General features: G+C 41.8%; 2 protein-coding genes and 2 non-coding genes across 21 annotated transcripts; 2 read left to right on the forward strand and 2 right to left on the reverse strand.

Moving 5' to 3' along the window:
• Positions 1 to 3,432: 3,432 nt before the first annotated feature.
• On the forward strand, positions 3,433 to 3,642 carry LOC116881659. Its single transcript, XR_004385463.1, has one exon. It is a non-coding gene; the product is annotated as a small nucleolar RNA U3 (small nucleolar RNA).
• A 19,844-nt stretch (positions 3,643 to 23,486) lies between these two features.
• Positions 23,487 to 23,650, reverse strand: LOC116881657. Its single transcript, XR_004385462.1, has one exon. It is a non-coding gene; the product is annotated as a U1 spliceosomal RNA (small nuclear RNA).
• An 8,006-nt stretch (positions 23,651 to 31,656) lies between these two features.
• On the reverse strand, positions 31,657 to 238,324 carry PDE4DIP (phosphodiesterase 4D interacting protein). Of its 18 annotated transcripts, none has more exons than XM_032881281.1 (49): positions 237,948 to 238,324; positions 187,834 to 187,889; positions 184,003 to 184,154; positions 166,872 to 166,982; positions 138,302 to 138,378; positions 135,346 to 135,469; positions 134,978 to 135,153; positions 130,165 to 130,282; positions 102,775 to 102,906; positions 101,509 to 101,628; positions 101,200 to 101,292; positions 100,847 to 101,059; positions 99,811 to 99,969; positions 98,814 to 98,927; positions 98,492 to 98,629; positions 97,627 to 97,806; positions 96,800 to 96,994; positions 93,981 to 94,148; positions 93,736 to 93,817; positions 90,366 to 90,457; positions 86,854 to 86,970; positions 86,335 to 86,472; positions 85,378 to 85,490; positions 84,116 to 84,243; positions 73,761 to 73,846; positions 68,188 to 68,420; positions 64,627 to 65,062; positions 63,570 to 63,762; positions 60,374 to 60,490; positions 59,244 to 59,754; positions 57,408 to 57,643; positions 56,343 to 56,394; positions 55,065 to 55,288; positions 54,301 to 54,453; positions 52,172 to 52,357; positions 48,678 to 48,929; positions 47,518 to 47,649; positions 46,754 to 46,873; positions 44,710 to 44,899; positions 43,688 to 43,812; positions 39,951 to 40,175; positions 37,450 to 37,566; positions 36,470 to 36,693; positions 35,179 to 35,322; positions 34,061 to 34,199; positions 33,711 to 33,757; positions 33,422 to 33,448; positions 32,628 to 32,679; positions 31,660 to 31,986 (listed from the first exon to the last, which is right to left on the reverse strand). In XM_032881281.1, the coding sequence occupies exons 1-49, from the start codon at positions 238,178 to 238,180 to the stop codon at positions 31,841 to 31,843; spliced, it is 7,596 nt and encodes a 2,531-aa protein (XP_032737172.1). In that variant the 5' UTR covers positions 238,181 to 238,324; the 3' UTR covers positions 31,660 to 31,840. The 18 variants fall into 18 exon arrangements, with proteins under 18 accessions (XP_032737175.1, XP_032737178.1, XP_032737170.1 ...); XM_032881290.1 differs by lacking the exon at positions 237,948 to 238,324 and adding an exon at positions 206,110 to 206,501; XM_032881293.1 differs by lacking the exons at positions 184,003 to 184,154; positions 187,834 to 187,889; positions 237,948 to 238,324 and adding an exon at positions 167,214 to 167,267 and having other exon boundaries at positions 31,662 to 31,986.
• Positions 238,325 to 257,091: 18,767 nt separating this feature from the next.
• On the forward strand, positions 257,092 to 279,700 carry SEC22B (SEC22 homolog B, vesicle trafficking protein). Its single transcript, XM_032881297.1, has 5 exons — positions 257,092 to 257,311; positions 265,713 to 265,822; positions 268,686 to 268,846; positions 270,757 to 270,903; positions 277,750 to 279,700. Exons 1-5 carry the CDS (start codon positions 257,237 to 257,239, stop codon positions 277,902 to 277,904), a joined length of 648 nt encoding a protein of 215 aa, XP_032737188.1. The 5' UTR covers positions 257,092 to 257,236; the 3' UTR covers positions 277,905 to 279,700.
• Positions 279,701 to 288,358: the final 8,658 nt, after the last annotated feature.

Below are 288,358 nucleotides of genomic sequence, written 5' to 3' on the forward strand. Positions count from 1 at the left end.
CACATCTTCCTTATCCATTCGTCCGTTGAAGGGCATCTTGGTTCTTTCCACAGTTTGGCGACCGTGGCCATTGCTGCTATAAACATTGGGGTACAGATGGCCCTTCTTTTCACTACATCTGAATCTTTGGGGTAAATACCCAGTTATGCAATGGCAGGGTCATAGGGAAGCTCTATTTTTAATTTCTTGAGGAATCTCCACACTGTTCTCCAAAGTGGCTGTACCAACTTGCATTCCCACCAACAGTCTAAGAGGGTTCCCCTTTCTCCACATCCCCTCCAACACATGTTGTTTCCTGTCTTGCTAATTTTGGTCATTCTAACTGGTGTAAGGTGGTATCTCAATGTGGTTTTCATTTGAATCTGCCTGATGGCTAGTGATGATGAACATTTTTTCATGTGTCTGATAGCCATTTGTATGTCTTCATTGGAGAAGGGTCTGTTCATATCTTCTGCCCATTTTTTGATATGATTGTCTGTTTTGTGTGTGTTGAGTTTCAGGAATTCATTATAGATCCTGGATATCAACCTTTTGTCTGTACTGTCATTTGCAAATATCTTCTCCCATTCCGTGGGTTGCCTCTTTGTTTTGTTCACTGTTTCCTTTGCTGTGCAGAGGCTTTTGATCTTGATGAAGTCCCAAAAATTCATTTTCGCTTTTGTTTCCTTTGCCTTTGGAGACATAGCAAGATTCCATTTTTAGTAGCCATATATATATATATATATATATATATATATATATATATATATAATCTCACAGCTTCTTTATCCCTTCATCTGTCGATGGACATCTGGGCTCTTTCCATAGTTTACCTGTTTTGGAAGTTGCATCTATAACCATTGGTGTGCAAGTATCCCTTTGGATCACTACATTTGCATCTTTCAGGGAAACACCCAGGAGTGCAATTGCTGGGTCATTCGGTAGCCCTATTTTCAGCTTTTGTTCCATACTGTTTTCCAGAGTGGTGGCACCAGCTTGCATTCCCATTAACAGTGTAAGAGGGTTCCCCTTTCTCCACATCCTTGCCAACACCTGTCATTTCCTGACTTGTTAATTTTAACCTTTAATGCTGGTGCGAGATGGTATCTCATTGAGGATTTGCTTTGTATTTTCCTGATGCCGAGTGATGTTGAGCATCTTTTCATGTGTCCGTTGGCCATCTGGATGTCTTCTTTACAGAAATGTCTGTTCGTATCTCCTGCCCATTTCTTGATTAGATTATTTGTTCTTTGGGTGTTCAGTTTGGTAAGTTCTTTATGGCTTTTGGATACTAGCCCTTTATCTGATAAGACATTTGCAAGTATCTTCTCTCATTCTGTCAGTTTTCTTTGGATTTTGTTGGAACTTTCTGGTTCCTTATTAGGTGGTATGATTATCTGTAAAACTGGAAGTTTCCAATAATAGAAATATGACAGAGAGGATTCATTTTTGTAAGTCAAGAAACCAAGACAATCAGTCCCAGCAAAGAGCAAAAACAGGTAAATTTCACTTCCTTTCAAAGAAACGTTGAATGAGAAATTCGGGCTCTGACAGTTTTCAAGGTGGACTGTCAGGTGCCTGAGTCATACGTCTCCAAAGGTTTGTGTCTCTGCAGTCAACTGGAGGAAGTTAAAACGGGGTCAGATGGGCCAAGTCTCCTTCCATTTGAGAGTCCTCCACCTTTTCTCCTCTGTCAAAGAGACTGGGTTGAAGATATCCTCGTTCTGCTATTCCTACTTTGCTGTTTTAGATTAAAGTTATACGACTCAGTGTTTCCTACTCATAAATTGATCGTTATGTCAGAACAGCCTGGGAGAGTTAGTACAAGTGCAACCTCTTAGATCTGGTTTTTGATTCAGCAGGCTTATGTGGGCTCTGAAATCTACTTATGAAAGTCAGGGGTTTAGCCAGTTTGGAAACTCCCTGAGATCAGGGATGTCTCTTACAGTTCTTGAGATTGATGATTTCATATATATTAGGACTTTTCTTCTTCACAATCAACTTGTTAATGGAAGCTTCCCTTTTTCCTGGTTGGCAGATGAAGAAACTAAGTCCCAGTTCCCCTGAGACTGGCCCAAGGACCCCTTGCTATGTGGGCTGGAGCCAGGTCTCAGGAAAAGTCCCCTTCTACACCAAACCCCATGCCCACATTTTCCAATTCACTCTTATAGCTTTCCGTGTGGGTGTTTCTTTTACCTAGACCTGATTTCTGCCCCAAACCTCTGGGATTAAATTTTTTCATTTGAAAAATTTCTTCACAACACGCTAAGAGCATCATGTTGTAAACACTGGCTGTTTATGTGAGACACCATGCTTAATAAAAATACTTTTGGGCACCTGGGTGGCTCAGTTGGTTGGGCATCTGCCTTCGGCTGGGGTCATGATCCCAGGATCCTGGGATTGAGTCACATATCGGGATCCCTGCTCAGCAGGAAGCCTGCTTCTCCCTCCGCCTGCCTCTCTCCCTGCCTGTGCTTGCGCGCGCTCTCTCTCTCTCTATCTCTTTCTCTGACAAACAAATAAATAAAATCTTTAAAAAATTTGCTTTCACATCTCCAATTAATATCGATATATAGTGCAAAGTGGGTTTTAATATTAACTTATTTTTAAGTAGATGTTCATTCATTCCAGTTACTTTCAGGGTAAGTCTTTCGTTATTCGGGTGAAGTGTACCTGTGACCTTATTTTAAAAATCAAATAATTGATGGGTGTCTGGGTGGCTCAATAGGTGGAGCAAGCGACATTTGATCTCAGAGTTGTGGGTTTGAGCCCCATGTTGGATGTAGAGATTACTTTGGAGGGCACATATTGCATGGAGCACTGGGTTGCATGGAGCACAATGAATTCTGTTATGCTGAAAAGAAATAAAAAAATTGAAAAAAAGTTAAAAATTGTTTACATGTATGGGGAAATTTTTTACTCAATACTCTCTCATGTTCATATAATTACATTGTGTTTACTTACACCATAATGTAGTGCTTTAATTATCGCAGCTTTATGGTGAACTTTGAAGTTTAGAACGTTTCTCCAGTTTAAGTCTTCAAGATCGTCTTGCTATTCTAAGTACCTTGATTTCCATATACATTTTAGAATTAGCTTGTAAATTTGCCCCCAAAGTGTCTTCTCCCATGTGAGTCAGAATAAAATTGATTTGGCATTCCAACAATGTGGAGTCTTCTAATCTATGAATGGGATAGATGTTGTTCTATTTATTTAGATTGCCTCTAATTTATCCCAGCAATAGTTTCCAGAGGTCTTTGTTATATGTGTTCTTATGCATTTAATGATGTTCGGCATGAATCTCTGTTCTCTTCATTGAATTTCATTTCCTTTTTTAAAAAATGTCATTTTCTTAATGCTCACTGGTATGGAGAAATAGAATAGATTATTCCATGAGTGTTATGGAGGTATAATTTAGCTACAGTAGACAGCATCACTTTAAAGTGTACAATTAAGACTATACTTTCAGGAATCATTTCTATAGCTACTTACTAGAGAAGCTCCTCTGAACGTGTACAGTACCCAAAACCATGAGGAGGAGGCCCAGTGTTCTCTCCAGAGCATGAAACTGGCTTTAGGTGTTGTTTCCACAACTGCCAACTGCCATCAGTGACTGTTCTTCTCTCCTGGAGGAGTAAGAGGGAGAGATGCGGTCTGAGTGCTTTCCCAACAAAATAAAAATTAAGATAAATGGTACAATGAAATGCATTTTCACAGATGTACCTTTCATTTTCCTTGCTAAGTAGTATTCCCCTATATGGATATAGTCTGTCGGTACATTCACCTACTGATGGGCATCTATGTAGTTTCCAGGGTGTAGCCATTGTGAAGAAAGCTGTGATGAATATTCATGTGCAGGGTGTGGTGTGGACATATTGTCTGAACACCTAGGAGAGGAATGCCTGTTCACATGACTGGTAAATGTTTACCTGTGGCTCGGCTTTTCTCAGGAGTTAGACCATTTATCATTCCTAAAAGTGTAAGAAATGTCCAGTTCCTTTACATCCTCACCACATGTGTTTTCAGTCTTTATAATTTTAGTCACAGGGATGGAGGTGTAACGGTAATTCAATGCAGTATTAATTGATCTTCTGGATGCCTGAGCATGCTGTCCAAAACTGACCTCTGTGCTGCCAAGCCAAAATATAAGATGAAGACAGAGTTTACAATAATATGGAATGATAGCTTTCCAGGGCAAAGGAAGCTACAGCAGGCTAAGGTCCTCAAAAAGTGGAAGCCCCCTGCCCCCGGAGGAAGGGGTGGGGAGGGCACTTATGTGGAAATACAGGATCTAGCCAGCTTCCAGAGAAGTTGTGTGCCTATTTCTGGCCTCCCCCATCATGTTTTAGAGTGGACCAAGTTCCTAAAACAGAAGGCTAAGAAGGAAGGAGGGGAGATTTGCAGAAGAGAAGAAAAGGTCACTTGGTTTAAAATTGAGCCTCCTGTAGACATTAGTGAAGCCATTTTAATTTTTGTTCAACTCTGTTCTTTAAGTGGTTTCAGGTGGACCATCTCACAAGTGCTTCTGGCCACTTAGATATCTTCTTTTGTGACGTATTTCTTCTTCAATCTTTTCACCAATTCTCCTATTGCATTGTCTTATCAGACACAAAAAAAAAACATGTCAGAACATGACACTGAAAACTACAGATCATTACTTTGAGAAGTTAAAGACCTCAATACACAGAAAGATAAAATCTATTGTGGATCGGAAGACTCATTATGATTTAGATGTCAATTCTTCCCGCAATGATCAACAGATCTCGCACAATGCCAATCAACATTCCAGCAGATACTTTAGTAAGTAAGCATTTATAAGCTGATCCAAACACGTATATGGAAACGCAAATGATCTTGAAGTATCCAAACAATGTTAAAAAGATGAAGTGGCAGACTTACACTGCCTATTCCAGAATTACTATAGAAATATGTTAATGCAAATTAAAAGTGATTTGTTCTATTAATCTTCAGTTGTAAGAGTTTCTGCACATGGTCAGTGCAGCTTGGCAGTTGCCTTCCTCCATTTTTACTTCAGTTACTTGATCTAAAATCTGGCCACTATTCACATATTTTTAAGACTTTAATTATATATTTGTCAGAGAGAGATACAGTGAAAGAGGGAACACAAGCAGGGGGAGTGGGCCAGGGAGAAGCAGGATCCCCACTGAGCAGGGATCCCAATGTGGGGCTCCATCCAAACACCCTGGGATCAAGTCCTGAACCGAAGGTAGCGGCTCAATGACTGAGCCACCCGGGCACCCATATTTACATTATTTTTATATGGAGAGAGAATACTGAAGTCTGGAAAGCATTTAAGTTCTCAAAGAGAAAGGCAGAACATCACTGATCATTATGGCAAGGATGCCCCATTAGACTTTGTGAACTTGCCTCAATTTCTCCAGCTGGCCAAGTCAGAGAGGGGAGCTACTGATACCAGCAGTTTCCTCTGGAGACCTTGGAAGTATTGACTGCTTTGGGCTAATGTGGAACCCAGGTGTTTGCAGTGCCCCGAGAAGCTGAAATCTGGTTGCAGTCTAGGGTCCCAGGGCCAAGTTGGTCAAAAACACCATGAGACCAGGACAACCACTGATGTCATCCCCAGGCAGCACTGGCCACTTCCTCCCAGGAACTCACCACACCCACACTTCTCATGACTTCTGGTTACTAGACTGAAAGCCCTGTGAGACTGAGGAGAATGTTGTATTTACCTCTGTATTCATGGCTCCAAGGACCAAGCCAAGCACTGAGGAAGCTCTCAGAGACATTCCTTCCCTGATCCAATAGAAGTGGTCAAAAATTTCCAATCACAACTGCAGTCCTGGCCCAAATGTCCTGCAGGAATGCTCTCTGCTTTCTCCCAGGAGGCAACAAATCCCCTTCCTTAAAGAGGAGCCTCACAACACGCTTGATGTCCCATGACATGCCCTTTTGGCGAGCTCTGATGAAGAAGGGACTGTCCTCTTGGATTCTTCTCAATGGCTCACACTGTCATTAGGATTCGATGTACTTGGCCTAGCCCCCACACCCTTTTGCTGAGCAGGGAGCCCCCCTGCCCCTCCCCTTCACCATGGGACTTAATCCCTGGGACCTGGGATTATGACATGAACTGAAGGCAGACTCTCAAGGGACTGAGATACCCACATGCTATGAGATTTTGTTTCCATTCTCCCACTCACTGCATGACCTCTTCAGTGAAATCTTATTGATGTCAGAATTCCCAGTTCTTAACACGGGCTAAGGAAAATGAAACACTGAACATATAGACAAGTTACATTGTGCATAAAGCCCTTTACAAGCATAAATTCAGAAGAATATTATTGCTGTCACTGTCTCAGAGGCAAGAGTCCCCTACTGTGGTGGTTTCTGACCTTACAACAATACTCTGCAGTAAGAATGGACCTCTCCAACTCTTATCCAAACATCACTGATCCCCCTAAGCCCACACTTACTTGGAAGACATCCACCATAAGGGCAGCTCCAAGGTTGAATCTAGGGGTCTGGGGCACAGCCTCGTGGTCACATCCTCCTCCTCTGGGAACTGGTGCTTGCCCGAAGTACAAATGAATCCCAATCCCTCCTCTGAGGCTCCATGGCAGGGGCCCAGGTTCACTGCGGACTACATTACTCTCCTAGTCCTCCCCGCTCAGCTCAGGCTGCTCCCTGAAGAGTTCGATGCTTCTGTATGCATTCCTTGTTTTACCCTAATTTTTCTGGACTCAAGTTGTGTTTATTCTTCCCTCCTCTGGAAACCACCTGCTCCACCTTTGCCTTGTTCTTCTTTGTGTTACTCTCATCTTCCAAACTTGCTGATATCCTGTCTTCCATCTCCTCTCTCCATTCTCTGTTTTCAGTGTGGACTCAGCTCAGCCTCCTGTGGGAGACACACAGAGAAGGGACCAAGTCAGGTCTCAGCTGCAGTCCCTGTTACAGGGCTGTGTAACAGGCACCTCAGTCCCTCATGCACTCACAGAAACTGAGCAGGAAGGGACTTTGGAGAATTTGAATATCAACTGTATCTTACACATGAGGAAACTGAGGCCCACAGGGATTAGGAGAATTTCCCCCACCAGCTGATAGCAGCAGAGCCCCCACACAGGCCTTGGCTGCAAACTTCCCTGTCCAGGCTCCTAGCACACCCTCCAGAAACCCACTGCTGAATATCAGGGGATACTGGTCTATCAATATTCCCACTGTTAAAACAAAAATGTCTGGTAGGACTTTTCCCTGGAATATGCTTTTGTCACAATTCTACACTCCTACAGTTTATACTCAGTTGGTTTACAATCCTGGGTGAACTACAGTAAGTACACCCTCAAGATGGGAGAGCAGGAAGGCCTCGAGTTGGCAACAGCACGGGGGTTAGGAGTGTCTCTTCTTTTCCTGTCTCACAGATTATGGGTCATAGCTAAAGTGGTCTCCAACTGAGGTTGTTTCCAATCATCTAAGGAACTAACAAAGTTCTTCCTGGAACTGTCATTCCCATCTGCCCCCACTGGGGCACTGAAACCGCCATGTAAATATCATGAAGCCATAGGTTATTGTAGGACCCAGGCTAGAAAGGAGAGCACATGCTCTGCACCTGCTGTTCTTGATCTGATAGCCCTGGAGTTGGGAAACCACAAAAGCACTGTGTACCACCTATGGGCCTCTGGCTCATATCAACCTTCCTCCTCTATCAATTTCACACCTAGAACAACCCATGCAGGGAAAGGTCCTTTTGAGCCATTATGAAATGAGAAATTGAGACACCGGAATTTCAAGACAATTAGTCAAAGTCACACTTTCCCAGTCAGGTTTGCAGCTACAGCTGCAAGATCAGAGCTCTCTCTTTTGTTCTTCTGTGTTAGAGATTTCTAGTGAGAATGAACAATACCAGCCTCTGATGCCCTCAACTGACACTCCCAGCCTGACTGTATATTCTCATGTTTGAAATAAATAATCATGCATGCAGAATATCAACCTCAGACAAGACTGCTTTGAGACCTTGATAAAATGAGACAAAACAAGGCCACCTGACAATATTGTTCAGAACAGATGAAAACAAGGTCAAAGTGCAACCTACAACCCAAACATTATCCTCTCTTCATAAGGAAATGACTATTACTTCTTTACTATAATCATAGAATTGCCAGTGCTAATAGTGTTCAGTAGAGAACAAACCTGCTTCTTTCCATGCTCCCCCACATCACCTACCGAAGTCCAAATCCTAGAAAAGGTCCTTACTGAGTGAGACCTTGGAGTGTGTTCTTTCTGTCCGCAAGGAGTAAAAAAGCCAGCGTGGTTTATGAGAAATGTGTTCCTGGAAATTTGACATAAAGGAATGAATACCAGCTTTCCAGCAATTAATAGAAGTCAAAACCCAGCACCAGAAATAAAGCTGATATTGTCTATGAGATGTCCAGGCTCTGGAACTCCAGAACTTGTTTTAATCCTTAAACAGGAAAAAAAAAAAAAAAAAAAAAAGGACTCTCTCTACAAAATCCCTTTAGTAACTAACATGAACCTTGGTGTTCAGGCAGATTTTCCCACCTCTTGTTTAAACAGAGACTGCTCTCAATCTTAGGGTTGAGAGTTTGAGCCACACATTGGGTACAGAGAGTACTTAAAAAATAAAATCTTAACAAAATGTTTAAAAATATGGAGCAGCTTGGTGGCTGAGCTGGCTAAGTCTCCAACTCTTGGTTTCACTCAGGTCATGATCTCAGGGTCCCCACAGGGCCCACTGAAGGGACCTTTTCAGATTCCCTCCCTTTCCCTCACCCTTGGCCTATTCCCACTGCTTGCAGGCTTGCATTGGGGCTCGGTCTCACTCACTGTCTCAAGTAAATAAATAATTTTAAAAATTAAAAAAGAATAAAAACAAAATAGCCCCTGAGGATGAGTTAGGAAAGACGCTAGCTAAGAGAGAATGTGCAGCACAGTGTGGCTTAATAAGGCCTGGGATCAGTTACCACCTGGTATTCCCAGCTGGGCTGGAAGCTTCAACCCTTCCATTAACAGAGGAGTGAGCTCTCTGATGATGCAACCAGAGGCAGGCGCTCGTCCTCTCTGGGGTCTCTAGCCAGAAGCTGCCACTCTGGACTCTCCCTCCTTGTCTAAGTGCATCAGCTCAGCAGACACTGAGCTCAAAAATCATGTCAGAGAAACAACAGCGATGTGACATCATAGAATGGGAATCTTGCATGGGTGACAAGATGACAGGCTTTAGAAGGAAATGCTACTTTTGTCTCAGGGATCAGTCAGTATCAAGAAGTCACCACCCCACCCTATTGAACTGTATGCTGCTCCCATTGCATTCCTCTGGAATCTGGGCCAAAGGCTGAGCTCCCAGTGTTCATGCCTCCTGTGGCCACCAAGGTATCCAGGACTTGGCCAGCTCTGTGGGGTCTCCTTTCAGGCCCCTCCCTCCCTCCCTCTTCCCACAACCCTGTGGGATGCTGGTCCCCACGCCTTCCCCCTGCTGAGCGGGACACTTGCATCACATCTCTTGTCCCCCTACAAACCCTCTTCCTCACACCTGGACTTACCATGCACACCTTCTGGGGTCTGTCTTTCTTCTCCGTTTGTTCTCCTACAATTTTGGCTCTGATTTCCCACATATACCCTTCGCATTATTCAATGAGTCTTTTGGCTGTTGTTCTTATTCCTACTACTACAGGTTTCATTTTCAAGAGCTAGTTTTCTTGGAGGTGATCCCAGTGAGGCCTCAGAAGCCACAGGAGGCCTAAACCCCCAGGGGTGTCAACATCACTTCCTGCCTAGTTGCAACCGGGCATTGGCCAGGAGGGTGGGATGGGTGGGGCAAGCTGTGGGCCTGGAGGGCGTACAGAAGGGAGAGGGTAACATTCAATGGCCCCCACTAATGGGCATGTCTGGGTTGCTTTTTTTTTTTTAAACTATAAGTATTACTTTTATTATTATTTATTTTTAGTTGTGGCAAAATTCACGTAACATATCTACCATTGCAACCATTTTCCCCAGATTTTTTAAAGTATAATGAGCACATAAAATTACATATATTTAAAGTGTACAACCTGATGAATTAATGTACATATTCATTATAAAATGATTACTGCAATCAAATTAATGAACACATCACCTCATAATCACCTGAAATTTTTTTGGTAAGCAAGCTTAAGATCTATTCCCATATTCCTATGCCCAAGTTTCAAGGGCACTATACAGTATTACAACTACATTCAACATGCTGTACATTAGTTCCTCATAACTTATTCATATTATAACTGAATGTTCTTACCCTTTGACCAATATCTCCCCATATGCCCCACCTCCCAGCCACTGGTAACCAACATCCTACTATTTGTTTCTGTGAGTTTATTTCTTTATTTTTTAAAAGTCCATGTATAGATGATCGCACACAGTATTTGTCTTTCTCCTTCTGGCTTTTTTCACTTAATATAATGTCCTCCAGTTTCATCCATGTTGACACAAATAGCAGAATTTCCTTATTTTCCATGACCAAAAAAATTCATGTTTTCTTTATCATTAAAATATAATGGATATGCAATATTATATTAGTTTCAGGTGTACAACACAGTGATTTGACAATTATATACACTACTCAGTATTACACAATAAGTGTAATCACCATCTGTCACTATACCCTGTTATTGCAATATCATTGATTATATTCTTTATGCTAGACTTTTCATGTCCATGACCCAAATTTTCTTCACCCATGCAACATTTAGGTTTTTCAATGTCTTTGCTACTCTGAACAATGCTGAAATGAACATAGAGTGCAGATATCTGAGATCCTGTTTTAATTTCCTTTGGATATACGCCCCAAAGTGGGATTGCTGCATCACATGGTAGTTTTACTTTCATTCCTTTTGAAAAAAAAAAAAAAAAAAAAAGGCTGAATCAATTTATGTTTCTACCACTGTACAAGGGTTCCATTTTCCCCACAATCTTGCCAACACTTGTTATCTTTTTTCTTTTTTATATTAGCAATTCTAACTGTGACACAATAATATTTTATTGTGGATTTGATTTGCATTTCCATGATGCTTTGGAAAGATATCTATTCAGATCCTTTATCCATTTTTTTAAATGTTTTTTATTTTTTATTTTTTAATTAACATATTATGTATTATTATCCCCAGGGGTACAGGTCTGTGAATCGCCAGGTTTACACACTTCACAGAACTCACCATAGCACATACCCTCCCCAATGTCCATAACCCAACCACCCTCTCCCTACCCCCCTTCCCCCGGCAACCCTCAGTTTGTTTTGTGAGATTAAGAGTCTTATGGGTTGTCTCCCTCCTGATTCCATCTTCTTTCATTTTTTCCTTCCCTACCCCCAAAACACCTCGCATTGCTGCAAATTCCTCATATTGGGGAGATCATATGATAATTGTCTCTCTCTGATTGACTTACTTCGCTTAGCATAATACCCTCTAGTTCCATCCATGTCATCGCAAATGGCAAGATTTCATTTCTTTTGATGGCCACATCGTATTCCATTATATATATATATATACACCATCCCTTCTTTATCCATTCATCTGTTGATGGACATTGAGGTTCTTCCTATAGTTTTGCTATTGTGGACATTGCTGCTATAAATATTCTGGTGCACATGCCCCTTCAGATCACTACATTTTTATCTTTAGGGTAAATACCCAGTAGTGCGATTGCTGGGTCATAGGGTAGCTCAATTTTCAACTTTTTGAGGAACCTCCATGCTGTTTTCCAGAGTGGCTGCACCAGCTTGCATTCCTGCCAACAGTGTAGGACGGTTCCCCTTTCTCTGCATCCTCGCCAACATCTGTCATTTCCTGACTTGTTAATTTTAGCCATTCTGACTGGTGTGAGGGGGTATCTCGTTCTGGTTTTGATTTGTATTTCCCTGATGCCGAGGGGCGTGGAGCACTTTTTCATGTGTCTGTTGGCCATCTTGATGTCCTCTTTGCAGAAATGTCTGTTCACGTCCTCTGCCGATTTCTTGATGGGATCATTTTTTCTTTAGGTGTTGAGTTTGACAAGTTCTTTATAGATTTTGGATACTAGCTCTTTATCTGGCATGTCATTTACAAATATTTTCTCCCAGATACTCTGCCAGAATACATTTGTTTCCCTGGCCAGGCCAAGTGAGGGGAAATCATAACACCTAAAAGGAACACAGTTTCTCCTCTCTTTCCCAAATCCTCTAGGGGGAGCTTTTAGGCACAGCTTATAAATAAGCAGGGATTCAAGTTCATTTCCTGACAAAGGGTACACTGGTTTCTCCCAGCATTGCTCTTTTGTCAGAGCCGGATTTCTGACAGAGAGCTATGCATATTGTTAGAAGAAATAGGATGATCCTCTCTGGAACCCACCCACTTATGAGCATGCTTTGTTTTTCCTGGCTCCCCATCCCCCATTTCCCTTTATTACCTATTTGACCAACATCCTTCCCCCAGTGATGCACCCAGCTCAGAGGGATGCTTAACCTGCAGGTGGGGCCAAGGACAACCATACACATGCCTAGAAAGGGGCTGCATTCAGAGTCAGCCATGATGTGGCTACGTGCGGTCATAAGCCAGCCTAGAGCACCATTAGGAAATAGTACCGTCAAATTTAGTGGTGTGGGTTTTTTACACTTTTTTTAATATAAACTTCTTTTACAAATATGTTTAGATTCAGGCCACACTTTTTTTGATATAAACTTCTTTTTACAAATAGGTTTAGATTCAGGCCTGGCATCAGACAAAATGAAAGAAAAACCCCGTGAAGTGGGAAAGATATTATGTTATTAAATTATACTGAGTTGTGTAATTGCAGCCTCCATTAACCCCTCCTAGCCACGGACATAGCCCAGAAAACTTTTCAGTAGAGTTGCCATGTGCCCTCAAATAGAGTCTAAGAATATAATAACTTGAATTCTTCCTCCACTGTTCCACTTTTTTCTCTATCCTCTACTGAATGCAAGGTATTTCAACTGCCCATTGCCATTTTCAGAGAGACTGCAGTGAAGGCAGAGAATAATGTGGTCATCCAGGGAATATTCTGTTTCTTGGTCTACTTCTGTGCTACCTTTTGTCTGCCGGTGGACCTCTGACCACATGTGGGAAACCCAACAAATACTAAAAGTATAGGGTCTCTGGGTTAATCTTGGGAAGTGTCAGCCAACATTTAGAATTCTCTCAGGGCTCAGAATGGCTCTTAATCTGCAAGGACCAAGATAATTCTCCTCTCCTTTCCTGAGAGAAGGAACTCCAGATTCCTGATGCAGCACCTTATGATTTCCAAGGCAACACACACACACACACAGATGCACACCCCCCACACACACTATTTTCTTGTTGGCAAAAATGTTTACAAGTCTGTAACATGCAGCTGACTTAGATTTAAGCAAGCATGGAGAAATATCTAGAGGGCAACACTTGGAACAACAATGAGCTCCCCACCCAGAAGAGCTCCGAGGTCTCAGCCTGGGATGTTGGTGGCAGGGAGAGGTGTGCCCATGGAATGCTGAAGAGGAGCAAGAAGATGCAGTGGGGGGGGGGGGGGGGGGAGGTTGGAAACATGGAGTGTGGGGGGAAAGAGAGAGGGAAGTTGGGAAGATGAGAGGGAGAGATTGCCTCTGGCCTCCTGCTGGGGGCAGCTCCAGAGCCCTGAGCACTCGTTGCCAGGGCCTCTGGGGACTCTGTGGTCCTTCCAGCTAGAGCAGGTGTGCAAAGAGCAAGGGCTCCTACTATTCTTTCTATCCCTATGGATGCTGATCCAAGACTCCGGGGCTGAGTCTTGGGACTCAGCATCTGTCACTGCTCCTGTCTGCTGGCAAAATGCAGGGGTGGCCTGAGGCAGAAGGATAGAATTCTATGCCCAGCCAGAATATCTTTCAAAATGGAAAGTGAGAAAAAAGAAGCATGGGAAGGAAGAAAGAAAACTATAGTCGATCTTATACACCACAGGTTGGAACACCAGGTGTACACTTACAGGTGCATTTTTTACAAACAAAGCATACTACTCTAAATATATGTTCTCTTCGTTATGACATTTTCCCCTCTAGCTTACTTTATTTTATGAATACAGTGTAGAATCCATATAACTTGCAAATTAGCAGTTAATCATTTCCTTATGTTTTCTGTAAGGCTTCCAGTCAACAGGTAACTATTAGTAGCTCAGCCTTGGGGGAGTCAAAAGTTATACACAGATTTTTGACCTTGAGAGTCAGCACCCTTAACCCTGTATTCTTCATGGGTCAACCTGCGTCTCTATTTACAGAGGACATGCTTAAATATAGAAAAATTTCAAAGCATCCACACACAAAAGTATTAGAATCCGTAAACTCATTCCATAAGGTTGCAGGGTACTATATATACAAATATCACTTGTGTTTCTATGCACTACCACTGAACAATCTGAGAAGAATATTAAGAAAGCAATTCCATTTATAGCAGCACTGAAAACAGTAAAATGTTTAGGCATAAATTCATTGTAGGAGAAGTAAGACTTGTTCACTGAAATGTATAAAACACTGCTGTAGGAGATTAATGACCTAATGGGAAAAAACCACTGTGTGTATGTATGGATGATTGACTGTATTCCTACGACAATACTACAGTTCTTCAGAGTCAATACGGTTCTATCAATATTTTTACTCTGCATTTTCTAATGCTGTCAGTCTCTTGGAGTACACTACCTTTCAGACATTGTCATTCTCATCTCTTAAAGATAGGGTCTTGTTCATATTCTCCATTTATTTATGTTTCACTTTCAAGTGATGGAAAACTGTTATAATAAGTGTTTCCTTGTCCTTTTCTGGTGGTACTCCCATCTGCATCAGCTCTGGGTTCTGTTCAGCTGACTGATCTGCCTCCCGATTAGGGGTCATTTCTTCTGCAAGAGCTCCAGGCCCTGTTCCCTCTACTGCTTTCAAATAATTGCCCCTGAGTTGCAGGCCCTGCCTACTGGAAACTGTATAAAACAAGATACTGAGATATGATAGATGAGGTTTGGGATTTAGTAAGAGCTGGGGGCTGCCTGTGTGGCTAAGTCAGTTAAGCATCTGCCCTCAGCTGGGTTCGTGATCCGTGGGTCCTGGGATCGAGTCCCATGTTGTGCTCCATGCTCGGCGGGGAGCCTGCTTCAACCTCTTCATTGCTGCTCCCCTTCCTTGTATTCTCTCTCTGTGTGTCTCTGTCAATTACATAAATAAAATCTTAAAAGATAGGTTGAGAACTGTCATGATCCTGAACTTCCAGGGAATTGATGACAAGGACCACAAAAGAGCAGGCCAATATGCCTTTGGGCTTTTTGAGTTGCAAATGGGCACATGCAAAGGCATGATACATGGTTTTGGAAGAGAGCTCAGCAACAACTTGGCCATCATGGCCACAAAATCCATGACCCATCAGTCACTCTGTACACAGATTATCCTGCTTTAACTTTGGCCAATGGCAAGTATTCCAGAAAACATCAGAGACTTGCATAAGAGCACATCCAACCAATATGGGGATGACATAAAGGGTTGTTTTGCCAAGTCAGTCCCCCCAAATTATAAATCGTACCCAGTATCAAGTTTTACTCACATTTTCAAGGGTCAGATATTGAGGTACCAGCAAAGCACCTGAGACCCCAGCAACACTAACTGCAGGAACCTGCTTCCCACAGGAGGACATGCTCTGAGCCAGACGAAACATGTTATCTCTGTTTTCTTTTTTTAACTTTTTAAAAAATTTTATTTATTTATTTGACAGAGAGAGACACACAGGGAGAGAGGGAACACAAGCAGGAGGCGTGAGAGAGGGAGAAGCAGGCTTCCCGCTGAGCAGGGAGCCTGATGTGCGGCTCAATCCCAGGACCCTGAGATCATGACCTGAGCCAAAGGCAGAGGCTTAATGACTGAGCCACCCAGGTGCACACAATGGAGCTGTTTGGGGTGATTTCCCATGGTCACGCTTTCATACCTCATGTGGCCATTTTAATTGATAGATTCTAAATTTGATTCCTTAAATAGTTCTAAACACATCATATACACCGTCCTGAGAGCATGCCAGAGAGGGGCCCTCCCAGGGGTCACCAGCATTCGCATTTTGCTAACAGGGTCTTCACTACATGTTAACAAGGAAAATTGACCAGGGTACTTCCTCTTTCTTCTTTCCCTCTTTTTCTCTCTCTCTCTCTTTTTCTTTCTGTCTTTTTCTTTCTTTCTGTTTCTCCCTTCCTCCCTACTTCCTCTCTGCCTCCCTCCCTCCTTCCTTCCACTCTTACCTTTTCTTTCTTTGTTTCTCTCTTCCTCTCTCCTTCCTTTCTCTTTCTTCCTTCTTTCTTCCTTCTCGTTCCTTCCTTCTCTTTCTTCCTTCTCTTTCCTTCATTCCCTCCTTCCTTCCTTCCTTTCTTTCTCTCTGTCTGCCTTCTTTCTCCCTCTCCCTCTGCCCATCAACCCTGTTAGAAATAATAAAGAAAATGTTTAAAAAAGAAATAAAATTTAACATCACAATCTTACATGAAATTAGTACATGCTGTATGTTAAGTGTAGAAGAATTTCTTTTCTTTTCTTTTTTTTAATTTTTCTAGGGGCTCTTGGGTGGCTCATTTGTTCAAGGGTCACTCCTTGGCTCAAGTCAGGAACCCAGGGTCCTGAGACAAGCCTCGTGTCCATTTCCCTGCTCGGTGGTGAGTCTGCTTCTCCTTCTCACTCACCCTCCCCGCAGCCACCACTCCTGCTCTCTCCAGCACTCTCTCTCCAATGAGGAAATAAAATAATTAAAAAAAAAAAAACATTGGGTGAGCCTGGTTTTGGGTATTATGGGGGGAGGACATATTGCATGAAGCACTGGGTGTGGTATATAAACAATGAATTCTGGAACACTGAAAAGAAATTTTTAAAAATAAAATAAAATGCAAAACAAAACAAACAAACAAAAAAACCAATGCGATGGTCCCCTCTGGAATCAACCCACTTATAACCCTATTTTCCTTTTGCTACCCCCTAGTCCACACCCATGTCTTTTTACTACCTGTCTGACCTCCATCCTTCCCCAGTGATGGAGACAGCTTAGATGCACTGCTTAACCTGGAGGTGTGGCCAGAGAGAAGAGCACACATGGTACAACTTGCTGCCTTCAGAGTCAACCATAAGGTAGCTACAGGCAGTTAGAAATGAGCCCAAAGTACCATTAGGAATGAGCACTGTGACATTCAGTGGTACAGATTTGAGGTGTGCTGATGACATCAACTTCCTTGTGCAAGTATGTTTAGACTCAAGCATGAGACCATGGGATGAGAAGATTGAAAGAAAACTGTCAAGTAGGAAGATACTAAATTACAAAAGTCACTCTGAATTGTAGAACTGTTTTGTCCGTTAGCCCTCATTTCCACCGCAGAAGCTAGAAAATGATCAATGGAGTCTCCACTTGCCTTCAAATTTAATCTGAGGACACAGTAATTTAATCTGTTAACCCAAACTTTCCATTTATTTCCTCACCTGTGTTGAATACCAGGGATTTTGATTGCCCATACCCATTTCCAGTGAGACTGCAGTGAGGGGAGACAATAATGTGGTATATCCAGGGAACATTCTGTTTCTTGGTCTTCTTCTGTTCTTAGTGTGCGAACTTTAGTCTGCCAGTGAACATCTGACCACACATGGGAAACCCAGCAAATACTAAAAAGGTAGGGTCTCTGGTTTCTCCTGGGAAATGTATAGCTCAGAATGGCTCTTGATCTGCAAGGGCCAAGCTGCCCCATACTTTCTTTCTTTTATTTTTTAAAAGATTTTATTTACTTATTTGGCAGAGAGAGAGAGAGCACAAGTAAGCAGAGTGGCAGGCAGAGGGAGAGAGAGAGAAGCAGGCTCTCTGCCAAGCAGGGTACCAGTGTGGGGCTTGATCCCAGGACCCTGCAATCATGACCTGAGCTGAAGGCAACCGCTTAACCAACTGAGCCACCCATCACCCTTGCCCCATTCTTTCCTTAAGGGGAATAATTCCAGATTCCTGACTCATGCACCTGTTTATTTTTTCTTTATTGCTTTTTGTTTGTTTGTTTTTGTTTTTTAGCTAGTCTCCATCACCAACATGGGGCCCGTTAGATGAAAAGTTGCACACTCTACCAACTGAGCTAGCCATGTGTCCCTTCAGGCAATTTTGATATCTAGGCACATATCATGATTTCCATGTTCGCAAAAATAAATCAAACTCTGGGAATTGCCTTCGATCTGCTCTCTTCCCTCTGGGCATGTTTCCTGAGTTCCTGCTGTGTGGGAGTCATGTTTCCCACCCACTGATGGAAGACCCTGTAGGAAGCCATACCACATCCCATGGGATCTCTTTTATCCTTTCTGTGTAATCCTCTCTGGCTCTCAGTGTGCTTGTGCTCCTAAAGACACCTCTGACTAGGACTGCCCAGGGCTCCTGGAGCTACTTTTTTCTTTTTTTTTTTTTAAGATTTTTTTAAAGATTTTTTTTTATTTATTTGACAGACAGAGAGAGATCACAGTAGGCAGAGAGGCAGGCAGAGAGAGAGGGGAGAAAGCAGGCTTCCTGCTGAGCCGAGAGCCCGATGCGGGGCTCGATCCCAGGACCCTGGGATCATCAACTGAGCCAAAGGCAGAGGCCCAACCCACTGAGCCACCCAGGCGCCCCTCCTGGAGCTACTTTGTACCCAGTCCCCGAGAATGAGGAGTAAGTGCCCTATAGGACTACCAGCCCCATTTAACTCCCTCCCCAAAGGCACTCAGCCCTTCACTGATAGGTACAGGAGGGTGAAATCCCCTTTTCTGGCCTGAGGGAGACTAACTCAGAAACACAAGTTACCTCCAGGTTTTCCTGTCCCTCTCAGGACAAAGCTCCCACATGGTTCTTGCTGAAAATCACCCTTCACAGCCATGAACTCAGAATGGTCACAGACCTAAGTGGAAGAGCCAAAATGACCATTCAAGAAGATACGCAGGAGAAAATACTCGGGATTTTGTATTAAGTAAAGAGTTCTCTCGCTACAGCAAGAAAAAAAAATTTGAAAAACGTAAGAGAAAAACATAAGATGACCATGTTTTTTTGCATCAAACATCACCACTGAGAAAAAGAACAGAGAAGCCACTGATAAGGAGACAATATTTGCGGATTAAATACCCAAATGAGAATACCCATTCACAAGACATAAGAGTACTTTGAACTCACTGAATGGACAGAAGGAACACACTGTTAATAAAAAGCCAGTATAAGACTCGGATACACATGTTACTGAAGAAAATACATGTATGGTTCATAAGCACAGACAAAGGTCATCAATGTTACTAGTCCGCAGGGCAGCGCATGTAAAACCAGGGACCATTTTACACCAACAAGTGCAATCGAAAATGATCAAAAGACAATACCAAGTGTTGCTGAGAACGTGGAGAAAGTGGACCCTCCTAGATTGCTAGGGGGAACGAAAATGAAAGAGCCACATTGGAAGCCACTTTGAGAGTTCTTAAGAGTTCAACACAAGCTTCCCATAGAACCAGCAATTCCACAACCAGACATCTTTCTGAAAGAAATAAGAACATTTGTTCATTCAAGCCTGGTTCAGAAACCTTTGGGGCAGCATGACTCACAACAGGAAAAACCTGACAGCAACATAAAAGGCCACTGACTGGTGAATGAACAAAAGGTGGCCCATCTGGACCATGGAATTCTGCTCAGCAACGACAGGAGGGAAATCTGGTTGAATCTACAGCATGGAGGACCCTGAAAGGCATGCTAAGTGAAAGAAGCCAGTCACCAAGGACTATATACTGTCTCATTCGATTTATGTACAATGTCCAGAAAGGAGCCATGTATAGAGACAGAAAGCAGATCAGCGTTGCTTGGGGCTGGAGGAGAGAGTGAAAATTGTCTGCAGAGGGGCTGGAGGAGGTGTGGGGAGGAAAAGGAAGTCTCTAAAACAAACTAGGGCCCTAGCTGAACAACGCTGTCATTGTAGGGACACCCTTACAATGAGTGAAATTTCTTATATGTAAATTTCACCTAAAAAAAAAAAAAAGAAGGTGACAGTCCCACCTCAGTGTGTCCTGGGGTCCGCAGGCAAACACTGGCTGGTGAGTTGCCACATCCTGGGTCCAGCAGTTGGTGATTTAGAGCCTGGTGTCTGAGGTCACAACCAGAGTCAGGGATTCAGGGCCTGTGTCTTCAGCCTCTGGCCCCTGCAGTTCCCCTAGGTTCCACAAGGGGGCAGATGACTTAAGGGGGAAGACCTCCAAGTGGCACAAGTAGATCAGGGGGCAGGAGGCAAAGAGCAGGGGAACCAGCTCCCTGGAGATATGGGGAGGAAGTGAGAGAGAACACATGAAAGCAGCTGGCAAGATCTGGAAAGGTTTTTTTTTTTTTTTAAAGATTTATTTATACATTTATTTATATATTTATTTATTTGACAGAGAGAGAGAAAGAGAGAGAACAAGCAGGGGATGCCACAGAAGGAGAGGGAGAAGCAGGTTTGGGGAGACTGATGGGGGCTCCATCCCAAGACTCTGGGATCATGACCTGAGCTGAAGGCAGATGTTTAACCTACTGAGTCTCCCAGGTGCCCCTGGATAGATCTGAAGTAGGTTTGGTCTGCTGTTTGGGCTCTACCCATCAACCATTAGGTTAACAACCAAAGACATAATGACATAATTGATGCTCTTCCTGCACTGGCACTGAGGCTCCCCTTCCCCCATCAGAATAGGGAAAAGAGCCCGTGCTGCGATTAAAATTCTTCTAAGTTTAAATGGAACAGTTTAGGCTGGTTTAGGGGAATCTGCCCATTTCTGGCCATCTAAATATGGCCAGCTTCTGGGTGCTGAGCCATCACTGCAGGGACTTAGAAGGGGCACCCTGGTCCTTCAAATTGGAGCTGGGATTGTGAAGAAGGGTTCCTGCTAATCTGTATTTCCCTTGCCTGGGCTGAGCATCCTCGTCCAAGATCAGGTGCTGCAGTGACCTAAAGTGGGCAACCTCCCATGTGTCACTGCTTCTCTCTGGCAGAGTCCAAAGGAGGCCCATGGTAGTGGTGGGGGGAGAGGCAGGGATAGAATTCTACACTCTGTCAGAAGGTTGTCCACAGTGAAGATTTAAAAAAAATATATTAGGAGGATAGATGTCAGATTACATACTTCGTGATAGAGTAAGAGCTCTGCGTGGTGACAGAAGGTAGCTTACACTTGTAGTGAATATAACATACTTTATAGAGTTGTCCAATCACTATCTTGTCATGTGAAACTGACGTCACATGGTATATCAACTGTAAATCAAGTTTTAAAATAACCTGAAAGTGAGGGGAAACATTTGAGAAAGAAACAATAAAACTACAGTTGACTGGGGAACAACAAGGGTTTGAATTGTACTGAATAATGTAGGTCCACTTAAGGGGTGATTTCTTTTCTTACGAATATAGTATGGTACTGTCAACGTATTTTCTCTTCCTCATGATTTTCTCAATGACATTTTCTTTACACTAACTCACTGAATTGAAAGAATAAGGTATGTAATACAAACAACATAAAATATGTGTTAATCAACTGTTTTTGTTATCTGTAAGGCTGTTACACTAAGTACACCCACAAACACCCCACCTACTAGAGTCTATAACTTAAATCGGCAGAGTTGCAGGATATAAGATGGACAAAATCAAGTGTTTCTAAACCCTAGCAATGAACAATCGGAAAAGGAAATTAAGAAAACAATTCCATTTATAACAGCACCCACCAGAATAGTATCTAGGAATAATTGATTCAAGGAGGCACAAAACCTGTACACTGAAAACTACAAAACATTGCTGCATGAGATTAAAGAAAACCTAACCAAGTGGAAAGACATCCCGTGTTCACCGACTGGAAGGACTGAAGTGGCTAAGAAGGCAACACCACGTGGCTAAGAAGGCAACACCATGATCCACAGATTCCGTGGGATTCCTATCAAACTTTTTTCTTCTGCCTTCTCTACAGCACTTTGCAATACATTTCCTCTCAGACATAGTGGTTTCTTTCTTTTTTTATATATATTTTATTTATTTATTTGACAGACAGAAATCACAAGTAGGAAGAGAAGCAGGGGGAGAAAGCAGGCTCTCTGCTGAGCAGAGAGCCCGATGTGGGGCTTGATCCCAGGATGCTGGACGCTGGGATCCTGACCTGAGCCGAAGGCAGAGGCTTTAACCCATTGAGCCACCCAGGCACCCCAGACATTGTGGTTTTCATCTCTTAATGTGAGATTGGGGGTTTGTTTTGTTTTGTTTTACATTTTCCATGTATCTGCTGAGTGTTTTGAACCGATGGGATGCAGTTATAACAAACGCTTTCTTGTCCTCTGGTGATTCTCACCTTGGTGTCAGCTCTGGGTCATTTTCAGATGACTGACCCGTCTGCTCCTGAGGGCTCATTTCCCCTGCTTGTCTGCAGACCTCAAACCGTCGGATGGGATGCCACACACCGTGAATGCTATCATGTTGGTTGCTGCATATTTTTTGTTTTCTGTAATATTAAGCTTTGTTTAGTGATGCATTTAAATTACTTGGAAACATTTCCGGTGTATCTTTAATGATTTATTAAATGGTCCAGAAGAGTAAACCACTTCCTGTGAGTCCCTATTGGTGTGCCCCCCCAAGTAAAAATCAAAGTTGGAAAGCCTCAATGTAGATTCTGAATAGAGGCTTTTATACGGGAAAAAGCCCCAGCTCCAGTGAAATCACGAAGCCAGAAACCCCTTCAAGCTTGTATTTACAAAGCAACACAGTTGTGAGGACAGTTTCTGCTTGAGCCTGAGAGCAAGGAGAGGGCCCACCATCCCTTGTCCAAGAGCTAACCCACTGTCTGGGAAAGGTCTATGGTGCCAACTGAACGGGTCCTTTGCAAGTAGGCAGACGTGCCTCTTTAGAAGCCTATCAAGGGTCGTTGGGCTGGCTCAGTCCAGAGAACACCAGAGTCTGGATCTAGGTGTCCTGAGCTCAGGATCCCCCCACCTCCACTGGGTACAGAGATTGCTTTAATAAACTTAAATAAATAAACAAAAGCGTGTCAAGTTCCAAAGTCTATGTTCTCTGAAGGGCCCACTGGAGGAAGGCTGCCAAGGGTAAGAAGTGGACTGATTAAGGATAGGGAGTCTGGGGGCTGCGTGAGGCTTTGTAGGGTGCTGGTGGGAAAAGGGAGCCAGAGGGCAGCGGAGGCGGACAGACTCTGGCTTGTGTTCCCTGGGGAGTGAAAGAAAGCACCTTCTTCACCTAGATCCTGGGACTGCAAGACACCAAAACGTAAGCAGAATCACACAAAACATTGGAGAACACCAGGCACGCTGCTCCAAGAGAGACCTCAAGAAAAACAAGAGGCCCAATCTTTTCCTGAAAACTGTGCATAGAGGACTCCCGCGTGTCTCCGGTGAAAAAGACCATCAAACAGCGATGCAGTTAAGTGGGTTGTAAATCACACATTCACTGAGTAAGTGGTACTGCTAAAACAGCAACACCAGCAAACGTTCTCTTAAAAGATAAAGCTGTAAGAAAAAATAAAAAATAAGAGCATTCTATTACTGAACACCTATTACCCTGGGAAAAGGCAAGCACAGTCCCCCACTACCATAAATTATGGAGTCGAGCTTCCCACATTTGGAGAAATCACAGGGGTCAGCACATCCACAGTGCAATGGACAAGCCTCATCCTGAGAAAACGACCTGCTTGATCATGGTATCTCCCCTGCTGGATAAGTAAGACCCTCTCCGCCTCCACCTCCGCCCCACACTAGCCTCACCCGTCGTCCACCCTGCACACACACTCACTTGCCAACCAACACCCCAAAACCCTGAGCAGCCATTCCTGCCCCAAGCATCCTCACCCTCCACAGGAGTCTTCCTAATACAATGGAAGCTACAGCACTGCTACATCCTCTGCCCCAGGAATTCTCAGGCCCAGAACCTCGGCCTAATGGTAACTGATTTACATAAGACATGCCCCATCCATGATGTCAGGGGGTCTCCCTGCCACCACACACAGGCAGGCACACTCAGCACAGGGAAGGCTGTCCCAGCCTGTGAGGAACATGAGGGAGGACTTTCCAGCAGACAGAGAAGTGCAGATCCATCTCTCCCTCTCTCCCTCTCCTTAAAATCTGCTTTGAGGAGACAGAGGGCATTGGCTACACCTGTGGAGCTCAGCCTCCTAGCCAGTCCCCCACGCACCCCGCAGGCCTGGACACCCTGGGGGATGGAGCAGGGAACCAAAAGGCAGCAACCTCTGGGCTGGCCCTCTGGCTGACACCTGCTGGCAACATCCCAGGCCCTGAGAACACCTCGGGGGACAGCTTCTTCACCGGGCGGGCTCCTAGGGCAGGGACGCAGAGTTCCCTCATGGCTGCCCTGGAGAGAACGACCAAGGATCCCGCTGTTGAGGACAGGGCCAAAGGAAACCATCCCTTCTGCTCCCTTAGACTGGGCTCAGAGTTCACAGCAGGAGGTTAGCAGGGTTCCAGGTGCCGGCTCTGCCACCACCTTCCCTCCTCCCTCTACCACGGTGTTCTTCCCCTTGGATGAGATTTCTGCATCAAAGTTGGTGGGAAAAAGCCAGGTTTGGGAAACAAAGCAAAACAAATACTCCCAAGAGACCAGTACTTGGGCAATTGTATGGCCCTGGGTGGAGTGTCCTAGGGTCCTGATTCGCCTTTGTCTTGATTGCGCCTTGAGGGACTGCTTTTCTTTCATCAGATTGTTGAAATTCGAAAAGATTGGGGGGCGGAGGGTGTCCAACTTTAGTTGTCACCTAGTTCATAGTGTGGTGGGGGGCAGAATAATGCCCTGTCCCTAGGAGGTGTCCATGCTAATGCCAGTGAAGAGGAAGCAGAAGGCTAGCTAAAGGACAAAGCACAGGCTGATTCCCTGAGCCCCTGAACTCTCACTCCTGGGTAAGATCTCTGGGACAGTTCCAGGAAGCTGCCAGCTGTCTTATTGGTAATCCCGAACTATAGGGGAAAACAACCTTAACTTGACAATGGCAAAGGCCTCCAGGATCTTGAAGGTCCTCTTTAGCATTTTCTTTTGAAAACCTCCCTTTCTCCCAACCTCTAATGCCCACGTGTATAATGAGCTTTGGCTCCCAACCCCAGGGCAGCAGCTCTTTCTGCCCAAGGGACCTGTCCCCTTGCTTTAGTAAAACCAACATTTTGCACCAGAGACGTTGCAAGGATTCTTTCTTCATCGTTGTCTCCCAACCTCACTCCACCAAACCTCACCTGTATTCCAAAAACCCATCACCAGGAACCTGTGCACATGTTCCATCAGCAGCAAAAGGGACCCTGCAGAGGTGCTTATGTTAAGGACCTTGAGATGGGGAGATGATCCTGGATTCTCCAGGCAAACTCTGGGAAGACAAGGGGGTCTTAAAACTGGAAGAGGCAGAGAAGGAGGTCAGAAGGATGCAGTGTGAGGAGGACTCTGCCTGCTGGGGCTGGGGCTGAGCATGGAGGAGGGGCCTCTAAAAGCTGGAACAGGCAAAGAGACACACTGTCTGGTTCACCTAAAAAAATAGAAACTGCCAGATATTTTACCAGCAAAACTGGGATTTGTCAGGAATAAAAGGGGAAGGCGATCTGGGATAAAGCAGCGTTGGCAAATCCATAGGCGAGTCCAGAGAACAAATGGGAGGGACACTCTTCTTTTTGGAGGAAAGGAGTCAGTTGGGAAGATTGTTCTAAAAGTCCATCGGGGTGGACTATGAGTCGGAAGAGTGTTGGTGTCTGCCTGGGAGGAAAAGCTAGCGTTTCTTCCTCTGGCCAGATTACTAGAGGCCTATGCCTGTGCAATGTCAAGTCCCGGTAAGGTCAGATCAGTCCCTCTCTTGGGGCCGCAACGCCCTAGGAGGTAAGGAGAGCAGAGGAACTCTTTTGCTAAAACCTCAGGACTGCATTTTAGTGTGGTTTTCCTTGACTAATTTCCACCCTCTCCTAGAGCCTCCAGAAGGGAAGGTGCCGTGTGGACATCTCGATCTTAGTCCAGTGAGAACCTTGTTGGGACTCTGCACCCTCAGAACTGTAAGATAAAAAAAATATATATGTGTTCTTGTAATGCGCTCCATTTATGGTGACTTGGTAACACAGTAAGAAGCATCTAGCTCATTCACCTCAGTGGTAATGAGTTCTGGGGAATGCGATAAATTCTGTACAAACTCTGCAGGTTTTCTGTCTTAGGTCCAAGGCCAAGAGCTAGTTTTATTTGGGTTTATGTTTTACTTTTAGGTACCTGCTGATGTGATGTGGGCCAGGAGCAAATGGTCAGGAAAGAATTCTTGAGGTGTCTTCAGGGCAAAAAAGGTGCTTTTGTTTGTTGGTTTGTTTGTTTGTTTGTTTGTTTTCAGCATAACAGTATTCATTGTTTTTTGCACCACACCCAGTGCTCCATGCAATCTGTGCCCTCTCCAATACCCACCACCTGGTTCCCCCAACCTCCCACCCCGCGCCCCTTCAAAAGTCTCAGATTGTTTTTCAGAGTCCACAGTCTCTCATGCTTCACCTCCCCTTCCAGTTTCCCTCAACTCCATTCTCCTCTCCATCTCCCCATGTCCTCCATGCTATTTGTTATGCTCCACAAAGAAGTAAAGCCATATGATAATTGACTCTCTCTGCTTGACTTATTTCACTCAGCATAATCTCTTCCAGTCCCATCCATGTTGCTACAAAAGTTGGGTATTCATCCTTTCTGATGGAGGCATAATACTCCATAGTGTATATGGACCACATCTTCCTTATCCATTCGTCCGTTGAAGGGCATCTTGGTTCTTTCCACAGTTTGGCGACCATGGCCATTGCTGCTATAAACATTGTTCTTTTCACTACATCTGTATCTTTGGGGTAAATACCCAGTTATGCAATGGCAGGGTCATAGGGAAGCTCTATTTTTAATTTCTTGAGGAATCTCCACACTGTTTTCCAAAGTGGCTGCACCAACTTGCATACCCACCAACAGTCTAAGAGGGTTCCCCTTTCTCCACATTCCCTCCAACACATGTTGTTTCCTGTCTTGCTGATTTTGGTCATTCTAACTGGTGTAAGGTGGTATCTCAATGTGGTTTTCATTTGAATCTGCCCGATGGCTAGTGATGATGAACATTTTTTCATGTGTCTGATAGCCATTTGTATGTCTTCATTGGAGAAGTGTCTGTTCATATCTTCTGCCCATTCTTTGATAAGATAAATTGCCCACACAATAAGTGTGTGTTGAGTTTCAGGAGTTCTTTATAGATCCTGGATTTCAACCTTTTGTCTGTACTGTCATTTGCAAATATCCTCTCCCATTCCGTGGGTTGCCTCTTTGTTTTCTTGACGGTTTCCTTTGCTGTGCAGAAGCTTTTGATCTTGTTGAAGTCCCAAAAGTTCATCTTCACTTTTGTTTCCTTTGCCTTTGGAGACATATCTTGAAAGAAGTTGCTGTGGCTGATATTGAAGAGGAATAACACCTAACTCCTGAAGCTGTTTCAAAAAATTGAAGCAGAAGGAAAACTTCCAGATGCTTTCTATGATCCCCTGATCCCCAAACCAGGCAATGACCCTGCGAAAAAGGAGAATTTCAGACCAATATCACTGATGAATATGGATGCTAAGATTCTCAACAAGATCCTAGCAAACAGGATCCAACAGCACATTAAAAAGATTATCCACCATGACCAGGTGGGATTCATCCCTGGGCTACAAGGATGGTTCAACATTCGCAAATCAATGAATGTGATAGAACAAATCAATAAGAGAAGAGAGAAGAACCACATGGTCCTCTCCATTGATGCAGAAAAAGCTTTTGACAAAATCCAGCATCCGTTCCTGATTAAAATGCTTCAAAGTATAGGGATAGAGGGAACATTCCTGAACTTCATCAAATCTATCTATGAAATACCCACAGCAAATATCATCCTCAATGGGAAAAAGCTTGCAGCCTTCCTGTTGAGATCAGGAACACAACAAGGATGCCCACTCTCACCACTCTTGTTCAACATAATATTAGAAGTCCTAGCAACAGCAATCAGACAACAAAGAGAAATAGAAGGTATCCAAATTGGCCATGAAGAAGTCAAACTCTCTCTGTTAGCAGATGACATGATACTTTATATGGAAAAGCCAAAAGACTCCACCCCCAAACTACTAGAACTCATACAGCAATTCAGTAACGTGGCAGGATACAAAGTCAATGTACAGAAATCAGTGGCTTTCTTATACACTAACAATGAAAATACAGAAAGGGAAATTAGAGAATCGATTCCATTTACTATAGCACCAAGAACCATAAGATACCTGGGAATAAACCTAACCAAAAAGGTAAAGGATCTGTACTCGAGGAACTACAGAACACTCATGAAAGGAATTGAAGAAGACACAAAAAGATGGAAGACCATTCCATGCTCTTGGATCGGAAGAATAAACATTGTTAAAATGTCTATACTGCCTAGAGCAATCTATACTTTTAATGCCATTCCAATCAAAATTCCACCGGTATTTTTCAAAGAGCTGGAGCAAATAATCCAAAAATGTGTATGGAACCAGAAGAGACCCCGAATAGCTAAGGAAATGTTGAAAAACAAAAATAACTCTGGGGGCATCACGTTACCTGATTTCAAGCTTTCCTACAAAGCTGTGATCACCAAGACAGCATGGTACTGGCATAAAAACAGACACATAGACCAGTGGAACAGAGTAGAGAGCCCAGATATGGATCCTCAACTCTATGGTCAATTAATCTTTGACAAAACAGGAAAAAATATACAGTGGAAAAAAGACAGTCTCTTCAATAAATGGTGCTGGGAAAACTGGACAGCTATATGCAGAAGAATGAAACTCGACCATTCTCTTACACCGTACACAAAGATATATTCAAAAAGGATAAAAGACCTCAATGTGAGACAGGAATCCATCAGAATCCTAGAGGAGAACATAGGCAGTAACCTCTTCGATATCAGCCACAGCAACTTCTTTCAAAAAAGGTGTTTTTATTAAAGTTCAGGGACAGGACCCCTGGAAAGGAAGAGGTGCCCTGGGATTGTGAGGAGTGATTTATCATATACTGTACATTGGGGGTGGAGGGTGGAGATAAAGACGTTTCCAAAGGGATTTTTAGGTGTTATAAGAGACTGTAAGGAAATTTACTTTTATTTACATTTCACTGGCCTTTGCTCTCCTCATCACCTGCCACCTGTTTTCTTTCCATTCTTTTCTGTGGGATTCACAGTCCATTCCCTGCATGGGCTCAGCCAGGTTCTTATGGGAATTATGCCAAGTGGAAGCCATTGGTGGACACACAGAAAGATATTTCAAGAGTGGACTCTGTTACTCTCATAGGGAGGGTTAGGACATAACTTACAAAGAGGTGAATATTGGACCATGTTCCCATCAAAGCTACATTTTTGTTGCAATGAGTTCTCTTAAGGCACAAAGCTACTTTTCAGCCTTTCACAAAGGGTGAAAAGCAACTGATCTGTGACTGGATCCTGAGCGGAGTGACATCATACGCTGTTGCTTTCCTAAATGTTATGTACTTAAAGTGAATTTTGTAGAAGCAGTGTCTGAGTTCTTCACTGATTACTGACTATCCCATCAGAGTGCAGCAGCCCTGGCGGCAGAGGGATGGAGGAGAAATCACTGGGATGCTGGAATAAGCACAGGGCGACATGGTCTCATGCTTGGTTTCTTTGCCTTAATAGCTTATTGACTTTCATCCATTCAGCCGATTGGGCCAGTGAGTTCCTCTGTATTGACAGCCAAAGGCCTTCGTGGAAATACTTGAACAACAGAGCAGGAGAGCAGATGTGGAGTCACTCCATCGACTAATAAAATAGGGGACATCCCTACCTCAGGTGGGAGACTTTTCTTGGGTCTTTCTGTTACTGGTCACAGTGGTGGTGATGGTTGTGAGATACTATTTGAGGGTTTGTTTGTTGTTGTCCGTGGTTGGGACTCTCTAGGAAATAACTGTGGAGTGATAGCTTTATAGTAATTCTTGGAAACCAAAAGAACATAACTAAGGACTCTTCCCAAGGAATATTTGCAGATCTCTGTGCCAACATTTATGGAAGGACTTATACACTTTTCAGTTAAAGGTTATCAATCAAAGTGAAACAACTCTATACTTTTGGGTCAATGTTGGAGAACAACAGTTTTAAACTGTGGTCTGCATCAGAATCACCTGGGGTAAGATACAGATGTAGTGAAAAGAAGGGCCATCTGTACCCCAATGTTCATAGCAGCAATGGCCACAGTCGCCAAAGTGGAAAGAACCAAGATGCCCTTCAACGGATGAATGGATAAGGAAGATGTGGTCCATATACTCTATGGAGTATTATGCCTCCATCAGGAAGGATGACTTGGAACAGGACTGGAGGAAATTATGCTGAGTGAAATAAGTCAAGCAGAGTCAATTATCATATGGTTTCCCTTATTTGTGGAGCATAAGAAATAACATGGAGGGCATGGGGAGCTGGAGAGGAGACAGGAGTTGGGGGAAATTGGAGGGGGAGATGAACCATGAGAGACTGTGGACTCTGAGAAACAATCTGAGGGTTTTGGAGGGGAAAGGGGTGGGAGGCTGGGTTTAGCCTGGTGGTGGGTATTATGGAGGGCACACGTTGCATGGAGCACTGGGTATGGTGCATAAACAATGAATTTGGAACACTGAAATTTTTTTTTTAAAAAAGGCTAAAAAAAAGAAACACAAAAACTCTGAAACCCAAAAGAAAAAAAAAAAAGAACCTGGGGGTATTTGTGTAAGAAATGCAGATTCTGAGGCCACACACCAATGAAATAATTGGGATTGGAGCCCAGGAAGTGGCTCCTGTGATCTCCACTGCTGATTCTAAGGCTATCCAAACCTAAGAACCACTCTCTAATATTTTTAGATTGGGGATTCTTACAAAATGACAGAGAAGCCAAAACTCCTTTTAAACTTAGACTTCAATAGTAGTCTATGACCTTCTTAGGGACAGTGTGTCTTTCCTACTCTTACACGCTCAGCCTAGAGACTGGTGCTGAAATCAGAGCAGGTAAGGAAAAATCTTTTATTTCTTTGTACACATTTTACTTTCATAGCCGCCAAAAGGACTGTGTTTCATTTCCTCTAACTGACCCTGTCCACCAGTTATGTTGCCCTCGACAAATTACTATAGCAACATATATAAATATCTATCGTACATTTATACACACGTACATGCCTTCTAAAGCACTGTCAGGACACAGACTAGGCTTTCCCACAACTGGGGCTTCTCAGGTGCCACTTAAAAATGATCACCGGTTTGTCTTATAGGACTTTCAATGGGCTTGGGCTGACCCTGAGCCCGAGTTCCCCAGAGAGGAGTTAGGGTGATGAAAGGGAACGGCGTATTCAGAGTGAGGTGGCCACACTTCGGAGATCATAAAAGAAGGGGACTAGGAGGTGCTAGGCTAAGCAGGAGATGGCACATGGGAAGCCACCGCTTTCACCAGTAGCATTCGAATCACGCAGGTGCCTTGGTGTAGATGGATGTCCAGCTGATCGATGGCCAGGCTAAGCCGGCCCCAGGGAAGTGTGGATCTGGGAGTTGTGCTGGCTGAGCCCCACTGGCCCTCAGGGCACTGCTGTCACTCGTGGGATTTGGAACGGTCTGAGGAGCTCCTGTGTGGGGATCAGAGGTTCCATCTGTAGGAAGCAGGATCCTGTGTCCCCTGAGCTGAGCATCTGAGTGCAGTCGTTGGAGCGAGGACTGGCTGTGGCCGGTTCCCAGGCCAGTGAGGTACGCAGAAGCATGTCAGGAGCTCCTCTACAGACCAGTGCTGGGATGAGCAGTCCCTGGTGGGTGGTGTTCCTCAGCCACAGGAGAGGCTGTCTTCCCTTCTACCTCCTCCACCAGGAAGAGGATGGGACCCTCTGGCAGGTGTGGAGGACTGGGCTCCAGGTCTCCTCAGCAGATTGGGATCTGCACCAAAGGGGGACAGGCCCAATCTTCCTGCTGTTTGAAAGACCTCCAGTGGCTCCTTTTCTTCAGTGGCTCCTGGAAGGCAAGGGTCACAAGACTGGGGTGCACGGCAGCACCCTTAGAGACTTCACCTGGAGACAGAAATACGACAAGGTGAGAACCTAGTATCAGGTTCTGCTTGTGGCTCCCTGAGCTGCAGTGAGCACTGGGCAGGGCCTGAGCCTGGAGCTCAGCGAGAGCCTGTCAGAAGGATGAGCCCAGAGGAGGGGGTATGGATCTGTGGAGCCCCTCAAGCCACCAGGGAAGAGGGAAGTTTCCCCACCACCTTGGGCGGGTGACAGCCCTGCTCAGAGCCACTGCACATGAGGTGCTCAGATCTTCACAGGCCAGTCCACTCCCTAGTTCACTTGGAGCAAAACGATGGCTTCTGTGACCTCCCGGGAACCGAAGCACTTAGTATGAAACATGCCCATGAAGAAACAGCCTGTTGTAGGAAGGAGAGGACGTGGTGCAGGAAAGTCCCCTGTTCAGTTCATGTCCCTTAATGTACTTAATGTACTTAATGAGGAGAGGGAGGGGCCCCGTCAGCAGGGAGCTCCAACAGCCCCTAGTGCCACCTCTTACAGATGGATGGGCCAAGGCCACAGAGCCGGTTAGTGACAAGCCTGGGATTGGAACGCAGGCCTCAGGCCCTTTCCATTGGTCTCCGGAAAGTGCAGAGGAAACTTCCAAACATGGGGAAGCCAGTGGGTGTGTGGGGCTATTGGGTTACCTTTGCTGGGACAGGAATAAGGCTTTACAGAGGCCATCTTGTATGTGTTCTTCTAAAGAGGCTCAGGAAAGAAAGGAATCATCAGAGAAGAAAAAAAGGGAATTAGAAAAAAAAAAAAAAAAGGTTGAGGGGGAGGGTAAAGTCATGGCCCGACCCATTTTCACACCATGGGATCAATAATCTCTCAGGCTACATAAGGGACATTCCCAGGAAAAGGTCCAATTACTTATGGCAGAACTTTAATGTCCAGTGAAGGGTTTAGTTTCTTTCCCTATTCTTTCTTAAGGAATCTCCATGGCTAGCGTGGAGCCCAACACAGGGCTTGAGGCCACAACCCTGATATCAAGACCTGAGCCAAGATCAAGTCAGATGCTCAACTGCCCGAGCCACCCAGGTTCCCCTAAAGGTTTAGTTTCTGATTTACAAGCTATTTGGTACACTTCAGCTTACTTGCTAGGAATCGGGTTAGTATTTCAAGTAAATGTACAGAATACCTGCCATATACACAAAATGTTTCCCTTCAAGTTTCATTTTTATTTATTATCAAATTCTCTTTTAGGTCAAGAAGACCCAATGGTTGGTTTCCTTTGGAAAATGAAAGATCAAGATTGAATGGCTATTCTCTGCCAATAGAGTGTGCAACAGAATCAACCAATTTGATGGCATCTCGGGTTTATTTTTTCATGAAGTGAAAAGCGTTACAGGAAACACTAGAGCTGGCCCCAGAGCCCCTTTCCTAGAAGCTAATTCAGAGGCATACTCCCCATGTCCTCTGGTCTTGGGAATCAACTCACTTGCTTTCCTCGGACTCCTGACTTGGCCTAGAGGAGGGAAGAAGTGCAGTGAGGAGAGAAGAGGGTCACGATGTCACAGGGAGATGAGATGGCAGGGAAGGGACTGGGGTGGGAGAGGGTATAGGGAGCGAAGCTAGAAGGACATTTAGTGAGGACCTGAGTCCTAGGAATGGACTGAAATCTCCTGAAAGGTCAGAGTGGGTCGGGGATCATCTGCAGACTCTGAAGACAGGTGGGGATGGATTTGGGTTGGGTTCTGTGGCTCTGGAAGGTGCAGTGGTGTCCTTACCTCCAAATTCGTCCTTGCCTTCTTCAAAACATCATGTGTCCTGGTCACTAAAACAACAAAACAGCCCAATAGGTAGAAGTGACCATCTGGGGCCATACTTGCCTAGTGTGTTCCAAAGGGTGTCTTTCTGGCGGCTCAGATCAGGGTCTCCAGCTGCCCCATGCACCCCTCCTTTTGCATCCCCAATTACTCATGGCACAGGAGGTTTGGGGACATCACACTGGTCCGCAGCCCTCCTCCCCACCCCACCCAGTCTGTATGGTCAGGGTCCATCAGCAGCACAAGTGGGGAGCCTGGAAGTCCTCCCACCCCTACTTTCCTCTCTCATCCCCTGGCTCAGGGGCACCCACACTGATTGAAGATAAACTGCTCCATGCTCTCTTTCTGCTGGTTGGCGGTCTTCAGACGCTCCGCTGTGCTCTGAAGGATACTCTCCTGTTTGGACAGTCTGGTTCTCAGTTCCAGAAGTTCCCTTTGCAGGGACTGTCCCTGGGGAAGGGAAACAGGCTCTCTGTCACAGGTCAGAAGGCCTCAAGCACCCGACGCTTTGTGGCTCTTGAAAATCAAAAGCAGGATTCTACAATCCTCTCAATGATTTCTGGACTGGAATCCCTCCAGGAGAGACCCTAGAAGGCTCCAGCTGAGGCCAGCTTAGACTGAGGGCATTAGGTCAGCAGGCTGAGACCCCGGGAGCCCCCATGCACATGGACACAGGCCTCCACTCCTGTGGCGGTAGAGGCCCTGATGCCCAGGCAGTGCCAGGACTCCCAGCAATGGACCAAGAGCACACATTCAGCGCTGACGTTGGTTCTAGTACCGGGCCTCACAGATAAGACTCGCTAGCTGGGCGTGTTTTGCCTGGGGAGACAGTGCAATTCTGTAAATCTCTGGAACAACTTCAAGATGGCAGAACACCCTCTGCCTCAGAACCAGCATAGTTGGGGCCCATAAGGTATTAGTGCTTAAATCTGGCCTCAGGCTCCTAGGCGGGGCTGGTCGGGGGAGATGGAGAAAATTTGCTGTCCACACTCCCCCCGACCAGAGTCCAGGCCTCTTATCTGAGAGCACCTGGTGGTGGGGCGGCTGACTCTTCCAGGCCTGGCCCAGAGATGTGGAGGAAAACCGTGTGTGGGATGCAGTGGGTGGCTCCAGGAAGCTGCTCATCTCATGGTGACATTCTGTGGGGATGGCGTGGGGAAAGGGGATGTCGACATTTTCACAGGTCCCTACATTTTTTGGCTCAGCTAAGTTCAGAAAGTGAAAGAACCCAAACAGGGCGGGAGGAGGAGGGATGTCGTAGGACCTGCCCTGCCAGCCACCACCATGGATGACAGGTCTTCCCTCGGGGACGCTCCCCTAAGGCCCCCCTGTCCCAACTCAACTGTCCAGCTCCTGACCTTTAGGACTTGGGAATTGAGGAGGCAGAGTGGCATTTGGGGCAGAAGCGATGAAGGAGGCTGCCACTCACTGTGCTGTCAGACAGGGCAGGGCTGGGGGAGCTGGGCAGGGCCGCTCGCCAGAACATGGTGAGGAGGGAGGCCGACTCGTCCAGCGTGTGCTGCAGGGCCTGGGCGCTGCTCCCAAGTTCATGGATGCCTTTGCTGCCCGGCACCTGGGAGAAGGGGGAGATAGCCCTGGGCACCAGACTGAGAGATCATTCTCTTCCCCCTGCTCAGGCTCCCCCAGCACAGGGCTCAGGTTTCCCTCATGAGTGAGGCACAGGCATGGGCTTGCTTGAACCTGTGAAACCGTTTTGAAACCTGGAAGCCCTGGATCTCCACTTCAGCAGTGACCTCCAACTTGTAAGAATCACTAGATTCTGACTTCTCTCATACTCTCTGTAAGCTGCTAGTCCTGCTCCGTGCTCTCGGGTCTAAGGTCCCTGATTTTTGCTTTGGCACCCCCATGCGTATCTCTAAATCATACCTCTGCTTCAACTGGGCTGAACCATTTGTAGCTCCAAGGACTGTGCTGCCATTCCCTTTACCTGGAATGCTATCCTCCACCACCCAGAGAAGCTGTGTATCTCACCAGTGGTTCCTCTAGGAGCCTGTGACTTTCCTTGCCTGGCCCAAGGACCCCTTCTGTGTTTGCACCCTCCCAACTCAGAGGATGGCTTCCGACACTGAGCCCAGATCCGCTGTTGTCCTTATTTACTTGGATATGTGGCCTTCTCTCTGGGGTGGAGGCTCTTGCAGACAGGGCTGTCCCTGCACATCCATGCACCTCCAGTGCCTCAAACAGCACAGCAGCTGGTACCTGGTCTCTGAACAGGGAAGCGCTCTGAGAAGGTGTGCTGCCCGCTTCCCTGCCCTGCTCAGTCTGCCCAGAGAAATCCCATGGCTGCCAGGCTTCCCCCCTTCCACAACATGGGGCCCGTGCGGATGCAAATCCTGAATTTCCAGCCACCTGATTAAGTGATTTTACTCTGCCGATAGATGACCACATGCCAGGGTGACTGGACCAGATAATAAGTGAACAGAGGGTGCTCAGTAGAGCACGACACATAAGCCAATACTCAGCAAATCCCCTACAGATGAGGATGACAATTCTCTTCTGGCTCTTCTGTGTTTCTGAGAGGAAACGTCAGTCAGGGCAAAGTGTATAGTGAAAACAGGAGATGGAGAAGAAAGGCCCAGCTGGGTGTAAGCAGAAGATGTAGACTCGGCTATGGGAGATATGCAGTGGGAGAACGAGCTAAGATCAGAAGGAAAAAGGGCACAAGGAAAAGGAGCACTTAAGACCTACAGTGTGATTACCTCTGTGACCTGAGTGTCAAGGCCAGGGAAGGTGCAGGCTGATCTCACAAGATCTGCTATCTTTTTGACCAGCAGTTTGCCCTCCCCTATCTGCTGTCTTAGGGCACTGTAGTCATCAATGTGGCCAATGACATGGCGGCCATGCTTATTGGCAAAGGAGCCATCAGTAGCTTCGCCCTCCAGCTTGGGATTCTTCATCACTGGAGAAGCATCCAAATCCAGCTCTGAAAAACAAGACCAGAACAACATAGAATCCACAGTGATAAGCATATCCTCAGTCCACTTCATTCTAAAATAGACATCAAGGACTGAAAGAGGCCAGGAATAGGAAAGGCACTCTGGGAAAAGTACAAGCCAGGTGTGAAGTCCATAGATTTCTGGGTTCTATGTTTTTATGATCTTTCTTACATCATCTCATAATGATCAAACTGCCAGGAGGCAAAATTTTATCCTTATTGACAAATGAAATATCCAGGACAAATATTAGTTTAATAAAAAATTTTAAATTTCCAGTTAAGAAGACACAGACAAACTAAGGGTTCTGGAAGGGAGGGGGTTGAGGGTTTGGGAGGGCCTAGTGGTGAGTATTAAGGAGAACACGTACTGCATGGAGCACTGGGTGTGGTGCATAAACAATGAATCTTGGAACACTGAAAAAATAAAATAATAAAATAAAATAAATAAAAAATAAACCCATTTTTAAAAAGAAGACACAGACAAAGAAATTAAGCCGGACATAGCACTTTCAAGGACGGAGAGATCACTGCGCAGTGAAGCACAACAGAGCAATGGGAAACCACAGGAGGAAGAATAATGGCAAAACAGGTGGCCACAGAAGGTGCAATGAGTAGGGCTAAAGACTTTGGGACCCAAGGAGAAAAATCTCTACATTCAGGTAATGTGCCCATTAGTAACCAAAGGCTACTTGTATTGGTAATTCTCCATCATCAATCCCTGAATCCCTCCGTTGCCATATTTACCATTTGTCCTCTTGAAAACGGTGGTCTCTGAGCCAGGAGCAGCGGCAGAAAGGCTAGGGAATGTGAGCCCTGGAGAATTCATGCCAACATCTCGGACTGGAGGGGAAGCAATGGAGTCTGGGACGTAAAGACAACAACAATTTTCAGGAACCCTGGAACCACCACTAACCAAACCCACGCACAGCCTAGTTATCACCAGCAGAGACCTAAGGCAGTATGGTTTGTCCTCATTACACCCCAACCATGACGGTGAGCAACAGCAAACAAATCCCTTAGTTTGGAACAAGAACATGTCCCTTTAATGGAAGCGAGCTCCATGAGAAGAAACTTCTGGTTTGAAAGATTATTAGGTGCATTTTTCTAGCCTGCATTTTGAATATAATTATGGGTGCAATTTTTAATACACTGCCTTGTAACTAAACCTATGATGTGGAGAACAAAGGCAAAAGGAAATGCACATAAAGTTAAATTTCCTTATAACCTGCAGTCCATTGACAAACATTTGAGGCAGGCAGAATAAGACATTACAGGGACCCCAACTGTCTTAAACTTAATGACCTACTAGAGGGAAAAACAGTCTTAGCTTGACAAAAGCCAGGCCTCCAGGATCTCATGAGTCTTCTTTAGCATATTAAAGTCCTTTTGGAAACTTCCCTTTGCCTGTAGCTCCCCCAATTCCAAACTATATAATCAATGGCTCCTCACAGCCCTAGTGCCACTCTTTCTGCCCACGGGTCCTGTCCCTGTGCTATCATAAAAACAACTTTTTGCACTGAAAATGTCTCAAGAATTCTTTCTTGAGCTCTGAACCCCAATATTTCCACATCAGATATGTGTGGTATAGGTGTCAAAAATACTGAATCAAAGTATGAATGGACTTGTGGGCAATTAAACTAGCATTCCAATCACCATTCTGATGAGTTAGTGATGGGAAAAATGTAGCAGGATGAGAAGGGTAGAGACAGAAGGCATGGCAGGTTAGAGACACCCTCCTGGAGACCAGGCAGCAATCCTACAGTGGAAGAATTGGAAAATATCAGAGAAGGCAAGAAATCCTGCTCAGGAGGTGGCCTAGGACCAGCTCTCCAGCTCAGGCCACTGTGGTGGGTAAGGACCGGGCACAGTGTCAGAGTCACTGGGGCTGAACCCTGGCTGGGGTCGTGGGGATGCAGTGACAGAGGAAAGCTGGCCAGGAGGGCAGAGTGGGGAGTTATAACTAAACACTACAGCCATCATGGCTCCCCAGGGAGAGCCAGCCATCCACCCTATTGTGGCTGAGCAGTTACTATGGGACACAGCTCACGTGACACTTTCTCATCTAATTGCCACAACACAGGATCTTGGAAGTGTCACCTTCATTTGACAAGTGAGGTCAGTGCCTAATTAGTGAAAATCTAGCAGGACCAGGGTGAAAAGCTAAGGATTAACATGCCCCAACAAGAGCAGGCAGGAACGTGTCTGAAAGCTCATCTTTAGAGAATCCTGAGCAGAAATGGCTCCTACTGAAATAAAATTGAAAATAGAGTCCTGGAGGTGAGAGAAGATGGTTAATTAAAAAAAGAAAAGAATAAGTTGAAATGAGTGTGTCAAGATGGAGGGGGGGACAGTACTAATATTCAGACTGAAGCTAGGCGAAGGGGCTTGGATGAAGGACATTGAGAAGAGAGGGAGAGAGCAGGCAAGGCAGTATCTGGAAGGGCAGATGCGGAGGGGAGGGGGAGGGGAATGACAGCCACTGGGAATAAAGGGGGCTATCATCCCACTGCTTTCCACAACCAGCATTGCCTGCGGGACAGGAATGGTTTCCACTCAGCTGAGCTCCCCTCCAATCAGGGAATGGGAATCTGGAAGGCAAGCGATACTGAGACAGAGGCTGGTGAGGAGGAAGGACATGAGGAGGAAGGCCAGCAGCTGGAAATAAAAACATCCAGTTCAAATCCTGGGTCAGGTCTTAGCTGGTTAATGTCTCAATCTCAAAGTTTTCCCACGATGAAAGACAGAAGTAAAACCTCCCTTACTTCAGATGAAACAGTTTGGAAAACTGTTTGAAAACTCGTGGTAAATTTTAAAGCACTCCACAAATACAATAGATATTAACTCACAAGCTATTAACTGTTGAGCGATGCTTACCGTGTCAGGCACTTGTAAATTATTGCACTTAAGGCTTAATTACCATATTACCATATAAAACACATATGATTGTCCATAAGATACATATGATTATTAGTCCTCACCCTGAAGATGAGGAAAGTAAGGCTTCAGTACCTGGGGACTTCAAACACCCTGCCCAAGGCAAGCAACCTGTACCCGCAAACTCAGAATCTGGGGCCCGAGGCAGCTAGGACCCTCAATCCCACCCTCTCACCCAAGGTTGGAGATTGAAACACCTCTGATTTCACCTGACCCTAAGGAGTATGGAAGAGGGAAGATCCCTTCCACCACAGACATCCAGGCCACTGCCCCACTGGCCACGGGCTTCATGGTCCCCCTGCCCTTCCTACCTTGGAGGAGCGGTTGCTTGTTTCCAGGGTCCTCCTGGTGGGTGGAGGAGGGGCTGAGGCTGGCTTTGCTCCCTCCGCCATCCAACTGCTGCTCCAGCTGCAATCGCAGACAGCTGTTCACCTGGATGCTTTGCTCCAGCTGCCCTCGCAAAGCTCGGATCTCTGCCACCAGGTGACTCAGCTCACTGCTCAAAGGGAGCTGGAGACAGGCATCCCAGGTGGGAGCTGAAAGAAGAGAGAGAGAAGGGGTCTGGTGGCTCAGAACCAAGCTTTTCAAACATTTGTCAGAACACTCCTCTGGGGCATTCCTTTCTGCTCGGGACCCCGCTGTCCTCTCAGGGCCCCAGGCAACCCATTTGGGATGGAGCTGCCTCCTTTTCCTGCGTGGGTCTCCGCAATCACTGAGCGAGATACCGCACACCGGAACTGCCTCGAGGCTCCGGTGACCCACCTGCATCTGGAGAGCCTTCCATGAGCAGGTGGGGTCAAAGCCTATTATTATTTGACTTCCGCAGTCACCCAGTCCTACAGGCCAGAGAGCAGGGTCTTCAGAGATAGGGGGGTCAGCACTGGGCTACAGAAGTCCTGGGGATTCGGGAGGAGGAAAGCGGATGCCTCCGTGCTCAGGAGTCACAGCAGAAAGGAGGAGGAGGTCACCAGGGAGAGGAAAGGAGGCACCGGGCCTTTGGCAGCATGGAGGAATGGGAGTCTCTGCTAGAGGCCAGGGGTCACAACTCACTGAACTATTCTACTTCGCCACTTTTTTTTTTTTTTTTAATCTCTATTGGCTACCACAGTCTGTTTCTTTGTACTAGGGATGAGGATAGCTAAGAAATATTCTACTAAACCACATATCTTCTCTGAAAGCTTGAAGCCAAATATATTTCAAAAAGTAGAATTTGTTTTGGTGTTTAGGAAGGCCATAGGATCCGTACGCCATCTCTCATGTAGCCCATACACCAGGTTGCCTCTGGGCCACAGGCCTTCAGGCAAATACATTCAAATTTCCGTGACAAGCTGGGTGAACATTACCACTGAGTGGGGTTAAGTCAAGTCTGTGAATACCATTTTGGTCAGTTCAGGCAGTTTTTGAGACCAAATGAGTATATGAAAGAGCTATCACAAGAATTCATGGTTCTCATGGGATTACCGAATTAAGGATAAGAAACTATGGGGCTTCAGAGGTAGGAGCTTTGAAATGACTCCTAAAACAACTATAAGAAGGGAGAAAGGCATGAAAGAGGATGTAGTCAGGATGAAGGGATTTTTTTTCCTGTCGTATAAAAACAAAATTGAAGAAAAAAAACATACTGAATTTACAAACGAAAAACTGCTCCCAAGAAGTTCGTATAGAAAGGCTTCTCCAAGTTGTTACTACAAGTTATAAGGGAAAAGAGTTTACTATGAGAAATTTTCTGGAAACATCCCATATTTTCTGTTTTTACTCATTTGCATTATGTTTTTATAATCACCATAGTATCCAAAAACTGCTATAGCATCTTATAAGGAGGCCAGAGGTCATGAGGCGGGAGGCAACTCCCCCTGAGAAGTCCTCACAGGGCACCTGCAGTCTATGGTTAGTATCTACCAACCCCAAAGCTCCATGAAGCTCCTTCCTATCTTTCTTTCCCTATATCCAAATTCTCACAAAGTTTTGCTTCTTTCTAAAAATGTTGTCTTCTATCCTCTTTATTCCTCTTTATCTTCCCAACGGCACCTTAGATGAGACTCTCCTCATATAAATACCCCATAACCACACCCACTCAGTGGGTTTCCCTGATTGGAGTGTCTCCCGACTCCAGTGTGTCCCACTAGTCTGAGAGTTCTGTTCCCATCAACTATCTGTTTTGTTTGGAAAAACGTACTCATTTTCCATGGCCCACTCTGTAGAATGTAAACTTTCATGGTACTTCATAGCTCCTCTGTATACCAGCAGCCATCTCAACTGACTGGACTTCTCACACTCCCTGATACAAAGCTCTCCACGGGGAAGGCTGGACCCGATGCTCCCAGGAGTGCACAGAAGCTATTCTCTCAGCCTGCGGTGCCCCTGATGCTTCTTCAAGTTCTGGTTCACCTTCTTATCAGCAACTTAGGAAATCCAATCAGGTTTTATGAAAATTCAAATTTGGCTGAATATTGAAAATTCTGTATTGCTTAAGGAATTTTTAAACAGATAATAAAAAAAAATAGAATTGAAGGGCTTAGACATCCCATCCAAAGCAAGAGCTGTTTCTATGGGATCCTTGACAAGTCATCCCTTTCTATTTAAAGGGGCTTGGATGGGAGGCTTATTCCTTCACAAACTAGCAATTCCATCACTCGAAATCTCTAGTGGTCAGGAAGGCATAAGAATGATGTAAGTCCAAATTCTACTGCCCTTTATCCTTTGATGACCCTTGTTCAGACCTCCAAAGGGATGCCAAACACAACAGCTCTTTTTCACCTGATAGTTCTTCAAATATTTAAAACCAGTTCTCATCTCCTTGTGATCTTGTCCAGGCCGAAAATTGTTTAGTTTCTCCAACAGTTCAAGATTTCTGGTCACCTGGCATGGTGGCTCCTGTCTTCACTTTGCTCCCTGGTTTGCCAAAGTCCCTTTTACAAGATGGTGTCCCACAATCTAACAATATTTCTGACACTGTCTCTCACCTTGCTGTGGTCTCAGGTTGAATTGGTTTTTGTAGCAACCTTTGCCTACAAGTTCCTTGGCCCAGTGGGTTTCTAAGTAACTCCCTATTCTCAAGTCCACGAATGGCTAGAGAACCAGGCCTCCTGATCCTGTACCTCTACCACTGATATTTTTAATCAAGCTCAGGGTTTCTTTTTCTTTCTTTCTTTTTTATCTTTTCTAAATTTCTTTTATTTTTTTATAAAGATTTTATTGATTTATTTGACAGAGATCACAAGCAGGCAGAGAGGCAGGAAGAGAGAGAAGCAGAAGCAGGCTCTCCGCCGAGCAGAGAACCTGATGTGGACTCCATGCCAGGACACTGACATCAAGACTTGAGCCGAAGGCAGAGGCTTCACCCACTGAGCCACCCAGGCGCCCCAATCTTTTCCAAATTTCATCATATTGACATCAGTACTCTGTTCCAGCCTGGTTGGAGCTATTAACTTGATGTTTACAATACCCTCATCCATTTGAACAACAATGGGGAAATAGATGAAGATTCTCCAACATTAGATCAGTATCTTAGCAGGTGGCAAAAAGTCCTCAATAAAACAGTTTAAATTTTAAATCCAGGCTTGGAATTTAGATCCTAACAGAGATATTTCTGTAAATGTTGTGCATCTTTTAACTTTCTCCCTGAAGAATGTGTCAGGGTAGGAGCAGGGCACCCGCTCTACTGGCTGCATGGGGGCAATATGTATTACTCACAATATTCAAGAGCTTCTCACATGATGGTGCCATCAGGACAGTTCTTTGAATTATTTTTTTTTAAATCACTATATAACTTGTACTTTGCTCAACTTTTCTCTGGCCACCTAGGCAGGCAGAGTTGGATTCTTGTCCAACTACTTTTAAGGATGTCTTGGCTGGATCTTGCACATGTCACCAACCTCTGGGCTTTGCACATGAGAGAACCGCTTTGTTCTTACTGGGAGCCCCAGACCTGGCTGAGGCAGAACTCTGTAGCTTTCCAGAGCTCTACAACTCCCAGGGTAAGGACCTCTTCACAATCCTAAGCAAGGGCATGGAGCTTATGGGGGAGGTGAGGAAGGAGAACACATACCTTTCAGCCCTTTCTTGGAATTGCCATAAAGCACCTCGTAGATCTGTAGCTCCGACTGGAGGGACTGGAAGAGCTGCTGTTTCTCCTCACACTGCTGCTGCAGGAGGGCGAGCTTGTGCTGCAGCCTGCATGGGGGAGGCAAGGGCCTGCTGAGCGCCTGGGGCCCCTCGGCCCCTCCAGGCCACCTGCTGTCAGCCAGCCTTCGCATCATGGGGCTTTAGCCCTGGATGTGAATCCAGGGGTCGTGAAGACCATTACTTATACTTTACGGATGTGGAAACAGAGGCTCTGAGAGGTGAAGTAACTTTGCTTGATATCATGCCATTAGCTACGTTAGTCGGGAAGTAACTTTGCTTGATGTCATGCCATTAGCTACGTTAGTTGGGAGCAGACAGGCAAGCTCCATATTCTTCCTGCCCCTGTGGTGTTCTATTCCTGGTGACAGGCAGTCATAGGGTTTGTGTCAGGGACACGCATGATGGCTGGTGGGGATGCTTCCTACGTTACAGTGAGACCAATATCCTTAAACTAATGGGAAGGACGAGAACATTTTTTTCTCCAGGATCTGATACGCTGAACCTCCCCTTCTTTTTTTCAAAAGATTGATCTGAGACAGACAGAGATCACTTGCCTGCAAGCGGTAGGAGGAGCAGAAGAGCAGGGAGAAGAGGAGGGAAAGAACCCCAAGCAGACTCCAAGCTGAGCGCCAAACCCAGCGCAGGGCTCATTCTCATGACCCCGAGATCATGACCTGAGCCAAAATCAACAGCCGGACACTTAACCGACTGAGCCACCCAGGCGCCCCTGATATGCTGAAGCCTTCTAAAATAGGGTTGTACTCTCCCAACTTTGGAGTGAAAAGGCATTCTCAGAGAAGTCCTTCCTTCTGCTCGAATTCATCCATAAATCAGGAACAGCAGAAGGGAAACTGAGGGCCCCAAAAGGCTCCAATACCTGTCTTGCCAATATCCCATTAAATCTGAAAACAGGGTCCCCTTCCTTCTTATTGGGCTCCCCCTTACCTGGAGTCTTTCTCCTGGAGGGACAGGCGTTCCTCCTGGAAATGCAAGATCTCCTGTTGCTTCTCCTTCAAGTCTTCCAGAAGCTGCTGCCGTTCCCCCTTTTGGCACTCCAGCTCCATCTCCAGCTCTTGAAGCCGGGATCTTGAGGACAGCAGGGCCTCCCTCAGGCGTTCTGTCTCCTGGGAGCGCTCTGGGGAGCAGAACACAGGACGACTTACACTGTGGGGGGCAGAGGCTGGCAGGACAAGGAGCCCAAGCTCCTCCATCCTGACGTGCAGAACTAAGGCAACAGGAATGCAAGCTGATGCCACAGCTGCTCAGAGAAGCAGAGGGTGTCAGCTCACTATATCCACAAGCCCTGGGTATTGGACACTCCATCTTTGCAATGCCCTTAATCTTCTGCTTTCATGAGGTCTACCCTGCTATTAGAGAAAACGCTACAGTTTCTTTCTTTCCTTCTTTCCTTCCTTCCTACCTTCCTTCCTTCTTTCCTTCATTCCTCCTTCCCTTCCTTCCTTCCTCCATTTTCTTTGAGAATTTATTTATCTGAGAGAGAGAGACAAAGCAGGAGCAGCAGGGAGGAAGCAGAGGGAGAGGGAGAAGCAGACTCCTCTCCCTGCTGAGCAGGGGGCTTCATCTCAGGACCCTGGGTTCATGATCTGAGCCAAAGGCAGGTGCTTAACCAACTGAGCCACCCAGGTGCCCCAAAAGCTGTGGTTTCTTTCTTTTTTTTCCAAAGATTCTATTTACTTATTTGACCGACAGAGATCACAAGTAGGCAGAAAGGCAGGCAGAAAGAAAGGGGGAAGCAGGCTCCTCACTGAGCAGAGAGCGGGGGATCATCACCTGAGCCGAAGGCAGAGGTCTTAACCCACTGAGCCATCCAGGTGCCCCAAACGCTGTGGTTTCTAATGCTCACTATTTTCTAAGTTCACACACCATCTGTGTGATAATCCCTTCTTTAATTTTGCCAAAGAGCAACATCAAGACTTCTTGTCTACAGTTTTTAGAATATATTATATTCATCAATTTGAAAATGGGGACATCTGTCCTTTTCTGGGCTTGTGGAAACTCAATAACCTGCATGATTTCCCAGAGACTAAGGACAGGGGCTCTGAGAACCAGGCTGCAGGAGCTGTCAGTCTACCAGGGGGAAGTCCCTGGGCCTGGCCCACCGTGCTTGTCCACATCTTAGTGACTTCTCCACACTGAGGTCTGTGCTAGCCTGTCCCAGCATGCAATGATGGTTTAGCAGTTATGTCTTCTTTCTTCTCTGTGACATCTCATTACTTCCCCATCAGTGACCTCTCCCCTCACATCTTCCTGCTCCAAAGAGACCGATTAAGAAACATCACTTGTTGTCTCTTCCCGTTCCACAACATTCTTTCATTCTGGGCTTAATCCTTTAGGAAAGTATTAGTCTTTCATGGCTATTCAATAAATATTTGCAGATAAATATAATTTTTATTGACCATATATTGATTTGATCAAGTCAATTGACACTAAGGTCAGCTGCCCCCAGGTCACAGAGGAAATGATGCCCCCCTCCCTTGGATGTCCATCAAATAGTGTTGGGAATGCTCTGGTGGACATCTGGCTGGTGCTTCCAGGCACAGAGTCCTGAGGATTACTGAGCAGAGAGGAGCCCGGACTGAGTGAGTGAGGGGAAGCAGTGAGGAGGCGGGGATGGCAGCTCAGTACCGGGAGAGACACATGAGGCTGCAGTAAAGTCTGGACAGGGAGAACAGACACCTAACTGGTATCCGGTTCATAACTAATGACTGAGTATCTGAGTATCTGTGGGTTGCAGAGGTGGTGGGTTTGCTAGAGCTATCTTTGTCCCGAGCACCTCAGAGTGTGAGGGCCCACGGTTGGGACCTCTCAGGAAGTAGCCCCTTCTAGACTGAGAACCGCATAGGACCTTGGGTTGATAGATCTAGTTAGCTGTTATCTCCACCTTCTTCTCTTGGCTTCAAAAGGTGATTGGTGTGGCCAGGAGGAAAGGGACCGGGAAGGAGCGCAGTGTGTGGCTTTTACCACCCACCTCTAGAAACATGACTCAGCTGAGCCTGAAGGCTCCGGTTTTCTTGCTTAAGGACTCTGTTCTCATTGTAGAGCTGAGGTGTGGGTTCTAGGCCAGGGCTGTAGAAATTGGAGGTAGATCCTGTCCCAGAAAGTGTAAGAAGACACGTTACACATTAGGGTAACAGATGCTTTCTGGAAACTACCCATTCTGTCCCTCCAGAAATACTGTCCCAACCCAGCAGGAGTGCCTGCGTCCCCAAGGCCTGGACCCCAAGCCTGGTGAGCCAAATGCCTGGTTTCTGTGTGGGCCCTACCACGTGCCCTAGCTGCAGCTGTTCCAGAGGCTCTTGTCCCCACAGGAGCCACCGCGGGGCTGGGAGCAGGACAAGGGCACGTAGAAGGAATGGCCTCCAAGGGACCGCAGCCTGAGAGGAGAGTGTTGGGAGAACGGCCGCCTTGGTGAGTGGCTGCGGGAGGGCGCCCGCTGAGCGGGCTCCACCACGTACCAATCCCATGACAAGGCAGAGGTCAGCAGGCACATATACGAGCAGACTAAGGACGGGCTGGGAAGTCAGACGCCCTGCAGACATGCCTCGTTAGCTCTGCCAGGAGGAAAGTTCTCTCTTAGCTGAGTGAGGATAAGAGCACCTGTCCCCCCGCCTTGCCGGACTGTTTGGAAGGTGCAAGTAGAGGAAAGCCCAGCACATGCTTTGGAAAGCGTGAAGCCCAGCCTCCAGAGGCTCCCCAGTCGTGGCAGCATGGGCAGCTCTGGGCCTCTCCTACCGCTCCCACGGGCTGCACAACTGAGCCGGTGTTCAAGCTGCTCCCGCAGCCGGTCGTTGATGCAGATGGACTCCTCCAGGCGCTGGCGCAGGTTCCGGATCTCTCCGAGATGTTCCTCCAGCAGGTCAGCCCCTGCAGCCATCCCGTCAGGACCGGGAAGAGGTGCGAGATGAGGAATCCTGGTCACCAGAGGGGCCCAGGTGGAAGTGGGGCACGGCCATTGGCTCCTCAGCGGGATCCCTAAACATCCCCCACCCTTCCACCAACTGCATTCTCTCACGTGGGCACTCAGGAACACAGCGACTTTGCTTAAAGAGGAAATGGGCTGTCAAACCCAGGACAGACCATGTGAAGCATGCCCCAGGGGCTACCTCCTACACACAGTTAAGTGTGAGGGAGTTTCAAGACTATTTATTTATTTGAGAGAGAGAGACACACACACACACACACACACACACACACACAGAGAGAGAGTGCATGAGCAGGTGGGGGGTGGGCACAAGGAGAGGGAGAAACAGACTTTCCACTGAGCAGGGAGCCCTCAATGGGGGGCTCGATCCCAGGACCCTGAGATCATGACCTGAGCTGAAGGCAGACACTTAACCAGCTGAGCCACCCAGGTGCCCCAAAGTATGAGGGTGTTTTAAATGTAAGTGTACGGTGACCAGTGTAACCGGTGAGGGTAAGGGAGTTCCACATGGTTTAGAAATATAACTGAAGTATCGGGAAATGTATGATGACCAGAGTGTGACTTTCTCTCCTGAGTGTGTTAGGGAAGACTTCACTCTAGCCTGATACCATTCTTCCTATGGATACTTGATGGAATATTCTTCAACGAAGCATCAAGCCCTTCCTCCAGCCTCAGAGAGGAGGCATAAGGTAGAAGTCCATGGATATAAACTTCTCCTGTGTGGTTAATGACATGAACGTGAGAGCACAAGGTGTGTCTCTGACTTTCCCAATTCCCTGAACAGCACTGAGGCCCTGGGCAGGGAGGCGGAAGCGGGGCACATAGAAAGGTCCAGCACAGATAGGACCCTGTCATTTTACCCCCACTCTGTAAGCCAGGGACTAGAGAAATGAAAAACGCCCCTGCCCAGCTAGGAGACTCTAAATGAGATTTCATTTCGCAGACCGACCTGTTTGGCTTTATGTTTTACCTGTGGGTTTGGAGTTAAGCTGACACACAGAGGATCCTGAGGACAGGTCGCCTGATACACTCCCTTTCTGAGGCCTCATCACATCCCACTGGCTGCCGCTGCCCAGGTAGCCGGGCTCCAGGATTCTGCCCAGTTCTGGGCCACCCCTCAGTGGAGAGTGGGGCTGGGCGGGGTTGAGATAGTGAGAAGAGCTGGCTTCTAAATGGTTGCTTGGCAGTGCAGCTGGAGAAGCAGGATGGACGGTGTTGACACCTGGGCAGAAAGAAACCATAGTGAGGAAGAGAGGATTGGAAGGGAAGGACCAGCAAGGAAGTGTGGGATTGCTAAGAGTGGACACCAAAGGGGACATGTGCAATGTCAGAAATCCCAGTCCATTGCGGAATACCAGTTAGATGAAGACCATAACCTAAAAGCCGTCACTTTCACCTCATGTGTTTGCTGGCATAAGACACCAAGAGGCGGAGGATGGACAAAGTATCTGGAAGTCACCAGTGTACACAAAGGAAAAGTCCAGAGGCTGCACTCCTGGATTCTACTAAAATTCCTCACGATACAGTCCAGGAAAGTTCTGGAAGGAGAACTCAGTCCCAAAGTTGGAGAATATAGTACATTCCTATTCGTAGATGTGCTCAATGCTAGCATCCATGGAGGGATGTGGGAACTTTCATTTAACATAGGCTGATTCTCTCATAGATCTTAGGAAATCATGGGCCTTCCCTTGAGCCAAATCATCTCTGCTTCTATGTGAAAATAAGTCCAGGCTGTGGGAGAGACAGAGAGAGGTGGGCAGGTCTGTAGTTTAGGATATTCCTATTCAGAAGACTGCTTTCCTTCAGGGATTATCAGCATGGGCAGCATAGTAAGCAGGTAGCTTGACCTAAGCAAAGAGGAAGAGGTCATCATTCCCTCCAACCAAGCCAAACTCCTCTGAGGGGATAATGCAATTGGCTACTTGTCAATTTTTATCTCCACTTGTAACTGGTTCTCAAATTTATCTGCACACTACAGTTACCTTAGAAAATGTAAACAAACACATACTGATGCCTGGACCTCCCAGAGATTTTGCCTTAACTTGGGATACAGCTTGGGCACTGGATGTTTTAAAACCATCCCAGGTAATTCTAATTGGCAGCAAAGTTTGAGAAGTACCCATCATGGGTCTCTCCTTCCTCAATCTGCAAAATAATAGATGTTCATTAGGATCACTGGGGGATGAAAAATGTCAGCATCTGAATCTTTTTTTTTTTTTAAAGTAGGCTCCATGCCCAGGATGGAGGCCAATGTGGAGCTTGAACTCACCAACCACCCTGAGATCAAGACCTGAGCTGAGATCTAGAGTCAGATGCCTAACTCACTGAGAGTCACTGAGCTATCCTCGTGACCCTCAGCATCTAGATGTTAGTTGGGATTTGTAAAGATGTGACTTCCTACCTCTTTCACACCCCCTTCCCCCCCAGCCCAACACAAGGCAAAGGGGGAAATCAGGGTTGTCGACAGCTTACATTTTAACCAAGGCTGTAGAAGGTTCCAAGTCTATCAGTAACAGTGATCAGCATTCTCACGTTCCTGGTTGCCCAGGCCACATAAGAGAGAGCGCATGCCCTAAACCATGCAAAGACGCCAGACAGACTCTAACACAAGGAGATCTTTGCCCCACGCTGCCCCAAGAAGACACCATGCACCACTGTCCACGAGGAAGCTTGTTTCCAAGCAGACAAGGAACACAGGTAAGCTGCCATCCCTCAGAGAGGCCTGTGCTTCAGGACAGAAAAGACAGGGTTGTCATCTTGCTCACCAAAGCTGGGACCACCCAAACTCTGGTCAATGGCTCAGACTAAGTATGACTTGATCCCATATCAACAGACCCTTTTTCATGCACAGATGTCTCCTATCTCTCCTTTTGGACAAAGACAAACTGACAAATGTGGAAATGTAAAGGAAAAGAGAAGTCAGCTAGAGATCACTCTTGCCATCTTGATATGGGACAAATTTGTTATCCATCAAATATCAAATTCTAGATCAGAAGTTCTGATGAACGGTCTACTGATCTCTAAAGAGACAGAGAAAAGATTGTTTCAAGGGGCTTCCAGAATTTGTTGAGCTTAGCTCTGAGCAGGATGGTAACAAAAGCATCCTAGACAGAAAAGGTATCATGGAAACAGGACTGGGAGCAGAAGACCTGGACTCAAGCCCATCTCTCCCACTTACTAGTAACCTTAAACAAGTAGCTCTACTCCCCTGAGCCTTAGTTCCCTGCCCGGGCTCTACCTATCATGCAAGTGGTGTGAGTCTCAGGAAGACCAGGTTTGTGTTGCTGGGTTAGCCTAGATTGCTACACCTGGGTAAAGCTGTGATAAGCAGGAGGCAGTCTTCTAGACATTTCTGCCTGCAAAAAGGGGAGCTGTACAAACTCTCCTAAAAAGGGTCTTCTCTAATTGGTTCTGGGAATCAAACTGAGACAGAGTAGACTAGAGAGTGTATTCACTTTCAGGATTGACATAAGAAACAAGCTGGGCTAAATGACGATGGGGGCTTCAGGTATATGAATTCTCAGCTGTGGACCTAGGTCACTGGACACTGCCTGGTTTCCCTTACCATCAGTCTCTGGCTCATCTGAGCCTTTATTCTTTTTTTTTTTTTTTTAAGGCACAGAATGTGGTTTTAAGGTAACATCAAACTGATTTCTAAGTGGTTTTTTTTTTTTTAAAGCATTACTGGAGAGCAAATTCCTATTTGAGAGTTTTTCTTCTTTTTTTTCTAAGCTATAAATGACCCCACCAACAATTTTGACAATGAGTCATCCAGCCCAGACATATATCAAAGCCTTTCCAAAAAGATGACCATACAGAGCCTGTAACGGTTATGATCAATACGATCAATGATCTCTGGGAGTCAGAGGACAGAATTTACAATCAGGTATCACAGCCTGTGCTTCCAGTCTGAGCCACCAACCTGTCACCTGTCCCGGGGTAGAAATGAACCGTGTGCCCTAGGAAGGGGGGCTTTGTCGCCTCTTCTGAATCCCTCTACTGCTACTACCCTTCACACCCTCAACCTAATGATGTCAGGAGCCGAACTTGATGAAGAGCGTGTTTCACAGCAGGAGACAATCGTAGGCATGGAAAGGACTCCCCAGAAATGGCCACTTTGTCTCACATAGGCAAGGCACAAAAACTCTCACCCATGCCCTGCCTGCAGACACATCACCGGTGTGTCAGGCTTTCAGCAGACTTGGTGGTACCCCACACTGGCAGCAGCAGTGGGACAGGAGCAGGTCTAGGGCCTGATGAAACGATGAGACACACACACACCAGAAAGACAACAATAAAAGCATTTTCCAAAAAAAGCAAGCAGGGCCATCCGCCAGTCCCCTGCTGGTGACGTGCGCACCCTAGGTGGTTTTTCAAAACTCCACCACCAAGCCAAAGCCATGCAGGGCCACATGGGGTGGGGCAGCCCGGCCCAAGCACATGAAGGCCACAGGAAGTGCTCACTTTCTCCCAGTTGTTTCTGCAGCATCTGCAGCTCCTGCTGAGCCTCTGCCAAGGAGACCACGGGGGTCTCACAGCAGCCAAGGAGGGGAGGGCCAGTGGGGCTGAAAGGCAGGAAGCTGGGTGCTGCCGAGGGCAGTGGTGCCTGGGGAAGGCTAACCAGCGTGGGTATGGAGGGAAAGTGAAGGCCTAGAAACACAGAGTTGGGAAGAAAGGAGACACGTCATTAGAAAGAAAGGAATGGGGAAAAGATGAAGAAGATGAAACTATTTCTTGTCCTGATGTCTCCTTGGGGGGCAGCTATCATTCAGCATGGTGACAGCCAACAAGACAAAGGGCCAGGGTTGCCACCCAAAAGCCAGGCTTAGTGGACCCCTCCTCCTTCTCCCTCGCCGGGGACTTCCGGCATACATATTCTATGCTCATCTTGGAAACAACCAGCTAAAGCAGGCAAGGTGGCATAGCTGTATCCCAGGCAGCTATGAGAGCCTCTCCCAGCTGTCCCAGGCATGGAGGGGGTCAGGACGTCTGCATGTTAATGCTCCCAATCACCCCTGGGTGTGAGTAGGTCCTTGCCCCTGTGACAAGACTCCCTACACCTGGAACTCCTCTGAGGGTATGAGGGCTCACCCTGAGGAGGGCAGAAGCGGGCTAGGACTGTGGGGAAATGTGCATTCCTCATGCGTGTCATTCGAGTCTCATGGAGACAAACCTGAGAATCTCATATCAACGCATTCATTCTCCAAAAGAAAAATCAAGGTCTTGGTAAAGTGACTCAGACACAATAGCTTGCATGCCGGTCTGGGCATTCAAATCACTTAGGAAAAATTCTTAATGCGTGCGGTTGCTTCAGGCTCTGCTCTACTAAGTCATAAATTTGGGAGGAGGGCTTGGAAACTTGCATTTAAAGTAGATCTGCACAGATGACCATGATGTAGCCCATCTATGGAAAAGTGTTTAGGGACCCTGGGACATTCTGATGTCTGAATCTGTCTCCTCTTTCCTAAAAACAGTTATATGGCAGGAAGCCTGTGGAGGGAGCAGAAACCAAGACTGATCTGTGGAGAATGCCTCCGTGGAAAAATGAGTACATTCTAATCACATCCCTTGCCCCGGGATGCTGATACGTTGTCATAGAAACACTGAGGCTACCCACGTTGCCCAGTGACACAGGTCAGGCATCCTTCAGGCAGGCATTCCGATTTTAAAACCCCTGGCCTTCTGCTCCGTTTGACCCCAGAGCATTTGCACAGATGTCTACAGCACTAGGCAAACAGCTTTTCCCCATGACTTCCTGGGCCAGCTGCCGCCTACTCTGGCCCAGAAACTTCGAGTCCCAGCTCAGAAAGAGTCAGAAACATCCCCTTCTTAAGATTTTGGCTGATGGGCTCTCAGGAGAAATGGAAGCCACAGAAGGACAGCACTGTGCCTTCTGCGGGCACCTTAAGACAAACCACACTGAGGGCAGCCAGCCGGTTGTGGCAAGAGGTAGGAGGCAGGGACAAGGCTTGCCTTCTTCTTGCCATCACTGGTGTGGGGCTCTAACTGAACAGCACACTCCTGGCAATTAGGTTGGGGCAGGTAAATGAAATGTACCCCTCCCACTTACTGCAGGACAGGCACGATGTACATATCGAGGGCTGCCCAGCTGTTCGTAAATCCATGAATGAATGACCATGTAATGTGAACAGAATCTTGTAGGATCCAGAAGCATCCCGAGTTGTTGCAGAGGCTTGCCCTGAAGATAAACGGGTAATGCTTCCAGGCTAGCCATGAAGTGACTTTCTTTTTGTTCTGTGGTGACTATAATCATGGGAGAGACCTCTTTTGCCTCTTTGCTCCCCAGAGTGAAATGAAAGAAAGAAATGAAAATGTTTACTTTAAAAGGATTCGCTGACTACTGGTCAAAATTGGTATTCTGATCAAAGTCTACTGCAGATCTCTGATTTGCCTAAAATATTTAGAACCAAGAAAATGCAGACACAATTGGTGGACTAGGAAGGCCGCTTGATTTCATCTAGGATCTGATGCCTAGAAGCCTCTGACAGTGGAAACATTCGTCCCTGAAGAAAAGCCAAACAGGCTGCTGAGGGAGAGGAGACAGCCCTCCCGCTGTGTTGGCTATCGCATACCTGGATGGGCCTGGCTGGCCTCCTGGGGGGGGTTCTGGGGAGCTGGCAAGCTGATGGGGTTGTTGCTGGGTTCGGCCTTAGCCCCCCGAGGTGCACTGGTTGCTGATGGCTCAGAAGACAGTACAGCGGAATGACTCGAATGATGGATGGAATCTACAAAACCCATGAATGAAAGAAAATGTTCGGTGGTCGACAAAGAACTGGAATCTGGCCTTCTATTGAGCCAGGGGTACCAGGGCAGGGCCTGGCTTTCCGGGAAAGCACCAAGCACAAACACTGTGAGCCGTGTTCATTTCCTTGCTTGCAGATAGCTTCTTGAGGGAGGCAAACCACCTTAGAGGTAAGAGTGGGGCCCAGACCCAGAAACCGTGAAAATGGCATTTCCAAAAGTACCAGGTGGGAGCGACAGCATCCGTGACTGCTGACAGATACCCAGGGGACACCAGCCCAGGACATACAGTGAGCAAGACCTCTGCAGGAGGGAGATGATGTCCCATTTGAAGAAGGAAGTCAGACAGATGGTCTGTGCTCATGAGACAATGGGGAAGAGCCTGCCTGGATGTTCTCTCTTCCCACTGCGCTTCCCCTTGGGTCTACCAGCTTGCAAATGCAGTGGAGACCCAGCAACACCCTGCGGAGTCAGGAGCAGAGCAAAGATCCTGAGGCACTGGGGCCTGTACTTGGTGCTTGGTCCCAGGGCCACGTTCAGCCTGACACACAGCAGGGAGGATCTATAAGGCCTGGCTAGAGAAACAGGAGGTTACCTGAGTGACCACGCAGAGCCTTCTTCTCTTCGTAGTGCGTGTACTCGCTGGCTACATCCATGTCAGAACAGGCTTCCAGCTCATCAGACAGGAAGGAGGAGCTGCTGGGAGAGCGCTGGGAGTCCGACAAGGCGTGGCTGCTGGAGGGTGTGAGGGACCGAGCATCCAGCTTGGCCTGCAGGACCTCGATCACCTTCTCCTTCTCCTGCAGTTCTCTGCTGAGCCTAGTGGGGTGGAAGGAGACAATAGGTGAAGCCAAGGGCACTGGCCCAAGTTGTCCTGACCAAGGCACATGGGAAAAAACACCTAAGTCAAGGGAACCTTTCCTGTGAAGAACCATCAAAATAACCTATCACTGATGAGGGGCGGAGAGTAGGTGGGGTGCAGTGGGAGAAAGAGGGGCAATCACCACCCAGGGCAACTAGGGAACTAGCAGAGACTCAGCCAGCCCTGTAAGGCACAGCTGCTCCAAGTGCGGCCCCAAGAACTGCTGGTTACCAGTCTCCAAGTAACTGAAGGTAAGCGGTGACGAACACACAGCAGTCTGGCATCGCCCTTGACAACCGAGAGCAGGATGCATGGAATCATGTGGATGATTGAGGTACAGCCCAGGTATGTGTCTGGGATGGATTTGCAATGAAAACAAAACCAAAATCCTTTGCTCTTCACCGCAGGGACTCGGAACAGCACCACGTGGTCTAAAGCAGGCTTCTGACAGAGAGAGGCTTGAACTAGAGGCTACAGCTATGGATTTTGAGCCCGTAGTTTACTGTACATGGTAAGATTCTCTGCAGTGATTCATTGAAAACTGGTTCCTGAAAGACCATAGCCTCCCAGGAGTCTGCAACACCCAGGACTTTCCCCCACCCCCCCACCCCAAGGAACTACATTATGGTTCTTCAATTCTTTTTTTCCCCCCGGGGGAACTGGACTACTGCCAAATGAGCTGCCAACGTAGCTTAGGGTAAGTCAACTCAGCAGCACAGCCTCATCTTTAAACACCCGGGAAGAAAGCAGAGGAGAGCCTTGGGGGTGCCAAGAACCCCTGGAACCTGGTTAGTTTATTGTTGGATCAGACTGAGTCTAGGTTACCAAGCCTGGAGCATAATTACACAATAGAAATCAACAGAATTATAGCAAAAGAGAGGCTAAAGTGTCTCATGAATAAATGAACATGTTATAATCAGCATTTCCCTGCCCCAATTTGTAAAGTTACAGTCACCCTGGACCCCTTGGGCCTTGTTCCTGATTCCTTTACCAGATCCTATTTCAAGTTACCTAAGGGCCAGCGGTTCAAGTCCAGCTTGATCTTTCTCACTTTTATGATCCTCTGTAAGACAAATTTAGAAAGACATGGTAAGAAATTAAAGAGATCCCACTTCCTACATTATGAATGCAAGAGCATCTGTGGGTACAGAATGGTGATTCCTCTGTGTATGTCCAAGACATGTAGGAGAATTACTTGGGAAGGTTACAGATTGTATCCTCAGAGGGTAGACCTGTGGGCTCTCTTGAACTCACCAGGCAGACCTCCCCTGACCTCAGGACTTCCTCTACCCTAAATCAATGCAAAGAAGTTTGAAACACACTTGCTCAGCTTCTCTCTGGAATATTCCACCTTCTAAGCCTGCCACAGACTCACTCCCAGATGCATGCTCTGTGTCCCATCACAGCATTCTTGGAGAGCCCACTCTTGCTCTGGGAGATGACAAACCGTCCTGTCCCACCTCTGCACCTGCCAACAGTGTGTGGAATGGTTGGCCCCCAAGACTGATCCCGCTATCTCTTGGTACTCTCAGGAAATGTCTTCTAAGTAAAGAACTCCAATAATAACCCATATTCCTAGCCCTTGCACTATGACATTCAGTGCCCAAACCACGTCCAAAGGACAGGGTGCTTTAACTATACTGGAATTATATTCATGTATGACACCGTGTGATAAACAAAGAGACGCTGAAAGGCTAAACCATTGCCCAAAGCAAATTAATGGCGCCATCCAGGCCACCACTGGGGTCTTGCAATTCTCAGGTCAGGTTCTTTTCACTATGATGACATCCTCCGATCTCTTCTCCCTTTCTCCCCCTTAGCACTGGATGGACACAACATGCCTCCCTAAAGGTCACTTGCCATGAGTGCTCCAGTTTTTACCATTGCAATCATGACCTCCGAATCCTGTGTTTCTCCTCAGTGTTCCCCACCAACCAGTCCTGATCCTGTAATGGCCCCAGGAAATGAAATGGAACAGGACCTGGGTTAAAAGACTGTGGTGAAGGTGTGGTGGCCACCTGGGCCTGGGGCTATGGGAGTGACCGAGTGTGTGCCAAAGCCCTGTGGCCAACTTACTGGTGCTGAGTTTGCTGGTAAGCCTCTCTGTCAGCTGGCTTCCCTGGGCAAGTTGCTCTCGGAAGCTCTGCCCCAGGTAGTAGTCAATGTCATTGCTCCTAAGAAGGTCCTCAAAAGATTTTACTGTATCTTTCGCATGCTGGGTGAGAAGGTAACAGATGCCTCTCCCTTCTCGTATCTTCTGGCGTAGGTATGACAGCTCTCGGGCCTGATCCTGAATCAGGGAATCATATTTCCTAATACAGGAGAGAAGAGGAAAAAGTAAGAATGAAAAGGAGTGAATGTGAAATTACGGGCCTTTGGTAGAGATTTCTGTGAGAACATTTCAAAGGAGCTCCCCAGGGTGAATTCTGGCACAGAAACCGAAGTATATAAGAGTAAATCCCACTCTGATACATGATGTCAGCTTAGCAATTTAGTGGTTCTTACAATGTTTTGTGCATATTAGCCTTATGTCCAGGAGAATCGTAGGTCCTGTGGAGGTAAATATGGTGCCCAATTTTACATTCTTCATAGGACTAGTAGAGTGTAGATTCACAGCTGATACTCAAGAAACACTAAATGTATTTATTGAGTAGATATTCAATAGACATAATAAATAAAAATAAGTTCGTGACTAGAATCACTTAATCCTGGGACACCTGGCTGGCTGGCTCAGTAAGAAGAGCTCACAACTCTTGATGACGGGGTCAGGAGTTCAAGCCCCATGTTGGGTGGAGACATTATGTAAAATAAATAAATACATAAACTTGGGGGGGAAAAGGAATCACTTAATCCTAATTCTAGATAAGATCTTTCATTTCTATTCTATTCTATTCTATTCTATTCTATTCTATTTGGAAGATCATCTCTATTATGGCAGACTGTTTTGCCAAGATGGCCATTACATTCCTGTTCCACATGTTGTTTTGCCAATGTGCCTTTGCTCCTTCTCTCATTGGCAGGTAGATGCTGTTCTCCACCTCCTTAAATCTGGGCAAGCTCTGTGAGCACTGTGACTGAGGTAATAAGGGAAGCAACACTGTGCTAAGTCCAGGAGTAGCTCTGAACTGTCCTGGCAACTTCTACTTCCACTCTGTTGGAAGCCAGCTGCCATGCAGAAGTGGAACAACCTAAGACCACTTGAGAGACCCACCCCAAGAAGAAAGACCCTGGAAGACAAGAAGCCAAGGGGGGAAAGAGAGAAGGCAAGGACCATCATATCACCAGACACGTGAAGCCATCGGATGGCTGCCCCAGGAGAGACCCCCAAGCAACAGCCACCTGCTGAGCCCTGTAAATCCACATAAATTATTGTTTGAGGCCACTAAGCTTTTGCATGGTTTGCTACTCACTGCAGATAACAAGGACAGATACCCAGTGTCTTCCAACACAAAATATTGTATTCCAACACAAAGTCGTACAGAGAGCTTAATACATGTTAGGCAATTTTGATTGCTTGTACTAATTCATTTAAACCCAGTAACCTCCTGTTGAGATAGGTTCTCTTACTCTCCTCATTTAATAGGTAAGGAAAGAGCCCAGAAAATCTAAATAAGTTGAACAGCTAGAAAGTGCCAGAGCTAGGATTCAGACCCAGGCAATCTGACTTCAGTCTTCCTACTACACCATATATCCAGTAGCTTTACTAATAGATTCCTGAGAGGAAATCCCAGAGACCTGGTGTCTCCCAAGCAGGGCCTACTGACCTTTCTTTGCATCTAGGCCTAGCCTTGAAGTAGGCACTCTTCTGATCGCCTTATTGGGTTCTCTCTTCTACCTGCCTGGGCTAGCCCACCTCCAACACAAACTTAGACATTTTCAATCCTATCAGGGTCCAGAGATTGTCCCTCTTACCCAGGCCAGGAGGCTGATCTCAGTTCCTCTGCCAGCTTCCCTTCCACTCCAGTTTTCGGGAGCTGGGCCTCTAGCTGGGACACTCTCTGGATCAGACTCTCCAGATCCTTTTTAGCCTGAAGCCCTGGGGGGTAGAAAGCCCCAGTGCCATCAGACAGCCACCCCTCATCCTCATCAGTGACACTGTGAGGTGAAGATCCCTCGAGGGTGTCAACGGCCTTCAGCTTTCGCGGTCTCTCCAGACTAGATGAATAATCACTTGTAACTGAGAGAGACCGGACCCGGCTCTTGAGGTTCTGGATTATCTTGTTGGCATTCTGCAGCTGGGACTTCAGGTCTCTGATGTCCTTCTGCAGGAGAGAGATGTCTTCCGACTTTCCATATGCACAGAACTCCTCCTGCTTCCCTCGAGAGCTCTCCAAGGGCTTCTTCCCTGGGAGGCTAGCCGCTGAGGAAGGCAGGTGCCCCTCCGTCAGGGCTGTTTCCCTGAGGCTGTCGTGTTCCTCACACTCTGAGAAGAGACAAAGACATCTTCATGAATAAAGCTACATGTGCTGCTGAGGCTTGGAGGCAGCTCTGGTGCCGGGGACAGGAATCACTAGAGTGAAAGTTGAGGCGGTACTTTATTCAGCCCCATGCTTTAACCAGCATTCAGACATGACATTTCCACCCATTCAACAGCCCTGCTGGTCAGGAACCAGGTGCAGTCACCTTCCACTGCCCTGAGAGTTTTCTTTTCTCAATTTCAGTTTGGTGGGTGTACCTATAGTCAAAGTCCTTCTAGGATGGAAAAACATATTTTTTAGCTTAGGGTTTACATGTCTCCACAAGCTCATCTGGTCTCTTCTTTAAAAAGTAAGCCTTAGATGATCATCAGTTGGACAAAACTTTCCTTCTTTTAATCAACAGCAGTATGTTGGAAACTAATTAGAGACATTCCCACTCACACTCAGCCTCGTGTTGGATAAGAGTTCTCTGCCAAACTTCCTGTGCCTCATTGGTCTTCGGTCCCCTTCTGTCTACCATACCCCTCGGCCCTACTCCTCATTAGGTGTGGGACTGGCCAGCAGCTCCCGGATGGGAAGGCCGACTCCAGGGAGGCCAGGTGAGCCCTGCCCTTGTGTTCATACCAGGACTGGTGCTCTCCTCCCGCTCAGCTTCATTCTCACTTCGGCCGCAGGTCTCATAGCCCAGATCCTGGAGGTCCACCTGCACCTGCTTGCTGTCCTGCTTCACCAAGGATTCACCTGCTCAGGAAGAGACAGAGAGTGTCACAGAGGCTCTCAGAATGTCCCACGTACCCCCTCCACCTCAGGGGCACGTGCCCTAGACCTCAGGGGGCAGGGAGTTTACAGCCAAAGTGAAATGGATGCTTCTTTGGACCCAAGTGGGAGAAGAGACCACTAACTCCAGGCAGGACTTCCTTCTACCAGGATGAGCTCTGTGTGCCACTGGTGATCTCACCTACAACAACTGAGGCTTTGTGGGGACCAGATATCTTAATGTTGGGTATTATATATATTATCATTCCTAGAAGCCCCCATGAAACTAGCAAGTGCTTTATCCACAGAGGCTCAGTAAATATGTGAATGGGGCTGAACGAATTTAGAGTCCAAAAACATCGAGATCCATGCAGTTCTATAAGACAGCTACTAGCCCACAGCAAATATCATCCTCAATGGGGCTCACAGCCTTCCTGTTGAGATCAGGAACACAACAAGGATGCCCACTCTCACCACTCGTGTTCAACATAGTATTAGAAGTTCTAGCAACAGCAATCAGACAACAAAGAGAAATAAAAGGTATTCAGATTGGCAAGGAAGAAGTCAAACTCTCTCTCTTCGCAGATGACAGGATACTTTATATGGAAAACCCAAAAGACTCCACCCCCAAACTACCAGAACTCATACAGCAATTCAGTAACGTGGCAGGATACAAAGTCAATGTACAGAAATCAGTGGCTTTCTTATACACTAACAGTGAAAATACAGAAAGGGAAATTAAAGAATTAATTCCATTTACTATAGCACCAAGAACCATAAGATACCTGGGAATAAATCTAACCAAAGAGGTAAAGGATCTATACTCGAGGAACTACAGAACACTCATGAAAGGAATCAAAGAAGACACAAAAGGATGGAAGACCATTCCATGCTCATGGATCAGAAAAATAAACGTTGCAAAAATGTCTATACTGCCTAGAGCAATCTATACTTTCAATGCCATTCCAATTAAAATTCCACCAGCATTTTTCAAAGAGCTAGAGCAAACAATCCTAAAATTTGTATGGAATCAGAAGAGATGCCAAATTGCTAAGGAAATGTTGAAAAAGAAAAACAAAACTGGGGGCATCACGTTGCCTGATTTCAAGCTCTACTACAAAGCTGTGATCACCAAGACAGCATGGTCCTGGCATAAAAACAGACACATAGACCAGTGGAACAGAGTAAAGAGCCCAGATATGGACCCTCAACTCTATGGTCAGATAATCTTCGACAAAGCAAGAAAAAATATGCAGTAGAAAAAAGACAGTCTCTTCAATAAATGGTGCTGGGAAACTTGGGCAGCTATATGCAGAAGAATGAAACTCGACCATTCTCTTACACCATACACAAAGATAAACTCGAAATGGATGAAAGACCTCAACATGAGGCAGGAATCCATCAGAATCATAGAGGAGAACATAGGCAGTAACCTCTTCAATATCAGCCACAGCAACTTCTTTCAAGATATGTCTCCAAAGGCAAAGGAAATAAAAGCGAAAATGAATTTTTGGGACTTCATCAAGATCAAAAGCTTCTGCACAGCAAAGGAAACAGTCAACGAAACAAAGAGGCAACCCACAGAATGGGAGAAGATATTCGCAAATGACAGTACAGACAAAAGGCTGATATCCAGGATCTGTAAAGAACTTCTCAAACTCAATAGACACAAAACAGATAATCATGTCAAAAAATGGGCAGAAGACATGAACAGACACTTCTCCAATGAAGACTACAAATGGCTAAGAGACACATGAAAAAATGTTCATCATCACTAGCCATCAGGGAGAATGAAATAAAAACCACATTGAGATACCACCTTACACCAGTTAGAATGGCCAAAATTAACATGACAGTAAATAATGTGTGTTGGAGAGGATGTGGAGAAAGGGGAACCCTCTTACACTGTTGGTGGGAATGCAAGTCGGTGCAGCCACTTTGGAAAACAGTGTGGAGATTCCTCAAGAAATTAAAAATAGAGCTTCCCTATGACCCTAAATTGCACTACTGGGTATTTACCTCAACGATACAGGTGTAGTGAAAAGAAGGGCCACCTGTACCACAATGGTCATAGCAGCAATGGCCACAGTCACCAAACTGTGGGAAGAACTAAGATGCCCTTCAATGGACGAATGGATAAGAAAGATGTGGTCCATATACACTATGGAGTATTATGCCTCCATCAGAAAGGAAGAATGCCTAATTTTTGTATCAACATGGATGGGACTGGAAGAGATTATGCTGAGTGAAATAAGTTTAAGCAGAGGGAGTCAATTATCATATGGTTTCATTTATTTGTGGAGCATAAGAAAAACATGGAGGACATGGGGAGATGTAGAGGAGAAGGGAGTTGGGGGAAATTGGAGGGGGAGACAAACCATGAGAGACTATGGACTCTGAAAAACAATCTGAGGGTTTGGAAGGTGCGGGCGGTAGGAAGTGGGGTGAGCCTGGTGGTAGGTATTATGGAGGGCACATGTTGCATGGAACACTGGTTGTGGTACATAAACAATGAATTCTGGTACACTGAAAAGAAATTTAAAAAATAAAAAATTTTTTAAAAATTAAAATTAAAATTAAAAAGAGATAGCTACTAGCCAAACGTGACTACTTCATATTAAATTAATTAAAAGTAAACAAAATTCTGAAGCTGAACTAGACACATCTTATGTGCTCCATAAGCATTTCAATCACCTTAGGAAGTTCTAGGAGAAAGCATGGATTCTAAACCAACGGTGATGGTATATTTTTGAAGAATATGATTTGGTGCCAAGAGAGGAGGAAAAAAACTATCAGTATATGTTGAGAGATGTAAAGCACTTTGCTGACTATAGCAGAAATCAGCAAACCTAGGTGTTAGCCCATTTCTTCCCTATATGCTCACTGCAAACTTGCTTTGTTTTTTATTCTTCTCTGCCAGGTGTGAAAACTGAAGTTAAATAACCATTTCCACAATTCTAGGACCCTGGTCGGGATTTAATTTGTTTTGATGCTGGGGAAGAAAAGGGAAGTCTACAAGAAGCACATAGACAGATGTTTTAGTGATGGTGAACCTAAGACTTACTAAGCATGATTCTGTATTTCTCCAGCTGGTTGGCCTGGGCAAAGACCGTGGCTTCTGATATCAGCAGCTTCTCCTGGAGGTCCTGGTAGCGTTGTCTGCACTGGGCCAGCTGGGAGCGCAGGTGCTTGGTGGATCCAGGAAGGCTAAATTCTGATGGAGTCCCAGGGTCTTGGGCCTGGGGCCGGTTATCCAGCTGTGAAAAGAGCCAGCATAGGGACCAGGCAGTAACAGTCCTGAGCAGTCCTGGCCCCTTCCCTTTCTGACCCCCCGAGGACTATATTCATGGGTTTGTTCCAGCATTCCTCAAGCCCTTTGGTAGTGGCTTGCTTTCCAGCTCCAAGCTCCTGCAGAGCTAGGATAATGTTTTATTCATCTCTGTATTTTCAGCCCAAAGTACAGTGCCACTAGAGCCTACTGAGGGGCTCTCAGTAAAGGTTGGTTCAGCAGTTAAAGAGAGGGGGGTAGAAACCTCTCCTCATCTATCCTCATGCTCCTGTCCCAGCCTTGTCCTCCACTCCCCCCACCCCGAATCCTCTCTAGTCTCCATTTACTCAATAGTCAGCAAAGCCCCTCCTCTTAGGAGGATCCCAACAGCCCAATCCTGTGGCCCATGAACAGACACCTGGGATGGGTGATGAAAATGGCAGTGATATGGAGAGATGTCATTACACACCACTTGTTGGGGCTGCCTTAAGTCCCAAGCGTCCCTATATGGCATCCTATTGAAATGACCTGTTTTATGCCATCTTTCCCCACCACACTGCAGACTTATGGGCAGAGACCAGGTCTTTCTGCCTGCTGCCCAATGCCTAGTGTGCCATCTGGAAAATGAAACACTATTTATGAAAAATTAATTACCCAAGTAATGTTTGTGAGACAATGTTGTAAAAGCTTTTCCAAAGGCTGAATGTGTGAGGAATATTATTACCACTGCTTGGGGGGCAAAGAAGCCCTTCCCTCAGTCCTTCTGACCCATGGAGCAGAACTGTTTTAGGTAAAAACTGTTAGCTCCAGGCCTTCTCCACAGGTCTCTATTTCCATCTAAACCCACACTTACTTGGTGGCTGTCCACGGCGAGGGCAGCCCCAAGGTCAAGACTCTGGGGTCTGGGGCAGGGCCTTATGGTCACGTGCTCCTCTTCCTGGCATTGGGGCTTCTCAGGAGAACAGACCAGTTCTATGTTCATTCTGTCGATCTCCCGGACCAGGCGTGCAAGGAGCTCTGGGCTAAGCTTATTATTCCCATCCTTGCTGCTCAGCACGATCTGTTCTTTGAGGAGACTGATGATGTTGTGGGCATTCTTCAGTTTTCCCTGGAGCTTTCTGAATTCAGCCTGAAGGCTATTCTCATTCAGACCCCCTCTGGCTACCACAGTTTCCACTGCCATCTCGCCCTTCTCCTTGTCTTCCTCGATCTCCCATCCGTCAGACATTGCTTCTCCCATCTGCTCTTTCAGCTCTGCATTCTCAAGGCAAAGGCTCAGCATGGTGTTCCTGCAGGAAACACACACACACACCATGAGGGGGTGGCTCCTCTCTCAGCCTCAGTTCCTGTAGCCCCCATCTCAGCCCAGCAGAGACTCAGAGACACCCCAAAGCAGGAAGCCACCTCAGAGACAGACAAGGGCTCCCTTATTGGATAGACTCAGGAGTAGAGACTCCCGCATTACCACAGCTACTTGGTGGCAACACAGTCCCTAAAAATCTTGGACTCAACACACATGATCTAGTTGTCTTTACCCTGGTCATCTAGCCTCATGTTCTTTTTTTTTTTTTTAAGATTTTATTTATTTGAGATAGAGAATGAGAGCATAAGTAGTGGCAGAGGCAGAAGGAGAGGAAGAGGGAGAAGCAGGTTCCCCGCTGAGCAGGGAGCTGGATGCGGTACTTGATCCCAGAACCTGGGATCATGGCCCAAGTCAAAAGCGGATGCTGAGCTGACTAAGCTACCAGGCGCCCGCTCAGCCTCATGTTCTACTATTCTCTGGAATAAACAACGGTACTTAAAGTGTTAAGAAAAAAAAGAATAAGAAAGACCTTTCCTGGGACAAATTTATTATGGGTTCTATAATTCTATTAATTATCATTGGTCAGTTTTCAACCACTGGATGAGAAATTGGGACCTAGGAAAACAAGAAATAAATAATACCAATCAGAACTACCATCAAATGTACTTCTGTAATTATTTGCTTTACGTCTGGCTCTTCCAATAGATCATCTTCATGAGGTCAGGGACTCTTCCTATCCTGTTCACCCTGTATCCCCAGAGCCTCCACAGTGCCTGCCACATAAAACATGATACTTGTAGAAGACATAAAATGGATAAACAACTAATTTTCACCAAGACATTCTAGACTCCATCCGTTCTTCACACTGAACCCTTTGCCAGGGTTGGATGGAAGTGTTAAAAAAGAACAACATAATTGCTTTAACAAGGCAATTCATTTAAATAGGCAGTTTGCTTAACCTCTTTGAGCCTCAGTCTCCTGTTACATAAAATAAGGATAACTTGTACCTAGTAGAGCTACTGGATGCTTAAATGGAATTGCATATATGCTCTAGTCAGTTCAGGGTCTACAAGAGAGGAGTCATTTTATTCTGCTATACCAGCTGCAGACCTGAAAAGTACTAACATCAAAATTCTATGAGGTACTTGTAAAAAAACAAAACAAAATAACAACAACAAAAACCCACAACTTTAGAGCTAAGGCCTAGGGATCTACATTTTACTTAAGTCCTGCAGGTGATCCATAAGCACACTATATTGAGAACTGCTGACTAAAGGAGGAATGGGAAACTAGTAATTCACACCTGAAGAATTAGCAGTTGGCTCTCCCCCTAGATTGAGTTTTTTAGAATCCCGAACTGGCTGGCTCAGTCAGGAGAGCATGTGACTCTTGATCTCGAGGTTGTGAGTTCAAGCCCCACGGTGAGCAGAGAGATTACTTAAACAACAACTTGTGCTTTCACTTAAGTAGAATTTCACTTCAGTGAAAGAAGTATCATGGGGGCACTTGGATGACTCAGTCAGTTAAGCACCTGACTCTTGATTTCAGCTCAGGTCATGATCTCAGGGCTGTGAGACTGAGCCCCACATCAGGCTCTGCACCAGGCATAGAGGCTGTTCAAGATTCTCTCTCTCTTCTCCTTCCAACCCTCCACCTCCTTGTGCATATACTCTCACACTTACTCTCTCTTTCTCTCTAAAAAAAAAAAAAAAAAAAAAAAGAAAGAAAGAAAAGAAAAAGGGGTGTTTGGGTGGCTCAGTCCCTTAAGTGTCTGCCTTTGGCTCAGGTCATGATCCCAGGGTCCTCAGATCAAGCCCTGCATTGGGCTCCCTGCTCAACAGAGAGCCTGCTCTCCCTCCCCCTCTGCCTACTGCTCTATCTACTTGTGCTTTCTCTGTATATCTCTATCAAATAAATAAATAAAAATCTTTTTTTTTTTTAAAAGGAAGGAATATCACAATTCAGAGTAAAAGAACCAGCATGAAGGATGATCACAAGAATATTTCCAAGACTTCTAAAAAGTATATAGCATAGAAGAAAAGACTTAGATATTAAAAATTCAGAGGCAGGGGTCTAGCCACGGACTAATATGCAACTTTGAGCAAGCTGCTAGAACATTTTAGACTGGGGTTTCCTTGACTATGAAATAAGGATTAGGCTAGATGCCAAGGTCCTCTTCAGCACTAATATTATTCTATGACTTGGGGATGTTTAAATGGCACATAATAGGCAGGAAAATTATAGGGCATGAATTAGAAATTGTACAACCGCACTGCTGTGTTCTAAACAACAGGCACCATGATGATTATGACCCTCAGGGTTGAACAAATGAATGGATTAGTCCTACATTATCAGTCTGTTCCCTAAGCATCTTTTGAAAAATGCCATGAAAAACAGAGTGGCCAGGGGCACCTGGGTGGCTCAGCTAAGTGTCTGCCGTAGGCTAAGGTCATGATCCCAGGATGCTGGGAACAAACCCCGTGTCAGGCTCGTTGCTTAGCAGGGAGTCTGCTTCTCCCTCTCCTCCCCACCTGTGCTCTCTATCTCTGTCTCTCTCTCAAATAAATAAACAAAATATTTTAAAAAACCCCACGGTGGTCAGTCTAACCAATGAATCAGCTACATACCACTTCTATAAAGCTAACAAAACAGCAGAGATTGTTAAAAGTGCTATTCCATGATTTAGGGATTCATGCCTCTAAGAGAGAGCTGAAGGAAGCAAAGGGGCCCCTGTATACATCATCTTCCCTCAGGGACTCTTCTGATTCCACACGCAGCAGTGAAGCATCATGGGTAGTATGACATCCTTCAAAATGTTCCAGTCAATGCAAAAGAGCAATACCTGTCATACACCAGGAGATTTTCACTTGTGACTCTATGGCTAATAATGGGCATTATTACACGGAATTAAGACCAGATTTAAATAATTTGATCACCATTATCTAATATTGAGTTTTCTCTTAAGAATTTGAACCATTAATGCACGGAGCTTGGGATGTGGATCAGAAAGCCCTAAAGCAGCACAAATGCCTTCGTTGCAGCAAGGTGAACTCCCTTGCCTGTGGTGACCTCCCGATGGGCAGCGACCACCTCCTCTGGGTGGTGTCCTACCTGATGTGGGCCACAGAGGAGAATCCTGCTTCCTCAATTTGAGCCTTTAGCTCTTTCAGTTCCCCCTCAGCTCTCCTCTTCTCCTCTAAGTGTTGGTGGATCTCGGCCCTCAGGTGGAGCATTTCCTCCTGAAGACCTCTGTTATTGTCCCCTCCTGCTGAGGAAGGAGGAGGAAGACATACATTCTGGGTCTCCACAGCTGCCAGGCTTTTCTCCAAGGCCACCTTGATGAGCTGAAAGAAAATCATAAAGAAGTTAGGTCATGAGAGATGATCCAAGAGGAACATCAGATTGCAAAGGCAGCCATTAATGGGAACAAAAAAGCCCTAAAATGAGCTCGCCCTAAGGACTTCCTCAGCCATAAGGGCCCTCGAGACTGGTCTGGATGGGGAGGACACGAGAGAGCCAGTGTTCAGAACTGCCGCCATGGGCAGAAGAGCCGCATCCAGATGTGAGAAAAAAAAACACAAGCCCATCATAAATAAAAACCCAATGCAAACAATTGAGGTTTACACAGGACCAGAGTGTGGATGTTGATTTCTTCTCTCCCTGGGGAACCGAATCTCCTGAGAGGCTTCTTACAAAACAGGAAATTTCCTTCACGCCACACTATCCAAGTCCTTGACTATAAAGATCTCAGCTTGAGACACCAGCTCTCAGAGCCTAAGGCCAAGCCTGCACCTCATGCCCTAAAAAGGAAGACTGAGACAGGAGGCACTCAGCCACAGGTAAAACAGCAGCTTAATTTCATTGGCAGCAGGAGAATCACACCCCAAAACTACGGAGAAGTTAAAGTGAGGCCACCTGCCCACTTGTTGCTTATCACTCTTGCGCTGATGCTGACAGGCAAACTATCTTTACAAATATAAGCACCTGAGGAGAAAACAAGGTGGAAAACAACTTCCCAACACCTTTCTATGTTCCGTGGATACTCCTGAAGTTACTCCTCAGTGCGTCAACTCAAGCAGATCGTGTAGCTTTTCCTCAAAGGAGAATTTTTTAAAGACTTTCTTATTGTTCATTTTGGGTTTCTCTCCAGTTTCCCCCACACTCTTAAAAGTAAAAGTATAGAAACCAAAACCTGAGTATGAGAACCCACTCCGTGTATGACTAAGTATTTTTGTGCAAGGGTTTCCTGTCTATCCATCCAATATTAATCTTAATACTAATCTTAATACTTAATACTAATCTTAATATTAATCCCAATGCTATGTTGCTTCTTTCTCCTCTCGGCGACTGCACTTTGGGGTTCTACTTAGTTTCGGGTCTATGTTGACCTCCCAATTTCCCACCTCTGTCCCACAGCTATTTTGGGCTCGTGCTGTTTCTTCTACCTGTATTAACAGTGTGGCTTGTACTTGTTGCTGGTAAATTCGTTCTGGCTATCCAGAATCATTTCTCAATGATCAAAGTCTTCCAAAATATTTTGTGTGCATCTTCATAAATCAAGTAGTAGCCACTCGATTGGGCATGATTTGTAGAATTAATTACATGCTTTATACCTTCATTCAGGTCACAAATATATAGAACAGAACAGGGCCCAGAGCCACTTAAATGGAACAATGACTGACAGAGCTGCTTGGCCTGGCACAAAGCCACAGACTTCTGCTCGTAATGGAGCTCGGTAAGACCTAGGCTGCATGGGTGGAGTTGATTCACAGCATGAATTTGCCAGTAGCACAGCCGTTGAGGTTGCAACGAAAAGAATGAAGAAAGATGCGTAGACACAGCTGCTCATTTCCCAGGCCTTCCTCAGGTTCTGAGCCTGACTTTTGCCTCTCTTGTTCTCCTACTGGGCTCAGTAAGGTTGGCCTATCTCCACATGTGTCACCAAGCACTTGGGACAAAATAAAGGGAGACTGGATAAAACCACTTTTGAAAATTTAGGACCTCAACCCCTCATTTAAACTATGAGATGTTACCTTTCTATATAAACCCTTTTCAACGAACTTAACTAAAATAAACATTGGCAGGGCACCTGGCTGGCGCCGTCAGTTAAGCATCTGCCTTCAGCCTCAGGTCTTGATCTCAGTGTCCTGGGACTGAGTCCCACATTGGGCTTCCTGCTCAGTGGGGAGTCTGCTCCCCCCTCTGCCCCTGTCCCTACTTGTGCTCTCTCTCTCAAATAAATAAATAAAACCTTTAAAAAATAAATAAATAAACATTACCATCAGCTTTGAATATGGGCACTTTATTCTTTGCTAAAACCTAAGTGTTCTTTCTCTTTAAAAATAACAACTCACTTTGGGGCTTCTGGGTGGTTCAGTCAGTCAAGTGTCTGCCTTCTGCTCAGGTCATGATCCCAGGGTTCTGGGATCAAACTCTGCATTGGGCTACCTGCTCAGCAGGGAGTCTGATTGTCCCTCTTCCCCTACCCCCCGCTCGTGCTCTCTCTCTCAAATAAATAAATTTCTTAAAAAATCTCATTTTAACGATATCTTTTTTTTTAAGTGGGCTCCATACCCAGGGAGGAGCACAACATGGGGCCTGAACTCATGACCTGGAGATCAACACCTCAGCTGAGATCAAGACTAGATGCCCAACTAACTGACTGAGCCACCCAGGTGCCCCTTCTATACCTATCTATTTTTAAACTGCCTTCTGAATGCATGTTATCTCTCACTGATTTAAATACACCTAGTTTCTTTGAAAATAAAAAACAAAGAACCACAGAATGTCAATACCAGAAAGGACCTGAAGGTACACCTGGTCTAATTTCCCACTTTAAAATTAGAAAATAGAGCTATCATTTGTTTCCCAGCTAATCTGGGTTCTAGGAGAGGAAGCTAACTTATCTTTAAAATTGAAATGTAAATGCATGAAAAATTACTCCGAATCTAGTTTTTTAATCAGTTTTTCTTGCTCATCTATGGAAAGTTGACATTTCTATATGTTTTCCCAAATAAAACCCCAGGGCTTTCAGTATGTGTGGTGTTAGTATGAGGTCTATTGTTAATTATATCTCGTACAGGATCCTCCCCACTGGCCAGTTCCTAATTCATTTGTTCTATTGCTTCCATGGTATAATTAAACCTCTTTTGTGTGTGCTGGGTTTCCTTTTACCCTACAGAAATTCATATGCAAGTCTGATCTCCTGTTTGAATCACGTTGTTTTGTTTTTACCCTATGACATATTTCACAATGTAAATCAGTTCTCACACATGTGAAAGGCATTAATGATTTTTTTCAAGTTCTTCACATGACATCTACTTTTTTCTCCTTCATTGCATTTGACACTTGATAACTTTTTTCTGTTGCACACATTCAAATGAAGAAAGTCACTGCTTGATTCATTTCATGGGCATTTCCTAGTTATTTATTAGAGACCTTACATTTGCTTGAGAATGAGATTTTGTGGGAGATACCTGGGGAAAATTACCAACATAGCCAGACCTGAGACTTCCAGATGTGAACGAGTCTAAAAATAAGGATGAAGCAACTTGTTTTGGCCAAAAGATAGCTCTTGCCTTGGAAGGAACACAATGTGGGATGTGTTTGTTAGGGGAAGTCTGTGTATACCTGAGGTAGGAAGGTAGCTTGGTGTTGAATAAAGTTTACCTTCCAAGGATATGGCAAAGAGGAACTCAGAGCCTAACTGTAAGAGACTATTTCGCCAGAAAACAGCAAACACAGTTTTGAGAATCTGGACACAAGAGTTATGGCAAAACAAGCTTTATTTATTTGGCAGCCAGACAGTCATGCCCTCAAACTCCAGAAAAGCTGAAGTGAATTCACAATGATTTCATACACCAAGGTTCCTCCTACACAAAACTAGACACTGATTTTCAAGGAAAGGTGATGGAAAGAAAATTATGCTTACCCAAGATATCTCCATCCAGCAGGTATATAAATTTGTCCATCATGAGCCCTATCCAAAGGCTAACAAATAATTCATTAAGTATCTCTGCCTAGCAGTAGGGCAGCCATTGCAAGGGAAATATACTTGCCCCAATGCAAAAGGTTTAGTCCAGGGTTGAACTGACCTTCTCAAAATGTCATCTGGTTATTTGCCCCATGCTAGACTATAGGAAGGAAGGTTGAGGAAGGAATAACTTTAAAAACCAGTTTGCCTACAACTGAGAACTAGAGCGAAGGGCTCACATGACTACTCATAGTTAAGATCGTGTCAATCAGAATCTGGCTGTCTTCACATCCATGTCTCTTGTTCACTTTTTCTGGAGCTAATACTGTCCACAGCAGCAATAACCACATGACCGGCTGATACCCCAATCTAACTCTTAGAATGGACATTTGCTTATCTTGCAGATCCCTCTCTTCTCCCCAGAGTCCCTCAGTGACTTTAAGGAGTGGGAGGCAGAGAGACCTGTCCGGAGAGGCAATGCTGTACATAATTAAAGTCACAAGTATTGGTTAGGAAAACTTAGAAGAAGCTGTTCAAGCAAAGGAAGTGGAATTCATGCAAGAATTTAAGGGAGAAGTAAGGGTCAGGTACAGCTAGAGCAACAAAAAGGGGATCTTGGTAGAAAGGGAAGAAATGGTGTTGAGGACGTGAGGTATCCCAGACAGCTCTCATGTCCTCAAGAGCCAAAGACTATGCCATGTCCAATGAGATTTGAGGAATGCTCATGTAGGTTCTTTTTGTTGGTCTCCTCTTTTTCTTATACAGGAGGTATAGAGGCAGACCCAGAGAGCCTCATTTTCCCAGCAGTTTCTCTAATAGCTCCAAGGAAGCTAAAACTGGAAAAGCCCAGCTACTTCTGCAGAAGGACAGATACCAAATGATCCACTTTCTCCTTAATAACTCAGAGACTCACAGGCACAGTCCATGTAGGAGGTGTGATTGCTAAGTGTCACTGGGCAAGGTGGAGACACACAGGAGTGCCAGTGAGTGCACTGGGATCACTGTCAGTGACTTAATCTCTGAGGTCCAAGGCATTCAACTCTTGAGCTTGTGAACTGCTGGTTACACCTTCAGTGACGGCTGGTATGAACAGTATTTCAGCCCTGGGTACCAAGTTCTGAGGTTTGATAGAGGCTTGCTCTTGAAGTGTCACCTGCTGGTCACTGATGTGTCCCAACCTGGGTGGTCTGTCAGGTTGTCCAACAGACTTCTCTTTTGTGTAACGAGATTGCACCAAGACAGATACCTGCTTTGGAAGCATTTCCGATCCCCTTGGAGGTTCTCAGCACTTTCCTGAAGTGGATCTTGGGCCTGCTACCTCCCCTAGCAGCCCTCCGATGAATTCCTGTCTTCTGTGGTGTGTTTCAGATACAAAAACCCAAAAGGGGAACTGTCCATGTTCTTGTTGTAAGTAAACATTCTTCTGAAGCTAGAGCTATATAGGTGGTACATAGGGGCAAAGGTGGGAAGGAGGAGCAAGAGATAGAAGGAGGGGGGAGAAAAGGTAGATCGGAGAGAAAAGTGGAGTGAGGACAGGGGTTGGCTGGCAACATGGCTGGGAAGATCAGGGAGGGTGGAAAGAAGACTGGGAAGTGGTTTTTATAAAAAGGTAGCTTCTTACTCTAGGCTTACAAGGCCTGCAGGAGACTACCAGACCCCAAAGGGCTATGAGCCTGCCACCCTGGGAACCCAGAACCTGACTTGGACTTACTTGCTGGTTACTGTGTGCAGCTTCCTCCTCGATGCTGTCTGTGAACTCGGTGCTTGCGTCTTCAGTATCATCCCCTGCAGCCGCACCTGGAAGTGAGTCCAGAAGAGAAAGGTGATTCCCTTCACAGGTGGCTTTCAGACAGCAGCTAAAATTACACTTTTTGCCATCTGCCTCTGATTTCTTCCTTTCCCCCATATGCATGGCCCCTAGCCAGCAGGGCTGAAGGTGGAACCACTGTACCAAATCTGCAGAAAAGACTTATATCACTGATACTTTCTAATATTTAAGCTTAAGACTTAAAACATTCACTGACTTTGACTGCACGGACCTGTACCTAAGGAGCTGGCTGTTAGATAGAGTGGTTACCCCCTCACCTATTTCCAGAAAGCCTGAACTATTTCCTGTCCTGCCAACCTGGCTATGTAACAACTTTGTCTTTTGAAACATGGGCCCAACATGACTAACTTTTTCCCCACCATCAAGTATTGAGAGGGTCCCTGATTTCCTAGGGATTAAGGGAGACCTGCTTTTCTCATCCTTTTCCATATCTGGGATCATGGAGTGACCATACCTCTGAGGAACACCCCTCTAGGGACTGTGTATTCTGCAGAAGCTCAGGACCAGTCAAGACTCAAGGTACAGAATAGTTTTGGTGTTTCCTAATTCCTTCCTTTATCCTCCCCTTCTCTCTCAAACTCTTGTTCAATGCCCCCAGCATCTTTTGCCTGAAGGGTTTCTTATAGTTCTTCTACTTCCAAGTGAGTTTTAATACATTCTTTTGTTTCTTAAAAATGGACACAGTCATCCGAGGACACAAACATCCATGTCTTGCACTAAGGGAGGAACAATAGCTGCAGTTTGTGGTCTGGGCAGAGATCTGAAACACTGTTGACTAATAGAACTTTTTGTAATTCTATGCATGTGCTGCCCAATACAGTAGACACATGTGGTTACTGAGCACTCAAAATGGGCTAAGGTGGTTGAGGAACTAATTTTTTTTTATTTAATTCAAATTTAAATTCAGCTAGGCACACAGGGCTCATGGACACCATATTGGACCGAACAGAGCTAGGGCATTTCTTCCTCTCCATATCTGTTATAATAAAAGACTGTCCATCCAATTTTAGATTAAGACTTGTGGCCCACATTACTGATTTCTTCTAAAGTTGGGAGAATTTATGATGGTTAATTCATTTTAACACCAAAGAAAATCTACCATAACACTCCCCATGTCTACAGAACAGGTCTTATAGAAACTGCCTAAGTTAGAGAAACCTGAGATGTCATTCTGATTCTGGCCTCAGCAACCAACCTATTAAAACTCCTCTTATGGCCACCGAGGAACCTGTCCCTAAAAGAGATTAGGTGGTTTGTCCACGGTTACACAGATAGTCCTGACAAGAGCTGTGTCAAGAAGTCAGGTCTCCGGACTTTCAGACAGAGGCAACTTCTGGTGACAAATCAGCTCTTTATCTTTGCTTCTTCCTCCAAGACCAAAGAACCTGCTCCTGAGCTCAGACATCCATGGATAAATAATGAGCATCCACTATCCTCTCTGCAGATAAGGTGAACAGGACCATCTCACACCTTCATTCCATCTCTTGTCATCTGCAAGTTCATGCCAGAGTATTTGCAATGACCCAGGCCAATCTTATTAAAGTACTAGAAGGTAGTAAGTATGTTGCCCTAACAACCTAATCTTATGACTCATTCCATGAATGTTGTATTAAGGTTGGACCAAGTTCCTGTGCCCTGTTCAATAATGTCCTACCTACAAGAGGTAACTCCACCACTCAGATTGTTAGGGATTCCTTGACAGATGTTGTGCAAGAGGGATTTCCAATACTTACTCTTTCAAACCAGACCCAGAACCATCTCATTCACAATAGTAGCTGCAGAGAGATGGATGAAGATACTCCCTAAGCTTTGGCAACTGAAATCCAGGATGCTAATTCACTTGTGGACATCCATATCTTACTATGCTTATTTTGGAAAATCATTCCCTGTACAACAGTAGAGATCAGAATCTTTTATTTTTTCTTTGTAAAGGAAATGAATGTCCCACTCAATGACAGATTAAGAAAACATGGTTCTCACATTGTTTCTCCTCTGAGCTTCGGGCTAGAGAATGTTCCTGTGGTTGAAGAAAGCTCAGCTGGATGAGTTGAACTCATCTCCATTGTTTTTCTTGGGGGCTTGTGTGGCCATGCTGCCCCACATCCCAGGGGGATTCCTGGGCTAGGTTGCAGGAGTAAGGTTGAGGGACGATTGGAGAAAGTGACTGTCACTGGTCTTGAAGGCTTTCATCTCACATGTTCTGTCCTCCACTTACCTTTGCTGGCCTTTCTGATGCCATGCCTGCATTTTTAGGTAATGTTCTCTCTGTAATTCACTCAGGGTCACAATACCACGGTTTTGACTTCATCAGGAGTTAAAAGGAGACAAAGTAAGCTTGCCCATTTCATCCTAACGTTCTACTACATAGGAGTTTTGCTTTCCTTATTTATTTTTAGCTAGTTTAGTCTGCTGTAGTTCCTTTAGAATAGCTTCAACAGTTGTTCAGCCTTTTACCAATTTGAATTAGAATGCTGAAGGCTGTGGGGGGGAGGGGCTAGAATAAAGGTGAAAAAGTTTTATAGAAAAAATTGAAATGAGTAAGTTATTCCACATAAAACCCTGTAGGTTTACACTAGACACCTTTGTTATCATTTTTTAATCAATGACAATAATTTCTCTTTTTTGAGGGACTATCCTTTTCTAAGCTTTTACAAGGCAACAAAACGCTATCTTCTGAACTAACTGGTGATGTTCTAAATTTCTGATTTAAATCTACTATACTTTATATTGGTGCACCTACTGCTTATTATTTGAGATACTCTGAAAAGTAAGAGTCTGTCGCTTCAAATTTAACTTTCTTCTCCAGGTTTTATATCCAGGTTAAGTTTTACACGTTAGAAGAAATTTCATTAAACATTTTTTTTTTTTTATTTGAGGCTTTGATGGCGGTTCCCAAATTGTGGTTTGTGCAAATTTCTACACTCAGACCCATATATGTAATGGAGGGCGTGCCCCAAACTCCCTTCTAGATTTAGAAAATTTTTCTCCACCAGCTGACTTGATAAAGTACACAGAAACAAAATACTGTAAATCCTTCTGTGAAAATCTAAGTGTCATGCACATGTAATTCTTTTAATCATTGAAACAGAAATGGATAGTTTTGTGGAGATTTTAAAATTGAGGATGGCATTAATTATTAAGAATATGGACCCTGGAGCCCAACTGTCTGGGTTTGGTTTCTGCTTCTGTCATTAGTTCTGTGACCTTAGGCAAGCCACAACCTTTCTGTAACTCAGTTTCCTTACTTACTAAGTAGGGGAAACAGTGATATCCACTCCATACAGTTGTTCATTAGTGAACTTCAAAGGATTTGTTGTGTTTGAAGTGCTTAGAACAGTGTTTGGCATACAGTGTATATGCATTAAATATTGCCTTTAAGCATTATTATCACTGGTAAACTGACATGGTCTGTGGGCTGAAAAAAACGTGGCTACAGAACCTAAGTGTAATCTGCAGAGATAAATTTTATACTTAATGTTATAACTGGATGATCTTGATTGCACTTATCTGTACTTCCTTACTTATGAATTTCTGTTTCCCCCAATGGAATGCTTGAAGTAATACTTTTGGTCTCTCTCCTTCACAGGACAGTTGAAAAAACAGAGTTGTCAGTAAAGTAGGATGAATTCCTCTGGACAGGTGCTTTACAAATAGGATTCATCATTATTACATTATAACTGCCTTAAAACTCCATCATGTGTGAATAAACCTTAGAGGAAAAATCATAGACTGTTAATTCTTCAGTAATAAGCCCAAACTGGGTTATGACAAAACCATTTTCTCTAAATTCTACTCTACAGTCATTATTGTTTCCCCTTTAAGCTATTTATATTCAACCAACAAAAAAGGAGTGGTATATCCCATGTAGTTACTCAGAACATAGCAGAAATCCTATTTGACTAATTTTGAAAGGGGATTCAAAGAACAAAAACTGTACAGCATGAGTAAGCATGCGGTGCCAAGCCCCTGGCTGGTCTTCCCCTGAGCACCAGGCTCTCGTACCAGATGCTCTGGGACATCTCACCTTCACTCTTAGGCACCTGCCATGTGCTCATTATTACGAGAACTCTTCCATGTTCATGTCATGAGCCAACTAACTGTCCCTGACTTAAGTATGATGATGCTGTATGACAGAATCCAACAGAAAAGGTCTCCCGTCAAACTCAGCATCCATTCCCTTCAGGACCAAAAAAGAACTTTAAGGTTTCATATAGTCCTCCATAAGCTTCTGCTGAGAAGTAGAAGTCTTCCACTAGACAGATTCTGCTCATGGGACAGAAGTAGCTAGGAAAGAAAACTGGTGTCTGTGGCCAAACCCCTGCTGTCTGCCGAGCCCCTTTACCGTGTAGCTTGGTCTATGGATGGCAACACCTCTCATGCAGCTTTCCAGCTTGTACTTTATTCAGAAAGCAGTTTTCCAAGGGACTTATAATTCTGTAACATCAAGGAGTTCCTCCTGCTCATGGTTTCTTTTCTTTTCCTCAAAGAACACAAGCAGCAGGCCTTTCCAGGAACATTTAGGGGAGGAGCACCACCCACCATTAAAAGCTGACTCCTCACACCTCCATCCTGCTTACTACTGCTCTCCTTCAGCAAGGAGAACAAGAAAGACTTTTTAAGGGAAAGGAGTTCATTTCACATTTTGGGGGGAAATGAAATTCTGTTTCTTTAGTCTCACTTCCTTGAGAGAAGAACAATCCAGGTTTCTTCCTTTTCCCTCCTCTAGTTAAATAAATCACAAAAGCATTCACTCATTCCAGAGCCTTAACTTTGACTTGGATTTTTAATACTAATTCTCCTATAAGGAAACAAACAAAAAAGACATGAGCTTTCTCTACTTCTCTTCACATCCATCTTTTCAAGAATGAAACCAAATGGTTACTGTTTGGCCTTTGATACTTTTATTTGATCAGTAACAATTTTCTGTGTCTCAACTAAAGTAGCTGAAATTCTAACACTTATGTATTAAAAAGAACACTCTCCACTTCAGCACAAATGTTAACACAGTTTAACAATGAGAGAAACGAATTTCCAGAGGAAAATATACAGCTTATTTGGGTGGGAAAATGGTCCTATAAATAATCTAACACCAAGTTATTGGACATTTAACGTCACTTCCTTCTTCATTTAAATGGTTATGAAATCACTTTACTTTTTCTCAACAGCCCTACAATCAAAATTTTAAGTGATAGAGGTAAAACTGCTTTTATTATCAAACTGAATACTTCGTGGAAACAGAAATTCATGACTTTTAGGACATACTTGTACACACACATGCCTCTAAAGTTTACAGACTGAGAGGTTGGTATTTTAGAGCAATGGTTTTGGTAATTGCAAAAGGAAGCACTACAGACTTATGTTATATACTAAAAGCAAAGCTACATGCATGCGCTAGACAGTTATGAGTTTTTAAAGGGAACAAAGAAACCAATTTAGCTCATCTACTTAACACTCCTGTTCTTTGTATTATTTTCTATCTAAGATTTTCTTGCCGAACTTCCGGTTATATCCTTCCAGCTTTGGCAAAAGGAAAACAGTATGATAAATAAAAAAGTTTATTTCTGGAATTTGACATTAAACAACATAAAGGGAAAGTAATGCAAAAAGAATCAGTACATCACTTTGTAAGTTTAATCATTCTTTTTTGAAATCTGGTAAAATTCATATTGTCAGCTTTACATGTTGTTTCCCTTCCACTTCTCATCCTCTACTGGAAGCAAATTACAATGCAAATTTTTTATTTGGGAAATTCGGCCTGGCTCATGTGATTACATATAAAGAAGTTGAGGACTTACCTTTTGTCAATACTCAAGCTACTTAAAAGCAACATTCCTGTCTTCTAATTATAATAAAGTTGTTCAACAAAGTTATTACTCTAAATGTCTAGTGAGAAGATGTCTTAAATCCATATTCCAAAATGTTGTAAGACTCAAAAACTATTAACCTACAGAAATCACTCTGATATATTGTCCCACTCACTCATTTCTTCTAATTTTTATTACCAGGTTGCTTCATATAAGCTCCATATTCCTAGCTACTCTTCCTACAGTACCGATGGTTCTTCATGACCAAAGGGAGAAAAAAAGCTCTCTAAATTTTCACTTTAAAAGAGAAAATATTCTACATGCTCAGGTCTCAAATGATGTTAGTTTCTGAAAAAGAAAGCCAGTTTCATTTAATCTGCCTGTAGTACTATTTCTACAAGGACAGATGGAAAGGGGACTGTCAGGGCATGGGTTCCTACCATTTCTTCCTAGTTTCATGGGACCTATTGTCACATATCCCTGCAGGGCACTGGCTCCAGAATTACTACTGAGGCCCTAGTTGAAGAGGCAACTTGAGTTTTTCAGGGACATCAAACTCATATTTTTCATATTGAAAGACCATGAGGAGAGCCTGGACAGTTGGGTATCTGCCTTCAGCTCAGGTCATGAACCCAGAGTCCTGGAATCAAGCCCAAGTTGAGTCAGGTTCCCTGCTCAGTGGGGAGTCTGCATCTCCCACCCCCATCCCCCCGACTTGTGCTCTTTCTCAAATAAATAAAAATAAAAATCTTCCAAAAATTTAAATAAATAAAGGACCATGGAACCAAAAAACAACAACCTTACCCTAACAAACAGGAACTAGGGTTTGCTAATACCAGCTGTCCAAGGAAAGCTAAGGAACTGAAGTATTGTCCCTTTAAGGTTTATAGTCCAAAGGGAAGTGACCGTAGGTAAGTCAACTTTTATTCCTCAATGAAAAAAGCAATTTTTGGTATAGTCTGATCTGTTTCTCCTTTCCCTGATCAGAGAATCCTAGATCAAACTGGAACAGAGACAGAACTAACATCAATTTTCTTGAACTGTTTTGAATCTGTGAACCAAAGTTCCCAGGCCCACATACCAAATTAGCATAAATAAGCATCAAAGTGGAAGGTCTTTTAGGTTTAGGAAAGGTCTTTTATCTGTCCCAGACATCTCTTAGGTATAAACTGTGCAAGGAGAATATACTAAAGAGCCCTCCAGGAAACTTTTTGTGGCTAGGATCTAATATCCTGGAAAGGTCACAATTTTCTTAATCTTTATAGCTCTCTTACTGTATATAAAATGACACTGACAAATCTTTTTAAACTATGAAAAAGGAAGCAGAGGTACCAAAAATATGCTGCTGTCCACAGTGAATGGAGAAGCAGGTGTGGGTGAGATTCAGGATAAGAGCACACCTACCAAAGCAAAAGGCTGACAATATTAAAATAGCCCAGTAGTTCCTTTACAAAATAATAACTTGGCTAAATAGCTTACAAGAAAACAACAGAAAAACACTGACTTTTACTAGGCCCTAATAATCGTCAGACTTCTGCAACAGAAAAGCATTTAAGGGAAATATCGATCAAAAGGACTTCCATTTCACTCTTCAAATAAATCTTCCTGGAGGTCCTTTTCAACTCTTCAGCTCTAAGAACTATAGACATCATCTCCCCTGGCTCTTACAACCATTGCTTTGTATATTTGCTATGATTCAAAAAGGAAATATAAGTAAAAACAAATCTATCAATATGGATTTTTCTCAATTTAAGTTCTGTGCTTCTAATTAATCATGACCTAGGTTTAATTCATTCATTTCAAGATGATTTTCTTTTTTTAATTCAAGCACAAGGTTCTACAAGCCCATGATGCTTTCTCTAAAATTACTGTAAGGCTGAAAAATGCCTGACAAAGGTAGAATAATCCAGTAAGAGAAAGGGTCTGTGCTCCTGGAGAGAGAATGGAATCATACTGTATCATGGTAAGTAGAATTCCATGAATGACGTGGCCAATGACAGCATCATCTATATGTGGGTTTACAGAAGAAAATTCATCAGAGCAGAGTTCTCTAATAAGATGCCAAATCATCACACAAAATTTTTAGACTAGCAAACTCTCTCCAGGTAAGCACTGTTGGCAAGCCTCATTCTAGGACGTTAGCAGCAGATTTTAGTCACATCTAGAGTATCAGGATCAACCGCTTAGTTTATCCTTTGCCACAAACATCACTTAATTATCTTAAATGTTTCCCAAGGACCAATATTAAGGGTGAGTAACTGTAGCACAAGTTAGTCTGTCTCTTCAGGATCCAAATTAGGATCAGAATTCACTTACTTTTTCCCACTAATCTATCTCAATCATTTTTCAATAGGAAGTTGGGTTTCTCAATATTCATCCAGCTGCCTTAATATTTCTAACACTTAGTAACAGTCCAAGATACCAAGGGAAATTCCTACTCTTGGAGGATGATAGAAGCAGGAGTAGTAATTAGAAATTACTGTAATCACTATAAGCCATTAGAACCCAAGAATCACCCATGGTTGAATCTTAATAGAACACTTAGAAAGCTTCCTTGGTCTATTAGCAAAATTAGGAAAAACACTTCCTAAATGTCTTATAATCATACAGCAGACTAGTCTTTGTTGGGTTGACATTTTTGTAAGTTCAGTTACCCCCTCTTTCCTTCTAGAAAAGTACAGAAAGTTTTGTGCAGGAAAAGTTCTCTAAAGATTAGAAGACTAGGAAAGTGGGTGGTTCTGCTTACACTTCCTATTGCTTCCTTAAATGACTCCCCACCCTAAAGGCCAAGAAAAGTGGAAAGCCTTTCATTAAGAGGAAGGCTTACAGCTATCAATCTTTTGCAAAATATTTCATCAGAAAATCCCAGGGTGTTTCTCCAGTAGAACATTTTCTTCCCTGTCCACTTTGGTTTGACTGATGTTCTATCTGTTGTTACAGGCATGGCTAAGGTTACAGAAAGCTAGACAGAATTTAGAATGTAAGGCAACCCATGTCAACACATGAATGTGAAAGAAATTAAAGAGTCATGTGAATAATGGAGGGAAAACAGAAAACTCATAGTGTGCCCCCTCGTTGAGAAAGAGTACTCTGTCACCTTTATTGTGCTGGAGAGCCTCAATCCCTGTCCACTGAAGTCCATGTTAAAAACCTGAAATCTCAGCTTCTAATCTAGGAAATTTATAACCAACAGAAATATGAAACCTCATGGTGTTGAACCTGCAAAGCTCCAAAGTAATCCTGACTACTTTTTATACTCTTGACATTTAAGCAAGCAGAAACACAAGCTCCAGAGCACCCTTCCTCATGCCTGTCATGCTGCCGTAAGAAAGCACTCAATGACCGAAACCTACGAACCCAGATCGACGACATTTCTTTCTAAACTATTCTAACAACACTTCAAAGCCTATTACTTATTTTAATGGAGTAATGTTTAAGCAGTAAAACATGAAAAAACGTAGGACTCCATCTCGTGCCACTACCAAATCTCTAGCTGCAATAAGTAATTTGGAGTAATGCTGAATTTAAAAGGGAACATTACATTTGAAATGAGCTTTTTACATAACGAATCATGACTCTGAAATACATGTGGGAAAGCCTCAACCCCTGTTCCCCAAATTCCATGTTTGAAAACTGAAATGAGTTTTTATTGAAATCATGTTCTGATTACATAATACTCTTGGTTTAAAGGAAAAATATTAATGGAATTTAATCTGTACCTAATCTAATTTCACTATCACTATTATTCAATTATCACCTCTGGAACACTCTCAGAGAAGGTTTACTATAAACACCTGAACTGCCTTTGCCTCCTGTCACTGACTTGACCCTTCTAATACTTGTAGTCTGCTATGGCAAGACTTAGCTTTGATTACTTTCTGATAAGGATTATACCACTTCTGCAAAGTCATTCCTATAAAGACATTTAATCTCTTTCTCTTTCATCTTGAAACTTTTATTTGATTAAAAAAATTCATCTCAAAGAGCAGGAATTGGCTGATGGAAAAAATAATACGCATGCATGCATTTGTGACATGATATGGAACATATGAAATGGACGGTGAGAGCAGGGGAGGAATAAACTTTATTGGCCCAGGGGAAGAGATGGGGGAACAAGGAGGGGCCAAGGAAAAGAGTGAATATGGGTGGGAAAACTGAAATGGAATGCTTGAAAAGGTATACACTTTGTAACCTCCACCACTCAACTCCGAGATGGTATGTACAGTGCCATACAGGTAGACTAAAGTGAGTTTCACTCTGTAGTTGATGCTACTTGTAACAGTTCTACCGTTACCAAGTCATCATTTAATTCTGCCAGTCAGACAAAGCTCTCGGGTTAGTGCAAATAAGGTTTTCCATCCTGGGCTGCAGGCTGACCCGCCAGTGCTCAGAAGGCATGCTTGTGACGAACTCGCACACTTTCCAGTTCCCCACCTCCAATGGCGGCCAGGGTCTCCAGCCTGCTTAAGCGCTCCAGGCTTCTTCCAAGAACTTCTTCTAGGCGACTGCGTATCACCTGGGCCCCTTCTAGTTCCACCTGCAGAGTTCGGTCTCTCTCAGAGCTGAGTAAACATGCCACATGGAAGGAAAATGGATTAGCCACCAACTATAATGAGTCTACGTATAGTTCCAAAGAGCCATGAGACTTTCTAAAGGATGCTCTCTAGGACACAATAAGTAAACACAGTCTTTGTTTGGGCACTGTTATCCTTCACTGCAGATAGATTAGCAAGGCCGTCTCCTTTCTTTAAAGCTTGCCTCTTTATGCTAGATTGTGGGCCAGTATCACATAAAATTATAGATCCTAGGACTTATGTCTGTATAGCCAACATAAGAGAAATTTCACTTCTTGATTATTAGTTTCTGAAAAAACAAAATCCAGGAAAAACTAAATGCAAACCGAAGCATTACTGAGCCAAGTAGGACTGAGCCAAGCACTACTGAAGATCTGTGTTCTCTCATTTGGTAACCAGACCAGACGGAGCTCTGAAAAGGAATCTGGCTCATAGAGACTAAAGATCCAGAGATTCTTTAAAAAGTAATATAATCAACTGGTCCTTATTGTATCTTTCCTCTGCCTTCATTTACCTGAAGTAGAAAGAAAAAGAATGCTTAAACTGAACAATCGCCTAGAAGAAAATGAATAGTAAAAAAATAAAAATTAGGAAAAAGCAAAAGAGACAAGGGGAGAAGGCAGAATGAGAAAAAAAAGGGGGGGGGGAATATAAAATGAACAAGAATGATATAATATATATGACCAAAAATCAAGAAGTACAAGCAAATATATTCACCATGATGGCTATCAGTGATTCTGGGTTGATATCAGCCATCATGATAAATATATTTTCTTCAATGATATTCGGTATCAATACCCTTTATATCCTCACTCGTGGAACGGAACAGCCCTTACCAGGACATGAAGCAGAGGAAGGAAAGGAAAACACTGAGTGTTTACTGTACACAAGGCATTGCTGTAGACACCTGACAAGTCTCATTTGATCAGTGTGTAGCTATATGAGATAGGCACTATTTCTGACTTAAGACTTAAACACTAGGCTCTGAGAGGTCCACAAACAACAAATGACAAACTGAGTATTCCTAGTAATTGTCTGATTTTTTTCCCTCCCTGCTTTGAGATCATAAGCATCTGCACCTGAAGAGGAATAGAAGGGTAAACACTGCCGTCACTCTCCTACCTCTCTGGATGGGCATGGAACTTCACCAGACTGCTATAGAGCTGTCTCTCTGCTTGCAGAGCCTCATTGAGCCGACTCCGTTCATCCACCAGCCCTTCGAGCATCAGCAGTAACTGAGGAAACAGCAGAAGCAATACGCAGACAGACATGAGACATGAAGCCACAGCAGATCCTGAGAAAGCCGCCAAAGGAATGGACTTGCATGCACTAGGACCAAAAAATTCACTCTTCCTACTTGCTTAAACTCTCTATTATATTTTACAGTTTTCAAATCAATGGCATATTATCTTTTTTTTTTCTAATCTTTAAAACTATAGGGCAGAAGTCAAACATGAAAGCAAGAAGGAAGAGGAGAGAAATGCCAGAAGCACAGGGAAGAGCTGAGAGAAGGGAGTGCAAGGGAAAGGAAGGAAGGGCAGGAGGAGACATACAGTAGGACTTACTGGTATTCTTCATTCATTCAATAAATATTTGCTGAGCACATTCTATGTGCCAAGCTCTATTTTAGGGATAAGTGTACTATGTGTAGTGGGTGGAGGGGACACCATCAATCACAGACCTGTGTCGCAGTGAGCCCTACAATAAGTGCTGTACAGAACATGAGCCATGATGTAACACAGCCAGCAGAGAGGTCTGTGTTAGTGAACTGCTTGACTTAAAAGCCAGGATTGGAGTGAAACGAGTAGTTTGTGAGAGAGAGGATAACAGACAGGGAGCACAGGCAACTAGGTCTTTTTTAAAAGTCTGGCACTGAAGAGAGGTCAGCTACAAGGCAGTAGCTAGAAAGGAATTACAAATGTTAGGGGCACTTCTTGCTGAGGCTGACCAAGGCGAGGCAACTTCAGAGCAGAGATTCTCTATGAAGCTCCATTAACAGACCCCTTCAGAGATCACTGAGATTGACAGGTTTTCCACCATTTGTTCCACTGTAAAAATGTTTATATTCCAATGACTTACTTGTTGTCTTCGATTTCCTAAAGTCTCTTGACCCTGTGATTCTACTGAAGCAACTTTTTCCCGAAGAAGTAAGACTTCTTGGGTCAGGCGTTCCATAGCTGGTATGTCTTCAGGATCAACCAGTTGCATCTGCAGATCCTAAAAGTCAAGAAAAAAACTAGTAATAAAAATGTGGGGCGCCTGGCCGGCTCAGTCAGTGGAGCATGCGACTCTTGACCTCGGGGCTGTTGATGGCTATCTAACAGAGGAGAAAAGGAGCAGATGTCCCTGAAACAGGCTGCTGTACTTGCAAGCGGAATATGGATAAGCCATATGAAACAGTACATTCTTTGTGAAATTTCAGCAACGCCAATATAAGTCAGAAAGAATATGGTGATATTAAGAGGCTCAAACTGACAGTGCATTAAGGAACTAAGGACTGGTCAAGGGACTCAGGGTATCCAAATGTCGTTTGAGGATGCCCTACAGGTATTCTGAGCTGTAATCACTTCCAAGGATCTTGAGAAAGCTGGGAAGGACCTTTATGAGGTCTTCTTTAATCTGTATGTTCCTGGTCAGGGACTCCATGTCGGCAGCCTGCACCTGCAGCTCTTCCTCTTGCACGGCCACCATGGACTGTAGTGCAGAAAGTTCCATCTGTGGGGAGAAGAGATCCTGGAGTCAGTGTGCAGAGGAAGCAACATCTGTCACGTTCACATTTTAACCCTGAGGCCAAGGTTCTTCCATGTTGTATCACCATCAGCCTATCATGCAAGTGCCAACTACAAGATGAATAGTGCTCAACTGGGTCAGATCAATAAACCACACGGTGGGATACCAAAGGGTGTTTTATGGGAGGTGGATGGTAGCTTTAAGGATGCCCTTCACTTTAATTAGCACTAGAAAACATTTCAAATTTGCTTAATTAATGAGCTTATTGTGCTGCTTCAAAAATGAGCAGATGGGTGAATCCTCCCACCAACCCTGTAGGATCACAACTCTACTATTCCCCAGTTTACAGAGGAGGTGACTGAGGTGTAGAGAAATTGCACAGGCTCCTTAAAGTCACAGAGCTAGGAAGGGGGAGATCCAGAATGTGAACTCCCCAGGAAGCAGACTCAGAACTCGAGGTTATAATGACTTTCCTGCAGATTCTACAGATCCATATACTCTTTATAGTAAGGGCAAGTTATTTGTAAGTACACATTGCAAGGAACTTTTGGTGGGGGGGGGGTTACTTATTTATCTGTCAGAGAGAGATGGAGGGAGAACACAAGCAATGGAGCAGTAGGCAGAGGGAGAAGGAGGCTCCCCGCTGAGCAGGGAGCCCGACGCGGGGCTCGAGCCCAGGACCCTGGGATCACGATCTGAGCCGAAGGCAGAAGCTTAACTGACTGAGCCACCCAGGCGCCCCCTGTAAGGAACTATCTGGAGATAATTAAAGGAAATAGGTGTGACAAAGAAGAGAGATGACACACAGCTAGTTTAAGGTATAGCCAAGCTTCCTAAAGAAAGCAGCACCTGTTTCTTTAAGATATAAAATGTAAGTTATAAGCAGTAAAAATTTTACTTCGAATTCCACCGATGCTGATAGTTCACTATATGGGCTGGTGATGATTTATAACTACTCAAAGTATTTTATGCTCTGGGCTCCTGCGGCATGTTAGGAAGAAATGCTTCTCCTCCCATTTCCTTCCAGGTTGAAGGACCTCAGTTAATGTAACTCCTGACCTTTCTCCACTCCCTTTAGCCAGCGCCAGGCAGGGTAAAGGACTTATCTGAATGGTATGTTGGGGAAGAATAAACCAGGCATGCTTGACTTAGCTCCAGCTTTCTTTTTGGGAGGCACCTGCCTGCAGCAGGCCTGTTTTTGCCACTGCTTCTCCAAGAGCAGGCTCTTCCTCACCATGTAGAGTGGCTGCCAAGGCCCAGTGTCATCTGTGATTAGGCAGGTAAGACTACCGATTCTGGGAAATTGGCTAGCAGGCCCGCTGATTCTTGCATTACATTCTCTATTTTATCAGTAATGCAGTCGATAAAATACCAAACTGTCTGCCATGACCTTGTTTTATCTCTCTGTTTGTTCAGATCTTGGGTATGGGAAATGGAGTGCTACTTAGTAGGCCTCTTCAGAGACCTCTATCATTATATAGCCAGGTATTTGCTCCATAGAAGAGAAATTCAAACACGAGGAAGAAAACATTATTACAGCAAGATAAAGGTCTGCAGTCAGGCAGATGTGGGTTTTGGGTTTTAAATCTTGGCATAATCTCCCTATAAGGCATTTAAACTGAGCTTCAGTTTCCTCAATTGTAAAACGGAAATAATACCTACCTTTTAGGGCTATGTGAGAATAGAGAAAATGTATTTAAAAGCACCTGGCAGGCAATTAGTAAATGTTAACTACTACTACCACTACTACTATGACTTCAAGAGAGCAGGAAAAAAAATTTTTTTTCTTAAAAAAATCAAGAAAATTGACTTGGCTTTTGGTATACATCTAATATCAGAGGGCATGTGATAATGTATGTGTAAATATATACACACACACATTGAGCTAAGAAGTTGGTAATTGATTAAGGACACAAAAATAAACAACACAGCCAAATATAACTCACTCAAAATAACCATTCATAGTCTTATTAATTTTATGATCTCCCAAACAGGACAGAACCAAAAAGTAACACTACTCTGAATCAAGTATATATGAGAAAAACAGGAACAGCACATGGAAACCAAAATCTCCTGACATGAATAATCAGATAATGGCTAGGGAGAAATCCCAAAAAAGGAGGGGAGCTAGGGGATTTTTAAAACTGGTATTTGTAAATGCCACACAATTTCATATCCTCAAAACTTGAGGCATATAACAGGAGGCTCGTTGTTAAGAGGAAATATAGTAATGAGAAGAGAAATTAAGGGGTACAACAAGATAATTTCACCATGAATATGAACACAGGTTTATTCTAGATCTAACTCTGGCTAAGAGGTGGAACAAATGTGAGAAGCCAAGTGACTAGCCAGTAAACTTCGTGTACTTTTGATCCTCCAAAATAGATGCCCTGGCAACATAAAGCTTTTTAGTTTTAGTGGGTAACTCTGTCCTGTGGCCCTAATACTTCTTCCAAACCACAGCTGGACATACAATTGCTGTAAAGGGAGGGAGAAGGAGAAGGGATTCTGTAAGGCCAAGAGGCCTCTTCTAAGAAAATTCACGAAAACTCTATTGCTAGAAATACAGAATAATGGGAAAATGACCTGCTCCAAGTAATGACTTCTTGGCAAGTATTTTGAGTCACAAAAGACCTGAATTTAAATCTTTGCTTTGGTATGTCTTAGTTACATGACAGTTCCCCACCTCCATGGTTTGCTTTCGTTTTGTTTTTTTGAGAGAGCATGCATAAGCAGGTGGGGGAGAGGGGAAGAGGAAGAGAGAGAATCTTCAATCTCACACCCTTGAGATCATAAACTGGGCTGAAATCAAGAGTCAGACGCTCATCCGACTGAGCCACCCAGAGGCCCCTTCCTACCTCCACATTTAAAAAAAAAAAAAAAAATTCAGTGTTTCACCTTCTTCAACTATAAAATAGGGCCAATACCACCTAGTTTGCAGAGCTATAAGCTTTAGTGCTAATTTAAGTACCCAGAATAGTACGCTGCATATAGCAAGTACTCAATGAACATTATCGATCATTCCCAAAATTCCTCTGTTCCATGTTTCTAAAGTAATTTCATGGATCTAATGTAATAAGTCCAAGCAGCAATTATACAATATGTCACGTTTTCCACCAGTTCTTTACAATTATTCCAGTCTGCAATGGGTAGAGAAAGCAGCCTTTGCCTTTTCAGCACTTGAAAGTTTAATGGCCTCCATTTAACAAAGAGCATCTTTTGAGAAAATGTATACATAAAGCAATTCCTATTTTTCTCCAGAAAGGAAACTCTGCATCTGGACCTAGATATTATACTTGGACAACTATACTCTTTTAAATATAAACTATTTTGGAAGAAAATAATAGGAATTTTGAAATTAGGGTCACTAGAACACTCACCCGACTTTCTCTTTCTTTTTTAGCCATGAGTTCAAGTTCCTCTTTGGCATTATTCAATTCTTTTTCCAGCCCTGCAACTGTGTCCAAGTCTCCTAAAAATGACCACATAGCACTCATTTTAATCACTCTAACATCATTGACCTCTGCTGCTTTGTTTCTGTGGAATCTATTCTGAATACACAATCTCACGACGACAAAAATATATGCACAGATTGTTCGTTGCAGCATTATTTGTAATAATAAAACACTGAATCAATCAACATGCCTATAAAAAGAAGACTGAATAAACCACGGTATATCCATGCAATAAGTTACTATATACAACTTTAAGAAAGGATGATGAAAGTGTTTATGAACTGATATGGAGTAATTTCTAAGAAACATTGTTAAGTGAAACAAGTTGGGTACAAAAGAATACATCTAGTGTAGTCTGTTTTATATTAGGAAAGGGGGAAATAGGAACACACACATACACATCACATACAGACATAGGACTGCTCTCTTACTTTGCAAAAAGAAACATAGGAAGGATAACCTAGAAATGAAATTGGTTGCCTTCAAGGGAGGGGTGAAAACCAGAGAGAAATGTTAGGGAAGTTGATGGGTCTTCTGAGCATACTTTTTTATGTATTTGAATTTTGAACCACGTTAATGTTTTATTTTTAATGTGTAAAGTTAGTTCAATAACAATGGGGAAGAAAAAGCCTAAAACTGAATATTAACATAAGTAAATGAACCTATATAATAGATAACATAAGCACCCAGAATTTTAAAAAATTAATCCAAATAATTTTTGAACTCACTATTCTAACTGTATACCCTCAGTGGGAGATAGTCTAAAGATTAAAAAAAATAAAAGAAATCTTAAACATTATTTATAGACTTATTATTGATAGTGGTACTCATGTAGCAATTCTAAACTACTTCTATGTATTGTGCAAGTGGGTAAATATATTCATGATAGAGGTAACCAGGTTTCTCAAGGTCAGAAAAAGGGCAGATACAAATACAAAATCAGGCAAAGAAAGAACTGGTGGTGTTAAATTAGAATGAGAGAAATCAGTATCAAATACAAATACAGACCCCTTAGCTCTGTTCGCCTAAAAGGGCCTAAAAGCAAATGATACCTGTGGCCAAGAGCCCATCTCATACCCAGATATTAGTACCTAAATGCCATTACCCACTTAACCAACTTCAAGGAACCAGAGCTCTTTGAAGTAACGGGCAGTTCCAGGGCTGAGGCAGGGAAAGAGAAAGGTGATCACAGAACACCTTATTGTGGCAGCAAGTGTGGAAGTGCCGAAAAACTGATAACAACATACCGAAAGGACAAAGGAGCAGCTTGAAGGGGCCCCAATTGGCCAAACTGGGAGTAATTTAGGCATCAAATGGAATAAAGACAGAAACAGATAATAAAATATTTTTTTAAAAGAATCTATTAGAACATGTTGATATTTAAAAAAATGGAGTGGGGGAGACTAGGGAAAGTGTACCTCTTTATGAAAGAACATGTGCTAATTAATACACAGGAAGAAATTTTAGAAATATAAATCACTTTTTTAAACATAATTGCTGCTTCAGGCAAGGTTGACAGGATGCTGGAAGCCCTGGGTGAGTAGCCGTGGGGACACGGTCAACCTCTCAGGCTGCTGGGCGGCAGGGAGAAATGGGAGAAATGAGTCTTCGTAATGCAAAGGTCTGGCAGATACGATCTTAACTAAGGAAAACACAAACTGCTATCATCTGCTCCTGATGTGGGTGCTGAGATAGACCTCACCCTTGCAGTCTTGCAAAAAATGCTGAACTTGAATCGAACCATGAGGAAACAATCAGAGCCAGATTGAGGGCCATTCGCTGGCCCAGAGTCTTCAAAAATGCCAATGTCAAAAAAGACAAAAAAAGGCTAGAAAACTGTCCTAGACTAAAGGGACTAACGAGACATGACAACTAAATGCACACATGGTCCCAGAGTGGGAGACCCAACCATCGGGAACGTTCGTGGGACAACAGGAACTCTGGATATGAACTGTATGTCAGGTACAAGGACTATACCAAGGTTAAATTTTCTGAATGTGATAATTGTACTATAGTTATGTAGGAGAAAGCCCTTGTCCTTAGGAAATACAAAATGAAGTATTTAGAGATAAAGTGTCATGGTATCTAAGTAATTTTTAAATGGCTTAGAAAAAACATTCATGTGTGTGCATGGGAAGAAATAATGCAAATGTGGCAAAATGTTAATAGGGGGTGAATCTTAATAAAAGTATTTGTGGATATTCACTGTATGATTTTTACCACTTTTCTAGAAGATTGAAATTTGCAAAATAAAAAATTACGGAAAGGTACTTTTTTTGAAAAAAAAAAAAAAAAAAAAAAAAAAGGTAAATAGGGAGTAAATTAAACAAATCCAGCATTCTTTATCTTTAACTAACAAAGTTTTCCTGAGAAAAAATAACTACTTGCATGACTTACCTATGGAATTCCATAATACCTTACACTATAACAAAGACACAAACATTTTATTTTTTTTTTTTTTAAAGTAGCTCCATGCCCAGCCAAACATGGAGCCCAGCATGGGGCCTGAACTCATGACCCTGAGATCAAGACCTGAGGAAAATCAAGAGTTGGATGCTTAACTGACTGAGCCACCCAGGCACCCCCTTGCATTTTTTAGTATCAGTAAAAAAATCATAAGTTAATTCTCCAAATCCACAACCTTTCTTACAGCATTATAATTACCATTTCACTAATAATGGTGAGCCCCTATTTCTATAACTCACAGGGTAAATCTCTTCCTTGAAGCTACCCTAGATCCCAACCTTCTGCTCTGTGAAAGTCAGAGACTCTAATACCCAGCACTCATTTAGGTTTTGCTCATACTCTTCCCAAAATTCATTTGTTTTTAGGGAGTTCAAGGCCTACAATCATCTCTTAGATGGCTGTGATCTTGGCAAATAACTTAATGTACTCTGCCTCCCCCTCCCAACACTGTAATACAGGTTAGGTCAAGTTACTGTGAGTAGCCTCAGCCTGCTTGAAAGACACCCAGGAGAAGGTATCAGCCCTGTGGTCCTATTGTGTAGGTCTGGAAAAACTACCTCCTGCATTTCTGAACCCCTGCAAAGCTATCTGTTAAGAATAATCAGGAGGCAGTTTCCCTGGGCCAAACTGTGTACTCAAAACAACAGCTTCAATTCAACAAAATAAGGGTAGTTCCTTCTAGAAGAGACATGTCTTCAGACTTTCAGGGGGAATCTAAACTTATTTTTTTCCATTAAGGTAGGAAAAGAGAGCCTTGGCCAAACCTATTAACAAAGTTACAGAAAGAAAAGACAGAAGATTCCTTAGTGAAATTAAATATGATACTTACCTAATGAGGACCTGGGTATACTGGTATCCCCTTTGGCAGTCAGTGAAATGCTATCACCTTTGGAGGGTATATGCACTGAACCCTAAAAATCAGAAGAGTCAAGGGATTTAGAAAGGCACGGAACCATGATCACAATGACAAGGACCTGGAATGTTCTCACAATTTGGTATTAAAATGACCAAACTTATGCCTCTAACACAAAAAGGCAGTTAGCATGAACATTTACATAAGCATGTAATTCTTACTTGATCAGTCTGTTCTCCAAGATGGGGGAGGCTGGAGGTAACGTCGGTGGGTTGGTTAGAAATGAGGGTTTGGGACACCATGAAGTCCTTCCCTCCTAGATACTGGCGCAAGGCCTGTAATTCTGAATTTCTTTCCATTAGGGCTCGTACCATCTTCTCTGCAGCGGCCTAGTAAGGAAATCACACACACCATTAGAAAGATACTCTAGAAAACAAAATTTGTGTTCTGAAGTTATTCGTTAAAAGACAATTGTTTATGAAAAGCCAGTGGGGCCCCCTAAAATAGTTCCCTTGCTTTCAGTTTACAGGGAAAAAATAGCAGATGAGTAGAAAGAAAGTCTCTCAGAGGAAGAACATTGGAAAAACTGAATATAACATACCTATTATGGATCAAACAATCTGAAATTGGCTCTGCCAGAACGCTATCAGGCTAAGTTATTAGATTCTGGTTTGATGTCCTTTACTCTGGGAAACATGTGCCTGTGGCCTGGATGTTCTTTACCCACCCATTTGTTTGGTTTGCTCCCTTTACATCTTTGCCTACTGATACCTTATCGGATTGGCCTCCTCTACATATCCTGTCTAAAACAACCACCTTTCTCTACATCCAGTTCTCCCTGTCCTGCTAAGTTTTTACAATGCACTTACCATTATCTGATATATGTTCATTGTCTATCAACCGGATATAAGTTTCCTAAGGGCAGGTTCTATGATGTTTTCTGCTGAATCACAAGAGCCCAGAACAGTATCTGGCACATAGTAGGGACTCAATGCACACTTATTGAATGAATCAATTACACAGAAACATTTTTATCAGACCATACAATCAGGAGAATCTGAACCTCAAAACCACCAAACCCAGTTTATTTAATTTCAAATCCCAGTTTTCTAAGACAGATGATGGCAGAGTAAGGAAAAGATTTAGAACATTATTTGTGACCATTACCACATTGAAAGTCTGCATTTAATAAAAAAATCTGGAAACAATAAACTAAGACTAAAATTACTGGGGGTAAAAGATGATGAATCAGGACTATACTAGCTGCACCAGCATACACTGTTTCTGGGAACAATTACTACTGCTTTAATGAGATGCTGAGCTCTTGTCAAAATTTCTAAGGGAAATAAAAAATAACCTTACATTTTTAGTAAGTAAAATTTGGGCTCTTCAGGGATTTGGACATAACCGAGGTAACAGTACATTATTAATTTGCCTGAATAAAAATCTGTAGAAGTTATTATGGGAAAAAAAATAATAGAGAACATATATGATCTCTTATGTATATGAAATACCTGTGTACCAGTACTGTAAGATTAATATATCCCATGTTACCATAAATTATTTATTCTCATCATGGTCTTTGAAAAGAACACAATCTTTTTTCCTCTTAAGATAATTCATATTTTTTTAAAGATTTTTTTTTTATTATTTATTTGACAGACAGAGGTCACAAGTAGGCAGAGAAGCAGGCAGCGAGAGAGGAGGAAGCAGGCTCCCTGCTGAGCAGAGAGCCCAATGCGGGGCTCGATCCCAGGACCCTGGGATCATGACCTGAGCCGAAGGCAGAGGCTTTAACCCACTGAGCCACCCAGGCACCCCAAGATAATTCATATTTTATAGGAATTTTAAAAAATGGGAAGCCTCCCTATGACCCTGCAATTGCACTACTGGGTATTTACCCCAACAATACAGATGTAGTGAAAAGAAGGGCCATCTGTACCCCAATATTTATACCAGCAATGGCCATGGTCGCCAAACTGTGGAAAGAACCAAGATGCCCTTCAATGGATGAATGGATAAGGAAGATGTAGTCCATATACACTATGGAGTATTATGCCTCCATCAGAAAGGATGAATACCCAACTTTTGTAGCAACATGGATGGGACTGGAAGAGATTATGCTGAGTGAAATAAGTCAAGCAGAGAGAGTCAGTTATCATATGGTTTCACTTATTTGCAGAGCATAACAAATAGCATGGAGGACAAGGGGAGTTAGAGAGGAGAAAGGAGTTGAGGGAAATTGGAAGGGGAGGAGAACCATGAGAGACTATGGACTCTGAAAAACAATCTGAGGGTTTTGAAGGGGCGCGGGGTGGGAGGTTGGGGGAACCAGGTGGTGGGTATTGGAGGGAACGGATTGCATGGAGCACTGGGTGTGGTGCAAAAACAATGAATACTGTTACGCTGAAAATAAATTAAAAAAAAATGAAAAAAAAAATGGGAAGCCTTCGGGGGGCTCAGTCAGTTGAGCATCTGCCTTCAGCTCTGGTCATGATCCCAGGGTGCTGGGATCAAGCCCCACATTGGGTGCTCCACTCAGCAGGGAGCCTGCCTCTCCCTCTGCCTACTTCTCCCTGTCTGCTGCTCCCTCTGCTTGTGCTCTCTCTCCCTCTCTCTCTGACAAATAAATAAATAAAATCTTAAAAAAAATAGAGAATTAAGAAAAATATGTCAAGTATAAGTTCTCCCACAGCTTGGCTAGAAATAGAAAATATCACTCAAGTCTTGAGAATGTAGAATCAAAATACTCCAGAACCTTGTATTGCCTTCTGTCAAAATTATCAGAATATTAAGGAAAGAAAATGTACAATGAAGTTAATGGGTAAATGTACTATTTAAGCACCCTTCTTAATACAAAGTGCTCTACCAATATTGCATGCTCTGATAACAGATGTAAAACTGTAATCTAGGAAACAGACTGTTCCTAACAGAACAGACTGTAAAATGCCACACACGTACACACTATAATGTTCAAACACTCCCTATTCACAGACTAGAAACACACTGACACTCTTCCGGTCTGCACATTAGTCCTTACCTGGCTCTCCTGCTCCCTGGTGCTAATAGACTGAAGCAGGCCTTGAATCTCGATTTCATGCTCCACTGCTTGTTTGTTTCGATCACTCAGTAGTTCCTGCAGCATCCTTTCCTTTCGCTGTAGGCGCTGGCACAGCTCCTCTGCTATCTCACTCTGCCCTGGTCCGAGTTTACAGAGCAACGTGGCACTGAGATCCTAATATAGAAGGGACAGTGTAAGTTCTGGAGGAAAGAATTCCCTCTATGACATATCAAGGGGTTTATAAGAATCTGCTATAGGAGAAAGAGCTATGAGATTCCGGGGAGCAAATATCATGTTTTATTCTCCTTTGTTTCCCCACATCTCGCACAGGCTTGGTATACAGAAGGCTGTAAATACATGCTCAATGAATGAACACTAACAATACAGAAAAACACTCATAATGTCAACTTACATATTGTTTTCTGAAGTAGGCCCTTTCCCTATTTGCTCAGGATACATAACAGATGAAGATAAATGGACATGCAGTCCATGTATTTTTTTTTCCCCGTATAACTTTTATAAGGCAACAGAAAATGATAAGCTGAAAAAGAATAATGAGCACTATATTTCTTAGCATGGTGATGAGGTTCCTACCTCTATACTGAGAGGCTGTAGATGGTGGTTAAAACTGTGGAACCACACTGCCTGGGAGGCTTACTGGCTTTGTCACTTTCTAACTTGCCCAGGTACAGCAGGATGGTATTTAAGAATTGGGTCACTGGCACCCCCAGACCTAAAGAGTCCCAATCCAGGACTGAGATTATGTAATCACTAAGCCAATTGCCTTTAATTAAGTAAAGTCTTGCCTCCACTTCTTTGTTCCTATCATGCAGAGATGTCTGTAACTGCTGAATGATACTTTCTTGTTCCTTCTGCCAATGGCTAAATTTGGTTTCCCTTTCTTCTTTCAGCCATTGCAGGTTTTGACAGGTGGCAGATAACTGCTCTACTTCCAGGCCTTTGGCCCTCAGGAGACTCTCCATACTCTATAGTAACAAAGAAAACAAGGATAAGTCAAAGGACCACCCCAAACTCAGCAGGATAAATAAGATACTTGATCCGCCTTCAAATTATCTTCTAAAGTATCAATTTTTTGCAAAAGGAGAAAACTTTGTATCTGATCTAACAATGCCATACTAATCTTCGGTTTTAGAAACTCTCGTCTAATTTATTTAGAGAAATAAATATAATGTATATGAAAAATGAAGGTTTTTTGAGGGGGCAGGCTATGCTACAGAGGAAGTGAAGGACTTCTTTAAGAAGTGGCAGATGGTTAAATATATAAGCTTTATATATAAGCTTCTATAATCAAGTGTTCTGACTGTGGCTATACAAGGATATGCATATAATATTAATGAGAAAACAACAGTAAAACAGCTGTATGGGCAATGCTTACATAAAAGTATTCAGATATTGATGAGGATTAGAAAGAAATCAGAAAGTGTGCCTGGAAATCCATAATCACTGCTTCCCCCTTGAACTCCACAATAGAAGTACTAACACTTCTCAATCCAGTGTTTTAATTCAATTCCTAATCTACAATGATGAATAACTATTTTTGTTGCTTTCGTATTTTCTTTCTTATAAAGCAAATACCTTGGTTTTCAGAAAATGAGGGAAAGGGTTGATGCTTCGGGCTTAGCATCCCACTAAGGAAGACTGTGCTCTTACCTGCATGGTAGCTTCATTAGAGGAGAGAATACCACGCAGTCTCTCTAAGTCATGATCTCGCTCTCGCATAGCGAGATGAAGTTGACGCAGTTCTTTTTCTTTCTCTTCCAGAGTGGAGAACTTTTCATCTATAGCCCGCTGCAAGGAAAGTAAGGATCTTAAAGCTCCTTAGGATTCACTATTGTGATCACACTTACTCAATAAAAATATAAAGGAAGGAAAGACCAACTCCAAAAAGCAGCAAATTAAGGAGACACATATTTCTGAGTACCTATGTGAAGAGAATAATCCATAGCGCCGTAAACAAAATTAAGGTGCATACCTCTAGAGCAACATCTCGATCTTGTATTCGCTGTCGAAGTTTCTCAAGCAACATTTCATCTGCTTCAAAGGTTTTGTCTGACTTATCTCGATACTGCAGGAGCTCCCGAAATTCCTAATGAGACCAAAACATACTTCTCTTTATTCATTTATCCAATATTCAGTGAATTCCTACACTTTGCCAAACAATTTGTTATTCAGGATAAAAAACAAAATGTGATCACTCAAGGAAAACACTGGTTAGCAGAGATAACAGATATACAAATCGTTAACTACTGTACACATGTGTACACATGTGTGTGTATAAATATATGTACACATTATGTATACGGAGTGTGTATGTCTGCATAGCTAGCTCCTGGGAATACAGGCTGCATTGTCTAAATCTGTCTGAAGGTGTCACTAAAGATCTCACAAAAGAGGTTACATTTGCTCTGTGAGCCTTAAGAGCTGGGAGCTTCCCAAGTGAAGAGCTGGTGGGGTATTTCTATCAGAGGAAAAAAATGTATACACAATACACATACACTATGAAAAATCTGTATGCTCAGCAGAATGTACGGGATTCAATGGGACTGAAGCTTAGAGCAGGAGACCGATTACAGTCTTCTTTAGTGTTCCATATTTTCCCTCATTCATTTATCACGTAAGTAACTGGAAATTTCTATACAGATGTCCTCATCTACTAGACTGAGAACAATGGTCACACCTCTGTCTTCCCAGCACTAGCATAGTATCTGGTTCACAGAGGTGTTCAATAACTACTTCCTGAATATTGCTTAGGTCTTTTAGGTCTATATTTATTATCTCGTACACTTGCTGGTTAGCATTGTGGTTCATGAATCGTACTTTCTATTTATTTTGAATCCTCCGGGTTCCCACCTCTCAATGCTCTACATGTAACAGGTACTCAACACAGGTGAACTAATCTGAGATCACATGAACAGAACTTTCAGAGCTCTATGAGCCCCGTTTCAGTTAAAATCATTATGTAGACTCACCTGAAGCAGCTGCTCTTTGTGACTCAGACTGTGGTTTAGGTGTTGAATGTGTTGCTCATGGGTTCTAATCTCATTGTATTTTTCAGACTCCAGGGTACGAAGCTGTTGGCTCTTACTCTGCAAATCTCCTTGGAGCTGCTGCAAGGCTTTTCGTAATTCCTGAATTAAACAGATTCCCTTTTTCAAACTATCTAAAATTTTCACACGGTTAATAGATAGGGAGGCCTTAAAACTTTCAAGGCATACAGAATAAAATAAATATAAAATAGCAGAAAAGTTCCATTCTTACAATTACTCTAGAAATATTATACACGAATCAAATAGGATATGGGAAATTGTGGGAACTGTGAATGGTGGGAAGGTGTAAATTTCATATTATATAGTTTAATACTTACTCTCTAGTTTAAAAATGATAGCTCTATATAACTACTAAGCAGAACCCTGTTCCACTGTAACCCTGGATAAGCTCAAGAATAGAATATTTCTATCATCCACTTACATCTTAAAAAAAAAAAACTGATAGCATATGCTCTAACCTAACAAGATAAAGGAACCAATTAAGAATGTTTTTTTTTTTTTAAAGATGCAGATAATTGTGCATGCCATTCCTTTGACCTTGCTTGTTGTTCCCCACTATTCTGTCTTGCTAAATTTTACCACTCTTCAAGAATAACCCCAGATAGCTCCTCCTTCATGAAGCCTTCCCTGCCTCCCTTTCTCAGCACTTCCTATATATTCCTGTAGGGCCGAAATATAGCTCCTTTACCTCATTTCAGTATTTACACAAAAATTCTGTTTATGTGACTGTCTCATAATAAATACAAGTAACTTCACAGAAAGAGCTTGTGATATTGACTCTTGTTATTTCCAGAACACAACCCAGTGTCTGGCACATGGTATGAGGGCAATATATGTAGAACTGAATTCTTTGATTAAGCCAGTGATTCAACAAAGGATTCAACACAAACCATCCTGATAAGAAGTTATTATCAGGGCAAAATCAGCATCTCGGACCACAAAATGACTGCCAATTTACCTGGTTATGTTTCCAAGACGCCTCTTTCTGCTGTTCTCTTTCATGGGCGGCGGCCTCTATAAATTGCACACATCGTTTGGCATCAGCCAGTTGGCGTTCTTTTTGACGCACTGCCCTCTGGAGTTTCTGTATTTCCAGCTGGCTATAGAATAAAGCACTCTGAAGATCAAGCAGAGCTACCTGTTGCTGGGCTGGGGAAGTACCCTCTGAGTTCTGAAAAAAGAGGAAAAATCATCCTCACAAGGAGGGCAAGCACCGAGCCGCTGAGAAGATCAACCAAATCAAAACTGTGACCGAACACGGCACTTTCTCAACTGCAATCTTGCCTCCCGTCCTTTGTGACCCTCACATACATGAAGTTGTCCAAGCTGGCTTTGGTGCAGCATTTCTCGAAGCTTTGCCATTGTGTCGTTTTGACCTTCAATCACCTGGTACAACTCCTCGGTCTGAAGATGAGACAGGGAGTACCAGCCATATTAGTAAACTAAAAATAAATTCCATGATCTCACCTGTACAGATTTTAGAAATACCAATTTAGATTACACTATGGTTTTTCTAGGCTCACATCTGTTAATCTGATGATCTGTTTCTACAAAATACACATTACCTACTTTGATGGAACAAATAATTTCCTCACAGATCCCTGATTGCCCAATATTTACCTCATTTTCCCTGCTTTTCAGAGTTTCCTTGAGGCTTTGAATTGTACCATCCTGCTTCTGAGATGACTCCTGAGCAGACTTGAGTTCACAGCTCATTTCATTCAGTTTCTCTTGAAGAATCTGATTTCAGCAAAGAAAAAGTTTGTTAGGTCAACTTCTTTTAACTTCAAATGCAACCAGAAAGTCTTTCCTAAAGTCTAGGCTTCCCCACATGTAGTAACCATTAAACCTTAAATCATCCATTAAGGCAAAGTAGAAGGAAAATGAAATACTTCCTTCAATATTCAATTGCTTCAATTCTCATGTATTGAGCTTCCTCTATAATGGGCAGCTATAGACTTGTCCACACGAGTCACTGTGGATTCTTTCTCTTTCTCTCTTTTTTTTTTTTTTTTTTTTTGAGAGAGTTTGTGGGGAAGTAGGGGCAGGGAGAGAGGGCGTGGGGAAGTAGGGGCAGGGAGAGAATCTTAAGCAAGCTACTGCCCAGCACAGAGCCCATCACGGGGCTCGATCTCATGACCCTGAGATCATGACCTCAGCTGAAATCAAGAGTTGGACGCTTACCCTTAATCCTTTGTTAAAAGGATCCCTCACCATGGGTCCTTTAAACAAAGCCCAAGGAGCTCTGCTCTCTAGGACAGGATGGAACACTACAAGGGTACAACAGACCAGAAGCTCAGCATTCAAATTGTAGGCACTGATAAAATTTTCTTCTAAGCAAATGCCTCCTTGGGCTCTAAGGGGTAAGAAGTTAAGCTAAAATCAAAAGCATAAACCTCCTGTCTTGGTGCCTTATACAGTTAAAGACTACATTCAAGTTTTAATTACAGATCTAAAAGGCACCAGAAATTCTGATCTGTGCAGAGCAGGCTAAAATCTTGATGAGAGCTAAAGGAAAGAACTACACTTTTAGCGACACATGAGTGGCTCAGACGTAAAGCATCTGCCTTCAGCTCAGGTCATGATCCCAGAATCCTGGGATCCAAGTCCCTCATCGGGCTCCCTGTTCAGCGGGGAGCCTGCTTCTCCCTCTCCGGTTCCCCTGTGCATGTGTTCCCTCTCTCGCTATCTCTGTCACAAATAAATAAAATCTTAAAAAAAAAAAAAAACAAGGAACTACACTTTTAATCGAAAGTATTCCTCAGAGCAACGGGAATACACAGTACCCACCTCCCAAGTCCCACTCAGAGAGGTTAAGAGCCTCAGCTAGAGCCAGTCACATCCTCAGGAAGCCCTGTCATCTCCAAGAGCCTGGACTGATCATACCTTGTTGGTGGCCTCTGCTTGCTGGATTTTTTCCTGGAGTTCTGCCAAGTGGGAATCAGATACAGACTGCTGAGTTATAATGGTCTCATCTGAATTCAGCTTTTGTTGTTTGAGTAACTCTTCAGTCACGGGCTAGGAAGAAGCAGCAAGACAAGTAAGTTGAGTTAAATGTAGCCAACAATAAATTTTATCTTCAAATGTCTCTGGCATCTTTTGGCAGAGACAGAAAACCAAAGTTGTTGCATGGCTTATCAGTACGAATTCCTAAAGACAGTCCTAAGCAAATAATTCAGAGTTTAAAGAGAAGAGAGGATTGAAAAAAGAAAATGCTTTAGATAACCAAATACACACTTTATGCTATTTCTAATCAGGGAATTCAATAATTAAATCTCTACGATCCCTAAGAGCTAGAAAAAGTATAGTTCAACTATGCCTGTTCACATTATTAGAAAATGGGCAGATTTTGAATATGGACTATGCATTATAATATTTTATCAATACTATATTTCCTAAATTTGGTAATTATATTGTAGAGATACTCTTGTTTTTAGGAAATATATGCTTATGTAGTATAAAGACTCATCAATATCTGCAGATGGTCTAGGAGTAAAGAAAATAATGTGTCTATAGGACAGTGGGAGTGGAACAGCAAATGTAGCAAAATATTTGTAACTGGTGAATCTGGATAAATGTTAGCATTATGCGAATGTGGGAGTTCTTTGTATTTCTCTCATGACCTCTCTACAAATTAAAACTGATTTTGAAATAAAAAGTAAAAATAAATTAAAAACAAATTTCAAAATCCATGATGGTCTGGGAAAGAGGTATGTTTCACAGGAATACCAATTCATCAAAAAGATTCAGGAGAAAAAAAACACGTATTGTTTACATAACGTAACAATGAATCAGGAGAAGATAAACCTAATGAACTGAACCTATTATTCATTATGAGCTAAGTGTACTAAAATAAAACTATAGGAATTCACTGTGGCATGAAAATCCATCTTCTTTCTCCTTGACCCTTCTTACTCACCCCTGACACCTACTCCAGTTAGGAAAAATTTAAATCCATTAGGAAGAAGAAAAGGGCAACTACTGTGGGATTAGAGCTTACCTTAAATCCCTTCCTTTCAGTAACTAACTGGAAGTGCAGATTTCAGGGGAAAAAAAATAGTTTTTTATTCTTCCAATGCTATTTATCAATTTTTTTAAAACATCTGTTAAGTATCATAATATGCAAAGCACTGTGGGAGCTGGGAGTGAGGAACAATATAATAAAGGAATAAGGAAATACATAAAATACCAGATAGTGACACGCCCTATGTTGTAAAACTGAGAAGCATTATAGCGTAGTAAAGTTACTCTAAGTTGGTTGACCAGTTAGTTACTTTAAATTGGTTAAATGGAGACTTGCAGGAAAGAAAGCCAATCCTGCAGAACAATCCAGGAAGAAGGAACAGCTAATGAAAAAGGTTTACAGTGGCTATGAGCCCGGGACAGAAAGGTCTATGTGGTTAGAGTAGCACTTTCCCATAGAAATACAATGTGAGCCACGTATGTAATTTAAAATTTTGTAGTAACTTCATTGACTAAAGTAAAAAATAAATAGATGAACTCAATTTCAATAAAATATTTTATCTGAGCCAATATATTATATCCAAAGAATTGTCACAGACAGGTAGTCAATATAAAAATTACCAACAAAGTATTTTACTTTCTTTCATACTCAATCTCTGAAACTCATGGTGTCCTTTATACACAGCATTATCTCAATTCAAACTAGCCACATTTCAAGGGCTCAAAACAGCCCTGTGCGGCTGGTGGCTACGTTGCTGGCTAGCCCAGGGCTAAGGCAGACTAAGCACAGGGGAGAGGAAGCCAGGGGCTAGGCCAAACAGAGCTTCCACAGTGGGATTAATGAAGTTGGAATTCATTCTCACTGAAATTAGAAAAGGAATGCAGTTGTATTTATATTTTAAAAAGGTCCTATAGCTGTGGTGATTGGACTGGGGAAAGCCAGTAGGAATAGGGAGACCACACAGGAGACTGCTTCAGTAGTGTAAGTCAAAGAGAATAGTGGCTGGGATGATAGCGGTAGGAATGGAGTGGGAGAGAAATAGACCCATTTGGATATTTGTTGTTGTGGGTGTAACAGGGAATCTTGCCCCGAAGCACTGTGAATTATGTCACACTGTGGGAGCGGTAACTGTATGAACAGATACTCAAAACAATTCTAACTGATAAATAATTTTAACCTTGATTTAATGATAAAACACTCTGCAAAACTCCGTTTCTCAGTTCCTCAGTGTAAAATACCTTTCCAGTGATGTCTATTATAAATATTTTCCAAATTTAAACCATAACAAGCAGAATTCAAGAAAATAGCTGCAGGTTTAAAATGGCAGGGATGATGGTCCTATTTATTCACTTTATTTTATTTTTTTAAAGATTTTATTTCTGTATGTATTTGAGAAAGAGAGGGCACAGAGGTAGAGTGGGAGGGAGAAGCAGACACCCCAACAAGCAGAGAGCCCAATGCAGGGTTCAATTCCAGGACTCCAAGACCATGACCTGAGCTGAAGGCAGACACCCAACCTAATGAGCCACCCAGGCTCCCCTATTCACTTTAAATCAAAGAATCTCAGAGCTGTGAAGGAAACTTTATAAACTAACCATCTGGTATAATCCCGTCATACATTGGAAGAAATGAAGACTTAGAGAGAATAAGGAAGGTCCCAAACTACACAGGAAATCAGGAAAAGGGTCCTGTTAAACCAGATGCACTAAAGCTGGGAATGTACCTTTCAATCTCCATATAAACCCATTGCCTACCATAATGCCTGGAATATTGTAGGGACCAAAAGTTTCTGTTTAATAAGAGAACAATAACAAAAACCAATAAAAACGGGCCTGTCTCCTAATGTCCAGTCTATAGTGCTCTAATCCTTCAGTGGCTCTTTAGAAATAAGACCAGATAGATATTTAACAAAGACATTTTAACAGCAACTTTAAAGCCAAAAATTGCCACAGCATAGTACATGGTGAATCTGATTTAATCTGAACCCATCTGGGCATTAATAATCGCAGGAAACCTCTAATTCGGTAAATGTGATGTACTGACCTAAAGGCTGGAAGATGTTTGCTCTGTCTTTATTTATAACACTTTATTATTGAACATCTCAGAAAAATGTCCTTTCAGATAGCAGTCTGCCAAAAGACCACTTAGCAAAGTTCCCTGAGTTAATAGCTCAGAGTGAATTCTTGAGAAGTATCACGTACATAAACCAATCATTCCTAAGACAATTCTATAAAACCTGAAATCAGTAATACTCAATTTGGCTGAATCAGTGCTAATTTCCAGACTACAGGTTACTAAAATCAAGTTACAATACTAATGTAATTTTAAATTAGACTTTCTTTGACTCTTTTAGGACAAAAAGCTTTCCAGCATCAGAAAAGAGAATTGCTTCCAGGCCTGATACTGCATAAGATGAGACCTTTAGGCTAAAAAGGCAGTTAATTAGATCTTCTGTATTAACAGCATTTTCCCTGGCACTTCCTAGTCCTCACAAGAGCAAGTCTTAGATCTGGAACTGCTGTGGTTTTCTATCTTATTGTTTTAAAAACGGGAAATACAAAAGAGCTATCAACTAGCATAAAATTAAAGGCCTAATCTTTGAGCGGCACCTAATGGCTACACCTTCCAAAGGGCCTATCTAGATTAAGTAGCTAAACTATGAGAGGAATAAATTTCCCATAGCTACACAGGGCGAGACCCTAGTGTTGCAAGGCTTAGAGCAAAAATCTGCTCTGTGAATTTAGATGGAATAGAAAATTGCACCTGAGCCAGAGCTGAATTGATGTTTACTAATCGACCACACCCCTGCTATCACTTTTCTAGTTCAGGGCCACACAATAAAGAAGTAAATTACCAGCTAGAATAAGGCTTCAATAGCTTTCTTTAGATATTTAAACTACCTTGGGTTTTCAAGCATAAATTCTGCAGAAGGCAAATAAGTCAATTTGTATAATTCCAGAAAATTAGTAAGCAGGAATACTACATTGTTGCTATTTTTCTTTAATATGAGAAAGAAACGCAGCAATCAGAAGGAACTCTGATGATGATATTTAATAGTGTATAGAATGGGTACGTGGAGGATTAAACAAAGGAATCAAAATGACCTTCCAGAACAATCTTCCTCTTTAGGATGGGAGCTTCTCTTTGTATTTGTAGCAGAACTTAATTAAAGAAAAAATTTTTTCTTTCATGGTTTTTTTCTTTCTATAAACTAAAAACAGAAATACCAAAATTAATCTACATTTATTTCTACTCTTTTCACATTTGTTCAGAGAAATAGACAAAAACCAGTCTGCCTTTGTCCCAGTTGGCTGGGGTTCAGACATACAGCACAACAGGCGTTAAGGAGCTTAAAAGTCAACCAGACGTAAAACAACAGATCAGGGGCCCCCAATACAGATTTTATTTCCAAACACTCTGAGTCCAATTTAATTTATTTCTCCCCCACATCCTTAATTATTGAAGAAAATGGCATAGCAATTAAATGCCATTATTCATATTCTCAATGCTCTGTTTTCATTACTCTACAAACAGTAAAAAGAATGTAAGCCAAGTGACAGCGGAAAGATCACACACTAAAGGTCTATTTTTTTCCAGTGTCCAAATGTAATGAAGCAAAGGGACTTGACCTAAAGGTAGAGTTATTATAGTTTAAATGTGCTCATTAAGATGGCAATTTTCTTCACTGATTCCCTAAAGAATATCCTTGGAATCCTTAGGTTACAGAGAGAAGGTTCTTTATTTAAAATAAGTATTATTTAATTCAATATATATCAGGAAATGTGATTTCATATACAGAATAAAAAAGTTTTGGCTGAAAATGGTTAAGAATCTTTGGCTCTTTGAGTCATTTAAATCATGAGCTTTCCTTACCTCTAAACTGAAACCCTGCATGAGACGGTCTTTAAAATCCTTCCCAGTCCTCAAACTTGTTGAATCCAGGCACCAAATGATAGTATTTTTAATTAAGTGTGGAGAAAAACAATAACAAAACAAACTCTTGTTTTGCCTGTAATTTCCTAATTTTCTTTACCTTTTCACAATATTGTCCATATTGGGGCAGGAGGTGGGGGGGGGCTTATCTGCCATCTACACTGTCCAGACTATCTATAGATCCTAATATGAAAACACCATGTTTAATTTGTGACATCTATGTCTGGTTGCAGAAATACCGTAAGACACAAATTCAACTGTGATGCTCCACTGAAAGAAAAGGAAGCAAAAGAAAAGAAGTATGGAGCATTAGGCCTTCTAAACATTTTATACAAATGAAAACACATTTTAAACTTTTTGTTATTCTCCTTTTTCTTAACACTTCAAATGTGTTTCTGACAGCTTTATGTAAATTTAAAAATATTTCTCCAATCTGTCTGCTAAATTCTAATAATCTGTATCAAGTAGAAGATGCCAGATGTTTCACAAAGTTAATTGAACTCAGCACTCACTGTTGCTGCAGAAACGAAATAACATCTGTCAGGTTCCTGTATGTAGCTGAATTTAAAAGGTTGGTATGAAATCAACTGGGCAGAAATGAATAGCTCAAATTAAGATTAACTGCCATCTTCTAATCACTAAGAAATTCAAGAGTATAATGGATGAAACTCCTATCACCCAATAACAGAGACAACCTTTCTTAATATCAAACATCCTCTTAACAGAGCTCTGTAGGCAAACTGGCTGTGAATAGTTTTTGTCTTAGTGTTTAAAATGATGACACCTGATTTCCCAGTTTCTTTTATGAACAAGTCATCATTAGTCCTCAAATGACTTATTACAATATTGCCCAGATAGTACAATACTTTGATAAACAGGTTTTCCCCAAACCTCTGCCCTATGCCCTAAGCACTTGGAGACACACCTTTGGGATGAAACACATGATGCTTTAGGGAGAACTAACTAGAGAACTACCTCACGGAATGTGAAAAAACATCTGCAAATCTAAAAATGAAAACAAAGCAAAAAAAGGAGGTGGGGGACAAAAGAGGAGGTAAGAGGAAAGAGTTCTAGTGCCAAATACAAGATTAAATGTTTTCTAATAGGGTAAAAGTCAATTAAAAATCTCTTCTTGCCTAAAAAATTCTGTGATTTTGGTAATTAGCAGGAAGGCCAATAGATAATGTTACAAGAAGGGCTGTGAAAAGTCAGTTATTTGAGTGTGAATCACGTTTACTAAAATGAGACACAAGCAGAGGTGCAGGAAAAAGGGGCTCAACAATTAGTTTTCTCAGGTGTAGAATTTTAACCTTGACCTACACAGAAATCATGTGAAGCCTGCAGCCAGCTAACTATAATCAGAAAGACACTATGTAGCCATTTTGTATACCTGGACCCGAAGTGGCAAATAATCTTCACAGAGATCATCCCACAGCTCCTGGAGGTCTGAAAGCTCCAAGGGATAACTCACAGGTGTCTTGTAAAGGGGTTTCAAAGACCTGTTAAGGAAACCGGAACTAACTCCATCTGTCATGATATGGCCAGGCCTGCTTCCAGGTGGGCTGGATTTCACTGGAATAGGAAGCCTGCTCCCTCGGGGACTCTGGATAGGCTTATAATCAAGACCTTTAATCACATTAAGAGCTAGCTCCAGCTTGTGGTTACACATAGGCTGTGGAGCCTGTTCATCTGAACAACAGTCACACTTTGCAAGTTCCTTTGCACTTCTCTCCGTTTCCTCATCCTTTTGTTGTGGAGGACTAGCCTGGACACTTGCATCCAAAGATTCCACAGAGGATCCCGGTGTCCCTTCCTCCATGCTTTCTCCATCTGGGGGTACCTTTGTACTTGGTAAATCCGGTGGCCCGACCTCAGACAATGCCGGTTCTTCGGTGCAAATGCTGGTGGACCACCTAGAAGAAGGACCACACGAGATACTTCTGGCCACCTTTCGAGGCACCTTACAAATGGCTTCATAGTCTGAATCAGCAACGCGCAAGGCTGCACAACCACGGCATCTCCTGGGTCGGTTTCCAGGACCTTCCGAAACATGGCAGCTGTGTAGCTCCTGAATCTGATCCTCATTTTCTACCCAACACTCAAACCCTGAATAGGCGAAGTCTTCCTGGAGCAGTGCAGAGTATCGTACATCGGGTAAGCCGGAAATGTCAACCGTCCCATTCCCCGCCTTGGTTTCCGTGCCAGAGTCATCGTTATTCTTACGATACATGCTAGCAATGCAGAACTTGAGGCGGTCCTTCTCCAGCAGCAGCTTTTGCAAACGCTCAATAGAAAGAGCTTCGATCCGGGCAATAACGGTATCGAACCTATAGATCCGATCAAGCATGAAAGCACACTTGCTGCAAGCAAATTCGGCTTTGCCATCGCGGGCGACATCCTTGCCCAGGACATGCGAAAGCAGAACCTGGAGGTTGAGCTTAGATGCCGTGTGGAAGATCCAGCGCCGCTGGTTTCCACACAGCTCCCGGGCACAGATCCTGCAAATCTCCTTCATCTTCTCCCCTAGCGATTGCCGAGCTTCCCTGAGGCTGCTGCTGCTTGGTGTTCAGTCACTGGCTCTTGGCTGCGCTCCGTCTCCAGCCTCGGAGGCCTCCGGCCAGCATGGCACAGCCCGGTGGGTCCCCACTCTGCAAGGGCGCACCTCCGCCACCCACGAGCTGGTTCTGGGTACCAGAGTGGGGAGCCCCGCCCCTCGGGAAGGGGGCGGGAATAGAAACGCCTTAGGGGGACGCTGAGTGACAGCAGCGTAGGCCAAGCTCGCAACCTGCCATGTCCCCTCCAGCTGTCTCTCCCGCCAGCCGCCGCGTCCCCAACGTCCTCCCTTTTAGCAGGCTGGGTTCGCGGTACACTATCAGCAGCCCGCCGCTGACGCGAAGACTCGGAGATCGAGGATCAGATTTCAAGATGGCGCCAGAGGCTCGGCGCCTGCGGCCAGCGGCGGGTTCCTCTGGGAGCTGTAGTCCGGTGGGCCGCTCCCCGCTTTGCGCATGCGCGGCGGCAAGTGCCCGCCCGCTCGCCCCAAAAAGAGTCGCCGCTCCTGGCGGTGGACTCGAGACCCCCAGTGTGGGTACCGGTGGACAGCAGGACGAGCGCTGGCCACTGCCACACTGCTTTTATCTACTAAGATTTCACCCAACGAACGCACCAGTTCCCTCGTGGTTCCTCCCGCCCGCCCTAACGGGATGACCCAAGGATCTGCGTGGGGAGGAGAAAGTTGAATCCCCTCCCCCTCTCTCCACGGTAGTGCCACGTACTCTGGATGGAGCAGCTTGGCAGCGCGACTAGGTACCGCTGCGCGCCGCCTCCCTCCCGCCTGCAGCCCCAACCTCCTCTTCCTACCCAGGCTGGTGCGGGGATTAAAAGGCCGTGGGGCTGTAGCTGCGGGCGGGTAAGCAGGGTTGATAAATCAGAGGTGGTAGTACGGCGGGTTTTAGAAGGGTGCTTCAAACCTCTCCCTCCACAACTGGGAGTATCTAGAGGACAAGTTTTTCTCTTCCTTGCAGTGTTGGGGTGGGCGTGCGTTTAGCAATTGCTGGACGATTTGCCCTTTTTTTAATAAAAGAAATCATCAAGAGAGGACACAAACCAGTCACCTGAGAAAGAGTACGGCAAATACCACGTGGTTGCCACTAGTTAACCAATATTTTTAAAATAAGAGAAAATGGTCTTTTTCAAGAATGTAAACACCTGAGAGTAGATTACAATCACCAAATTCTCTTTCAGGTTCAGGTGGACTGCAGTCCCTATTTTGGGAGTGGGAGGGTACACAAACTTTAGAACAAAAGACCTAGCTTCTTTGAGCAAGAGTAGAGGGTCGGGGTACTGATATCTGCAGAACTAGGGCTGGACATTTCAGTGACTTCAGTTAGTACCCTGTCTTATTAAACAATATACAGTTGTCACCCCGCTGCTAGATATAGAACTTGGAATGCACACAAACTGTGGGGAAGCAGGAGCTCTGAGTAGGAGGAATCCAGGTGTCAACTTCCATTTATAATAAAGAATTCCCTTCTTGGCTTGAGTGGCATGCAGACATGGGACAGGAAGGAAAACAGCCCCAGCAATACCTGGAGTCCCCCAGAGCAGGGCATTTCCTGGTTACAAAAATGTTAAATTTTACTCGCTTGTCCTTGGGAGAGGTTAAGGCCAGTAACAATCTTAAGTATCTGAAACCCACCTCTAGGACAGAGCCCATACTCCTCTAAGCAGGAAGACATTAAAATGCCTTCAATAAGAACTCAGAATAAACCAAAAAATTCCTAGGGAGAATTAAATGATTTAGAAGTGTTTTAACAGTGTTTGGCTCACTGAATAATAGCTTATACTGTTATTTCAATATTATAATGGGAATATTTTAAGATAATATTAAAACTTTTTTTTTTTTAAAGATTTAATTTATTTGACACAGAGAGATCATAGGCAGAGAGAGAGAAGCAGGCTCCCCGCCAAGCGGAGAGCCGGACACCAGGCTCTATTGCAGGACCCGGAGATCACGACCTGAGTGGAAGGCAGAGGCTTACCCCACTGAGCCACCCAGGTGCCCCAGATAATATTAAAACTTTATGGAGCTTTACACACTTAAGATTGTATTGTTCTCTTATTTAATCACCAAAACAAAATCTTGGTAGCTCCAATGTGAGAGAAGAACAGTCCTTTGATCTTTGGGTTTGGGAGGCTACAGAACTTTGCCTATGTTATTTCACCTAAATATGCATGTTCTGGCAGTAAAACCAAGAATGTAAAATAGACTCCCAAGTAAAACTCATTACAGCTCCATTTTTGCCTGCCTCTAGGTATATGAACTTCAAAGTCAAAAGAAAGTAAACAATCATCTCTGAAATCTGTAGTGATCTATAGAGAGGCAAGGAGTTTCTGGACTCACCTACCAACGACTGCCTGTCAGGACTATACCCTGCTGTACCCTGTCTGAAGTATAGTATAATGTTTAGTATAAAGAGCTAAAAGAACTCAAAGGTCCAGAAAAGTGCAAATTAAGACATTAATCAAGTCCTCATCCTCAACTATCAATGCAAGCCACATTTTCTTGCTGGGGAAAAGGCTGATGAAACAAAATGCTTTTCAGGAGCAAATTAAATAATACTTTGTAGTATTCTCTATTCCTTATTAAGATTTTGCATCTAATTAATAGTCGCTAAACTTTAATAACAGTATATAGGTAGCTTGGTGTAAAAGTGCAAATCAGTATAAATGGAGAAAAGGTAGTTTATCATTGAAGAATAGGTTTGCTAGATATAAGTAAAGATCAATATACAGAGAGAACTACAAGTATCTGGGCTTCCAACAACCGATAGGAATAAATCACTCAAAAATCAAAGAAAATTGAAGATAGCACTCTATTCACTCCTAGGAAATATATTTAAAAAAACATTATTTTGAAGTGGATAGTAAACTATTATAGTACTAGAACTGGTCCTAATACGATTATTTGGTATTATAGAATTTCATTCCAACTAACTGTCATCCCAACTAAAAGATCACTGGTGTATAGATAACAAAACTGGAACATAAAAATTAAAAAATAAAACTTATAGGGACGCCTGAATGGCTCAGTCGGTTAAGTATCTGACTGGCTCAGGTCATGATCTCAGGGTCCTGAGATTGAGCCATACTTGGTTCCCTGCTCAGTGGGGAGCCTGCTTCCCCCCTCTCTCTCCCTCTGCCCCCTCCCCTGCTCTTACACACACTCTCTCTCCCTAAAATAAATAAATAAAACTTTTGGAAAAAAAAAAAAAACCTTAGAAAAATTAGGTGATAATGAATTCATGGTCCTTATCAATATCACCTTGGTCAAGATTTTGTATTTAGTTAATTCTGGCTACCTATGGGGAGGGGAGTAAAATTGGGGGTTGAATAGAAACATTTACCTTTCTTTATATACTATGTGTCATCTGAATTTTTGGAAATAAATGTGTATTCATGTATCTTAAATTTTTTTTTTAAATTAGAAAATATTCAATAATTAAAACTAAGACTTGTGGGGCACCTGGGTGGCTCAGTGGGTTAAGGCCTCTGCCTCCGGCTCGGGTCATGATCTCAGGGTCCTGGGATCAAGCCCCGCATCCAGCTCTCTGCTCGGCAGGGAGCCTGCTTCCTTTCCTCTCTCTCTGCCTGCCTCTCTGCCTACTTGTGATCTCTGTCAAATAAATAAATAAACTCTTAAAAAAAACTAAGACTTGTGCCAATTTAACACACTAATCAGAGTCTAAGTGGTAACGTTTGAACCTAAAATGGAAATTTTAATATATATGATAACTACAGGTGTTATATATGTGGACAACTTATATAAATAGATTCAAAGGAGATATACAAGTTAGTAAATAGTGATTATGTCTGAAGAGTGGAATTATGAATACTTATTTTCTTCATTTATGTTCTGTAATTTTCTATATTAAGCATGAATTGCTTTTGTGATAAGATAAAAATTGTTGCTAAGAAATAGGTAAAATAAACACATTTTGATATATTTGTACAATACTAATTGGCAATAAAAAAAAACAAAAAAAACAAACAAAACTGACACCCACAACATGAATGAATCCCAAAAGCATGTTAAGTGAAACAAGCTGTACACAAGTCAGTACATTCTGTGTGATTCCTTCTAATTTATGTTTAACAACAAGAAAAATTGAATCCACGGTGACAGAAGTACAGAAAGTGGTTATGAAAGATGAGATAGTGTAAGAATTGATTGCAGAGGAACACAAAGGAATTTTCTGGGGTGATGAAAACGTTCTATGTATTGTTTTGAGCGATGGCTATATATGGATGTGTACAGTTGTCAAAGTTCATTGAACTGAATGCTTAGATCTGTAGATTTTATGTTAGAATAGTTCAATAAAGAGTAACAGAGGAAATAAATGTAAAATATGTATTACCCATAAACTTCTAATCTGAGAGGTTTTTTGTGGGGGGGGGAAGTAACCCCCACTTTATCGTAAGAATAACTTTGAAAATTGCAAAGATAAAATATGGCCTAGAAAAAATTCTGTAAAATTCCCAACTGCAAATTCAAAACTTTATATTTCCTAACCATAGGAGCTTTGAAAAACATTTTTTTTTATTTTATTTATTTATTTGACAGAGATCACAAGTAGGCAGAGAGACAGGCTGAGACAGAGAGGGGAAGCAGGCTCCCCACTGAGCAGAGAGCCGGATGCGGGGCTCGATCCCAGGACCCTGAGATCATGACCTGAGCCGAAGGCAGAGGCTTTAACCCACTGAGCCACCCAGGTGCCCCTGAAAAACATTTTATATGCATATGCACACCACACATACATGATTGAAGCAAGGCATGCTGATAAAGTAACACTTGGGGCTTCTGAGATGAGTTAGAATAGGATAATTACTTCTAAGACTTACCAAAGTTACATATTAAAGGAAAATTGGGACTAAGAACAGGTTTCATATTATGATAAGCTGTTATGAATTAAATTGTTAATTTTATATATCAGCAGTTTGCCCTCAAAATGTATTGATAAACCCATTCACAGCACTTATTAGCTAGTTAAATCATTTATATTTGGCCCTTAATTTTCTCATCTACAAAGTAAACATGTTGAATTTAAACAGTAGTTTTCAACCTTTGCTAGGCATCAGAATCCCCGGGAGGGCTTGATAAAACAGATTGCTGGGACCTACCTCCTGGAGTTTCTGATTCAGGTCCCCTGGGGTGGAGCCCAAGAATTTGCATTCCTAACAAATTCCTAGATCATGCTGATGCTGCTGTCTGGGCAATCACACTTCGAAAACCATTGAATTAGAGCTCTCCTAAACTATATTCTGAAAAATCTCAGTCAAAAGATTAAAGTACTGCAGATAAATAGAAAAGCCCTTTAGTGAAGAACTACTTACAGATTGTTGAATTTAGAGAACTATATTCTCATATGAATCAAAATTCCTAAGTAGTGTTATTTTTTTTTTAAAGATTTTTTATTTATTTGAGAGAGAGACAGTGAGAGAGAGCATGAGAGGGGAGAAAGTGAGAGGGAGAAGCAGACTCTCCAGGGAGCAGGGAGCCCAATGGGGGACTCAATCCCAGGGCTCTGGGATCATGACCTGAGCTGAAGGCAGTCACTTAACCAACTGAGCCACCCAGGCGCCCCCCTAAGTAGTGTTATGTTAAAGACATTTTGCACTATCTCTATTTTAACTCTAGATTTTGGGGCCTGGGAAGTATCTCTTAGAACCAAAGCCACTTTTGTAACCACTATTTTGTAGTGCTTCTAAGACCTAATTCCAGGCTGGTAAGGCGTTTCCAAGAGAATTAGAGATGGAAAATCCCCACGTCCCAAACAGTTGTGTTAGGTTTCACTGCCCTAGTTATGACATTGGAAATAGCTGTTCTAATTACTAAAAACTATGCAAAAAAAAGAAAAAAGAAAAGAGTGAATTGGCAGAGAAGCTAAAACAGATGAGGAAATGCAAGAATATCAAAGTAAAGCCAGTTAGGCTTTATGGAAACACAAGCATGTGCATGACTCCCCTGTGATGGCTGGAAATTTTTAAGAAGCCAGAAGCAATCATGCTTTGCATTAATTAATAACACAGCATTTTGAAAGACTTGTTTAAAACCAGGAGATTACCAATTCAGCTGCAGATTGCCATATGGTCATCAGCAGAATCTATCTTAAAATAGTAGTCTTTCAAGTAAAGTTATTAAATACCAGTAGCTGCTTAAGTGAATTTTATTCTTTTATTTTTTTTAAGATTTATTTATTTATTTCAGAGAGAGAGAGTGGGGTGAGGAGCAGAGAGAGAGGGAGACAAACAGACTCCCCCACTGAATGGGAATCCCATGACCCAATCCACCCCAGGACCCAAGATCATGACCTGAGCAGAAAGCCAGACTCCAAAGCTCAACTGACTGAGCCACCCAGGCACCCCAAGTGAATTTTAAAGCACATGTTAAGTCAATCAACCAAGGAGCAAGAATTTGCACGAATTCAGTATGTCATTTCTCTGTCTTTAGTGAACTTTTAGTTTAGTTGAAGGGAGAAAATGTGCATGCTAAAATTAGTACAATTGATTGGTAAGTGAAATGGTACTGATGAAGTCAGTATGAGTGCAGAAAAAATTGAGAAATAGTTGAAAGGGCAAGAGTGACACTTGAGATGGGTCTTAGGATGGTGGAAACAGAGAAAGGGACTCCATTAAAAGAAAAGGGCATCATCAATAGTCTTAGAAGTGGGTTAGATACAGTGCTAGCCTGTAGGTAAAGGGAGATGTTGGGGATTTTGAGGAGCATCTGAATGGCCTGGTTCATCTTACTTTATAAAACTTATCCTTTATAATTGCTCATTCAGAAAATACATACGGAGAGCCAACTGTTAAGCCAGATGCTATGCTGTGGTGCTATGGAAGTTTTGGCAACTAGAATTTAATGTTCAGAAAAGACAAAAGATTTTGGACTTAATGTTATGAACTTGAACAAAGAATGGTTGGTGAAAACTTCATCTTGGAAAGATTAGCCGGAGAACAGGATGGACTGGAATTTCAGGGAAAGATTTTGGAATGGTTATAGGAAGACCTGCTAAAAAGCCATTGTAGTTATTCATATGTGGGGTAATAAAAAAAAAAAAGTCTGTGGGAATGCAAGTTGGTGCTGCCACTCTAGAAAACAATATGGAGATTCCTCAACAAGTTGAAAATAGAGCTACCCTATGACCCAGCAATTGCACTCTTGGGTATTTACCCCAAAGATACAAATGTAATGATCCGAAGGGGCAACTGCACCCCAATGTTCATAGCAGCAATGTCCATAATAGCCAAACTATGGAAAGAGTCCAGAGGTCCATCAATAGATGAATGGGTAAAGAAGATGTTATATATATATGTATACATATGTATACATATATATATATACATACACACACATACATACATACACACACACACACACACACACACACAATGGAATATTATGCAGCTATCAAAAAATGAACTTTTGCCATTTGCAATGACGTGGATGGAACTAGAGGGTATTACACTAAGCGAAGTAAGTCAGAGAAAGACAATATATGATCTCACTAATATGTGGAATTTAAGAAATAAGGCAGAGGATCACAGAAGAAGAGAGAAAAAATGAAACAAGATGAAACCAGAGATGGAGACAAACCATAAGAAACTCTTAATCAAAGAAAACAAACTGAGGGTTGCTGAAGGGGTGGGGGTATAGGGATGAGGTAACTGGGTGACGGACATTGGGGAAGGTATGTGTTGTAATGACCACTGGGTATTATATAAGACTGATGAATCACAGACCTGTACCCCTGAAACAAATAATACACTATATGTTAAATATTTGAATTTAAGTTAAAAAAAATTAGTCTGGTGTATAAATAGAAGGTGGTAAATATGAGAATCATTTTGAAGGAATGAACAGCAGGACTTGACATATAGAGGATGAAGGAAAAGGATTAAAGATGAAGATTAGGTTTTTGGTCTCAAAGACTGGTAGAAAACATGGTCTAAATGAGCAGAAATGTGAGAGTTGAGTCCATCTACAAAAAGATAATGAAAAGTTTGATCAGGAACATGCTGAGTTTAGGTGACTGAGAAAACTAAGTGGAAAAAAAAAAAAACGAAGTGAGGCTCTTCTACAGTCAAAGCACAGGTGAGATGGGGACAGAGTTTCAAGAATGAGAGAGACAGTTAACATTTGTCAAAAGCTAGGGAGAGATTAGCAGGAGAGAGAAGGTCAGGCATATCACCTTCTATAACTGTAACTTGTAAACTTGTGACTTGTAAACTTCAGAGTTATTACCTTTAACTCCTCAGAATCCTTCCCTATCAAGTTAAACACTAAATTTGGGATTTTTGTTTTTCTGAACATCTCTAGCATGTTCAGAAATGTTGCTTCACATTTTCACAACATTTTCTATTTCAGGTTCTTGAAACCTAAAACCTGAACCATGTCACTAGGCTTAGAAGCTTACCCTCTAATCATCCTCCATACTATTTCCAGAATATTCATAGTAAAGATTCATCATTATCCACTATAGGATGAAGTCCAAAACTTCATCAGCATGGCATTTCAATATCTCTACAGAAAGATCCTAATCTACTTTTCAACTACATCTCATCTTTCAACTACATACTCCTTCCCTAATCATCTGGCGTGATGACAGGATATTAAACTGCTTTATTAACTGTATGCCCCACCTTCCTCTTTTATAATCTGATGGTCAGGCCCTTAACTTGGAAATGTTTGCAGAGCAAAGAGCAGAAGCTGAAGTCAAATGCATTTCCTGACTTTAATAAAAATTCTAAACCAAGTGAGAAGATTAAGCCAGGTGTCCCAGTGGGGAAGAGGAGAAAGGGTCTTTGAGGTCAACAGAAAAGGAGGGGGTTAGATTTCACTCATTTCAGAAAGAGACTGGGGATCAGAGAATAACAGGGAGCCACCTCCATTCCATGTTAGTGCCACAGAGAAGCAGCAGGACCTGGGGGGAGAAGGCAGCGGGTGACTTGGAGAGGCTGGACTCTATATCACGGGGTTCTGGCTCCATAAAAGACTCTAATAAAGCAAGCTGTTAGAGTTGGCAGAACCATGCTTGTTGGGGAAGGGGTATTTCCAGGGTGGGCCAATGGTAAGAGTAATCCCTTGATTCTTTGGCACCTGATAAAAACCTTCACTTTCATGTAATTGAGAGAATAGGGAGGAATATATGTACCAAATGGATGATTTTGAACTTCCTGCTAGCCTGATTAAGATAAGGACTCAGGGTAACATTCAATTGATTGAAAGAAAGTGAAGAAACGTGGTATTTCCTGCACAACTGAATTTGTGAACTAAGAGTCATACCCACTTCGAACCTTTGGTAGGTGTTCACTGAGGTTCAGTCCTAGACCTTTTTACCTATTTTTATTTTCTTTTCATATCATCTTATCCTTTCCCATCTTTATACCAGTAACTTTCCATTTATATCTTTATTCCAGAATTTCCTCTGAGTTCAAATCTGAAATAGCCAACTACCTATTCATATCTGCATATGATAGGTCAGAGACATCTCAAAATTACCATCTTCCAGGGTACCTGGGTGGCTCAGTTGTTAAGCATCTGCCTTTGACCCAGGTCATGACCCCAGCATCCTGGGACTGACCCCATATCGGGCTCCCTGCTCATCAGGGAGCCTGCTTCTCCCTTTCCAGCTCCCCTGTGCTTGTGTTACCTCTCTCGCTGTCATAAATAAATAAAATCTTTTTTAAAAAATTTACCATCTTCCTTACCTATAGTACCCCCACACTCGTTCTCCCTAATTCTCTCTTAGGGGTCAGCAAACTATGAACTGTGGACTAAATTTCCCCCCCACCTATTTTTGTAAATAAAGTTTTATTGGAACATACAAGCCAACTCATTTATGTATTGTGTATGGCTATGTTTGTGCTACAATGGCAGAAACCTTATGACCTGCAAGGTCTAAATTATTTGCCATCTGGCCTTTTACAGAAACAGTTGGCTAATCCCTGCTCTTTGTTTTCTTCAAAGTACTTATTACAATGTGCAATTAGTTATTTGTTTGATCACTCGGCTATTTATCTTCCTTATTAGATACAAGCTCCTTAAGGGGAAAGGCTCTTGCCTTTCTTCTTTTAAGTATTTTTAAAGTATTTATTATTGAAATATAGTTGACATGTAACTGTTAGTTCCAGGTACATAACATAATGAGTCAACAATTCTATACATTATTCAATGTTCACAATAAGTACAGTCACCATCTGTCACCATACGATTATTATAATATTATCGACTATATTCCCTATGCCATACTTTTCATCTCTGTGACTTACTTATTTTACAACTGGAAATTTGTACTTCATAATCCTTTTCACCTACTTTGCCCTCCCCTCACCACCCTTATTTGGCAACCACCAGTTTGTTCTCTGTATTTATGAGTCTGTTTGTTTTTTTGTTTTGTTTTGTTTTGTTTTGTTTTTGAGATTCCACATATATACAAAATCATATGGTATTTGTCTTTCTCTGTCTGACTTATTTCATGTAGTATAAAATGCTCTAGGTCCACCATGTTGTTGCATGACAAGATTTCACTCCTATTATGGCTGAGTAATATTCCATTGCATATATATACTGCATTCTCTTTACCCATTCATCTATCAATGGACCCAAGCGTTGCTTCCATATCTGGCCTAGTGTAAATAATGCTACCATAAATAAAGAAGTGATTTATCTTTTCAAATTAGTGTTTTTGTTTTCTTTGGATAAATACCCAGTAACGGAATTACTGGGTCATATGATAATTATTTTTTTTAATAAAAAATTTTTTTAATTAACATATAATGTATTATTGGTCCCAGGGGTACAGGTCTGTGAATCATCAGGCTTACACACTTCACAGCACTCACCATAGCACATACCCTCCCCAATGTTCATAACCCAAGGTAACTCTATTTTTAATTTTTCAAGGAACCTCCAAACTGTTTTCCACAAGGGCTGCCAGCTTGCATTCCTACCAGCAGTGTACAAGGGTTCCTTTATTTCCAAATTCTTGCTCACCAACCCTTGTTATTTCTTGTGTTTTTGGTTTTAGACATTCTAACAAATGTGAAGTGATATCTGATTGTGGTTTTGATTTGCATTTCCCTGATGATCAGTGATATAGAGTTTCTTTTCATGTGTCTGTTGGCCATCTGTCTATCTTCTTTGGAAAAATCTCTATTTAGGTCTTCTGCCCATTTTTTAATTGGATTATTTGGGGGGTTTAGTGTTGAGTTGTATACTATCTTCATATATTTTAGATATTAACCCCTTATTAAATATATTATTTGCAAATATCTTCGCCCATTCCGTTGGTTGATGTTTTTATTTTGTTGATGGTTTCTTTTGTTGTGCAAAAGCTTTCTATTTTGGTATAGTCCCAATAGTTTAATTTTCCTTTTCTTTTCCCTTGAGTAAGAAGACATATCTAGGAAAATATTTCTAGGACCAATGTCAAAGAGATCACTGCCTATGTCTTCTTCTAGGATTTTTATGGTTTCAGGTCTCACATGTCAGTCTTTAATCCAGTTTGTGTTTATTTTTGTGTATGGTGTAACAAAGTGGTTCAGTTTCATTCTTTTGCATATAGCTGTCCAGTTTTCCAAGCATCATTTACTGAAGAGACTATCTTTTCCCCACTGTATATTCTTGCCTACTTTGTCACAGATTATCTGGACTCTATTCTATTCCAACGATGACCTAGGTGTCTGTTTTTGTGCCAGCATCGTACTGTTTTGATCATTACACCTTTGTAACATATCTTGAAATTTGTGATTGTGATCCTTCCAGCTTTGCTTTTCTTTTTCAGGTCTGCTTTGGCTATTCAGGGTGTTCTGTGATTCCATACAAATTTTAAGATTATTTGTTCTATTTCGGTGAAAAATGTTGTTGGTATTTTGATAGACACTGCATTAAATGTGTAGACTGGTTTGGGTTGTATGGATATTTTAACCATATTGATTCTTCCTCATGAGAGATTGTACCTGCCAGACTATACCTTACCAGGAAACAAACTGAGGGTTTTAGAAGGAAGCGTGTTGGGAGGGATGGGTGAGCCTGGTGATGGGCATTAAGGAGGGCACGGATTGCATGGAGCCCATATATACAAACAATGAATCATGAAACACTACATCAAAAACTAATGATGACTAACATAACACAATAAAAATAAATTAATGTGAATTTAATAAATTAATAATAATAATTAACTTTTAATTAATAAATTAAAAATATTGGTTCTTTCGATCTATGAGCATAGAATATCTTTTCATTTGTGTTATCTTCTATTTCTTTCATCAGTGTCTTTTTTATGAATTTTATTTATTTTTATTTATTTATTTATTTATTTAATTTCCTTTCAGCGTAACAGTATTTTCAATTTCATTGCTAGTAATTGGTCTGTTCAAATTTTCTATTTCTTCCTGATTCAGTTTTGGAAGATTATATGTTTCTAGAAATTTATCCATTTCTTATAGGTTGTCCAATTTCTTGGCATAAATTTTTCATTATTTTCTTATAATCCTTTATATTTCTGTGGTATCAGTTGTTATTTCCCTTCTTCTTTTCTGATTTTGAGTCCTCTCTCTCTTCCTCTCCCTCCCCCAACTCTTGCTCTTGCTCTCTGTGTCTTCTTTTTCTTTTTCTTTTAATGAGTCTAAGTGTTTATCAATTTTGTTTACTTTTTCAAAGAACCAGCTCCTGGTTTCATCCATCTATTTTTCTTTTGAGGTACTTTGGACAGTATGTTTCTAGATATCAATAAATAATCATTGAATGACTAAATGAGTAAATCAATGCCTTTCCTTTTCATTTCTTATTAAAATCCTACTCATTTCTTATAGATCAAAATCTTCACTGCCTACCCCAGCTCATGACCTTTTGTTCTTTCTCTACCGCTTTATATTTTGTTTCCATCAGTGGCTTCCTTACCTTGCAATTAGACTATCATCTCTAAAGGCAGAGACTAAACTTTATGCATCTTTGTGTTCTTTATTCCTTCATGTTACAGTTTGTGCATTGTAAATTCTCAGTAAATACTTTTCATGAAGCGGTAATAAAATTCCTTATTTTTCCACCACCTTTGCTGCTCTAAAGGGTCAGGACTACAATTGCCTTAGATGATGAGGCCTTTTGCTAAGACACGTTACCAGTAAAGGTTATGTCTGGGAGACAGTAAGGTTGAATGAGGATTTATAAGAGTCTCCACCTTCAACATTCATCAGCTTTAAGAAGAAGATACTGTAGGGGTGCCTGGGTGGCTCAGTGGGTTGGGGCCTCTGCCTTCGGCTCGGGTCGTGATCCCAGGGTCCTGGGATTGAGCTCTGCATCGGGCTCTCTGCTCAGCAGAGAGCCTGCTTCCTCCTCTCTCTCTGCCTGCCTCTCTGCCTTCTTGTGATCTCTGTCTGTCAAATAAATAAATAAAATCTTAAAAAAAAAAAAAAAGAAGATACTGTAAAGCTGCTTTGAAAGATCTCCTTATATGAAGTTAGTTGGAGCTGCACAAGCTCCTAATCCCTGCAAGGTTTTCAGTCTCTGCCTTGAGCAGTGAGTGTTCTTGCCTTAACCTCCACATCAGATCTCTCCATGGTAACACTGGAATGTTTGCTATTTTAAGAATACGCCTCACTGCATGCAGTGTTATTTACATTAGGTTCCAAACAAGGCATAAATGCAATGGCTTGAGTGTCTGCTGATTTGTATGAGTGGGAGGTTCTGATTGCTTACTGGATATCTCACCCTAATTCTGTTGTCCTCTTTCATTTTGTAAGGCAACATTTATTTACATGTTAATAAATATTACACTGGGGGAAAACTGGAGAATGGAAAAATGAAATAAAACAAGAATTCTTCCAGACCTTCCTTTGCAAGTACATTGTTGCTCCTTGTGTTCATACCCTGTAGGTCTGGTTTCATTTAAAGGATTCTTTGAAATGAAGCTTCTACTCTCCCATAAAAGGGAATCATGTCAGTAACTGGATATCACCAGCTTTTCAGAGTGCAGGTCTTTCATCTGCAACTTTGTGAATATACTCATGAAGGAAGAGAAAAATGCTTTGTAAAACTTCACTTTGTTAGCTTTTCTTTTTACTAAAAAAGATGTGGACATGTTGCTTCGGCATGGCAGCTATATCCAAAAGCTCCTGAGTTCTCTGCTCACAACGACATGCTCTTGATCTGAATGGACAAGGGGTAATTGGAAGTAAACATGGAGTGATGTCAGTTGGTGGCGTGTCAAGTTTATGGCTTTCTTTGTTGCTGTTCTATGGGGTTAATTATATGATAGAAGGTCATACTACTGTGTAAGTATCGCTAAAATGAATGTACAATATTATGGTGGAATGGAAAAAGAAAACAGCTAGAGGGATAGTAAAATCAATTAAATTAAATAATCTTGATCAAAACTGTCTCTTTTTGAGGGATGGAAGGCTCTGAAATGAAACTTCCTGTACTCAGAGATTATACTCAGTCCAGACTTTTAAGACTTGAGATTACATGAGAAGTACTCATCTATGGGAAATGGCATAAGAGAAAAGTCTTCACTTGGACAACTCAAACCTAGATGTGTAAAATCTGTGAGCTTCCCTTCTTCCCAACTGTGGTATTCTCAGCTGTGAAGAGTCAGAGGAGGTAGAGGAAGTGAGTCAGTCTCCAGAACTCTAGGGATGGCTTTGCTGGAGATAAGGGAATTCTTAAGTCTTTGCAGAGCAGGCCCAGAGCCTAGAAAATGAACTTGGGCCTTCCACATTGTGGGGGTGTGGCTTCTGTGATGAGAGATGGCATGGCAGACAAAGGTTGAGGATACAGTGGGAGTAAGATGCTGCTAATGCTGGCAGACAAGGATGACGCCCACAACGAAGGCTTCAGTTGTCACAGATAGCAAGAGTTGTCACACACGACTGTAGACAGAGGGGGGAGACAAAGTACTTTATAATTGGTTTTCTAATGTTCTTGGCCCCTAATTCAAGAATGGATTAGATCGGGGTGCCTGGGTGGCTCAGTGGGTTAAAGCCTCTGCCTTCAGCTCAGGTCATGATCTCAAGGTCCTAGGATCGAGCCCTGTATCGGGCTCTCTGCTCAGTGGAGAGCCTGCTTCCTCCCCTCTCTCTCTCTCTCTGCCTGCCTCTCTGCCTACCTGTGATCTCTGTCTGTCAAATAAATAAATCAAATCTTTAAAAAAAAAAAAAGAATGGATTACATCAAGCAGTTAATAGCTGTGTCAAACCATGATTTGCTCTCATGGGATGACATCAATTATCTGCTCAGTTAGTCCTCCTTCTAAAGAGCCCACAGGATTGTCTTTCTAAAATGCAAATCATAGGCTTTTATTTCCCCCTAGCTTAGCTTTTTTTTTTTTTCTTTAATTCTCTGTTTCTTATAACAGGAAGTCCTTAGCTTGACACTTATGGAATGTCCCAGTTATGTCTTCTATCATTCTATAACACTTAGTATATACCTGGTAATACCAGTTTCTCCCAATTCCTTAACTATGTTCCATATCACTGTATATATTGTACCTGCCTATGATGTATTTCTATTTTCTGCCTGGAGTACTCCGCCTTTAAGGTCCAGGTCAAGAGCAACTTCCAGGTGAGGCTTCTTTGACTTTCAAAGGTAGAGTTAATCCCTGCCATCTGTGGATTCCTTTCCCACTATGCATATATTTCTATCTCTTCATTTATCATCCTGTATTTTGTTCTTTGTTTACATGCCAATCTCTTATTGGACGCTAAACCCTTTGGAAGCTACAGCCCCCAGACTAGTGGTTCTTACTGAGTGACTATACCATCTCCTAAACTGCATTTTGCAAATTCATGGGGTGTTTCTTGTTTTTATTGTCATCACCATGATGACTGGAGCAATGGGTGCTATGTAATTTGCAATGAGCCGGGCAAAGCATTGTTCCAAATTCTGAATGACATCTGTCTACCTATTTATCTATTTATCTATCTATCATCTATCTGATTCCAGTCTGTATGAAATGTATAACACAAGCAAATTCATTAAGGCAAATTCATTAATTCATTATAACAGAGGTTATCAGAAACTAGGAAAGGGAAGAATGAGGAATTATTGTTTTATGGGTAGTTTCACTGAAAAATTCCAGAAATTTTGGTTCACTGATATTCTGAGAGCTGGTTTTGAACTTTGTCAATAGATCTCTTTTGGTCAGTCACACACATGTACATTTGTGATACTAGCTCTTCAGAACAGCAGTGTGAATATGGGTATGAACCCACATAAACCTATGTTCAAATTCTGACCTCACCACCTACCGCTTAATAACTTGGGTTACATCACTTAATCTAAATATTGGTTTCCCTACTTGCAAAGGGAGCTTTATCCTACCTATTTCACAGGTTGTAATGAAAGTTGGAAAAAAACTGAATGTTCAGGCCTCCACACGGTGCTTAGAGCAGCATCAGGACTCAAAAATGGATCCTTCCTCTTTTCCATTCCTCTTTCCCTTCACTGGCTAGCACCCTCACACTGTTTCATGGACACTCAATAAAAGCTGGGTCTCCAGGGGCACCTTGATGGCTCAATTGGTTCAGCGTCCACCTTCAGCTCAGGTCATGATCTCAGGGTCCTGGGATCAAGTCCCATGTCAAGCCCCACATCTTGCTCCATGCTCAGTGGGGAGTCTGCTTCTCCCCTCCCCCCATGGCCCCTCCCCCAATCTTGCACACACTTTCTCTCTTTCTCTCTCTCTCAAATAAATGAATAAAATCTTTAAAAAATGTATTTACACTGTAGGGGTCCCTGGGTGACTCAGTGGGTTGAGTGTCTGACTCTTGATTTCAGATCAGGTCATGATCTCAGGGTTGTGAGATGGAGCCCTGTGACCTGCTCATGCTGGATATGGAGTCTGCTTAAGATTCTCTCTCTCTCTCCCTCTCTGCCTCTCCCTCTCACTCCTGCTTGCACACTTAAGTATGCACACATGCACGTCCATGCATTTTCTCACTCTTAAAATTTTTTTTCCACTTCCAATAAAATTATGTTGCTTTCCATTACCAACATGTTACCATTTTGATTGTAGTAGAAACAGTATTAGTATTATTGGTAACTCTGTAGGATTAAAATGTGAAGTTTTGTTCTGTGCTTTCATTACTGAATGACTTTTAAATGTTCCATGGGGCACTGGTGAGGTAATACAACTTTATATAATCACCTGAACCTACAATGGAATTCTGCTATATATATTTATATATATATATACACAATGTTAATATACAGTGAGTTTTCCATGAATGGAACTGCTATGAAAATGAAGAAAGAGTTCATTTTTCTACTGTTTGGAAATTTACCAAGAGTTTTTCACCTTGGCATTGTCACCCTCATTTACTAATGGCATTCCCCTTGCCGTTTTTGAATCGCCAGTATAACATGACTGTATCAGGCTACATTTGAAGCTATGACAGTCACTTAGTTTTCCCTATAGATACAAGCACCTGACTCTTTCTTTATGTCTGCTAATATATTTGTGCTCATGTTTGTGTGTGTGTGTGTGTGTGTGTATGTATATACGTACTATACATATGTATATACTCGTGTGTGTGTATGTATACATGTGCAATGCATATTTTTAAATAAACATCATTTTATTATAAATTATTCTTATTATGTCTCATATGTCAGGGGCTTATATTAATTTGAGTTAATATATAAGGTTGGTAGAGCAGCACCGAGCCCGCAGAAAATGCTACAATATGTGCTGAAGTGACTACTATTGAAAAGTTGTTGTTCATTGATAAAATATTTTTAAATTGCACTTGGAATATGTATCTAAGAAATCCTGTGACTCCACTTCTAGGTTTTATATTATAATAATCTGAACCATTTGAGTGTAACTGAATGTTCCCAAGATGTTATAAGAAAGTGCTTCAAGGGGCACCTGGGTTGCTCAGTGGTTAAGCCTCTGCCTTTAGCTCAGGTCATGATCTCAGGGTCCTGGGATCAAGTCCCGCATCTGGCTCTCTGCTCAGCAGGGAGCCTGCTTCCCCCTCTCCCTCTGCCTGCCTCTCTACCTACTGGTGATCTCTGTCTGTCAAATAAATAAATAAAATCTTAAAAAAAAAAAAAAGAAAGTGCTTCAATATTTCTTTTTCTTTTGGTCTAGGAGATTAAAATGAGATAGAATTCTCATTGTGACCTGTTTGCCCTGCACCATTCACACTCTGCGGTGGTCCTCCTGGAGAGCAATCACAGAAATTGACAACTTTGAGTTCAGTCTTTACCTATAAAACAGTCTTTCTAAAAAGAGACAACAACAACAAAAAATCACACTCTTAAATACAGAGAACAAAGCTGCCTGAGGGGAGGTGGGTGGGGGTATGGGTGAAATAGGTGAAGGGGAATAAGAGTGCACTCATCTTGATGAGCACTGAGAAATGTACAGAATTGCTGAATCATTATTTTTTACACCTGGAACTAAAATAACGTTGTATGGTGATTGTGCTTGAATAAAAGTCCCTTCAGAAACTTTCCAGCTATTTCATTATGTATCTTGTAAAAAGCCTATGAACTTTATTTTCCCCTCCTATCTGCCTAATTACATGTATACGCATCATTTCCTGAATTTGTTAACCAGAGCTTTCTAACCAAAGTAGAGTCACAGTCCAAGAAGTTTACAAGTACAGCTAAAATAGTGATTTCTTCTGCCCTTGTGGCCCAAGCGCCCAGACTGACGACCTCCAAGTAAGAAGCTCCATCCACTTACCACTGTACCTTATAAATATTATCATTTCCTGTTTGTGCCATGACACAGAAAATATAGGAAGCACTGCTTTAGGCTAGTTCTTCTCCCCATTCCTTTCATCCTGACTCCCAGCTCTCTAGATGTGAACCAAGAAGTTAAACCTCACTGCTCTAAGACCTGTAAGAATACTCAGTAATTGTTTATGCTGCTTGGGCAAAGATATATTCTAGGGTTCTTTTCGGAAATACCTTTTTAGAAAACTAAAAATTGAAGGGAGGAGGAGAGTTTCCTCTGAGGTAACTTCAAGGGCAACAATATAGACTAACGCAATTTTTATACCACAGTAAGAATTCTTCAATATTAAAACAGCATTATGCACACTTGAAACTAATATAATACTGTTGGTTAATGATACTGGAATTAAAATGATAAATAAATAAAAACAACATTAACTGAGAAAGAACCCACATTAAACATTCTGTACAATTATAAATCACTCAGGGTGGTGGGCAGAATTCTAATAGCCCCAGTGCTTCCTACCCCCTGGTAGCCACCACATCTTCACATAATCCCTACTTCTTGAGTGTGGGTGAGACCGACAACTTGTTTCTAAGGAATAGAACGTGGCAAAGATGAGGGAATATCACTGCATAGGTGTGCTACATTACATGGCAAAAGTGAATGGATCTTGTACGTACAGTTGAGGTCCCTACTCAGTTGATTTTCAGTTAACCAAAAGGGTTATAACTGTGGGCCCGACCCAATCAGGTAAGTCTCTTAAAAGACTGTGTAGAGGTAGAGAAGCAAAGGAACCCCCTTTCTCTCTGCTGCTGGCTATGAAGAAGCAAGCTGTCACAACCCCTACAGCCACCCAGAAATAAATTCTTCCAACAACCTGAGGGGACTTAGAAGACGATCCTTCCCTAAGTGACTCTCCCGATAAGAAAGCAGTTTGCTCATACCTTGATTTCAGATTTGTGAGATGCTGGCAAAGAGAACCCAGCGAAGCCATGCCTGGACCCCTGACCCACAGAAACTGTGGGACAATGAATGTATATCGTGTTAATCCACTAAATCTGTAGTCATTTCTTACGCAGCAAGAAATGATGAAAACAGAGGCAAAAAGCTCTGCCCACACCTCACCTGCACATCCATGCTAGTTGGCTCCTCCAACAGACAGAGCAGTTGTTGTTTCTCTTGAGACAGCTGTTCTACAAGCTGTTTCTGGGCAGCCAGGCTCTGATTCAGTTCTTCAATTCTTCTGGAGCAAAGAAAAAGAACAACACTTACGGTCATGATACCATTATTGCCTTTCTTATTCAGCCCATTCCAAAGACAGCATAATCGACTCCAGTCAGTTTTTACCTTTGTGGGTCATGGAACTCATACTTTTTCTCAGAAGGCCACGTATTCTCTGCTGTAACCCCCTACTATGTACACAAATGACCTTCTGCTTACATATTCACTAGGTTCACAGACCTCCTGAAGCTGACCCATGGATCTACAGACCATAGGTGTGTAACTCTTATAATAAGAGCCCAGAAGCTGTGTTTCTGGTTGTTATTGTTCCATTCAATAAATAATTTCTGGATAACCATTATATAAACTCACACACCCTACCCAATACCTGGGAATATAAAGTTGGAAAGCATACAATCTCTGCTTTGTAGAAACTTTTTAAAAGATTTATTTATTATTTTAGAAAGAGAGCAGGAGGGAGAGGCAAAGAAAGAGGGAGAGAGAATCTCAAGCAGACTCCCAGCTGAGCACAGAGCCTGATGCAGGGGTCAGTCCCACAATCCTGAGATCTCATAACCTGAGCCAAATCAACAGTTGGATGCTCAACTGACTGAGCCACCCAGACAACCCTCTGTCCTATCAAAACTTAAATTCTTTTGGTGTGTGTGTGTTATGTCAGGGGTTTGGGGAGTGGGGAGACACAGCTACAAAAACAAATAACAGGAACAGAATGTAAGGAGTGCTACCATGACACAGGCGCCCACCTTATATAGAGTACACTGAGCACTGCCGTGGAACTGTAGGAAGAAAGAGTGAGTCATTGAACTTGAAACAGTCTGGGACTTCAAGAGACAAGATTTGGAAAACTGGACTGTTTTCCAGGTACAGGGAGGAACTTGAACCAAGGAATGAAGTCATAAAGATACAAGATATTTTGGGGGAAGAGTCACTGGAACAAAAGCTGCAGGGGAGATGTGAGGGCTAAAGAAGAGGCTGGAAATTCAGACTTGGATTTAGATTATCAGACCATGCACAGCGTGCTGAAGTATACAAAATGCAGCTTCCAATCAACAGCTATTTCTCATCTGCTATGTGCAAAGTATATCTTGCTATTTCTCTCGAGTCTTAGAGTACTGGAGATACCTGTCCTTGGCAAACACACTGGTACTAAACGAAATATTTCCAATTGTCATTATTATTCTTATGTAGGTGTGTAAGGCAGGGATAATACCTTAGGAGGGAAATAGTTGGGAGAAATGTGAGAGGTGCCCAGAAGTCAAATAGGAAGCACATAGACAAATTATAAATTTATTTAAATTTTATAATTTATTTAAAATTTAAAATTTATACATTAATTTATAAATTATAAATTAATTAAGGCTGTGAGGGTTAGCTAAGATTTGTGTAGGAACTTTAAAAGAACTTTAAAAACTTAAAAATATCATGCAAATGCAAGCTATAATAGTAATTATGATGATGAGGGGCACCTGGATGGCTCAGTTAGTTAAGCACCCGACTCTTGATTTTGGCTCAAGGGGTGAGATCAAGCCCTGAGTCAGGGTCCATACTGGGTGTGGACCCTGCTTAGGATTCCCTCTCTCCTTCTTCCTCTGCTCCTTCTTGCCCCCCCCCACCTGCTTGTGCTCTCTCTCTCTCTCTCTCAAAAAAAGGAAAAAACAAAAAAAAAAGTAGGGCACCTGGGTGGCTCAGTTAAGCAACTACCTTCAGCTCAGGTAATGATCCCGGAATCCTGGGATCGAGTACTCCATTAGGCTCCCACCTCCACAGGGAGTCTGCTTTAGGCTCCCACCTCCACAGGGAGTCTGCTTCTCCCTGTGACCTTCTCCCCTCTCATGCTTTCTCTCAGTGCCTCTCTCTCTCAAATAAATAAGTAAATAAAAAAGAATAATTATGATGATGAATGTGGATTCCATATCAAATTCCCCATAGTATCTATGCTAGAACATTCCTTTTTTTCTCAAGCCTCCAACCTTACTTATCCCTTTGACCCTCAGTCTCTATAGATGATCTATTCTCCTATTTTACAGTACAAAGTTGGTAAGGCCATTTGATATAAACTCCCTAACTTATTGGTCACATGTTTTATTTGTTTAACAAGTGTTTGTTGGGACACGGACATGAGACAAGAATTTCAGGGAACCTAGCAGGGAAAATCTGAAATCAAATACAATGTAACACTGAGAACTGTACAATAATGGTTGTGTATATAAAACAAGGCAAAAATATAGAGACTTAATTCTTCTGTCACAAAAGCATTCACAGAAGTGATGCCTGTGTGAGTTTTGAAGTATGAATAGGAGTTCACCAGGAAGGAAAAACACAGCAGATGCTTTCCACAGAAGGAAGAGCATAAGCAAAATTCAGGAGACCTGACATAGCATCATTTGCTTCTGGAGGCAACGTGTGAATTCAGGATTTAGATGCCTACAGTGCTTGCGGCCACGTTACACAACTTTCTCAATGCCAGTTTCTTCATTTATAAAGTATAATAATCCCTACCTCTAGGGTTGTTAGGAGAATTAAACAACATTATAGTGCTCAGCTCAGTTGTATTGTAAGAGTGAACCAAACTTTAGTCATCATTGTTATTACTCGTCATGTACCAGTGAAGTGTGAAGGGTTCATGGTGGGGATGAGTCTGGGAAAAATCAGGGGTCAGATCATAAAGGCCTTGACAACCATGCTAAGAAGAATGATCTTACCTCCTGAAGGTGTTGGAGAGCATTTTATTTTAATTTTTTTAAAATATTTATTTATTTGAGGAAGGAGAGTAAGTGGGGTGAAGGGCAGAGGGACAGAATCTTCAAGTGGACTCCCCGCTGAGCACAGAGCCTGACATAGGGCTCGATCTCATGACCCATGAGATCATGACCTAGGCCAAAACCAAGAGCTGGACACTTAACTGACTCAGCCACCCAGGCACCTCTGGAGAGCATTTTAAATGACTCTGCCATGTCAGTAATCAGATCTGTGGCTCAAAAAGATCACATTACTCATTGTAGGTACACTGTGTGTTTTTCACCTATCCAGTTAAAAATTACTGAACACTTTTTATGCCACATAGTACTATGTATCTAAGGGCCTAAATTATGTGTCGGTTTGATACTGTTGAATTTTCCACTTCAGAACTTTTCTGAATTGTTAGATTATAATAAAATAGAGAGTGGCAGGACAGGAAGTAAAGAAATAATTAGGAAGTTGCTGCATTAACCTGGACAGAGGTGACATCAACAATTGCCCAGTTACTTTTTTTTTTTCAGTGTAACAGAATTCCTTGTTTTTGCACCACACCCAGTGCTCCATGCAATCCGTGCCCTCTCTAATACCCACCACCTGGTTCCCCAAACCTCCCACCCCCTGCCCCTTCAAAACCCTCAGATTGTTTTTCAGAGTCCACAGTCTCTCATGGTTCTCCCCTTCCAATTTCCCTCAACTCCCTTCTCCTCTCCATCTCCCTTGTCCTCCATGCTATTTGTTATGCTCCACAAATAAGTGAAACCATATGATACTTGACTCTCTCTGCTTGACTTATTTCACTCAGCATAATCTCTTCCAGTCCCATCCATGTTGATACAAAAGTTGGGTATTCATCCTTTCTAATGGAGGCATAATACTCCATAGTGTATATGGACCACATCTTCCTTATCCATTCGTCCATTGAAGGGCATCTTGGTTCTTTCCACAGTTTGGCGACCGTGGCCATTGCTGCTATAAACATTGGGGGTACAGATGGCCCTTCTTTTCACTACATCTGTTACTTTTAGAAGAAAACTCAACTTCCTTACGGCATACAAAGCCAGCACAATCAGACCTTATTCCCAGTGTAGCTAGCCTCCCACTAGTCTTTCCCAGACCCTCTGCTCTAGTTATGTAGAACTATTTGCTGGTCTTGAAACATGCCATTTCCTCTGCCTCCCTTGTGTAATTTCTCATCGGCACAGAGTTTTCCCCTTTCCTACACTATTTCTTTGAACTCCTATTCATTCTTCAAAACCCAGCTCAGATTTCATTGCCCCCAGGAAACTTTCAATGGCACCTTACTCTTTTAGTCTGGAACAGATGAGAATCCTCTATGTTCCAAGAGCATCCCATGCTACTTCTATCAGAGAACTTATTTTTTTTTAAGATTTTCTTTATTTATTCGACAGAGAGAGATCACAAGTAGGCAGAGAGGCAGGCAGAGAGAGAGAGGAGGAAGCAGGCTCCCCACCAAGGAGAGAGCCCCGCATTGGTCTCTCTCCCAGGACCCTGCGATCATGACCTGAGCCAAAGGCAGAGGCTTTAACCCTCTGAGCCACCCAGGTGCCCCTATCAGAGAACTTCTTAAAATCACATAACATGATTTTTACTGAGAAGACCTGGGTCTTTTCATCTCTATAACTTTTGTGTTTAGGCCAGTGTCTGGCATGTAGGAGGTGCTCAATAAACGTAACTAAGTGAGTCCATGTCTCTTGTTTGCCACCATCTGACCATTGTTCTACTAATACCTGACAGCTAAGAAGTGAGTTCTGTTAATGGATACTGTGGAAGACTCAACACTAACAAGAAAATCCTTGGTTGTGGCGGCCATAAAGTCTTGGAAATTATGAAGGTCTACTCTAGGGCCTTAAAATGGACCAGCACAACTGATATATGCTTTTGTCACCTCAAGAACAATTAAAAGACAAGTGACAAACAGAGCACCAGAGGCACTTACTTGTCCCGCTGGGCCAGGGTCTCAGTGTATTGGTCAGGATCAGCCTGGTCCGTTGGTACCTCGTCCCTGTCCTTGGTGACTCCCTTCAGTTTCTCAGAGAGCTCCAGGTTACACTCTTTCTCTGCTTCCACCAGAGCTGCCATGCGCGCGGCCTCATTCTTTGCTAGCCTGGATTCCTGCAAAAAAGAATGAAAACTTTTTTGCAGAGGCTGCGAAGTCCCACCCAGGTTAGGAGCCCAAGACTGTGGACACTTGGATGAGTCTGGGAAGGAAAGGAGGGAAAGAAAAGGTGAATGCCAGGAGGCAGAGCAGTCGGGAAATGGATGAAAAGGGGTCCAGAGCCATGGATCTCTGAAAGTCCGGCTCACCTCCTGCAGCAGCTGAATCTTATTCTCCAGGAGCTCGTGAACATGCTCTGTCTCCTGCTGTCTCTCCTCAAACTGGCGCCGGAGCTCAGCTTCATTATGGCTGTTGAGATTCTCCACATCAGCCCTGAAACCACAGAGCATTTGCCAGTCAGATCTAGTCATATAATTTACCAAATGGACTCATTTAGGTTGTTTCAGCAATTCAGAGTCACGCTGATGAGAACAAAATAAAAAAATGGAGCGTGTTTCCCTCTGCCATTACTTGTGGAACTTTTTTCAAACTTTTCAGGTAATCTTTCAGGAACTCTAATTTTTTTGTTGCTTGTCAATTGGAACACACTTGACTTCCTAGAGGCTTCATTATCGCTATCACTTCAAGAGGAGAATCTTTCATTCGGGAGCTGGGCAGGCATCAAATGGTTCAGAATTCAACATCCATGTTCCTCTGTCCCTGGTCTCTCCCATTTAGACTGTTCTCCAGAGTGCTTTGCTAATTCCCTGTCTTTCTTGCTATTTGAACTTAAAGTGTTCCTTCCATTTAGGGTGCTGGGACAGAATATCCATTTGGACAGGCACAGAAATGCTCTCTTCCTTTACAACCAGTAACCCACAGGCTGTCCTGAATTTGGGTTACCTATCCAGTTTCCCCATGGTCCCATGCAGAGAACAGACATTTAATCTATGAAGCTCAGGGTTCTGGCTCAGCTTTGCTTCTCTGATGTCCTTAGGAATGAATGTCCAGGCACTAGCATGAAGCGGGTAAGGTGTCACCAGCTTATTTATAGCTAACGACAGCTGCCCTTGGATATTTGAGGATTAACAATTTGGAGGCGATATCAGGTGCTGAATGATCTTAATTCCGGTTTGGTTGTATTCCTGTTTTAAGCCATTTGTTGAGAACCATGGACCATCTTCTTGTTCTCAAAGCAGAGAACAATATTATGCCTTCATAGGTTCATGATAAATCAAAGTTGCTCTAACCAAGCCCAGTGGTACTTTAATGTTTGACCCACAAGTCTGTGTCTATGAAGACCAAAGGGGGCTTCCCCAAATTATGGGATTCTTTGGTTGATAATGGACACTACTCAGTACCATCTCAGAGGCTCTATTTTCTGGAGTTCCCACATCATTATACAGATTGGGGGTGGGAGTAGAGGGTCTTGGTTGTACAAGGGACACAACTCAAGAAAATAACTCAAGAACCTGCAAACAAGGCAGACTTCAAGAATCATCAACTTTAACTTTGACTTCATATTCCTTGATAAATGCAACAGACAACAGCTAACTACAATATCTTGAGAATCGAAGTTACACATTTTCAGAGTAACTCAGCAGGGAATGCCTGATTTGATAGACTACAGCTGTTGTAAATTCACAAGGGCGTTGAACTTGATGCCAGAAATGTGGGCTCTGCCACTCATTTGAGAAGACTTTAATGTACCTTAGTTTTCTCATTTCTAAAAATAGGATAATGCCACCCAATTAGAAGTTAAACTGACATAAAACATGTTTTAAAAGCATTATACAAATCTCAAAATTAATTTCTCAATCGTAAGTTTTCCTAAAGTCTGTTAGCTCGTTTAATGACTTAGTAAATCTTTAGTAATACCAGCATCATGTGTACAATTGAGTCTGATTTTGAGTATTCGATCTTGCTGGACTGTCATCCTAAATATCAAGAAATAATACAGAGGGGCACCTCGGTAGCTCAGTTGTTAAGCATCTGCCTTCAGTTCAGGTCATGATCCCAGTGTCCTGGGATCGAGCCCTGCATCAGGCTCCCTGCTCAGCCGGGAGTCTGCCTCTCCCTCTCCTGCTCCCCCTGCTTGTGTTCTCTCTCTCACTGTCTCTCTCTCTGTCAAATCAATAAACAGAATCTTAAAAAAAAAAAAAAGCAATACTGTAGAGACAGAAGGAATGCCAGATGAGATTAAATGCATACAGATCCCAGAATAGAATCTAAAAATTATTTTAATAGCAATTTTAACAATACTTGTTATTGAAAACTAAGGGGTTTTTAATGACAAAATCAATAAATTATAAAAGTAACCATTTTAACAATACAAAAGCATATAAAGAAAAAAATGAACAAGTCTTCTCCCCAACAAAAACTCTTAATCTCATTTCCCTGATACAAGTAATGTTAAGAGTTTGGTATATAAACCTCTAGGTTTTTTGTTAGTTTGGATTTTTGTTAGTTTGTTTGTTTTTAAGCATAATCAAGCAAACACATGTAGACACAGAGGAGACTATCTTTACACAAAGGGGCTTATACCGTAAATACCACCCAGCACTCTTCCCCGCCTTGCTTAGTCTACCAGGGACCTCCCACCAAGACAATAATATAGCACTAAGTCGTTCTTTTAAATGATTGCAAAATATTCCACAGTATGGTTATATCAAAATGTATTCAACCATTGCCCTGGTGATAGACAGCTATTTCTAGTTTTTTGCCATATAAATGTTTTTGCAGTAAACATCCTTCTGCATTTATTCTTTCATAATCGTGCTTTTATTTTATTTTTCTTCGTGCTTCTATTTTTGAGGGATAGAATCATTTTAGAGATTATTTGGTCAAAGGTAATATGTATTTTTCCCTTTGGTAGGTAGTGCTACATACCAAAAATGTTGCCATAATTCACTCTCACCAGCAGTGTATGAGATTGTCCACTTTTCCCCAAATCTATTCAGCCCTTGATGTTATCAGCTGACTGTTGAATATGAAGTTTATAATCTTAAGCCAGGTAAATTCCCAATCTACCTCAAGGTCTGACAGATCTAGTAACAGGGAGAGCCAAAGGGAAAGAAAGCACATTGTCTGAGTTTCTAAATTGGCCACAACAATCACATACCAGAGTTAAGATGACGGAATTTGGTTCCAAATCTACTGTTTTCAGATTAATAAACCAGACTCTTGAAAGAACCAAGAGTTCAACTGCTTCAAACTGCAACTCACCATGTTTTATCTAGATGCTGTTTCTTGTCCTGGAGTTCTCGTTTCAGGCTCTCTACTTCAACCTTCAGCTCGATGTTCTGAAAAGCACACAGGTATTAATTGTCATTGACTGTCCCACACCCTCTGTCCTGGAACCAGGTTCCTACTTGAGTCTTGCCTTGGTCTACAGCTTCTCATCTTAACCCAGCCCTCTTCATGACCCATGACATAAACGAGATTCAGATGGATCAGTAACCCAGTCAAGGATGAATGGACTATGCAGCTTTAGGATTTCCCTGAAGCTACTTATCTGTTCTCCCAAGCCATTCATTCTTGCCCCTGGATGAAGAACACCACCAAAGTCTGTTTGTTCTCTGAAGCATCGGAGGATAGCGTGTATATTAAAATAATTTTTTCTTACCCATGTAAATCTGCTTCTGAAAGCCAAATTGCTATATATAGAATTATAACTTAAATAAAACTGAGGACTTAATTATTTAAAGAAATTATGTTGCGAACGTTTTTGAAAACAATACACTGCCCTTACCGTTAAATTGGATTTTCGAAAATTGCAATTGCCTAAGGTGGTAAGGGAGTCTGATGGTAAATCTATGAAGGAGACCATTTTTGTTGAGGTGAAACAGCAACAAATTACAACTTGACAAACACAAAAGGGAAATAACATCCCAGGAGAAGTAAAGTATGAACAGAGATTTGGTGTAATGTTGTCCATAGAATGTCCAATACAGCTTGAATGGCTTGGTGAATGGTGAAGAGTGGGAAATCAGTGCAGGAAATGTTTACAACTAGTTTGTGAAAGCCATGCTAAGACAACTGAATAGTAGTCAGTAGACAACAAGAACTCATCAGGGAGCTTTAGGCAAAATATTGCCATGATCAGGTCTGTGTTGAGGGAGGAGTTTACAGTAGATGTAAAAAAGGTGAATGAATCAGGAAGCAACTGCTCAGAATAGAGAAAGGGACTGTCTGGGGTCAAAGAGGTAGAGGGAGCAAGACTCAAAAGGCATTTCCAAGGGGAAATCCGTGGGGCTTGCTGGTATGTGTGTGTGTGTGTGTGAGAGAGAGAGAGAGAGAGAGAGAGAGGAGCAAAGACAATGCTGAGATTTCTAGCATGTGGGTGGTAATGCATACTATTAACTAAAATAAGGAACAGAAAAAAAGGGGCAGGTTTGTCGGGGAACCTAACGAGGAATCTAAAAATACTAGTCAGGGCTTTGCTTTATTAAGGCTTAGAGCAGCGTATACAGAGAATGTACTCACTAGAGAGTGTACACACTAGTACACACACAGGAGATTGTACACAAAGTTAGTCCCTTCCCTGAATACATAATATAAAGCAGGAAGCATTTCATCAGTGTATGTTATGGACTCCATCACGTGCACCTCGGTTTTCCCACAGGTATAGTGTGGTTGCTTTTCTTTAAAAAATGAAGATAATGAAGTCTATTCCACAGGGGGCTTTGTGCAGATTCAATGGGATAAGGGACATAATACACCTAGAACTCTGCCTTGCACACGGCTGCTCAACAACCTTATGTTCACTGGCTAACAGGTGCCAGTCAAGAGATCTCTGCCCCACCAGGAAAAATATCTAAATCTGAAGGAAGAAAAAATGGAATATTAACTACCCTGGAATTAATAGAGAAAAAAAGAAAAAAGGAAAAAAAATGAAGGATGCAAATTCCGTGGGCTCTCTCCATTCCAAATCCTAGATAAGAAAATGAAGCCAATACTTGAATTAATTCGGCAAAAGATTCCAGGTCCCTCATTTTAAAGATAAGGAAACTGAAACTCGAAGACTTCCTCTAAGATAAAAATAATAATAGAATGTAGCATTCAACTTTTGCTCCAGCATTTCAGCCAGAGACCAGCCCAGAAAACACTGCCAATTTTTGCTTGATTTAGTAGAATGTGGTAAATTATAGAATTAGGGAATGTGCTACATTAGGCAGTTAAGTGTAAGTATAGTGGTCAAGAACTCAGGCCCTGAAGGTGAGAAAAACCTCAACCTCCTCATCTATCCAAGGAGGACCATAACTCTTACTAGGGTGTTAAGAAGATTAAATGAAATAATGCACAAAACGAACATTACACAATCCATGGCATGCAGTAAGCATTCAGAAAATGTTAGCTATTATTAACCTTAAAAACAAAAATTCACCCTCTCTGATGGGACAGCTGAACTTCTCAACCAATCCTGTGCTAAACTAACATTATGTCATGGAAAGGAAAGAAAGTTACTACGCCAAAGTTAGGCTATCCCAGACACCTGTACATGAATACACACCCCATCTGAACAGCCTTCCCGTGAGCTTTATCCTCCTGTGATAAGTAGAAAAGACAAAGGAAAAACAGGGAAAGAAAAGAAAAAAGAGTAAAGATGAAAAATAGAGCTATTTCTCCAGGCTTTGGTATTGAGTCCACTGAATCAAACAGACAATAAAGTTTATAAAGTTCAGGTAGAACTGCTATAATAGTTTCATCTCGGGGCGCCTGGGTGGCTCAGTTGTTAAGCATCTGCCTTTGACTTAGGTCATGATCCCAGTGTCCTGGGATCAAGCCCTACATCCGGCTCTCTGCTGGGTGGGAATCCTGCTTCTCCCTCTCCCACTCCCCCTGCTTGTGCTCCCTCTCTCACTGTATCTCTCCCTCTGTGTGTCAAATAAATAAAGCCTTTCAAAAATAATAATATAAGAGTTTCATCTCCACAAGATGAGAGCCTGAATCTTATATCAGTTATTCCAGGGGATCAAAGTACTTTCACGGGTATTAACAAAATCTACCACATGGAAATTTCGAGTTCATAACCAACTGACAGCATTATGGTCTCACCCTTCTGTAACCTCTTTCTGCAGAAAAATCTCTGTGTGATTTATCCCATTTATTCATTCTCCATTAGCAATTATTCATATGTAAATTGTCCAATTCTAAGTACAGCTGGAGTGGATCCCAAATTAACCCCATCTGCTTGCTTGTCTTATCACCAAGTCTTGTCAGCTTTTGGTTACCATAGCTGAGGAAATTTTTGTACTCAAGAAAGGCGCAGCTGGGCTGGCGAGGGGAGAGAGCTTCTTTTTCTACATGTCCCCAGAGGGGTACTCACCCATCTAAGTGAAGAAAAATTTCACTGATGAAGCTAAAATTAAATGATTGGGAATACAATAAACCTTCATTATAACGTTAGTACCTAGAACTTGAGAACTGGGCTAATGATGAGCTTGTAGATCAACTGTGTTTAATCAGACTTTCTCTGTGTCACAACTTGTCTTGTTTCCAGAAAAACTGTGTGACCAGAGTCGTGACAGCAATCAGTGTTAAATACAGGATTCTCCTGAACTGATTTCCACCCTGGTGTTTACTGCAGGGTCCAACACAGAACTGGGTTAAAAGCAACCAGTGGTAACTAATTACCTAACTCCTCTCCAAAGCTTCCACTTACCAAAAAAAAAAAAAAAAAAAAAAAAGATTTTATTTACTTATTTGAGAGAGAGAGAGAGACAGAGTGAGAGAGCATGAGAGGTGAGGTCAGAGGGAGAAGCAGACTCCCCATGGAACTGGGAGCCCGATTTAGGACTCGATCCCAGGATTCCAGGATAATGACCTGAGCTGAAGGCAGTCGCCCAACCAACTGAGCCACGCTGGCACCCCAAGACTTCCATTTTAACTCTACAAATCGATCCACTGCTCATAACTTCATATTCATGCAAGTGTGTGTGTATGTGTGTGTGTTTCAATTACTCTTCAAGCACCTTGAGAACAAGGACTATGTCTTATTTTATATCTCTCATAATTTGCTGCTGGGGTAAGAGCAGGCACTTAAAACAAAAGAAAAAAAAAAAGCTTGACCACATACAGTCATTGATAAAACCAGCAAGCAAAGTATGTGTTAGAGATTAAAGGTTGCTGGAACCAAAGTTCTTCCCATTGCCATTCTTGACCTCAGGAAGTTCTCTGTGTCACAAGATGTGAATTGGGATCAGTGAGTGAAGGAAATGGATATCACATCTTTGCAAGACAGTAGGTTATATGCCAGAGAGAAGCACAGCCTTCCTTAGAAGAATCCTTATTTGCGACAAAAATAAATATGGCCAGATCTCACTTTAAATCAATTCTGTAAACTAAAATGATTCGAGAAGAAATAGGTTAGCAGGAAAGAGTCTCCAGATCTTATGAGCAGACCCTCTGTAATGTGCAATTATTCAAAGTGAAAACTAACTCTAAGTGGGTGAGTTTTATTTTAAATTTTTTTCTTTTTAGAATTGTAACATTCAAGGAAAAGTGTAGTTCATAAATACTTTTGCATACAGAGTAAATTTCTTTTCCAGACCTCTCTGATACCAATGGGGCAAAGCCGTAGCTCTATAAAACAGGGTGAAGTATTGACTATTTTCATAAGGGGTTCTATGGGTCCTGACCAAGGGACAAATGACTGGTCCCTACAAATCCCTAGAAACATATTTGAGTAGCTTCCAAGTGAGTTATTTGTAGAAGAAGTTACTTTCCATTCACCCAGTTTTAAAGAAAATAGAACTCGAGTGGGTCTAAATATCTGGTTCTGTCATTAACTAACTGCGACGCTGAACTAATCATCCCCCAAATTTTCTGTTTTTATACAATTAATTTAAATCAGAGCCTCCCCCTCTTGCCCATAAGAATTATAATACAACCCCCATTGCTCATTTCAGTTGATGTGAGACACTTAGCCAGAATGTGTTCAAATGCAAAACTAGTTCTTAGACCCTAGGGTAGAGGACAGATTTTATTCTTTCTCCTGTCATCTACTAGCACAGTGAAGCCCCAAATTAGACACATAGTTGTCCCAACATGTGACAAGTGTCCTTCATTGTCCTGGAAAGGACAATACGGCAGTGTCTTCAACTTCAGTAACCAGAAGACTACAAGACAAGGGCACTCTTCTGCCAGAGACTGCCTTAGTGTCCAGTCCCCCAAAGAGATGGAAAAAACCAAGTGGAAAAGTTTTGACTTATACAGTACAAAATACAAGGATCTACATTCAAATAACAAAACTCCTCTATTCAGGTCACTCTTTCAAGCCCTACACTTGTCAGTCCTTAGCAGAGGCCTGAAAACTATACCATTTCCTTCCTAACCCAGTTTACCTTGGTTAGACAAACACAGACTGAATCCACATGGAGGCTGAGGATGGGTTCTCAGGTGACTGGGTATTTGGACAGACGCAGCCGGGGTTCGTGTGTGTGTGTGTGTGTGTGAGAGAGAGAGAGAGAGAGACAGAGACAGAGACAGAAAGGGTGCTCACTGGGAAGAAGACAGGGTAGCTGACTTGTGAGATTTGTATTTTCACCTAATTCTAGTACTCTAATAGGTACTATAAAGAGCAAGGCAGTCCCAACCACAGTCCTCAGGGAATTTGCTGCCTATAGGGGCCATTAACCAGACAATTATAATAGAGTGTGGTAAGCAGAGGAGACCTAACAGCACTGGGCTGGCTCAGTCTGTGGAGCATGCATGCTTGATCTCAGGGTTGTGAGTTCGAGCCCCCATGACATCTTAAAAAACAAAACAGAAACTGAGGCGACCTAGCATCAGATAGCTGAATGGAAATGCATGCATGTGGGAGGTATAAATGGCAGCACACAGACAAATCCTGTAACTTCTAGCTTTAACCGCCAAAGAAATAACTCCTAGACTCAACTCAGGTATGTCCCACCTTGGATTGCCCTTCCTCTCAGCTCCCTCTTTCTAATCTTTCAGGGAGAAGACCTATAAATCAGAAACCACAGAGCTGCTGAGGGAACATAAAGGAAGGTGGTACTCAGGGCAGCGTGGGGTACAATGCAGTGTCTGTAAAGGCCTCTTGTAGGCTTAAGGGATGGAATGTAGAAAGGACCCATGGGGACTCCCTGGCTGGATACAGACAGGCCCCTCAGAGAGCCCCCCTCAACACAGCCATAGGCCCTCACTGACCAATAGGCTGCCTACAACCTGGCACAGTTACCAAAAAAGGGAAGATTCCATTCATGGCCATCCTTCCTCACCTTCCCACTTTAAATCAGCCCCCACCCACTGCCTCCCTGCCGACAGTCTCTCCTCTGCTGTCCTGCCCACTGCTCCCTTGTGGTGTATTCAATAAACTACTATCTACTTTGTTCTGCCTCAAGTGAACTCTTTCACCATCTGTGCCACCGGCTTCCGCCCAATCGTTGCCCCACATTTGGAGGCCCCTGTCCGGTCAAAAGACACCCATTTAGACACTACTGGTTAGACTTTAGAACAAAACTGTCCTGGGTTCAAATAGAAACTCTCTCAGGTTCTATTAGGTTGAATCACATGAAAGTGCAAATATTCAGCCATTTTTTACAGTCTCACATAGTTCATCCTCTGCATTCTAGAGGTAAAACATGTAATCTAAGTTTTTGTTGCTAACAGCACTTTCAGGGATATTGAGAAAGTAAAGGAAAAGACGTAAGTGAAAATATTTAACATATGGTGGGTGTTCAATAAGCATTAGTTTCCCCAAAGGGAGTAAGATGCATGAATCACAGAAAAGAGAGAACACTCTTTCTGGCCAACCCTGAGTTTAGGAACCTAAGAAAAGACAGATGAAAATGAGATGTCTTAGGACACGTGGGTGGCTCAGTCGGTTAAGTGTTTAACTTTTGATCTCAGCTCAGGTCTTGATCTCAGGGTTGTGAGTTAAAACCCTGCCCTGGGCTTCATACTGGGCATGGAGCCTACTTTAAAAAAAAAAAAATGTTTCTTTGGATTTTGATGGTGCAGGAGCCTGTGGGGGAGGGAAGAGGGGGAGTATATAAGAGACCATTGTACCTTCTGCTCATTTTTGCTCTGCACCTAAAACTGCACTAAAAGACAAAGTCTATTTTAAAATATGGGGGAAAATAGGAGAGGTGTCTCGGGCTTGTTTTATTTAGACTCTGAGCTCAGAGATCCCGATATATACACTGCCTTGGTGTTCACACTGATCTGTAACTTAAACCCTTCTCAGCCACCCTTTAAAAATCTTGGTGGAGTCCCAGAAGCCTCTGTTGATGTGGCCCAACTGAGCTGGCAAGTGAGAAAACATACACAGAAATACCAATGATCTCAGTGATTCTCTCCCCCTCCCAGCACATTCCTTAGCAGGACGAATCTCTCTCACTTTGGCTGGAGCCTCTCTGTTCACAAATAGGCTCGGCTGGGCTTAATTTAGCGAAGTGCAGGCCTCCTTGTGAGAGCCAGGGCTGAGGCTAGAGCCCCTGCAATCCCCAGGACACCTTGTATAGAGACAGGAATGCAGCCCCACCGAAGGGGCTGAAAGGATTACCCAGAATGATCTGTTTCCCTCAGCTATTCTCTTTGGCCAGCAAGTATAGAATAGGGATAAGTAGGGTTGCTTAGGTGGCTCAGTCATTAAGTATCTGCCTTCGGCTCAGGTCATGATCCCAGCGCTCTGGGGAGCCCCACATCGGGATCCCTGCTCAGCGGAGAACCTGCTTCTCCCTCTTCCTCTGCCTGCTGCTTGTGTCCCTCTCTCCCTATCTCTCTCCCTGTCAAATAAATAAATAAAATCTCACTAACCAAAAAAAGAGGGGGGGGGAGAATTGGGGTAAGTAAAAATTTACTCTGGAGTTAAAATTATAAAATCTATATTAATTTTCCTATAGCTACACTGGTGCACAGGACACCAACGGCTTACTAAATATTTTAAAGTTACCTGTGGCATCTAATCTAACATGATCTGACATTCATGTCCAAATTCAGCTCTCAATTCTGGATTGACACTTGCTTCAATGCATTATCCAAAAAGGACAAAGTCACTCGTTAGTGTTCTGCAAAGTGCAGGACAGAGTCCATTTCTCACCCTGAAGCTTGCATTACAAACTGGAATCAAAGTTCAAACACCTGAGTCACTTCTCCAAAGTTTCACTGTGTCCTGAAGCCGGGTGCTCTGGTCAGGCAACTCTTCTGAATTAATACCTCTGCTTGGGGCCAGGGACAGTGCTTGGACTCTAGACTCCAAGCTGTGTGGTCCAGGATAGCAACCACGAGCCACATGGAGCTACTGACCCCTTAAGATGTGACTAGTCCAAACTGAGATGTGCTGTAAGGATTTCAAAGACGTAATACACAGTGGGTTGCAAAAACTAACCACAACTAAAGAATATATAAAGTCTCAATAATTTTTAAATATTGACTTCATGTTAATAATATTTTAAACATATTATTAACATTCATTTCATGTGTTTCTTTTTACTTTCTTTTGTAATTTGGCCACCAGAAAACTGTAAAGTACATCTGTGGCTCCTTTTACATTCTGTTGGACAGAGCTGCTCTGTAAGATGTTATGTAAAAGGCATACTAGTTTCAAGTACATTGCACGAAGACACGCTCTGACCTGCATCACAGTTAGCTCGGCGGTGTAAGAACACCTTTCAGGGTTTTCATCGGCTTATGGCATTCATCAACCAACGTAATACAAGTGACTCTAGCTAATTATAAGTGTAGCAAAACTATCTAGGGAGTTGATAAGAGGTGATACCAGGTGACTGAACAAAAGTCAGATCGTGGGGCTCTTGGGTGGCTCAGTCAGTCAAACGTCTTTGGCTCAGGTCATTATCCAGGGTCCTGGAATCCAGCCCTGAGTTGGGCTCTCTGCTCAGTGGGGAGCCTGATTCACCCTCCCCCTCTTCCTCTGCTCCTTACTCCTGTGCCCCTCCCTCTCCCCCTCTGCCCCCAACTTGTGCTCTCCCTCACTATCTCTCTCTCTCAAATAAATAAGTAAAACCTTAAAAAAAATAAAAGGCAGATCACAGTACTACTCAAACTACGTTCAGACAGTGAACAGCACAGGAAGCACAGCCTCAGGAAGGAGGACTCCCTCTGTCTTCTCACCCATCATTAGCACAGTGCCCATACACAGAAGAATATTATATATTTAGCAAATGAAAAGATGTTCAAAATAGAAATACAACCCACTCAATTCTCACTGTCAAGAATTTCCTTGTCTTATACCTTCTTTTCTCAGTTCACTGGATTTCCACTTCAGCCAATCCTTGGAAAGACTGCTCAGTTCTAAGATGTTCACCTGGAACACCAGCTTCTGGATCTCTCAGGTAGAGGAAGCAGCAAAGGAAGTCCCCTTTCCACCTTTTCTGTACAGATGAGATGGCCCTCACTGGCAACTTCTGGGCATTTGAAATTGATCAACAAATTTACTAAGTTTCCATGATGGGCTCAACCCTGTTGAAGATTACGTTGGAGCTACAGAGGAAGTTTGAGATCAATCCAACCCACAGAGTGTTTCTAATCTAGAAGGAGATAAGAAATACAATCATGGAAAGATGATTGCCAACTGGGAGTTAAACAACGGGTGCCACGGGACTCCCGGGTGGCTCAGTTAGTTGGGCTGCTGCCTTCAGCTTGGGTCATGATCTCAGGGTGCTGGGATCGAGTCCTGCATCAGGCTTCTTGCTTGGCGGGGAGCCTGCTTCTCTCGTTGCCTCTGCCTGCCACTCTACCTGCTTGTGTGTACTCTCTCTCTCTCTCTCTGACAAATAAATGAATAAATAAAATCTTTTAAAAAATAAATAAATAAATAACTGGTGCCAAATAATGCATCTGAACCGTAATTGCGGGAAGAGCAGAATGAAAGATGATTTCAGGCAGTAGTGATGAGAAAAGGCTCACCCGAGCAGACGCATTCTGAGTTGGACTCTGAAACCCGTGTCGGGTTCAGATAGGCAGAGAAAAAGGATACAGGTGTTCCAGGTGTGAACAAGGATATGTCGGCAGGAATAAGCACACATGAGGAGGAGTGACTCACTCCAAGAATATGTTTGCAAATACACAGTGTGAGACTAAAGCTTGCTTCCAACTTCATTAAGATTACTGAAATATCTGGAAGAAAACTGACAGTCTCCTACTGCCACATCAATCCACTCACCAGCATCTGTGCTCACACACTGTCTTTCTACTTGTGACCACAGATCAACTGTCCATGCTCCTGTCTAAAGCCAAACCTCCCACCTATGCACTAGGTCTCATTCTTTCTACTGCTCAAAAAAAAAAAAAAAAAAAAAAAAAAAACATCCAGGGACACCTGAGTGGCTCAATTGGTTAAGTGGCTGCCTTTGGCTCAGGTCATGATCCCAGGGTCCTGGGATGGAGTCCCACATCAGACTCCTTGCTCAGAGGGGAGCCTACTTCTTCATGCCTGCCACTCCCCTACTTGTGCTCTCTCTCTGACAAATAAATAAATAAAATCTTTAAAAAAAAAATAATGTCCAGAAAGTCTCCCCTCTCTCCTCTACTAATATTTCACTTTCTACTGGAAAATTCTGTTGCTATATAAATGTGCTATCATTCATCTATCTTTTAAAAAATAATCTTCTACGGACCCCACACTGCTACTAGTTACTTTCCTGTTTCTTTGCTCTCTGCAACAAAAGTCCTCAACATACTGGGTCATACTCACTGATTCAACTCCTCCTCCTTGTTGCTGTTAAACTATTGCAATCAGGCTTTTGCCTCTACCAGTCCACCAAAATGACTCCAATCAAGATCACGAAGGGCATTTGTGTTGTTAAATCCAAAGGTCAGTTCTTAGTCATCATATTACTTGACTATGATTTGGCATTTCAAAAGGTTGATCCCCTCCCCTTCCATTACACACTTCCTTCATTTGACCTCCACAACTCCAGACTCTCTTGGTTTTCCTCTTACTTCACTGGTTGTACCAATCCCTTTCTCCTTTGCTGGTTCTCCCTCCTTTCCCCCAACTGTTAATGTTAGAATGACCCAGGGCTTAGCCTTTGGTCCATTTCTCCTCCCCCTTAGTAGGTCAAACTCCTTTGGTGATCTCATCCAGTCTCATGGCTTTAAATACCAACTATATGCCGATACCTTCAATATTGATATCTCCAACACAATGCTTTTCCAGAACTCCAGACTTACATACTCAACTGTTTACTTGATATTGCCACTGGCAATGTTCAACAAATACCTCAAACACAAAATGCCCCAAATTAACTCCCACTCTCCACTCTCAAACCTATTCTGTATATAGCCTTCCCTATCTCAAGTATGTCAACTCCATCCTTCCATCTTCTTAAGCCAAAAGCCTGGGGTCTTCCTTGATTCCTTTTCTTCTCTCATTGGCTCCTTTCACAGCCAATCCATCAGCAGTTTCATTGATGTTCCCCTCACTGCTTATCCCAGCATCACTGACTGCTATTACCCTAGTCTGATCACCACCGGCTCCTATGTTAACTAGTACAATGGCTTCCTAATCACTGTCCTGGCCTGTACTCTTGTCCTTCCTTCTACAGCCTATTCTCAATACCATAGCCACATCGATCTTTTCAAAAGTCAGATAGGATTGTTATTCATCAGATCATTCCCCTGCTTAAAACCCTTTAATGGCTTCCCTTGTCACTTGGAGTAAAAACTGAAGTCTCTAAAATTATCTACAAGGGCGATTCTGATCTACATCAGCCCCTTTACCTCTGAGGCCTCACCTCCCAACATTCTCACCGTTTCTCACGTTGGTTTGGCCACTATGGTTTTCCTGCACTTTCTCTGCCTGGAATGTTCTTCCCCCAGTTATGTGTTTGGCTAACTTCCTCATTTCCTTCAAGTCATTGCTTAAAAAATAGTTTCTTATGGCATAGCTACTCTGGAAAACAGTTTGGCAGCATCCTCTAAGTTGAAATACATGATTATTATATGTCCTAACAATTCCACTACTGAGTATTTACCCAGGAGAGATAAAACAAAGACTTGGACATGAAAATTCACAGCAGCTTAATTCACAACAGCCAATCACTGGACACAACCCATATGCTCATCAACAGGTGTATGGAAAAACAAATCACATTGTGTTCCTATGATGGAATATTATTATATTATTCAGCAATAAAAAGGGATGAACTACTGACATGTCAACATGGATAAACCTCAAAATCATGGTAAGTCAAAGAGGTTAAATACCAGAATCTATACCATGTTACTCCATTTATGTGAAATTCTAGAATAGCAAAACTAAGCTACAGACAGAAAGTAGATCAACAGTTTCCTGGAGCCAATGGTGTGAGAGAATTGGCACCAGTGGGACATGCAGCAACTTTTTTGGGTGATGGAAATGTTTCACCTCTCAATCATGTTCTGGTTGTGGCATGGTTATAAACATTTGTTCAAATTCACCAAACTGTACACTTTAATACAATCAATTTAAACAAAAAGATCAAAGGGAAACAGAAATGAAAAAAAGCAAGTAGCGACGCAAACAACCAAGTGCAAAGGGTAAGTGCGGAGCTCAGCAGAGACCACCAGTCTGGGATGCCTTCAGTGTCAGGCCAGCCTCGAGGACTATAAATATTGTGAGGGTAAAACCCAGTAACGAGTCTTCCTCTGTTGGCCACTAACTTCCCTTTCCATCTTCTTTCTGCAAAATAAGTGGGAGGACTGGACAGACTCTCACATGGTTCCCCATGATCCTTGCCTCCCGGTGTTCACACCTTTGTGTAATCCCTCCCCCTTGAGTACTGGCAGGACACATAACTTACTTCTTTTTTTTTTTTTTTTAAGATTTTATTTATTTATTTCACAGAGAGAGACACAGCAAGAGAGGGAATACAAGCAGGGGGAGTGGGAGAGGGAGAAGCAGGCTTCCCGCTGAGCAGGGAGCCTGATGGGGGCTCGATTCGAGGACCCTGGGATCATGATCTGAGCTGAAGGCAGACGCTTAACGAGACTGAGTCACCCAGATGCCCCTTGCATAACTTACTTCAAACCAACAGAACATGGCAAAGGTGACAGAATGTCCCTCCTATGTTTATGTTAAGTTTTGAGACTCCTTTTCGCTAGCAGACTCGCTCTAGAGCCTGCTGACTTGATGAGATAAGTGGCCATATGGGGCAACCTCACATGCCAAGGAACAGAGGGAACTGTGGGCAGCCTCTAGCTAACACCCAGCAAGAAGCCAGTACCCTCTATCCTACCACCACAAAGAAATGAATTCTGCCAACAACCCACATGACTTCAGAAGCTGATTCTTCCCTAGTCAATCCTTCAGATGAGAACTTGGCCTGGCCAATATTTTGGTTGTAGCCTAGTGAAACTCTCAGCATAGAACTCAGTGAAGTCCTGCCTTTACTGCTCACAAATGAATGGTGAGATAATAAATACATATGTGTTTTTTGAAATTACTTTTGGGACACCTGGGTGGCTCAGTGGGTTAAAGCCTCTGCCTTCGGCTCAGGTCATGATCCCAGGGTCCTGGGATCAAGCCCCACATCAGGCTGTCTGCTCAGCAGGGAGCCTGCTTCCTCCTCTCTGGCTCTGCCTCCCTTTCTGCCTACTTGTGATCTGTCTGTCAAATAAATAAATAAAAATGTTTAAAAATAAATAAATAAATAAATAAATAAAATCACTTTCTAAAAAATGGCCTCCCGACTACTTTTTTTTTTTTCAAAGATTTTATTTATTTATTTGCGAGAGAGAGATCACAAGCAGGGTGGCAGGGGAGGGGCAGAGGGAGAAGGAGGCTCCCCACTGAGCAGGGAGCCCAATGAGCAGCTCAATCCCAGGATTCTGGGATCATGACCTGAGCTGCAGGCAGGCGCTTAACCCACTGAGCCACCCAGGCAACTCCTTGACCAGTTTTTTTTTGTTTTGTTTTTTTAAGATTTTATTTATTATTTGACAGAGAGAGACACAGTGAGAGAGGGAACACAAGCAGGGGGAGTGGGAGAGGGAGAAGCAGGCTTCCCAGTGAGCAGGGAGCCCAATGTGGGGCTTGATCCCAGGACCCTGGGATCGCGACCTGAGCCAAAGGCAGACACTCAATAACTGAGCCACCCAGGTGTCCCCCTTGGCCACTTTTTAGTACTACAAATTTCCCTCTCCTCTTACACTTTTTGACTCCCTCACCCTGCTCTTTTTCTCTTTTTCCCTAAGAAGGTTTATTACTTTCCAATATTGTACATATTTACTTATAATATTTACTATTCATTGTCTGTTTGCTCATGCCGGAATACAAATTCCATGAGGGTAGGAATGTTGGTCTGTTCTGCTCATTGATATACAATCGAACCACCTCCAATAGCACCTGGAACATAGTATGTGTTCAATAAATAGTTTTAAATGAATGAAGCCTAATGCTTGGGTTTCAACGAGGATCTATCTATTCTAATTGTTAGCAGAAACAGAGCACTACTAATCACCAACAGTCAAAACGGAGATATCTCAAATCTACTGTTAGGTCACCTCTGAGTCTGTTCTTCCCCAAATTAAAAAATCCAATTCCATTGACTTTTTCTCATAAAACTCCTTTTTCTGATTTTTAAGCCTCATTCTTCTGATTTCCTCTGTACTCCTGGTACTTCTCTGTACTTCCACACAACTCTGACAGGACAGTGTACAGGCATAAGGACAGTCTGGTTTCTATTACGTTTCACACGGCAATCTGCACCTGTTTCACAAGTAAAAATAGAGGTCTATTCTGCCTCTCAGTGTAGATATACCAATGAGACAATGCCACCTCTTCCTGCCACAATCTTGGTGGAAGCCCCTATGAAAGTAGATAGCATTTTATTAGAACTCCCTCTTTTCTCGTTAGTCAGTCCTTAACACAATGTAGAGTTCTTCACTAAAAGGTATCATTTGCATCTGAAAGAGTGACTAACTTTAAATTCTAAAGAATGTGCCAAGGCCTTGCTTATTAACTGAGGAATCAGGCCATGTAGCTTCTGGTCTATCAGGTACACGCCCTCAGGCTATTCATGGCACATCTGGTCCTGTGAAAAATGGGGACAAGACATCAACTTCCTGGAGCTATAATACGGCTGAGATTAAAATATGTGTAAAATGTGAAGAATGGTGCCCGGCATGTAGTGAACGCTAAATGGACATTAAGCTTAAATGGGAAGCATTTAGCATCTATTTTCCATGTATCTATGTGAGTTTGGGGAAGGGGAAGAGAGAATGTGGGACAAAGAAGGACAGAAAGGGCCTACACATGGGGAAAACACTGACACCAGAGACAGGACCAGACCTGGGTCTAGAAACTCTATCTAGAAATAGATAGAGGAGGAGTCATCAGTCTGTTTTTCTCAAGACTGCTTATTTTCCTCCCACTTATATCAAGACACCGTAGGCCCTGGGGACATACTCTGGCACCTTGAAGAAGCGGGGGAAACAGAAGAAAGAGGGGAGAGGGAAAGTAGGATGCTAGCCCTTGAGGGTAGAGAACACCTCAGGAGGAGTTCCAGTTCAATCACTAACTGCAGTGATTCACACCAGCCCCCCTATATGGCCCCTGCATGACCAACCTTTCTCCGGCTGAACTAACTGCTTGCTCTCACCCCAGTTACTACTATCCTGACTCTCCCTGGGTCCTCTGAGGCTCTAAAGGGTTTGGCAGCAAGGTGGGCTTCTCCACAGTCCCACAGCCTGGAAGGGATCAGTGAGAAAGAAGAAGACTTCAAACGGACACTGCTCCCCACCTTTAAGAGATCTGCTCTCCTGAGCTCTGAGGTCTGCTATCTTCATTTGATTTCTGTGTGAGAAGACCCTAGGCTCCAGCCATGGACACAGACGTTCCCGACTTCAGAGTGGACTGACGGTAGCACCACTTGTCATCAACCAAGTTGCGCCGGTGGGCGGGACAAGATGGTTTGTATTGAGCATTTACTCAGCTTGACTAGGGAGGATCTGGACAGGGAGGCCTGTGGCCCTGTCTCTGAAAGGGACAGCCTCAGACAGAAGCTCTGAAATCTGTCAAGAAAAGTGCCCAGAAGGATTTGCTTCCTTCTGGCCCTCAGCCAGGACCTAGACTCTCTGTTTGTAGCTCCAGGCCATGGCTCCCCTTCTGGCAGCCTCCTTCCACTTTCCCAGTGGGTTGGAGGAGGGCTTCCCCCTCAGGCCTCCATGCGGGCTTTCTAGAGCACTATGTGCTCAGAGAGATGGTTTCCTACCCTTCACTGCAGCAGGGACTTGCCTGAGGTCGGGAGATGAAAAGCTGGCATTACAAGGCAGCCAGTGCCTTTCATTTGCTCCCAACCTCTTCAAGCCAAGTTTCCAAATAACAGGGACAGTAACTGCCCAATGCAGCCCAAAGTCCGCTCTCAAGCTGTTTGGCAAAGGGCCACCTGACTATTACTAGCTTTCCACAGAACGGCATGTACCAAGTTGGAGCACTGTCTTTTGGTGTGTGGGTGTATTAGCTGCTATTTAACATGATAGGGCGGGCTCCTTTCCAGTGCACCAGCCCTCAGTATGCACCTTCTCCGTGTATAACAGAGCTGCATTTCTCTGTGAAGTTGAACTTGCTTACCTGAGACAGCAAAGGCCAAGAGCAAGAAGCAGAGCAAAACAAAAAAAAAAAAAAAAAAAAGAAAAAGAAAAGAAAGAGAGAAGTTCATAATGGCTTTGGGAACTATAAATGACATAAATGAAACTCCTGGGAGAAGGGGTATGTAGACTGAGGAAATATATATTTTCTTTTGGAAGCACACACAGAGTAGAGAATCACTTAATCTGGGAATTGCTCTAGCTCCTGCTGTGTAATATTCTATTTTAGCTCAGTAGTGCAAAGGGGAAGAAAGCATCTGACAAGTATATAAATCCCTTGAACTTCTGCTGAAGACCAAGGAAGTCACTGCAAATATGGGGACAGGCAGCAAGGCCTCTATCTAGAAATAGATAGACCATTAGCTTGTTCTGTGACCTTAGGCAAGTGACTTTACTATTCTGGACCTCAGTTTCCTTATCTTGAAAATAAAAGGGAAAGCTAAGTGAATGGTATATAGAAACTATATTGTTTTTGCAACTTGTCTGTGAATCTACAATTATTCTAAAATAAAATCTTTCTTAAAAAGTAAAGGGGTTACCATATGATCCAATAATTCCATCAACGGTATTTACCCAAAGAAAATGAAAACACTAATTCAAAAAGATATATGCATTCCTATGTTTACTTATTGTAGCATTTTTACAATAGCTTAGATATGGAAGCAGCCCAAATATCCATCTATTGACGAATAGATAAAAAGATGTAGTACATGGGGCTCCTGGGTGGCTCAGTGGGTTAAAACCTCTGCCTTCGGCTCAGGTCATGATCCCAGGGTCCTGGGATTGAGCTCCGCATCGCATCGGGCTCTCTGCTCAGCAGGGAGCCTGCTTCCTCCTCTCTGGCTCTGCCTGCCTCTCTGCCTGCTTATGATCTCTCTCTCTCTCTCTGTCAAATAAATAAATAAAAAATCTTAAGAAAAAAAAAGATGCAGTACACACACACACACACACACACACACTGAAATATTACTCAACCATAAAAAAGAATGAAATCTTGCCATTTGCAACAATATGGACGGATCTAAACGATATAATTCTACGTGAAATAAGTCAATCCGAGAAAGACAAATACCAAATGACTTCACTCATATGTGGAACTTAAGAAATAAAACAAAGAAAGAAAAAAGAGATAAAAACAAGCTCTTAAATACAGAGGGAAAATGTAGTTGCCAGAAGAGAGGTAAGTAGAGGGATAGGTGAAAGAGATAAAGGGGATTAAGAGTACATTTATCATGAAAAGCACTGAGAAATGCATAGATCAATCATCATATTGTGCTCCTAAAAGTAATATAACACTGTATGTTAGTTACACTTGAATAAAAAAAAATATTCTTGGAATCACATTGAATTTACAGATAAATATATCTGGGGAGATGTATCATAGTATCCAAAAACTTTTGATTAATCATACCACTTTTAGTTTCAAAGTATAGAACAATCTATTTTTGTTATTAAAAATTATTCTTATCAACAAAATGTTTTGTGATTCTTTATGCTGATAATCCTCTAATTTTTCTGTAATTTCTTACCTGCAGTGTCTCATCCATAGTAGCAACTGAAAAACTGCTCTAAGAGGCTGCGGTGGAGGGAATAAAAAAAAAAGAGAAACAAACAAGAAAAACTGCTCTCTAGCACATTACATGCTAATAAGTTTTCTCTATTATATGTAGATTATTTATTTATTTATTTTGTTTTTATTGAAAAAATGATTTACTTTTATAAAGTATGAATGGATTTTTTGGTTCTCTAACAAATAAAAACTTTAAAAAAAAAGTAAAGGGGTTATATAAATTATCTCCAAGATCTCCTCTAGCTCCAACCTGTCATTCTGTGTTCTTGTTTATATCCATTCAGGTGAAAGTAAGTCTCTTTTCATCTATCCAAATATATTTGTGCCCACTCTTCCTACCACAGACAAGATGTTGATTAGCCCCAGCTCAAATCTATTTTTTTGCTTTTGACATATCCCACAGTCTAGGCAAAACCTGAATTCTCCAAAAGCACATTAAAAACACTCCATCCATATCCACTTTGTTCCTGTAAACAAGCGAATTCATCAAGTTGGGAAAAGCTGCTTCTGGCAGTCCATGCTTACCAAATCTCAGTTTTTCCCTAGCAACTGGGCTAATTATAACTCCAGCTACCTGGTAACAGCACTAGATTTCCCTGACGCTGGCTGGCAGTTTTAAAGCTGTCTCAGCTCTGTTGGCACCTCCTTTACTGAGAAAGTATCAGAGGAGCCGGGAGATGCAGAGACCTGTGCTAGGTGAGAGTATGCAGAGGCTGCTCAGAAACACAGAGCTTCCGTGCCGGGAGGGATGCTAGTGACCGTCCCGGTCCGGCCCTCTCATTTTATACATAAGTAACCAGAGGCCCAGAAAAAGTGACTTGTCTTAGTCAGGAATCTAGCAGTCTTCTAAGGTCTTTCTCTTAATCTTCCCACCCCATCTATCACCCAGTCCTACAGATATTTTACCTCCATATTTCGCAGATCAGTTCCCTCCCCTCTATTCCTATTCCCGTGGCCCTCATCATCTTTTGTCTGGCCTATCCTGCAGACTTCATGCCTTATCTTTCTGGAATCCACCCTCCCCACCCACCAGAAGGATCCAGCAAAACTTTCCCTGCTGCTTGAAGCCCATCAGTGGCTCCTTATCATCCTCAGGATAAAGTCTACAGTTTTTTTAAATGGCTCAAAGAATTATGGCCCGCATACTCTACAGCCTCATTCTGTGTCTAGCACTTAAATTTAGCAACACAAAACCACTTATAATTCTCCACGCATTCCACGTGGTTTCTTGCCTTTGGCATTTGCTTCTGGCAAAAGCCCTTTTTTTCCACCTCACCATCCACTGACTAACTAATGATTACTCTCCTTTGAAGACAAAACTCAGGCATCATCTCCTCAAAGAATCCTTTGTGGATTTTCCTTCCCGCTAGTCTATTCAGTTGGATTAGAGTTGCCTCATTTGAGTTCGCTTATACTCTGTACACATCCTTTTTACTTTTTTACTGCTTTTTACCACACTCTATTACTCGTGCTCTACTCATCTTTGAAGCCCCAACTTCCAGCACAGTACTCAGAATACAGTAGGCACCCAATTAATGTTGATGAATGAGCAAATGGATAAATCCAAAGCCCTCCATGATCAATCCCTGCTTATCTTTCCAGTTCTCAGCTTACAGCTGCCACAAGCCTGAGACCATGTTCTAGCCCCATAGAATGACTCAAAGCATGCCAAACACAACATGCTTTTTCATGACTTTGTGCCCTTGTATATGCTGTTCCTACTGTCTAAGATGCTCTCCCATTCCTTGTTGTGTCCTTTTAAGATTCAGTTCGAACTTCACTCACTTGCAAACCTTTTCCTGGTGGATTTTGTCATTCTCCTTAGGACTTCAGAGCAATCTTACATGTCTTTTTTTTTTTTTTAAGATTTTATTTACTTATTTGAGACAGAGAGCACACCAGTGGGGGTGAAGGGAAAAGGGACAGAGGGAGAGGCAGAAGGAGACTCTCTGATGGGAAGGGAGCCCCACATAGGGCCAAACCCAGGACCCCCAGATCATGACCTAAGCCAAAGGCAGTTGCTTAACAGACTGAGCCACCCAGATGCCCCAATGGTAACCTTTATTATGCTATTTTTATTTATTTGATATCTTTCTCCACCAGCATCTGGCACAGTCTCTGGCATGTAGCAGATAGTCAACAGATGCTTCAGTGAATGAATGCATGTGTACAAACCTGAGTAATTGAATGGCCAAGGTGATAATGCAAACAAGGGAAATATTGAGAATTCCTACTCTTTCAATAATACCATGTTATTTCTATCAGTGTGTAAACTTCGGTGTACATAACCAATAGGAAGAGGAAATAGCTTTATAATAAGTTTATACAACAATACAAATTTTGTAGACATAGTTAAGGAGATAATCAGAAATGGATTAGAATTAAATTAGACTTCAGAATTAAGTTTTAGATTTATTTTCTAGTGACTGGAAGAAAAGGTCTTAAATATTCAAAGAAAAAAATTTCTTTTTTCCAACAGGCAAGTATTATGACTTCTAATTAAAAGCTCTTAAAAATGAGAAAAGTGGGTGGCTTTTCTCTCTGGGTGGCTCAGTTGGTTGGGCATCAGACTCTTGGTTTCAGAGCCCCACATGGGGCTCCATGCTCAGCACAGAGTCTGCTTGGGATTCTTCTCCTCTTCCTCTTCCTTCCCTCTCTCACACATGCATTCTCTCTCTCTCAAATAAGTAAGAAAAATTTTTAAATGAGAAATGCTGTATTAAGCAAAAACAGAAAACCAGTTGTTTTTGGTCGAAGCTTCCACAACATTTTAAAGTAACTATAACAGTTATGAGAAAGTTGCTTGAGAACTTTTTTCCTGTAGTAAAATATACATAATACAAAATTTACCATTTTAAGCATTTTTAAGCATGCAGTTCAGTGACATTAAATACATTCATATTGTTGTGCAACCATCCATCTCCAGAGCACTTTCCCCAACCTACTGTACCCATTAAACAATAACTTCCCAAGATACCTGGGTGGCTCAGTCGGTGAATGGAGCCCTGCATTGGCTCCCTGCTCAGCGGGGAGCCTGCTTCTTCCTCTGCCCGCTGCTCCCCCACTTGTGCTCTCTCTTTCTCTGACAAATAAATAGATAAAATATTCGAAAGGAAAGAAGGAAGGAAGGGAGGGAAGCAGAGAGGAAGAGAAATAAGAAAAAAGAAAAGAGAAGAGAAGAAAAGAAAAGAAAAAGGAAGGAAGAAAGAAGGAGGGAGGGAGGGAGAGAGGAAGAAACAAACAAACAAACAACTCCCCTTCCAAATCCTCCCCCAGCCCCTGGCCACCCCCATCTACTCTTTGTCTCTATGAATTAGGCTATTCTAGGTACCTCATATAAGTGGAACCATATAATAGTTGTTCTTTGTGGCTAGTTTATTTTACTTAGCATAATGTCCTCAAAGTTCATCCATGTTATAATATGTGTCAGAATTTCCTTCCTTTTTCAGGCTGAACAATATTCCATTGCATGTGGGTATCATATTTTGTCTGTCTACCTGTCAATGGATATTCAGGCTGCTTCCACCCTTTGTCTACTATGAATAACTTTGTTATGAACATGGGTGTACAAATACCTGTTTGAGTTCCTGATTTCTCTTCTTTCAGGTATATACCTAGAAGAGGACATGCTGGATCATATAACAATTCTATGTTTAATTTTTTTAGGAATCATCATGCCATTTTCCACAGCAGCTTCATAGGTATATACTGGGTTTATAGTTTTTCCACACCCTGAACAACATATGTTATTTTCCAGTTTTTTATTTCTTTGTTTTGTTTTTATAGCAACCACCTAATAGCTGTGAAGATTAAACATTTTTTAAACCAAGAACACAAATACCATTTACAACGATTTAAGGACGGGGTCTCCCTACTTTCTTCCTACTTCTACTCCAAAAAGAAGAGGAAATAGGCAGGCATGCCTTTGCAGATCTCAGGAAGCTGAGAATGAGGAATCACACACACAGTGTGCACAAACATGGGCTATGTTCACCCCAGGCTTCCAGAGAACTATTTTAAAAATAGTTTGGCCAAAGTCGTCCTGATTTCCCTTCTCTCTACTTGTATTTCTCCCTTCCCTACTATGCACATTTCTTAGACTTCCCAAAAGTAAAACACAGAGGAAGAGAAAAACCTTAGCAGCTAACTAAACAAGGGTTTAAAGGTTTACTAAACTGTACAAAGAAAACAAGAGTCAACTCTGTTAAATATAAGAAGAAAACCATTCACTGCAACAGCAACTGGACCATCCCATATGCAATAACCCAAGAAGGTATATCCAGGCTCCAAGATGTGTCCCCAGATATGCAGGATAGAACAGTCCTTCACACTGATTTAACACCTAACACTTTAAAACAGGTTTGCCTGTGGGGAGGATGGCAGGGCCGGAATTCAGGCCTCTATTTTAGGAAACAAAGGTTCAAAGGAGTTGTGGATATGGCCAAGGTCACGTAGCAAGGAATATTCAGAATTCAGGTCTTATGATTGAGTCCAAAAGTTGTCTCCCTACATTTTGCTGTCCCTCAAAGATAATAGTCTTTCTCTAATTGCTTTCCATTGGCTTAAGTCAAAGTTCCTAAACTGTATAGCCCGACAGAGTTCCTTGGGACTTCACTGAGCTTTTGGGCGCTTAGCACAGTAACACTGCACGTAGGCTGTTCTCATTATATTGTCCAAAACCTAAGCAACTCAGGTTAGAACTAAAGAAAATCAGTTGGTGAACCAAAGAGCAATTTAACAAAGAGAACAGATCTTAAGATTTCTTGTTGCAAGAAAAAAATATTTTAGTAACCATGTGTGGTGATAGATGTTAACTAAACTTATTGTGGTGATTGCGTTTGCAACATACGCACATAGCAGATCATTATGTTGTACACCTAAAATGAATTTAATGTTATATGTCAACAACATCTCAATTTTAAAAAAGGATAGTTCTTATAAAGTGAAAAAATAAGGGGGGCCTGGGTGGCACCATCGGTTAAGCGTCCAGCTCTTGGTTTGGGCTTAGGTTGTGATCTTGGGGTCATGAGATTGAGCCCCACAACCGACTCCACGTTCAGCATGTCGTCTGCTTGAGACTCTTCCTCTCCCTCTGCCCCCAACCCTGCCTGTACTCTCTCTCTATAATAAGCAGATAAATATTTTTCAAAAAATTTAAAAAGGCAATAAAAACTTTTTAAAAAGATAAAATGAATTAAGAACCAGACCAAGCTATATTACAAAGTATTAAATCAAAATGATAAAAAATTTTGAATTTAAGCCAATCACAGTTAATAATTTTTGTGAAAATAAAGGACTTTGTACTATAACTAAATAAAATATTTTCTTTAAAAAACCCAGAAATTTAACAAACCCAGCCTTTCTTCTTTATTCTCTTTGAAGGAACATTCGTATTTGAGGGTGACAGATTTGCTACAATACAGGCACTTGGATTGTATTATCTTATTTATTTATGGGCAAACTAAAATGGAGAATTAAGACAAATAGGACAAATGGTCCCAAATCCACTACTGAGGAAAAAAACTGACTTGAAATAAAAAATGATTGGATTTATATGGGCAATTTTGTCATCCCTCCATTTACCACGATAATGGCAAATATTTCTTAAGGGCTTACTATATAATAGGCATTCTGCTGATTTCAACTAATCAGCTCATTTAATCCTCCCTCAGATCCTAAAAGATTGGTGCTATCACAACACCACTTCAGCTCAGAGAAATTACAGTATTTTCCCAAATTAACACAGGTAGCAAGTAGTAGAACCAAGATTCTTTCTCAGGTCTGTTGGGCTCATCTCTTAACCACTACTTCCAGTGATCACAGAATAGAAGAATTGATGAAAATTTCAGATGCAAGTAAAGTCAATAGGCTGTTTATCATGATTTTTAAAACCTGCTACAGATGTATGCTATGTATAAACTCCAAAGTTTGTTCAGGAAAAGTATCATCCAGTCTCAAAGATGAGAAAACACAGTTCAGAGAAGTCAGGCAGTTTAAGAGGCTGACATATAAGGAAATACAATGCTTTCAATTCCTATATAAAGGCCAAAACCACTTTAACCTTCTAGTATCAGTAATGTCACACTTAAACATTGACTCTACCTGGTCCAGGAAGACACCATTCAATTTTTCCTGATGGTGCTCTTATCTGATCTGGCCAGATTTTAAATTCCATTCTTAAAAGGGAACCCTAAAATTTTTTTTTAAAACAATCTTAGTGGGGAGGGGCACGCCTGGGTAGCTCAGTTTATTAAGGGTCCAGCTCTTGGTTCTGCTCAGGTCATGATCTCATGGGTCATGAGATCGAGCCCTGCATCAGGCCCTGCGCTCAGCTGGGAGTCTACCTGAAGAGTCTCTCCCTATGCCCCTCCCCCTACTCTCTCTCTCTCTCTCTCAAATAAAACAAATATTTTTTAAAAAATAAAGAAAGCTTGGATAATAATAAATTCACACAAGTTGAACAAGTAAGTAGTCATCATGGAGCAGAAACAGTTGATAGTGGTTTTGCATGCTCTTTGTGGACTGGATGTTTACCACATAGCAGTGGATTTCATAAATTCCAGGGTTGGGCATATTTCTAGTGGCAGCACACTCAGCAATCATAAGAAGATGCAGGATTAGATAATCAACAACAACCAGGAAGTCAGCCAAGTGGCCATCCAGAAACTATTTACCAGAGCAGCTGCAGTCCAGAAATGCTCCCAGCCAGTCTCCCTAGGAGTGGGCCATACTCAGCTGTGGACCACTTATGGCATTTTCTCACTTAACTTTGCTCCATGATCAGGAGCTTTATGTACTGCAGTGGTTTCTCCCCTTAGTGCTTAGAGCTTCAGAACTGTTCCCACAAAACCTGAACCTACAATTAATATTTGCTACCAACAGGGGGCAGTGGTACCTGATTATGCCCCAGTTTATTTGGGCTGAAGGTAAGCAGCCTCTTCCTGTGTTGTTTCTTTTTAAATTGCTTACAAAAATTGAAGGTTAAAGGATAAACACACAACAGAAAAGCCTCCAGTCTCACAGAACCAATTTTTATGTATGCTTTAATACTATTTTATTAATCTGTAGCTAGCATGAGTTTTAAGATTATTTCTGAATTCTCAGAATATCTCAAAAGACAGAAACCCCGAACTCCTTTAATTTATTTGCTTTGAAGTTGATTCTTCTAGGTTTTTACGTAGTCCTCTAACTTTTACAACTTCTCATACAATTAAACATCCTTATAGCTGCCATTACAATTAAGGATTAGGTCTAATTTAGGTTAGTCTCTCCCTCACTCAGCTACCTAACTGAGGACTTGCCACTTGGTGAGAGAAAGATTGAACCCTTTTCCAGTCCTTTTCTCCTAAAGTTTCCCATATTTCCCTTACCTGCAGTCATGGTGAAATGCTTGATTGTCTCTCACTAAGTTGGTAGTATTTTACTCTTTGGTACATATATTTAACAAGAATCTGCTGTTGCAAAATATGTAAAATGATAAAATAATTACTATTCACAAGAGACTTACATTATGTAAGTTTCACAAACAGTGGTTTTATTGAAAAGAATCATGCACAGGGGTGCTTAGGTGGCTTAGTCGGTTAAGCATCTATCTTCAGCTCAGGTCATGAACCCAGGGTCCTGGGATCAATCCCTACATCTAGCTCCCTGCTCAGTGGGGACTCTACTTCTCCCTCTGCCTCAGCTGCTCCCTCTGCTTGTGCTCTCTCTCTCTGTCAAATAAATCAATAAAATCTTGAAAAAAAAAATCATGCATCTATCACCCAAGTTAGTGTGGGTTCTCACTTGGCTGGGTGTGATTTAATATATTTACTTCATTTAAATAAGTGACCTTCTGGGACACCTGGGTGGCTCAGTGGGTTAAAGCCTCTGCCTTCAGCTCAGGTCATGATCCCAGGGTCCTGGGATGGAGCTCCGCATTGGGCTCTCTTCTCAGCAGGGAGCCTGCTTCCTTCCTCTCTCTCTCTGCCTGCCTCTCTGCCTACTTGTGATCTCTGTCAAATAAATAAATAAAATCTTTAAAAAAAAAAAAAAAGAAGTGACCTTCCAACGCTGGAGAAAAATCAAGCTAAGTTTGCTTACACAACAGGGCTCTAAATTCACATCTGAACCACTTGACTTACCATGTGATGCCCTGCATTGTCACCCTCGGTGTCTCTTCACCCACATTGCTACTAATCCATTGTCTTAACCTTGTGGAACCTCAGTAAGGCATATTCATGGGAATATCTGCAGGTGAGAGTAAAAGAGCCTCTTTCTCATTTTAAAATCTCATAATAACTATTACCATTGGTAAACGTATAACTACTACCCCCTCATTTACATAAGAAGCTATGAAAGTTACAAAGTGCTGTGATCGAAGTCTTCTCATTTAATCCTTATGGCTGCTATTTATTCATACTCTCAGCAAATAATCTTCAGTGCTCAGGGACTTGTGTGGTAGTCTGCATGCCAATTCTACAGGGGCTGGCACAGACTCAGAAAGGTTAAATAACTTGCCTAGATCCCCTGGTTGTCCAGGGCTCTGGCTGGGATGGTTTTCTGATCCCTCGTCCTTCCATCAAAATGGAACTGCCCTTGTTCCTATCAATCCCTCAGCACTGCATAGTATGATAAATTCATTTCAACTATTATGTTAATGATCAATCATGGCTTTATGGGTTTTGCTTCCCAAATAAGAAGAGCATTTTAACTTAAACCTTCAGTGCTTCCCAAAACATCACAGCCAAATGGGATGAGTAATATGACAGATGGACTGAACAAAGATTTGGTAAGAAGGGAAAGGAGGGGACACAGTAGTCTGCGATTCCTTAAATCATAGGATGCCAGTGGGTGCCTGACGACTCTGGCTTAAGACCAGGAACAGATAGGGCTTAGTGGCAACACTAGGCTAATAAAAGAGTTAGCACCTTGGCATGTGACAATGTCCTATGACTTCTCTCCCACACTGCCCCTCTAGAATCTTTTTTTTTTTTTTGAAGAATCTTCTTAATCATACTTCTCTAGGAACATAACGGTGCCCTCCCACACCCCACCCAAAACGTTCCCTAAGGACAGTCTTGTTAGTCATTATAGAGCACAGGGTGAGACCAAATGATTAAAGCAGTCAGTTGATTAAAGCTTAAAAAATTCCTTTCCCTTAAATAATCCAAAGACACTGCCCATTCCTTCTGCCTTGCTTTGGAGACAGCTAATGAAAAATGCTCCTCCTTCTGTACAATGAGCAAATTCATTCACTATTTCCACCCTAAGGCAAAGACTGCCATTCCCCCTCCCCGCCTCCTCTCCATCCCACTGCATTACCAACCCTCCCTTGAGAACAGCTTCCTTGACATCACCCCTGGCCACTCCATTCAGGCATGCTTACTCTATAGCCACGTAAGAGAGGACAGGTGAGTCTGGACAAATTTCAGGAAGATGCAGGTTAAATCATGAAAATCCAGGAAAGACGGAAAACAGGGCTTAATCCCCCAGATTTAGCTGCCCACATTAATTTGCCAAATAACTGTTTGGGTTTCAAAGACACCAGTTATTCCTCTGATCCAACCTATTATCTAGCAACCTGCAAAAGCTTCCCAAACCTTCTTCTCAACAGGACAGGGCACACATAGACAAAGTATAGTCTGCTGGTGTAAACAGATGAGAGATTTAGAAGCTCTGAAAAAATCAGAGGCCACCAGCTCTGGGTCACTCAGGCCCCTTTAGAGATTGTCCAGACACTAAGAAGGCTAAGGAAGCCAACATTATGGTAACCAGGTAGGAAACTTCACCCAAAAGCCCTGAGTCCTCTTACCAAGGTGCTGTCTCATCTCACCCTCCCCTCAACCAACCCCCCTCCCTCTTCCTTCCCTACCCCAATCACTCATGCATCAACCCAGACCACCCTCCCTCTCAGAGACGCACCACTCCCTCCCACCCCTCAGGCCAGCAGCACCCTTTTCTTCATTCTTAGGTGAACTAGTCCTAAACCTGAAAATGCCGAAGATGCCAAAGATTCGGCCTTTCAATCTTATCTGCATCATCTTCAAAAACAAACACGAAGTTCTCAGGGGCAGAACCCTGCTCAGCCCTGCCCTTTGCTCCGTCCGCTCATTCCCTGCGGTCACTGAGCCAGAGCTAGAAGGGGCCCTTCTCGAGCTGAACATTTACCCTGGAAACTGCCTGCTTCAGTCACTTCTGTGGCTTTTAAGAAATGCAGATTTCCAGAGGGCGCCTTGGCGGGCTCAGTCATAAGAGCTTGCGCCTCCTGGGGTCCCGAGTTCCCGCCCTATGCTGGCTGCAGAGATTACCAAAATAAATTAAATAAACTTTTTAAAAAATGCAAATTTTCAAGCTCACCTTCCCTTGCGTTACTCAATCAGAATCCCTGGGGGGTAAGGCAGGGAATCTACATTTCAAACCAGTTCCCCAAGGTGACTGTTCTGAACAGTTCCACCGCAGAGCAGACTCTGATTTAACCCAGCTCCCTCTCCTTACACACAAGGAGAGCACAAAACAGGCACTAAAGAGGCACGTGGGCTGGGCCAAGATCACCCCGCGTTCCGGGGGCCAGACCTGGTGTGGAACCTGCCTCCCTCCCTAGTTAGCACCGTGGGAGGTAGGAAGAGCCTGAGGATCAGAGACTGGGCCACCAGCCCCCGGCCGGCCAGAGCGCGCCGCTCCTCCACTCACCCGCTTGTAGATGTCATCCCGGCTGGCCTCATACTTCTGTTGCATGCGCTCCTCCAGGAAGTAGATGCGCAGCTTGAGGCTGAAGTTCTCCTTCTTCAGGTCATTGAGATGCTGGGACAGAGTGCGATATCCATTAGACATGGTGGGCAACCCATGGGGAGCAGCATGCCCAGCCGCCCCCTCACCCTAGGAACATAGTGCGGCTGCACCACGGCATGAAGCGAGCCGCTGGGACGCTGCTGGGGCTATGGCGACATGACCCAGGGACTGGCGCTCTCTCGGGGACCTGGGACTGGGCTCACTGCTCTGGGTGCTGGAGTGCAGCGCACTTTCCTTTTTTACCTCTGGGAGATATTTGCGGAATCCCTGACAGAGGAACATGCTGCGTGAACTCAGACACAAGTGGTGTAACCCGACTCCGAGCAGGGACTGGGCTGTCACCCTCCCCAAGCCTCCCGGGCCCAACAGTAGGCAGTTAACAGTTTCTTGGAAAAGAGAGAGAACTGACTCCCACCACCCCCCAGCCAGACACTTCCAGGAAATGGAGAACAGGAATACTTCAAGGTGCTGGGGGGCTTGCACAAAAGGAGGAAAATGAAGGGCTGTGTGAGTGGGCACACTCTCCGGTGGCTGATTTGCACAGTAAAACCCCAAGGGGGCACCTGGCTGGCTCAGTGGGTAGAGCTTGAGCTTCTTGGTCTCAGGATCCCAAGTTTCAGCCCCACACGAGGGATAGAGTTTACTTAAAAATAAATAAATAAATAAATAAATAAATAATAAGCAAACGAACAAACAAAAAATAAACCAAAGGAGTGTGGCCAAGAGCAAGAAATCGATTGCCATAGGAAAGAGCACATGTCAAATATCCCCTTTCCATCAGGTGCAGATCTTAAAACACCTGTAACAGAAGGCCTCTCCAGTGTTTCTCTGATGATCCAGAACTCACCTCTAGCCAATTCCTTCCCAGTTTTCCTCCCTGGACTTCTCAAGTCCTGAAGCACTTAAATAAATGCCTTCCCTACCATGTGCCTCCCAGCCACATACACACCAGAGCCACCCCCAAAGTAAGAGTAAATCTAGTTCCCAGGGTGGACAAGCTCACAAAGAGGCTAGGCCAAAGGCTCCTTCCTCCAAGGGATGAGGTAAAGAGAGGGCTGAGGGGGGTGGGGAGGCGTCAGTCTGGAGCCCAGAGATTTCAGCCAGTCACTGGTTCTTAACTCTGGCACCTGCCAGGCACTCATCACCAGATCCTGCTCACAGAGCAATTTAAGATCCTTGAATAGCAGCTGCAACATGAGCAGGAAGTATTATTTATACCATATCACCCAGGACTTTGAAGGTGACTGGGAGACCATCGCACAGCACATATATGAAACACCAGTTCTTAGTTCCAGTAAAACAGGGTTGAAAAAAATGTTAACCTTGGCAGGTAAAGTAAAGAAAACTAAAACCTTTATACTTAAATCAAGTACTCACTTATTCCCTAACCTACCAGCTCTTCATTCTTTTAATTCTATCTCAATTCTTCATAATAATTCTACTCAACTTCTCCTGAGTATCCACCAGGTAGTATTTTGGGCATGACAGATACAAAGATGAAGACTTTCCCGACTCTCAAAGAGCTGGGTGGCCGTACAGATGTAGAGATGTGGTTTCCACTGCAATTCTCCAGGCTTGTGTTAGTCAAACGTTTTACATTTTATACTGTAATCCAGTACAAACACACACATATACGCACGCAGATATAACTAAAGTAAAAGTTTCACAAAGTAGTGTTATCACTATGTGTGATTTTCTATTCTGTTCTGGTGTTTTTCTATTCTATTATTCCTCCTGGGAGTGACCCACTGAATTGATTTCAAGACCCACTAAGACGTTTCACACGTAAGTTTGAAAAACACTGCATGTATGAGAACCCAGAAGAAAGAGTGATTCATTCTTACTGGAATGATGAGAAAAAAGCTTCACTAAGATTTGCATGGCCCTTTGAAAGATAGAAAAAGTTGGACTGAATAAAGTGGCCTCAGGAGGGCATAATTGGAACTGAGCATTCTCTCAAATAGATTTGGATTATACGTGGGCAACACGTTTCTTACCGTCAACTGTAATCGAAGGCAAAATATTCCTCCTTTCTAAAAAAAAAAAGGTACACATTTAAAACTCATTTATCTGTTTTCATTAAATCTGTGCTCTTGAAATTAAAGAGTATCATTTAGGCTGAGAGAGAGGGAGGAAGAGGAAAGTCTAAATAAAAACTCGAAAGATCCTTTTCTGGTCTGAGCTCTGTTACTAAATAACTGTATGACCTTGGAAATGCACCTCTCCAGAGGCCTAAGTGTCCTCATTTATAAAATGAAGTGGTTGGAAAGTAGATGATTTTTAAGGCCCTTTTCTGGCCTAAGCTCCTAGAGGAAATAACCTACTTATTATCTCCTTATTATCTACTACTACCATTTTGCACAAGGGGAACTGGGATGCCAGATTCTAGATTAGTGTTTAATCATCATTTCGATGTCTATTTAGATTCTTTTCACATAAAAGTCACATAAGATAGTTTAATAAAAGTTCATGGAAAGTAAAATTGCATATGAATGCAGGGATTCTTACCCAACCTAGATATTTCTTTCTACACATAAATGCCTGTTGCATCTTACTCCCAAGGATACCTTGCTTTTTTATCTCTCTGGCCCTTTATCTGGTTTGTTTTTATTTGTTTGTTTGTTTGTTTGCCAGCTCCTTAAAGTGAGTGCTTAAACAATGGTTGTTAGTTCATCCCCCTTCTCATGTTTTTCTCTCCATACTTTCTCCCTTGAGATTTTATCCACTTTTAGAGCTGTCACTGCGGCCTCCCAAACAACCCTCAAACTTTCACCTGAGTCTTCTTCCCCAAGATCTAGCCCTCCATATACAGGTTCTTGCTAGATAGCTCAACTTGAATATGTCATTCTCACAGCAAACCTCACAGCAAAGACTTTTGCGACAGCCTGTCATGTCTGCCAGACTTCACTCCAGTCATCTGTTCTCATATTATAGGCAGAGTAATGTTTTCAAAACTCAAATCTTATCCTGACATCTCCCTTACTTAAAACCCTTTACAGGCATAACATCTCTCTTAGAATAAAGGAAAATGACATCACATCCCCTCAAGAACACCGCTTTTTTTCAAGTCCTGAATTCCAATCCCACCCAAACAAAGCCTTCTCTGCTATCCCAACCCAGAAAGGAATGATGTCTCTCTCTTTTGAACTCCTCAGGCAAATATCAACATTGGGCAAGTGTTCTTAGGGGGCCTCATGACAATGTTTATATGTTGTCTAGGAGGGGGAGTTACTTATGCCTCTTAGAGTTATTGAACTTTTCCTGTGTTTATGTCTCTCCAGCTAGTCTGTGAGCTGCCCAAGGAAAGGGTCAATGACTCACACATCTTTCTCTCCTCCTTCAGCTCCCACAGCCAAGAAGCCCTCCCCAGTAACACACAGCCGGCATACAACTACCTCCACCACACTGGAGAGTTTTTCTGTGGGCCGACAAGGCATATTTGGAGTCTTAGCACTCTCACTGCGTAGTATTTAGGAAGCACTCCCTAAATATTTGTTGTATTAATGAATAGATAAGTATTCCATATATACTTTACTTTTTGCTGATCTGACCTGATGGGGCTAGCTTGCTTATATTATTCTCACAATTTTCCAATAATACAGAAAAGTTTGTTTTAATAGCTCCAAAGAGACTACATTTGCTAGAATGGTTCCTGCAGAAAATTTCTAAGTTTACATACCTATCTAGACCTTCCTTTTGGACTCCAGTCTACACCTAACTTCCCAGTAGAAATGTCGACTTGAATAGAGACCTGTCATCCTTGTGGCATCTGAAACCGGAGTCCTGATCTTTCCCAGCACACGTGTTCCTACCCCAGTGGATCCCATTTCAATTGGTAACAACCCAGTATGTGCAGTTGTTTGGGCCAAAACCTTTTGAGTTATTCTTGTCTCTTCTTTCTCGTATACATCATTGCATCTGTCCGTAAATCTTATTATTTCTACTTTCTAGAGAGAGAGAATCCATCTACTACCATTGCATGGTCATTTCCCCAACTCTGGCCCAAGAGGCTATGATTGAACACTCCCCTAAATTACTTGAATAGCCCCGGTAACTGGTCTCCCTGCTCCCACCCTAGCTCCCCTATAATGTATTCTTAGCACGGCAGCCACAGGGACCCTTTAAAATACATCAGATTACTCCTCTGCCAGAAACCCCCACTGGTTTTCCATCAAATTAAGAGTAAAATGCTAAGTCATTTCACCAACCCATTAAGGCCCAAGGCCCTAATTTGGAGCCAGGCTCCTCGCCCTGTCTTTTCCCTTTTTCTTACTACTCTCCCCCTTACACACTTTTCTCCAGCCGTAGGTTTCCCTTTGCTCCTTCTCAAAAACAGCTAGCACCTTCCTTCCTCGGGGTCTTAGGCCTTGGTGATCCTCCTGTATGGTATGCTCTCTCTCTAGCAGATTCTCTTCCTCATCTTCTTTAGGCCTTTGATCAGATATCATGCCCTCAAGGAAGTAACCACCCTATTTAAAAGTGTAACTCTCCCTAGACCTCACCTCAGCAATCCCTTCATTGTTTCTTTTTTAATCTGTACACTTTCATTGCTTAAAATATTATATTTCCTTGTATATTTTGTTACTTATCTGTCTCTGCCCACTAGCATGTGAACCCCATAAATAAGGCAGGATTTTTTCCCGTTTTGTTCACTGCTATATGTCACTAGTACCAAGAATGGAGCCTGGGATACAGTAGGTGCTCAATAAATATCTGTTGAACAAAAGAATTGAGGAATTAGGGCACCTGGGTGCCTCAGTCGGTTAAGCATCCAATTCTTGATTCTGGCTCAAGTCATGATCTCGGGATAGTGGGATGGAGCTCTGCCCTCAGTGTGGAGTCTGCTTGCCCCTATCCCTCCCTCTGCTTGTGTGCTCTCCCCCTCTAAAATAAATAAATAAAATATTTTTTAAAAGAATTGATGGATAATTAACCTGCTGACTTTGACCTCTCTGGACTCAATTCTTTTTCTTTTTTAAAGATTTTATTTATTTGAGAGAGAGGGAGAGAGAGCACCGCTCCCCCCAAAAGTGGGCTCAATCTCACCACCCTGAAATCATGACCTAAATGGAAACCAAGATACGTACGTATGCTTAACCAACTGAGCCACCCAGGCGTCACTCTGGATTTAATTCTAACAGAACTCAATCTGCATACAACGCAACACAGGTGTTTCAGGATGAAGAGCTTATCTAAAGTCATTCCTCTTTATGTCATTTTTTAAAAATATTTTATTCATTTATTTGTGAGAGAGCGAAGGTAGAGGCATGCTCGAGGGCACAAGAGGGTGGGGAGGGGCAGAGAGAGAGGGAGAAGCAGACTCTCTGCTGAGTGGGGAGCTGGGTGAAGGGCTTGATTCCCAGGACGCTGAGATCATGATCTGAGCTGGAGGCAAACACTTAACTGACTGAGCCACCCAGGTGCCCCTAGAATGTTATTTTTATAATTAAAACAAACTTTTCTAACAAACTAACTTCAACATACAGGAGAGAATGTGAACTTTGAATAAGAGTTCTGAGCAAATGGAGAATGACGCATTACTACCAAAGGACAATATGAACTATACAAATAGTAAAAACTATAGAAAATAGGAAAGAGAGGCTGTCAGAGAAGGTTCCACAGAGAACAGGCATTATAGCTCTCCTGAAAGGATGAATCGGGTTTGGCTAGGCTCCAGGGAGAACATAAGGCAATCCAGGCAGGTAGAACAGAAGCAGAAGGGCAGAGGGCCAAATGGACTAAAACAAAGAGCCCATGATGTCACAGAACTGGGGGAAAGTACACAACCATCTTCGGAAATACACAACCATTTTCAGAAGTACACAACGATTTTCGGAAGATCTTTTTTATTTATTTTTTTGAAGATTTTATTTATTTATTTGACAGAGAGAGACAGCAGGGGGAGTGGCACAACCATTTTCAGAATTTTTTTTTAAGATTTTATTTATTTATTTGACAGAGAGAGACAGCACAAGCAGGGGGAGTGGTAGGCAGAGGGAGAAGGAGAAGCAGGGTCCCCACCAAGAGGAGAGCCTGATGTGGAGCCCCATGTGGGGCCTGGTGGGAGGCTTGATCCCAAGACCTTGGAACATGACCTGAGCCAAAGGCAGTCACATAACAGACTGAGACACCCAAGTGTCCCCATTTGAGGAAGATCTTAAAAGCCAGGGTGAGAAGCCTGAATTTTTCCTACAGGCAGATCCTGGCTCTCGATTTGCACGAGTAAAGAAAAAGGCAACGGAGGAGCGCCAGGGGCTGCTTACTAGGAAGACTGGTTGGTTGGTTTGTTGTTTCTGTTTTTACTTGTTTGCATCTTATAGCTTTAACAAACAAAAGTGTGCATCCCTGGGCTTCACACTAGACCCACCTACTACTCTATCCGGCCTCTTGCAGGTAGTCCCCGGGTCTGCATGTTTTTATAAACTCTTCGTCTCTGGGGAAATAAAGAGACACTGCAGGTTCCCCAGCAAGGACAGCAGGATTGTCTTTGTTCTTCCTTTCTTACACAGAACATTGAAAATCTTTTCTCTTCCTCAAAATACTTTTTTCAAACATTAATGTTTCTTCGCTGTTCTTTTTTTAATTTCTTCTTCCCACCGCTTCTTAATGTATTAGTTCACCCTGGAAATAAGACTTTAATAAGGACTCAATCAATGCCAACAATAGTAGGAGGATTATAAGCCAGCTGTTGTATGTCATGCCCCATTAACATAACCAACTGGCAAGCCGGACTTTAAAAAAACTCAGCTTCACATTTCCTTAATCATATTCAGACCCCCCAGATTGCTCCCAGAATGGAAATGGCTAAAGACATATTAATGGTCCTCCAATCTCTCTCCTAAAAATAAAGGTCCACTCCACTAAAAATGATTAATCATTTTTATTAACATTCTTTTCAAATATAATACTTCTGCAACAAGCTCTGTTAGCTTGATATCTATGATAATTCATATCTAAAATTCATGAAAATAAAATTATTCTTTAGTAACTTAATATGGCAAATAGAGGAGTAGTGTTTTCAGTAATCCTTGACAAAATAGGTAATAAATATTATCATTATTATGCATATTTATCTAGGTGGGATAGCATGGCATTATGGAAAAAGCAATAGATTTTGAACTAATGAGATCTAGGTTCAAATCCCAGTTCTGCAATTTTGTAATTGTGTATCTCTGGGAAAGATACTTAGTAGAAATTAAGCTAGGAGACTGGGATCTGGATAGTGTACTAAGAGGGTTGCAACTGTATATTTTTAAATCTGAGACAAATAGAGTGAAAATAGTGTTTGTTAAAATTTAGATATGAGAGGTGTGCCCCTGGGTGGCTCAGTCACCTAAGCTTCCAACTTTTGGTTTCCACTCAGGTCATGATCTCATGGGTGGTGAGATGGGGCTCTGCGCTCATCGGGGAGTCTGCTTGAGATTCTCTCTCTCTCTCTCTGCCCCTCTTCCCCACTCACGCTCTCTCTTCTCCCTCTAAAATAAGTAAATGACTCTTTTAAAAACTTTTAGATATTAGGTACATGGATAAGTATTTTACTGTTCTTTGTATATTCCTGTTGTTTGTGAAACAGGTCATAATTTTTAAAAACTATTTCAAAAGGAATGAAACTAGGAATTATAGGGAGGCAGCTATGAATTAGATAGAAGGATAAATTCTCTAGTAGAGTTGGATATAATGAACTCATTGCCACACTCCATCCATACATTCATTCATCAAATATATATTGAGCACTTACATTATAAGGAACAGTATATTTACTGTCACCAAAGGGACACAACTGAAATTAAAGGACCTCTTGTCAAGGATTTTGTTAAGAGTTTTCACACATCAGGCACCCCAAGCTACAAGTTTCTGAAGAAATCTCAGAACATGCCGCTAGTTCTCTGGGAGTAGAACCCTAAAATGTGGTGGAAGTTGACCTGTTCCAACAGAGCTCAGGCTGCCTTCACAGAAAGGTGTAAAGGAGAAATAAGCATAAAGGACATCATATTTCCAAGACAAAAGCCCCAACGATGACTGGGATCCAAGGATGATCCCCAATAGATGATTTAACCTATAACTTTTCTAACTGTCATATTTTCCGAGACAGCTCTGTAGGAGGGGCATACAAATAGTTGGAGACTATTTCCTGCTTTTTGACATCCAGTGGAATCCAATCCAGGAGTCTAACTTGTTTTGGATTGGAAGTTAGGAGTAGACAGAAGAGACATGGCAGGGAGAAGGTTTTTATCACATATAAATACTTTATTTGTAAAACATTTATGTACCTGGGAATTCCTATGCTTTTCTGATAAAATCTAAGCTGAAGAAATAAAAAAGCTTAATTCCTGGCTGTTTTGAATGACTTGAATTTGTATTACAAAATTAATTGGATACAATTATGCTGTCTTCACAATGACAATCACCTGCATAGACTCTGACAATGTGCAAAGGATGTCTATGTGTATGATTTCATTTTATTTTGTGAAGAAGTAAGCAGATTAGATACTATTATCTCCATTACTATCCAGGACAAAGAAACATCAAGAAGTTAGCTGCCTTGCTCATTGAGAAAGAAGAGAAACACAGACTAAGTCATCCAAGAGTCTGACCCATGTTGTATACTGACCAGGACCTTAATCAAAACACTAGATGACCCCTGAGAACTTGAGAATCCCTGTGACTGATAAAGTACTTCCACTTCTACCTCACGTCCCTGCATTTTTTTTAAAGTATTCCTCACTATAAATAATCTTCCTCATGATCTGACCCCCTGAACCTATATAAAACATAGTTTTCCCCATTTTCAAGATGAACCTCAAAAGGTTAAACAGAGTTACCATGTGACCCAGCAATTCTATTCCTCATTAGATACCCAAGGAAATTGAAAGTCTGTGTCCACACAAAGTCTTGTATAAGAATGTTAATAAAAGCATCATTAATAAGAGCCAAAAAAAAAGTAGAAACATCTCAAATCTCCATCAACTGATGAACGTTGAGGACAAAGTTGAGTATAACCATACAAGAGAGTATTTTTCAGCCATAAAAAGGAATGAAATAGTGATACCTTGTACAACATGGATAAACCTTGAAAACACTATACTAATGTGAAAGAAGCCAGGCACAAAAATGTCGTATAATATGATTCTTTATATGAAATGTTTGGGAAAGGCAAATACACAGAGACAGAAAGTGGATGAATGGTTTCCAGGGCTGGAGAGAGAGCGAATGGGGAGTGACTGCTAAGAGGTATGAGGCTTTTTGTGGGAGGAGATGAAAATGTTGTTGAACTAGATAATGGTAATTGTTGCTCAACTTAGTGAATATACTAAAATCGTGGAATTGTACACTTTAAAAGGGTGAATTTCACTGTGTGCAAATTAAATTTCAATAAAGCTGTTACTTAAAAAAGAAGAAGAAAGAAACCCAAGCTGGGAGAGGTAACTTGCTCAGTGCTTTGCCTTTTATAAGGACTTTTTTTTTTAAAGATTTATTTATTTATTTATTTGAGAGAGAGAAACATTAGTGGGAGGAGGGACAGAGGGAGAAGCAGACTCCCCCAGGAGCAGGGATCTAAGATTCTGAGATCTCGATTCTCGACTGATTCTCTGATTCTCAATTCTCGGGGCTCAATCCCAGGACTCAGAGATCATGACCTGAATCAATGGCAGACACTTAACTGACTGAGCCACCCAGGTGCCCTACAAAGGATTTTTAATGATGGAGATTCAAAATTCAATTCAGCTCAATTCAGTTAAAAGCCAATGGTTTAGAACTGATCATTTCTAAATGTTCTGTATATTAATCTTTCTTAGATTATGAGGCCCTAACATGAAGGCTTGAGGAAGTACCCTCTCAGTAGCCCTCACTACCAGAAACTCATGGGTTCCCATGTTTTATCAAGTTAAAGTTTTACATAACCTTTAGATAAAACAGAAATGTAATCCACTCTGTATTTTGACACAGGAAAAACATACTCATTAGGCTATCCTGAAGAACATGCATAACTTTTGCACACCATTTTAACAAGGAAATTGCCAATCAAAGTCAATCAAAACTTACTTTCCACTCATCAGCTTTCACTTTCTCTTCTGCACAGGGTTTCTGCCTAGTCTTCCAGAAGTTAACTATTCATACCTGCCTCAGAGAGCAGACTGCAAATGCTATAGAGACCTGTTTTTTTTTTTTTCTTTTGGGTTCCACAATAACCAAACTTTCTTCTAAAACTCTGCTTCTAAAATTTCAACCTAATTCCTGAAGTTTGCAAGTCTTTTAAATGCTAAAATATTAATAACATCATTCCATTTTCTCCCCTAAAACTCAGAAGCATACTGAGACCCACCGTCCACAGAGCCTTTTCTTGATATAACTGATGTGATGGCAAGAGAGCTAACAACAGGGTCACTACGTCAGGTTGATAAATAAACCCTATCTTTGGCAGCAGCAGCATGTGGATAAAGGACAGGGATTCAGACGATGTTCCTGCTGTCTTCCCCCACCATAGATACACACACACACCACCCCCGATCCTAGAATAACAAGGTGTCATGGTCACCATCACATTAGAGCACTGTGAACTATATAAAACCAAAACAAAACAAATAACAACTCCCTTGGACACCAAAAATAAATGGGCCAGCCAGAAATAGTGCTGTCAGAGACACTGAAATGAGCTCCATGGCAGAAAGGACAGTTGAACTGCACAGATACTAGGAGATCCCAAGGACTCCTAGGCTCCAGACTCGCTCCTCTATTCATCTGGCTCAACCAACAACAGTGGGCCTTGGTGCTGTTTGTTCAAAACTGGTTCAACCCAGATTATTTGCTGAGCTCCTAGGATTCAGGGGGTGACATCAATTTATGGCCTCAGTTCTTTTTCTAACTTTTCAATAATTCTTCCTCCATCCTTCTCTGGGAAAGAAGGTGATTTCAAAGGCACAAGAGCTAAGAGTTCACAGTGATACCATGAATGATCATGGTTGTAACAAGAAGGCTTTGACCATGAGGAAGGGTGGGTGGGGGAAGACACAGCCAACTCGAACCTCAGTCGACATTCTAGTGCTCCAGCCATGACAAAAAGCCCATTTCTGAACTCACTATGCTCTCTGCTGCCTCTGGGACATTTCTTGAGTGGCAGCACTAGCCTGGAAAGTCACTGCTCTTCACCTCACACTCAGCTCTGACTGAACTATCTCCAACTTGCCCTTGGGACTTGACTTAGGTATCACCTAGTAAAGGAAGCCTATCTGACCCAAAGCCTGGGTGAGGGCCCCTCCCAAGCGCTTCCACAGCATATTGGGGACATCTTTTTTTTTTTTTTTTTTGACAGAGAGAGAGATCGCAGGTAGGCAGAGAGGCAGGCAGAGAGAGAGGAGGAAGCAGGCTCCCCACTGAGCAGAGAGCCCGATGCGAGGCTTGATCCCAGGACCCTGAGATCATGACCTGAGCTGAAGGCAGAGGCTTTAACCCACTGAGCCATCCAGGAGCCCCTGGGGACCTCCTCTTATTATTGGAATTATCTGTTTGACTGTCTTGCCAATTAGAGTTAGAATTTTTCAAGAAGAGGAAGGATCTCATTTTTTTTTTACCCTAGAATGAAAATCATCTTACTGGTTTTTGTTGCTGTTTTAGTAATCATACAAGCACTACATGTGGTTACACCAGTTGCTCCTTTCCCCCAAGGATGGCATCACCCAGAAGTTGCCCAAACAAGAAAGCCTGGTCTCATTCATTCAACCAAAACATAACAAAAAAGAAAGAGGCATACCTAGTCTCTATCAGACACTACACTAATCACTACATCTAGTAGTGAATAAGACAACCCTGTTTCCGCTATCACGGAGCTCAGATTCTAAAGAAAAGGCAGACCTTGAACAAAGAACTCATGATGTTAAAGCGAAAAGTGCAAGGTAGTGGGAAGTTTACAAGAGTGGCAGCCTAGCTGAGATGGGAATGAAGAGATGTGTTTGGTGGGAGGTCATCTGCTGGCTTCTTCTCCTTCCCTGGCTCTGCATCCAATCAACAGCTTAGCCCTGTCACTTCTGCTTCTAGAATCACCTTCTCTCTTTCATCTGTCCATCTCTCCGGCTCCTACACTGTCAGCACCACTAGCCGTTGCCCAGAATACTGCCACAGCCTCCTGACTGCCCTCTCTGCCTTAGACTTCCCTCCTCCAATCCAGAGTTCCTGCAGAAGCCAAAGGGAATCTTGTACAAGGAAAATCTGATCAAGTCACCACCCTGTTCACAAACTTTCCACAGTTCCCCACTGAGCTCTGTTAACATTTAAAAGCCTTTACACAAATTGTAAGGCCCAGCAAGTTGGCTTCTCTCTTTCTCCAGTCTTAACACTTCTCTGCATTCCTTGAACCCACTCCTGAGGGTGCATTAACTTAGTGAGGTTCTTTCTAAGCTGAATCAGGGTGCCTGGCTGGCTCAGTCCATTGAGCATGTGTCTCCTGACCTTGGCGTTGTTTGAGTCCCACATTGGATATAGAGATTATTTAAAAATAAAATCTTTAAAAAACAAAAGAAAGGGCGCCTGGGTGGCTCAGCTGGTTAAGTGTCTGCCTTTGGCTCAGGTCATGATCCCAGGGTGCTGGGATCCAGCCCTGTATCAGGCTCTCTGCACAGTGGGGAGTCTGCTTCTCCCTCTCTCTGCCTGCCACTCCCAGGACTGTGTTCTCTCTGTCAAATAAATAAATAAATAAATCTTTAAAAAGAAAAGAGAAAAAGAGGGGTGCCTGCGTGGTTCAGTCAATTAAGCCTCCAATTCTTTGATTTCCGCTCAGGTCATGATCTCAGGATCCTGAGATGGAGCCCACATGGGGTTCCTTGCTGGGTGTGGAGACTACTTAAGATTCTCTCCCTCTCCCTCTGCCCTTCCCTGCTCCAGGGCTTGGGCACCTGCTCTCTCTCTCAAATAAATAAATAATGAAAAAGAAAAAAAATTATTCCAGGCTTATGATTGCTCAAAGTTTAGGATTGCCCCTGCCTATTGTTGTTCATCTAACAACTTTTTGAATGTCTGAAGACACCAGCGAAAACAAAACCGGTAAGCTTGGGGCACTGTGGTTTGGGGAGCATAGATGTAATTTTTTTCCTTTCCTTTCCTTTTCTTTCTTTTTTTTTTTAAATGAGAGCATACTTCTCTGGGAGCATTCCTTTCTTGAGGCCGTAAGGACAGAGAAACACTGCAGAGGCTCTGGGAATGGCTGGATCTAAAGGCAGCCGTGACGTGGCAAAGAGTCACCTCGTCTAGGCTAGGAAACACAGACTGTGCTAACTCGGAGCTCCATAAAGGCAGAAAAAACCCTTTTAGGGCTTTCTCCCCCACTCCTCCCCACAGACGTCAAGATCCAAGTGGAAAAATTTGCCAGCATGGGTGGGGCCTCAACAGGCTGAATCACTGTGACTAGGTTGAGACTGCTCAAGAAAGCTGGCTTCAGACTATCACTCGGCAAACACCGCAGCTGGTTTTGCTTGCATTTTCAGCAATGTGCTACAGACGACATTATTAGAAAATGTGCAGATAGGAGAAGGCAGCGGAGGCTCCCTCTAGACCTGGCAGCCACACACTCCCACCCCTCCACGGATTTTGTGTGGGATCTGCCATTTTGATTGTATCTATAAAACCAAACTGTAAACATTCCACCAATGTAACCTTTCCTTCTGTGAATGGTCCTTTCATTTCCCAAGAACCTTAAGAATCCCTGGAGTCATCCTGGCTGCTACTTTCTATCTGCACAGCTTTACACAAGTTATTTGAGTCCTGGTCTCCTCACAGGCCTAATGGATATAATAATACCCATCTCATCAGTTAGGAAAATGAACTGAAAAGCAGCTGAAATAAAATATGTTAAGCATCTAAAAGGGTGTCCAGTATGTAATAAACACTGCATAAATATTATTTATTATTATTAGCTATTACTATGATCCTAATAAGTCTGGTCAAATATTAGAAATGGTCTTTTACTTTACATTTATAATTTTATCATCCCAGTTTAGAGGAAAAATTGTCTTCTTTTAAACACATCATTAAAAACAAACATGCTTTTCTTGACTTCTCAATTTCCTATCCCAACCAGTCAGTTAAGACACTAATAGCCTCCCTAGAACCATTCAATTTACCGTGAATACATCCAGTGACTACTGAGTGGAGGCTGGGGGAAACACAAATTCACTAGAATCGGCTGGAGGAAAATAGGGTGGGGAAAATCCAAATCCAAATCCAACAAGTTTAGTTTACTTGATGAGCATTTATTGAGCACTTACTGCATACTGACATTACACTAAATGCTGGAAACTAGAAAAGCAACAAGTGGTATTTCCTGCCCTTGAGGAGCTTATAGTCAGGGTCATATTTTGAGACTGGAGAATCAGGGAAGGCACCTTTAAAAAAAAAAAAAAAGGAAATGGTACTTGAGCTGAAACTTGAAGGATGAGTAGGCTGGCAGATAGGAAATAGGAGAGGAAGGGTATTCTAGGCAAAGGGAACCACCAAAACAAAACCTCAGAAGGATAAAACAGCTTCAAATTACAAGCAGGTCAGAATTAATGGAGCAAAAAGCATGTGATGGAAAATATTGGGAAATAAAGGAGATTTACAGTTTACTAAGAGAAGATGGGTACCACACTTTGCCCAGCTAAGTAGGAGGAGCTAATGGTTCCAGTCCTCTCGCCACCACACTTTTACCAGGGGAGCTTCCCAGCCTAGAAAGTACTCACTCTTTTAGGTCACAAAAATAAGGAGTTTTTTTTAGGCCCACATTAGGTGACATTGGTTAAGTTCCTTTGTTACTCTTTGAGTCTTTATTTCCTCACTTGTAAATCGGGATGGTAATTATGTTTTTTCATAGGGCTGTGGTGAGCATTACACTAGATAGAAATTGCCTAGCATATAGTAACTGGTCTTATCCGTGTGTTGCTGTGGTTCTGGGGGCAGGGGCAGGGGTGCAGTTTGCGAGGACCCACAAGAAAGCACATGGCAAGGAGCCTACATGCGAAAATAATTCTGACTCAATAGCCTGTCCAGGGTTTATGATTATAGTACATAAAGTCTATGACACTAAAAAAGTCATAATTTCTATGAGCCCTGGCAACCTCCTTTCTTACACAAAAAAGTGTGTGATCACCTCGTTTTTATTTATTTATTACTTGACACACAGGGGGAGAAATATGAAATATCCCTTACTGGTCTTTTCTCTGTGTCCTCTTTTGGTTGCTGTCAGTGGTTTCCAGCCCTGAGAAAGGAAGACCAATCCTTCATCTTAGACCAGGCTGTGGAGAGGAAGGACTTGGAAGGACACACCTGAGAAGTCAGCGGACCTCTGCCTGGGGCCCAACTCTGCCTGTTCATTTCCCTCTGCCCTCCACCTCTGGCCACTCATTCTTTTTTTTTTTTTTTTCTTTAAAGATTTTATGTATTTGTCAGAGAGAGAGAGAGGTAGAGAGAGAGCACAAGCAGGGGGAGTGGCAGGCAGAAGGAGAAGCAGGCTCCCTGCTAAGCAAGGAGATTGATGTGGGGCTGGATCCCAGGATCCTGGGATCATGACCTGAGCTGAAGGCAGATGCTAACCAAACCGGCTGAGCCACCCAGGCGTCCCTGGCCACTTGTTCTAATCAGGGGGAGGTGACTCCCTCATTTCTCTGTTACAAATTGCCTCTTGACCAAAAGCAACAGGTCTGCAGACTGTCTTTCAGAGAGCACCCCACACTGCACTGAGGAGCACTGCAGCTCAGCTCACCCATTCTGCATGGCAGCAGATGCAAAAGGTGAAAAAAAGAGGAGGGGTTGTTAGCACCCCTCTTCCCACCACCAGCGCCACACAGCTGTTCAGAGGTTTAGTCTTCAAAACCACTTAATACTCCTGCAAGCACTCTGCATCTTAAAAAAAGAGAAGGAGGGGGACCCACAACAGTATCCATGACAACTGAGTAAAAAAAAAAGTAGGCTGTTTAGTTCTCAGCCATGGTTTATATACGGAGCCTGTTTTTTGTCCACAGGACTATCTGGTAAGATGTACATTACATGTGAAACATTTCTATTCACAAATTGAGAGAAGACAGGGTAAGCCCATGTCAACACTTCTTTATTCATCTTTTTTTGGACATGGAATTTCATTCTTTTACGTCAAAAGCTATGAATCCAAGAATGAAAGCAAGCCACATATCTGAGGGCATATTTACACACAACTCATGTGTGGCCTGATTCATGGGCAACCCCCAGGGGGCACCAAAGAGCCGTTTCTTTTTTTAGCACATTGGGCTGTAAGAAATCCCGGGTACACTTTCCAGGCCTTATAAATCCCAGTAGACAGGTTCTATTGTGCAGACTTCCTGGGATCAATCCAGGGCGCAGGGAGGTGGGGACTTGGATTACATTATCAGTAATTTGGTTCTTGGCCAAATCTAAGGATAAACATATCAAGACACAGAGTACTTCAAGAGTTGAATCAGAAATTTCAAGCAACAAGGCCAGATTCTTTTTGAGAAACAAATGGTTGTGGCTGAGGCCACTTTATACTGCAGACAGTACCCAGATCTCTACAGTGGTCCAAGCCAGCCACCGAGAATATAATGCTTAGGTCACCTGGGTCCACTGTGGTCCAGTTACAGATTCTCAGGGTACCATTTAAACTCGCTAATTTGGGCACCTGGGTGGCTTAGTCTGTTAAGCATCCAACTCTTGATTTCAGCTCAAGTCATGAAACCAAGCCCTGCGTTGGGCTCTATGCTGGGCATGGAGCCTGCTTAAGATTTTTTTCTCTCCCTCTGTGTTCCCCCGCCCAAACAACAACAACAAAACTCCCTAATTTGTTCAAGAAGTAAACCAGTGGTGAAAATGGAAAGACAGAATCATTGGTACAGGCAATTGTCCATGAACCAGAGTGCTCAGCATATATACATATATACAAAACTCTTAAAAGAGACATCATTATGGAAGAATTCCCACAGTCCAAACTAAGCCATGAGTCATATTTTTGTGAGACATCACTATCCCTTGGCGCTCTTTCTAATCAACATAACAATTATCCATTCACATGACTTACCTTCTCAAAGTCTCGAAGAGCCTGGGTCTGCACCTGAGGGGGTTTTTCAAATGCTCTCAAGGAAGGTTGCTGTCCAAAGAGGGTCTTTTCACCACTTCTCCAGATCTGTGATTGCACTGGAGGGCCTCGATCTTTAGTGTCACTAAGAAAAGCTGCCAGTAAAAGAGAACAACAAAAACATTTTCTATAACAGTAGCACTATGATCATTCTAGCTGGCACAATCCAGCAGAATTCCATTTCCTCAAAATACAGACCAATTCCGGACCACATGGAAACAGTTTGCATAAAGTAGCCTGTGGTTGATCATATTAATAATGTTAGGGTCCGTGATCAAAGGAGCGAGACTGATACAAAGTGAAGGTCAAGCAAAGCTTTATTTCTAGCTAGCACCGAGAATCAAACCGTCCATTCGGGACCGCCTCTTATAGAGAGTGCAACGCCTCCCAGCCTCACAGACTAACTTTTATAGGGTAAAGGCCATGTGGTTGAGCCTGGCCACACACAGGTGGCCAATGAGATTGTAACACACAGAGAAAGTTGCAAAGTCATGCTAGGTCACACGCAGGTGGCCAATTGAATTACAATTTACCCTACAGTAGCTGTTTGAACTAGCCTATCACTCTGGTCAGAATTGGCACCCAAAAGGCGGGGTTTACATTCTTTGGTGGTTAGGGAGATAGTAGGTGTGCTTTACTGATTGGATGCCTCCACCTGGCCTGACTTGTCCTTGCATCTGGGCTCTGTTATCTCCACCTGGCCTGACACGTCCTGGTATCTGGGCTCTTTTATCAGGGACTGGTCGGCCATATTTTATTGGTTTCTCAGACTTGTTTCTAAGTAAGTTCTTCGGCTGGGGGCGGGGGGGGGCAGGGTCAATCTAAGTTCACTGCATAAACAACAAAATGGCTGTTCTACCGAGATGGGGTCACTCTGGCTAAGTAGGCCCTACAAATAATGGTCCCCAGTGGGATGCCTGGGTGGGTCAGTTGGTTAAGCATCTGCCTTCAGCTCAGGTCACGATCCCAGAGGCCCGGGATCGAGCCTCACATCCCCCACATCAGGCTCCTTGCTGAAGGAGACTGCTTCTCCCTCTGCCTCTGTCTGCCACTCCCCCTGCTTGTGTGCTCTCTCTCTCTCTCGGTCAAAGAAATAAGATCTAAAAATAATAATAATAATAATAATGGTCCTCAGTGAAATGCACTGGTTTATGTCTGTGCCCCTCTGTGTTTTGATCCTCTTGCTACTCCACCAAGAAGTAGAGTCTCTTAGTCTTTGGAGACATCTGAGTGAGGTGGGCTTAGGGTTGTAGATTCAGGTAGAAGATGTAGAAAAATACATCTTTTCTTGGTTGACAGAAGGAATTAATGACCCCTTATTACTATGCATTTTTTTAAGTCAGAACAAATGACAGCCATTGCAATCCACTGAGCTCCATAGCCAGCACCAGTGTAAGAGCAAAAGGAGCTCTGGGTCAGTGTGCCTCACGAAGGAAAAATTAACTCGACATGCGCTTATGAACAAGAAGCCAAGAGGCAACATATCATCATATACTTTTTCTATCCTTCTCCTTTCTTTTTCTTTCTCTTTTTTCTTTCCTTCCTTCCTTGTACATTCTGGTCTCCTTTGTCAAAACTTAATTGACCATATACGCATGGGCACCAGAAGCAAAGGCACCAAGAGCAAAAATAAACAAGTGGGGCTACATCAAACTAAAAAGCTTCTGCTCACAAAGGAAACCATTAAGAATGAAAAGGCAAGCCACGGGATGGAGCAAACATCCTTCCCTCCCTCCCTCCTTTTCTTTGGGCAAACTTGCCAGAATGAGCACAAGAAGTCTCCAGATACCACAATCAACTCAGACTTTTTTCTCTGCTAAGAAAGAAAAAGAGGAGGAAGACAGAAAGAACCAGCAAGATGATCGTAAGGAGAAAAATGCAGAAGATAAAATATGATGAAGAAAATAATCATGAGAAATAGGATGATTCCACTATAGCTTGTTTTCCCTTGTCTAAACGTATTTAACTCCCCATTACACCACTGATTTTAAAGAAAAAAATGTTGAAATGTAAGGCCATATGATCTGTTTTTAAGCTGCACATTGTACAGTGTCTTCATTTGTGTAAAATTAACACAGTATCCAGCATGTCTTTTGATAGCCCTGTCCTTAATGGTATTTTCAGAAGCCACGAACCTTGCCTGGTGGAAGATAGGGGTTTAAATTAGAACAGAAATTTAAGGCAGGTTTTATTGGTGCACAGCACAAATTAGTTCTGGATAGAGGTGGTATTTTTTTCCATATTCAGCTGTCTTTGATTCAGCTTATACAAATAACTGTTGTTCTGTTAATTGTATCCTACTCTGTGATTGCAAATTAAAATTACAGTAATGTTGCACCTGTTTTGTTGATATTCTGATTCTTTCTAAGTAAATGTAAATGCTTTACTAAAGAGAAATTGGAAATAATTATTTCTCCCACATTTAGATGAAATTAAACAGGCTATTGAATGGAAGGTGATTTGATGAAACAGAACAATACACTATAGTTAGATTAGCGGGATGTGATAGAAGATAAGAGCCTTTGAAACTTGGATATGAATCCTGACCACTTGCAAATTTTGTGGGAATTTAGGCAAATCTCTCTTTTTAAAAACAGATTGTATTTATTTATTTGACAGAGAGATGGAGAGACAGAGATAGCGAGAGAGACCAGTAGTAGGGAGGGGAGAGAGAAAGAAGCAGGCTCCCCACTGAGCAGGGGAATGGATGGGGCGCTCCATCCCAGGACCCTACCCCCCATCATGACCTCAGCGTAAGGCAGAGTTTTAAGAGACTGAGCCACCCACGTGCAAGGCAAATCTCTTAATTTGTTTAAGCCTCACTGCCTTGGTAAAAATGGGAATAATAATACTTACCTCCCAGAGCTTCTATATGAATTAAAGGAAATAAAAATGAAAGTATCAACCTAATATCTTGCCTGTAGTACATATCATCCCCACCCTTCTTCCATTTTTGCCCTCGCCCTTTGATTTTTACCTCAAAATGGAGGATCTTGAAGTTCAGAATAAGTATGGTAGACCCTTGGAATTTGGAGACTTAACATACACAATTACAAATGCTAATTTTAAGTGACTGAAATCCTTAACACATTCAAATTAAAACCTTTTTCCATGTTGTGCATATGAACCATCTGTGCTTCAAGGCTGGTATGAAAAAGGCAAATCACTTAGCAAAGTAACTAGTACCCTTAAGTGATTAAAAGTTTTTGTGAAAAATGCTCCCCAAAGGAGAACTATTTTTACCTTGGTTTCATAATTCAGGTAGATCCCTGGCTAATGTTAGTTCAGTAATGATACAATAGTATTATAACTACAATATTAAAAATATTAATATGATTATATTATAAACACTATTAATAATATTAATAACAATACTTACTGGGTGCTTTATTCCTCGATAATCTGTACTAAGAGCTTCTCTCACTTAATTTTACTTATGAGGCTGACACTATTATTGTACCCATTTTAATGGTATATGAGTAGAAATTTCATTTTGGTGGCAGAGTCTATTTTATTCCTTTTACAAGTGACTTTAACCTTGCAATTACAGAATCATTAAAAGCATGAAGAGTTCACATAGTATTTCAATTATGATTTACTGCACTATGCTGGAAAGGTGGGGAGTTATATGTTACAGTGATACACGCAAGTCTGGAAATTCACATACTGTCTGAGAATATTGCCATAAATGACTTTAAAGGGGCCATAATTTAAGGGAATTATGATCAGCAAGCACTCAAGAATTTATCAAGGTAAGGCCCATGGCCTCCTTACCTGCCGCATGACTTGTTCTAGGTACCATCTCCCCTTCATCCTCTGCAAAATAATCTCTGTGGAAAGAAACATATTGTTAATTAACGAGATACCACCCCACATGGTCCCCCATCCCTGCGGCAGCAAGACACCATGTTCTGTTTTCTTTTTTTTCTCCACAAGTACTCATTAAGCTCCTACTATGTATCAAGGGCAGTGTTAAGTGTGGGAGATACAAAGACAAACACCACAGGAAGGGTCCCCATCCTCAATAAGTACATATAAAGATAGCCATTGAACGAACAATGTCATCATGAGGGAATAGCAAAGACCCAGAATCGGGGAGGAAATTCATCTGTTAGAAGAACAGAAAACCATGTTGCCAGCCAACCATGCAGGACCTTGTGGGATGGGGTGAGGAGACTGAGTTTTATGTGGAGGGCAGTGGGAAACTACTGAAGAATTTTAAATGGGGGAGTGTGGTAAATGACCAGATTAGATGTTAAATAGATGATTCCAGCTGCTGAGTGGAGACAGTGTAGATGGGAAAAGCAAGAAGCTGTGATGGTTTTAACTAAGAGAAAAGACAGAGGAGATGGAGATAAGCAAAAAAGTTCAAGATATGTGTAGGAAGTAGAACTGACTCAGAAAACTTGGAAGCCAGATAAAGTCTATTAATGGTAACATTAAAAATACCACAGTTCAGTAGCAAGAGGTATGTTTGCCCAGCACAGTGAAAGTCACCATCCCTAGCACAGAAGGGAAAAATTTTTCAAAATATATTCAACAAATACTTGTCAAGCATCTACTATGTTTTTAGGCATTGTTTTAAGCACCACAAATACAGCAGTGAATAAAACAGACAGAAATGCCTACACACATGGAACTTACAGAAAGGGGAAACAAGTAAGTAAACAAGGACTATAAAAAATTGAAGTAGGGAATGGGGAGAGGGAGTGCTGGAGGTATGGGGAGGAGGAAGGGATTGCAGTTTTCAGTAGGCTACCATTTCTCTGAGAAGCAATAGCGTAATCATGAGGGTATTTGGGAAAGAGTCTTCTAAGCAGAGAACATCAAACACAAAGGCTCACAGGAGGGAGCATGCAGAGTGTTTGGGAGCAGAAAGGAGGCCAGTCCGCTGGGCAGAGAGGGTGAGCACATGGTGAGGAAGTCGTAGGAGGTAAGGTCAAGAAAGTAATGGGAAGGCTAGGCAAGGGTCAGATCGCACAAGGCCTTTCAGGCCGCTGAGAAACATTGAGCCACTGGAATCTTGTGAGTCAAAAAGAGGGTTGAACTGAGTGATGAATGTTTTAAAAGGACAGGCTACTGTTTTGACAACGGACTATCTGGGCGGGGAAGGCAACACAGAGAGCAGACGGCAAGAATTCTACAGAAAGATGCTTTCAACATTTAGTTTATTCCTTAAACACTTGGGTACACCCGGTTCATTGTTCCAAAAAGGGTTCTGTAGTCAGAGGTTTAGAGGGCTTTAGAGGGCTTCTCTTTTTAAAAGCCAGAACCCATTCACAGGGAAGCGGAAGAGAGACTGGCATTTGTTTAGAAATTGTTGTTCTTCCTTCTGGGCCGCAGGGCTGGATGCTGGCATGAATCTTCACTTTGTTAAGTTCCAGATGGACATCAAAGTAGCAGACAAGGCACATTGGACTACACACACCACCTGGTGGTTTTTTATTATTCAAAAGCAGATCACCAGCCTGTGGTTCTTCCAGGTCATCTGCCTCTCTCCCTCCTTTACTTCCCATTAAAAACGTTCCCTGAGAGTAGAGCAATTAAAGAGAGGAAGGTAGCACTCACGAATCCCCCTCTGTTGAGCTAAAGTAGGGGAAGGATGTTGAAGCCATCAGCCAGACCAATGTGTTGAAAGATTTGTGGGGAGAAAACGTACACTTAGCTGCTGCTATTCAGCTATTGGATGGATTCCCTTAGACTCAGCCTGTAGACTTGGGTAGGTGACTGTGCATCTGCCGTCAGCAACATGGGCCACTCCTTAGGCCAAATTCACCCCAGCCAACATGGGTTTTTTGTTGTTGTTGTTTTGTTTTGTTTTGGTCGGCACAAGGCTGACCCACTTCTGACTTCTCTTAGAAAATGAATGGGTCTAGCACCACTGGGCCTGCCTTTCCACCTAGGGGATAACCTGCCCCCTTTCAACAGAACAAACACGTGATCTCCAGTTCATCACAGTCCCTGTCCTCTCCATCTTTGTAGTCCCAGCTCACACACTCACTTATGATACCCGCCTGACTCCGTGTAAGTCTTTGAGGCTGTTACCCGGTACAGATCCAGGGCAGACAGAATTTCATTTCTGTTTTAATGCACAGTCTTGAGAACAGATAAGGAATATGTGGTATATATACACAACAGAATATTATGCGGCCATACAAGGATGAGATCATACCGTTTGAGACAACAGGGATGGACCTAGAGGATATTATGTTAAATGAAATAAGACAGATTGGGAAAGACAAATACCACATGATTGCACTCATATGTGCAACATAAAAAAAATAAATAAAAAACAAACCCAAATGAATAGAGAAACAAAATGCAGAGTTGGACCTATAAATACAGAGAACAAACTGATGGTTGCCAGAGTGGTGGGGGAGGGTTGGGCAAAACGGGTGATAAGGAGTGGCAGACCCAGGCTTCCTGATACAGAATGAATAAGTCAGGGGGAGAGAAGGTACAACATAGGCAATATCATCGATGACATTATAGCAGTGATGTGTGGTGACAGACAGTAGCTACACTTGCAATGAACACAGCATAATACCTAAACTTGTGGAGTCACTATTGTATACCTGAAGCTAACATAACATTGTGTGTCAACCATACTCAAATAAAAGAAAAAAACCCCTGCAGTCTCGAGTAACCTAATTGCTTCAGCATGCAATTCACTAATCTATGATGATAAACTACTAAAACTGGTTCATAAATCACTTTTACCTCTTTAGCTTCCTCAGATGTTTGTAAAAGAAGTACATGGATTTTTCTAAGGTCTCCCTGACAGTACCTGTGCCATTCTACTCCAACAAACACTTAACCATAAAACTCATTTTGATACCTTCCAAGGATCCAGGGAACTTTCCAGACATGACCTCATTCAATCCTCTTTGCTCTGAAGATTCCACAGTATAGATCCAGAGTGGGTTACAACACAGGGCACACACACCCCATGAGATACTTCACCTTGTAAGCCCACCCACACCCACGCTGAGCCAGCTGTCTTCCCACTAGGAATCAATAAATGGAAGGATAGAGAGGTCACTTTGGATGGGTACTGAGTCAATGGACATACTTATACAGTCTCGGGAGATTTTTTAAAAATCACTTTAACTCTATTAACAGCTCAAGTTCCCTCTCTTATTGCCCAAGAGTGGGCTCATCATCTGCTCCAAAAGGTTGAGAAGGAATTCGATGCTCCCCAGGGAAAGCGCTCATAGTGAAGAAATACAGGGTATATGTCTAGGGGATTTCAATTCGCGACAACATCTGATAAACCAAAGTGCAAAGAGAATTGAGGTATCCAAGAGACATATTCCAGGCTAGGCCCTGCAGACACACACACACACGCACACACACACACACACACACACACACATACACACATGGCCTTGTGAAGCAGTAATATAGGTTGGTAAATTCTTCCATATTACCCAAGACCAGAAAATGCTCATACGACCTTGTCCTAGTTTCTGAAACTAAGTGTTTGTAGATTTATTTTTTAATATCAGTCCATGAATGACTCATGCTCCGCTAGCATATGGTTCACCAGGGCAGGCAACGGCTCTCCCGCTAGATGTACGTATATAATCTTTCTCCCAAGATACTTTTACATTAAATGCTGCTTTTCCTGTATAAATGAACTATACCTCAAGGGGCCTTATTATCCTTTTTCTCTCGGCCTCATCAATCTGTCAATACCGATACCACTTCCACTAAAGTTACACTTACTAAATTTTGCCAAACCACTCTCTGGCCTAATTTGAGGAACCAAGCATTTTCCAAGTACAATCCACCCACAAGCTGCTTGCCCACTTATTGCTGCGTGAGATCTTGCCCACGATTTCTTGATTTGCTGATAAGTAGCTAAGAAGATATTGGACTCAAACAACACATCAACATTCAATATCCCATATTACTAGCTTTTCCTACAGTTTTCCAGGGTGATTAGGTTGAGACTAATCAGAAAATAATTGACTTCCCCAAAGCCATCTGCTACACTCTGATACTCTGCTGCTGTCAGACTGTGCTCTGATGATTTTTTTCCAGTAATTTCCTAACTATAGTAGTTCCAATTATGTCAGGAATATCCAAGCATTCAATTTTGCTTTGCTTGAAAATGGCTACACTGACGTAGTTCTTTTCCAAAATGTATGCAGCTCAGTGATGCCACTTGTCTATTTTCTCCTAACATTGTGGAGAGGGTAGAAACCCCCTTCCTTACCAAAGGGCAACACCACAATGGAGCCTGCAGAGAGACAGTTTCTACAAAGCAGCCATTGGCCTTCTGCAAAATGCACATTTGGTGTTACTGTCTTATATTTTTGTCTATTTAATTTGTAGACTGAGAAGAGCAAGGGATTGTGTTATCAGACCATATTATTCAGGAGCAATGGCAAGGTGGTAACCACACAACTTTATATTACAAACGGGTTGTGCAACAAGTCTGAACAGTTATGAGATGGTGGCATCCCAGGACCGAAGTCATCCCAAACTATTTTTGTTAAAGATTTTATTTATTCATTTGGCACAGAGACAGAGCACAAGCAAGGGGAGTGACAAGCAGAGGCAGAGGGAAAGAGAGAAGCAGGCTCCCCACTGTGCAGGGAGTCCGACACAGGGCTCCATCCCAGGACCCTGAGATCATGACTTGAGAGGAAAACAGATGCTTAACCGACTGAGCCACTCAGGTACCCCACATCCCCAAACTATTTCTAGGGAGCTCAAGTCCGCCCAGTCCCCAGTACTTCCTTCTTCTTGGTCTCACCTATTAATAATTTTAACGGAGGGATATTCCTACCCATATGAGTGTCCAAACTCCCAAAGGGATGGTTATTTGCAGGTCCTCTCCCCAGGGCAATCAAATCCACCGAGGTTGTTGGAGGCCACACAGTCTGGGTCCCCTCCTTCACACCTACCACCACTCTTGCTGAAGATCTCTAAACCTGTGGACAAAGGCCATTTCTTGGAGGCATTTTCTATCTTTCAGACTTCTTTTTATGTAGTTTTTTTGTCCATAAACAAAAACTCAGAAAGGGAAAAAACAATCTGCTATAGCAGTACTTAGAGCGAAAAACTGGGCCATGATTGACATTTTTAAGTTTTTTCATTCCTTTTCATAAACATTTATTGAGAAGTGACTTATATGGTAAACCCTGGAAACATGAAGATGAAGAAGAAATATACTCCAGAAGGTGCTCAGAGTCTACTGGGGAAGGCAGCTAGCATTCAATGAGACAACTGTAAGAATAATGAGATTTAAAACAGAGATTTGGAGAGAGGACCGAATTCAAGAACTTTTACAACTCAAAAAAATAAATAAATAAAACAGATTTGAGAACATAAATATGATAGCAATTATTTTTGTCCATCTTAGTAAGCATAAACTGCCCCCATCATCCCTACCCTATCCCCCAGCAATGTTTTTACCTTTTCCTCTTCTCAAACTTCCTTCTCTAAGTTCTAACCCTCAGGTATGAGTATTAGGGGAAGTTAAGGGTGGAAACTGGTTCTTCATTTGCGTGTCCTTCCTCAAACCCATTAGCTTTATCTAACTACTTATAATGCCTATAGATATAGACTAGAAGAGAATCTGCACAAGAGATAAGACTGGAGGTTTAGGGGGCACCTGGGTGGCTCAGTGGGTTAAAGCTTCTGCCTTCAGCTCAGGTCATGATCCCAGGGTCCTGGGATTGAGCCCCGCATGGGGCTCTCTGCTCAGTGGGGAGCCTGCTTCCTCCTCTCTCTGCCTGCCTCTCTGCCTGCTTGTGATCTCTGTCTGTCAAATAAATAAATGAAATCTTAAAAAAAAAAAAAGACTGGAGGTTTAGGATGGTGGAAAATACATGTGAATCTGCCTTTTTTTCTTTTTTTACTATTTTATACTAAAAGGTTAATTTTTTTTTAAACTAGGCTCCACACCTAGCATGGGGCTTAATGCAAGGCTTGAAATCATGACCCCAAGATCAATACCTGAACTGAGATCAAGATCACTTAACCAACTGAGCCACCCAAGCGGCCCCAAAGGTTAATTTTTATTTTTTAAAGAAGAGAATTATTTTGATCCAATTTACACTGCCCTTCTAATGAAGCCCTCAATAAAAGATAAACAGTGTAAGAGATTAGGCTCGGTCTGACCTCCTCAAACAGTGTGGATTATGTGGTGTGACAGGAAGATTGTTGGAAGTTTGCTCAGCACTAGACACTGAACCAAATGCACATTCCATTCTAATTCCTATATTCTTTTTTCTTTAATTTCATTTATTTATTTGAGAGAGAGAGAAAGATAGCAAGAGAAAGCATGAGCAGGGGCTTGGGGTGGGTTGTTGGAGAGAGAGAAGCAGGCTCCCACTAAGCAGCCCCATTGTGGGGCTTGATCCCAGGACCCTGGGATCATGACCTGAGTTGAAGGCAGGGGCTTAACCGACTGAGTCACCCTGGTGCCCCTAATTCCTATATTCTTAAAGCACATTTGACATAAGTAACTAAATTCTGGTTCAAATAAAAGCAATCTTTCTGATGTTCAGAGATCATTTTTTTAATATTTGTTATTTGTATCCATATTCAACATTTGCAAATAGAAAAGGGTTGGAAGGAGAACTATGGCCTACTTTCTCTAATGTGTGAAGCTCTGGCTCTGAGAACTTTTAAATGGTAGGGTTTCATAAGCAGAGGCGGCCTAGGAACAGAGACATCTACAGGCGACTGTCTCCGGACTGCCTGGACCCGACTTCACAGTTCACATTCTCTTCCAGTGGAATTCTCCTCAGCACTAATCTCACATTAAATATCCTCTTTACTGTGGAAAACCACCACCAGCCACCACCAATGCCGCCACAATTCATTAAGTGCCCGATACTTCCCAGGCAGCATCTCATTCAGTCCTCACAAAATCCTGCCCAGTAGGTCCTGTATCACAGATAAGGAAACAGGGGCCCTAAAGGATGAAGTGACTTGCCCAAGATCATACAGCTTGTTGGTGTCAAGCCTGAACTTGAAAATGGCACTTGACTCCAAACCTTTACTCTTTCCACCTACGCCTTTACCAGAATCTTCCTCTGTATCTGGCTTGACTCCAGGGAAGTGACCCCCTGAGAACCTGAAGGGCAAGGAAGGGTGGACAGTGATGCTGTGTCAAGACTGGATTTAGACTCAAATCCAGACACAGATATGTTCTTTGAGATGCCAACTCATCCCCACTGGACATAGCTCCCACTTGAGTATTCGAATACTGGTGTAATAAATGCCATGTGACAAATGAATTAAAATCCTAAAAGGGAAGTGCCTGGTATGACTTTCTTTTTTAATAGGTTCTATCCTGAAAAGTGAGTCATCCATAATTTTACACTTCCCATCTTTACCCAAATCTCTCTAACTGTTCAAACTCTCCCTGAACCTCTTTGTTGCTAACCCTTGCCACCATCCCCAACAGATAAAGGGAAGAAACTAAAAGGCAGAGAAAGTGATGGGATAGACATAATCAAAACAGGACAGGCCAATAGTGAACAAACTATGAGACTTCTCCTCAGATCTTTTTTTCTCTTGCCAACAGAGACATTGAGTGTGTGGTCTATGTTCTACACGTTGCCAAATCCCACCCCCATTCGGCACCAGAATTGCAAAAACATATTTGAATGCAAATAGGGTAGAAGTCACAGATGCAGAGCATAAATACTGGGAGATTATAATTTTTTCTCATCTCAAGACCTACCATTATAACCTCTTCAAGCTAGGATACTTAATTGGCAAAGCCCCCTCAGAACAGACAGAGCCTCGCTCGTGAGGCCCCCTCTGCATGCCGACCAAGTGTGGGCTGACTTGGCACTGCTTCAGCAACATCCACTTTTCTCCAGTACATCCTGAAATTACACCCTCCACTCAACAGACTCTATTCACTGTGAGGACCATGGCCAAAATGGGAACTCTTGATACAGTTTTCCGTAGTGCTACTAAGTCCTCAACAGCAACAGGGAGCTACAGGCATCACTGTGCACCTGCAACAACTGATCCACGTTTTATGACCTTTCTTGCCCTTGTACTAAGTCTTTGGCCTAAAAGGAACAAACATTCTATTTCTTGCTCTTATTCATCAAGGCTCAAAGAAACCACTTCATGACATAAAAAGGTAAAGGAAATTCAAGTAATTTTTTCTCATCAGACACCCAAATAGCTAATAAATTCTCTTCCCTTCACCCCGAATCAGCCAAGACACTGATAGCATTCTTTCATAAGAGACGTGAAAAACGATCTGCTTCAAATTCAGTCACATCCACTGGGGGATGGCGTATGGTCTCTCCACCCACTTCTCAAACTTAGCTTGTGCTTTCAACTTTTGGTCCTGACGATGCATTCTGTAGTCCTCAGTCTTCATTAACAACCACTACTCACAAGGCACTATGGTATGCCAAGGCAGCTGGCACACAGTCCATCTTGGAGCCCTAGCCCAAGCACCAGGAGATAGATATTATTTTTTCCTGTTTCTACCTACCTTTTTATTCACATTATCCTTTGTTGTTTCCTATCTTTACCACATCTATTTTTAATGATTTAAAAAAGAATGACATGCTCCTTCTAGAAAATTGTGGAAAGGAAAAAAATGTATGTAGAAAAGTAATAAAAAATGTTACCACTTAAAGATAACATCCATGAAGATATTTAATGTATTTACTTCCAGTTGTTCTTTAGTTCATATGCCCGTGAGAATTCTACAAAAAAAAATAATACTGCATGTGCAACTTTGTATCTTGATTTTATTTATATTATTGAACTCAAAGGTTTTGAGGAGTGCATTTTTAGGGGAACAGTCAGGGGAGGAGAGTGGAGGAGGCACATAAGAGGAGGAGGAGGAGAATTACTTGATATTATAGATCTGTAGAATATATCTAGAGTCTTCTTTTTCAGTATGGTTCCATGATGTATTAAAAAAAGCTTATAAAGGGAACCCTTGTGCACTGTTGGTGGGAATATAATTGGTGTAGCCACTATGGATGAGAGTATGGAGGTTCCTTACGAAATTAAAAATAGAGCTACTAGGGTACCTGGGTGGCTCAGTCAGTTAAGACTCCTACTCTTGATCTCAGCTCAGGCCTTGATCTCAGGGTCGTGAGTTCAGACCCCATGTTGAGCTCCATCCTGGAGCACTACTTTTTTTAAGCTCTACTTAAAAAAAAAAAAAATAGAGCTACCAGGATTCCCACTACTGGGTAGTTACCTCAAGATAATTTGAAGAGATATATGCACCCCTGTGTTCATTGTAGCATTATTTACAATAGCCAAGATATGGAAGCAAATTAAGTATTCATCAATAGATGAGTGAATAAAGAAGATGTGGCATATATACACAATGGCTATTTCTCAGGTATAAAAAAAAGAATGAAATCTTGACATTCATGACAACATGGATGGACCTAGAGCGTATTATGCTAAGGGAAATAGGTCAAGCAGAGAAAGACAAATATTGTATGATTTCCTTTATAGGTGAAATCCAAAAAATAAAACAAACACACAAAACAAAACAGAAACAGACTCATATATCCAGAAAATAAACTGGTGGGTTACCAGAGGTAGGGAGGGGTTGAAGGTATGGGTGAAACAAATGAAGAGATTTAGGAAGCACCAAATTTACAACATCTTATATAAAATAAATAAGTCATGGAGACATAAGGTACAGCATAAAAAATATAGTCAGTGATACAGAAATAATTCCATATGGTGACAGATGATAACTAGACTTACCATGGGGATCATTTCATAATGTATAAGAATATTGAATCACTATGATGTATACCTGAAACTAGATCATCACCTGAAATTGGTGTTTGTCAATTTCACTTCAACCAAAGAAAATAAATTTAAAAAAATAAAGATTATAGACTCCTAGAGGATAATAAAACTGACGGAAGGTTACCAAGGTTTAGGGGTTGTTGAGGCGGTAAGAGACTCTGACGTGGTGCTGAGAGTGATTGAAAGAGCTGCCCCTGAGGTCTAGGCTCAGGAGGGAGATGGACAAAGAGCAGGTAGCCTGGAAGATAGAGGAACTGGAGTATGCAATAAGGTGACTGAATATTCAGAAAGAATGAGAAGATGGGGGGACTTGACCTTGTGGTCAGGAAACATAAACTCAGAGTTAAGGATCCTAAGGGGAATGTGGACTGAGGATGAGCTGCAAAGCTGGCTCGCTGAGGGTGTGTGGAAGTGGACTGGCAGAAAGGAATGGTGAAGCCCAGGCAGAACAGTAATATGTATTCATGCCTAGTGACCCCTCTGGAATATCAGTCACTTGCAGGCAGGGTTTTTATATCATTCACTATTATATAGCTAGCATTTAAAAAGCCTAGATCATAACAGGAACTTGATGCATACAACTTAAACTACAAATAAATGCAATTTGAATCTATAGTGTCATCAAGCTTTGGTAACCTGCTGTGTCCATTCCATTATAGGGAGACACCTACCAAACAGATGTTCATATCAGCCTTGTGGGGCGTGTTCTCTAGAAAGCTCTAAATTGAGGATCTTCTAAGTGCTAGAAACAATGTTAAATGCTGAAGATTTAGAGACAACAAAAGTCCTTTCTTCCAATAAGTTTAGAGAATAGAGAATACCATGTAAACCAATTAACTAGCTGCAAGCAATAGCAGGATAGACAGCATGCTCTGTCTACAGAAAACACCCAGAATTAGGTTCCAAAAATAATTGCAAAAGGAGGTAATGCTGAAACTAATCTTTGAAGAGTAAAGCTATCCTAGCAAAGGCAAGGCCACATGTGTAGGTGGGAACAACTGGTATAGGAAGGCCCACGTAATAATTTTAGCTCAGGAAGAGTAAAATGACACTCTACAACCAGCTCCTTAGGTGGTCTGGCAATAGTGCTGTTCCCATGGTGGCAATAACCTGGAAATCTCTAAGTAACACAGGAAGAAGCATTGTCAGACCAACTCAGTTCCAAGCTTTATATGTTGTCACTTGATACACATAAATGTAAATTTCTTCCTGCTATAAAAACATATATTGACTGAGTTTTAAGGCACCATGTAAATGATATTGCCCATAATCCCATCACCAAATACAGCATCTATTTTCTTTTTTCCTCTCCTTGCAATAGATGTCCCAATATGTATAGATAATTTTTAAAAATTGTTTTATTGATTTGAGGTTTCTTCTTTTTTTGAGGGGGGGAGAGGCAGGGGAAGAGGGAATTTTTTCTTAAAGATTTATTTATCTATTTTAGAGAGAGAGCATGTGCGTGAGGGAGAGACACAGAGGGAGAGGCAGAATCTGCAAGCAGACTCCCCACTGAACACAGAGCCCCATGTGGGGCTCAATCTCAGGACCCTGAGATCATGACCCAAGCTGAAATCAAGAGTCAGACACTTAACAAACAGAGCCACCCAGGCTCCCCAGTATGCATAATTTTGATGTATTTTATATCCACTTTTACTTTCTTACATTAAAATTTTCTGTCTATTACCATTTCAGGAAACCTTTCAAGAGTGTAACAGATATTATTAGCAAGAGCAAAGCACTTTACTCCAGAGAGGAGTAGAAGTTGGGAATGTTGCTACTGATTCACCTAGGATACATCACTTTAGGTGACTGTGCCTCCACTTCCCCTTCTACAGTAGAGGGACTCAGATCTTGAAAATTGAACTGAAATATCCTCTATATATTTATGAGTTATACGAGTCTAAATGCTAAGCAATCTGGAACATATATTCAACAACTACAAATGTTTGATATAGTTATTCTACTTCTGAACATCTAGCATTCAAAAATAATCCTATGGAAGAAGATGCTTTATGTACCAAGATGTTTATCACTGATTATTTATAATAGTTAAAAACTGGAACCCTAAAGATCTTCATTATAAGGGAATGATGGAGTAAAGTTTTTTATTTCCACATATTCTACATCATAAATAACAATATTCCACATTATGACATGGAAAATAAATACATTTTTCCCCTGTGTAAAATGCTAGAAATTACTCAATTTTCTTTATCAGTCAATGCTTTCTATATGTCAGCAGTTATTGCTTCTTCATACCCCTTCCATCTTGCTCATAATGAAGATACAAGTAGCTACTGTCCCTAGTTGGCATTGGAGAAGACAAAGGAGAAAGAAGTTTCTGAGAGTGGAACAAACAGAGGAGGACTGGAGATAATGAGGCTCATTAAGGGAAAATGTATTAGAAACTATTAAAGTGCCATGAAAATACAATTGTGATGCTGATGATGCTGATGACAACAATGATGGTGAATGGTCTATGGATAATAAAGTGCTTCAGCCATGAGAAAAAAAAATTCAGATCATGCTTGTCTTGCTGACCACAGAACTCAGAAGATGTTCTGAGACTGAGGAAAACAAGTCCTCAGTATGTCTGAATGTTTTTAAATAGAATTCAGATAGAGCCACCTTGGGTCATCATGACATCTCTTTTATTCTGGACTTTCTTCTAACTTTAAATGCTATTTGGATTTTTGCCAGAGACAACTTGTGGAATGTTCTGGGCTTATTTTGGAATTTTATTTATAAAATAGGGTCAACTTCAACAGGAGTAGTGTCCCAGGGCATCCACTGAATGGATGGATGCTCTACACAGATTTGTATAAATTATCCTTGAGCTATTTGAAAGGAGAGGGCACAGTGATGACAGTCACCCAATTTATCCTTTCAGAGACAAAATGACCCCTTCCTAGTCTTCCTGTATTTGAAATCCACCTTAGCACGTAAGCCAAAAGAACTACAGGGGCAGGGGTATCTGGTCTGATCTAGTATACCAGAAATAAGCAGGTGGGGATGAAAGCACTGATTGAGATAAATTCCTCAAGCCAAAAACCAAGTACAGGCCTATTTAAAAGCAGCTCAGAGTTTTCAAGGCAGAGATTTTTCCTTCCCCAAATGCAGAAAATTAATTGCCAAAGATGCTGAATGTTAAAAGGGAAATTCAAAGACCAAAGATGTTTCAGTAATAGGATTATGAGAAAGAGCATTTTCCTAATTTTAAAAAATGCTATATACAAAGCAGCAGCAGCACAGTGGGCAAAGGTACTGGAATCAACCAGGCCTTCATGCTCCAATGCTTAATTAACCTCTCTGGCCTCAGTTGCCTCATCCACAAAATGGAGAGAAATGAGATTTCTGGTTGTAACTATGCAGTAGTAAATGGGACTCTCTGCCAACTTACTATGAATTCAAAGAGAAATAAATGTCTCTGCTTTCTCCACAGTTATAAAGGAGTGAATGTAGAGTTAAGCTAAGAGTTAATATAGAGCAGAATAAATGCAAATAAGCTATCAATGGGGATCATTTTAGTGCAATATAACCATGGTAAATGGGCTTCTTGTCTTACTTGAAGGCTGCACTTTATGTAGGGGAGATGAAACAAAATCAAATTTTTGAATTTTGAGACTGAACCACTATTTTTCTTGGATGTTACTTCCCTTCTTCAAGTTTGCACAGCCACAGCAGGCAAATACAATCAATGCTTGCATTGTGTTAAATTAAATCACAAGGTTACATAAAACAAAATAAAACAGACTATTAAATTCCCTTCCTAACCTTTAATCTTATAGGTAGCCCTCACATAGTTCAAGTTCACTTTTCCTTGAGTTATTTGTTTAGGGAAGTTGACTAAGGTTCACATATGATTTGCCTGACTTTTGCTCAGCTTTTCCATATACTACAAACAAGAGCATTTCCACCCAAAAGGGGAAGAGAATTAGTAATGACTTTTCCAGCATTTCGTAGTGTGATAGACTGGATAATGGCCCTCCAAAGAAGTCCACATCCCTAATCTCTGAGACCTGTCAAAGTGCCACTTGACATTTCAGATGGGATTAAGGATTCTGAGATAGAGGAATTATCCCAGATTATCCAGTTGGGCCCAAGGTAATTACAAGGGTCCTTGTAAGAGATATACCCAAGAGTCAGAATTAGAAGACAAGATGAAATAATGGGGCAGAGACCAGAGTGCTGCCATTGCTGGAAAGGGGCCAAGAATCAAGCAATATGGACATCCCCTAAAGCCTGAAAAGGCAAGAACTAGATTCTTCCCTAGAGCCTCCAGGAGGAACACACTCCTGCAGATATCTTCACTTTAGCCTAGAAGACCAATTTCCAGACTTGACATCCAGGACTGCAAGATAATAAATTTGTGTTGTTTTCTGTCACTAAATTCGTGGTAATTTGTTTTAGCTGCAGAAAGAAACTAATACAATCTAAGGAATCTGAAATACACACTCTTCAGGGAGTTGCTAGTCCAGATAAGGAATTTGAAATATGTTCGCAACCTTCTTTAGTGACCTGCTAGCTCTGATAAGTGAATGCTAAAAATTCAGAACTGTAGAAGCCATTTGCCTGATAGATACAAGACTTGCAAAGTGAGCAAAATTATCCTCATCATTTCCATGAGCTTACTCCTTTGATAACTCTTACCTTAGTCATGGCCATTAGCTTGATTAGTGACCAAACCAGCTTTTTTCTAAGGCCGGTGTATTCATAGGAAATTTGCTATTCCAGAACCAACGATGTTCTCCCCAAATGATTTAACCAACGAGTCTTGGCAAAGGTCAGGACACATCATTGAGGAAAAACACTCTTGTTAACCTCTAGCAGGGCAGATGGTGCACAGTTAGCAGTAGGGGTATTCTGCTGTGAGAACTCAAATACTCAGCACCCTCTTCTTTGTGGATAGACTGAGCAAGATAAAGAGTATAGAGGCTCATGTGAAAAACCTTTCAGACAGGAGGTTTCCAGAGCTGCCAAGAATGAAACTTGGGAGTAGAATCATAGTCTTCAACTTATTCATAAGCTTGAGGTGTCAGGATAAGGAGGCAGCTCCAGAACCAACTCAGAAACTGAATCACCAGCCAAACTCAACCCCATTTTCTTCTCAGTATTTTTTTCTCAGCTGTGTGTGTTCCCAGGGCACATTATTTAATCCCTGAAGTTCAATTTTTCTTGACTTAAAAATTATGACTATAATAACATTTCCCTCATCCCTCAAAGGGTTGTGAGGATTAGGTGAAATGAAGTCTGCGAAGGGGTTAGCACATAAGTTAATGGACGCAAGCATCATAAACAGTTGCTTTACACTTAATTTTTACTCTTTGAATTTCTCAAGTTGTGCTTCTCCCCTGTGCTCTCACGCATATGTCTACTTTAGCCTCTCTTAAAATTATAGGCAATGAGAAAGTACAATGTTGGAAGGCAGAAGCCCAGTCTCATTCACTGCTTCACCCTTAGCATTTAGCCAAGTGCTTTGCCTATACTGGGCTCTCACATTTAAAATAAATGGTTAGGAACTGATCTTAACTGTGCGTTAGGAAACATCTGAGACATCAGTTATGATATATGATTATAGGATTTTTCCATCTATGATCCACTAGGTGGTGAAGTAAATTGAGTTACATTAGCATTTTCTCTTTTTTGAGGAAAAGGAGCAGGGCGAAAAAGATCAGAGTACAAAATACACAGTAAGGTGATACTCTTGTTTCATTTATACATGGGAGTATGCCTGGTTGTAATGTAAATACATTTCTCACTGTAAGAGCAAAAAACCCAAAACCCAAAACCCAAACCCCCCCCAAAAAAAAAGAACATCTTGATTCTTCCACCTCACCAACATTTGGTATTTTCTGTCTTTTTCATTTCAGCTATTCCAGTAGGTATACAGTGTATGGAACTGTGGTTCAAATTTACATTTCCCTGATGACTAGTGCTGTGGAGCACTTTTTCACTGTATCTCAGTCCATTGCCTATCCTCTTTATAACCACTTTAGAAAACTATTTGGCAGTCTCTACTGAAGCTGAACATGCATTTCCTATTACTCAGAAATTTTACATCTACGCATTTCCCCAACACAATATGTACATATGTTCACCAAAAGACATGCCCAAGAATTTTCATAGATAGCAACCTATCTGTATTAGCTCCAAACCAGAAATTGCCCAAATGCTCATTAACAATTGACTGGATAAATAAATTTGATATATTTACACACAATAGAATCCCACAGAGAAGCAAGAATGAATGGACTACAACTACACACAACAATATGGGAGAATCCCACAGGTATCAGATGGAATGAAAGAAGCCAGATATACAAAAGTACACAGTGGATAATTTCACTGACATAAGGGGTCAAAGCCAGGCAAAACTGATCTATGGTGTGAGAAATTAGGATAATGGTTATTCTTGGGTCACAAGGGCTTCAGGGGTGCTGGTTATGTCCTCTTTTTGATCTGAATGTCTAAAATATGGATATACTCAGTTTGTGACATTAATAGAACAATGAACATATTATTTATGGTTTTCTAAATTATTTCTGAATTTATCTGAAGTCTAAACACACATCTAAACATACAGTTCAGAAAAAAAAAAATTTTTAAGATACAGTGAAAAACACTGCTCACTCTTGTTACCATCAAGTGGTCATCTAGCCTCTGCTCAAATAATATCAGGGACCAGAATCTATTTAGTACCAGGTAGGTCACTTGTTAGAAAGTTTTTCCCTGAGGCGCCTGGGTGGCTCAGTGGGTTAAGCCCCTGCCTTCAGCTCAGGTCATGGTCTCAGGGTCCTGGGATCGAGCCCCACATTGGACGCTCTTCTCAGCGGGGAGCCTGCTTCCCTCTCTCTCTGCCTGCTGCTCTGCCTACTTGTGATCTCTCTCTCTTTCTGTCAAATAAGTAAATAAAAATCTTAAAAAATAAAAAAAGAAAGAAAGAAAGCTTTTCCCTTACACAAAGCCATAACTTGCCTCCTCCATAATGTATTCTGTCCTCGTAAGGGATTCCAAATCCATCCAGTCCCACTCCCACCAATTGCTCTTCAAATATTTGAAGGAAACCACCATATCCACCACCACCCCAGCCCCATCTTCACTTCCTCAGACTAAAGAACTGCAGATCCTTTGGCGACCCCCCAAGGTGTGGTTTTCAGTCCCCTGCTATCTCTTGATTGCACTCCTCTATCTAGTGATGACCACAACAGAGCATTTCCCTGTAGGAGAGGCCTCAGAAGAGCACAAAAGAGCAAAAAGTAGAATCACTATTTGTAAATCTAGATAGCATGTGTCTACCAACACACCCAAAGCTTCCATTTTTTAAAAACCAACACGATGTAGATCACTCCTGTTGAACAATCAGCTGAAGTCCCTCAGATCTTTTTCACACAGCCTAATTTCCCTTCTGTGTCTGTATAGTCTGCCTTCTCTTAGGAGTCAACACACATTTGGCCTCACTCCAATCTCCAAAGCTAAATCCTGGAGATGGAGCGATATCGATTATAGGAAATTTGCTATTTCTGGAATAGCCTCTGGAATCCAGCCTCTCCATCCACCCTCCCATTGACAAAAATGAAGTCTTTGTCCTAACACATTATCTTTTATCCCTGAATGGGTCTGTTTTAAAGCACACTGAGGGAAAGGACTAGGGGAAGGAGAAAACACAATTCCACTGGGCATCTCCAAAATCTCACCTAAAACCTCACTGCCACCGGGGTCTCAACAAAGCCTGGGCAGCGAAGGGCACCCTGGTCTCTTTCTTCCTTCTTCCCTCTCCAAAGTCACTCCAACTGGAGACTCTGGAGATGAGCAATGCTGGGCTCTGCTCACTCGGGGCTTTGCCTTTTGTGTGACTGGTGGAGGATGAGGCTAAGGAAAACGTGGCAGGGTGAGGAGGAGGAATCTGATATTTTTCAAGGTATCTCAAATCCTAGGTATCTCTGAAGAATGACTTACGCCAATCTCTCTCATCTGTGGAACAGCGAAAAGACAGAGAACCATTTCTACAAAAACTTCCAGGTAAGCCCCACTGGGTATTTTTACTATCAAGACTAGGTGGAAGGGAGACGCATTCAGCAAGGAAAACGCCAGAGAACAGAACATGTGCGGAAGGATCGAGAGAAGTTGGAATTAGAAAGGTATTTTTTAAAAAGAGAAGATATCCCAGGCCCCTAGGTGAGGGACGACCTCTCCTTAAGGGTGCGGGGGTGGGGGGCGCGGTGGGGGCGGCGTATCCGGAATGCGGGGAGAAAGCAGCAGCTCACCTACCTCGTCCACGTCTGCTCCATTTTCCAGGCGCTTCCCTCACTCTCAGGGCGCTCCTCACCCGGGAGTGGAAGCAGCCTGGGAAAACGAGAACCCTTGCCCACGAATCTCCAGTGCAAAGAGCGGCAGCTTTCCCCTCCCCAGCTCCTTCTTCCTGTGTTGGCGAAGAGAGGGCTCGGCTCCCTGGATTTTGAGAAGACCGATTTGACGTGGCCGAACCTCCCTCCAGCTAACGGGGCGACGGGCAACAAGGGAGGGACTGTTCTCGGTAGGACGCGGGACGCGGAGCGGAGCGGAGAGGCGCCCGGAGCTGTTTGGGGAACTGGGGCCCGAGGCGGCCCGGCGGGGCGCGCACACGCTCCCAGGCTGAGACACAACTGGCTGGCACGAGTTGCTCCGCGCCAGCTGAGCTGTCAACCGCGAGCGGAGGCGGGGCTCCCGGCAGCCAGTGTGCTGGGGCGCAGCCAGCCCAGGTGACACGCCTCCCCGCCGCGGTGATGGTGTTGGAAGGGCAGAGGGCTCCCAGGGCGCTGGACCGAGCGCCTCTGTTCCTCCCCTGTCCCACTGAGGGCGCTGTAAAAACAGAACAAAACAAACAAAAAACAACTAACTGTCGGTAGAATTTGGAGCGAAGATCCTCTTGTGTGCCTGCACGACCCCACCCACAGGTAAACCCGGCACCAGAGCTGGGCTCTAGGAGGGTCGGAGGTGGCAGTCCTGGCTGAAGGCAGATGCGCAACACTAGATGGTCATCGGCCATGATGATATTTTCCTAGAGCTCTGACACGTCAGTCTAGAATTGATTGAGGGACAGGAACCTTCCTCGGAAAGGGAAGCAGCATCCTAACGGAACCTTGCAGCCTTATTAGCTGCCTCCATCTCGGTCAGCCCCTGATTTTATACTGTTCTACCTTGAGTCTCCCAAGCACAGAGGCAGCTGGGCTCTAACTTCAGAGGAGGGCAGAGGGTTCCTGAACTTCCCAGAACTCTAGAAAAGCTTCAAGACAGTAGCCGACAGGACTAGAATCTCCTCCTTAATTATTCTAAGATCATGGAAAAGGGCCCTTTGATGACGGCACTGCCTGAGACTCTGTACCATCTATTTATGTGATGAGGTTTAAACAAGTCAGACATGCTATAATTAAAGGGCTTACAGCCCCAAGCCCCTTTTTAGCTCTAAAATAAAACCTTTTTATTAAATGACATGATCACCGTTATTATTAGTGTTACCAATGACCTTTTTTAATTTGCAGAAAGCTTTATAGTGCCCACATGTGGCAATGTTGGTTTAGTTATACTTATTTCACAAATGATAGAATTGAGATCCTAAAAAGCTCAAAGTCTCTGCTAAGGCTCTGATACAAGTTATCTTCTCCATGGTGTGACCCCGGATAGTTACTCTCTAAATTTCTGAAAATAAAGCCAACAAGATGTCTCTACAGAGAATTGATTCTTTTAGGTATCCTAGGATACCTAGGACTAACTCAGGAAGGGCCCAGCATGCCTGAGAATTGGCGAAACTGTGGAGAACCCATATTCTTGGAGCTGTCATTGAGCTTACTATGTTTTGGATGATTTCCTCTAGTTATCAGCACAGAATAGGGGTGGGGAGGGCAGGATAATAATAAAACATCTGCGGGTTCAGAGGAACCATCTAATGGGCCCCTAATCTAGAATTCCCAAACCCCAGCACTAAGCTTGGACCTAAGCCACACTGTTCCTGAGCTTAGCATGTTTCCAGGAAACATTTTAAGGCCCAGTTTTACCTGTGACAAGGCTTACAGGCCACTTGTCTTGAAAAGAATCTAGTACTGCAAACACAACAAGCAAAAAAGGGTGAGGAGAGTCAGATTTCCACCCTCCATACCAAAGTTGGTGCTATATTTAGTTTTGTCTCAAATCAAATTACGGGCTACTGAGTCTGGAGAGGAACTGTATTTACAGCAAGACATACGCTGCATCCAAGAAGTGATAGCATTAACTGGATAAACTATGGGGTCTCAGAAGTGAGGCAAGAAAATACGGCAGTTTTTTTTTAAATAATGTTTTTACAAAGCATAGTACATTCTTTGTAAACAGTTGAAAAATACAAAAAGAAGTATATAGAAAGTAAACTACCCATAATACCCAGAGACAATCAATGTTAAACATTTGTTGAACTTAAAAATATGTGAATATGGATATTTCATAACTATGTCAATTAAGCATTTTGTTTTTAATAGAGCAGTTGCTAATAAAAAGCTTGACTTATAGAATGAAAAAAAAAAACATTTGTTGAAATTTCTTTCCGGTCTCTTTAAAATGTATCTTTTAACCCAAAACACCGACTCTTTCTTACACACCCAAGAATATATTCTTGTAAAGGGATTTCATTGTTGTTTTCTGGATTATATTTATTATCAAAAGAACAAAGTTTTTGTGTTAGATTGTAAAAAAAAAATCACCTATATATCCACTCTGCCAACACAACTTTAAATTTCTCTACACTCCATCTCATTATCTGCACATATTATGTATCTATTTCTATAATTATAATTACAGCCTAGACATAAGTTTATGCCCTCCTTTTCTCATTATTAGATATCTGTCCATGTTGTTAGAGAGTGTTTATGTATTTATTATCCTAATATTGTATAATACTATATAGTAATGATAAAACTATAGTTTACTTAATAATATTTTGTTACTGTTAATAGTAACTATTTCTACTAGAAATAGTTACACTGTTTCTAATATTAGACTCATAAACAATGCCTCCATTATTTTATTCTTTTGAATTTTTTCCCTAGGATAACTTCTTAAGACATAGGAATGTGAGGATAAAAGCACTTTCTAGGGATGCCTGGCTGGCTCAGTAAGTCGAGTGTGTGACTCTTAATCTTGGGGTTGTAAGTTCAAGGCCTCCATTGGGTGTAGAAATTACTAAAAAATAAAATCTTTGGGGCTCCTGGGTGGCTCAGTTGGTTGAGCTTTTGACTCTGGGTTTTGGCTTGGGTCATGATCTCAGGGTTGTAGGACAGACTCCCCACCAACTCCCCGTGCTTGGTGGGGAGTCTGCTTAGGATTCTCTCCCTCTCCCTCTGCCCCTCCCCCCTGCTATCTCTTTCCCTCTCTCTAAAATAAATAAATACATTTTTAAAAAATAAAGTAAAATCTTTAAAAAGAAAGGACTTTCCAAATTTATCATTTTACACAGCCTGAGTAACACTAGGATTTATCACTTTGACTGTTCTCTTTAATAGGTAAGAAATTATTTAATAGTTATATATATACATATGTATCTATGCTTATCTATATGGTATATAACTAATTAAACATAATGTCATTTTACTTTATATTTCTTAGAATACTAACTAATAAAATCCTATTTCATAGGCTTTCTTTTTTTTTTTTTAAAGTAGGCTCCATGCCTAGAGCAGAGCCCAACACAGTCCTCGAACTCATGACCCTGAGATCAAGACCTGAGCTGAGATCAAGAGTCAGATGCTTAATTGACTGAGCCCCCAAGAACCCCTTTCATAGGCTTTCTTGCAAACCATTATCTCTAGTAGCTAGTCATTCTAAAATCCTGTTGTGTTGTCATCATATTAGTCATCTTTTTGTTGCAATGATGCTGTTTAACAAAGACCTCCTAAATCTCAGTATCATACCGCAAACATCCACTCCTTACTCAACGATCTGGGCTTCAGGGATGGATTGGTTGAGCATGGGTTCAAGACTATTCCAAGTAGCTCTCATTTCAGGACCCACACTGAAGAAGCAGTGGATACCTGAGGAACATTCTTCTCATGGTAGGTTGCAGGAGTGTAGGAGAGTCGGCACAGACTCTTAAAGTCTGCTCTCAGAACTGGGACATTGCCCTTTCTGTGGTATTTCATTCCCCAAAGTAAGTTACATGGCCAAATCCAAAGTCATTGGTGCAGAAAAGTGCACTCTGCCCACAGACTGCAGAGGGGGGGGTAGCTATAGAACAGCAATGCAGTTTTCAATTTCCCAGTCCCTGTATGCTGTGCTTTCTGGCTTTTGTTTTGTTTTGTTCAACTTTTCTCCTGGTGCATGAATGGTCACTTCACTCTTCCCCATCCCATTTAAAGTTAGGTGTGGCTTTTGGTCAACGAAACGTAACTTGTTTTGGTCACTGAAATGTGAAAGGAAGTTTCATGTGTCCACTTCTAAGCAGAATGTAGAAGTTTTAAAAACTTACACAATCAATTGTCAGTACACAATCAGCAACTGTCAGTTTCCACACTTGTATGGATCTTTGAAGATTAAGAGGTGTCAAGAAGAAGCTTTCATCCACTTGGGTCTCTGAGTGACTGATGATCCAAGGGTTCCTACTGGCCCAAACTGAACATGTGGACTGACCAAGAAATACATTTTTGTTGTATTAAGTTACTGAGATTTGGAAATTAGTTAATAACTGCAGTGTAGCCTTGCCTACCTTGACACATTTCTTACTTCCATTTTGAGTTACAGAAGACTATGGATCGCATAAACATGTCTAACATACTTTCTCCAGATTCTAAGAGTACTATAGCTACTGACTCCTTTCATCTTCCCCAAAACCTGACGAGCTGGGCTCTAGTTACCTCTATTTTGTAAATGACTAACATGGAACACCTACCTTCACATGCCTACCTTCACAAAGCTGAGATGTAAAACAGCTTCGCTCCAGAACGTCACACCCACCCACTCACTACGCACACGGCTCCCCTAATTCTGATACCCAGAAGTCACTGAGACTTAGATAAGAGGACACTCTGTCTGTGACTCTTTCACTCCAGTGATCGTTGCAATTGATTCAGCTGACTTAGTCAGTCAACAGATGTCCCCTCTGTCCCTCATCACTCCACATCCATCTCTCTAACCTTGGGGTTTTATTTGTTTGTTTTTAAGTGTCCTTTCCAGACAGAAAGGAATAATTCCAATATCAAGGATAAGAGTGTCTGTGGCACTTAAAGATGGCCAGGAATTCTTTCCTCCTTCTTCCATTGAGAGATGGGATCTAATTCTCCTCCCTTTTAATCTGGGTCTGCCTTGGTGATTTACTTGACTGATAGAGTGTAGTATTAACAGATGTTCTGGAACTTGCAAGGTTAAGTCATTAAGAAGCCTTGTATGTGTCCCACCTGCAGGGTCTTTTAACTGAATTAAGATATGCCTGGGGATACCTGGGTGGCTCAGTCAATTAAGTGCCTGCCTTTGGCTCAGGTCATGATCCCAGAGTTGTGGGATGGAGTCCTGCATTGGGCTTCCCCCTCTCCCTCTGCCTGCTGTGCTTCCCTTGCTTATGCTCTCTTGTTCTCTCTCTGACAAATAAATAAGTAAAATCTTTTTTAAAAGAGAGAGACAAGCTGGTAAGAAGAACCCAACCAATTAGAAAATTAAAACTGAGGTCAGAATGGAAATAGATGACTTCTTCTTTCAAAACCTTGTGGAGAGAGGCCCTAAGCCTACAAAGAGAGAGGGAGGTACCTAACTGAACCTGCTACCTGGCAGTTACCATAAAGGTGCCAGGCATGTGAATGAAGTGTTGGAGCTTCGAGATCAGTCCCATCATCTACTGGCCCTAACTGAGCAGCCCCGGCTCTGGCTATATGGAGTAGATTTGCCCTGCTGAGTCATGCTAGGATTATTGACCCCCAAATCATGAGATATAAAAACATGATTTTCTTGTGTTAAGCCATAAGTTTTGGAGTAGTTTACTAAGTGGCAGTAGTTAACCGAGACAGTTTGGTCCCTGTAAATGGGGTATTGCTATAACAAAAACCTAAAACAAGTGGCAATGATTTTGAGACCTGGATACAGCAGAACCTGGAAAGGCCTTACGGAGACAGTTAGTGAAAGCTGGAAGGGCACTGAGAGAACTACTACGGAGACTGTGGACAGTGAAGAAAATACTAGGGGCTTAAAAAAAAAAAATGACCTGTGTTATGTCATGGCAGAAATTTAGCCACCTGTGGGAATGTGGAAAAAAGAAAATATCCCTAATGAATGGGTGGATCCAGCCAAGGAAATTTCTAAACAGAATTTCAAAAGTGCTAACTGGCTTTTTGTAACCACATATGACAAGGTATGGATAGAAAAAGCTGGGTTGGGGGGAAAAACTGCAGTTTTTAAGCAGACTTTAGGGGAAATATAGAGTCAGGACTTGCTACATTCAAAAATTAAGCTGCCTCTTACCTGAATCTCTCCAGATAGCAAAAGTTTTCAAATTAACAAGTAGTTTCAGGCCAAAAAAAACAAATCCAAAATGTGACTGTTAGACCCATGGTTAATACCTCAAAATATTTAAGGTGCCTCATGTATCATTTCAGTTACATAAAAAGGCCTCTAAGAATTTTGAGGGTGTGCCTCTCTACTAGACAAAGGAGCTTCTAAGAATCTGAAGGGCCCTTTGTCTCACAGCAGCCTCACAGATGCCCAAGGTAGAGCAGAGCTTGTTCCGGAATGAAATGTGGGCATAGCTTTTGTCTAGAGGAGTTGATTATAATTAGTACAAAAGATGCCTTTGATGTTTTTACGCAAATTGTACCAGCATGGACTGAAAGGGATTAAGACAGGACTGAATGAAACGATGTTTTTGGACCCTTAATCTGCCAACGAGAGTAAACAAGTTGAGAAAGTCACCCAACTGCAAACAAGGACTTTTTCTTACTGAAAAAGAAGAATGACTCAAAGAATTGAAACCAAAACCCCAGAAGGCAGGCCAAGAGGTCTTCAGATAAAAAGGAACCCAACGCAAGGAGCTATACCCTGGGAGCCTCAGATCCTGAACTTGATAGACATGGTAAGATTCTGGATTTCTCAGCTGCTACAGTAAATGTTATAAAACTTTGGGGAACTTTGGGAGGGAAGGAGTTATGCATGTGGTAACATTTGTGACCAAAAGGTGCAGGACTGTGGTATATTAAGGGTAGTGGAAAATTCTTTGCTACTTCTTCCATTACAAGGTGGGGTCTAATTCTCCTCTCCTTAAATCTGGGATGGTTTTAGTGAATGGCTTGACCAGGAGAATGCGGGGCTAGGCCTTAAATTCTGAGGTGGGGTAATAAATCTTGCAGCTTCCACCTGTACCTCTTGAGATCCTGAGCAACGATGAAAGAAGTCTGACTACCCTGAGGTGGGGCCCCAAGACCACACGTGCAACATCACCCAGCAGCCCCCATGAAGGCAGCAGGCATCACACACATTCTATGCCAGAAGTAAGTGATGTTGTTCTGAGGCTCCCAGAGCCTTCAGCCAAATACCACCAAATGACCCAGTCCACGCCACAAGGTACAGATAAATTGCTCAGCAGAGACTTATTCAAATTCCCAACCCACAAAATCACAAGGTATAATAAAACAGTTGTTGTTGTAAGCCATGAAGTTCTGAAGTACCTCGTTATGCAGAAACCAACAATTAGAGCAATGCCTTAAAATGTGCACAATAATTCTGATACATTATTCATTCATTCAAAAAAAAACCCAACTGAGAACCACTGTGTGTCAGGCACTATTCTATATATGAAGGCACCGCAGTAAAACAAACATATAAATAAACAGAAAAGACCCTGTTTTCATGGTGTTTACAGTCTACTGGCATAGGTATACAATAAACAAATTATCTACAACATGCCAGATGGTCGTAAGTGTGATGAGGAGAACCCAAACAGGGTTAAGAGAGCATCCCAGCAAGACCACCTTTCTTTTATAAAGGAGGAAGTGGGGCCTTAGACTGACAGGCTGGTCAGAAGCAGGTTCCCAGGTATAATAAAACTGGAGTTTCATGCGAAAAACTGTCCAAGTGAGTTCACAAATTCAAATCCCATTATCTGTATTTTTAGTGAAACACAGCAACCTAAATGGGCAGAACTGAGGCTGGGGTGGATGTGCCTGGTTTCCTAGACCATGCAGGTAACCTGGACAGAAAAGGTTGCACGTGTATGAATTAGAAGATGTGCCCTTCAGTTGCCAGGGGCGGGGGTAGGGGGTGTGTGACTCTAGGATATGTGTAGTAGGCAAAGCCATAGCTCTACCTCAGAGCATCAGGGATCGGAACCAGGAGGGGTTTATGAGATACTGGGAAACAACCCTTGGGATAAGCAGAAATACTTGTGCGCGGTAGGGGGACTTTGAGCAAGACTTCATCTACGGAAGGAACAGGTGCAAGTTCAGAAGTAGCTAATGCTCGTGGGACTTAATTTACTCCCACGGGCTGACAAAACTCTGGGACAATTTGGTTACTTTAGTTCATTCAATTCAACATTATTAGTTCAGCAAACATGTACAGAGCACATGTTAGGCATTGTGCTATGTGTTTAAAATCTAGCATGGGAAGTTAGGCAGGTACTGATCAAACAATAATACAAAATCAGATTGTCCAAAGTGCTATAGTAACGGTACAAAGAGAAACTTAAAGTGTGATTAATTAAATCTGATTAGAAAAGGTTTCATAAGAGTGGTAGCATCTGAGTCAAGTCCTGAAGGATGCTAGTAATTCAAAACTTTATCATACATTAGGATTGCAAAATACAGTGCTTTTATTTAAAAATTTAAATTTTCACTGGTAGGAGTGCCTGGGTGGTTAAGTCAGATAAGCGTCTGCCTTCAGCTCAGGTCATGATCTCAGGGTTCCAGGATGGAGAGTCCTTCGTCCAGCTCCATACTCAGTGGGGAGCCTGTTTCTCCCTCTCACTCTGCACCTCCCCTGCTTCATACTTGCACATGAGTGCTTTCTCTCTCTCAAATAAATAAACATTTTTTAAAAAATAAATATTCAGGGGCACCTGGGTGGCTCAGAGGGTTAAGCCTCTGCCTTCGGCTCGGGTCATGATCTCAGGGTCCTGGGATCGAGCCCCGCATCAGGCTCTCTGCTCGGCAGGGAGCCTGCTTCTCCCTCTCTCTCTCTGCCTGCCTCTCTGCCTACTTGTGATCTATCTCTGTCAAATAAATAAATAAAAATATTTAATAAAAAAATAAAAATAAAAAAATAAAAAATAAATATTCACTGGTAGAAGAAATAGTCTCAGCCTCCCCTGACTGGCTGCTTGGGGTCCCCTTCATCTGGAAAAGCCAGTCACTGACAGGCGTCACAACTTTAGATTCCTAATTCTAGAATCAAGGAGATTTGAAAATCTCCCCTCCCCCATCAGTTTCCAACCCTGTGATTTTGACAAGTCAAACTCTGTGCTTTAGCTTCCTCGTTTGTAAAATAAGGTTAATCATAATAACTACCTAATAGGGTAGTTGTGAGAACAGAGTGAGGTAATATATGACAAGTATTTAATTCATTGCCCAGCACATTTTAAGCATTCAATAAATCATAGCTGTTTTTTATTAATGTTTGCATACCAGGCAGGATTCCAACCCCCCATAGGAGTTGTGAATTTTAATTTCAGTTCTGCTCCAAATTGCACTTTAGGGCTAAGCCAGTGACCCAGATTTTCCATTTCTCAGCTCTCTGATTTATCGTATGAGACCAAAGCACTGACAAGGAAGCTGGATAAGCTGCTTCCTTCACTCCCTGGCTGGAGAACTAGGGGGGAAAAGTGGCTATTTCTTCCATCGTGTATTCTTCCCTTTGTCTCCCAACCTTCTTCCCCTGTCTTGAGGACTGTGTGTGTGTGTGTGTGTGTGTGTGTTTATTCAGATCAGTCTCAGTCATTAGTTAGCCTTGTCTGTCAGCTGTAACAAAAACCACAGGGAAAGAAATTATGACCAAGCCTTCAGACAGCTGGTGGTAATTTACTCCTACAAACCCCCTCATTCTTTCAACACCCACTATTTATGTGTATCTGATGCTGGGGGAGGGGGAATCATGCAAGAACTGTGGTATGCAAATTTCTAGGAAGGGGATTGGAACAGTAAGGAGGGATGTGTGTGAAATTACATGGATAACTCTCCTTGCTTTGAACATAGATACTGGGCCTTAAAAATTAAAGTGATTGATGTGAGGGTTAATAAATAAATTTCTGGAACCAGAAACAGTATTGGAATAAATTGACAAATAGCTTTGAAGGCACTCATGACAATTGCACCGTCACTAAAACTTGAGTCATTTTCCAGCAAAGGGACAAGCACTTCCAGTCCGAGGCCAGGGAGCATGTTTCAGGAAATCCACGCCTTTCCAAAGACCCATAGAGATGATAACTAAACACAGCTCATGATCCTGCTTAGAGCTTGGGTTAGACTCTGAATTAGAAAACATATTGCTTAGGAGAAGGCAGCCAGCCAGCTATGGTCTCCGCTTTTGTTTCTTGTATCATGCCACCTACTAGCTTGTTCTCAGATCGACCAAAATGGATTTCTCTGGATTTAAAATTCTGGCAGACACTGAAAATCCCTGGTATTCTGTTCCCTCTACAGACTGGACCTAAGGATATATAGATATTATACATAAAGTTTAAAAAATTCAGTGTAATGCTTCATATATATATGTATATATGTTTTCACTTATATATAAGTATATGTATATAGATTTGTTTATTAAGAACATAAATCAGTTTTTTAAAACTTGCCATCTTGAAAAAATGTAAAAATTTTATTTTATTTATTTTTAAAGATTTTACTTATTTATTTGTCAGAGAAAGAAAGAGAGAGAGAGCACAAGCAGGGGAAGCGGCAGGCAGAGGGAGAAGCAGGCTCCCTGCTGAGCAAGGAGCCCAATGTGGGGCTCAATCCCAGAACCCTGGGATCATGACCTGAGCTGAAGGCAGACGATTAACTGACTGAGGCACCCAGGTCCCAAAAATGTAAAAATTTTATACATATGAAAAAGCTGCAAAAATAGTACAATGAAGTCCTGTAAATTCTTCAGTTAATTCACCAGTCACTAACATTTTGCCACATTTCTTTCCCTCTCTCTCTCCACACACACACACACAATTATTGATGAACCATTTGAAAGTAAGACGCAGACCCCTATATTTCAGTGTGCATCACCTAAGAATAATTAAAATCATTAAATTATTGTGATTATGTAAAAGAATACATCACCTCTCCCAGGTCCACTTTTGCCACTATTAAATAGAATCTGAATTATTTGCACTGAATTACTTAACTAATATCAGGAGCTATCCCTGGTAGATTTCTGGCTCAAATCTGTACAACTAATGGGGCTCATCAAAGTAATCGCTCCCAGGACAAAGGTAAATATACAAGAAAGATCAATTCCCTCTCCTACACTTAGAATTACTGGAAGCCAATTTCTCGCCAGTTTCGAACAACTGTTTTGTCCTGTCTTCCAGCTGGCAAGGATTCATGCATACTGACATGTAGAAAAGACTCACACAATCAAGAAAAAATTTTAATGAGAAAAGCTCCACATGTGTGTATTCACTTTTGTCTTAATTTCTATTTTAGCATATAAGAAGCCGAAATACTGAGCTGTGGATTTCAGTATCAAACATCTGGCAATCCTAGACAAAAAAATTTGCCTACTTCAATAGTCTTTCACCCTCGCAAAGTCCCCCACACTTGCGTAGTTCAACCACTATGATTCATTTTAACTAAAATAATCTTTTATGAGATGAAAGTATCCCCATTTTAGGCTAGGTTTATGATACAGCAACAGACATAGAAATACTAGCTGGCTCTAAAGTGGAAGTTGTGATACACAGAGAAGAATAATTGCATCCTATATTTATTGGCTTTGGTAAGTTCTCAGGAGATAGAGGGAAAAATCAAGGCCAGATGATCCTGGTGCTGATTCAAGCTTTTTTTTTTTTTTTTTTTTTAGATTTTATTTATTTACTTGACAGACAGAGATCACAAGTAGGCAGAGAGGCAGGCAGAGAGAGGAGGAAGCAGGCTCCCCGTCGTACAGAGAGCCCGACGCGGGGCTCGATCCCAGGACCCCGGGACCACGACCCGAGCCGAAGGCAGAGGCCTTAACCCACTGAGCCACCCAGGCGCCCTCAAGCTTTTTTTTTTTTAAGACTATTTTATTTTATTTTAGAGAGAGATGGAGCAGGAGTGAAGGGAGGGTCAGGGAGAGAGAGGGAAGGAATCTCAAGCAGACTCCCTGCTGAGCACAGAGCTCAACAGCAGGGCTTGATCCCAGGACCCTGAGATCATGACTAGAGCCAAAGGCAGAGGCCTAACCCACTGAGCCACCCAGGTGCCCATCTTATGGCAATATTTTTCAAAAACAAAATTATTGTGAAAATCCATGATGAACGAAATATCAAAATTTTAAGTAAAGGCAGGATCTGTCTCTGCACTTGCAAGACCTGGGGAGTGAATGCCTTACTTGCCCTCCAGTCGGGGACCTGGTTGTTCGTCCCAGATGGTGTGACAAGAGCCAAATTCTTAGATGCGTCCAATGGTATTCTCTAGTGTGGCGTTCTGCTGACCTTGTTGGCAATAGCTCTCTGTGTATCATGAACTGCCACATATCGGTGGCACCTTGAAGGTACCACAAGGCAAAATTGACTATCCAGCCTCCTCCCACACTCCTTCCCAAGCAGCTGCAAGGCTCAAAGGCAAGTTCCTGTGATTTACAGGGCACTGGGAAGATGTTGGAACAGGGTGGGAAGGGGAGATGGTGGGAGAGGGTAAAAAGAACAATTTATCTTACGAATTGTTGCTCAAGCAATTACACCAGAATGCAAATTTTCAAGAACCTGCCCTTTGAAGAAAACCCTGAGCCCCTAACTCTCAGTTTGTAGCACCTACCCATTCAACTCAAAGGTGAAATCCACTTCACCGTTAACCTTCCCATGACTTGGGCTACACTTGGCTCTGGAAATCAAAGTAGCCATGCTGTATGTCCTCCATGCAGGTTCTACCGTATTCAGCTGCTTAGGAGATTTCATCAGACGGGAGCCTCTCCTCTGGCAAGAGCTGCCTAGCCACAAGACCATGAACCTGATCTTGTGCTAGTGCAAACCATCTAGAGGTCCCCCTTGCTGGCAGAACCTATCTTACAGAATTGTGCTCACAGATGTAGGTTGGCCCTTAGATGGGTCATCCCTGCTCCAGGTACTCACAGTCACCAACACAACCCCATATGGTCTTGTACCTGACCTGCTGCACTCATTTATGTTACCTGCCTGGTTGTCTGCAGGCCCCAGGCATTTGCATATCCCTTCAGGACTTGCCTGGTTCCTAGCGGTGGGGCACCCGAGGCCAGTCTTCTGCCTCTGTACCTAAATCTATCTCACAGGATCAGTCCCCTCTCGAACCTTGAGTCCTTTGTGCTACCTTTTTGTTAATCTACCCTCTGGACAGGACAGGGGAATCACAGCTCGGAACCTCAGCCTGAAGAGCTGACCCATTTGCCGGGCTCTTGACAGTCCCTTCACCTCAGGCCAGACTCAGCGTCCCGTGTTCTCTTACTGAAGTATAACCCAGTGTACTGTTTTAAGGACCCAGTCCAATTGAAAACAGAGCCCCAGGTGTCTACCTCAGTTTCTGACATCTTTATTTTCAGGAACTGGGCCCTCATCCTGGTCTTCCAAGACATCCAATTTCTGCCTGGGAGATGAGAACAGACCAAGTCCTGAGAAAACAGGGAAAGGATGTCCTAGGGGCCAGCTGAGACAGAAGGGAGGTAAGATACACAAAAGTCTTAAAAGACGCAAAAGGCTTTTAAGGTCTCCCTGAAACAAGGAAGAGAGAAAAAAAGTTGCAGCCACTGAAGAGCTAAGGTGAAGGCCGAAAAAAAACTAGCCTCTGTGTCAAACTAGAAGAGTAAAAAGAGTGTAAAAAATTGAGAGATGCAACAAAGTTCAGCATTGCCAGTGAGCCAAAATCTGCCAGCTGGCTTCGGTTTCAGAAAACCCAATAGCTGAACACTGACTTCATGTGGTTTCTCATATCCCTGAACTTGTGTTTACGTGGGTACCATAATATCGGATGAGCCTACCATCCGTGATACAAGTAGAGTGTGCTACTTAAGTTTGTGTTATTATCGGAACACTCACCTTCAAATACAGGCAAGTTTTCTAGGTGCAATTTGGAGTGAAAAATCTCCTTATATGTTTTACAGGTGGCAATTCTGTCAATCCTTCAAAGTACAAAAGTTTAAGTATTACTTCAAAAGTGAAATGATGCAATACTGAAAAATAATTATGGAAGCTTTGAATTTAAAAATCCAGAGTTATTAATCTTATTAATAACATAAGCAACATTATTAATAGTTATTTTAAAGGCATATATGCCCCCAGTTTCTGGCTCTATTAAGCTCTGACTAGGATGAGCCCAGCTTTGCTGATTTTTATTAGAAACGTACTCCAATTCGGTGGCAAGTACTGCTACATGGTAATACATAGGAGAGAAAATGTATACACCAGTTAGGATCTTTTCTTGGGCCAACTTTGATAAACAAATAGTGGTTGGGAACCATCACTATAAAGTACATATACAAGATGGTCTCCTGGGGCGCCTGGGTGCCTCAGTCAGTTAAACATCTGCCTTTGGCTCAGGTCATGATCTCAGGGTCCTGGGATGGAGCCCCACATCAGGATTCCGCTCAGTAGGGAGCCTGCTTCTCCATCTGCCACCCCCACCAGCTCATGCTCTCTCTCTCTCACTTGCTGTCTCTCTCAAATAAATAAAATCTTTAAAAGTAGAAAGATTAAATAAAAAATAAAAATAAATTTCAAAAATACAAGGTGGTTTCCCAATAGTTCATCTAAGGCAGAGCTTTCCGACCAGCGTACCTCTTGTGCTGCAAACAGGTTACACTGTCCAGACATTGACCCCCTCAACCCTTAAGCCATCCAAGAAGATAGCCAGAACCAGCCCTTGCTGGCAATGTCTTTCAGGGATGCTTGGAGGGCTGACTGAGCAAGCAGAGTCTGATGTTTTTTGTACTGTGGATACAGATGGAAATAGCTTGGCATAGTCTTTGGCCTCAGCTCTGGTTCCATTCATCCTTTCTTTTTTTGTGCTTGATTTGTAATGGGCCTCATTACAAAAGGAAGGAAGGAAAGGAATAAATCCTGGTGTTCCTCTAATTTCCAGGAGTTTCTATAATGGATGCAGAATGTGGTAGGCACTTTCTAGGGTAGCCCCTACTGATCCCTGGTAATCACACTCTTGGTACTGGAAACAGATTTACTATAAGGGGTTGGCTCATGCACCTGTGGAGCCTGGGAAATCCCATTATCTGCTGTCTGGAAGCTGAAGACCCAGGAAAACTGATGCTGTTCTCAGAACCAGGGTGCCCATGGTATAAAACCCAGGGCGCCCACTCCTGCACTCAGGCAGGGGGAGCAAATTCTCCCTACCTCTGTCTTTTTGTTCTATTTAGGCCCTCAAGGGATTTGGATGGTGCCCATTTACAGTGGAGAAGGCAATCTGCCTTACTCAGTCTGCCAATTTCAATTGCTAATCTCTTCTGGAAATACCTAACCAACTCACCCAGGAATAATGTTTCACCAAATATCTGGGCACCCCAGGAAGTGACAGTCAAGTTGACACATACAATTCACCATCACAGCCACTAAGTTTTGAGATAATTTGCTATGCAGCAATGGACAACTGATACACAGACTCCTAAACTTACCCTCAATCCAAGGTGATGCTACAGAGTTAGAGACCCAGCCCACCCATTCACAAAGAAGCTATTATTCTTGGAGCACTTATTTAAGGCTGCACAGTAGGACCTAGATTTATGGTGAAAATTAAGGGAGCAATAAATAGTACGTGTATAAGACCATTCTGTATAATACATTGCCTAAGCATTCTCTTTCCAGAATGTGCTTTTAATTATGACTAAGAATATTTTTTTTCTTTTAGAAGATAGATGCAATTCATAAAAACCTTTCTATTTAATTTTATTTTACTTTCTTTTATTGGAGAGAGAGAGCGAGAGCATGCAGCAGGGGAGGGGGCAGGGAGGATCAAAGTAAGAGGCACACTTTCTGCTGAGCAGGGAGCCCTATGCAGGTGCTGGATCCCAAGACCCCCTAGCTCATGACCTGAGCCGAATACAGGCGGACACTTAACCGGCTGAGCCACCCAGGTGCCCCCATGAAAACCTTTCTTGGTGAGATTATAATAAAGCTGTACATTTGAGTTGCAGTTGGAGATTCCAAAGTCAAGAATGACATAGCAAGGAGGCAAAAAGATGCTATGTAGATTTGAATATTATGGAGACAAGAAGGATGCTAAAATATGGTCCTGTTTCTGTTTGTACACAAAGGTCACTGGTTCATGTTGACATTTCTTTTATTGTTTCCACTTTCTGTGAGCTAATGTTGTACAGTTGAATGTGAGTGTACGATGAGCACACACACAGTGGACAAAATGTCCCCCCACCCCATTCTGTGAATTCATGTGCCTATTGTTCTGGGCAGGAAGCCCGGTTTGCTTTAAGTCTTTGTTATTTGAACAGTGTCCCAGATTCTCCTTTGATATGTACAATTCACCCATTTTTTATTAACCTGAATATGGAACTCTGATGCTTTTTTGATAGATTTTCAGTCACATCCAGGTATGCTCCTTATTGTTTTAAACAGGTCCTTCATTTCTCCTTGCTTTCAGGACTTATACCATATGAATTAGAAAGCAAATGCTCACAATGTCGAATGTTAATAATGGAGCTTATTATATCAAAACAGATGACATTTTACACTTAAGCTAATTTGGAGACCAGACCATTTTTGTCCAAACTCTAGCAAAGGCTTTTTGTTATTGTTTTGGTTTGTTTTTGAAGAAAAAGAAAATCTAGGGTCATTGAAAATAAACATTTTAAAAGCAAGATGGACAAAAATAATTACAGCAATGCAAATGAAACATACATTGAGCACCTAGTTAAGCAGCCCTTCTACCATTTTCTCACTGTGTCATGGTGTCTCAGTATTTAACCTTTCTATAAAAGATGGGGATAATAATAACATCTTTCTCACAGAGTTGTACTGAGGACTAAATGAGATTATGCTTATAAATTACTTCAGATATGGCTTGGCATGTAGCAAGTGCGTGATAAAAATTATTAGTGATGTAAATTATACACACAATAATCATAACAATGATACTGCAGCTGCCATGAATGTCAGTGATCAAAATCTAACTCACAGAATTCTGTTCGGAACTCTTGTGAGATCTAGTATTAATCCCCTTTATTTATGAGGGTCTCCATCTGGTCATCATATGCAATCCTCTGTGAAGGTATTTTTTTCTACCATCCAGGGTCCTCGCTGTTGAAGAGAACTCCATCCCTGTCCCACATCACCTAACCACTGCCACCCCCATAATGAGTGGGGGAAAAACTTCAATTAAGTTTTGAAGTTAAAAAAAACTTCAACGAGAAGTTTCAAATACAGCCTAATCCAGGGACTCCAACAGTGAAGTCGTCTTCCTCCATCTCCGTCGTTTTCTGTTCTGATTTTATTTTCAGCAACTGCAAGGTAGTGAATTACCTCCCAGGAGACCCTACATTCTCTCTGAGGCTCTTATGCATTAGAAGAGAGGCTGTGTTTTTCAGGAGACCCCCCAAAAATCTTGTTTGAGTCAAGTGCGTCCCTATCCCCGAACTAATTCCTGACACCGTGGGGGAAAATTAATCTTTTCTTTCATCAACATAAAAAAATTTTTTGTTTAAATAGACTTAATTTTCTTAGAGCAATTTTAGGTTTAAATTATTCTTTTTAAAAAGGCCTGTGATATCTCCTTTTTTTTTTAAACAAAAATTTTTAAAGATTTTTTAAAAAGTTTTATCCATTTATTTGTCACAGAAAGAGAGCACAAGCTGGGGGGTGGGGGCAACAGGCAGAGGGGTGGGAGAAGCAGGCTTCCCACTGAGCATGGAGCCCGATGTGGGAATCGATATTACAGGACCCTGGGATCATGACCTGAGCAGAAGGCAGACACTTAACCAACTGAGCCACCCAGGTACTCTGCGAAACCTCCTTTTTAAACGTCATTCCCCTCATCCAATACACCATCGAATTCTGCTGGCTCTACTTCCAAAACTTATTTTAGCCCCATTCACTTCTTGCCAGCCTGACTGCTACCACCACAATATGAATCACCGCTATCTCATATCTGGTCTACTTCCTGCAACAATCTTCAAAGCAGCCTCCTTTGCTTCTGCTCTGGGCCTCCTAAAGTCTCTTCTACAACAGCAGAGGGGTATTTTTAAACATTTTCCAGATCACATTATGCTTATGCTTCAAACCCTGCGATGCTTTCCCAATGTCCTTAGAATAAAACCACCTTCCTACCATGGCCTACAAGATCTCAGCCCACCTCTTGCCCTCATCCCCTGCCACTCTCCCTCTGTTCAGCATGCTTCTGCTGCTCTGGTCTTCCTTGTGTTCCTCAAACACCCCCAGCTTCTTTGGACCTAGGGGTTCACAACGGCAGTTCTCTTACCACTTGCTCGATCCCTCACCAATTAATGATTTTTTTAAATTTTCCTTATAAAGCTTATGAACATGAGAAATCACTTTGTTGTATCTATATTCACTTGTTTACTGTGTATCTCCTCACCATTCCTACAACTTCATTAGACTTAAGCTTGTGAGGGTGGAGCCTTTATCTGGTAATCTTGCTCTTTATTCTCTTTCAAAACCCAAAATTATTCCTGGAATTCCAGACATACTTTTTGAAAAGATGAATGGGCCAACTTTGGCTAAATTAAATTTATTTTTTTTAAGATTTTTATTTATTCATTTGACAGAGACATAGAGAGAGCCAGAGAGCATAAGCAGGGGGAGAAGCAGAAGGAGAGAGAGAAGCAGAGCCCCCGCTGAGCAGGGAGCCCCACGAGGGGCTGGGTCATGATCTGAGCCAAAGGCAGATGCTAAACTGAGTGAGCCACCAGGTGCCCTGGTTTTTTTGTTTGTTTTGTTTTTCCTTTAAAAAAGATTACTGGAAGGGAAGTCCCACAGAATCAAAGGGAGGGTTGAAGACTCAAAAGAATAGGCTCAGAAAGGGCAGAAGAAACAATAAGGACCCAGGGAATACCTGGTTCTAGCCATTTTTCCACTTTATGTGGCTTCACTGAAGACGCGATCTTATGAAGAGAGTCAGATTGTCCTAGTCTGGGTCTCGTCAGCATCATATAGTTAGGAGATCTTAATTGACCTTTCCTTTAATAAACAATGGGAAAAAGGTAATTCTCTAAAAGAAATATAGGCTATTGTCCATAAAGGGGAGAAATGAATGCCCCCAAAGGCAAAAAAAAAGGCATTAACAAATCTTTGCAAAAATCCTTGACTTTGTCATCTACATCTACTATTGTAATATTAACTGATGCATATACAAGAAATGTAAATAGATTTTAATATTAACCTACATCAAATAAAAGAGTAAAAATCATACAGCACATTCAGAAGATTTGCTTCTGAATGTTTTCTCTTTCCTATGGCTCAGAAAAACTTAAACGTCAGAGATGGTTCTATAAGTCACCTCCTTTCAGATACCCCAAACTGGAGTAATTCATTTCCCTGATATCTGCTTCTCCTACCATATTATCTATCTCAGTTAATGATATTATTATTCCTGCCATGATGACCTAGAAATTTAAGAGTAATTCTTGTTTCCTCCCTTTTGATCAGCAAGCCCTATCAATTCTACTTTAGAAATTCTCTAATGCATCCCTTCTTCACCTTCCCCACTACCACTGCCCAAGGTCAAGCAGGCCATCATTGCTTCTGACCCTGAGTAGCTTCTCAATGATGCCCTGTGTCTTCACTCAACCCACCTAACCCCATCTCCCATACAGTAGTCACACTTACAATTCTAAAGCAAAGATCTAAATATGACAGTTCTCTGCTTTAAAAGTTTCTATAGCACCAAACTGCCCCCCCCGCCACATGTCTTGGTTGGAGAGACAGAACACAAATGTCTCTCAGAATTGTTTATAAATGCAATAGTTCTTTTTTTTTTTTCTTTTAGAAGGAGAGAGAGAGAGAGAGAGTGTGTGTGTGTGTGTGTGTGCTAGCTGGGGGGACGGGCAGAGGGAGAGGAAGAAAGCATCTTAAGCAGGCCTGAAGCACAGCGTGGAGCCCAATGTGGGGCTCCATCTCACAACCCTGAGATCATGACCTGAGCCAAAATCAAGAGTCGGAGGCTTAACCAACTGAGCCACCCAGGTCCCTAAATGCAATAGTTTTTTTAAAATCTAGTGTTCTTTAACCCTGCTGTACATGAGAAAAATCAGTGTTTTTAAGGCATACTGATGCTAGGGTCTCAATCTAAAAGAATCTTTTTTTTTTTAAGATTTTATTTATTTACTTGAGAGAGAGAGAGAGAGAGAGAGAGAGAGCATGGGGGGGGCAGAGGGAGAAGCAGACTCCCTGCTGAGCAGGGAGCCTGATTCGGAACTCGATCCTGGGACTCCAGGACCATGACCTGAGCCAAAGGCAGTCACTTAACCAACTGAGTCACCCAGGCACCCATCAATCTAAAAGAATCTTATTGAATTGCTCTGGAATAGAGCTTGTACATCCATTTTTAAAACTTCCTCCCCAACCACAGGTAATTCTAATGTGTACTCAGGGTTGAAAACTACTAATCTGAAAGATACCTAAAGAGATACTGCTACTTCCAGACAGCATGAAGTCATATTTATTTCCCCTCACTGTTGACAGAAATAACTAAAAAATCAAACAATATATTAAACAATGATTTGTAGGCACTGGTGATCAGGCAACATAGACAGTGTTCCCAGAGACAAGAGAAACAAAATGAGCCCTTGCTTATTGTCCAAAGAGAGTTTACAGGTAGCAGCAGTATTCATTTACACAAAAACGGTATCAGTAATAGGAGATAGGAACATGATTATATACTTAAAATTAATCTTCCATTTTGGAAAGCTTTAGGACTTTTTCTTTACTTTCTATCTTACTTCACTCCAGCAAATAGGCAAAAAAAAAAGTTTATATCTTCACTTTTCCTTAATGTCATATTGGTATTAACTAGAGTTAAATTAAGTATCGTTTCTATTAAGCTGGTGATTTAATCACAGAATAACATCTCAAAGAATCTTATAGCACAGAAAAAGTACAGAGACGTTTTTAAAGGACAAATTTCAGGGCATTTTCAAATTCTAAAGTGTAATAAAGCTCTCTTGGGTATCCTTCAAGTTAAAAGATTTTCCTTTCAGATTAATGAAAATATTAGGATTTATAAACCACAGTGGGCACTGTAGATATAACCCATGGTAGCTGCATTTGGTAAGGGATAAATGGAATCGCCACATTGTAGGGACAGGGCCAAAAAACCATTTTAAACTCCTGTCCATGGCAGGTCAAATGATGCTAATCCAATTTAGAAAAGTATTATTATCTCATTGCTTATCTTCCCAAGGCTTAGTCCTCCAAAGGTTCATGCAGCTACTTCTTTTCTTTACATCACCAGTTCTAGGAGCCAACCTTCTGGAAGAATGTGGTACTACAGACTGAATTTCAAAACTGTGGGTGGTGCCCTAGTTGTTTGCCACAAAGTACAACGAGGAGACCAGCTTATCTAGAAATGGATTAACTCTGCCTCTAGCACAGTATTGGGATGTGTTCATTAAAAAACTTTTTGTGCTTTAGAAATGCCAAAACCACCTACTTTGACTCTTCTGGTTACATTTTATTTTCAAAATGGAAATATAATAAGCTAATATAAAATATATTATATTTCATAATATAATATAAAATAAAAATCTATTTGCTCTGTAACAATTAATATTTTAATGTTTTTATAACATCAATTCCTTTCAGATGTTTCAATTAACATTTGAGTGACATAAAAAAAGTTTCAGTGTTCTTTTTTTTTTTTTTTTTTGAGTAAAGTGATAGAAGTTTATTAAGTGATGATACAGAAAAAGCTCTCAAGAGTGAGAGGGGTCCCAACAGGATTGCCCAAGTTTCATCATTCTTGAATATAATATTTCACACAACTTAAGATAAAGTCATTGAGTTTAACATTTAAAAGAAAAAAATTAAAATAAAAAGGAGAAGGGTGCCTAGGTGGCTCAGATGGTTAAGCGGCTGCCTTCAGCTCAGGGCATGATCCCAGGATCCTGGGTTCGAACCCTGCATTGGGCTCCCTGCTGGGCGGGAAGCCTGCTTCTCCCTCTCATAATCCCCTTGCTTGTGTTCCTTCTCTCACTCTCTCTCTCTCTATCTGTCAAATAAATAAAATCTTTAAAAAAATAAAAAAAATAAAAAAGGAGAATAGTAACTCACTGAGAAGCTATGTGCCTAGTAAATCTCGCTTTATACAAGAAGCAAAAGACATGAATCAAAGAGAAATAAATTCAAAATTCGTATTAATGAATTTCAATATACCTCTCTCAATAATGATGAAAAAAAATAGACACATGATATGGAAAACTTGAATAACATAATGAATCTACTTGATCTAACTGAGTTTTATAAAACACACCCCTCAACAGCAGCAGGACACATATTCTTTTCCAGTGCACAAGGAACATTTACCAAGACAGATCATAATCGGGGCCATAAAACAATTCTCAACAAATTTAAAAGAGCAAATCATACAGGACGCCTGGGTGGCTCAGTTGGTTAAGCCGCTGCCTTCGGCTCAGGCCATGATCTCAGGGTCCAGGGATCGAGTCCCGCTTTGGGCTCCTTGCTCCGCAGGGAGCCAGGGAGCCTGCTTCTCTGCCTCTGCCTGTCACTCTCCCTGCTTCTGCATGCTCGCTCTCTCTCTCTCTCCCTCTGACAAATAAATAAATAAATGAAATCTAAAAAAAAAAAAAAAGAATTCAAATCATATGAGACCACGACAGAATTAAATTAGAAATCAACAGCAGAAAGAAGTCTGAAAAATCCTCAAATGTCTTAAAATTAAACACTCTTCTAACCCACAGAGCAAAGAAAAAACTAAAAGTGAAATGGGAAAGCATTTTAAACTAAATGAAGATGAATTCATGAGATATCAAAATTTGTGGGATAGAGTTAATGCAGTACTTGGAATGAAATTCATGGCACTAAAACACCTGTATTGGAAAAGAAAGTTCTTAAATCAATGATCCAAGCATTCACTTTAAGAAACTGGAAATGGAGGAGCAAATGAAATTCAAGGTAAGTAGAAGAAAGAAAACAATAAGGATCAGGGGTAAAGCAAATAAACTAAAAATAGAAAAACAATAGAGAAATTAATAAAGCAAAGCCAGTTTTCTGAAAAGGTAAATAAAACTAGTAAACTTCTAGTCAAATTTTTCTAAACAAAAAGAGAAGACACAAACACTATTGGGAATGAGAAAGATTATATCACTACAGAGTCTACAAATATCAAAGGACTAACAAGAAAACTGTATTTTGGGGGTGCATGGGTGGCTCAGTCAGCTGTGTCTGCCTTCCACTCAGGTCATGATCCCAGGGTCGTGGGAAGGAGCCCCTGTTCGGCAGGGAGTCTGCTTTTCCCTCTCCCTCTCTCTCTCCTCTTCCTCTTGTGCTCTCCTCAATTTCTCTCTCAAATAAATAAAATCTCTTTTTTATAAGTTTCTTTTTTTTTTAAAGGATTTTATTTATTTATTTATTTGTCAGAGAGAGGGAGAGAGAGCGCGCACAAGCAGGCAGAGAGGGGCAGGCAGAAGCGGAGAGAGAAAAAGGCTCCCTGCCGATCAAGGAGCCTGATGCGGGATGCGATCCCAGGAAGCTGGGATCATGACCCAAGCCAAAGGCAGTGGCTTAACCAACTGAGCCACCCAGGCGTCCCATCAAATAAATAAAATCTTTAAAAAAAAAAGAGAGAGAGAGACAAATTCGTGGGGCGCCTGGGTGGCTCAGTGGGTTAAAGCTCTGCCTTCGGCTCAGTTCATGACCCTGAGGTCCTGGGATTGAGTCCTGCATCGGGCTATCTCCTCAGCAGGTAGCCTACTTCCTCCTTTCTCTCTCTCTGCCTACTTGTGATCTCTGTCTGTCAAATAAATAAATAAAATCTTTAAAAAAAAACCAGATAAATTCATATTTCAATTTTCAAAACTGAAAAGTTGATGGCAATAAAGTTGACAACTTAGATAAAAAGAACACATTTCAGGGTACCTTGGTGGCTAGGTTAGTTAAGCATCCAACTCATGGTTTCAGCCCAGGTCACCATCTCAGGGTCCTGGAATTGAGCCCCAAATTGGGCTCCATGCTCAGCAGGGAGTCTGCTTCCCCCTCTCCCCTACCCCTCGCCCTATTCAAGTACTCTCTCTAAAATAAATAAATCTTTTAAAAATTGAATAAATTTCTTGGACTACACAAATTAGCAAAACTTTCCCCAGAAGAAAGAGATAAACCAAATCATCCTATATTTATTAAGGAAATTGAATTTGGGGATGACTGGGTGGCTCAGTCAGTTAAGCATCTGCCTTCGGCTCAAGTTGTGATCCCAGGGTCCTGGGATTGAGCCCACCTCAGGCTCCTTGCTCAGCAGGAAGCCTGCTTCTTCCTCTGCCTCCCATTCCTCCTGCTTGTGTTCTTTCTCTCTCTGACAAATAAATAAGTAAATATAAATAAAAAAGGAAATTGAATTTGTAGTTTAAAATCTTCACACAAAGAAAAACTAGGCTTAAAAGTCTTTCCTAGTGAATAAAATCAAAGATTTAAGGAAGAAATAATGCAATTTCTACCCAGACTCTCTCCCAATATTGAAGGGATGGGAATACTTCCCAACTCATTTTTGGAGGTCAACATTATCCTTATACAAAATTTGGGCAAAGACATAAATGAAGATATAAACACAAACCAATATCGCTCATGAACAGAGATGCAGATCTTCTTAACAAAATTTTAGCAGATCTAATGCAACAATATATAGAAAGCATAGTATATCATAACTAAGTGGAATTTATCCCAGGTGCCCAATGTTGATTTTAACATTCTTAAGTCAATCGGTGTAATTCACCAAATCAACAATATAAGAAAAGAAAAATGATACAGTAATCTCAACAGATGTGTAATTAGACACCCATTCCTAATGAAAACTCTCAGGAAACTAGGAATAGAAGGGAACTTCCTCAACCTGATAAAAGGTACCGATGAAAAACCTACAGGTTTTTATATCATTCATAATGGTAAAAGACTGAATGAATGCCTTCCTCCTAAGATCAGGAACAAGGCAAAGATCTTTGCTCTTACTATTTCAACTTAATTTTGTGCTGGAGGTTCTAGCTAGTATGACAAGGAAAAACAAACAAACAAATAAATACAGACATAAAGATTGGAAAGAGGAATAAAATTTTATCTCTTTTATGGGGGGATGACATCATCATGTAGAAAATTCTATGGATCTATTAAAAAATCTATTAGAACTAAACAGTGGATTTAGCAAAGCTAAAGGATACAAAATCAATATAAAAAGAGCAATATAAAGTAGCAATGAATAATCAGAAATTGAAATTTTTAAAATGTTACCATTTATAACAGAATTAAAAATATCAAGAATTTAGGCATAAGTGTCTCTAAGATACATAAACAGTGTACACTAAAAACACAGAACATTGGTGAGAGAAATTAAAGACATAATACTAATAATAATTATAAGTATAATATATAATATAGTATAATATATTATATGTGATATATATAATAATAATATAGTATAATATATCACATATAATATATTATACTATATTATATTATATTATTTATTATTAATATATGTTATATACTATATTATATTATTATTATTATTATTATTATTATTTTGGATTGGATAATTCCAAATATCCAATTGGATTGGATAATTCTTCATTGTGAGAACCATTATTGTGCATTGTAGAATGCTTACCAGCATTCTTTACCTCCATCTGCTAGATGTCCCATCACCCTTGCCCTGAGTTACGATAAACAAAAATGTGTCCAGATACTGTCATATGTCCCTTGTGAGGCACAATTGAGAACCACTAACCTAAATAAATGGAGATATGTGCCATGTTTATGGATCAGGAGACTCAATATTGTTGTTGTTTTTTATTTGAGAGTGAGAGAAAGCACTAGAAGGGGAAGTCAGAGAGAGAAGCAGACTCCCTGCTGAGCAGGGAGCCTGATGTGGGACTTGATCCCGGGACTCCAGGATCACCTGAGGTGAAGGCAGTTGCTACGCCAACTGAGTCACCCAGGCGCTCCTCAATATTGTTAAAATATCAATTCTCATGGCATCTGGGTGGCTCAGATGGTTAAGCGTTTGCCTTCGCCTCAGGTCATGATCCCAGGGTCCTGGGATGGAGCCCCACGTTGGGCTCCCTTCTCGGCAAGGAGCCTGCTTCTCCCTCTCCTTCTGCTCCCCCTGCTTATGCTCTCTCACTCTCTCTGTCAAATAAACAAAATCTTTAAAAACAATATCAGTTCTCTCCAAATTATAATCTAGAGGCTCAACATGTTCCCTTTCAAACTACCAACAGGATTTTTGTCTATACTGACGAGTGGATTCTTAAATGTGTATGAGAATACAAAGGACCTAGAAGAACCAAAATGATTTTAAATAAGAAGGACAAAACTGGAGGACTTATACTACATCATCTTAAAACTTAAAAAGAACAGCTGTGATCAAGGCAGTGTAGAGTGGGAAGAGTTATCTGTGGGATCACTCGGGTGGCAGGAGGAGCCATACATATAGAATCAGGAGCTGCTAATTAAGCTGATCAAGATAACAACATCCCCAGAGCACTGTGACTTTGTGGGTAAGCCCACGGAGGAAAGCCAGTGGGGAGCCTGGCCAGGATTGGTGAAGTTCTGGGCAAGAAGCTGGAGGAAAGGGGCTTATAGTCCTATGTGGCTATGTGGTCCTTGGCCAGTTTCTGATGCTAAAGAAAGATGATCTTTTCTGCAAATGGCTGAAGGACACATGTGGTGCCAACGCCAAGCAGTCCAGGGACTGATTCTGAGAGTGCTGCAAGGCCTCCTCCTGAGGTTTCTGGATGGACCCCCAATTCCTAAAAGCAGTATTGAGTCTCCAGAGCTTGCCTTGCATGTCCCCTCCCCCATCCTCTACAAAAGAAGAGATTGCCATTGTAACATTCACCTGTGATGTACTTCAATGTCTTTGGGACCTTGAAGCCTCATAGCCAAAAACTGGAAACAACAAGACAGCTGGTGAATTAATAAACTGTGCATATTCATACAAAGGAATACCACTCAGCAACAAAAGAAAATGAACTATTGATACCCATGACATCATGGATAAATCTCAAAATAATTATACTGAGTGAAAGAAGCTAGACAAAAACAAGGAGTACCTACTATATGATTCCATTTACATAAATTTCTAGAAAATGCAAACTAACATATAGTGACAGAAAGCAATTCAGTGGTTGATTACCTGTGTGTTAGTGGGGGCAAGAAGAGGCAGGAGAGGGATTATAAAAGAGAAGAAGGAAACTTTTTGGGATGATGAGCATGTGATAATTTCACAGATAGAGACTTATGTCAAAAAATTTCAAATTGTACACTATAAATTTGCCCAGTTTGTTTTATGTCAACTATATCACAATAAAGCAGTAATAAAATAATAATGACAAAAAGAGAGATGGCTAAAGACGTACTGGTTGAAGTTTGATGTTAGAAATGTAACCTTCTCTGACATGATTCCTCCCCACAGCTGTCTGCTGGTTCTAGGCTATCTACCTAGAACAAGAAATCTGCTAGGGTTCAAAAATGCACCTGAGGCAGGTTGCCGTCAGCTAGCAACTCACTTAATTCCTCCTTTTAAACAACTGCATACTTAAAAGAGAATCACTTATAAATTAAATTCTCATTGAAAATTTCTATCACAGCATGGGTCTCATTTCAAGAAAGCATTTTCCCAGGGCGGTACATTTGTTTTTGTCCTTCTGCTAAAATTTGCCTCCCATCCAACCCTGGATTCACTGTTTTGTTGGGCCAGACAGAATTCACCTCTTGTGTTTACGTGAAGCCCTCGCTGGTCCTCTGCTTCTTAGTATCACATTCAGTAACCATTAATTACCTGGCTCATATTGCCAGCACGTAGTGGCTCTAACAAAATGCCCACCCCACTTACCTACTCCTATCATGAATTTTACCTAAAAGAAAGTGAGCTTAGACGTCTGAAATGTAAACTTTACCATTAAGACAAACTGGTTCAGAGAAAAAAGATGCACCATCATTTGAAATGGACACAAGGATTCCCAGGCCAAACAGATTATTATTATCTAACTGAAAATACTAGCGTGTCAGAAATAGAAAAAAAGAAGTACATAAGAAGAGAGGTTGATCATGAATGACAATCACCATCTGGGGAAGAAAGAACCTGTTTGTATCCCCTGTTAACTCTGTTTAAAGCTTTAAATTTTTTAAAATCTGGAATGCGCTGATTACTTTCTCTTGTTCTTAATTCATTTTACAAACAGCCTTTTGCTTATAATTTGTTTTTCAAACACAGCGAGTATGCCAAGAGAACTCACTAAGTAACAGAAGAGGGTCTAGTTCCCTAAGATGTGAGGAATCCTCATTTTAATTTTTGATAATAAATCCTCATTATAATAATTTGCCATTCTGGATTTATATCGTAGTCTTGTGAATTTAATACCAGCCTAAGAAACAGACGCAACAAGGTAAAGACCAGATTCTAACATATTTTCCAAGATAACGTCACTTTGTACGACCTCTTGGGACACAGTCTGCTTTGCCTGAAGTCTGTTTTCCTTTCATTTATTTGTTTATTTATTTATCATTTCCACCATTATTTTTCTGCTACATTTACTCCATACTACAGTTAGAAGAGCACAGTTTACAAGCTCTAGATTCTGAGCTACCTGAGGATAGTTTTATCCAGGTCTGTACTGGTGTCCACCACGCTGTTCAATCAATCACAGAACTATCTGAATCCGGATAATGTGTAGAGGTATTTTCTTCCATTTTTTAGTTGATTTGATAGTTAGAAAACTGGACACCCAAACCAGACCTTCCCCAGTACAAGCCTCTTAGATTCATAAACCTCTAATACTATAGATAAGACAGGTATGTTTTTGAAAGTTTTAAAAGGGTGCCCTGCTGACACAGTTGGTAGAGCATGCAGCTCTTGATCTCAAGCCCCATTTTCAATGGGTGTGGAGCCTATAGATAAATAAATAAATAAATAAATAAACAAACAAACAAACAAATAAATAGATAGATAGATAGGTGGGGGCAGTGCGGAGCTGACACAGGGCTCAATATCAAGACCCTGGGATCACGACCTGAGCCGAAATCATGAGTCCAATGCTTAACCAACTGAGCTACCCAGACGCCCCCAGAGAACTGATTTTTTAAATGAGGGCCAAAGTAGCACCAACTTCAGTGAAGTTCCTGACACTGTTTATGTTTGGGAATTCCTGAAATATTTAAAAACATTTCAAGGCTTGTCACTACATCAACTAGGGAGAATGTAGAGGTTTGTCAGATGAATAACCATTAAGGAAATAATGAAAGTGTGCTATGTATTTTAACAATTAAACCATAATGTAGAGAATCAAATGCTAACCCTATAAACTTTTTGTTACCAAAGATAGTAAGAAAAAATCACATCTTTATAAAGGAGTCCTAATCCATTTTAAATTTGCAATAGCAATGCTCCTTCTGATGAAAAGAATTCACTCTAGTGCATATAAAGCAGTTAAGACTTTATGTCATAAATTCATATGTGATGAAATTTTTTTGTTTCAAGCTTAAAAAAAAAATCCAAAGTAGTCTGTAGAAAATATTCAATACCACAGAGGTATACATGTTAAAAAAAAAAAAAGTAATTGTTGAGCTAAAATTCCATGTTATAAAAAAATCAAATAATGAATAATTCTTGCCTCATTATTCCTTCTTTTTATTTTTTTTAAGATTAAAAAACTTTTTTTTTAAAGACTTTATTTATTTGAGAGAGAGAGAGTGTATGAGAGAGAAAGCGCAAGCAGGGGTTGCTGCAGAGAGAGAGGGAGAAGCAGGCTCTCCACTAAGCAGGGAACCCAGGGCCAGGCAAGATCCCAGGACCCCAAGATCTTGATCTGAGCCAAAAGCAGATGCTTAAACAACTGAGGGACCCAGGTGCCCCAGTTGTTCGTTCGTTAGTTTGTTTGTTTGTTTTTTAAGACTTTATTTATTTGAAAGAGGAAGAGGAAGAAGACAAGCAGACTCCCCACTGAGCAGGAAGCCTACATGGGCCTCCAACTCTGGACCCTGGGATCATGACCCCAGCTGAAGGCTAACACTTAGTGACTGAGCCACCCAAGCACGCCCAGACACCCCCGCTTTTTTAAGTTTTTATTTTAATTCTGATTAGTTAAAAATGTTATATTAGTTTTACGTGTTGCCTCAATTCCTTCTTTTTTTTTTAAGATTGTATTTATTTATTTGACAGAGAGAGATCACAAGCAGACAGAGAGGCAGGCAGAGAGAGAGAGAGAGGAGGAAGCAGGCTCCCCTCCGAGCAGAGAGCCCAATGCGGGACTCGATCCCAGGACCCCGAGATCATGACCTGAGCCGAAGGCAGCGGCTTAACCCACTGAGCCACTCAGGCGCCCAGCCTCAATTCCTTCTTAAAAGCAGTAATTTTTTTACGAGTTTCTTAATAGAAATCTAATTTCTTTAACTGATTGCCTTTGACTCACTTTTCTCACAGTGGACAGTGTAATGAATAAATACAATTAAGTGTGAACTAGTTTCCTAGTTCACAAATAACAGAGTCCTAAACATAGAAAAGAGTTTTCATTAATATTTAGTTCTGTAATTAATCCTCAAAAAAATTGTGATTTTTAGGGGTGCCTGGGTGGCTCAGTCAGTTAAGCATCTGCCTTCGGCTCAAGGTCATGATCTTAGGGTCCTGGGATTGAGCCCCACATCCAGCTCCCTGCTCAGCGGGAAGCCTGCTTCTCCCTCTCCCACTCCCCCTACTTGTGTTTCCTCTCTCACTGTTCTCTCTCTGTCAAATAAATAAATAAATTCTTTAAAAAAATATTGTGATTTTATGCATAGGAAACTGAGGCCTAGAGAAATGAAGTTGCTTTTTCACATCCCAGTTGGTTAATGGCAGCTTAGAGACTGAAGACATCATTGCCTTGTAGTATGATTTATGAGTACTGGGTTCCCATAAAAGAGTAAGCTGAAAATGCTAAGCCAAGAAATGCTTATTTCAAAAAAGGCAGTAGCACAATCTGTCTCTTCTCCGAAAAATCATATGCATGGCAGATTTTTGTCCTACCGAAGCTACATGAAGAAAATGCAGGCCTAATCTGCCCAGTCTTCCATCTCTGCGCAAAGGGAGGGGCTGGGTTTAAGAGGATCTTGCCCTGCACGGCCTCATCGGCCAACAGACATGGCTCCAGCTCTGCAGGGCAAGAGAGGTAGCCTAGGAAGAAAGAACCATCACCAACGCCTCCCCTTGGCCCCTCCTGTGTGTATCTTGGATAAATAAAAACTATACCTATAGAAAAAGGGGTGGGTGTGTGTAAGAGAAAGCCGTGGGTACCCCTTCAACTGGACACCAGCGCGCATTTCCTGATCCTCTGTCCTCTTCTGCTTTCCCTTAGGCTTCCACCCTGGCATGGCCTTCTGCACCATGTGTTCATCTCTCCTTTGACTCAACCCAACAAGCATGGCTTCAACCTCATCTGCACCAGCAAAGCCGGTGTCTACACACACCAAGCAAAGACCTTGGGAGAGAGACGCGTTTCCCAAGCCTTAGCCCCGTACAATCCAGCGTCACACCTTTATTTCTAGGCAAGCCCCCCCGCCCCCGGCTCTTCTCCCTCTCTCCCCCACCACCAGCCGCATCATCCCACGCAGTCTCCCCGGTGCCCTCCAACCCTCTCCAAGCTAAGGACACCCGGCGCCAACCCTCTCAGGCGCCTGGGGATTCCAGCCCCCTAGGTCGCAGCTCCCGGAGCTGTGCTCCTGCCCAGCGCACCGCGCGCGGCAGCTCCCGGCGCAGACCGCAGCCTCCCCGGCTCCCGCAGTGCTCCTGCGGTGCTCTTACCTCATCCAGGGTGCGGCCGCCGCGGCTGCCTCTTCCTCCTCCGCCGCCGCTGCCCAGCTCCTGGCCGGCTCGGGCTGCCGTCGCTCCCGGCCAGGAGACTGCCGCGAGGGCTGTGGGGCTCGCGCCGCGTCCCCGGACCAGTAAGGCGCGTGGTGCGCCCAGCTGGACGCGCGGCAGCAACAGCTGCAATCGCAGCGGCGGTGGCAGCAGGACCCGCTGTCGGTCCTCTTCATGGATTTTCTGGGCCCGGCCGCACCAGTCCCGGTTACCGTCCCTGCTTGGCTTTCCTACGGTCTTCCCGCACTGCCAAGGAGCATCCTCTGGGCATGGATGGTGGCGGAAACCCGGAAGGACCAGGCCTCCTCCGCGGCTGCCTCTGCCACCTGCTCCGCCCAGATTGCTCTGTCCCTCGCCCACAGACACCCGCCGCTGCCTCTTCACCCTCTCCTCAACCCACTCTCTCTCAACAGGGAAACCTTTTCATTCCTAGACAGCACTCTTTTTTTTTTTTTTTTTTTTTTTGTCTCCCTAGCCGCACCATTGTCACTGTCCTCAGTTTCTAACCCTAAAAAGTTTCTCCTTTTCTCCCTCCCTCTCCGGGTATTTTCCTGGGTTTTGTCTTCCTCCTCCCTCCAACTCAACCACCCTCTTCTATGTACATTATTCTTTGCTCAGAATCACTACTACTCCAGGCAGCTGGCTAACCCCCTTTCTCCCTCTTAAAATATCCCACCCCAAATTTTCCCTTTAGTTGTAAAACAAAAACAAAAACAAAAACCTTTCTCCTAAATAACCTCAGTTTTCCTTTCCGTTAAGACTTTCTGATTTTCATTTTTCGTGAAGAATTCATAGTAAAGTATATACAGCTTGGTATCCAATATCATGTAAAGGGGATAAATTCAAGGTTAAATAAAAGTTCATAGGTCAAATAAATCCTCCACTTAATGCTCATTCTGAAAAGCCTTTGCTTATATTCCACAGCGTCCTCTAAGAACGGAAACTAGTCAGGATCCAGCAAAGCAGAATGCTTCTGCTCTGCTATACACACAAGGCTTGCAACAGAAGCTCATCTTTGTAGTAGGCACTATATGGATCCCAAAGTTTATAGGCAAAGGTCAATAGGGACTAGCAATGGATTCACTGTAAACAAAGAAACTTACCTTAACATGTTTTCCTCCCAAGTCTGCTGTTCAGTCCTCTGCTGCTTTTTTTTTTTTTTTCAAACCCATCATCCAACCAGTTGACCAAGCCCCAACCCTGGGAGCAGTCAGACTTATCTCCCTCACTCATTCACCTCATCCAGTCTTTAATTCTACTTCTTTACTATTTCTTTATCTTAAGTGGTCCTTCTTATCATGATTCAAAATGGTGCCATAAAAATGACACTATCAGATATCTCATTCTTTCTTTCAAACCTTAATCTATATCTTTACCTCTGTTTTTCCCCCAACATATTCTACCGGGGAAATTTACCCTACTACTCCCATCTCTTCTAGAGATTTTTTTAAAGATTTTATTTATTTATCTGAGCGAGAGAGTGAGAGCATGAAAGGGGAGAAAGACATAAGGAGAAGCAGACTCCTCATGGAGCTGGGAGCCCAAAGCGGGACTCGATCCTGGGACTCCAGGATCATGACCTGAGCTGAAGGCAGTCGCTTAACCAACTGAGCCACCCAGGTGCCCATCTTCTAGAGATTCTTAATTATCTTTTGTTGTTTTTATATCTTCAGCCTCACCTTCTCCTTTAGGTCCAGCACCCTCTTTTTTTTTTTTAAGATTTTATTTATTTATTTACTTAAATAAATAAAGAGCGAGAGCAAGAGCAAGAGAGAGAGCATGAGCTGTGAGAAGGGGCAGAGGGAGAGAGAAGCAAGCTCTCCACCAAGCAGGGAGCCTGATGAGGGACTTGATCCCAGGGTCCTGGGATCATGACCTGAGCCGAAGACATACGCTTAACTGACTGAGCCATCCAGGTGCCCCATGGCCCACCCTAGCTCTTATAAACATGCTCAAGTCTCCTCATCTCAAAAGTCCTCCCACCCCTAATTGCCCTCATATCTCTGGCTTCCCTTCATTAACAAACTTGCTTAAATGCACTGTATATATCCCTTAGCTATACTTCCTGACTTCCATTCCTTCTTTTTTTAAAAAAGATTTTATTTATTTATTTGAGAGAATCGGTGAGAGAGCACCACCAAGTGGAGGGGCAGAGAGAGAGGGAGAAGCAGACTTCTCACTGAGCAGGCAGCCCAAAGCCGGGGGAGGGTAGGCTCCATCTCAAGACCCCAGGATCAGAACCTGAGCCAAAGGCAGATGCTTAACTGACCAAGCCACCCAGGTGCTCCTCCATTCATTCTTTACCATGTCTCTCTGCTGTCAGTCTTCTAATCCTATTAGAAGCTGACTTTGGCTTTGCCCACAGACAGGTAGTAGACTTAATCTAATATACAAAATAAAAGGAATGAGGTTCCTAAATTAATTTTTTGAGGTTCCTTAATTTGAAGAGAATATGCCATCTTCATTGGTTCAGGCGAATAAATAGGTCAGTGAAATTACTGCAGACTCAAGCGGCAAGAAGTGCTGAAGCTTCCATTTCCCTCCAGGACGAAAGAGCATGCATTAGATTAAGCCCCTGGGTGGAGGGTAGGATAGAATATATAAATATTTATAAATAATATTAAAACAACTCTTTGAAGAAACTCTTTGAAGAGTAACCAAAGCAGGCAGGGCTTGAATCTATGATCCTGAAAGAGGAGAAGAACATGAAGTGAGCTCCATATTCACCCTGAAATTTTTCTCCTGAGGGAGTTTTCCAAATCAAGTGCTAGAATATAAAGGCAAAATAAAAGCTGGCAGTATTACTGGGCTGAAGAGTCAAAGATCAAAGCTCAGAGCTGCTAAAGTGGCCAGGACTTGAAGGAGAACTTCCAGAGCAAGAAGAATGGCAAAGATGCAGTTCAATAATCTAGTGCAGAGACATCTGGGTTGCTCAGCTGGATCTCCCTTTGGCTCAGATCATGATCCCAGGGTCCTGGAATTGAGCCCCACATTGGGGGTTCCCAAGGAAACTTCTTCTCCCTGTATTTGCCACTCCCCCTTCTTGTGCTCTCTCTCTCTCTCTCTCTCTCTCTCTCTGACAAATAAAATCTTTAAAAAAAAATCAAGTGCAAAAAAAAAAAAAATCTAGAGCAAATTGTCCTCAGGGTAGTGGCCAGAATCCCAACATGCACAAAGCAAGATTAAACACACACACACCAGAAAACAGCAGTTTAGAGGCTAATGAACTAAGTAGAGATTTCAGCACCTTAAGATGAAGGATAGTTGGAAGGCTGGCAAAGCAGGGATAAGAGGCCCCCAACCTAAGAGGAAACCACCCTTAGAAGGATTTTTCACTGCCCTTGAAGGAGCCCTCCACCCTTTCCGATGTGATAGTAGATGGCAAAAATCTGATAGGATGACAGGCACATGGAAGGTTAACCATTATCAAAACGGCCCACCAACAAGCCCATAAAAACCCTTACACTTAGAAACTCCAGTGGCAACCCTTTCGTTGGTGGGGGCTTTGAATTGTCATTATGTTATCCCTCAATAAGCCTTCCTTTGCTGTCCACCACTCTGTCCGGTCTACTTCTTCATTCTCTGAAGCAGCGTGTCCAAGAATTGAGGCCACCAACACATAGGAAAAGAAAAGATCCTGGGGCACCTGGGTGGCTCAGTGGGTTAAGTCTCTGCCTTTGGATCAGGTCATGATCTCAGGGTCCTGGGATCAAGTCCCACATTGGAGCCTGCTTTCCCCTCTCTCTCTCTGCCTGCCTCTCTGCTACTTGTGGCCTTTCTCTGTGTGTCAAATAAATAAATAAAATATTTTTTAAAAAAAGAAAAAAAATCCTGTAACACTAATACAACTTGGACTTCAAGCCTCTCCAAGGTAAAGAGACATCTGCGGCTTTCAGTTGAGACCGAAAAAGGCTGCACTCTTAAGAGTAAGGACAATACAGTACTGAAATAGAATAGATCTAACAAAGCTTGAATCCAAGTCTTTACAGGGTCAAAGTGATCCATTGGTAATCTTTATGCTTACCAGAACAAAATTTAACTCTATGGAGGTAGATAACATCATCCACAACATCTACAATTATTTCCTCCCCAATGTTAAAGATCCTATATATATAAAATTAAGAGGCACGCTAAAACCAAATCCAAATGACAAAACATGAGGGGGAAAGCTGTGTGTGTGTGTGTGTGTGTTTTTAAGATTTTATTTGAAGGGGGAGAAAGAGATGGCACATAAGAGAGCACAAGCAAGGGTGGGGGCAGACTCCCTACTGAGCAGAGAGCCCTATGCAGGGCTATATCCCAGAATCCTGGGATCATGACCTGAGTGGAAGGCAGATGTTTAACGAACTGAGCCATGCAGGCAGACACCTGCCATGAGAAGAAAAATTAGTAGAAACAGACCCAGACGTTAGAATGGACATGATTTTAAATAACTATGACTAATAGGCTTAAGAAAAAAGAGGAAAAGATGGGCAAATACTAAAAGATAAGTAATTTATAGAATTGGAACTTATTAAAAAGAGATGGACATTCTAAATATAAAAATACAATAACTGGAAATAAGAACCCATTTGGTGTGTTCAACAATAGTCTGAATGCAGCAAAAGTCAGGATCCATGAAGTGGAAGAAAGGACAATAAAAAGTCAAAAAAAGAAAAAGAAAATAAAAAAAAATAAAATGAAGGACAGAAAAAGGGGTGTTTGAAAGAACAGAGCATAACAGGCATTTGGGATACAGTCAAAAAGTATAGTATAGTAACTATAGTCCCTGAAAGAAAGGAGAAAATGGGCTTGAAGCAATACTTGTGGAGAAAGAGACCAAGGATTTTCTAAAACTGATGAAAGACATTGACTTCTCAGGTTCCAGAAGTTAAGCAAATCCCAGGTAAAATAAATCACCAATATATCTCAGAAATATAAGAAGCAGTTGCAATTAGAAATTTGATGAAGGCAACTCTGTCATTGAAATGAAGGAGAAGATCTTGACCAGGAGATAGGTCTCATTGACCTAATGAATTCCATAGCTTTTATACAGTAGCAGGCGTCATTGTGCAGGGTCTCAAAAGGAACACACACAAGAAAGGATGGAAATTATGTCACTAAACAGAGGTTATACTCAAATCAGCCTCGGGGTGTCAGAAAAAGAAGAGGTTTAAAGAGGGAAATGAAAATGAATAGGTTTGATTTGCTGGTAGAAAATCTATAAGCTCATTAAACCATAGTTAGTAAGCAAACTAGCCTACCAAACTGTAAATTTTCTAAATTTTGTATAACAAGGCAGAAAGATCTCAAATGTCCTACCCCAAAAGAGGAAATAATTTCTACAGGGGACTTCCACATGCACCTGCCACATATTGAACACAGTACCATAAACAATTGAAACTGTGTTTACAAGTCACAGGTTCAGATAACTGGCCTAAAATGATTGGTAAGCCATAGAGGCTAAAACTGAAAAGGTTTTCTCCTCTTTCTCTACTCAACATTGAATTTCTGCTATGATTGGAAACAGCTATGTGGTTCTGAGTTCTCCCAAGAATTAAACTGGGTTCTGATGACATGATTTTGCTTGGGTAGCTCTATGGCCTTGTAACTGACTTGAGAAAAATTTTTTGACTTTGTTAATATTAAGTGTCCTATTACATATGTGTTGTTTGAAAGTGGGAGACATCAGAAATTTGGATTGAACCAATCCAACCTGATGATGCTATGGAAAATATCCAGTAAAAACAGCTGAAACTATAGCCAATGAAAGAATCCTGATTCTGCCCAGAGACCTGATTAAGAATTCTGCTGGCTGACAAAATACGGGAAGCAACCCAAGTGTCCATCAATAGATGAATGAATAAAGGAGATGTGGTATATATATATACAATGGAACATTACTTAGCCATAAAAAGGAATGATATCTTGCCATTTACAACAAGGATGGATTTACAGCATGTAATTAAATGATATAAGTCAGTTGGAAAAAGACAAATACCATATAATTTCACTCATATATGGAATTTAAGAAACAAAACAAACAGGGGGCACCTGTATGGCTAGTTGGTTGAGCATCCGACTCTTGATTTGGCTCAGGTCATGATCTCATGGGTCATGGGATGGAGCCCCATGTCGGGCTTCTGCTCAGCAGGGAGTCTGCTTGAGACTCTTTCCCTCTGTCTCTTCCCCTACTTGTGAGCTCACTCTCTCTCTCTCTCAAATAAATAAATCATGAAAAAAAAAAGTAAGAGAAACAAAACAAACAGAAAAAAAAGAGACTTAGAAAAAAAACAGACTCTTCAATAAAGAGAACAAACTGATGGTTGCCAGAGGGGAGGTGAGTGGCAGATGTGGGTGAAACAGGTGAAGGGGATTAAGACAACCCCGAGTAATGTATACAAACCCTACCCTGACTACACTGAGTAATGTTTACAATTGTTGAATCACTATATTGTACACATGAAACTAATATAACACTGTATGTTAAGTATATTGGGATTAAATAAATTAAGAAATAATAAAACAAGTTAAAATAAATAAAAATCAAGAAAGACAATTCTGGGGCATACCTGGCTGGAGAGCGTGCATTCAGTCAGAAGAGTGTGCAACTTTTGATCTCAGGGGGTTATGAGCTCAAGCTCCATGTTGGGTGTAGAGATTACTTAAGTACATAAATAAACTTAAAAAAAAAAAAAAAACTTAAAAAGTGGGAAAGAACAAGATGGTGGAGGAGTAGGAGACCTAAATATCATCAGGTTCCAGGAGTTCAGGTAGCTAGTTATCAAACCATTCTGAAGACCTACAAACTCAACAGGAGATATGAGAAAAGAAGAGCAGCAATTCTAGGAACAGAGAAGTGACCACTTTCTGGAAGGTAGGACATGTGGAAAAGTGAATCCAAGGCAATATATGGGAAGAGAGACTGTGGGGGGAGGGGCCAGCTCCTGGCAAGCAATAGAGCAGTGGAGCACAAAATTGGAACTTTTAGAAGTCTGCTCCACTGAAGGGCATCGCTCCAGAGACTAAGTGGGGGTGGGGCCCTCGAAGAGACAGTGTGGTCTCAGGTCCCTCAGGGTCACAGAAAGACCAGGGGTGCCTGAGTGTGGCACAACTCCTAGGTGTTGGAGCAGGGAAGCCGGCTACAGAGATGGAGCTGAGGAGTGCTCTTTCAGCTTGAGGTTGCCTTCAACTGTGACCTCAGGCATAGTTGAGCCACCACTTTTTGAGCAGGGACCCTACGGGTGGCAGATCTGGGGAGACTAACTTTCCTTCCTGGGAGGAGTGGCATGGGAGTGCACTGTAGGAATTTGCTGGGTTTGGAGACTCAAAATGAGGTCATGGGCCAGAGATAGAAATGCTGGGTCACAGGCCAGGTGAGCACAGAGCGTGGCTGGAGACCAGGGAGTCGGGAGGGATTGACTGCTTTTCTATGAGGGCACATTGAGGAGTGGGGCCCTGAGCTCTCAGCTACTCCAAGGCCGGAGATTGGAGGCTGCCATATTCATTCCCATCCTCCAAAGCTGTATGGAAAGTGTTCAGGGAACAAAAGCTACCAAGAGCAAAAAATCAGCAGATTACTTAGCCCGGCCCCTAGCAAGGGCAGTGTAATTCCACCTCAGGCAAAGGCATTTGAGAATCACAGCAACAGGCCCCTTCCCAGAAGAGTAGCAAGAACATCCAGCCAAGACCAAGTTCACTGATCAATGAGAACTGAGGAACTCCACAGCTAGGCAAAAACAACACATAGAATTCATGGCTTTTCTCCCCATGATTCTTTAGTCTTCCAAAGTTAAATTTTTTAAGTTTTATTTTTTTCTTATTCTATTTTTTAAATTTTTCCTCTTTCCTATTTTAACATTTTTAACTATTCTATCTTATCAATATCTTTTTAAAAATCTTTTTAAATTTTCATTGTTATAATCTTAGTCTATCCCTTCATTGTATTTAACCTTATTTTTTTATACATAGAGGTTTTCCTTTCTTTAAAATTTTGGGATACAGTTTCTTCTAATAGATCAAAATATACCCTAAATCAAGTGCATGGCTTTGTTCTAGTCTCGAGCCTGATCATATTCTTTCCTCCTTTTTTTCTTTTTTCAACCAACTTCTTATCAATTCCTTTTTTAGAATCTTTTAAAATATTCATCTTTATAGTCATATTCCATCCCTTCATTGTGTTTACTCTTATTTTTTTTGTATATATATATATATATATATATATATATATATATATATATATATATAAAGTTTTTCTTTCCTTAAAATTTAGGGCAGTAGTTTCTTCTAACAGACCAAAATACACCCAAAATCAAGTGTGTGGTTCTGTTCTAGTCACCAGTCTAATATATAAAATACATATGTTTTTCTTTTTTTTTCTTTTATTCCTCTTTTCTTCTTCCCCCGCCCCCTGCCCCAGTTTCAGGTCTCCTCTCATTTGATTAGTGTATATTTTTCTGGGGTCATTGCTACCCTTTTAGTATTTTGTTCTCTCATTCATCTATTCTTAGCTGGATAAAATGAGAAGGTGGAAAAACTCACCACAAAAAAAAAAAAAAACAACAAGAGGTGATGGCTAGAGACCTAATCGATATGGACATGAGTTATGTGTCAGAACTAGAGTTCAGAATGATGATTATCAAGGTGCTAGCTGGCTTGAAAAAAGCATGAAAGATACTAGAGAATCTCTTTCTGGAGGAATAAAATCCCTTCCTGGAGAAATAAAAGAACTAAATTCTAACCAAGTTGAAATAAAAAAAAAAAAAACTATGGATGAGGTACAATAAAAAAATGGAGGCTCTTACTGCTACAATAAATGAGGCAGAAGAGAGAATTAGTGATATAGAAGGTGAAATGATGGAGAATAAAGAAGCTGAGAAAAAGAGAGATAAACAACTACTGGACCACAAAGGGAGAATTCGAGAGACAAGTGATACCATAAGATGAAACAATATTGGAATAATTGCAATCCCAGAAGAAGAAAGAGAGAGAGGGGCAGAAGGTATATTGAAGCAAATTATAGTAGAGAATTTTCCTAATTTGGCAAAGGGAACAAGCACCTAAATCCAGGAGGCAAAGAGAATCCCCCTCAAAATCAATAAAAATAGTCCACACCCCCTCATCTAATAGCAAAACTTACAAGTGTCAGGGACAAAGAGAAAATCCTGAAAGCAGCTCAGGACAAAAGTTCTGTAACATAAAGTGGTAGGAATATTGGATTGGCAGCAGACCTATCCACAGAGACCTGGCAGGCCAGAAAGGACTGGCATGATATATTCAGAGCACCAAATAAGAAAAATATGAGGCCAAGAATACTATATCCAGCTAGGCTGTCATTGAAAATAGAAGGAGAGATAAAAAGCTTCCAGGACAAACAAAAACTAAAAAAATTCCCAAACACCAGGGGCGCCTGGGTGGCTCAGTGGGTTGAGCCTCTGCCTTCGGCTCGGGTCATGATCTCAGAGTCCTGGGATCGAGCCCCGCATCGGGCTCTCTGCTCAGCGGGGAGCCTGCTTCCTCCTCTCTCTCTGCCTGCCTCTCTGCCTACTTAAAAAATCTCTGTCTGTCAAATAAATAAATAAAATCTAAAAAAAAAAAAAAAGAATTCCCAAACACCAAATTAGCCTTACAGGAAATATTAAAAGGGTCCTCTAAGCAAAGAGAGAGCCTAAAAGCAACAGGCTAGAAAGGAACAGAGACAATATACAGTAACAGTCACCTTACAGGCAATACAATGGCATTAAATTTATATCTTTCAATAGTTACCCTAAATATAAATGGGCTACATGTGCCAATCAAAAGACACAGAGTATCAGAATGAATAAAAAAATAAGACCCATCGATATGCTGTCTACAAGAAATGCATCTTAGACCCAAAGACACCTCCAGATTTAAAGTGAGGGGGTGGAAAAGAGTGTACCATGCTAATGGGCATCAAAAGAAACCTGGGGTGGCAATCCTCATATCAGATAATTAGATTTTAAGCCAAAGACTATAATAAGAGATGAGGAAGGACACTATGCTATACTTTTTTAAAATATTTTATTTATTTATTTGACAGCAAGAGAGGGAACAAAAGCAAGGGGAGTGAGAGAGGGAGAAGCAGGCTTCCCACTGAGCAGAGAGCCTAATGTGGGGCTTGCTCCCTGGACTGAGGTTTCATGACCTGAGCCAAAGGCAGATGCTTAATGACTGAGCTACCCAGGTGCCCCAACACTACATCATACTTAAAGGGTCTGTCCAACAAGAAGATCTAACAGTTTTAAATATCTATGCCCCTAACATGGGAGTAGACAGTTATATAAACCAACCTATAACAAAATCAAAGAAACACATCGACAATAATACAATAATAGTAGGGGATTTTAACACTCCTCTCACTGAAATGGACAGATCATCTAAGTAAAAGATCAACAAGGAAATAAAGGCTTTAAATGACACACAGGACCAGATGGTCATCACAGATATATTTAGAACATTCCATCCCAAAACAACAGAATACATATTCTTCTCTAGTACACATGGAACATTCTCCAGAACAGATCACTTTCTGGGTTACAAATCAGGTCTCAACTGGTACCAAAAGATTAGGCTCATTCCCTGCATATTTTCAGATCACAATGCTTTGAAACTATAACTCAATTACAGAGAAATATCCTGATGAACATGGATGCAAAAATTCTCACCAAAATACTAGCCAATAGCGTCCAATAGTACACAAAAGGGATTATCCACCACAACCAAGTGGGATTTATTCCTGGGATGCAAGGTTGGTTTAACATCCACAAATCAATCAATGTGATACTATATATTACTAAAAGAAAGAACAAGAACCATAAGATACTTTCAATAGATGCTTAAAAAGCATTTGACAAAGTACAGCATCCTTTCTTGATCAAAACTCTTCACAGTGTAAGGATAGAGGGTACATACCTCAATATCAAAGCCATCTTGAAAAACCCACCACAAATATCATTTTCAATGGAGAAAAACTGAGAGCTTTTCCCCTAAGGTCATGAACACAGCAGGGATGTCTACAATCACCACTGCTATTCAACATAATACTAGAAGTCCTAGCCTCAGCAATCAGAAAACAAACAAAAAAAAAATTTAAAGGAATCCAAATGGCAAAGAAGTCAAACTCTCACTCTTTGCAGATGATATAATACTTTATGTGGAGAACCCAAAAGACTCCACTCCAAAACTGCTAGAACTCATACAGGAATTCAGTAAACTGTCAGGACATAAAATCAATGCACAGAAATCAGTTGCATTTCTATACAAAAACAACAAGACAGAAGAAAGAGAAATTAAGGAGTCAATCTCATATACAGTTGCACCCAAAACCACAAGATACCTAGGAATAAACCTAACCAAAGAGGCAACGAATCTGTACTCAGAAAACTATAAAGTACTCATGAAAGAAATTGAGGAAGACACAAAGGAATGGAAAAATGTTCCATGCTCATGGATTGGAAAAACAAATATTGTGAAAATGTCTATGCTACCTAAAGCAATCTACACATTTAATGCAATCCCTATCAAAATACCATCAATTTCTTTCAAAGAAATGGAACAAATAATCCTAAACTTTATAGAACCAGAAAAGACTCTGAATAGCCAGAGGAATGTTGAAAAAGAAAGCCAAAGTTGGTGACATCACAATTCCAGACATCAAGCTCTATTACAAAGCTGTCATCATCAAGACAGTAGGGTACTGGCACAAAAACAGATACATAGATCAATGGAACAGAATAAAGAGCCCAGAAATAGACCCTCAACTCTATAGTCAACTAAACTTCGACAAAGCAGGAAAGAATGTCCAATGGAAAAAGGACAGTCTCTTCAACAAATAGTGTTGGGAAAATTGGACGGCCACATGCAGAATGAAACTGGACATTTCCGTACACCACACACGAAAATAGACACAAAATGGATGAAAGACCTCAATGTGAGAAAGGAATCCATCAAAATTCTTGAGGGGAACACAGGCAGCAACCTCTTCAACCTTAGCCACAGCAACTTCTTCCTAGAAACATCACCACAGGCAGGAAAGCAAGGGCAAAAATGAACTATTGGTACTTCATCAAGATCAAAAGCTTTTGCACAGCAAAGGAAACACTCCACAAAACCAAAAGACAACTGACAGAATGGGAGAAGATATTTGCAAACAACATATCAGAAAAAGGGCTAGTATCCAAAAATCTATAAAGAACTTATCAAACTCAATACCCAAAGAACAAATAATCCAATCAAGAAATGGGATGAAGATGTGAACAGACATTTCTGCAAGGAAGATAACCAAATAGCCAACAGACACACGAAAAAGTGCTCCACATCACTCAGCATCAGGGAAATACAAATCAAAACCACAGTGAGAAACCACCTCACACCAGTCAGAATGGCTAAAATTAACAAGTCAGGAAATGACGGATGGCCAGGATGCAGAGAAAGGCGAACCTCCTACACTGTTGGTGGGAATGCAAGCTGGTGCAGCCACTCTTCAAAACAGCATGGAGGTTCCTCAAAAAGTTGAAAATAGAGCTACTGACCCAGCAATCGCACTACTGGATATTTACCCTAAAGATATAAATGTAGTGATCCTAAGGGGCATGTGCACATGAATGTTTATAGCAACAATGTCCACAACAGCCAAACTATGGAAAGAACCTAGATGTCCATCAACAGATGAATGGATAAAGAAGAGGTGGCATATATACATACAATGGAATACTATGCAGCCATCAAAAGAAATGAAATCTTGTCATTTGCAATGATGTGGATGGAACTAGAGGGTTTATGCTGAGTGAAATAAGTCAATAAGAGAAAGACAATTATCATATGATCTCCCTGATATGAGGAATTTGAGAGGCAAAGTGGGGGGTTTGGAGGGTGGGGAAGGAAAAAGATGAAACAAGATGGGATTGGGAGGGAGATAAACCATAAGAGACTCTTAATCTCACAAAACAAACTGAGGGTTGCCGGGGGGAGGGTGGTAGGGAGAGGGTGGCTGGGTTATGGACATTGGGGAGGGTATGTGCTATGGTGAGTGAAGTATGTAAGCCTGAATTCACAGACCTGTACCCCTGGGGCTAATAATACATTATATGGTAATTTTAAAAAATCTAAAAAATTTACTTTTGTAACAATACTTTGCCATAAACTGAGGTACAACACAGTCACAGTGAGGAGACTAATAAGAAAGTCAGTATATCATACAAAATTTACAAAAGTCACATTCTTCACAAAAGCATATTGTGATACAACCTCTCCCCAGCTAGTAGAAAGCCAACAGCTAAAAGTCTATGAGATTATCATGGCCTCTTAACTGGAAGGAAACAAATGTGCTAAGATCATCGTAGGGACTTGTAGGGCTAAGGTCCTTCTTGGTGTAGATGTGTACCCAAAGATAGGTGAGTATTTTTGAGAAAATTCTGGTCTCAATGCAAGTACATCCTGGTTTATTCTCTGCTAAGTGGTGCCTGCTGCCTCTCTGGGGGAAGATCTGCTGTTTCCTAGCTAGTTGAGTAAGTCTGCCTAATTCTGGAGTAAAATGTTAGCAAGACCTCTGGGTCATAGTAGATCTAAATCCATGTTCCCCGTTTAGTTTGACCAGTAATAAAAGTCATAGTATTATTTCTCTACTTCCCAGTTTGATCTCAATTTAGAAGAGGAAGAAAGGATTGTTGTGATCTCTGAAAGCCCCAATTCAAAGCTGCAATTGTAATATTCTCAAGAAGCAACAGGTTGCATAAATAGTGTATAAAAAACGACAGTGCTTCTGGGATTTGGTTATTTTCTTAAGGGCTCTGAGGCAGACCTCCTTCAAGAAATGACATAATGAACTTTGGGTTTGACTGTCAGCTTTCCAGAATCGGTGGATCATACTTCCAAACAAAGTGGGGAGGAAAAGGTCCCATATCAGATAGTAACAGAATGAGAGGGTGGGCTAAGGAGTAGTAGGGAAAGGACAATCACGGGGGACTGATTAACAAAAATTGTGCCTTTGGAAGGCAGGGAATTCATCACAAGAAAGGATTAACAGCAAGTCATTGTGCCCCCATTTCATTACACTTAATATCACATTGGATTCAGTTTTCAGGCACTGAAATGAGATAGGGCTGAATGAGTCAAATGAATAACTCCTTTATTTATTTATTTACTTATTTCTTAACAAGGAAGAATAGCAGAGACCAGTAATAACTGAAATATCTGACTCTTATAATTGTAAAGAAAAATCACTCAGTGAGAAAGTTGCTCACTAATTTCTGGAATACTAGTGTGAGTAGAAAAGATAGGGCCCAGAAAAGAGGGAACTGGAGGAGTATGAGGGGGAAAGCCAAGCAATAGTGACATTTGTTGAGACAATAGCAGCTAAAATTGGGAGCTTGTAATGGCTGCTAGGAAAACTCAATCCACTTAGACTCCACAGAAAGGGAGTAGGGCTGCAGTTCTGAGGGACAATCTATGTGGACACTCTGGGTTCAAAGAAAAAAAAAAAACCCACCACCCAAGGCTTTTATCATTCTAGACTGAGGGTTGAGAAGCAATGGGGGTAGAGCTAGGTTGGGTTTAATAGGAGTGAGACTGAGCCTGGTAGAATGTAACTTCTACCAACAAACTTGCTGTTTCTTTTGTTCACTTTTGTATAAACCAGTATCTATTATTCCTAGCCCATAGTAATTGCACAATAAATATCTTCTAATAGAGTGCCTGGGTGGCTCAGTGGGTTAAGCCTCTGCCTTTCGCTCAGGTCATGATCTCAGGGTCCTTGGATGGAGCCCAGCATCGGGCTCTCTGCTAGAGGGGGAGCCTGCTTCCCCCTCTCTCTCTGCCTGCCTCTCTGCCTACTTGTGATCTCTGTCTGTCAAATAAATAAATAACATCTAAAAATTTTTCTTTTGAATAACTTATTGGATAAATGAAGGGAATGGTTGACAGATATGTCCTCACTTAGTAGAATACCAACATTGAATTGAGCTGTATATAAGCAATGAAGTGTTGTGCCAATCTATGAGCACGCCATTCATTTGGTCATTTATTCAATAAACATGAATGGAGCATTTGCTAGGTTGCAAGTATGGGATACTAGACTCTGGGGAATAACACACGACCACTTTTTCTGCCCTGAAAGGATGTGATTTAGAGGCTGCTTAAGGTAAAGGAAGAAATCTGTTAAAAACATTTTAAAATTTTATAAAATATTTTAGATGTTATCAAAACTACCCTAACTATCCTTCCCATCAGCTCCTCCCCACTTTCCCTACCTACCCCCCATCCCAACCCCACCAACCTCAAACTCCAATCGATGGACCTCCCTGGCCTGCTGTTTGCCTGGCTTTTCCTGACAAAGTAAGGAAACCACACAGACTTGATGAAAGAAGTCATTTCATGAGGTAGCTTCTAGAAGGCAGGGGCTAACTTTGCTAAGCCTTCATATTTAAAGCAGGCTATCTAAAGTAGTCATTATTTTAAATAGAGGCCTTCACATTACTTACAATGCACACTTTGTTCTTTTAGCCACCTTCCACCCCGCCCCCCAAATCTTTACTTTCAGTTCAGTCTCTGCACCCTCTGTGTGAATGACACAGATAAGGTCTGTGAACGAATTGAAAGATAAAAAGACAAATTCCTGCCTCCTCAGACCTCGCACTGTAAGGTTTAGTCAAGGATGATAACTCAAAATAACCACCCGCACAGACTCAGGCAGGAAGGCTCTCCAGCCCTGATATAGATTGTACCCAGAGGCGTGGCCAAAGGTCGAGCGCCAGGGTGCACGCCTGGGTGGAAGGCTGGACCGTTCTGGATTCCCTGGAGGTAGCCAATGGCCTCCTCGAGGCGGAGCTTTTGACTGACTGGCGTGGAAACTGACCAATCCGAACCTACTCTGGATGACCTGCCCAGGGAGAGCTGTAAGAGTTCTGGTGCTGCTGCGCCCAAGATTGGGGGAGGGGCGATGGGGAGGGGTGGTGGGGGGATGGTCCTGGCAGCCTCTATTTACTAATCTGTAGGAAAGCATTTCAATTTTTTAAATCACCAGTTCGGCCGTACTAGTGCCTATGACTGGATATCAGTACAGATATAGCGGCTTTCTATTCTTTTGTCTGCCAAGAGCATCAGCTTAGAAGTGCTTTTTTAATGTATGCAATCATTCAATTCAAATAAGCGCTGATATTTACTTGCAGACCTCTTCTCCTAAGCAGCATAGTTTGGTCTGTGGAGAGATGCAGGGCAAATGATGCTAAGACTGTTTTATTTACTCATCTTCCTTACCTAATCCGTACCCTGTTTCTAATTAGGCACTCAATAATTGCTTAAGAATAAATAGACACAAGTCCTTAGCTATTGCTTCCTCTGATGTCATTGTAAAATCTCTGCAACCTTCTGACCCTTTAGTGGAAAATCTCATCCTGTATCTGCAGGTTGATTTAAATTTAGGTATGTGTATTACTTGGTTTCTTCAATAAGTTTTAAGAATTTGCTAGCAACTCTTAATTATGATATTCAAGGCTACTGTTCACTCTTTTCCTTTTAGTACAATGTTCGCAGGCTCCAAGATTCTTGTACTTTTACCATTTCACAGTGTCATCAAGTTTCAGTCAGACAAAGAATAAGCTGTATAAATTTTAAAGTTCCAAACAAATGTTTCTTGATACCCTTTTTCCATTCATTGTGAGTCAACTACCTTCCATGTACTGATCACAGTGTTCACCATTATTACATGGTCCTGTATTGCTCAAAGGACCAAAGAGCAGGAGCTCAAAGGTGATGCCTGTGTGTGAATGCCATAATGTTGCTCAAGTTAGAATCAAAAGTCACTCAGATTCCAGAGTTCCTGAGGTCTAAGGGTTGGGCAGTTTCATACAGAGACAAACTGTGGCCTTCTGATAGCTCATCAGTGACCTAAGAAGAGCACTGTCCTCTTGCTGGGATTATGATTTTAGTGTGCCTAAGAAGAAAAAGTAAAAGTTGTGAGTATGAATGTTGTTTCAAGAACGGGTTACTCCAGGATGATTCTGTGTTCCTCTATTAGTTAATTGGTTTTTTTTTTGTTTGTTTGTTTGTTTTGGGAGGTTTTTTTGATAAGTAACAGAAACTAAGCAAAAAGAAGGACAGGAAATTTATCATGAAGAAACAACGGCAAGACACCTGGGTGGCTCAGTCAGTAAAGCGTCTGTCTGCAGCTCAGGTCATGATCTTAGGGTCGTGGGATCGAGCCCCACATCAGGCTCCTTGCTCAGAGGGGAGTCTGGTTCTCCCTCTCCCTCTCCATTTGTGTGCTCACTCTCCCTCCCTCTCTCTCCGCCTCTCTCAAATAAACAAATAAATAAATAAATACATCTTTAAATGTAAAAAAAAAATACATCTTTAAAAAAAAAAGAAGAAAGAAACAATGATGACTTGTAAAATCCATGAGCAGGAATGGTTATGGGCCTTGGGAAAAGCCTAAAGTCATGAACTAGAGAGAAGCTGGGACTCTGGGTCCAAATCTGCTTCCCCTTGCATGCCTGCCATATTCTTCACTTTCTGCTGCTCTCATCCACATCATACCCTTGGTTAAAATATTTGACTTATGAATTCCTCATTATTGGAATTATTCCAGCAGAAGCTGAATAACTTTCTTTTGAGATTATGGCAGAAGGCATGTCCATGTTGAGTGGAAGGCAAATTACATTAAGTTATATATTTGGCCTATTCTAAATGTAAGATATTATGATTTTATCAGTTTAGGCTCCCATATACACAAGGATTGCCTTCCATTTCACTTTCTCACTGTCTCTGTTAACCCACATTGATTTCTTTCTTATCTATATCCCAGTCCTTCATCTTTTGTGTGGAGTCAATCAGTAGGTCTTATTGGCTATACCTCCCGAAAGCCTCTAAAGAATAATACTAGTTTTCTCCTAATATTTGTAGAGCTGTAGAAAAGATAATGAAAGCATGAGCTCTTTAACCTATGGATAAATATTGATAGAAGTGCATCACAATTAAAAGCAGAGACTTTGGAGTTCAACTTCAGCTCTAATCTCGTTCCCAACTTTACTAGCTATGTCACCTTGGAAAAATTACTCTCTGAGGCTTTTTCTCCAACTATAAAGGGGAACCTAATTTTAAACAACGTTACTGGGTTGTTTGGTTAAGTAACTGGTATCTATAAAGCACTTTCTATTTCTATTAATGTGAATGCCAACCACAAATGCTTAATAAAAAGTAGTTACTGATGTAAGCAGTAATAAATACAACACTCGTATGACTTTTTTAATTTACAAAATTCATTCACCTACATTTTCTTACCTAATGTTCACAAAAATCCTGAAAGGTGGATAATATCCCCATTTTAGAGATAGGTACACCAAAGAAAAGAGAGATGGTAATGCTTCCTCAAGTAGGATTATGTAGAGGTCTTTCCAATAGGAAGTGAATGCCCAGTCCCTGGAAGTTCTAGCAAAGCTACCCTGCTACCTATTGTAAGAAATGTAGCAGAGATCCCAGCTTTTGGAAGGGTGCCTGATTTGGTGATTTCTGAGATTGCATACTTGGTCATTTTTTCACACATACTATATATATATATATATATATATATATATATATATATAGTGGCATATATATATAGTATGTGTGTGTGTGTGTGTGTGTGTGTATTTTATTGGAAACTGTTCAATGATCTGGGGATACAACATAAACAAACAAGCAAAAACCAACCAAACAAAAAAACTTCAAGCAGACAAAAATCCCTGCCTAGAAGTATACGCATATAGAAGTATGTATAAAATAGATAATATATAAAATACAAAAATATGAAAATATATAACTTGATTTTCGTTTTTTTGCACATACTCTCCATCTACGTACCCATTAACTCCCACCACCTCTCCGAGACCTCTCCCCACCCTAAAAGTATTGGGAACTAGACTACTCTGTTTCAGTTTGTATGCCACACTCCTCAAGGGTCAAGGTTTATTGGAAGCTCCCAGTCCAGAGAAGCCGGCGGGGCCTTGGAAGTTTCCGAAGGTGGAAGGAGAGACCGCGGAACTAGTGTTCCGGGAGTTACGGTTCTCGGTGGGAAGCCAATTCTGAGGACCGGTAGTGGAAGGCTCCCAAGCTAGTTTCCGGCCACCTCAGCGGGAAGCGCAGACGCAAGCTGCTGGGTCTTCAGCAACTAAGCTAGAGGTATAACTGTTGTCGCGGCAGAGGAAGTCAGGAGAACGTCTCCGGCCACCCCGGCCAGTGTTGGGTCCCTGTAGCCTGTGAAGATGGTGTTGCTTACGATGATCGCCCGTGTGGCGGACGGACTCCCGCTGGCCGCTTCGATGCAGGAGGACGAACAGGTGAGCTCCGAGATCCCCGCGACCCCAAGTGCCTGCCGGAGCTCTGCTGTCAGTACCGGATTTCTTCTTAGAACCCAGGAGACCCTTGCACCCTCGACCCCTCTGAATTGCTTTTATCCTTTGACAGTGGAGGGACGACTTGTGAAAAAGAACTCTCTCCTGACGGAGGAGGTTTATTTTTGTCTTACCTGTTTCTCTACAGAAAGACGCGCGGTGTAGGGATGGTTTCGGTCGATTGTGATCACCCAGTGCTGGGTTAACTCTTAGAGACTTTGTTAAAATTCGGGGTTTCTAATTTTCTGCTGCTATCAAGGCTGACAGGTCCTGGGAAAATCAGCTCCTAAGTTCTTCAAGCTCTTCTGTGGCACTTGATCCTTGACCTATCTTGATGACATCTTTTGAAAGTGGGTGAGAGAATATTGCCACATGTAGACACCTGTTTGAAGTTCAGTACAGTACTTTCAAGGTTATGCCCAATTCCAACCTCCTCCAATAAGCCTTACTAAATTTCTACTGTTGAAATTATAACTCCTGTGTTATAGTCCTGTAATGCCTTGTACTTTTTATTTTACTATTTTCCTTTGTCTTTCAATAATTTGAGTTTCCTAGGAGGCAGTAGACAGATCTTAATCATCTTTGTGTTTCTCATAGCTTTTACAACAGCAGTTTTATGCTAGCACAAGTGCTCAAAAGTGTATTGATTTGATGAAAAAAACAACCACCACCCCAGATATCTTGATAAGAAGCTGCTTTGTGCCTTACAATCACAAGGGAAATTTCTTGTGTGAGACTGGTTTCTGGAACAAGGTTGGGCAGTCTCTGAAGAAGGGAGGCTGAGAATGAAAATTATGTAACTTATTTCAGGTGAACAATTTTCTTTCACTTTCTCATTCACCCTAAGTAGTTGAAAAACAAAACCAAACTCAAGCCTAAAAAAAGTGACTTCTAGAAAAATTATTTTGTACGTATCTCTTCTTAGGCTTTTCATTCATACATTGTTGAAAAAAACATTATTAAACACATAAATTGTGTCAAGCGTGGTGATAATACACTTAGTTAGAGGACACAGTCACTATTTTCATGGAGTTTACAGTTAATGGGAAACGCAGAAAACTAATGCATCTCCATCCACTACTGTGGAACAGGAAGAAGGCTCTGTGGCTGTTTTACTTACAGAAAGGTAAAGTTCAAAGGCTCTTTTACCTCACTCCTTTACCTTACAGAAAAGGTATCTAGTTTGGTTTGGGGAGACCAGAAGTCCTCCCGAAATAAATGACTTCTAAGCTGACAGTATTGTCTAATAATAAGGAAAACTTCTATTTGGTTATACATCTTTTTATTTATTTTTATTTATTTATTTATTTTAAAGATTTTCTTTATTCATTTGACAGAGAGAGAGATCACAAGTAGACCAAGCAGCAGGCGGGAGCAGGAGGGTGGGGGAGAGCGGGAAGCAGGCTCCCTGCTGAGCAGAGAGCCTGATGTGGATTGAGCCGGACCCTGAGATCATGACCTGAGCTGAAGGCAGAGGCTTAACCCACTAAGCCACTCAGGTACCCGGTTATATACCTTTTTAGGTTTGACTTGGAAATCTGTTTATTTTCACATGTAGGAGAATAGTGATACTGATCATGACGTTGCAGGTCATGCTAAGTGAAATATTTTCTATTCATTGGACAAAACAAAGTCTAATCATTATAGTATGCCCTTAATTTTCAATTGTGAAATACTTTTCTCCCAATTTGTTAAGAATTTTCTTGGACCACTCTACAGAAGGAGTGGAATTATTAAAATAAATGTAGGAATATGACTTGACAAGGGAGATAGTGTGCGAAAATTCTCGTTGAAGGATATGTACATAGTTTGGGAAAGGGTTTTCCCAGGGAGAAGTCTGGTCGGTTTATTGCATTAAATTTCAATGTGGGCAAGGAATGCAGTGAATTGAAAGGCTATTTGATATTAGTAGTTCCTTAATCTCTGCCTGATACTTTACTGAAAAAAATAATTGAGATATTGTGTGTGTGTGTTTTTTTTAAAGATTTTATATATTAGTGCTTTGGGGTACACTCACAAGTGGGGGAAGGGCCAGAGGGAGAGAATCCCAAGCCACCTCTGCATGGGGCTTGGGGCTCCATCCCACAACCCGAGGTCACCGCCCCAGCCAAAATCAAGAACTGAAATCAAGAGTTGGTCACTCATCTGATTGAGCCACCCAGGCACCCCTATTGTGTGTTTCTTAATTTAATTCCGAAATAGTTGTTGGTTTACTGAGATGGGTTACTCTGTTTAATTGACAAGGAAAGAAGTTTTCCACAAAAATATTTTTGTGATGGCAGTTCCATAATTATTTCCATTAGGAATTTGGACTTTGAGGGCTCCTGGTGGCTCAGTTGGTTAAGTATCTGCCTTCGTCTCAGGTCATGGTCTTGGGGTCCTAGGGTCGAGTCCTGCATCAGGCTCCCTGAACCGTGGGGAGCCTGCTTCTCCCTCTGCCTCTTCTTCTCTCTCTGTCTCTCATGAATAAATAAAATCTTTTAAAAAAAAAAAAAAAAGGTATTTGGTCTTTGGATAGTAGAGTCTTTCCTAAACTTTTAATATCTATAAAAATATGAATCCTAGATTCTTTTTATTATGATAATAGTATACAGAACATTTATAGAATACCTGCTACGTGCCAAGCATTGTGCTAAAGCCTGTCAGGGATACGATTTCATTCAATCTTCATACCAATCATATTAGGATAGTTAGTATGTTTATTATTCCCTTTTATAGTTAGGCATCTCCCAACTTAGAGATGATAGGTTTTTTTGTAGGAGTCAGGTAGCTAATAAATAGCATAATGGTATTTTTCATCAGTTTCTTAATGTCTGCATTGTTGATATTTCAGATCAGATGATTCTTTGTTGTGGGAACAGGTCTTCTGCATTGTAGGAGGTCTGCTAATACCCCTGGCCTCTACATCTTCAATGGCAGGAGCACTACCATCACCACCACCCTCCAGTTGTGTAATACTCTCAGACATTGCCAGGTGCAGTTGGCAGAATCACCCATGGTTAAGAACCACTGATTTTTCATCAGTAACTGTCTGACTCTAGAGTAGAGCCTTAGTGCGTAACTGGTACACTTTACTGCCTTGTTCTGAAAACAAACAAACAAAAAACATTTTTAATCATATATTTACTTCTTAGGAGTCCAGAAATAACTTTTTAAGAAATGGATATTTCAGCCAAATAGTTTTATAGTTAAGTACCTTAATTTTGTTCAGTCCAGATAATTCAGTGCACTTTTTCAATTATTTATACTGATCATTGATATCCTATGTTAGGTGGTTAGTAGATGCTAGTTCTGTACAAACTGCCTTTCTACTGGAGTTGAACATTTATTCAATATTATTCAACAATATTATTATTGTTATTGTTATTATATATTAAATAATGTATTATTCAACAATAATACAATAGAGATTCAAATTTAAAAAATAATTTAGGCAGAACATCTCATGCACTCTTTCCTCTGCTTAGCTGCTTAGTTAGGTGGGGTGGTAGAGAAATGAACTTTTTAAGTCTAGATTCTGATACTCTGTTTCTTTTTTTGTATCTTTCTGGTATGTTTCTCTTTTCGATGTTTGTTTCTTCATCTACCTTTCTGCTCTACCTCAAAATGAAGGCTGTTCGCTTTTCTTTCAATTTGCCCCAGTTCTGGAGACTTGAAGAAGGTGTTTATCTAACCAAGTATTCTACAGGGAGCATCAAAAAAGCAGATAGTCTGTTGTACATTTAAACTGCCACACACACCCCAATTACTGAGGGTTCATTAGTCATCTTACTGTAATTGCTTTTAGAGGAAAATGGTTGGTTCTTGGTGCTTCTGGCCTTTGACCAGCTGAGTTCAATAGGAATTTAAAAATGATAAGAGCTTAGCTAAACATTCTTGTAAAGACAAAAGGTGGCATTTGATATAATTGTTCACCAGACCTAGGTGATAGCAATAAGAGGTATAGTTATATGGTATATTTCTACTTTGTACCTTTCATATTATATATGGAACCAAATCTAAATATGCTATTGGATGACCTCGAATTAGTTTCAGGATTTGTCCAGACATTCACATCCAATTCATTATTGGATTGCTAACACATCTTTCCATTATACTTTATACAACGTTCATCAAGTTGTTCTAGATGAAATGGAAAACAGAATGAGAATATCTAATCTAACTGTTTTTTGGTAGTCTAATGGCTATGGGCCCTTTGTGACTTTAATCTTAAAAGCAAACTGAGGGTCTGTCTGTACAGTAGTGAATGTATTGTTTTGTGAGATCTAGATCAGAGCTGCCACAGTTTCTTGAGCATTTCTTGTGAATTAGATTTAATATGAAATAGTAAGATCACCCAGAAGGTGAATCTGTTATCACCAAAGCAATATTAATTGTAGAGGTGGTATAGCATGCTTAGGAACAGGGACTCCAGAACTAGACTGTCTGGGTTCAAGTTCTTGCCCCTCCCCTTATTGGCTCCTAGTCCTTGAGCAAGTTTTACTTCGTATGCAGAAAATGGGCATAGTGGTTTAAATCACCTCATACGTAGCTGTAAAGATAATTTACGTTAAATTATGTAAAGTGTTCAGAACAGTGTTTGGCAGAAAGTGAGTGCTTTCATTTAATTTTATTAATTTGCCTATTTCTGAAAAATCTTTTCTGGTTTCGTTTTGCCTTTCTGAAAGTTCACATTGGAACTGTACATATTTGTGGGTACAAATATGCAATAAACAGGAATGGGCAAATGAATAATTCCCCATTACAAAACTTGTCTGTGCTCATTGTAGATAATTCAGTAAATACGTATAAACAAAAGGACCAAAATGTTAATGGTGATTATTACCAAAATCCCTACTTAAATTATACCCATTTTAATGTATAATCTTAATCTTTGTGTATGTGTGTAAAATTAATAATGGGTAATACTGTAAGACTTTCACCTATTTTTTTCACTTAGTTTGTAGTGAATATCTTCTCATATCATTATATATTATACAACATTTTAATGGCTGTATAGCATTCCTATATATAAAGATACCATATGTTATTTAACCAATTTCCTATCTATAACTGAACATTTTTTATTTTTATATGCATTTGTAGTTATTTTTAAAGATATGGTGTGTACATATATTTTCAAATACAGAATTGTTAGATAAAACAATATGCAAAATTTTATAATTTCTAATACATATCACAAAAATGACTATCAGAAAGATTGTGCCAGCATTGTGTTCTCGGCGATGGTGATGCAAATGGAACCAGTACTGTAAAATGTTGGTTGGCATGCCATAATCTCTCTGTAAACTTAGTGTCGTGCATTGGCAATCACTGCTTTGTTCATTGAAAGTCCCTGAAACTGTAGCTTGCTTTTGGACATAGCTTCTTGTAGTCCATACAGTTATTAGTTTCTTTTCTCTTAGGTTGCAGTAGTGTTTACAATGCTTCTTATAAAGTCAAAGGATTTGTACCAGTCTTTGACAGTTCTTTTTTCCCATTTATTTCTTCAACTCGTTCCTTTAATGTGCTCACATGCCTTTAGCTGTCAAAAAAGAGTTTTACTTAACCTCTGTGGTTGCGGTTGTTTATTTTTTTTAAACATCTTTTATTTATTTATTAGATAGAGAGTACAGGCAGGGGTAGTGGGAGAGGGAGAAACAGGCTCCCCGCTGAGCAGCAAGCCCTGTGTAGGGCTTGATTCCAGAACTCCGGGATCATAACCTGACCCAAAGGCAGACACTGAATTGACTGAGCCACCCAGGTGCCCGCAGTTGTGGCTATTTTTAAAATACCAATTTCTGGGGCACTCGTTAAGCGTCTGCCTTCGGCTCAGGTCATGATCTCAGGGTCCTGGGATCGAGCCCCACATTGGGCTCCCTGCTCAGCGGGAAGACTGCTTCTCTCTCTCCCTCTCTCACTCCCCCTGCTTGTGTTCCCTCTCTCGCGGTCTCTCTCTGTCAAACAAATAAAATCTTTAAAAAAATAAAATACCAATTTCTGAGTTTCACCTCTGCAATACTGATTTAATTGGTTTGGGGTAGGGGAAGATAGGGCTTGAGTAGTTTTGGTACAACACCCAGGTGATTTTAGTGTAAAGCCAAGGTTGGAAAATCATTGATCAATGTTGATATTATTTCTTGGCACTTTAGTAATATTTCCAACTTTATTTGCATCCCTTTCTGTCTAATGTAGGGTCAGATCTCTTCCAAACGCCACATATATAATGGCACTGGTGAAGCAAGCAAATTGGCTAGTACCATTCAAATTTAGGATGTGGGATATTGTGCATTAGTTCAAAGCATGTGATAGTATTCACTCTCCTTTGCTAGCTGACCAGTCATGAAAAAAAGTATATGCAATACAGGTTAATATAATTACATTAATATAGATTATAATGTTAATTATTGTTAATATGTAAATATACACATATGTACATATATATGTTAATATAGAAATATTTCTCAAGTGAAGAGTATTTTTTTTTAAGATTTTATTTATTTATTTGACAGACAGAGATCACAGGTAGGCAGAGAGGCAAGCAGAGAGAGAGGAGGAAGCAGGCTCCCTGCTGACCCTGGGATCATGATCTGAACTGAAGGCAGAGGCTTTAACCCACTGAGCCACCCAGGTGCCCCATCAAGTGAAAAGTATTATAACAAATCATTGCAGTACTAAACAAGATAAATCTACAAATAGATAACTTCTAGTGGCGTCTGCCTAACTCTCCTGGTTCACTTCATGCTTATTTACTTCCTTATTCATACTGAAATTTCCAGTTCATTATTTTATTTTAGATTTTATTTATTTATTTGAGAGAGACCGTGCATGAGAGAGCACTAGGGAGAGGCAGAGAGCATGAGTGAGGGGAGAGGCAGACTCCCTGCTGAGCAGGGAGCTGGATGCAGGGCTCTATCCCAGGACCCTGGGATCATGACCTGAGCTGAAGGTAGACACTTAACGACTGACCTGCCCAGACGCCCTCATTTTAAATATAGCTTAGAATCCGCTACTTGTACGTTTGCTTATCTGCCGCTTTAATAATTTTATCATTGCTTCCTTGTTTTTATTCTTAACTGAGTGGTTCACTATCTAGAATTTCTGGGTTTCAATTTGTATTTTCTAAAAGTTAGACCTTGGATCCAATCTACAGATCTTTTGAGGAAGAACCTCAAATAAATGCTTTTTTAAGGTAAACATTTAGTTACTAAACATCTATCAAGGATATACTGTGTTCTAGTGTTCAAAATAAGTAATCTAAAATAAAAAAATTCCTTTCTATCAAATGGCAAAAGCCCCCTCTCACCCCCCCCATGCTGTATGTGGATGCATAAATAATGTATATTTGCTTTTCATTTCCTTCTTTCCTGTTTGGAACTAATTGGTTAGTGAAGTATGATGTTCTCCTTTTGAGATGACACTACTATTTTCCTCATTAGGCTCTTTTCCTTTTTTTAAAAAATTATTAAACTATTTAAAAATTGTTCAAGAAAATATTGCCTGTAATTCTATCATCTGAATATTGTTACTTTCATTTTGTATGCATATGTCCCTTGCTGTTCAAACTCAGAAACCAAAGAGATTTACTCAGTAAAGAATATTTGACTTTTCAGTCTCGGTCCTTACTCTTGCTCATTTTTACCCAGTTGCATTATAGTGTTTCTAGTAATTTGCAGTTACGGGTGCATACATTTAGTTTTACTTAAATGTTCAATACTGTAACACTTTGTGGAAGATTTTGCTTCGATATTCCAAGTAAAAATGAGATTCATCAGTCTGTTTTTCCTAGGACTTTCCCAGGTATAGAAAATTTCGTCCAGTTATGTGCCAGTAAGTGTGCAAGTGAAATGAGTTAGGAGGAGACCACTGACCTAATAGTGGAAAAAACACTTGATTGAAAGTTAAAAGTGCCTTAAAGACAGTCGAGAAGTACAGTTTGGTTCTTGGCAAATAGTGTGATTTTCTTGAACAACTAGGGGGTTTGGTCTTCCTTTTTGCTCTAACAGTAGGCCATTTTTCTTTTGTTAAAAATGAATCTTACTAACCTTTAGTTAAAGACCTTATTTACGGGGCGCCTGGGTGGCTCAGTGGGTTAAGCCGCTGCCTTCGGCTCAGGTCATGATCTCGGAGTCCTGGGATCGAGCCCCGCATCGGGCTCTCTGCTCAGCAGGGATCCTGCTTCCTCCTCTCTCTCTCTGCCTGCCTCTCTGCCTGCTTGTGATCTCTCTGTCAAATAAATAAATAAAATCTTTAAAAAAAAAAAAAAAAGACCTTATTTACATTGTGTCCTCATAGTATGATGCTGCTGACTAATTGTTTTGGTGTTTTTGTGTGTGGAAAATTCTTAAATGAAGGTGTCTTATTTCAGTCTGGCCGGGATCTTCAACAGTACCAGAGTCAGGCTAAGCAACTCTTTCGCAAGTTGAATGAACAGTCCCCTACTAGATGTACTTTGGAAGCCGGTGCCATGACTTTCCAGTGAGTATAATCCCATTTCTTTGTGATCATTTAAGTATGAGATGCAGTAGATATAAGTAACACCTGATACGAGTGGTAATAACTATTTAAAAGTAAAGAAAATTTAAAAAATACATTCTCTTCATGGAAGCAACTTCCCTGGCTCCAGTTCTGCAAGACAGAGATCTTGGTTTGTTTATTAAATTTGTATACAATAAATGAACCTTTACCCTGTGTTTAATGAGTGCTGTACCCATCGTGCAATAATAGATAATTTTTTGCTTTAGCAGCTTCTTAAAGCCAACATTTACTAACAACACAACCTTGAACAACTCACATACTTCTCTAGGCTCCGTTACCTCTATAAAAAATAGGGAACATGGTCCTAGTTTTGTGAGGGTAATTTAAGAGCATCTCAGTCTATGGTTATATAGGCAGTGCATATAGCCAAAAGAGGGATCAAAAGGACTTTATTGAATTGCAAATTATCTACAAATAATTGGTATTAAATGTTTAATACATGTCAAGTTTGAGGGTGATAAAACAGGAAAGATTTTTTAAAAAGAGGACAAGACGATCAAAGGAAAATAAAATAGGATTAGCTAAGTAATCCTTGCTATTTTAGGAACTCAGAAGCTAAGACAATAGAGACCTGTGAGGGACCTGCTGTTTAACTTGAAAGGGAAAAAAAAAAGATCTCCACCCATTAGAAACAAACAAACAAGTATACAAAACCAAAATGAAAACAAACCCTGGTTTATTGGTTAAGAAAGTAGTAGATATTAAGTTTTTATATTAAGTTTTTTTTTTTTCATTTTACATTTTATTTATTTATTTATTTATTTATTGGTGCAGCAAAGCCACGTTTATTAAGTGAAAGTAAAGTTCATTGAATGATAGAGTACAAAGCTCCCAAAGAGGCTGGGGACTCCAAAGGTTTGCCTGGATGTTAACTTTTATAAGCTATTAATTTGTGTAGTATATGAAATACTTTCTACAAATCCAGTTTACAACATCAAAAAAATAAATATAGGAGCCGAATTATATATAGCATTTTTTTTTATATATAGCATTTTTATCTCTACCATGGGTTAAGAACATTTTCTTCTATATGGTTCCTTTAGTAACTTTATAATCTCTTCTCATCCATAATTTCCATCTAAGAGCTATTTATTAAAGATTATCCTTTGACAGACCACATGTTAAGTTCTGCCTTTGATGTCCATAACTTTTATGAGCTTGTCTTATTAGCAGAGAGAAACATATGTGCAGACAACTAAACTATGATACCATAGGGCAAGAAGTGCTGTAATTCAGGTATAAATGAAATGCTTTGGAACTAGAAAGAAATTCCCATTTGTAGGGAGTAAGTTTTGAGGAAAGGGGATAGAAAGAGGGAGAATACAGAGAAATTTCATGGAAAAAATTACAGTAGAATCGAGCATATGAAAATGAACAAGGTTTTTCCAGGTACATAAAAGGGTATTACAATTAGAAATATATATTTATCTATAAGCAGAAGTCCATGAGGATGTAAAAGAACCCAAGTTTGGAGACCAGTCTATACCTGTTTTGGAGCCACAAGTATTATATCAAAGAGTATGATTTTATTTTGTAGGTGTTAGGGAATCCTGAGTGTTTTTAAGCAGAGTAATAGGTCATATTTACTCTTTTAGAATAAAATTGGTAGTTTATTTTTTTTTAAGATTTTATTTATTTATTTGACAGAGAAAGATAGAGTGAAAGAGAGAACATAACGGGGAATGAGAGAGAGAGAAGCAGATTCCCCTGCTGAGTAGGGAGCCCTATGCAGGGCTCGATCCCAGGTTCCTGGGATCATGACCCAAATCGAAGGCAGACTCTTAACGACTGAGCCACCCACGCGCCCCAGGAATAAAACTGGTAGTTTAGAAGATGGTCTAGATTGAAGGCAAGGAGAGCAGTTGATTCGGATGCCCAAGCAAGAGATAGAACAGCAGTATCATCATCATCATCATCATCATCATCATCATCATCATCATCATCATTTTAAGGGGCCTGAGAGATCATATGATACACTGTAAACTGCTCTGTGGAGTCCCAGGATGCATTAGGAGCCACATAGTAAGAGTAGGGATAGGGGTATATATAATACTTTGTGCCCTTATACTCCTACTTAAACTAATGACCTTCTGATTTTATTTAATGTACTTGGTCCTCTGAATATAATTATTGCTGAAATAAAGAGCACTTGGCTGGAAAGACATTTGAAATCACTGAGTGACCTGACCCCTTTCCAAGACATCTCAGACATGTAGTCATATAGCTCCTTCCAGAGTGCCAGGGAGCTAAGAGGAAGTCACTTCTGTTACTAAGTAGTTTCTGATACTGGATAGTTTATACAGAGTTCTATCCTGGGAATTAGGGAATATTATTTGTTGTAAGGTCATTATCTGTATCCAGTAAACTCTGTGGCATTAGCTTCCAACTTCTAAGTATCCACTAAAATTTCCAGTCCACTGTTCTTAAAACTGGAAGGAGTTTAAATATGTATATACTCATTTCCATACATAATCAAAAGGTAGATGGAGTCACAACTCTGAGTTTTTAAGAAAAAGTCTTAGGTATTAAAATATTTTTGCTGAATTATATAATAATAAACATTTAAATATTCCTTTTTGGAATATGATTCTAATATTAAGATGATGTTTCCTTTTTGATTCCAAGGATTTGTGGTTTGAAATTGGTTTTCTGATTTAGCTAGCCTCAAAGGGCTTAGGCTAGAATATTTTCAAAAGTTTTTAAGGCACTGAGAGTCTGCTTCAAGTTGTTGGATGTATTGTTATTCTATAGACAACTTTTTCTTGTTGCTTTTTGTTTTTTTTGTATTTTTTTGTCTCTCCAGCTACATTATTGAGCAGGGAGTTTGTTATTTGGTTTTGTGTGAAGCTGCCTTCCCTAAGAAATTGGCTTTTGCCTACCTAGAAGATTTGCACTCAGAGTTTGATGAACAGCATGGGAAGAAGGTGCCCACTGTGTCTAGGCCCTATTCCTTTATTGAGTTTGGTAAGTTTTTTGCTCTTCATCTCTATATCAAGAGAGCAAACAATATGGAGAAGCTGTTTGTTACATTGATAATAATTCTGACACATTTTTTTCTGATGTTTACTTACTGAAGGGTTGAGTTCTGTCTTTTCTATTCCATCTCTTTTTGTCCTTTTGAATGAATGAAACTTCTTCTTAGTAATTTTCTCTGGTCTTTTGATCTTTTTCTTAGAACTTGTTGCCCTTTGCCCTTTTTTGTGATTTGGTTTGATTCATCATCAGAATTGTGTCCAAAGATCTACTTGACTGGTGTATAGTAGTTGAGTTCTCCCTGCCCCCAGTAAGGTTCATTTCCTGGAAATCAAAACTTGGAAATCAGAAAGAAGATGGTTCTTTCAGATCCTCTAATTAAAAAGAAAAAAAAAATAGCTGGAAGAGGTATGGTGCTGGGGAGAGAGAACATTTATTACATGCAGAAATAGTGAGTGTGGATGTCCATGTAAAATAATTACAGAAAGATTCATCACCAGTTAAATATCTGATGGCAATAAATCAAAGGAAATGTCTTGAGTACCCTAAGTGGTGGAAGTGAGAATAAGTGTATGACTAGACTACATTATTGGTATTTTTAGTTAAAACAGAAATTGGTTTTACTGTTTCCAAATTTCTGGAGTGTTATCAATTTGCTAGATGAATGGTTATCTTACTTTTAGAAATAAAGAAAATTTAGCAAAACATTCCGGTGTTTCATAACTACAAACGTTCCAAGTGCTAATTTTTATAATGTCTGGTTTTTCAAATTTTGTTTTGAAGATAAGGTCCAATAAACCCAAGGAAAAAAATAAAAATAGTGTATCAAGGTCACACAGGAAATAGTTGGTACACTCAAATTAGCTTAAAGGATTGAATACAAAGATGAATGGGTTATAGGCGAACCACAAAGTACAGTAACCTGAGATCAGTAATACAGTAATTGTTTTTATCCCTAAGCCTGAAGGGATAAGAGAAAGGAACAGTTTTTGGAACTTCAAAGGAAAAAATTTATAGAGAAGGCCAACTTGAGAGGAGCAATAACATCTGGTTGGAGGGATACTGCCAGGGTGACTTCTCAGGGAGAGATTGGGAATAAATACCCTAATGTCACTATCTGCTCTCATGCCTCACCCTTGGGAGTCCCCCATTGGCTGAACCTAACCAGAAGTACCAGGGCAAGGAGCCCACGATGTGGTCCATGCAGGTCAGCTTTCCGAGACAAAAGCATGGTGCAGAAAGGTGGAGAGGAGGTCTAAGGAGGCAAATGAGAGGTATCCAGCTCATGTAACTTATGATTTTTGCCCAAAGTTGAAAATAAAATCTTTGATAATAAGTTGTTCTTTTTACAGGTTTGAGAAATACAGACATAGGCTAGCCATGAATAAGATTGCAGTTTTGTAGTGGGATTTTGCTTTACCTGAAGTTTAAGAACAGAGGGAAATTAGAAATGTATGTTAAAGAAAATATTTTAAGACAGTGTTTTTCTCCCTTTTGATGATAGAATAACCTTTGCCATATTAGCCTGTAGTGATGCTAGATTGTTGCCAGGATCCTTTTCAGGGAATGTGAAGAATTAAGTAGTGAAACCCTACGGATCCTTGGACCATGTTTTGAAAATCTCTGCTTTCAGGAAAGGCTTACTACAGTGGGTCTTAATTTCTCTAAGGATCTTGAGAGCAGAGACTTCTCATTTAAAGGTGTACAGAGGACATTTCTCTTGATTGGTCATCTATCTGCATTTTATAAATGAAGAAATCAAAACTCAGATTCTGATGCTCACTCAAAAGCTTGCTTAGCCATGGACAATTGCAGATCCAGGACTACACTCAAAACTTCCTATTCCCTACAGTACTTTGATGGACAAAGTTGTTCATGTTCACTTCTCTTCATTATTCTAGACACCTACATTCAGAAAACCAAGAAGCTCTACATTGACAGCCGTGCTCGGAGAAACCTAGGCTCTATCAACACTGAATTGCAAGATGTGCAGAGGATCATGGTGGCCAATATTGAAGAAGTGTTACAACGGGGAGAAGCACTCTCAGGTATGTAAAGCATTAATAAGAGTCCTCCTATAGGCAAGGATAGCTTATTTTGGGATACTTTTTTTTGCTGTCAGATTCTGTCTAGCACTATTAAGAAATCACCTCTTAGAGACAGATTATAGTATAAGACTTCCAATATAATATTTTTCCCTAATATGATTAGTTTTTATTGAGTTGGAACAGTGTGATGTTCCATATCAGAAGCAATCACTGCTTCCAGTATATTTACAACATTAAATATTTACAGAAACACATAAGTTAAGGGAAATAAAAGAAGAATGAGAGGAAATTGTCAAAGATTTATTGCAGTGGTTTCCTGACTAGCCACTTTGGGAGACTTTGTTGCTGTCAGATCAAATGTCATAAAATGCCATGCATTCCTCTGCTGAAAAACTTAACATCTGTGACTACAAGATAAGATCTAGTCTTGTCTCAACTTACTTTTCTTTTCTTTTTTTTAATTTTTATTTATTTATTTTTAATTTCAGTGTTCCAGAATTCATTGTTTATGCACCACATCTAGTCCTCCATGCAATATGTGCCCTCCATAATACCCACCACCAGGCTTACCCAACCTCCCACCTCCCCTCCAAAACCCTAAGTTTGTTTCTCAGAGTCCACAGTCTCTCATGGTTCGTCTCCCTCTCCCAATTTTCCCCAACTCACTTCTCCTCTCCATCTCCCGCATGTCCTCCTTATGCTCCACAAATAAATGAAACCATATGATAATTGACTCTCTCTGCTTGACTTATTTCACTCAGCATAATCTCTTCCAGTCCCGTCCATGTCGATACAAAAGTTGGGTATTCATCCTTTCTAATGGAGGCATAATACTCCATAGTGTATATGGACCCCATCTTCCTTACCCATTCATCCATTGAAGGGCATCTTGATTCTTTCCACAGTTTGGCGACTATGGCCATTGCTGCTATGAACATTGAGGTACAGATGGCCCTTCTTTTCACTACATTTGTATCTTTGGGGTAAATACCCAGTAGTACAATTGCAGGGTTATAGGGAAGCTCTATTTTTAATTTCTTAAGGAATCTCCACCCTGTTTTCCAAAGTGGCTGCACCAACTTGCATTCCCACCAATAGTGTAAGAGGTTTCCCCTTTCTCTACATCTTCCCCAACACTTGTTGTTTACTGTCTTGTTAATTTTGGCCATTCTAACTGGTGTAAGGTGGTATTGCAATGTGGATTTTTTTTTTTTAAGATTTTTATTTATTTATTTGACAGAGATCACAAGTAGGCAGAGAGAGAGATGGGGAAGCAAGCTCCCTGGTGAGCAGAGAGCCAGATGTGGGGCTCGATCCCAGGACCCTGGGATCACGACTGAGCCTAAGGCAGAGACTTTAACCCACTGAGCCACCCAGGCACCCCTCAATGTCGTTTTGATTTGAATCTCCCTGATGGCTAGTGATGATGAACATTTTTTCATGTGTCTGTTAGCCATTTCTGTGTCTTCTTTGGAGAAGTGTCTGTTCATGTCTTCTGCCCATTTTTTGACATGATTATCTGTTTTGTATGTGTTGAGTTTGAGAAGTTCTTTATAGATCTTGGATATCAGCCCTTTGCCCGTACTGTCATTTGCGGAATATCTTCTCCCATTCTATGGGTTGCCTCTTTGTTTTGTTGACTGTTTCCTTTGCTGTGCAGAAGGTTTTGATCTTGATGAAGTCCCAAAAATTCATTTTCGCCTTTGTTTCCTTTGCCTTTGGAGACATATCTTGAAAGAAGTTGCTGTGGCCAATGTCGAAGAGGTTACTGCCTATGTTCTCCAGGATTCTGATGGGTTCCTGCCTCACGTTGAGGTCTTTTATCCATTTCAAGTTTACCTTTGTGTATGGTGTAAGAGAATGGTCAAGTTTTGTTCTTCTACACATAGCTGTCCAATTTTCCCAACACCATTTATTGTAGAGACTCTCTTTTTTCCACTGTATATTCTTTCTGTTTTGTTGAAGATTATTTGACCATAAAGTTGAGGGTCCATATCTGGGCTCTCTACTCTGTTCCACTGGTCTGTGTGTCTGTTTTTGTGCCAGTACTATGCTGTCTTGGTGATCACAGCTTTGTAGTAAAGCTTGAAATCAGGCAACATGATGCCCCCAGTTTTGTTTTTCTTTTTCAACATTTCCTTAGCAGTTCGGGGTCTCTCCTGGTTCCATACAAATTTTTAGGATTTTTTGCTCCAGCTCTTTGAAAAATGCCAGTGGATCAACTTACTTTTCATTTTTACTGCGTGCTTACCATATGCAAGGCATTTTGTTCTCTGTAATGGAAGATAAGGAGATTGCAAACTTCTCTCATGCTCTCTAATTCACAAATGTTCTGCCTCAGCCCGGTCAGCTTCCTCACCGTCCTGGACTTGTTCTTTTAAGATCCAGACGAGGACTACCTCTTCCAAGAAGCCTTCCCTGATTCTGATAGCCCACGTCACATTAATCTCTTTTGTCCTTTAAACTCTTAAGACACTTAGCTATGTAACAGTTTTTTAAGCACATATGGGTGTATGCACGTGTATGTATACCTGTGTACTTAACTAATTTGCCTTAAAATACATGTATATTTACCTAATGTTTAAATGTTACCTAAGTGTTTAACGTACTCTTTAAATGTAATATGTATGTATTTCATATCTATTTCATATACTTGGTTTATTTCTCTCACAGTAATGACCACAAATCATTGCCTAGTGAGTATTTCATGAACTCAGCCTTGTGATGTTATTCATGGGAAGATGTGTTTTCCTTTATTATGAACTGCAGATTGTAACCTTTATGGTAGTAGTCAGCAGTTGTTCTAGCAAATAGCTTCACACTCTTTAAACATCAAATTTTGGATGAGTGAGTCTGTAAATTTTCCTCATAACAGTCTTACTGTTTCTTCCTGGGATAAAATAGACCAGAACAGGAATTTTTCTTTATATCAAAATATACATATGGTCAGTTTATCAAAAGTGTAAAAAGATTCTCTTCTAGTGCTATGCTGATTGGAAAAGAAGACAGTTGACCTTTGAACAGCGTGGGGGTCAGGGACTCTGTATAGAACTTTTGACTTCCTAAAAACTTAACTACTAATAGCCAACTGTTGACTGGAAGCCCTCCCCTTAACATATACAGCCAGTTAACATGTTATTCTGTATAGTTACGCATATTATATACTATATTCTTACAAGTAAGTTAGAGAAAAGAAAATGTTGTTAAAATCATAAGAGAAAATACATCTATAGTATTCTATTAAAAAAATTCATGTATGGAAGTTGAGAGGCAATGTGGGGGGTTTAGAGGGTAGGAAAGGAATAAGTGAAACAAGATGGAATCAGGAGGGAGACAAACCATAAGAGACTCTTAATCTCACAAAAACAAACTGAGGGTTGCTGGAGGTAGGGGGATAGGGAGAGCATGTTTGGGTTATAGACATTGGGGAAGGTATGTGCTTTGGTGAGTGCTGTGAAGTGTGTAAATCTGGTGATTCACAGACCTGTACCCCTAGAGCTAATAATACATTATATGTTAATTAAAAAATTAAAAAATATTTTTAAAAATTCATGTATAAGTGGAATGTGCACAGTTCAAACCCATGTTGTTTAAGGGTCACCTGTACATTTCTAATATTAATAACTTCATCTGATTGGAAGGATAAGAAACATTGTCATTGTCACAAAGTAATTTATAGGTAGCATGAGGGAAGAGACATCAGTTGAACCCTTTGTGTTAGGCAATATGGTAGGGGGACTTTATTATTTTATTTATTTATTTTTATTTTTTAAAAGGTTTTATTTATTTATTTGTCAGGGACAGAGAACACAAGCAGGGGCAGAGGCAGGCACAGGGAGAAGCAAACTCCCTGCTGAGCAAGGAATGAGATGTGGGACTAGATCCTAGGACCCTGGGGTCATGACCTGAGGTGAAGACAGATGCTTAACTGAGCCACCCAGGCATCTCATGGGGCTTTATCTTTTTAAAGATTTTATTTATTTATTTGAAAGAGAAAGAGAATGAGAGTGTGAGCTGGGGGAGGGATAGATGGAGAGAGAGAGAGAATCTCAAGCAGATTTTACACTGAGCACAGAGCCTGACATGGGGCATATCCCATGACCCGGAGATCATGATCCAAGCCAAAATCAAGGAGTCAGATGCTTGACTGAGCCACCCAGGCACCCCACGGGGACTTTACATATATCTTACTTACGCTTTAGAGTAATCTCTTGTGAATTGGGTGGAATCAAACCAGTTTTACAGATAAAGAAGCAGATTCAGAAAAGTTAGGTACCTTGCTTTTAGTCACACTGCTAGTGCCTGGCAGAATTCATTGGCCTCTGCAGGTCCTTGTCCATCTTCAGTGTGTGATAGATTTAAATGGATATATAAACAATAAGAGCTGTTAAATGTAGCAGAAAGTAGATAATGTGAAGTGAACAGGGAAGACTTCTTGAATTTTGATAGACCAGGAAGAAGTGAAGAGTGATATTTTAAGAGGGAGGAAGAAAAAGCATATCTGAAAAGAGCATATCTGAAGGATAGTGAAAGGATTAGCCTACCTCAAAAAATGTTTTCTTTCTCTTTACTTCTTCATAATAAGAATCCATCTTTTATGTCTTCTTTCTCTAATTTTTTAAAAGATTTATTTGTTTATTTGAGAGAGGGAGAGAGAGGGCACGTGATGGAGAGGGGCAGAGGGAGAGGGAAGAGAGTCCCCAGTGGACTTTGTAGTGAGTGCAGACCCCACTGGGGGGCTTGACCCCAGGACCCTGAGATCACGAGAATTAGTTGCCCAACCATCTGTACCACCCAGGTGCTCCTCTAATTTTTTTTTTTTTTTAAGATTTATTTATCTTAGGGAGAGAGAGAGAGTGATCAGGGATGAGGGGCAGAGGGAGAGGGAGTCTTTTAGGGGGTAGCGGGCAGCAAAGCAAGGTTTATTGAGCAAGAGCAAAGTGATAGTACAAAGCTCCCAAGGAGGGAGGGGACCTAAAGGGATTGCCCAGGGAGAGAGGGTCTTAAGCAGACTTCCTGCTGACCATGGAGCTCAACATGGGGCTTAATTTCACAATCCAAGATCACAACCTGAGTCGAATCAAGAGTTGGATGCCTAACCACCTGCACCACCCAGGCAGCCCTCTTTCTAATTTTTGGTTTTAGAGCTAGTCTGCCTTGCATTTAAGACCGAAGTAGCTCCTGTGGGTTCTTTCAGCAATACAAAATTATGCCCATTTTTACTGCCTAAAATAGCTGTTTCTTTTAAGCCGTGGGTTTTGTTTTTTCATTTAGGTCTGTCATTTTATTAGACTGTAAGTTCCCCAAATAGAGGGGTCGTATATGTTGTGATCATCATTGTATCTTTCGGCACTTTGCTTGGTGCCTGTAACAAATATTTGCTCAGTGACTTCTCCCAGCAGTGGCTTTGTCTTTACAATATCATGTATTTCTAAATGTTCCTATGTAAAGGAATTCTTTCAACTATTGTTTATTTCATATGACTTAATATTGTTCTGTGGCCCAGTTATTCTCAGCAGATTTAAATTCATTTAGCAAATATTTATTTTTTGATCACTCACTATTGCCAGACTCTGTTTTGGGCACTGGGGATATAGCAGTAGACATAGTAGTTAAGAACTTCTATCTAGTGGAGTGTCCATTTTAGCAGACTGGCTGGAAAGATTCCCCACAGCATTGTCATGGTTATTTCTCATCTCCTAAATTTTCTTATGTGACTAAGTGTTTTTCTTACAGGACAAATTGCTAATTTAGAAGTGGCTATCATTCTTTTGTCATTAAGTAATAGCACATTTCTCAATCAACTCAGTCTCTATTAAGCAACTCCAAATATTCCAGAAGTATTCCCTAAGGAAGAACAAATTCATATTGCAAAATAGTTTTTTTTTTTTTCAAAAATTTAAAGAACTAAAATGATCAGAATTCATTTATATCACACTGAGAATTTGTTTGTATTGTTAAAATATGTCATGTATTTTAGCCCAGTCTCGTTGCTTCTCTAAGTGCTCAGGTAACAGTTATAGAAAGCAATTACATTATAAATGTCCTTTCTGAAAAACAAAACTTTGCAAAAGTTTCTAAAAAGCTTAATTTAGTAGGTATTGGTGGTTTTCCAGCACCTGTGATTATATTTTAGTTACAAGACAACTTTCCTGTGTCTGTTGAAATATAATTTCTAGTAGCATCATAATAGTTTTTACCGTGTAGAGAATCTTGGGAATTTGGTAGCAGCCACCGTTAAGATAATAGCTCAATACTCAGCTTCTGATTCATTGAATTTTCTGGTCACCTGAGTCTTATCTTACATGGATTATCATTTTTCAAGGTATGAGAGAATATGATTTAGACCATTAAAAAATGATGAAGATGTTTATCAACTAACACTTCTCAAAGGCTTATCATATCCAAGGATTATTTTCACTTTACAGCCATTCTCATGTACCTACAATCCTGTGGTACAGTTAGTGTTGTTATCCTCATTTTATAGATGATGAAACTGGGTCTTAGTAGAGACTAAGTGAATTGACCATTGTCCCATGGCTGGTGTAGCTGAGATTCGAACCAAAGGCTCTGAGACCAGAGCCAGTACTCTTAACCACCTCACGGTACAATCTCAAGAATTTGAACATAATTTAGTCTGGTAACTTTAAAGTGCAGTGTAGATTTTACAGTGAGTCAGGGTCATGGGTTAACCAGTATATGCACCCTAATCCTTAAAATAAAAACAATTTAAACTTCATGGTTGTTTGGTGTGGTCCCACTCGTTTAAGTTATTTTTATGCTTAATACATTAGACAGAATACTTCAGGGACTAATTACTGTTTTCCTTTTTTTCCTCTTTGACAGCATTGGATTCAAAGGCTAACAATCTGTCCAGTCTGTCCAAGAAATACCGCCAGGACGCGAAGTACTTGAACATGCGTTCCACTTATGCCAAACTTGCAGCAGTCGCTGTATTTTTCATCATGTTAATAGTGTATGTGCGATTCTGGTGGCTGTGAAGTAATGAATCCAGTCACTGGCAAGGGTGAACCTAGACCCCGGCAGGTGTATGTTTTCAGGAAGCTGAGCTCACAGAGATGTGTATTAGAATTCCAAGTGGAACTTCTGCCTCTAAAGAACTTGCAAGGAAAGACATGTCCTGAAAATGAAATGTTACACCTCATTTGATGAAGCTTACCCCTTTGTAGAAAGCCTCTTTTGGGGGCAGAGGCTTTCTCTGGGTGCTAGGCTGTATACATTAGGGAACAGTAGATTGTTTTATTTTGTTTTTTCCCTCCCAGTGTCTTTACATTTTTAAACAGCACTGAGTGGGGCATTTCCTTTCTCTAATGGAGTCATCAGTGACATCTGGCTTAGCCAACCTTTGCTAACAACAGGCTGAAATTCCTTCAGAGAAGGCAGCCCATTGGGAAGTTTTATGCCTCTATCTAATCAACATTCCTTTCATTGGTGACATTTGTGATTTTCAGTTTTTGATGGCCTTGTAAACAAGACTCCACTATGTGAAGGTTAATTGCTGTGCTACAAAGAGCTTGTCTGTTGGCCCCTATAGGAAGTTAACTTTTGTTGTTTTCCTTTTATGACATTTTGCTTATTGCACAACTGCTTTAGGGTTAAATGAATTATATTAAGATGCCTTGAAATTATATTATAGCACTCCTTGATTAAGAAGCTAAAGTGTTTTCTGTCATTTACTCCTTAAAAGACTTAAATTTAGTTTGGGACATTCTTAATTTTATCTGTCAGCATCCGGTTTATATTAATAGAAGATTAAGTACAGCATTCAGATAGCCAGAGTCCCCTGACTTAATGGGAAGAAAGGCCCAGCCTGTCACTACAGTTTTGTCTTGCCCCTTCTTTCTTTCTCCACTGTAGCTTTCCCCCCCTCTCTTTCCCTCCTGCTGACATTTACAAATTCCTCTGCACCCAGTAGTTTCATGTCCATAGGCATCCTCTCAGGATATTCTCAAATTTCAAAATGGAAAATGTTTAGCCATGTAGTTAGATTTAAATTTTTATAGAGCATCTACTCAAACTACTAAATACATTTATCTGAGAAAGTCTCTGAGAACAACACCTCATACCTACTTCAGTTTATGTAAATTCTCTGAGAATGTTCTAAAGATAGATAACTCATTTAAGTGGCTTCTATTAACAAATAAAAGTACCTGTGATTTTTCCCTTTTTTGCTCAGGGATGATGGGGATTTCCTTTTACCTTCTGAGGTAGAATTTTTTAAATGGGGAGAATAGACCTTTTAAATTATCACAAGGGTCTACAATATAACATAGAATTTACATATACTGCAAATATTTCTTTAAGTTGTACAAGAAAATGAGCCACCTTCTTACTTCTTAACATCTTTGGAGAGAACTTTAATGAGTAAACAATTTTATAACTAAGGGATCATCAAAGCTGCTGTCTTGATTCCTGGTAGAGAAAAAAAAGTTCTATTTCCTTAATAACAAAGCAAGGAGAAGTGGCTTATTTTGTTTCTAATAAATTTACAGAACTAGAATAACTTTTTTTCTTTCCCGTTTTGGACCTAAGTCTGCCAATTGGAGTATGTGCATGAAATATGAAGTTACTTTTTATAGAGAATAAGTGCTTTTAAGTCCCTACAAGGCCTGTCCCTAGAGTAATGATGTTGGTAATAAAAGCCTGAAAGTCTGAAAACCTTAGTGGTACCATAGGATTTGGTTCTTCTATAGGAGTGGAGAGTGGCAGCTCGTTGTTGAGAGTTGCATGCAGCAACCAAGTGGCCAGCAATGAAATAAATACTTCTAGAATGTTCCCTTCAGTGTGAAGTTTTGTTATATAGTTATTTTGTGTACATGAAGCTTTCTGGGTACATTTCTACCAAACTCACTGGGTTAATTAAAAAATGAGGATGGCGGCAGAATGATGAAGAAAGGAATGAGAAAGTGGTTTAATGTTAATGATGGTAGAAAAATGAGAACAAGACTGGCATGATGTGGCTCCCACTTCTGTTCTTTATGGGAGGTAGCGGAAAGATGTGACCAGATGAAATGTGTCCGCAACCAATGAGGCATGTAAAACAGAATGTGATAAATGCTATCTAGTGTTATTGGGGGCACATTAAGAAAGGACACCTAATTTACAAGGAGAATGAGGTATTCCAGACAGAGTCAATAGTTTGTGCAATATCATGAGTAAAAGAGTGAGACCCATACTGGGTATGGTAATTAGCTTGGTTCAGCCTAACTTACTGGGTAAGTTTGGGCAGTTGAGACTTGAGGAAGAAGAATCAGACTGGTAAGTTGTAATAAAAAACTTGTCTACCACGCTAAGGAGTTTAGGCCACACTAATGTCAGTGGCAAGAGATGGCATCAGATTTATGGTTTCAAATGATCATTCTGGCCAAAGTATAAAACATGTTTTAGGGATAAGCCTGAAAGTAGGGAGACAAAACTGAGGAGCCATCAGAAGTAGAATGAGGCATAGGAGGCAGGTTTTCAGCAATTTTCAAGAAAAGAGTTATCCCAGGTACCAAGTAAGTTTAGTATTGACAATGTTGGCTTTGTTTGGAGCTTATATCTCACATTCACGAATCAAAGTAAGTACTGTTTACACCATATGAATGAAGAAACTTCACAGGGGATATTTCTCTTAAGGCACAGAAGAGTTAGTGATTTGCCTGAAACTGCGGAGCTAGAAAGTGATGGAGCTGAGATTTGAACATAAGCAGCTGGTCTCCAGAGTCTATATTTTCTCCACTATACTGTACCACTGAGAGATCAAAATAAGTACCAAAAATGTATTTTGAATTTTATAGTTAAGCAACTTCATCCTGCAGGCAGAGGTTATTTCAGGGGAGTGGGCCAGAAGTCGGTTGCAGTGGGCTGAGGATTGTGTGAACCACTGGGACCTAAAGGTGCAGAACTCATTTTAGGAAGTAAGTTTTCTGGTTGTCAGGACATTGAACTTCATAACATGCTTTTATTAAGTCTCACAAATGTTAAAGTGTAAAAACATTTGGCACATTCTACATACATCTGTTCATTTAAATGTTTAGTGGTTATTAAGCTTTTTGGAAAACCTTGAAAATCTGATGAAAGGTGTGTGCCTCTATCCCCAGAAAGATGTTCAGTGTACGTGCGTACATGCATGCGTAAAGTGGGTATTCAAGAAGTCCACAAAGTCTGTTCATGCTGTAGTGGTCCCTGATCCCCATTTAGGAACTCTCCAGATGCATAGGAGTGGAACTCAAAGGCAAGTACCCAGAAGCCTTGAAAACTGTCCAGCTATAGTGACTTGGAAGATTTCTACAGTTTGTACTAACTTTGTGGATGAGATGTATTCTTGAGAAATTGTGTATCCTATCCCCAGATTCTATCAAATATTTTCCTGTAATGCATTCAGGGATCTGGTTCCATAGAAAAACTAAAAATTTGGTCCCAGTTCCTCAAAATCATAGTTAAGGATCTTAAATTTTAGGTTTTCTACTTTTATCACTAGGAAGTCTTGCAAAAGAAAATGAAAACAAATGGATAATCATTCCTACATACATGGCATTTAATAACACATGTGTAAGAAAACATCTTACCATCTAAATTCCCATCTTCTTGGGAGTTTTCATAACTAAGGGCTTGATTGTTGGTGACCACACAAGGAAGGCTTTTGGTTGATGTAATTAACAACGCTGACAGCCCCACCAGCTTGTCTTTAGACAGCTCAGCAAAAAGGCGAAGAGTAGTGGTTATATAGGTGTTACTATAATTGCACATTAACTGCTTGGACTCCTTACTACTTTCCTTATACATCACCCTTTTAAACTCAGTACTACCATGTTAATGCCAGAAATTTAAGAGCTAATTGTACCCCTATTTCCTGTGGTAAGATCGTCAGTTTGCTTTCCTAGTCTGGCCGCATTGTATCATTCCAGACTACTTTTCCTCTCCCCATCACCTCTTGTTTCAGTCACACCAAATTATCTAGCTTTCTCTAAACAGTCGAGCACTTTGCCTTGGCTCATTCCTGCCTTCTCTCCAGACTTTTTTTTTTTTTTTTTTTTTTTTTTTTTGGTACCTTACCCCTATCCTTTCCACTTTCAGTCTACTGAAGTTCTGCTCATCTTTCAAAGACCCAGCTCTATAGTCTCCTTTATAAATCCTTCCCAACATTCTCATGTCCTCCCTCCCACCAACTTGGAAGAAGCTATGGATTCATCCTCACATAGCAACTTGTTCATATTTCTAGCGTAGAACCTACAAACTTAAAATATAGTGTGCTCTTATCGCCACTGTGTGCTTTGTGAGGGCCCTGAAGAAGATACCAGTTGTTATTCATGTGTATTTAAATCCTCGGCATGTGATACAATGGCAGACATGGAGGCACTAGGCAAATATTTGCAGAATGAGTAAATCAACCTAAAAAATTTATGCAAAAGTTTTCTGGAAATGGGCTGCTCTGTAAGTCATGTATATACACATATTTTAAATGAAAGAAGGAGAAAGCCAAAGAGGGATAAAGTGATATAGGCTTAATAAGGGATGGAAAGAGGGCTGCCTCAGTGGTTCAGTCGGTTAAGCATCCGACTCAATTTGAACTCAGGTCATGATCTCAAAAGTTGGTGAGATCAAGCCACACAATGAGCCCCACCTTAGACTCTGAGCTGGGTATAGAGCCTGCTTGAGATTGTCTCCCTCTCCATCTGGCCCTCCCCACCCCCCCCCACACACACCTTAAATAAAGGATGAGAAGGGGAAAAGACAAATGAAAAAGAAGACAAAAAAATCAGGGAATAGCAGAAAGATTCTAGCAATATATGGTGAACACACTGGAATAAAGGAGAGAACACGAATTGAAATTGATTCTTCAGGGCAAAAACAATTGGAAGGTAAGGTGAAAAGAGAAGAAATTAAGATGTGGAGACATTCAACTTGAAGAGAAAGTATAGAAGTCAAATATACTGGCAGATCTCAGTCTGGAAATGTTTTCAGTTTGTCACAGAGGCATCATGCTTGCATGTTGTGTGCATTATATTAAGCAAGCTTTTTCATGTCACTTAACCTCTTGCCAAATTGTCATCTGAAAAAGTGACTCCAGATAAATACCTTGACCACCATGCCCTATAAAGTAAGAAGTATTTTACCATACTAGAATTAAGAAACTGATTTGGGGCTCCTGGGTGGCTCAGTCAAGTTAAGCATCCAACTCTTGATTTTAGCTCAGGTCATGGCCTCAGTCATGAGTTTTAGCCCCATGTGGGGCTCTGTGCTCAGTGTGAAGTCAGATTCTCTCTTTCTCTCTCTCTCTGCCCCTCCCCCTACTTGCGTGCACTCTCTAAATAAATACATACATAAATAAATAAAATCTTAAAAATAACCTTAAAAAAATAAACTGGTTTAAGGCTTAGTTGTGACCAACTGATGGCAGTTTGCAAACTTCTCCCAGGGATTCCCTTGTAAGTAGTGTGGGTAGGCAGTGAGGTTTGATGGGCTGGGCATGCAGAGGGAGATAGTAAGACCTATAGAAGTAAAGACTGAGGAGCATATTTTACTTATATGCCTTTTTTTTTTTTGGTTTGGCTATTTACATTAATATGGAAAACATGTTATTTGCACACTTAGAACTTTAGAATAAAAGTACTTTGACTCTCAAGCTGGTTTTTTATTGTTTTCATCTTTTTTTTTTCCATCTTTACTTTTTCTTTCATTTTTGTCAAAGCTCAGTTTTCCCCCATAGCAGAGTTGGGACTTAATACTAAAGAGTCTGCTTGCTAAAGAGTCTTGAAAAAAAAAAAAAAGACGCTAAACAACTTTTGAGCAAAAGTTTAAGAACTTCTGCTATAGCCCATCTGCTTGCTTGTGGGATTTATGTAGATATATTTGTTTTTGTCATTTTGCCTATAATAACAATGTAGCCTTGCTAGAATTATATACAGAACAGTATATTTGTTTTTATCAGTTAGCTAAACAGTGTAGTGTAAAATGGATAGAGAAGAAGGATAGAGATTTATATGAAACCACAACAGACACAAACTACCCTCACATGCAGCAGTGGTCTGAGCAGGGGCGGGGGCGGGGGTTGTGGGGAGAGCGGGGAAAGTTAGAAAATACTGAACCGAGAGCCAGGAGACTTGGTTTCTAAACCCAGCTTGCCAGTCCATAGCAGTAAGACTTCAGGTGACTTAAACACCTGTGCCTCAGTTTCCCATGGTTGGAAAATGGGAATGATATCTGCTTCACCTACTTTAAGTGGACTATTTGAGGATAGAAGGAGGCAAAAACGCAATAATGGTCGTGAAGATTTTATGAACCATAAAGTGACTTATAAATACCACACTGTATCACTGTTATCATTACTGTTCTGTCAAGAGAAGCATTAGTGATCAGCGCAATTCTGCTTGTTCCTGTGGAAACTAACGACCTTGTTCTGTAATAATTTTAGTACTGATGGGGCAATTTCCTGCCTGGTCTTGTGTTTAGGAACCCTTAGGCAGGTCCATTTCTCGGGCTATGATTTCATGTTCCCAGAAGAGGGCAGCAAAACTCCAGTCTGAACACTGCTACTTCCTCAAAGTGTCTAAGGTATTATTTCCTTGAGAGGAAAACAACTACACTGTCAAGAGTAGCCTTTAAAAAATGATGGTCTTTAAGTGACAGACAAGGCAAATCTCATTGCTATAAATCAATGCCATAACAAAAATTCACTCATTTTAAGTTTGTTGTTGTTGTTGTTGTTGTTGTTGTTTTTTATTTAACAGATCACAAGTAGGCAGAGAGTCAGGCAGAGAGAGACATGAGGAGGCAGGCTCCCTGCTGAGCAGAGAGCCCAATGTGGGACTCGATCCCAGGACCCTGAGATCATGACCTGAACCAAAGGCAGAGGCTTTAACCACTGAGCCACCCAGGCGCCCAGTTTTTGCCTTTTCTCTGTCCTCTGAGGAAAATAATTTGGGCTATTTTTTAATCTCCGTTTAATGATTTGACCTGTACAATCAAAAACCTTTAGCTGTGTTTTTCCATTTAACCCCAGATTTTTAGATCTCAACATAATAGTGCCAGTTCTTAAATAAATTTTTTTTTAAAGATTTCATTTACTTATTTGACAGAGAGAGATCACAAGTAGGCAGGCAGAGAGAGAGGGGGAAGCAGGCTCCCCATCAAGCAGAGAGCCCGATGTGGGGCTCGATCCCAGGACCCCGAGATCACGACCTGAGCCAAAGGCAGAGGCTTTAACCCACTGAGCCACCCAGGCGCCCCTTAAATACTTTTTTTTAAACAAGAAGGAAGTAAGTTGTTCAGGCCTGATTCTTTCCATTTAAGAGCCTGGCTAAGTCCAAAGAACGATTCCGAATAGTGTCCAAACATGGCTGTCATAACATGCATCTGTGTCATTCGGAGCAAATGTCATCTGTATCTAATATTTCTCATTCTTTCATTATTCAAATTTGTTTAAAAATATCCTTGTGCTTTTATACCTTGTAAGATCATCAGCAACTAATATTTGAACAGTTTTTTCAAAAAAAAAAATTTTTTTTTTTTTTTTTGGAGAGAGAGTGTGAGCAAGGAGAGGGATAGAGGAGGACGGAGAGAGAGAATCTCAAGCAGACTCAAGCAGGCTCCATGCTCAGCACAGAGCCCAACCTAGGGCTCCATCCCAGGACCCTGGGATCATGACCTGAGCCAAAATCAAGAGTTGGATGCTTAACCAACTAAGTCACCCAGGAGCCCCGAACTCTCCTTAAATAGCATGGTAGGGTGCTTTTCTACATGTTTCCATGTATGTTAATAGCCACTATCCCCTTCTTACAGATGAATTTTCTCCTCTGTGATTGGAATAGCTGTTCTTTGCTTGAAAAGTGCAGGCGGAGCCCCCCACCCCCACCCCAGGGCAAGAGAGTCCTGAGGTGGGTATTTTCTCTCCCCTAATCGGTAGTACAGGAGCCAATTCTGAACCTGATCCTTTTTTTGTGTGCCTTACTATAATTAGAGATTGGGTAGAAAGGCTTTCAGGTATAGTTTTTCAATCCCTTCTGCTTTTGTCAGCTCATTGCTAGCTCTGCTTTTCTGAAAAAAAAAAAAAAAGAAAAGAAAAGAAAAAAGCTACTCAGTTTCCCACTCCACTCCCTCTACCACCACCCCTCAAGTCAGAGTTCTCGTCCCATCCCAGCTAAACCTCTTCCTGTTCTTAAGAATTGCATCACATTCTTGGCTTAATGTAGACCAACGCCCCCACACTGGCACCAGCGAGTGTACAGGCCTTCTTTATTGGTTGAGAGTTCTCATCTGGTGAGCATAGAGTAAGTCACCCACTTCCTGACTTCCAGCCCTGGCTGAATTTGTCTCTGGAAAATAAAATATTCCTTGGCTTTTTGTTTGCTTGCTTATAAATACCCTTCACTTCAGCCCTACCCTGGAATGAGGAAGATTTTACCAAGTAGGTAAAGTGTGGAAGGGCATTTGAGGGTGAGGAGATAGTCTGCACATCTTGCTGTTTCTAATTCTTCCCTTCTCCCCCTCTTAAACACAGACTAATCTGGCACTGGCTCCCACTGCATGGAAGGGGCTTTCATTATGGACAATAATGACCCCCATTACTAAATCTGGTGGATATATCAGTCTTTATCTTATCTGACACGGAGCAGAAACTGACACCATTAATCTCCTTGATAGCCTCACTGTCTTCCTGTGGTTTCCACACACTATTATTTTTTTCCTACCTTCCTCATGGATCTCAGGCAGCCTTTGCAAGCTCTTCTTGGTGTTCCTCAACACCCTGTCCTACCTATATCAGCCTGTCTTCCCTCCACACACTCTCTGAGAAATCTCCTCTCTCCCATGGCTTTATGAGATTTACATGCCAGTGACTCCCAAATCTCCACCTGCCCCGAACTCCAGACTAATATAACAACAATAATAACCTTCTAGTACCTCTCTGACTGGATATTCCTGAAGCCATATTCATCAACTCACTTCCTCAGACTATTCCTCTTTTAATGTTCCTTTTCCTACGCGAAAACACCCACCCATTGCTCTAGCCAGAAACCTGGGATTCATCTTTTTTGTTTTGTTTTTAAAGATTTTATTTATTTATTTGACAGAGATCACAAGTAGGCAGAGAGGCAGGCAGAGAGAGAGGAAGGGAAGCAGGCTCCCTGTCGAGCAGAGAGCCCCATGCAGGGCTCGATCCCAGGACTCTGGGACCACGACCTGAACCGAAGGCAGAGGCTTTAACCCACTGAGCCACTCAGGTGCCCCTGGGATTCATCTTTGATTTCTCTTTTGTTTGTTCTCTCTACTTCTTTGAATCTATACCCACTTATTCTCATCCTCACCAGGCTTAAATAATCACCTCTGGACTTTTGCAAGTCTTTGCAGTTTTCCTGCCTCTAGTTTTTCTCCCCTTGGATCATTTTTCACCAGCTACCAGGAGATTTTTATAAATGCGCTTCTGGTGAATTCACCTCCTCCATTTAAAATCATTTAGTTACTTCCCACTATCCTTGGACTAGAGTCCAAATATCTTAGCATGGCTCCTAAGCTCTCCCCGGCCTGCCTACCTGCCATCAGCCTGCACTCCACTCATGCTGGAGTCCTGTGGTACAAACACACCCTGCCTTCTCTTGCTTCTAGGCCTTCACAAATGCTTGTTCTTTTGCCTGGACCTCAAACACGTCTAATCTAAATTCTACCCCCAACTTGTCATTTGTCTTATTCCTGAATCAGAACAGAATGGGGATACTTAATTTTTAATTAATTCTTGAATTAAAGCCCCAGTTCACTTTATCTCACCCATAGATTTCTTTTTTCTTTGAAAAATACCTCCAGGGGTATGTTCAAATGAAAATATATTTGAGCTCATTAACTTAGGTCAGGATTGACTTTTACCATAGCCGAATATAAGCTGGAACATATTTTTTAAATTACTGGAATGTTTTCTGGATTGCTATTCATCATGACATTCTATCTTTGGAATTTTTCCTTCATTTCCAGCTGGCTTCTACCACTCTCTTTTCTCACCTCCCAGCCCTTCCTTCCCCTCGGGTTGCCCTACACTTGCCCCTCGATGGACCCAGTTTGCATGCAGTGGTAGCCACTATGTGGCTGCGGTTTAAATAGACCTGCTCAGACTGCAACAGGAAAGCACTGAATCGAAAGCAAAGGGGAGGAAGCACAAACCGATACCCACCACAAAGCTGCTGAGTGCCCAGCATGACCCAAGCCGCACCCTCTGATGAGGAGCCTTGTGGAGGAGTAAGAAGCCACAGAGCTGAATAAATCATCAGCACCGCCTGTCCTCCACTTCCCCTGATCCAGCCTTCCTGGGTCACTCATGAGTGTCCCCAGGTCTGGCCTTAGAAGGTGGGTGATAATAGCAAAGCCACCAGAGAGGCAGAGGCTGGGGGAAAGTCCCTGAAATTAATGACCGTGGACCCTCCATCTCAGATGCTCCCCCCCCACCCCCCGGTCCAGCTCTGTGCGT

Source organism: Lontra canadensis, unplaced genomic scaffold, assembly GCF_010015895.1.
Source record: "Lontra canadensis isolate GAN:19392208 unplaced genomic scaffold, GSC_riverotter_1.0 scaffold75, whole genome shotgun sequence".
Lineage (NCBI taxonomy): Eukaryota > Metazoa > Chordata > Mammalia > Carnivora > Mustelidae > Lontra > Lontra canadensis.

What these genes read in the sequence shown, in the direction of transcription:
- PDE4DIP (XM_032881277.1), bottom strand. Translation starts at nt 110,300, where the DNA reads ATGAAGGAGATTTGCAGGATCTGTGCCCGGGAGCTGTGTGGAAACCAG. An exon ending in CGTCTTGGAAACATAACCAG is followed by an intron (nt 99,970 to 100,846) that starts GTAAATTGGCAG and finishes TGTTTAATTCAG; the next exon opens with GAATTACGAAAAGCCTTGCA. An exon ending in CTGCACACAGTAACCAGCAA is followed by an intron (nt 68,421 to 73,760) that starts GTAAGTCCAAGT and finishes ATTTTCTTTCAG; the next exon opens with CTCATCAAGGTGGCCTTGGA.
- SEC22B (XM_032881297.1), top strand. Translation starts at nt 257,237, where the DNA reads ATGGTGTTGCTTACGATGATCGCCCGTGTGGCGGACGGACTCCCGCTG. An exon ending in CGATGCAGGAGGACGAACAG is followed by an intron (nt 257,312 to 265,712) that starts GTGAGCTCCGAG and finishes GTCTTATTTCAG; the next exon opens with TCTGGCCGGGATCTTCAACA. An exon ending in CTATTCCTTTATTGAGTTTG is followed by an intron (nt 268,847 to 270,756) that starts GTAAGTTTTTTG and finishes TCATTATTCTAG; the next exon opens with ACACCTACATTCAGAAAACC.